This window comes from Meleagris gallopavo, chromosome 5, assembly GCF_905368555.1.
Source record: "Meleagris gallopavo chromosome 5, MGAL_WU_HG_1.1, whole genome shotgun sequence".
Taxonomy (NCBI): domain Eukaryota; kingdom Metazoa; phylum Chordata; class Aves; order Galliformes; family Phasianidae; genus Meleagris; species Meleagris gallopavo.
The window spans coordinates 11,007,277-11,273,829 of NC_139408.1; the positions used below are offsets into that span (position 1 = coordinate 11,007,277).

The following is a 266,553-nucleotide window of genomic DNA, read 5'->3' on the forward strand; positions in this document are numbered from 1 at the left end:
ATTCTGGGACTTGGCAAAGTTTGTTATAAGGACCTTAAGGTCCTTATAAAGGATTCATGTTGATGCAGCTATTCAAATGTGAAAAACACTGTGCTGCAATGGATGAAATAGAAAAGCTTTACAGTAATTCTGGAGGCTCAAAAAAAAAAAAAAGGAACATTGAAATAAACCATTCAGAATTACTTTCAGCAAAAGAAAGGCATGTGCTAAAATTAATTTTAATACATTATATTTTTTCTGAGGTACACAGAAAAAAAAAAATTCTTGATGAAGTACAAAAGTGTGAAGGAATTCCAGAATTTACTTTTAAGTTAAAATAAAATATAGTATGAAAAAGAAGTGGTAGAATTTTAAGCTGTGATATTCACACTTTGGGTCAATTGCCAAACTGCACATTCTATTGCCCTCAGACCAGGATAAACCAACCATTAACTAATCAAAAGAATCATCATCCATGAAAGCTATGATGGTGTTTTAACAGTTCTTAATCTATTAATAAGAAAGAATAATTTGCAAAATATATTCCCTCTTCTGTTTATATTCGTAGGGCCATTCTTAGCAGAAATTATATGTAGGCTCCCATGGTGTAAAAACCCTATGAAAGCCATGAAAATTCACTAAGCTTCCTTACGTACGGTGCCAAGACATTCAGCAGGAACCTCGGTCCTTGCCAAGAAACACGTGTGCCTCAGATACAGAAGCTCTGCATGTACCGGTATTTCAACATTCCTGGAGAGAAATGTGACCCCTTGATGAATACACTGGTTTGCTGGCATGCCTGCATTCCTCCCCATCTGTCAGGGTGGCATTCTGCCTTCTCACAAGGTGGGATGCCAGTTTTGGAGCACAGGTGCCAACCAAATATAGGTTCAGACTAATACTCTGCAAAATGTGGCAAATGACATTTCACCTGCAAGAAGATCGTCCTACCTCTGACCCATGCCAAATTAGGATTGCATGCCTCATTAACAAAGGGGGTCATCTTCTGAAAATCATGGGCAGCACCAGAAATGCTGGTTTCCTCTGTAATATCTAGCTGAGAGTCTTCAGTGCGGAGGCTTAATTTACAACACACCAGATTTTCCTAACATTGCAGGCATGCAGCCCTTTTGAGAAAGCTGCAACAGACCATGGACAGGGCTATGTGAATTCATTCTCCCAGACACATTTCGGACAAATTCCAGGATTCTTAAAAAGAGTAAATGAACTAACAGAGCAGAAAAGACATAAGTAAAGATGTGTATCACCTCTAAGGGGTTTTGCTAACAACACAAAGAGAATTATCTCTGTTATGACTGTCAAGAAAAAAAATAATAACCCACGCTTCTTATCAACTACCAAATCACTCATATAATTTTAAAATTCTTATAATGAAAAATTTTAATTAGAAAAATTGACATAAAATACAAAAATGCTACAGTTATCCTTTAGTTTGAGAATTTATGTTCATGTGAAAGCACACTAGTAATGAACAACCACTGTATGAAAAACATTCATCACACAGTGCCAACACTGATTTGTATTAAGTGGTATCTCAATATCTTCAGAATAAAGTTTATTTTGAATGCTTTCTTTAAATAAAATATTTCACACTATTTTAATCTGACAAGAAAAGATAAATACTCACTTGATCAATAAACAGAATAAACCAAAAACAGCACTGGCTTTGCTCCCAAATTAGCTTACCTATAGTTTACATATAATGTGAGCAACAAAAACGGAGTATTGTTAATCTATAAAATATATATCTCCTTTCTGGAAATAACTAATTTTACCTTCTTTGGCAATTTATTACCATTTCTGTAATTTTTTTATCCCAGGTCACACCTGAAATATCAGCAGCTTTAGCTTAAATTTTGTTAAACTGATTATCAACAAACAAAAATCATTATGTACAATTCCATATTATTTAGACTATTCAGAGAGCATGCCACTGCTTTCCCAAATGACAAACTCCAAGCTATTAGCTCTTCCTAGCTCAAAATTACAAACCAATACCTTGAATTCTATAATTATATTTCAATACATTGAGATGCAGAGTCCTGCATCTGAGATGAAATAACCCCATGCAACATGACAGGCTGGAGGCCAACTGGCTAGAGAGCCTATTTGCAAGGAAAAAACCTGGAGGTTCCTGTGGACAACAAGCTCATCATGAACCAGCAGTGCGCCCTGGCAGCAAAGAAAGCCAACAGCATCCTGGGCTGTACCAACGGAAGCACTGACAGCAGACTGAGAGACGTCATAATTCCCATCTTTCTGGCACCTGTGAGCCTGCATCAGGAGCAGCGCCTCCAGCTCTGATCTCCCCAGTGCAAGAAAGACACTGAAAGAGTAAAGCAGGTCAGCAGAGGCACCAAGGCAATCAGCAAGAAGTGTAAGAAGAAGCTGAGAGCTGGTGTGCACAGCCTGGAAAACAGCAGGCAGAGGGGAGAGCTTATTGCTGCCTGCAGCTGCTTAGTGAGAGGGAGTGAGGAAGGTGAAACAAGGATCCTCACAGAGGCACACCATGAAATGACAAGTGGCAATGAATACAAGTTACATTACAGGAAGTTGTAATTCTACATAAGGAAAAAACTGCCACGAAGATGTCAAACTCTGGGCTAGGTTGCCAAGAAACAGTGCAGTATTACCATCCTTGGAGATACTGGAAACCAACTGGATGCAGCCCTGTGCTCTAATGGGATCTGCACCAAGCAGGAGGTAGGACCAGATAAGCCCTGGCGTCCCTTCCAACCTACATGATTCTATGTTGCTGATAGACATGATTTTATGTGATATACATACCAGTTCTGGCAATGGCACATACAGGAATGTTCACTCATTAAGCTGGTTAGGGACAGCATACAACCTTATTTTTTATTGTTTTTTTTCCATCTCAGCTTTCCATGCAAAGTAAACATCTCAGTCTTCTGTACCAAACTAACTTCTAGTAAATTAACAGCATAATATGTGACATTTTTACTAAGCTTTCCCACTTTGGATCCCAAATTCTTTATAAATAATGTCTTATTTAAAAACAGAAAAAGGCACCTGGTACACCCCCTGGGAAAACAAAGACCTAAAGTCAGCAGAACAGCCTATCTTTCTTCCTGGTACTTTGTACCTGTGGGCCATAACCACTCATCCTAACATAAAGCTTTCTAGGCAGGATACCATTACGATCTCAGACCTATCATAAATACCATGATATAAAAAAGGACGTGATCTTTCACATCCAGGTTAATTTCTTTAAAATTTATTATTTCAGACAATTAAACATACCCTGATGCTTGAGCTCAACTTCCTATCCTTAATGTCAAAATGTACATATGTTGCTGCAGTACTGCACCTGCAACTTTATGTTGTTTACTATAAGAGAAAGCATACCAAAATGTTAAAGTCAACCGCAGCGTAGGCAGAATGCTCAGTAGGTTCTTGGCAAAGTTGGCAGAGAGTTTATAGTTTATTAATACTGTGTACAGCTTGAAAAGTTCACTACATTAATTTTAAAGACCCGATGCAAGAAATAAGATGTTGGCGTTAAACAGGTAAAAGCGGGTAATGAATTTCCCTTTTATTTTTGTATTTATTGCAGTCACTCAAAGCCAATAGGCTGTGACTGATACTGAATTAATAATCCATGGCCCAGCACAGGGACAAAGTAGAAGAGCAAATATCTATTCATACATCCTTTTGTATAGTAAAGATCTTACAGCAGCAAAAACCAAGGGGACATGCTGTCTGCATGTTAAGTAACACAAGTCACAAGAACACATACAAACTGGCTGCAGTGGGCTTAATTCATCTTACAGGTTCCTATAAGTAGGAGGGGTAGTGAATGATCACATACGTGGAGCACAGACTGTCAGGACATAAATTAACGTAGGTGTTTTTGTAGAAGGAAAAATGTTTGTAATGCAGTGGCAGTTGACAGTACTGTGACACAGCCCTACTGTGGAAATGCAGATTTGTGTCAGTCTTCAAGGCTTATTTGGACATCAGATGCACGTGAAAGTTCTCTGTATTCCACTGAGCATGAAAGTCAAGCATTTCAGAGAGGACTCTGATTTGGGACTTACACACACATCACAATGGTAATGCACCTTCTTTTTGTTTATTTTTGACGCCAAAATCTTTTCCAGATCATTTTGAATTGAATTAAAAGCATCAGTATCAAGATACCTGGTGTAATGTCTTATACTTCTCAACTGACCACTTACACAAATGCTGCTGAAGCCCTTAAGGAGGAACATCTATTACAGTCACACAACAGTGGGAAGGAGAACATGCAGAGCCATGTTCTCCACATTCCAATTACATTTCCTTCCCATTTCTCTTTGCTCATAACAGAAAAAGATTCAAAGGTATTAGAAACATGGAGTCGTTATAAGAAAACACAAATTCTATACACGGACAACTTTCAACTGACTTCAGAGGCCTGGCTTTCACAGTGTTATATGACTCAAAAAAAGGACAGTGTTGATTCTGTCCAAGTTTTTTCAGAGAAGAATTTGTCACCATAATGTATACAGGTTTGTCCGTACCGTTTTCAAATCACCCAATAATTTCAATTCCCTAAGAAAACCAGATGGAACTGTTAGATTTCCATGAGGTGTTTCACCTCATGGGTAAAATATTCTGCTTTACTACAGATAAATGAAGCAGAAGATAGAGGAACTACTGAATTTGCAGTCTAAACAAACACAATTCATTTTGATAACGCTGAAGGTTTTGTTTCACCATTCAGGCTCCTGGTAGAATAACTGAATTTGGCAAATACTTTCTGTGAAATGTCTTGTCTTTATTGGTGCTTTTATGTGTTATCAAGCACAAAAGGAAAAGAAGGAAAGAAGAGAGAGATATAAAGCTGTATCTTCATTGCAATAGAAAAAGATTTGTACCCGGGTACAGTATTGGGTACAGCGGTAAATGAAGAAGCCCAGACAGTCTAATATGATGTAATATCTCAGTGGAAGGAAAGCTTTCTGCTTTCCTATTTTGATGTAGCTGGTTCACATTCACAGCAAGTAAGAGAGATGCCTGGCCTTGACTGGCTACCCCGATATAGAAGCTACCTGGCTCCTTGCTCCCCTAGGACTGTGCCTATAGAGAGCTGTCCTGACTTATCTTTTAACTTGCTAAAAAATGGGGATTTTTTTATCTTTCTATTGAGAACAAAGCCTAATATATGCAACAATACTGGAAGCCTACACACAGCTGGGTTCAAGGACAACGTTTCTCCATTCTTTGTTTTCTTCATTTGTTAAGCTGAGGCAACAATTCTTACTTCGTTCCCTGTGGTACTGAATGATGGTGTCTCCTAGCCCAGAAATAAAAGTAAGTGAAGATAGTCTTTGTATTGATGTGCTGCCTGTCTTGTTTACGATAGAAACTATTTTGTTTTTAGAAAGAAAGCTTCTAAGAAAAGCTTTTATAACAGGTTCAGAAATATAAAAGCTATTTCAGGATGAGGACACCTCTATCCTTTATTTTGTTAGTCCTTGAAAGGGCTTTTTAAATGTTAACAGCTACGACTGACTTCCCTCAACTGATGCTCTCTTCTCAGCAATCCTTTTGTTGACATCTCTTTGTTTGCCCTTAGCTTGCCGCTCCTTCTTCCCAACCCTGTAAAACACAACTTAGCAAGAGCTTAGGCTGAACTTTTGGCAGACATGACACTAAACCACACCAAGCAAGTACATTGTGTAAAGCAGATCTCAGTTAAAAATATGTCTCCCCAGCCATATACAAAACATTTTCCACTCTTCTCTGCGGTAACCTCTTCAAACTGCATTGGTCAGAAAAGCAGCAGCATTTTCATCTTAAAGTATACTGAGAGAGATGTAATATTTCTGAAATGCCAGGGCAATATCCTGTTTCCACTTAAAAAAAATAAAATAAAATAGAGCTTCCTGCTAAAAAGAAATTTAATTTCAATTGTGTACTTAAAGTAGGTGTACGTGTACATATGAAACATACTTCTTCTTAATTTCAAGCTAAAAAAAAAATCAGTAGTTACTGTGCTAAGCTTTTGTACAAATATTGGCAGCATTCCCTGTTTCACACTGGTAACTACTTTGAGTATCAGAAGTTCGTTATTATTAATTAAAAATTCTACATTCACTTGAGAAGAGGTTGATCCCATTTTATATGCTAATATCAGCACATTATCAAGTACAGTAGCCCAGTTACACTATAGCTAGTGTTTTCCATTTGTACATTGCTCTGAATGCACTGCACAACCCTTCGTTAGTTCTTACCAATGTAAAGCAGATATATTATCCTATATGATCCCAGCTAAAGCAGAAAGATAAGCCATGCCTAGGATGCTTATTCTTGAGAAGAATCAGGATTATAACTGGGGAAGATTCAGCTCGGAAACCACAGCTCCCAGACCAGGGTCGTCCTGCCTCATTACAGCAGCTCAGTCAGTACTATGAGGCAAAGACATCCTTATCACATTACACAATGAAAAAAGGCCTTTTGGCTGTGAAACCCAGCTCTACTTTACTTTAATCCTCTCTACCTCCACACGGAGATTTCAATACACATATTTTTTTTTCAAACATTCTACATCATATTCCTCTAAGATAGAACTACCACAAGATCTAGGTAAGCTTCTGTTTTCCCATACCTCGCTTTCCTAAGCTAGCATCAGCCCAGAAGTTGCTGAGGTTCAAAGCTTGTAAATGTCCTGGTGCAGAAAGTCTCCACTAAGGTAGATTTTCTGGCATTTCCTGTAACAGAGTTGGTTTCCTCCCACCTCCACAGATAATTCCCACCCCGACACAGGAGCTCATCACCAAAGCAGAAGAGAGTAACTGTGCAGAACAGCAAATAGTTTCATCACTTAATGGTCATTGGACCTCACCTCCCTCTCACCTCTTTATCTAGGGGTTCTTCCCTACTGCTGTTTAGCTATATGGATGGGCAGTCATTTAGGTGAAGTCTGACTGCTGCATCACAGCCAGTTACTACTTGATGATAAAACTGTACCTCCTGTGCCCTGAATGCCAGCTTCCAGAGCATCTCTTCTGAGACACAGTCACAGGACTGTGGAAAATTCCCATAAATGTTGCCCAGGATCCTTACCCACTACTTTGTTTATATGCTAAAACAGTCTCACAGATTCAACAGGTTTCTTCTTAAAAGCCAATCTGTCTAGCTCTCTAGTGAATCATGCTATTCTTCAGTTGTTCAAAAATGACAGGAAATACAACACTGGATCTTAACATGAGAGGATTTTCATAGCGCTGTCCTTTCTCCTAATTTACTGGTAATGCTGGAGTTAAGTAAAGCTCACACATCCTCAGAACAACCTGTACTATCTCCATACAGATAAGTGACACTTTCGCATAACCAGTTTTCAGAGACAATTCACATTTTTGCCAGCAGTCTGATCATTCCATTTTTAAGTTCCCCCATGTGTATCTGGTGGCATTTAATGCTAGAGCTGTATGTGGTTTTTTATTATTAAGGTAAGTCCTCTCTTCAAAAACAGAATTTTTATCACAAGTGAGCAATAAGGTCATGATTTCTTTATAGAAGTCCCTTACTAAAATGTTATTAGCACATCATTATTTATAATGTAAACAAAAAACCACCATTGCAGTCAGCGATATAAATATTATGTCAGCCATCCTGAAAATATCTTGAAGTTAACTGTAAGCCACAACTGACACCCAATGATAAAGTCTGATTTTGATTTAGCACAAAGCCTGATTTTCTTGCACTTTTTTTTTTTCTTTTTCCTTTTTTTCCCAGTAGCAATCCTTCTCAGTTTGTCCTGTAAGGAAACCATAGCCACAAACCTAAAATGTCCACGTGTTTTTCTTAAGGAACAGGTCTTAAAGCATAATAGTACAAAACCTGCCATAAGAGCTTAACTAAAAAACAAAACAAAACCCTGAAAAAATAAAAGCTCACTGATATTAAGCTGACACAATTCCTATTTAACAGACTAAAAATGCTGCTAGATACGATAAAAAAATGAAGTGTTTTTTTTTTTTTAATTTCTTGGTGACTGTGCTATTAATTACACTTTTTGTGTTCCATTTGTGATAAATCATTGTTAAAAAAACTGAAATTTCAGTTAAGCAAGCCCCTTTAGCAGTCAGTATGTAATTATATAGATTCATTAAAATGGGGATAAAGTTGTAAATACAATATTATCTTGTGTCAGTGCTCCCTCCTGCTCTTTATCATTGTCAAATTATTATGGCAGTTTTAGAATAGGAGTAACAGCTGAGCCTTTCTGTTTGATTTTGCACACTCAGTGCAACATATGTAAACATGATTTTAAATATCACTATCCTAGTGCTGTTTTGTATAAATAATATTGAAAATAATGACAGTCAACAAATATCTATAATGGAACCTACCTACAGCAGGGTTGTATCAGCACATCTCTACATTACTAGAGCTGCAGAACTTTTGTGCCCCACCTCCAAAGTCTTCTCTTACAGGATCTCCTTTCTCTGCACTTCAGCCCTACAAAAGAAGGATGGGCGACATGTGAAGGACAGGGCACAGAGAAGATGTTAGAAAGTATCAAAGTGGCTGAATAGCTTCAAAGCCCTTCTCAAACAAACAAAGGAAAACATTGCAATGATACCTTTTTAACCTCCTCCATTTCTCCTCCTCTGTAAGGAGGACATTCTTAAGAACAGCTTCGCTGAGAGCAGTTCACCCTTTACACGCACACAGGGATCCTTCTCAAAGACAGTGCAGAGCAGAAGCCTAGTAGGAGCTTTCCATTTACTCGCAAGGAACTGAACACCCTTCCCTTGTGAGATAAGCTGTCCATCAGCACGTTTTCACTGTGCACAGATCTCTGTATTACAGGCTGTTCGCCCCCAGTCAGGCTTTGTCACAGTGTGGGTTTCTGCCTTGCAGGTGACCACACATGGAGTTTGCAGGCACAGCCTATCTTGTCCTTTCTTGGCCCAGCCTACAGAACCCAAAGATTTCCATGCTATAGCACAGAGCTATAGAGGAAAGCAAATGGACTCATTGGCTCAAATCTGAAATGTTTAGCTGTTGCAAACAAAATCTCTGGAATAAACCAAGCCAAAATAAATTACTAAAAAGAAGTAGGCACAAAGAAATGCAGCTTAGCTCTCTACAAGTCAAAAGAAAGCTTGGATTAAACTCAACTACTGAGAAGAACACAGGGTTTGGGGCATATAGCATGTAGGAAGACTGAGGGGACAAGCACATGTGATTTCTGGGCACAGCCAGAAATGAGAGCTACTTGGCTGAACTCACTGCACAAAGGCGGTGTGAAAACACAGACTGAGCCATCCAAACAGCCAGTCAGGGCACCAACTTCAGCTCTCTGATTGAAAGAAAATGGGAGCCGTTCATTTCGAGCCAGGTGTTAAGCAGGATTCGAGAGGACTGTGAACCTTTACGTGTATTTATTCCTGTTTCCATCTGCTGTAGCTTATTTCATTTTAGCTTCAAAAATCCGTAACCAGCCAACTTTAACTCTTCAGCAGCCACGTGCAAACAGCAGCAGGACATTGCACACAGCGCTTGCACCTTAACCCCCTGCCACAGGCGGTGCCTCAGGGGCGGGGCTGCAGTGTGGCGAGGAGATTTCGAGGCGGGGCGAGGCAAGAACTCGCCTTCCCTTTGCGGGCATTACCTCACGCTCCGAGCCAGCCGCGCGCACACGACGGCAGAAGCGCAGCTCCCCTATCCCCTAAGCCGGGAGCTCTCCCTCACGCCTTGAGGGCACTTCGCCGTCGGCGGGCGAGGGCGCGGCGAGCAGCTGCACCTCAGCTCCAACCGCCACTATAGCAATAGACACAGCCCCCTGTGCGAGCCCCTACAGGTGCCGCACGGGGCGTGGCCTCCCAACGGCTGCCTCGCGCCCCGCCCAACGGCCCGCCTCGCGCCCCGCCCTCTCGCCCCGCCCTCTTTCCCGCCCGCGGCGGCTCTCGGCTCCCGCCTACCGGGCCGCCAATCAGCGTGCGGGACGGCCCCACCGCCGCGGAGATCTCTGGGAGCGGTAGTCCTCGCCCGCCCGGGCGGCGCCGCCGCCCTCCCTGGGAGAACTACCGATCCCGGCGTCCCACCGCGCTCGACCCCGGGGCCGCGACCCGGCGCCGGCGGAGGGAGCGGCTCCGGCAGGAAGGCGGCGCGGCGGCCCGGTCACTCAGCCGCGGCCATGAGCTCGGCCCGGGAGTCGCAGGCTCAGCACGGCCTCAAGCGAGCGGCCTCCCCCGACGTAAACGGGCGCGGGGCCTGGGGCGGCCGCGCGGCGGGAGAGGGGAGGCGGGAGGGGACGGGGGGCGGCCGCGGCGCGAGGCCCGCAGCGGGACCGGGGCCTGCTCGGCGGCACGCCGCCCTGCGCCGAGGGCCGCGCGGGGGGCGGAGGGGAGAGGCGGCAAGCGGCGTGTGCTCCCGCAGGGCTCCGGCAGCTGGCAGGCGGCGGACCTCGGCAACGAGGAGAGGAAGCAGAAGTTCCTGAGGCTGATGGGCGCGGGGAAGGTGAGCGGCTGCGGCTGGGCCGAGCGGAGCGGCACGCGATGCAGGAGGAGCCCGGCTGCGGCCCCGGGCGGCGCGGTGCTTCGCGTTAGCTTGTTTTGTTTGAATGCGATGTTTTCGTAAGCTTCAGTATTTGTATGAAAGCTAGCGTTCCTTAGCGGTTGGCAGTACAGCATTCGAGCATCCCCTCGTCGTACCGCTGCGCGGTGCTTAACGCAGATCCGTTCGCCAACGAGCAGCTGCTCGGCGCTGTGTCGATGAGGCTGCGATGGCCCACCTGGTAAGGCGGGCCACAGGGAGCTCCCTCAAGAAATAGCAGCCGTTAGCCAGTAGAACTTACAGTCTTACCTTCGAGTATCAGGGAACCTTTTCCGTTCGAGATTTCCAGAATGTTGGCAGAGCTGTCAGTGCCTAAAGCTCCAAAACAAACTGCATTTTCTTTTAGAAAGAACATACTGGCCGCCTTGTTATCGGAGACCACAGATCAACCTCTCACTTCAGGACAGGTCAGTCTATCCAACAGCTGGTACCAAGTGGGAAAGCAAAAGCTTGCACAGGGACATCCCAGAACTTTCAGCTGTGTAGATGTTGCAGGGAGGGATTTCAGGTTTTGAGGCTGAAGTTGGAGACAGATGAGGCTGTGGAGCTGGAGAAGTTCCTAGGTTCGCATTAGAACACTGACGGCAGCTTCTGTGACCACACACATTCACCTTCTGAAGTCTGGGTTTAAAAAGTACTTGATGGTCACTTAAACCTGCATACAAATGCTCTGTACATCAGGGCCTACAGGCTCTTGACATACTTTTTTATCAAAATAAGAAAGTAAAGTGCTACTGCTGTTGGTTAACAGTGTTGTTATACTTCTTCCTTGCTGCCAGGTACATATTCAAATCTCTGCCTCAGTGTGTATGCGAAGTACAGGGTTGATTTGTACTTTTTTTCCTCACTTCACCTGATTACCTATTGTATAGAAAGATTTTTTTGCTTTAAAGCAGTAAGGTTGAAGAGAAGATCTGCAAGGTCATCTTTGCAACTAGTAATAATTTGACGTCCTATAATGGATGATGTTAGCAACTTCTTATCAGGCTTGCTCAGATTGTAAGTCAGAGTACACCAGAATCAAGCTGGGCTTGGCTGACAGAAGCTGTTGTAATGCTGTAAAGCAAAGCAGCTGTCAGTGCTCCAGAGAATTTGTTCTCCTGATATGCATTGCAAGTAACTTTTGAATTGACAAAAAATGATTTAAAAACCAAAAATATCAAAGGAGGTTTGGGATTGACTCCAGGTTCTGCTGTTACCCTGCGGAGTGACTATGAATCACTTTGTCCTAGGATGGAGATGATGCTTCCTCTAAGGAGTCATAAACATTCCAAACTGCATCAGTAGGAGCAAGCAGTTAAGATGCTGCATTTTACAAAAAAATCACTCAGCTATTTTCCTAACACTGTGCTTCCTTTCCCAACACATGGTTGTTGTCTTTCTATAACACAAGACTCCAACTTGGAAATGAGGAAATGGTGAGGAAATGCAAGTTTGCAATAAAAGGTTTTTGTTTTGCAGTGATACAGATTAAAACAGAAGTGGGGTAGGCTGATCTGTGGAGATTTTAGAGGTTCCTTCCTTGCACAAGAACAGAGGATTCCATGCTATTTTGGATTATACTTTCTCCCAGTAAAAATGATCCTTTATTTGTGTATTCAAAAATGTAGTAGTAGAGGGCATGCAGGAATAGCTCATGTTCTGTTAATTAGGTATAGAAGTTAGTTTTCATGTTAATTCCTAAATATGGACAAGAATAAAAAGCTATCATTACTGCTCCTGGTAATTCAGGGTGCATGTAATAATTTGAGATGTAGCTCTACAAACAGGACTGGCAGTGTTTTTCTGGTTGCTGCAATATATAACAGTCACAGTTTAATCGTGGCAACCATGTGTTACATAGTGAAGGGCAGAAACTTGGTCCTTTTTGTGACATACTGCAGTATTGGCAGGAGCACAGGAAAGTCATATTGGTTACTGTGTTGAGCAGAACATATGCTGTGTGTAGCACATCTGAATGTGTTGAGTCTTACAAACTTCCTGTCCCATATTTGTATCAAAACAATTTTGCTTGCACGCTCGATAAAACTGCTTATAAATCAGCATGGTTTGTATACAATAATATTCAATCCAGGAGTTTCTGAGGTGGCTCAGTTTAAGTTTTTATCACATATGTAGCGATAACCTGAAAGTCTGGTGACTTTGTGTTATTTGATGGCTTCGTGAATTTGAATGAACCATAACCAAAGCACACTGACCATGCAGGGGAAGAAGACAAGAAAATGAATGAAGAACTGGAGTCTCAGTACCAGCAGAGCATGGACAGCACAATGTCTGGACGAAACCGGCGCCATTGTGGACTGGGTTTCAGTGAGGTAGTAAGTTCATTATTTCTACAATGATTTGGCTGCTGCTTCAGTAAGATGAGATGATGCATGGTTTAAAAATCTAATCACCACAAATAGCAGCAAATCCGCACAGTTTGGGCTAAGTGAGAGACTTCCTGACTTCTTGTGGCCCTTTTGACTTCTGGAAACAATCAGTGCTTCTCTTTGTTCTGGAAAGTGATATAACGCGTTCTTTTATGCTCCATTGTAGTCAAGGCTGATTAGGACAGAAAGCTGCAAATACATTAAATCAGAGTGCTGCCAAAGAATGCATAAAAGAACAATGTAACCATCTGCATTGTCCCAGAGAGCTAATTAATCTGCTGCTTGTTACTGTGAGGCGAGTTCCTCTCTATGGCCCTGAAAAGCAAGTGAGAATAGAGGACACAGATGGGGGAACTAGCTGTACAGGGAGCTGAAGTCCTCCAGTGGGTTGACACCTAACTGGCCTTGTATTTGCAAGGAGGTACATAAGGATAAGTAGGAAGAGTGACAAAAAAAAACACATTAGATTATTAGGAAGCTGTCTTCCTTGGCCAATTAAAATGTCTGTTAATTTTTATTTTTTATTTATTTATTTTTTTTGCTGGTAGCACCAATTATTGCATAAAGACATTGCCAGTATTCCCAGAGAGAGTGAGACAACCTGTGTGGTGCTTAGAACTCTTAAATACTACAAACATGAAGGTTTTGCTCCTCAGGTGCATGAACAAAATGCCGTTTGGGGATCGTTCTTTTTAGCAGTAGCATTACTTCATTGTTCCTAATGCTGCTTTGTGATGCTGCGTGCTAAACTTATTTCCAAAGATTAGTCATTATTTTGAATTCCTGATGATCTGTCAGTTAGTTTCAGTATGTCTCATTTCCTGACAAACATCCAAGTGTCATTTTATACAAAATGGAAGTTTAACCAAAGTGATGGCATCTGAAACTTTCCAAACTCTTTTAACGGTACGTGTAGGATGTCTGCTGTAACTAAATAGGAAAGTGGCTGAAGAATCCCTAGATGTTGTGTTTGGTGCTCTCAGCCAGTCCAATAGAGTTGGATACGTAGTATGTATATGTAATAACTTGTTTATTAAAGACCCATGTTTAGCAAGATAGCCCATCTTAGTATTGAAACGAAAGGGGCCACTTAGCAATGGGCACTTCAGGGAACTGAAATGGAGTTGCCAGGAAATAATGGTTTACCTTTCTCATAATCTGAACTTCTAGTTTCAGGAAGGTGAAGAAGAGGCAGCTGGGCATTCCTCTGACCATGAGAGTTCAGAGGACTCCGAAAGCGGCTCTGATTCAGAGCAAGATGAATCTGCAGAGGAACTGCAAGCTGCTGAAAAACATGATGAAGCTGCGGTCCCAGAAAACAAAAAGGAAGCAAAAAGCAATTATAAAATGATGTTTGTTAAAGCCAGTGGTTCATAACTGCAAATGTAACAGCTTTGTATTTAAAGTACAGTAAGCCTTATTGTTACAGTGCAAAGTGGAGGACTGCTACAGCACAAATCTTTGTATTATGATTTTAAGATGACCCTGTTAGATGACAAAAAGTAGTGTTTGCTTTCAGTTGCCATGGGCACAGTGAGATTCCTGGTTTTTGTAAAGTGTATGAAATAATGGATGAAGAAATAAATTCTTTGTTCCTGCCCAATCTCTACGTTATCTAAACTATCCTTCCCCTTATTTCTCGCCAGATTAGAGAAATTCCTGCTTGTAGTTTCTTTAGTTATTACTCTAAGTCTTGAATTCTTAACTGTGAGACTACACGTGACTTACTGGATGTTGCATTAGTTGTAAAATAGCCAGTATTGGCACTTGCTCTGTGATGCAGTAGAGCTTTAAGCAGTGATTTTGTCAATAGATGCTAGTGGTGATAGGACTAAGAGCAGAAACTGCTCACTTCTGTGACAGTATTAGTCACTGTATCCAGCTCAAGTCCTACAGCAGTTGGTAGGAAAAGATACTTTAGAACTGAATTCTACAACAGGGGACTCTAGTTTCTTATTTCTTTAGGTTGATAGTAGCAAAAGGGTAAGAAACTGGAGGTTGTAGGCCTTTATACCTTTCACTAGAAGAAAGTGATCCTGAATGATTGGCTCCTGGTTAAAGGACTGAGCTGTTATTTTTTAATTCCTCCTAAAGAACTGAGTTTACTTTGAAAGAGAATATATACTTTGGTAATGAAAAGGACATACAAATAATTTAGCGTTTTAAGGTACAGAGTACAGAGTTGAACATGCAAACCTTTCCTCGCTTGGTTGTCTAAGTGAGTTACCGTGCAAGGATTGTTTCTCTCCAGTAAAGCTGACATGCTTAAAGAAGCAGGACTTTAGTAACTCCTTTCAGCAAAAGTCAAGCACATCCATTTACTCTGCAAATTTATTAAAGTTTATTGTATTAAAGTAATCAGTAAAATAACAACTCAGACTTGGTTTCTTCTTAGTGCATCAGATGGAGGATCTGCCTGTCCTTGCTGGGGGATGGAATGTCAGATCCATACCTCTGGCATGGCCTTCTTCCACAACAGTGCTTTGTGAAATCCCATATATTTATGGAGAATCTTCAATTTCTGTATACAATCTCTTGCATGCAGATAAAATTGGCAAGCCAATGAGCTTACACAAAGGCAGCAGGTTATACTATTGCATAGGTCTACTGAACCTACACAGTGGAGCACAAGTTTGTGAGGGAGATCTTGGAATAAAATGCATTATGGAAAAAAATAAAAAGCAGTATGACTGTAAATAAAAACTGTATCTTTTAATTTAGGTAGTTATTTTATTTTGGCACTTTGTCCAGTTTTTTTTTTTTTAAGTCATTTGGTTTTAAGAAAACTCCATACAGCAGTCATTAAGTTCAGTGATGTGTATGAATTTTTGGTTTTCCAGTATTCCAAGAGTTTAATACATAGACAAACACTGCCTGCATACTGCAAAGAATGGAGACTTCACCATGACTTGTAAAAGCTGTTCTGTCTTTAAGCCATCTAAAAAGCACAAAAGTGGAAGGATGGTTATTTGCATTCAAAAGCAGGCCTTGAACTCCTACTGCTTAGACAGCTTTGGCAGACAACACATTTCTGTAGAAGCTTTTCACATCATCAAGACGGGGCTTTGGTCAAGGTCTAAATTAAGGAAGATATGAAATATGAAAAAGACACTGGTGAGTACAAATACAGGAATACCTGTGTTATCATCAGATCTTTGGAATTTTTTCTCAGTGTCAGAATTTTTTCAGTGAGTAACCTTGTTGTGGAAGGGGCTCGATCAGACCCACCCCATTTCCTTAACATTTCCAAGACAGGAGCAAAACAATGAGCAGCATCCACCTAGGTCAAGCTCCTCCTTCATGCCCCACTGAAGCTGTTTGATTTACTATCCTTTACATCCTTCCCAGACTGAGGTCAGTCTTCTCCTGTTTAGACATACTAGCAGCACTTAAACTAGCATTCTTTTTTTTTTTTTTTTTTTTTTTAATTTTATTTTAAATTTGGCTGTCAGCTATTGTTTTATTGCCTTGAGTGGAGTGCAATTACAAAATTGCAGTGCGGGCTGTAAAGAGCTGCAAATAGACTGACCTGTCATCTCTGTCTCAGCGTTGCCTCCAGTGCTGCTCTTGCAACTTCTGCAACTGCTCAGCATCTACTCAGATCTCTTGACTTACCGCCCACATGCATCTAAAGACGGACTCAGAAGGTGACAGAACCCACACTGCTGCTTTCCCACTAGCCTCCAAGGAAGGGCATATCAAAACCTGCCCTGAGAGCTTCTCTCCATAGTGCAACCTGCCTGGAAAGAGCTGGGAAAAGGAGACAGCCGGCAGGCTCTGCATGGGTCTCTGCCCACAGAGGAGGCTGCTGCAGTGAGTGCCATCAGGGCCTCCAGCACTCAGTTCTGCCCTGAATTCACTGCAGCCTCCTGCCTTCTACAAGGCAGGATTTGGACATCAATTCCAAATATACATAGATCTCACAAGAATGAAACTTTTCTGATAACAGCTCTTACCAGGAAGAGTCAACACAGCATAACTTCCATTCCCCAAGCACATGGCAGATAATTTTGTGGACATCTGATGAGGTCTGGTGCAATGCATTTCTAATAGTGAACTAAGACTAACTTGTTCAGAACAGGAGCTGTGCACAGTCATGTCAATTTCTAATACTATGTCAGTACCTGCAGATTCATCTATGAAGCAGCCTGTCTATGGAACTTCTTAAACGTTAAGAAAGACTGATTCAGTTCAGCATAGATTCTGGAACTAACTTTCTAACTCGGGAGTCAGTTTTAACAATATTTGGTATAAAAACATCAGTATTAGTGGTGTGTTCAGCAGCAGAATAGTTTCAGCTTCCATTAGAACTGAGAGAAGAAAAAAAAAATCAGGACTGTATTGGTTGATTCTGTAGTTAATTCTCTGCCTTTACAGGCTGCTATGGAAGGAACTGCTGAGAGGACTGCAGAACACAAGCAGATCCCAAATCAAAGAGTTTGTCTTTCCAAACAAGATTTGAGTTGAGGAATTTGTGGCCAAAGACCTCTCAGTAGAAAGGGATGAGTGCCCACACTCATACATGCCTTTGGAAACGATTGATGCAAGTCTTGTCTGTCACAGAACCACCAGTAAAGATTCTCATCTGGTTCTAAACCACACTGAAAATGTACCCACAGGTTAATGCAGGTGCATTACTGGCTTTGGAAAACAGCACTCGATCAGGTGGAAAGCACCAGTGTACCTGCTCTCCTCTCCTCTGCCCTCTGGAAGAGAGAACCCCTCAAGATGAGTTCATCTGAGCCCCTGCCCCCCAAGGTCCTGCAATCACAAAAGTGGGTGTTTCTAAGTCAAGTAAAAAAGAAATCCATTTCTTTCTCACCATCATACAGGAATTCTTCAAGGCCAAGGAAGCCTGGTCTATAAAGGTGCCCTGTAGCTTTGTGCAACTGCTTTACAGTTTACTCTTCCTTTTTTTCCTGAAGAGGAGGCTGACAACTTGATTCCTGAAAGCACAATTTATAGGCCAGCTTCAAAGCTATAGGTCCTTCTAAGGCTCTGGTTGGGGAATTCACATCAAAGACGATGTGCACATGTTGTTCTGATGTCAGAGAGGACGGTTGGCAGAAATCTCTGTGGATTTACTGCAGTCCCCAGAACAGGGATTAAATTATGCACTGAAGCTGCCTCTGTAAACTGCAGGAGACAAAGAGAATAAGTGGCAGTGCAATATCTCATAATCAAAGCCTGGCACAGTTATCTGTATCAGTCTCGTCTAGCTGTCAGGGGATTAAGAGAAGGGACGTGCCACTGAAGGGACAAAGTGGAAGTTGGGTTTCTTTTTAGGAGTGTCACCTCACGTCCACTTTTCTTGAGCAAATTATCCGATACATACAGCACCATGATGGATAAAAGTTTCCTCAGGTTTTGCACAGTGTTAAAGAACCAAAATACTTTGTGATTTAATCTAATTAGACCTGGTTTTGAGGTGCAGAATGAGATCCCACCAACAGTTTATTTATGCTATTATCTATCCAAATCCAGTACCATTTCCACTGTCTCATAGCTCAGGAAGACCTAGTTCAGAAATAATAATAATTGAAAAAAAAGAAACTACCATATAACAAAATAATTTTTTGTATCATCCATCAGTCAAGCAACACAGAGGCTCATATATAATCTTCTCGCTTTTAACTTTTGCACACCTGTCTACTTTGACCTGCAGGGAAATCCTCTTAACTCATGATAAGTACATGTGCTCATCACAAGTATACGCAGCCACACTGAAGACTGCAGAAAAAAAACAAAATAGACAATCCGAACTGGTTTCTTTTCACTCTTGGATTTATTGCCAGGGAGGACCAGCCTCTTCCACCTCTGGCTCTGGGACAAACTGTTCCACAGGAAAAAAAGAGGGTTTTGCTGACAACAGCTAAGATTAGTCTCAAAAGAACAAAGCAAAGGAGCGAGCAATAGAATTTTCCTCTAACCAAATCACTACTTTGTCATCAGTGGTTCCCTCCTTCATCCAACGCCACCATCGGTACTGTCCTTTCATTAATCCCTTTCACACAGTATCTGTTGTACTAGGAAATGGGAATTGCATTCTCTCACTTGCCAGGTGTCCTTACCTCTACAATTTAGGCTGAGTTAAAGGGATTTATTACAGTGATTTGCTTCAAAGCCACTGTATCCCAGCTCCTTCAACCCTTTTACACACATGCCGCCTCACAGCACAAGGCTGTTCTCCACTTTCCCCTTCAGCCTCTTTCACAGACTTGTTTGCAGATACAGCTGCCATCATGTCCTACAAACTCACTACTCACCCTCATTTCCTTTTAGTTTCTTTCTTCCTTCAGTGCTTTCTTACACTTAGCTCCTGGTAAAAGGCTTCTTCTAGTGGGCAAAAGAAGGCATCATTATCCTTTGAACTCACATCTTATAACACTATTTCATCAATAAATTACTGCTTGCTGCAAAAAAAAAAAAACAAAACAAACCCAAGCCAACCACCGTTAATTAATTTAATGTTTTGTCTGAGGTATTTAACACTCTCTGTAAGCCCAACAAGGACACTTAGAAGTAAATAACAGGTGAACAGTACACAAACATGCACATATGCAATACTTTCTGGATCAGTTTTCTTTTATAATTAGCACTCAGTTATTCTGTCATCTCACAGTAATTTCACGGTGAGCTTTATGATTTCACTTTCCTCTGAGGTTTACCTGTAGTTTAACATTCAAAGTTGGGTGTTGCACAGAATACCTCGACAGACTTGTATTAAAAATGCTCTTTAAAATTCCAAAGCTTTGAACTAAAGAAATATCTCAAGAAGTTTTCATGGAAAGTTCATCTCAGTTGGTTCAATTCAGCTACGGTTAGATGCACCTTTTCAAATAATGGAAAAAAATGTAAAGGGGTCAGACCCAATCAATACAGTTGTTCAAACAGAATTTCAGGCACTATGATGTGTGTACTTTTTGTGCTCTTTCTTTGTACTGCTCCACTATGAAGAAAGGTTGCTTTTGCTGGTAGAGCAATAAAACAGTCGTAGCCTTTTGAATACAGCCCAATAACCAATGGGAATGTTCACTAGGTGTGGAAAATATAGCAACTTTTCATGTCTTTCCTGTGCTTGCCTTTGTTCTTTTTATAACTACGCAATATACGCGCACACACCACAAGCAAGCACTTTAAAATACCCAAAGACAGACATAAATCAGAGGAGTAACATCAGATCATGCCTTCCCTATCTTCTAAGTTTCGACACTAAGTAAATCCGGTCCTTCCTTCATATAACATCCAGGAGTTAATTGCTAAAACACTTGGGAAATGTGTGGTTTTATGCAGAGCAAAAGCCGCCAACATAAAATATATACACATTTATTTAGAGATCTGGAAGTCAGATGGGAAATGAGGAAGGTGAAAAAATAACCCCATAAACACACCAATGAGAGCTGGGCAACCCGTCCTCCCAAAGCTGATGGGGTACTTGAGCCCACCTCATTTGCCCTCTGGCAATTTCTGGAAATAGCTGCAAACGAGTTTAATAGTATCGTTCAGCAGCTTTCAGTTCCAGATAGCTGCAGCTTTCCAGAATAGCATCTCTCCATACAATTGTTTCCCCAAAAAAACTCGCTGGCAAAGTGTTTTTTTCCCCTCCCTAACTGTTCCAAAGCAGTATGAATGCCACTCCCCAGACAGACAGCTGTATGTCCTCATACATAGAGAGGCAACAGCGCAACAGGATTCCTGGCAGCCCATCAGCACATGAAATAGTGAGAAATGGGGTGGCGGTGTTACAAGAGTTCAGGAAGGTGGAAGCTACAACCATCAAGCTGCAGTTTTATGATAAAACACTAGTGCAAAAAAACAGAGGTAAAAGGTATGCAGTCTGCATAATTTTTGCCTGGTATAACATTAGAAAACACTGACCAGAAGACAGCACCTTGAAAACAACTGCCACTGTTTCTGCTTCCTTATTTACAATTTCACTGAAGCTTCTTAATAGACTGGAAAAAAGTATTGCCTTCTGACTGAAATGCAGCAGTCTGCACATAGATACCTTTTCTTTCTTTCTAGCCCTGATATCAGAGAAGTAGATAAATCTAAAAAACAACATCTTGATGGGCAGAAACAACTGAAAAAGGAGACTGTCCCAAAGCAAATACTACACGCAAATGAAAATGACCTGTAATTATTTGAAGACTACATGCACTCCCACAAAAGGGTGGTCAATGAAGTATAGCATTTCACATACTTAATGAAAAGTTTTAGAAGACAACCAATTTTTTTTCCCCCCATATGTAAGATTAATTATGGACATAGACCAAAATCTTTGGAACAGTTCATTTTACTGCAAGCACTCGTGGTATAACTGGTTAGTGCAAAAGCCTCCTCTTTAACACCAGCTTGAATGAGCAGATTCTGGGTGCATGACTGAAGGAAAGAAAATGAACATCTCCTGCAACCTGCAAAGCAGAGCTGCCCTCAGTCCTTCCCTTCCACTGCCAGAGCAGCACAGGAATTAGCACTCAACGCCTGCAGTGGTGCAGGAGGCCACGGGCTGCGCTCCTCACCCAATTATGGCTCCATTCTCTTCTACCCCTCACAACAAAGCCTCTGGAGAAGGAATGCAGTTTCACTGAAGCACAAAACACATTGGTCAAAGGCTCCTTTGTATTTCAGTCTGTGAATCTGAGGAACAGACGGAGCACGTCATAAGCAGCTCAGCTGGGAGGCCAAGGACTCACATTCCTAAATGCTCGCTCTCGAGGTCCTGGAGTCGACACTAAGCCACAGAAATACCAACTGCTCCTCTGCATTTTGTTCTACGTATCAAGTTCCAGAAGCATTAAACACTTCCACCATTCTCCCTCAAACTCACATCCACTGAGGGAACCGAGAGCACAAGCTGCTGTAGGTCAGCAGCTCCAGCACTCTGTGGGGTCAGCTGTACCCCCAGCAGCCCATCTGCCAGTGAGGAGAGGGAGCCACCGTTTAGATAGAGTTACTTGGGTACCTTAATCACCAGGCACTCAGGGACTAAGAATGTGTCAGACAAACACACATCTATGAGACAGAAAGGTCAGTGTTGCAGTAGATGTATTTAGGACAGCACCCTGAATAACCATTCTAATCAAGAATAAAAGAGATTTAATCAAATGGCAAGAAATATTTCTAGAAATTATGAATCTCTGGTGTAGGGGGAACGTGATTCAAATTCCAATGAAGAAAGTGCAAAATTCAGGAGCTTCAATGGGATTTACTCTTAGATGTGGTAACAGCACAAACAACGCTGGATGTCAAACTGTACAGATGCTGGTACGCGCAGGCAAGACAGAGGCAAGAGGAGGCAGTTATGTTAATATTTTAATCTGTACATATACCATTTTCCGAACTGTTACATTTAAATTAATGTTTTCTTGCAAAATATTCATTTATGCTCTCAGAACTTTTTTATAAAGGCAAAAATAAATCATTATTTTGGCAAAAAGGTTTTGAAGTTGATACTGGCAGTATTGAGGTAAAATAGAATAACATTAGCTAAACATATATTTTAAAGAATATTTCCGACTACAGTATTAAGATAATATGATTTGACTCAAAGTCTGAAACTTGAAGTTCAATCAGTTTCCAGGGCTTTGTATCTATTACTTGAATACAGCATATAAACAAGTTAGTAGTATCACAAAATACTGCAATTTATTTCTCAGCCGTTCTTTATCTAGAGCTGAACTCAACTACCTAATATTGGGCAATTTCTGCATATCTTGCACTCAGCATTTTTATATTTTTTTTTTTTTTTCCAGTTAAAGCACTTGTAGCCATTCATTTAATATTCTTTTCTCCTTTCGTAACCACCTCACCCTTCGCCATATAAGTAGAACGCTGAATTTCAAAGTTTGGCAAAGTTAAGCATGAGGTGAACTTACATGTAAAATCAGCAGGTGCCAAATTACATCAGTTTTACTGTTTCCAGCATAAATACTAGTCAATACATCATATTGTACTTTTTATTGAAAAGATATTCTGAAGAAAAAATATATATTTACTAGTAAAATGACGCATCCTATTTTTCTTATTGCTTACGTGACACACTTTAATTTAAAAGTTTCCTTCTTCCATATCTCAACTTTCAAAAAAAAAAAAAAAACTTTGTTAGCTGGTTGTTACTACTGTCAGGAGCAATCTAGCATGCCGTGTATCAATACCAGCAAGCTAATCATACGCAATCAAAAAAGGAAACAGGAGTTAAAAATTGGTTTTTGTAATGGCTTTCATGGAAAATTTCAGCTATACTGAGATTTAGGAAATCAAACTACAAGTTCCTTGCGATGTATTATTCCATGGGCAAAAGGGTGGGTGATTAACTCTATTAAGATACTCAGCCCAAAACACCCCTACAGTAAACCTCTCAAGTGGGGTTAGCTCTATCCATACCCTACGAATTTGTTTCTAGGATTGTTCAACTTGCATTTTTTTTTTTCCATAAAACTTTACATTGTGCTTCTGAGCCTGAGGGGGAAGTAACAGCGTCTCGTAACAACTATGCAAGTAGTTCCTCTTCAAATGAATTCAGCCCTTGATTTAAACAAATTCCAAAATACATTCTGTTCTAAAAATACATTGTCAGTATTTTACAGAATTTATTAAAAGTGCCATTCATTCATATAAAAAGTCTGAACTAAACTGAAGTCAAAATAAGATGTTAAGCAATTCTCTCCATTTTCATAGAAAATCCCCCATTATTCTCTGAACATATTTCCAAAAGAAAGAACCTGTGATCAGCCAGTGCATGCCTTCACAGAGTGCTCGTAATCAATCTCCTCTTTCTTCTACACGGCGCCACTGGGGTGGGATTTGCTTCGAGTCTTACATCATTGCTCACTTACTGCTTTGGCTGGTGTGAAGTAAAATAAAACATGGTTAAATATGAAAGCGAGTGCACTGATGCCAAGCAGCAAGCACTTTCAGGAAATGTATGTTTGCGTTAAAGCCTCCTGAAGATAGACAGAAAGAAGAAAATTAGTACTGACACGTTAAGCAAACAATTGTCACGTGATGTCAGTGAGCTCACGCTCAAAACGTTGGGTCCCCTGCACATTGCTGGTTATTGTAATTATTTTCTTGGTCATTTTTCAAACACACATCACACTATGCATGTATATTTATACAGACACATGATAAATGTGAAGTCTGCCTGGAATCACAGAATGGTTGAGGTTGAAAGGGACCTCTGGTTGGAAGCTCAGCTGGTCCATGCTCAAACCTGACAATATCCTAGCAGGGTCAACTCTTATGCAGCCATAGCAAAGACAGCTAGAATCTGGTTCTCAGAAAGATAAGCAGAACCAGAAACACAAATAGCTATTTCCACCAAGTTCTGTAGAACTGCTCTGAATGTCTCTGCACGTTCTCTCTCGCTCTACTTCTCTCATTTACTGCAGGCCTTTCTGAAGACAGGTCAGTGCCTCATTGAGCCTTTCTGGAACATGCTGACTTTTATTTAATTTGTATTTGTTGCAGAGGAACTTGATTCAGATCAGTGAAACTGAAAACAAAGGTATCTAAAGATTAACATTATTTAAGGCACTCATTCATTCCACCTGCTTTACTGCTTCATCTCTGTTTTAAGTTCTTGTCCAGAATTAGTCAACAAAATTAGTCCAAAGGAAATTAGGAAGATGAAAACACTTCTGAAGGAAACTAGAGATTCACAAGTGCTATAACTACAGCACATCTAGCAGTTAGCTATCATAATATTGACAGGTTCTTCTATTTCAAATAGAAAAATCACTGCAAATACTACCAGGAAGAGATGATATTTCTTTATAAGAACAACAAAATTATCTTAATACTTGAAATGCCGAAATAACTTCGAGAACAAAATTAACACTTTTGTTAACACAATCCAGCCAAAAAAAAAAAAAACCCACAAAGGCACAAAGCAGTCACAGTATTGCAGAATTAGTTATATAGGGCCAAATTTTCAGCTTACCTCAAACAAGACTTGAGTTTTAGCCCATGTACTTTTAGATATCAGCCCCTAAACTACCCCCGCCTTGCATACACAACTTTGGTTGCACTTTTAATTCTCTTGTGCAGCAAACGTACAGGTCACGTGCAGGTAAAACTGCCTTCAGAGCTCAGCTGAAGCCACAGCTGTATGCAACACTGGCCATGGGAGTAGAAATTGTGGCTGAAAATCTGGCCCCACGCTACCAAGAGTATAGACGCCTCTTTCCTTCACCACAGTAAGGGTATGGAAGTTCCTCATCTGGAAAGCTAGAGCAGTTATTTGAAGACTATTAGCTGTGTTAGCTCATTAGAAGCAATATTTATTATACAAGAACAAAAGGTTTCTGAAAAATGGATGCATGCGTTGATTTGGATCTGATTTAGGTGTTAAAAATTCAGCAAGCCACAGCGAAGATACAACGGTAAATCAGACATGTCAAGAGCAGTTAGTTCTTACTTTTAAGGTGTTTAAACAAATGTGTAGTGAAATCCATTGCTTAGGGGAGAGTGAGGTGGCTGTGGTACAGAAGGTGAGGGTGCTTTGGGTGGATAGGTCAACTGCTGAGCTAGAAGGGATCACATACAGGAATTAGGCTGCACAATCAAACATTCACATTAAAACAGAGCCACCTCAATTTTCTAACACATGAATAAGAAACCTGATTAGTAACGCAGTGAGGTGTTACACTATTGTAGTTACATGGAACACAAACAACATTTCTAATTGCTTTAGAATTGAATTTATATTAGTTGCATTAAATTATGCAAATAAACATTCTTCTTCTGATGAGAATTTGGACAATTATCTTATGACTGGAACATACTAAGGTACACACAACACTCATGCACCCTAATCAAATCCTGCTTTTAAAATTAGATCTGGAAGGGCACCGCCGTTTAATAATTTGGTTTTGAGATTTCTCTGAGGTTGTACAGGTTCTCAGCCTTCCATTGGTTACAGGTAAAAAGCAGGAATTAAGATGCTATTTAGAAAAATCACAAACAAAAATATTTCACAGATATATGTAACTTTTTATGTAATGCAGTGCACGATAAATCAATTCTCAGATCTCAGCTTGAAACTTCAGGATAAAAAATAAAATAGAATAATAATATTCTTGTCTATAAAGCAGAGTAATTTAAAGACAATAATTCTAAAACTATAAAGACTGAAACAGTCTTAAATTCTGCTTTTTCATTTTAGAAGGCTAAAGGTTTCCAAAAAACACAATTCAAGAACTAAATTCATAAGATGTGTACGTTTTATTTTAATCTTTCAGATTCTTGGCAGGATTTCTATTTAGAAGGTGGATTTCCTACTAGCTCAGAGGAACTCAACAATGCTACGTTACAGGCATTAGACAAATGCACAATCTATACTGAAAGTAAAGTGCATTATCACAGCATCCTAACACTGGTTATCTGATCCACAGAAGAAAAATGTAAGAAGTTAAGCCTGCATCTCTTTCAAAGCAAATCTTGATACAAAATCTGGACATGTAGGTTTGGATTTTCAGCTATGGTTTGCTTCATCGGCAAAAAGCAACTTCAAAAAAATATATATTTTAAATTCAAAGTACAAAAATGAAAATGTGAAGGAACGTGTAAAATTGGAATAAATTAGAATGTGCAATCAGCTGTGCAAAGCATCACGTTATTTTCATTTTAAATCACTTTAGATTATCATAAAATGCCCCATAGTCCAAAATCCTCAACTCTTTTTATGGATTGCACACCATCAGTCAAAATTAAACTACGCTGGCTGATTTATTGCTTTTTTTAAGAATTTCCAAAATTTGGAATAATTTCAAGCAAGAGTGTTAGCTTTTCCTAGAAGAAGCTAGAACTCATATGGCAAAATGCTGTGTTGGTTCATACCTCCTGAAACACCCAAGTCCCACTCAATAACTAAAACATGCAAGTCAGTGTTACAGTACCAAGGACCTTGTTATTAGAACTTGGACCAGAATGCCTGTGGAAAAGATTGAGGGTCTGAAAATCTATTCCTGAAATGCCTTACAATTCTGTTTATTTATGTTGTCTACCCTCCCAGTGAACCACTTTTATTCCTTCAAGTCAGTTAAATCACCCACTGAAACTCTCCTTAGTGTCAAGATTCATAACTTGAAAAAGTATCCCTTCCCCTGAAAACTGCATTCCCCTTAGGTTTAGTTGCCACTGAATCTGTGAGTATACAGCCACATCCAATCCACAGTCTGTTATTACAGATGCACGTTACGTATCTGGATATTAGAATAATCTGTCTTTACTGTGAAAGTCTTGAGGGCTTTTGTGGCAAGCGTCATACATTTAAACTGACAGCTTCAGATGAGAAATGCGCACACTTTTCTCCATCATAGTTAAGATCCTATTATTTCTATTCTCCATTGGAACAGTGAGCAGTGCCAGTTATAAATGGCTGCTCAGGTACTGGTTAGAATAACTGCAGCATCCATTACCGTGCCATACAAATCTGTTGACACTTTTTATTTATTTCAACTAGAAAGCAATCGAGAGTGAAATTATCATCTTTACTAACATATTGCAATGGGTCTAGTAATCTCCAGACATCAAGCAGAATTCATGCATGCTTGTCTTGCTCTGGTCCCTAATCTTGATCACCAAACAGAAATGTACCAATACCAATTTTAAGACTTCTAGCCTGCTGTCGTAAATCTCAAGCTGCAAGTGATTCTACTATACTTTCAATCACAGAAACCAGTGCATCTCTCCTTTAAAAATATATATATTTTAAGAAGGGTAGATATATATTTAAAAATAAGGGACCAATTTACTTTTTAAAAATGAGTACAGAAATAGCTCATTTCATGTAATTATAGGGAATTCATTGAAACTATTACTTTTTTTAGTGCTATTAGTAGAGTGAGTTTTCAAGTTCCAAACTTTCTGATCATAGTATATTCTCCTATTGAATGTCAAATGCTCAGCGTAAACCTTAACTTCATGTTATCTACTGCTATTCTGAATATGAATATTTTGAATATGAATTGCTAAAAACTTCTCTTAGGCCAGGAGTTCAGCAACAACCACACACAACTTTATAAGCAGATAGGAAATAGTTGTTAGTTGGTAAATAACTAAGTATTACCTGCTACCTCCTTGCTCCTCTGAGAGGCTTCAGAAGCCAAAGCGTATGATATGGTAATGATGCGTTCCTGCTCTTGGAGCTGTGAATCTAAATCAACTGAGTTGTGCTTGTCCTGGGCAACAGTAGGCTGTAGATTGTGCATACTAGCAGGAAAGTGCAAAACAACATTAACATTTCCAAACATAAAGAAGAGCCCACTGTGCAGAAAAGAAAAAGCTTCAATTCATACAGCAGTGTTTGGATCTCATATGTCAAGCTCCATATTTCACTGAAGTTCTTTGAAGTAGTGTTAGATATTGTATTTAACTGACTATGGCAAACAAAGACAAGTAATTGTAGCCATTAACACACTCGGTCACAATTTCTGCTTAGCCTTAAGTACGCCTGGAAGTCCTTTGTAGCTAAGTTAATCACAGGAAAGCACTATAAAAATGTTATTTCTTTGTACCTATTCATAACCTTTCTTGTTACTGCCTGAGGAAGTGATGGTCCTCACGTTCAGAGTCATTTACATTCTTTCTAGGAGACTACAGGTACTCGAGGTAACCACAATCACGAAAATGCATGTTTCAGCTGCCTCCACATTAGCCTTAAGTAGCCAAATTCTATCCTGCTTTTGGCTGTATCTGCACCTTTGCCTCTCCCCACTCTCACCTACAGGTTGTGTAGTAAATAACTCACGACTATTTTAGGGTGCTCCAAACAAGAAAATGGACATGACAGATTTTGCATAACTAGAATCTCTGACACTTGGCTTTAAAAAGGAACTTCAAGTATGCTAAGTACAATACATACATTCTGTATGCATTTTCCCTCCTTGCATAATTAAACTGTACAGGAAATAGACTGTTGTATGAAGTTAGATTCCAGTGTTTAACACCAACCTCTGTGTCAGATCAAAAAATAACCGACCTTGATTTAGTAAGAATATTCTTTATCTTCTCTGCTTTACGCTGCCTCGCTGCCAGTTCTTCTGTAGAAAGAGGTTCTTCTGGCTCCAATTCAACATAACGTTCTGGAATTGCAACCTTCTCAGGTTTTGACAACTGTGGAACAAAAACAAGCATCAAGTTTTATCAGCCCAGACTTAAACACTCTGAGATTTAATCTCCTTAACGCAAGAATACAGTAAAAACAATAAAGCACAGGTTCACACTGTCAATACATGTACCTGATTCTAAACATTCCCTCTGGAAATGAGCTTATGCCCTTTTAACAGTGTCTTTTCCCTTCTTTTAGAAGATAGATCAAACAACTATTAAAGAGGATTACAGAAGAAATTTGAATCAATAGGGAGCCTTTCTTCAGCTCAGCTTTAGAGCCCAAAGTAGGACTGATTGTAGCTGTTGCAATAGGAAGAAGAAACCATATACAAGAGTGGTAAGGCAAACAGAAATTTTAAAGGAACACTAGGAGCTATTTATGTCACTCCAAGATTTCCTGTAAGTGAGAGGAGATATCACCTAAAGTTTTAATTTAGGTACCACTCTTCTGAGACATAATCTTCCTCTGGGAGCAGCAGAAAAAAAAAAAAAAAAAACCCACAAATTTATAAACACCTTTGGAAATTCCTGGACTGCAGAATCTGAAACCTTTGATGTTCAAAAGTCATCCAGAGAACTGACCCACAAATAGACCAACACGGTGCAATTAACAAGACATTCAGCACACAATTATGTAGGTTGAGTATTTTAATTATTAAAACTGATTGCACAAAAGCTAGCAATGATTTTTGTGTTAGCATCAGTTTCCTTGCAGAGAGATTTTGCTTCACAGAAGATATCTAAACCACGTAATGAACATACAGTTTACAAATGGACACTGAAAGCCAAAGCATACACTGCTTTTTAAAAGCATAAATAGCAAACATGAATAAATAAAAGTGAGAGAAAGGGAACTTTTCTCCCACAGTTGGATCCAACCTTGCCCTCAGTGATGAAGATCAGTAATACACAGGCAATGCACAAAGTGCCAAAGCACTCAATAAGAAATTGTCATTCATAACTTAAAACTTAAATCATAACCTCAAGTTTTTACAGTCCCTTTCAAAAAAACCCTAGGCCAATGCTTTCTGAAAAATAAGGATTTTTTGTTACATTTCCTTACCTTCAAATCCAGCTCCCCCACAGAGCAATGTGTATATTTATAGTACAGCTAACTGAGAACAGCTCATCCTGCCACTTCCAAAACAACAGTTATCACACAAACAGAGGATTTATCAGCCATAAAAAGTATAGCCTTATGAGGTACAGAACTGGCCAGGTGAAGAGGATTGAAAAATGAAATGGAAAAAGACAACCTGAGGAACTGGAGAAAGAAGCTTTAAACCCAGACCTTCAGACCTGCTTCAGTCACATTGAGATATGACAGAAATGTCTACATGTACAAATGTTTCTTGTCCCAGTCTGAAAGTGCTAGTTTGGACTAGCAAGTGATTCAAGAAGCCCTGGAGGTCTCAAAGAAAACATGTGCTGGCTCACATTCAGCCAACTGTCATCTAACACACCCAGATTCTTCTCCATACAGTTTTCCAGCCACTCTGTCCCAAGCCTGTAGTGATGCATAGGTGGGGTTGTTGTGACCAAAGTGCAGGACCCAGCACTGAGTCTTGGGAAGCTCATACAATTTGTCTTCAGCTCAGCAATCAGTCTGTCCAAATCCCTCTGCAGGGCCTTCCTACCCTAAGGTAGATCAGCACTTCCCCCAGTTCGGTGTCTGCAAACTTACCAAAGGTGCGCTCCATCCCCTCATCCAGATTATCAATAAAGAGATTAAACAGGGATGGCCTGTTTAGTCGAAGTGCTTCCTGCTCTAAAAGTCTTCCTACTGTTAACAATTTCATTGACTTTCCCTCCACTGTGGCATTTCACGCAGCACATAGCTCTGCCTTCCACTTGCTGTACTCTTTCCTTTCCACTAGATGGCTCAATCGCATTTCAAACAATCTTAGATACCAGAGCTGGAAATAAATCTTGCCCCGGGAACAAGGCGTCACACGAAAAGCCAACAGAACCTTTTCTCCCAGATCAAAATGAAGAGTAAGGTAGCTCTGTGGAACTTTTACCTGTTAGCAGTTTCTTATTATAAAGAGTATTTATGTTGGTATCTTATTTTTTCCTAATTCTCATATAACATTGCCTAACTACCACTTTTCCCTATAAAGCCTATGCATTACACAAGGTAGAGCCAACCCTTCCATTTTTTCTCTCCACTAGAGCACCATATGAACACAAACCTTACAGACACCCTAAGAGCCAGGCCAGAAGTATGCTTTCATTTCGATACCTAGAAGACTCCTTTCAGTTTGAACTTCCAGCTCACTTTTGAAATAAAAGATGAAAATTAACTACATAAAACTTAAGGTTAATATCAGGGGGAATATAGTAGGAAGCAAAATTATGAGTGTTACCTCTCTGCTGATGTCTAAATCGTAGTCTTGAGGCTCCAGGTCTGTCTCTGTCACCGCTACTGCTACTGGCTGAACTTTTAACCATTCATTTTCATCCTTGTCTTCCCCACGAATTGCCCTCTCAAGTAGCTGCAAATCAAATTCTTGCTCTCGCTTCCACTGGTAATAGATACAAAACAATTAATAGCATTCAACCATACTGACAAATTCAACTTTCAGCAATGTACATAACTGTGTCTGCAAAGGCTATTTTGCTGAGAGAATCCAAAGAGCAAACTCTTTAACTGATAGAAAAAAAGAAAATGCTGCTGTATTTCTTGCAACTCCTGGCTGGGAGATTTTATTTCTAGCAACGCTGCATGGATTTCAGAGTACTGTTTAATTTTATAAGTGTGCAGCTGTATTAAACTCTATCACGTATATTAATCACAATTTCACAAATGCTGATGAAGGTGGCACCAGCACAAACATCCACAGAAGTACAGATGCCAGTACAAGCAAGCCTGCAGAGTGCTAGCTTTGTCCTAGGCACTTTAACCAGGCAACGGTGTGCCACTGCAAATCAGTACACAGAAAGGACAGTAATACTGCAGGCTGAGAATCACTGCTTGTTAACTCTACGTGTCTTCCTAGAAATAGACTTGGTGATTGAGGATGATATTTTTAGTACTAGCATTAACTTGTCTCAAATTCAAGCAGTAATTTTATAATAACTTCTGAGCTACTTCACATTCTATTAACCTAGCTACCTGCAAAATTTAAAATCTTACACATTCTCCTTACAAGATAAATATTTAGCAATAATACAATCGGAACATAATTAAATTAAACAGCATAATTTTAAGAGTTCCCATATTATTGCTTAGCAGCCCCTTCACAACTACACACAATATACATCTCCATATAAACTCAAGCTTAATAGCCCTAAGAACTCATTTGTTCATAAATGTCAAAAAATGAAGCTCTGTTGCAGCATCATCCCATCCAGCAGATAGCAGCGACTTTACCATACAGACATGAAACATATTGAAAGCAGTGGGGAAGAAAAGGGACAAAAACAATAAGATGATCTCCTGAAGTTTTTAAGGCTATCAGTAGGAGAACATGTCATCACGTTCAATAAAAGTGTCTAACATTTCTATTACACGTCTCTGACTTGTTTTGGTTGCAGTTTGAACTCTATATGAAGCCCTCAGCCTCCATCATGCTACTTGCATTATTAAATCTACTTGAAACCTATTCATGCACAAGCTCTTGATATTCACTCAAAAGATACATGTCCTCCATGTATATTTAGGAAGTTAATATACCTAAAAAGGCATTTTCATCTCAAAAATTAAGATTTCTTTTTCGGAATTCAAAGGAGAAAAAATGTTTTAACATTCTCACACTCCAAACTTCTTATTCTACTCATATTCAAACCAGGCCTGATTGACATAGTATACTTTAAATACACAGAATCATCTTCAAATTACATTACGTAGGTAAGAAAAACATCAAACTGTTATTACAAAGCAGGATTTTTATTGGCTTTGATGTTGCACTTTTACATTAAAAAGGCATTTTATATAACAAATGAGCCCATGTACTGTGATCCATACTTCAAATGCCATTCTACACTTGCGAGCTGACTGATTAAAAATTCGAGTTACACATACAATGCATGTTTTAAGCAAATGTTACATACTGAGCAGCATTTCAATTATACATTTAACTGTTTGCCATTTTGGCTGCTAAATAATTGCAATGCTGTAAGTAATTGTGCTATTGAACATGCTTTTTGCGTTTTGAAGCCCTGTAGGTACAAGAGATGATCTCTGCAAAACACTGCTAGGGCTGAAAGACTCAATTTTAATTCTTTACAGCAAGAAAAAGACCAAGATGGCACCCAATCTATAGATAAAGTACTTGTCACAAATGTTAATAAGGAGTGTCACAAAAATGTTTCAATTCAACTCGTGTATGTTGTTACGTTAGACTTCGGAAACATCAGAAGCTCAGATTTAGTTCCTCTAATTAAATATGAAAATAATTCTACTGTAGTTCCATATTTCCCAAGTATTACGTACTACCTTTAATAAATTTGTGATTGCAAAACAGAAGGCAAAATAGATGGATGTCTCCGAGTTGTGCACTCATATTTACTGGGAAAGTAAATATAAAGAACTGGCTGTAAAGTAGTGTTACTGAGCGGTGGGAATGAAAGGTTGAATATTGTAAGGGGTGGTTTAAATGCCAGCAATTGACACACACGTACTAAATGCAATTAAGCCTGGTAAAAATTGAGTAGTCCAGTTAGAAATTTTAAAATAACTACAAAATTCTGCAAATTAAAAACAAAACAAGCAAACAAAAAGAGGCATTAGGTATGATGAGTGACGAATCTAAAAGCAAGAGATCTTGTGCAATGAATTAGGTAAAACAAGGTGATCGTTCTAAAGCTCTAGTGGACCAAATGAAAAATAAATTAAAAGGCTACAGCATAAGTGCAATTACAGTACAATCTTGGTTTAGCACCAAGTGAGCAACTGGGTAGCTTCACCAATTAGAATTGCTTTGGTTAGTATCCAAAACGTATCATTACAAACTTTGATTCTGTACAGCATTTAATCTCAGAACACAACAAAAATTCTTTTCTTCAGCAGCTTAAATTTGAGCCTTATTAGAATATTCTACATGTTGAGCTTTAAAGGAGGACTTGCTGCAACTGAAACAAATTTGATCTTAAGTTTCTAATAAGTGTGATTAGATTTCAAAACTTATTATCCATTTCTCCTTAACAACAAAAACAAAAAAGAAAAATCAACCACACAACCTGCTTGGCCTGATATTATCACAACTATCTTGCAGCCTAATTTGTGAATTTAAAAGAAAAACCATGGTGAGTAAGAACATTCTAACAGGCCCATTCCATTATGAAGCAGTTTGAAAGTCCTAAAAGTTTTTTACACTTTCTAAATACAATTCTAGTAAAAAACAATCACATCTCTGAATTCACTCTAACAGAGTCTCACCTCCACTCAGCACACTGACCTCTGACCAACTTACCTGCCAAATCAGCTACATATACTGTAACAACTAGTAAAAAAAAAAAAAACAAACCACCATCTCTTACTTGCACTCTCTGAACTCATTTTATACTGCATAACACTAATTTAATTATACTAGAAGCATCACACACACTCAAGTGAAAGTGCTTGCTAGGAAAAAAAAAAAATCCAAAGATATTTCTAGTTTAGTCCTTTTAAGGCATATCTAACATACTGAGCCTATGTCTGCAGAAATGGGCCGGATGAAAGACCGAGATGAAACAGACTGCCTTTCTCCTTGGCTAAGGGTTCTCTTGCGTTCACGAACTAATGCCTTCTGATGTCGTTTCATTCTTTCTAGTTGTTCCTCTGCACTCATCTTGCCTCTTTGGTGGTCTCCAGAGTATAAACGTTCCAAGGCACTCTTTGGTCTCTCCTGAAGAAGTTATAAGGCACACAAAAAATGTGTTGGAATTAATAGTTTATAAGGAGTATACAAATAAGCAGCACCTTTTGCTCACCCTATTTCTAAATTAGGATAATTTTGCTCTGTTGCTTGGTATGAGTTTGAATATTTCAACATTATAATATCTATTAGTACAGGTGATTTTGGTTCCAAGCTTTGTTTTTATAGATCTATTAGAAATGTAGCAAGTTGCCTTTCTACTTCCTGATTCATTTAAGAGAATTAGAAAATAAATAGTATTAGATCATTGGAGAGGGGTCCTCTCCCATGGCATTAGAATCCCATCTCTTGCTATGCAACATATACTCTGGATTTAAGAAAAAATTGGAAGATCAAGACAGTAGTCTTCAGATGTTCTTTTAAAACTTACCTTGGACCTATCTCTTCGAAGAGTTGCATATGATGAAATGGTAGATGACTGGTGCAATCTGGAAGTTGATCCAGACAAGCCTTTATAAGGAAAAAGAAAATGCTTTAAAACCAAAGGACAAAAGGAAGATGTGTCAGATGCTTTTTTTTTTTCCCTTATGATATTCTCATTATTTTAGTTCACATTTCACATTTTTTTTCAGTTCAGAAGGTCATGAGAGGCAGGAAATTTCATTTCAGCCACAAATGCTATGTTTCAAATCACTAATGATCAAAACACGAAAATCTATGATATTTTAAACATATAGTAAATGAAGTATGGGGTGAACTCAGCTGTATAACAACATATATGTTTTACAAATAATCACATCTATGAAGAAAAACAAACCTTAACAATGCTTAGAGTTATAGGGATAAAAAACAAACTACTTTTCCCCAAATATCCTCTCTAACTTCATCTGTTAAGTGGTAAAAAGACTTTAGCACAATGAGATCCTAGTGACAAGTCACATTTAGTGTTTGGAGACATTACATTTTTATTCTTTACTGCTTCCATTTCATTGACTTCCACATGTATTTTAATACACGTATTTTAAAAAAAATTCACTTGAGTTTATAAATACAACACAGAAATAATAAGGAAAAGCAATTCTGAATACAGGAGATACTCTAACTGCTAAATTCATTTTTTTGCTATGCTTTTTGTTTCTTTGTTTTTAAGAATTACATATGAAGCTCCTTCACCAAAGGCTGGTAATCCATAATAGCACCATTAAAATCACAGATCCTCTAGAACTTCCCAGCACTGTACAGTTAACCTAAAAATAACAACCTCAAGATAAAGATCATTTCCAGCAAATCCTAGAGAGAAGCTCCTCTACAAGAAGTTCTGTTAAAAATCAACTATGTTAATTCCTGGCTTACCACGAGTAGGCAATGTCTGGTATCCACTATCAACAGTTATGAAACCACTGGAAGGTTGGCTGAGGTCACCGCCTATCATTGCCAGTTCTGGTTCACTCACATATGAACGCAGTTCTACCTGTGTGGAAAGATATTTACGGGCTCAATTGACATCACAGACAGCAAGTCTGAAGTCTTAAAACAAATCCCAGCAGTTTTGTTTCTGGATTACTGAATCTGTCTCTGCCATTACTATAACATACAGATTTCTTCCATTCTCTCTCTCTCCCCTCTCATTACAAGATCTAGCAGTATACATATTTCACAGACACTATTGTCTGTTATTGGTTCACACATTCCTTACAGTGCAGATGGTCTATGAGTGCTCACCCTATAATCTCCGTTTACATACTGTCCTAGTTCTCTGTCTCTTTTTCTTTCATCCGACTGACGTTTCAGGCCACGCACTGATGTGTGTCTGATGACAGTGGCTTCTCTTGGGAGTGGTGGAACAGCTGGTGGCTGATCTTCAGGACTGTATAACTGAGGAAGAGGAGGTCTGGGAGGTGCTTCATCTTCCTAGTCAGAAGAAAGCACAGGTATGTGGCAAACAGTCTGGTCTGGAATAAACTGAAAGTTCATAACATTATACAAATTATTTATGATTTATTTATGATACAATTATTATGATTGCTTTACCATGCTCTTCTCTGTCCACCAGAAGCTTGAGTTCTTGAAAGCAAACAAGACCCAAGAAAGCAAATAACCAATGAACCACAAGGCATTACCAAACAGCAAGGAAGGCTCTGCTATGGTATGTTCTAAAACACTATATGCTACTGTGAGTAAGCCTCCAGGTTACAAACACAGGACTAGAGGAAACAGCCTCAAGTTGCTCCAGGGGAGATTCAGGTTGGATGATAGGAAATACTGCTTCTCCAAGAGTGGTCAGGCACTGGATCGAGCTGTCCAGGGAGGTGGTGGATTCACCATTCCTGGAGGTGTTTCAAGGAATGTTTAGATGTTGTACTAAGGGACATGGTTTAGTGGGCAATATTGGTGATAGGTGGACGGTTGGATTGGGTGATCTTGGAGGTCTTTTCCAACCTTGTTGATTCTATGATTCTAAATACTCTCGTGTATTTGTTACTGCTCAGTTTGATTAAAACCCTCAAGTGTCTCCCTTTGCTGTGCCTCCACATTGCATGCACTTAGCAACATGAAAGCTTTCTATCAGAAGTGAATAGAAACAGCAGAGAACAAGGCTCACAACAACAGTACTTACAACCTTTGGCATTAGCCTAACTGGTGACTGAAGAGGTGGCTCAATTTTTTTCAGCTGTGGTACTTGTTGCTGCGTTCTGGCCTGGAAGTAAGGCTGTGGATACAGTCTCACCTCTAGCGAAGGTTTGACCAGGCTGGACGGAGGGCTTTGTGGAACTGAAGGTTTGCTCTCCACGGTTGTGAGAGAAGCTGGTAAGGAAGAAGGCACTGTAGACTGAGAAAATGAAGGCACTATTTTTCTTTCTAGGGGAGAAATATGCACATTTGTTAGATGCTGTGTTTCTTATATCTGTCAACAATGTTCATACAAATAGAAATTAATATCATTAAACTTTAAAAAACAGCCCTAATACTCTTCAAATTTTTTTCAACACAAATTGTTTGAGGGTTTTTTGCTATAAAAATCTATGACTGCTAAATTATGGCAGGGGTGGGAAACATTTTCTTGATGAGGATCAAATAAGCTTTTCAGGCTAAAAATAAAAATATACGTTAATACCATTCAAACAAATCCCTTGGCAAAAGGGAGAGGAGGAAAAGTCCACATGTCATACGCAATCATTACAATGGCTGGCTATGGCTCCCTACCTCATAACCCTTTGGCTACAGAGCTAGACATGACTAAGCACCAATAGCCATACCTTAAATAAAATCTCACCAAGAAGAATTTAATTTCCGTGTGTAAAATGGTAAGCAAAGATACTCAAAATACAAGATAAATTTACAAGAGGCATTAACAGCCTCTTGGTATCCCAGTGTTCTCTTTTATTCGAAACACAATAAAGCAATTGAAATGCAGACCACACATTCTTTTCTTTCTTCTATTCCATAGCTGATGTTGCTGCTCTGCCCACCAAGCACCTGCCTGAAGAGGAAGGGGGAAAACAACTGGGGCAAGGGCAGTCAGGCAGCATCCAAGAGGAAAAAAAAAAAAAAGGCAGACGAGTGCAGAGAAGAGCTCCCAGACAACATACAGAACAGATACTACTTTGGTATGAGCCTGGTGTATGTGTGAAGCTATTTCTGTGACCTGCATAACTAATCCCACTGCTATTGTTCCCTTTTTTATGGCTTATTATGCTTCAGTATGTCAAACAGAAAAAACACAAGCTTTTTTGCTGGCTCAACCAAAGAAATGCCAAAATAACGTGCTCAAGCTACAGAGATTTCCAGTGTAGAAATGTAGTTATCAATGTAGTTCTGTAGTTATCAGAATTAATTGTGTTTTCTGCTCTGGAAAATACTTCTCAAGTATTCAGATAGATTCAAAGATTCAACTGCATTTGTATTTATATATATATATATTTTTTTACTTTTTAATTATGTTCCATTTACCTGGATTCTTGATGGAGTCCACTATGGTTTTGTAATTTGCTTTATTTGCACTCAAGCCAGCTGTAACATCTTCAATTCTCCACAAGTCTTTTTGTATTTGTGTTTTCTCCTGATAGTTAAAAAGAAAAAGACAAAAATTATATCCCTTTTTAATTTACAAGAGATTTATATTCTTTTGTTACCAAAACCAAACTAATGTTTCAGAACTTACATGAGAACTTACGGGCATAAAAATAGGTTACACAATTATTTTAATACTTAAAACAAGCAAAAACAACATTACCCACAGACCAACAAATCTTGCACACAGGACCATAGAATTTAGAGCATTTTCTGAGTCTTAGAAGATTTCCTACAAGACATATGGAATGAGACATCTCTATATTGTTCCCTACAATATTATTCAGGCTACAAATCCTGGTTCTACATAAAGGCTCTCTAAGCTCAGTTTAAAATTGAACTTTTCTTAAATCCTTTAGCACACTTCAGGATGCTAAGGTTGCATTGCAGCTTTAGAGAAAATGTCCAATATTAAAACCAAAAAATATATGTGGTCTCCATGAATAATGCTATATAATTGCCTAACAGCCTGTAATGAATTAAATACAAAACCAGTACTAATTGAGAAGGGATGACAAATTTAATTTCTTTCTATACTTGGGTGGCTAGGCTTATTTGGATATAATATGTTCTTCAGTCTCAACTTGTGTCCTGTGCTACTAATTCTTCCCAGTAGGCAAGAATGGGAAGCTTTCTCTAGTGTCTGGACTCTGCCTTTGTGTATCTTGTGGCTAGAGGCCGTGGCTACTGAAGCCATCACTTCAGACACGTGTTTATTGCAATCATAAACCACGGGTAGAAACACTATTCCAGGCATGTGGGTTTTTTGTTGGTTGTTTTGGTGTTGTTTTTTTTCCGTCCACAGGTTGTAAGTCATCTTGTAAATTTACTGTAATCTATTATTTTTCCTAAGGAATCAATGCCTAATAACTCTTCCTTCAAAAAACAAAAACAAACAAACAAGAAAAACCTGGCATTAAGAAAAAAATAAATAATATTGTTTTCCACGTGGTTTTATAAAGGCAGAATGTTGTGCAACACTAGTTAGGAATTGCTTACAAACTCCTTAGCAACACTAGGAATGTATCACTTGCTAGGAGCTGCAAAATGACTGCTAATTAATCTCATAAACCTGAAAGAGAAAAACTTTAGTAACAGCTCTTACACCTCATAGAACTAGAGAAAGCACATCAATTGCTTTCTACTTTCTGTTTTAGCTCAGAAAATATGTTCAGTCGAGTTATAGATCAGCAAACAGGGTGCCAAGAACACAAACATTTAAATGATGGAGAGCGTTATTTGCCTGCAGTAAACTCACTCCGTGGATGGGATATCTTGAAAGACTGTCAGGATACAAACTATAAATTTGCACATTTCATTACGTTTTTCTGAGATTAATCACACTACAAGGAACCAAATGATGGATTTACAGTGATCACATCTCAAGACAGGTTAAAAATCCCCACATGTACAAAAAAATCCTGCTTCTGAAATCACTCAGAGAAACTGCATCATCAGCGATATATACAAAACAAAGGTCTTTTAATATTATTTCTTCCCATTACTTAAATCTCGACGCAAAGAGAACATTTTAAACCAAAAAAAAAGGAGTAGATCTAAAATACAAAGAGATTAATTTATTTTTGAATTACAAAAGTCAGGATTGCTGTTTACCAAAGGGTATAAAAGTACTTTATGGGCAAGCGTGAAAAGTTAGTTTGGAGAGATGCGTCGGTTTCTCTAAATTCCTTCACATAGAAACATAATTTAGAATGATTTATAAAACTAGAGCAGAAACATTTAATGACAGGTTATCACTTAAAAAAAAAAAACACTTTTACATTAATTTCAGCATACCTGATTGGGGGACTCTTAAACGAAAGACAACGAAGGTATACTCTTAAAATTAAGATTTACTTTGAGCAAGTAGTTTGAACCATTTAGTTTTTAATCTGTCAATGCTATATATAAGCAATATTAGTTTTCTATAGCAACATGCACCATTTTATGGAATTTTAGTAATATTTAATGAAAAACGTATAGTTTTTTCAGTACAGTGTGTATTTACCTAATGCTTTTGCAAAATGCTAGATAAATAATCTTGAGCCTATACACAGCTAGGTAGCAATCTAAAGACTATAATGATTGTGGATACTTTTAATGAAACGTCTTTAAAGGAATATGATTTTGAGAACATTCACTACTTTCTGGGAAAATCAGTTCCCCTTCATATCTCCAAAACAGATATTCAGAAACGTGTATGTATATTTATGTGTGTGATTGTGTATGTGTGTGTATATATACATACACACACACATATATATATACACACATATATGTATCAGTATGCACACATGAAACACTGTGCAGAGGTATGTTTACGCATACACTTGGTATGAGATGCTAATTAAACTAAATTAACATTTGTTCTGTGTAAACCATCTGCCCATCTACGTGTACTAATAAATCACTTGCAACAGTATTTTAGGCAAAAGTTCAATACACAACTGAAAACTGTTTATTAAAGTATTTTATTCAAATACATTCTGTCTAGACTGGAACATCCCCTTTGTTAATCAACTGAACTTCATACAGACCTGATTTTTATTCTAAAATACCTCTGCGATGTTTTGGAGGAATGTATTCTACAGCTGAGCTCAAATAAATGAGATTCTGGCTCTAGAAATTGACCACACACACACACACCAAAAACACCAAATTTAGAAGTGGCTGAAAATGGAATCTGAAGATTGAAACATCTAAGAAGGTTTTACACCTCTTGTTCTGATAAAAGTTTATCCATTAATAGTGAAAACAGATATACTAACTTGCCTCTGATCTGATGTTTTTTGCAAATACGTAAGTTAAAAATGTTGAGTTTTTTGATCCAAAATACTTGGAAAAGTATGCTAAGGTTTCAGCCAATTAAACACATTGGTTTTGTTTCTTATGTTTTGTCTTTTAAAATTCAGCTGTTGTGCACAGACATGGAAAAAATAACCTGGAGTGTATTCCTGGTCCTAAGAATAAAATCATCAGTTATAAGCAGGTATGCAGAATTAATCTTATATGCCACATCCAGTTTAGCAAACAGAATAGCTCAGCTTCAAACAAAGCTTCTTTGTAAGATTCAAAACTGAATAATTGATTTAAAACTGAGATGCTGTTAAACACTTATTCCACTTCACAAAATGATCTGCAGAGATAAATCTTCCATAAAGAGAAGACATGACAAAGAGCAAGTAATGACAATAACAAGCCAAAACTGATGTTCTTAAAAATGGGTAAAGAATCCAACAATGTCAGATCAAATAAATGTATGACTAAGAAGTCCTGCATAGTCTTATAAATTAAATACGTTATCAATGTCAAGATGTCAGCATGTAATGAAAACATAATAAAATAATGACAAATTTGCATAGAAATCTTATAAGAAACTATTAGACATCCAGAAGATAGCTAGTTACTGCACAGCAATGCTGTTAAGATTTCGGAACTCTGCAAACTAAGATGTGACAGCTGAATACAATGCAAAAGTTACAGAACATCTCTCTTATGATAGCTTTCAAGTTCAGAGATAATTTTCTCACAAGTAAACCAATGTCTGGAAGCAGACTCACCTGAGATACCAATGAACTATTCATTTGTTCCTGTAAGGCTTTTTTCAGCTGGCTCACGTCCTTTTCTAGTTTCAGATATTCTTTCCAGGCATTTTCCATTTCCTAATAACAAAGATAATACTCTAGCACAATTACAATGAAACAGGATATCGCTATCAATTCTCTAATTGAGCAATTGAGTGTTGTTAAGATGGATTTTTGCCTTTATTAAGAGAAGCAAAAGTGTTCTGTAGCCTGTATTTTACACATATATATACACACATATAGAAACTTGAAGATACACTTCAAAATGCTTTATTGATTGCAAGACTACATCAAGAATCCCTAGTTAAGAAATTCTTGCTAGCTTACAGACACAAAACCATTTCTTAAGCATAAAACTGCTGTTTACCTGTTTAACTGACTCTACTATGCTATGAAGGAAGCAAATTCTACTTCCTTTCTACCTTCTCACTCTACTTCAAACAAGTTCACAAATAAAATTCAAACAGGCACCTGAACCAGAAATGATATTTTAAGACACGAAGTTTAAAGTTTTAAAGTTCTGATTACAATGTTTCAATGTCATTGTAAGCAAATAAACAAGCAGACACCTGGAAAATAAAGCTATCCAATCACTTTTATGTTAGATTATTTCCAGCACCCATGACACCACAGGATGCTTTCTCACCCAGAACTGTGAAAATTCAAGTCAGTGTAAAGAGTGATGGAGTAGGTTTCTTTTCCTCTGAAGTTTGGAAAAGAGATAACTGAGGAGTTGAGCTGAAGAAATACTGGAGGCCTACAAAACCATGAGATGCACTGACAGATTGGATAGTGACTGGTAGTTCCCCACCCTCATACTCGAACAAGGGTCTATCACATGAAACAAGTGTGAGTCAGGCTCAAAACAAACAACAGAGTGGCTGTCCACCCAATGGGGAACAGATCTATGCAGTACTTTCTCAAATTATGTTTTAGATGCAAAAGGTTCACAGAATTGAACAGAGAAGTGGACTTGGAAATTAGATATACTGAGGATTACTAAACAGACAAAATAATGGTCTCAGGATTTTTGATTTTTTTTTTTTTTTTTTGAATCAGAAAATAGAAGCTGGATTGATTATCACAGAAAATACTGCCCATCTCCTGACCTTACTCTTCCCAAAACACATCCTTATGCCCACTGCTGAAGCCCTAATACTGCATGAGAAGAAACCTTGGACTGGGCCAGTGCAGCTATTCTCACAATGACTTGCTACTTGGCAGATTAAACGTGAAGAGCTTTCACAGACCACTTGTATTTTCTGCAGGCAGAAAACATTGTATATATACATTTAATTACTACTGACATCTTAATATTCAGATCTTACTACAGAAAAGGTGTTCAAGCAATTTTGTGAAGAGCAGACCCTGTTTTTATTGAGAGATAAGATTAATACAGTGAGCACACAATACCCAGGTTTATATTATTCTTTCATTGCCAATTCTTACAAATATTTTTATTTAACAAAAATGCAACATTAAATTGCATTTGAATATTAAGTTGTAATAGTAATGGTAAATTTTGACTGAAATACAAACAGACCCATGCCTTTTCCCCTGGAAAAATATCATAGATTCATATTTATACTTGCACTGCGAAAAGGATTAGCTGAAAGATTTGCAATTTAAGCCCTATATATAACAGACAAAACTATTAAATGAAATTCTAAGCTTCTAAGGGAGTGCATTGAAGAGGAAAGCTGTAGAGGTCGCTCATATACTCTTTTTGTCAGATTTCGTATCTTGCACTTTAACAAAATCAGTTCACAGTAGGTTTTTTTTTAAAAAAATACAGTTTTCCTCTAATTGGTATCTTAACTACTGTTTTCTGAAAACAACCTGAAATACATACCGTTGAAACTTTGGATATTTCAGCCCGAATATGTATAAGATCTTCTTGCAAAAGTCTTTGCTGGTAGGAAATTTTTTCCGCATGCTGTGGTTGGTCTTTGTACTGTTCCATCTGCCTGTGTAACACCTCCAAAACAGACTCCAGCTGATCCTAAGAAGAGATACAGAACAGAAGAGCAGACAACAGTAAGCTTACAGCATTGATGGCAAACTTAATAAACAAATTTATCTTTGTGAATGTAAAAGCTGTATTCTTCACTTCCAGTGTTCCCTCTAAGCCACTATGTTAGGATTGGCCCAGTACTGTGGAGACTAAGATGTAAATGAATGAAACGCTGCAGGAGCCTTAATCACTTAAAATTTTCTAATATTTTCTATAGCATCTGTTTAAATTGTGTGGAAAATACAAATCAGTGAGAATTTTTCTATTTATAGTCTGTGCAAAACTGTAATTTACAATTTTAGAAGAATCTCCTTAAGCAGCACAGAATTGTGATAGCTCTAGCGCACCGCAGTATTAACAGCTTATTTATAGACAACTTCTCACTCATTGCTATAGTTAAAGCAGCCACGTGAGGGATTAAAACACTACCTAAACACTAAGTAGGCCTGATGCATTCAGTCAGAAGTAACAGTGAAGCATTTCTGCACAACAGCTCTCTGAAGGATCTACTTGGATGGCACTTCCATTTCAGAATGCATTTTTTTCTGAACTGCCTGGCCTTAGACTCCTTGACAGCTATAGCTCATTGTGAGGGAAGCACATAAACACATGCAAGGGAAGACTAGGAGACACTTCTGGTATTGTTTACTGTTCAAACAATGAATCGATATGGCATGGAGGGAAGTAGGAGGGTTCCAAGTACAAACTTGCCCAGAAGTATTCCAGCATTTCAGTCACAAACCTCAGAACAATGCTCAAAACAATCTATAAACCAGCATAGCTCCCAAATGACTACAAATGGGAATCTCACTACCACACACAGCGTGCTGCTGTTTGTGCAAACAGTGCTTGCACGCGTGGGAAGAGCTACGAATGAAACATGACTGCCTCCCACTACATGAATCATAAGACATTAAGCAAAACCACACAGAACTGTGTATACACCCTGATTTGTGAACAGTGCCAGATTAACTGTATATGGTTTTAAAACACTTATCTTCAAAAACATTTTCTAAAAGTTGGCACTCAATCTTACCATAAAAAAAAAAATACTTTCCACATAATAGATGATGTGCATTTTCAAAGAAAACTATCATAAAGCAAGCAGCATCTAGTAATTTGATTTTATTTATAATTCCATATAAGTATTTTTAATTTTATTAAGATCTCTTTACTCTTACTTTATTTTCCTTAAGAGCTCTTATTTTGTCCTCCAAGTCCTGTAGAATTCTGTCCTGCTCACAGAAAACGCTCAGCTTGACCTGAAAATAAAACCATATTGCCGTATGTAACATGAGATTTTTAAGAAGAAAAGTCTCCACTAACAATACTTTATCCCAAAGAGAATAATAAATGCAACCAATTAACAGTACCAACAAATGGCCAGAACACAACCAGAGTTTCTGAAGTGGTGGCTGATACTTACATCGATATCACTTTCTGCAACCTTGACGGGTTTCGTACTTCGCTCTTTTAGCGTGTCACGTCCCGACACCTGCGAGGAACAGTTTGAAAGATCTGAGAAATTTGTTCCAAACTAAAACCAGGTTTCAGGCATAAGAACAAAAGCTTTGTTAAATATGTAAATCTAACAACGAAGATGAAAAAGAAATAAAATTTTGGATACAAGTCTCTTAAATGCGCACTTCTCAAAAATGTAATCAGAAAAGATTATCAGTAATACTGTGCTGTTTAATTATTCTTGGAGTAGCTTAAAACAGTACAAAATAGCATAATCCCATTTGTCTGTGGTTACAAATGTCCTGTTCCTGCAAAACCTAACAGTTTTATCTCTTTGCTTTTAATAACTTTCTTGAGCCCGTGGGGACTTAAATAGTTCTTTTAGAACGTTCAACTGCAAGATAGCAGCATTAATCGATGACTGAAATATACCTTCCTGGCATCTATTTCATTCTACAAAGGACGGTCTCTTCCATACCACAGGGCGAATTTTATTAAAGACAGACTGCTATAAAACTGCAGGGTGAAATTTAAATGTCATTGATCTATTTTGATATGATTATAATATTTCTAATTTCTCATTCCATAAATCACTGTTTCCATATTCCATTTCTCACGAGATTACCTCCTCACGTAACTTAGTTTTTAAATTAATCCAGGCTGTACTATACACACTTCCTACCTTCCAGCAAGCCTAAGATGAAGGCATGTCTACCTCTGTAGAAAAGTTTATTACTTCCAGTGTTTATGTTTGACATTTTTGATGAATAAACAAAGCTAAGAGAATGGTCACATAGTACGGCTCATGAATTGTACAATTTTAAAAGCCTAACTCAGTTAGAATACCAATTAAAAGTATTCTAATTGAATAAGTAAAGATCCATTAAATCAAATACTACCTTACCAAAGAAACACCTGGTACTGAGAAGTACAGTGCTCAGATACACGCAAGAATATAAGAAAAGATCACCTAATTATTGTATTGAATAACATAAGTGGTAAAGTTATTTTTTGTTGTTTGAAATGGTAGGGATATTAGTTTTTGTTGTTGCGCTTTTGGTTGGTGTGGTTTTCTTTGTTTTACTTTTTTTAGTGGGAGAGAAACAGTTTAATATTTTCTGACTGGCTTAAGTCTGCAGACTTAAGCAACACAACTTCCTAATTAACTTAATGGGATCACACTTGATTTCTTAAAGTAATTATTTTTTACTGCAAGTGGAAATCAATCTTTGATACAACTTCCTTTTTCATTTCGCTATATGAGTTATTTTCAGATAAACTACATTTAAGACAGGATTACAATAACTATTGATGTTTAATATCTCCTCCCCTTTGACTGCAGGCTCCATTGACATACTTATTGTGGGATTTCACATGGAGAAAGTTACACATTTATTACTTCCCCACTCCAAAATCAAAAAGCATTTCACTGTCTCTCAAAAGTTATGTTTTGGTTTTTAAATATTTTCAACAGTAAATACGTTTAAGAAAAATCCTGTCTTCCAAAGGTACTAAATGGAATTGTTCAAGTGCTAGGTCCTATGCATAATAGTAAGAAATAATTACATATAGGAAGAAATGTCAACGTGTCCAAGTAATAACAAATAATAATTTTATTACCCGCAAACTGATAGAATGCAAAAGCCTTTTTCAAAGCAACGAAGTTAACACAAAAACACAGTCTACCAATTCTGAAGACTTAAAATTAGATAATCACAGCTATACAGATTTTGTTGATTTTCAAGCAGTATGAGAACATAATGAAGATTCAGCATGCTTTCACACTTTCCAAATTACATATCAGTCTTGCTGCTTGACACAATCATTTTCATGATTGACAAAATGAAACCAAACACTGAGGTCAGCCATAACTTCACATACAGACTCCAAAAGGCAGTGGGGGAACAAAGAAGAAAAAGAAAACAAAAAATAATCTTACAGGAAGTTCTACTGTTTGCTATAAGACACCTGCAAAAGCCAGAATACGTACACATTGACTGCTACTTTAAAAAGCAATGGGATGAACGCATTTTGGATGCAAGCAATCTTACATGTATACTGGAAAGTAACCCCTGTGCTGAGTTCTTCAGCACTTTGTAAATCATGTTGATCAGAGGTCCATTATTTTCTATCTGTTTTAAACACAAGTTTGAACAATAGCTTGTTATAGATGTAAAGACTGAAGAAACAAAACCTTAGCATACAAAACTCCATGAGCAGCAGCAACTTCTTCTTTCACACATATCCTCAAGGTTTAGAATCTATATATTTTCCCATTACGGAACTATAGTTAGATACCTATCAATGTTATCATTTTCAGTAGATCATTCATCCAACCATAAGACTTTTGTGTTTTTTTACTTTCGCAAAGCACACATACCAACACACAACACAGTCACAGTTTAACAAGTGCCAGGGATAATGGCAAGACATTTTCTGTCACAAAGAGCGTAACAACTCTTGTAACACGAGCTCTATGCTGATAACTGGAGAGACGTAGTCAAACCCTTTGTGAAGGAAGCCATCAGAACCGCACTCACACTTACCATTACTCCCATAACAAATACCTGCCGTGCAGCATTTCCTTAGATACCTGCGTGGCACAACCTTGTACCAGCAACCTCTTCCAACAGCAGTACAAACAAAATGGCTTCATGCGTGGCTGCAGAAGAATGAAGCAGCACCAGTCCTGAACAACTGGAGGGGGACCCAGATTGGCTTAGAATGGTTGCACAGCATATACTTAGAAGCACAAACTTTGCACTTGAGCAGGCCATATTCATTCATGTTTTGTGCAAGTCTCCCAAATAGTTTACAGACATTCCTGAAAGTGCAACCGCCATCCACAACTTCTTTAGCCTGATTGAAACTTATTTCATTGTCTTGGAAAGGGGAAAAATCTTTCCCTGATTGTGTTCCACCTTTGTTTGCAGCATCATCTCAGAGATTTGTGGGGAAAGAATTTTTCACTCACTATTTCTGCTCTTCTTATACAGGGTCACACCTTTCCACCTTCATTTAAGGGATTTTAAAAAAGCCATAACACACGCGTGGAAATCCATGTGCAGGAAAAGCATGGTTGTGTTATAGCATAGAGATACAACATCTCTGTCATGTCCTACGTACCTTTGTTTTGTAAGTGAAAAAGGATAGAAGACCCTGGCATTTCTTTTAATGTCAGAACTAGTTTGCATGCAGGAGAAAAATCCTGACATTGATTAATATTTGTAAAGCATATTTATTTCACTTATACCACTCTTATGACAAAGCACTGTAATGCTGAACAATACCATCATAGTATTAACATCAAAATATTTCTAAGACAATATTTTTCAGCTTTTAAATAATCAAAAATAGATCAGTAAAGTAGGATAAGACTGAGGTTTCTCTGGGGACAAAACATCTGACTTATGACAAATTACTAAATGCCTTGCAAGGAGTTATTGCCACCTGTTTTAATACTGTGGCAGGAATTATGTAGTTAATTAAATGTTTAATCGCTATTCCATGTTGAAAAGTTATATCTCAAAATATCTAGGAAGAAATATCTTCAGAGATAATGAAGTAAAAACGTTTGGCTTCAGCTCTAAATTTTTTAATCCTATTTGAAATTGTTTCATCAGAGTAGATCCAACTCAAAGGCCAGTGAAGTCAAAATTGATGTTTGAAATAAAGGGTATTATATCTAAGCCTTCAGTGTCTTCAATGAAAGGCACCCTGTATACTAATCATGAATTCACAATATTCCACCATTATCCATTTGTAATTTGCTTTGTTTCATTGATACACTAACTTTCCTCATACTGTGAATTCAATAATTTATGCTTAGTGGCAACGCACAAATGCAGTAAGAACACAGACACCTACTCAAATTTCACAAGATCATTTTAATCTCTCAGCACCCTGATCTAAATTTTACATTTTCAGATCATCAGCAAAAGAAGGTTATTCTTTTGAGCATGAAAATAGCTGAGAAAGAAACAGTCACCTTCAAAAATTATATCATTCTTATGGAACCTCACTTGACACTGACTGGCAAAATTTGTCAGAAGGAAACTCAAAGTAATATTACGTTTCTTCTTGCAGAAAGATCAGGTTGCCCCCGTACATTTTTTTTTCTGGCTAATTTTGGTAGGCACAAGGGGAGCTCTCAGGGCCAAGCAGCTCTTCATACCTTGGCTGCAACAAATCAATCTGGAGGGAATCCACTAAAAAGTTAACAACCCATCCTATTAATTTCTCTAAGCACCTAACCTTTATATATATATATCACTTGTAACAGTGAAAGTCATTGCTTTAGGATGGACAGAATACTGTACTTATTCATGACCTGTCAAATTGTAGGACCTCCTAAATTGAAATGTCACAAAACTCAGCCAAAGGCTTGGGATGCAGTTACATTTGGCACAGCCAAGAACACATCAAGAACAAGGCCTGAAGTGAAACACATCCAACTGATTTTACATTTGTACGTTCATGACTATAACAGCTTATATATGTGATCATCTACATAGACCGCAAATATGATGCAATATATATATCTGGATTGCTAATATTTTCCATTGATATATTTGGTTGTATATTCAATCATGCAAGCAGCAGATGAAATTGAAGTTGCCATACTAGTGATCCCGGCAGCTGATTAGTGGCACATAGGCAAAGCCTCTTGGCATCAGTGATAACTACAGACAAATAAACAAGGATAATAGGGTGTCAAACTTCACCTTTATTTTCAGAAACACCATATGATTTGAATATGGTAAGACATGCTACACAGCATAGAATGAGGTAGATTGCTTTATTAAGCAAAATCACTGATTATGCAGTTTGATTTTTTTCCTTCAAATACCTGGTATCAAGAACTTTCAAATTGTCAACTATCAGATGTATCAGATACAGAAGTAATTTCATTTAGACAGATATTCTGATGCTGAACACCATATTATATTTTTATTTTATCTTTAGGAAATATCACCTATTATTACATGGGCAAATTGTATGTATGCATGAATGAATATATAGGTCTGATATATAGATCTCTTAGCCATCAGAACATGAAAACGACAAAAGCTTCCAATTAATCACCACATTTTCACAAAAAATGCATTATAAATATAGCCTATTATAAAAACAGGAGAAAAGTCAGCTTGTGTAGATTTAAAGAGAAAAAGCTGAATTGAAATGACTTCTCTCTTAACTTAGAGGAGCTGACTTCATATTGGCTCTAAAGCAACAGCAAAAACATTTTGAAGCAGTTTGTAATCTTATTTATTTTAAATCCACAAAATACCACCCATCTGAAGTACTCGTGATGCAAATTCTAACTAGAAATCAAAGTATCAACATTTTTTTCAGTTTCCATGTCTGCTCTATAGCTACTACTATAAGCACACACTATTTTAAGCACAGCGATAGCAAAAGACACAGAGTTTCAGTCTCTGAAAGAAAAATTATTCCAAAACCTGTAGGTGTAAAGATGGCACACAAAGACAGCTAGGTTATAAAATAATGGAAGTAAACTTTTATGGAAGCTTACCTTCAGATCTAAATACTCCAAATCCTTTTTCAACTGGATATAAGTGTCATCAGCCTTCGGGTAAGTACATAGAAAAAAAATAAAATACATTTGAAGGTTTGAAAAAGTAACTTCAAAATAGATTGTATATACAAAGAAAATGATGAAAAAGTAAACAAAATGACAGAGTAGGAAGAACATCAAAAGCACATTTGCTCCACCAGCATATTGCTATTTACAGCTGAAAAAATGGGCAAAATATTTCCTGAGATCATTACTACCTCATGTCCACTCTTTGAACAGACTAATAGAATACTAATGCTAATAGGATACACAACTACACAAACAATACATTTTCATGTATTTTTTTCAAGACCAATTTCTGCTAGCTATCCCTTCATTGAAAAGATTATGGAGTTGTCCTCCAGCATAATATATCTCTGGGAGAAGTCTTCTAACTAACTGAATGTCACATATAAATAGAAGCCTGTATATAGAAATCATTAGAACACTTTTTGATCTGGTTTCACATACATTTTAAGATAAGCACTTCATTTAAGAAAGGCAAGAAGTAAGCTTCATGAATAAAATACTAAGATCTCACTCATGATTGGAGAATCCATTTCACTTTAAGTGATAGCATTCAACTTGATCCCTCCTTTTCAGTGGCTCACCCCAACTGTTGTCAGCTTAGTCAAATAGGTACATTCAACTAGTAGTATCTTCCTTAGGATCATTTCAAGAAAAGCATACACAGACGTCATTTGAAAGTTACTTCTGTTTCCTAAGAGGTATTTGTGATACATAATGAAGTAAAACTTAACTGCTACAGATGGACTTGGTAAGAAACCAAAATTCCTACTACAGTTCTTGCTGAAATTCTGACAATTTCCTATTCTGAGTTCACTAGAAATCAGACTAAAAGAAAAGTACAACTAAACCTTTCTCAAGCTTGTGCCAACAAGACTGTGTATTTAAAAAAGGAAAGAAAACCCTTGCTGTAGTGAAATCAACACACTACACTTACATTTCTTTAGAGACCATCACCTAAATTATTGTCAAAGTACCTTTTGAATCTGCCAGAGGATTTGACTTGAAAGTATGCCCATTTTTAAGGAGAAGTCCCTATTATTATAGACCACCTTAGTGCAATTGTTCTGTAGGTGAGGTAAGAAAAGTAAACTTTTCCAAATTAAAAAAACGCCTTGAATTTTAGGCCAGTATAAAGTCTTCACCAATTACAAAAAGAGTCACCATGTTTTATTCCTATTTTTGAGGCTCTAATATAAACCAACGTGCTCTTCAAATACATTCGTTTCATCCCACATTGAAGTTTTGTACATCAATGCAATCAAGAGCACCGTTCATGGTTTAAGGTGCCCACGAATGCTTGTGAGCTAATGTTCACCTGCAGAACTGATAGTTACAAGATCATATGAAGGTACAAACTGGCTGATGCATTTTAACTTGCAGGTGAGGCAGCATGTGGTACAGGGAGCCAATCTCACCATGAAAGCAGCACAAAGAAATGGTGTTGTTGTAGAATGAGCATATCTAATCTTGTAACACACATTTCTGAAAACGCAGCATTTTCAGAAATAGTACAAAAAGGAAGTATACATAACACTTTGAAACATATGCACTGGTACTGTGTAGATTCAAATGCTTATTTCTGACAGCAAGAATAGCAAAGAAAAACTGCAAATGATCTGGGCATTGCAGAATACCAGAGAATGGGCAAGGAAGCACAGACCCAAGCATGCCACTGACGAAGCGTTTGCAGAGTCACAAAATGTCATACGGTACAGATGAACCAAGCAGCAGCTGACCTGATAGGTGGAATTAGTTGGCAAGTGCTGCAGTAATTGTGCGATTGTGTAATTTCGTATACTAGCCAACTTAGCCTGATGTCTCCTTAATCGAATGAGAAGCAATGTTAGCTCTTCAGGCTGCAGGTATTTAGACACATTGTAAAGAGGAAATTAGCAGTCTTCAGGAAGAGTAACTGTAATTATGTTTTTCACCTCAGTGCCCAGAAAGCAGTTACTTGACATGGTTAAGCAATTATTTCATTAACTCTGCATTTGGTCAAATAAACATAGTAGAAGTTGAATCCTGTAATAATAGCTCACTCCTGTTCACACGGAAATAAGAGCAAAATCCCTACAGGCTTTATTATTCCTACACACTGCTTAAGTTCAAGTTTCACATTCAAGTTATTTATGTTTTAATTAATGAAAAAAAAACAACTAGGAACGAGCAGGATTTTAAAACTTAACTACAACACAACGATGACACGAAAGGCAGAGAAATTGCTCCTTCAACTTACCGACTTGCCATGCAAACTTGGTGCGCTCACAGTATGGGTCATGTAGCCCATAGCTGGCATCGAGCGTCGATCAATGTGAGTTGAGCTCTGTAAGAAGCCCCAGGCAGAAATATAAGCATAGTCTCAAGTGAGATGTATGCTGTACTTGAGGGAGCATCCTGAAGATATGCACCTCTGCTATAAATTTTCTGTTCGAATCCAAGCCATGCTTAGATCATGGGCCAGCCAGATCCTCCAGTAATTATGCAGAACGTATAAATGAACAAATACAACAAATGTAGAACCTGTGATGCTGGACAGGGCAGTGGATTCTGGCAGCACAAGCAGCTTCAGAAGCATGTGCAAAGCTGTCTTCACCAAGTCAAAAAAACACTCAAAATTTCACACGCACACACACGTAATGTCTTCCAGAGAAAATCTGCTTGGCTTAACACCTTTAAATAGCAGGCTCGTACACCATACAGTAACAACTGTGAGTGTCCTCCTTTAGCTATGGAACAGTTCTCCACTGCTAAGCCACTGACAGGAGTGACACCTTGTGGCAAGAGGTCCATTAATACCAGGTTGTATTAAGTGATTTCTTCTGTCTCTTTCTGCTTATGCTGTAAGTACCCATTTCAAATCCGTTCCTCCATCTTTCCCTTAATGCTAAGCTTTTATGGCTGTCTTAAAGGCAGACCAAATGTCTGACAATTTATTTTTATTCCTGTCTGAATCTCACTGAATGCTGTTTTGTTCTGTTGTTTTTTTGTTGGTGGTTTTTTGTTTTGTTTTGTTTTTTGGTGGGTGGAATTAAAGTGTTCCATTGAGGGGGAGTATCACAAACTTCTGTAGACAGATACATTTAAATGTAAAATGATGCTGTGTGCTTACATACAAGAACACAAACATTTTTCCTCAAGAAACCTCTGCAGAGAAATTTGGCAGTGAAAATTTTGTTTTCATATATGGCTTCATATAAAAATCAATGTGACATAAAAAGAGTTTTATGAGTAAAATTTATGCAGCTACACCACACAGGAAGGAAAGAGACTACTAAACATTCCCTCATAGAGGATGTAATACTGCTTCAATTTCAATGTAGAGAAACTAATGTCTGATATAACAAGAGTTTATAATTTTCAGTGCTGCACATCACCAAACTGCTTCATTTCCCAACTCAGAATTATAAATCCAGAGATGCTGAAAGACATCTGACAGCTACACAGCATATACTAGGAAAAATCTGCTGTGCATGATGAAGTTGGCACATAACTGAAATTCAGTCCTGAACTCACGCTGAGTTTGTGAATGTACAAGACTCTTTCTTGGCAAATACTTTCCCCAGCAGAGCTCATGTTTGAGGTTAAAGAATTGGCTGAATGCAGAGGCTTTTATTTCCACTTATTCCATTGTAAGTCCTACCACGACAAGCAAGTTCTACATTGATTCAATCCTTAATTTCCCTAGTTTCCTCAGAAAAGTAGAGCCACACAAAATACTGGGTGAAAAAGCCTCTGTCATCTCTGGAGAAGAGGTTAAAAAATGCCTACAGTCAACCACACTTAAATTCTGCAGAAGGTTAAAGTTTAAGACCAATTCTACCTGATTGTAGTTAGTCCAGAGCTACCAACTCTGCAAAGCATATGAACTGTCAAACGCATGAAAAAAAAAAATAATGATGCTTTCAGCTGTAACTACAAACTGGATTAGCTATACGACCAAGTATACAAGCAAAAGGTTAAGAGAAAGTAGAATGGCAAACACTTAAAGCCACAGCCATAAGTATAAATCAAAGATGTGTTCATCCTGCTGTCTTTTACATTGTTCTCCACACTATTCATTGAAACACTATAATTTGTATATATTTTATATATACACACCTCCCACGTTTTGAATGAAAATATTCCAAGTCAGTATGATGAGTCACTAATTTGCCTTTCCAAACACACACACACACACACATACACACACACACACACACACACACACGAATCTGAGATAACCACAAAGATATGAGTTTTAGGAGAAAATTACCCATTGTGTTAACTCTCACAGCTTGCAAGATCTTTCAGGCAGGATGCAACAAAAATTACTAAATTAAACAATCTATATATGACACTACATGTAAAACAGCTTGAAATTATTGTTATGCTGCATACAAACCTTTAGAGCATTACTTCGAATCTTCCTAGGTGATCCAGTGAAAGGACTGTCTACAGTCTGTCTCTCGTCAGATGGTTTAACCGTAAGCCTTTCTGCAGGAGTGTGTGGTCTCCTCGGGAGAAAGCTTTTTGGAGGTCCAGGTGGAGGAATATCAGATGGAGAAGGTGGAACAGATATTGATCGTGGAACATCCAATGAACTTTTTGACTTACCCCGATCAATAAAATCCGAAGAGCCTACATAAAGCGGGGCAGTGGGGCTGCCATGCTTAAATTGCTGTCTCTGCTGCCACTCATAAAGCTGCCAAACAGTTCCATCCTTATTTGCTTTCCTTTCCTCCTGGGACATCTTCAGGTGGCTAACACGATCTTGTGCATACTTGTAGTCACTCGGCAAATTGCGACTCGGTGGCGGTGAGCTCCCTGAAGGCTGCCTGGTATTCTTTGGCAAAGTGTGATAGTTTTCAGAAAAAGGTGGATTGGGACCCTGACGTGTGAGAGTCAGATCAGAAGCAAGGCTGGGAAGGGGGGAAAGAAAAGAGTAAAACTTTAGCATACAAGCAGGAGTGGTTGATAAATAAAAATTATAGTAGAAGAAAAACAAAACAAACTCTGGGATGACATTAGCTACAGGACTCTAGACAGAGAATTCCTTCAAAAAGAGTTCACAGAAACATTAATAAAGTTAATGAAATCTACCCTACACAAAAACATTACACTGAATTCACGTATGGATGCAAACAGTATAAAGAGAGGCTTTTAATTATGTCTAACTTGAATGACCTAGTAGAGATAATCATTAGGGACAGCTGCATTACCTTTACTTAGACCAAAATGAGTGTCAAAACACAAAGAAAGAAATTACTGTTAGTTTTAAAGAGAAAGTCTGCAAATTAAAAGCATTTTTTTTTCCAAAAGCCTCCTCACCACCAGGTGGTGCAGTCTGCAAACAGCAAATACAAGCTTGTTGCAAACAATTACCTGCAATGTGAGAAGAAATCTCACTCACCACAGAATGAGTGTCTTATACATTTTTTGCTTCATTAACATGAATAAAAATTAAGAATGAGCTCCAAGTTCCCAGGTCAGTATGATTTACTTTCATCTGATCAAGTGCTATGAGTTCTACTACCATTTTAAGCAGCACAAGGATGAGCACCAAAACTCATTGACAAACTAGAATATAAACAGAGTCACTACATCTTGGTATTAGTGCTGAAGTCATAATGCTCCCAAAACTCTAGAAATCACTCTATATCCACCAAGAGATTTGAGACAGAATTGGGGGAAAGTTTTGATAAGGTGTACTTAAAAGCAGGAGAGGGATCTAAGTCAAAATGTTTCCATAGCCTCATGCACAGGAACCTGCTTGTCTCCTTTCTCATTCGACCACTAAACATTTATGAGTTTCCTCCTTGCAGTCACTCATCTATTGCTTTAGCATTCCCAAACAGGAAACCATTCTGCTACATTTGCCAGAGTAACAATACAAACAAAAACAAACAAAGTCACTCACACACATACACATACACACACACATACACACAAATCAACTCACAAACAGAAACAGCAAACAAAAAAACCCAAACTCAGAACAGATTCCTTGCTTCACTTAGAGGCTTCACTCTCTGCATGAGAATGAGATCTGGTACAGAGAGAACTGCAGGAATTCCATGCCAACAAAAGGGCAGGATGAAAAGGAGCATCTTTGTCCAGCATCCAGGAATAAGAGAAGCATAGCTGAAGCAGGAAGAAAAAGAATTGATATCCGTAACTGTTTCTCAATAGCTGCCTCTGTGTGTTTCTACTTGAAGGATTTGGCATTGCTGGACTGTGTTGAAATGCTACTCTTGAGAAGGTCCACACAGTTACTTATGAGAAAGCAGAATAACTGCTGTACGTTGCACAGAGGATTACAAATTCTTAAAAGCTCTGCTTTCTCACATGTTACCTAGAATTCCAAAATACAGGTAAAACATGCAGGTAGGCTGGAACAGAGGCAACTCAAAAAATCAGCATTTAGTGGTCAAGTAACCTCCTCTGCACTACTTTGTATATTTCAAGCTGCCAATTCTTTCCATGTGAAGATCAAAGCAGCTGTTTTCTCTAGATAGAACTGTAGATAGAAATTTTCTCTAGATAGAAATGAGAACTGAGAAAACTAGGAGAAGCAAAAGCTTCAAAAATACATTTTAGACAGGCATGAAGGTGACTTTCCTGTGGAGAAAAAAAAAAAAAAAAAAGGCAGAGGCTCTTCCAAAAGCCAGTTGTTCCTATACTCCACCCTAGTGAAGTCCTCACAAAGCCACCACCAAGTTCTGGTATGCTGCAAACCATCCTTTGTCAGTTATGCTCTAATCAGTCACAAAAGGGTGAGGCGTTCAGATGAGCAGGAGTTACTGTTAGTCAATGAAGTCAACAGGGCTAGCAGCTGTAGGAGCAGAAGTAGCCTGAAAACAAAGATCCCAAGAGTTCTTTTTTTTTTTTTTTTGGGGGGGGGGGGAGGGAATCCTTTATTTCTAGGGGAAAAAAAAATAAAATCTGAGAGGAATTAAAAACAGTTTGGATGAAAGCCATGCTTCAAGCAGTAGGAAGCACTGACTTTATGTAATACTTCAGCCATGCTATAAAAAAAAGTTGCACACTGCATGGAGAAAGTCATGCTGCCTTGATGCAACTGCCTAGATACAGGCAGGCTGTAATTTCTCATCACATGAAGTAGGGACAAGCCTCCAGCTAAGACAACAAATAGGTTTTAGTCAGGTGGGACATCTGCTACACAAGATTTCAGACCCTTAAAAATAATGTGTTATATAAAAACAAGCACCAATATGACATACAAATTTCTAGAAAAGGGAAGGAACGATGTCCTCAAATAACTCAAATTACTCTATTATGAACAGTGAACAATGGCTTCTCTCAGAGACCAACAGTAAAACGCACAGAAGTAGATAATCTTTAGACTCTCATTCTCTTGAATGATAAGGTATAAATAATCTAAATCTAAAAAGGAAAGCAGACAGTGAAGAGTGAAAAAAGGGCCTGATGCCATATTACGAGACTATTTACCATGGAAGTTGTTCAGGATCAGCAGTGGGAAGCAATTACACAGACAGTATTGTAAAAAGCAGATAAATGTCCAAAAGAAAACAAATACCATTATTGGAAACACCATGTGAATTCATGAGAATACACAGAAACTAACAAAGACATGTAATGTTTCTTCCTTAACCAACTCAGGAAGGAACACAAAGTTCTGCACAAGAAAGTATGTTTAATATTGAATTACCGTATTTGCAAAAAATAAAAAAAAAAAGAAAAAATTCTTCAACATGACTTTATTTTGTTCAGAAATCTTACACTTATTTTTATCAGATGAATTTTTTTTTGTTAGTAAATTTTTTTTTGCAAGTAAATAGTGAATTCTCTACATCTACCCACGCACTGAAATCCAGTCAGAGACTAGTAATTTCTAGATAGCTGTTTTGTTGGCTCTGACTTTCAATTATTTAAAATGCCTTTCAAGCTTCCTTCCAAACTCTGTATTTCTCCTGAAGGCTGAGATGAACCTTACTGAAGTAGCCTATTGAAGAGAGCAGAGAGGGTTTGGGTGACAGTGTTGGACCACAGTGCATCTAACAGTTAGCCATTAAGGAGAGATGCATCTCTAAAAGTGACTGACAGCTAACATCTGTTAGCTTAGCAAACAATTCTGAGTGCTTTATAAAAAGAGGAAGGAAAATATCTATTTGAAAGATCTAAATATCTATACAAAGAGTGCAACTCCTGCAAAGAATTACTGAAACAGCTGATGTATTTGTATGAGGTACATAACTAAGAGAGCTCTTTCTTGTCATAATCAGCTTGCTGGCAAACACTGCATCTTTATACACCTCAGCCAGGAGAAGAACTGTACTCAGTTTGTGTTCAAAAATTCTGAAGACTAAGTCCTAAGAGGTTCTTTATTTGCAACATTTCAGTAACCATGAAGCAATAAGAAATTAAGTGCTCCACTCGTGGTAAAAGCAAAATGGAAATTCACTGAAATGATCAACTCTATTTTAAATTTCTATATCCTGAAATCAGGAGTACATCAGACAACTGTCATACCACTTATAAACATCAGTTCAGTGCACTGCAACAGCCTCAAAAGACACCACATATAAGACTGAGCCATTAATCTCTGAGAAATAACATGCAATTCAGATGCAAAGAATATAATGCCATTTGTCAGGGGAAGACAAGGAAAACAAGGTGACCTGAGCTAAAACACAATGGAAATAAAGCTTGTATAAATTACTAAAAGATACAGATTTTGGTTACATCACTGCAGTTACACCCATGAAGGCTCACTGCATGTTTGGCAGTGCCAGCTGAGGCAGCTGGTTTTATCTAGGGCACCTACAGCAGCACCACCACAGCACTGTGCCTGGTACACACCCCAAGTCAATCTTACTGGAAAGAGCAGTAGGGGAGAAAACAGAGCTTACTTCTATATCAGTCAAGGCTGTTCACTGCCTACACTTCAGATGTGAAAAGCACCAATGAAAATTTCATTCAGCACTGGGTAATTAGCTGGATAGCTTTCTGGATCACTTTAGACTGAAACCTCTGTGCACATACAGAACAAACACACCAAATCCTTTCTTTCCCCCATTAAAGTTGCATTTTTTCAGGAAGCACTGACAAGCTAAGCAAATAAAAAGAGATGTAAACTGACTCTAGCATTCTAAAACAACATTAAATTATACTGGGAAGCATAAAAGCTTCTTTATAGGTAATCCCAAAGGTAAGAGTAGAAGAATGGACTTCCAAACAGAATTAGCAAGCCTTGAATTTCTCACTGGATCTATAATGACAAGCATTAAGCTCAGTAACTATTAAAAAAAGTCCAAAATGTTTTTTCCTCCTAAAATCATATGCAAGTATCTCCCATTGTTCTATATTACAATTAGATATTTCTTAAAATTTAAGACAGTAATTCAGACAGTTACCCCTATCTGCCTCACATGCAGCGCAGAGCCCAGCTGTGTTTCTTGCCACTTGACCTAAATTGACATCTGACACATATAACCATCACTCCATCCCCATGCACTGGTGATGCAATTGAGAGACTTCCAAATTCCAAAAGTGCATTCCAGCTTTCAGTACAATTTATGTAATTTTCAGGGACTGAAAAGGGAAAAAAGAATCCTGGAGACCATGAGAGCATCCTAGGATTTTTTCATTAACTAAATGAACAGAGACTTTTCAATATGTGACATGCACATTAACCACAAATGCAGCAATCTGATGTATAGAAACAAATGGATGTTAGGAAGAGGAGCATAAGAAAAAGCAGCATTCTATTTTTGTTTTGCTTTCAAGTGGAATGATAATCTATATTTCACCTTCCATAGATGTTTATGAATAAGAGATAACTGAAGTCTCCATTTCCTTTTCTTACTCCTCTATTTCAGCAAATAAATTGCAAAGGAGTTTTAAGTATCAACAGTGATGAAAACCTGTGTTGCTTTTTTTTTTTTTTTCTTTTTAAGGGCACTCTAATCTCACCTTTTTAATTTACAACATAGTGACAACATTAGAGGAATTTGATTAGCCAATCCTATATTGACTTTCCCATGAGATAAACACTGAAAAATACCATTGTGCACTAGAAAAGAGAAAGCAAGTTTTGTTATATATTGCCTCTGTATTGTTCCAGTTTGCACCAAATATATTTCAAATGCATATTTTCCTTTATATTAGGAACATTCTCTTTGGCAGTCTATTTACAGACAGGGCCTATTACTAACCTTTTTGTATCTCCTTTTTGGACTTTTACCCAGTGCTCCACTTGAGCCATATTACTTTTTCTTTGAATCTGTTTATCTGGATTTGTCCTGGGAACAAACCCTCTTTTATATGAGCTGGTACCATTCTGCTCCACTAGGCCAGCACTCATACTTAATGAACTAGGAAGCGTTCCATTCTTCTCAACGGGCACAGACTGAGCTACTTGGGATCGTGGTGCATTCGTTAAATCTGGAAATAATGAATCAGCTTCTGTTAACGCATGCTTAGCCTTTCCCTTCTTAGTTTCTAGAGCTTCTTTTCTGTGGATATAACGCTCCTCTTCTTCTTTCTCTCTTCTTATCTCCTCACGCTTATCATATCCGAGCATTTCAGCAGATTTTTGATAACTTTCTTTTGTGTCGGTAATCTCTGCCTTCACACACACTTTACAGGCATCCACATGATTGGCTTGGGGAACAGCTCGTTGATCTGCTTTTTCAGTTTCTCTGAAAAGAAAATATATGTTGGTAATGAACACTGTTTAGCTGTCAGAAGTTGATGCACTCTCGTTAATATTTTAGAAAGGATAGAGAAGGTGCTTTTCTAGCTAAGTTGTACTGAATTTGACAGATGTTAAGATAGATATGGCCAACAAAACTCAAGTTATTATCCCAGTTAAATGAAAGTTACCTCTGCAGAAATCTTTTATATGCAGCTGTAAAATTACTGAAAATATTAATACTGCATGAAAATTGTTCAACTTGTGTAATACTACATACATATAACTACAGAAAAAGATATCTTCCTATCCTAGGAAGCACAGAAAGCCAAAAAACAGAAAACCAATTGCTAACTGTGCATTTTAAAGTAAAAAAAAAAAAAAAAAAAAGTCTTTCATATATTCATAGATGCCCTAGGGACTAGTATTTTCTGGCAAGAGAACAGACCATCTACATTTGATTTCAGTACTATCATTGTCTACGAAATCTACAATTTTGCTATTCCCAAACAAAGTTAAATTAAATCTTCATTTTCCCTAAAACATGCCATTCATGTTACTTTATCATCTAAATATTTCAAAAGTTCCATACCAGAATTCTTGATACAAAATTTGCAATACGTTACAAAACGTCTAAGGGTCCAAAAAGCTTTACATTGCCTTTGACACACACACACACACATTTCATTTGCCATTTTCTTCATCTCTTTATAGTCATAAACTTCCCTACCTCTAACAGCTTAATAGTAGCATCGATCTCATTTTCTCTAAGCTATGTTCGGTTTCCTTAAAGCTTTACAGAAGGTGGATTTCCAAGTAAATGTCACAAAACAATCGTTTTCACCTCACTCTGATAGCGTCGTAAAGTTAACTGTCTACTAGGAGAGCTCTGAGCAATCTGATCAAGCTCTGGATGTCCCTGCTCATTGCAGGGCAGTTGGATGAGGTGATCTTTTGTTTCTTTCAACTCTAAGAATTCTATGATTCTGTGATGATTAAGGACACTATCAATACTTCTAATGTGCCAGGCTTCCATGATTTTTCTTTCAATTAATCCTATCCTTATAAAGAACATAAAGAAAACCAAGTAACAGGTCTCACATTATTCAAAATTAAAATTAATTCCAGAAAATTTTAACACAAAATCATGTAGTGTGTAAAGGTCTAGAAAGGATGTTAGACTTTTGCTTATATTTTATTATACTTACTAGAAGCAAGCACTACTGCAAGATACTCTGAGAAACTGCATTGTGACATTTCAGTTCTTAGAGTGCCACAGATTAAAAGCAGGGCTACCTCACAGTACAGAGGCTTCTTTCACAAGGGCTCGTATGGAAAGAATCACACCAAAGTCAAAACATAATCGAGAAAGTTATATCAGTTTTAAGAAAAGGGAAAAACTGGAAGCCAACGAAGGCACAGTGCCTCAAGCACTGTTAAAGAACCAAAGTACATCCTCCTTTTAAAACTGCACTTTTTTCTAGACCGAGGAAAACATTTAACTCATACTAAAGGCCATCAAATTAAGCCAGAAATAAGCAAGTTAGTGTCTACATAAATTAGCTAATAAACATAACTTGATGAATTTGTAATGTACTCATTTTAACATTCGTTTCCCACTCAGGAGGGCTCTGACCCTAGTTCTAAACACTCAGCTGAAATGACTCATTGCTTTTTGTTCTTTCCCTTCTTTTACCTTCCTTACAGTTGCCATTTGGCTGTTGCATGCATATGAATTTTTCTCACAAACAATTGTAACTTCAATTCCCTAAAAATACATACATAAAAAAGAAATCTGTGTCATTAAACTGGGGCATACAGTTTATTTGTTGCTAACTAGCTGCTCTACAACAGGAACAAGTTGTTGCAGAAATTACAAAGAACTATTCCTTTACAATTGAAATAAGTTTCATAGTACACAGTTACAAGTTTCCCCTTCAGAAATCACCATCCAGTTTGTTTTCTAAGCTAGGAATTGGCTTATGGAACTTGCCTTCTCAGTGAAGAGCGTGTTTGCATAAGGGCAGCTTGGTTCATAGCCCGAATCCAGCTGTTCATATCCTCCTGGGTATCTGCACTGAAGTAGTACGTCCGCATCCCTGAATGCTCTGCCTGAGAGCCAATAACAGAATTCTTATTATAAATATATGCCCGCATCCCTGTATGGACAGCCTGCCAGAAAAAGAAACAAAAACAAAACAAAGAAATCAACATCAGACAGCACTGCTATCTTCTCCCCAGAATGTTTATTTCAACTTTTCCTGATATCTTTAAAATAAATAAAACTTTCAGCATTCTTTGGCTGAAGTTAGGGTAAAATTATCATCTTGCCACAACTGGCAGCTCTGCGGCAAACACCAACAGCACTCCTTAAATTTTACTGAAATTCTTACCCACTTCTTTCCCACACTATTAGGCTACAAATGCAGCATTTCTGTTTTTCATAGTAGGAACTTCCACTTTTTTAATTTTTCTTAGCTCATATTCCATTTACTGCCAATAACACACAAAACAAATTAAATTTTCACTGAGACATGTGTAAGTGAGCAAACCACCACAGCTTTCTTCATAAAGCAATTCAGTCAGACAAAACACAGACAAAAATTTTTACCATTCAAGCAATTAAGCTGCTTATTTAAGAACTGCTAAGATCTTTTTGTTAAAGCGTGCACTTGAGCCCCTGTATTAGCTGCAAAATCACAAGCCTTACTGATAAAGTTACCAATACAGATGGAATTACCAAAGTGAATAAAATACTGACAAGCATCTCTGCATACCAAAATGTCCCATGAAATTCCACTGAAGACTACAGGTGTTCAGAAATTTCTCTATAAACATATCAAATACCTAAATAGTAGTGCCATGCACAAAAACATGCTTGAAACACGATGTCTGTGCAACTCTAGGCTAGTTGAATTTAATCAAGTGTTATCCGTCTTTGTATAAGGGATAGTATAAACATTACTATGTCATACGACTACATTTCAAGACTAATATTTCCTCCAAATTACTTTGTGGATGTAGTTGCTGTTTAGCACTTCATATGCTCTTCACCATTGTTAACAAAACTAGTAGGAAAAGACTAATTTCCCTACTTTTTCAAAAAGCTGAAGCAAGCATAATCAACGAAAGCTCTTGCAAAAAATATCTAAATAAAATTAATAATTTAAATTGCTTTTAATAAAACTAAACCTGCTATAATATAAAAAGCTAATGGCTGAGACAGCATTTTTTTTTTCTTTTTTGAAGTGGGAAAAAAAAAAATCTGAACAGAAGTCCAAGATTCTCTTCCTGCTTCACAGCCTTTGCTTCCCACCTCCAGTGGCAGATAACAGAATACAAGGTGGTATCTCTCTTTCCACCATTACCTACCTTAACAAAAGGAAGTAGGGTTTACATAAATGAAACAGTAGCTCTGATCAATTCCATATTTAGGAACCAAATGATTTCTTTTCATGCATTTGGCTGATTGAGTTTTTTGGGTTTTCTTTACTGTTGGGAGTCTTCTTGCTTTTCTGCCTTCTTGAATATACCATAAATGTTCCAAAAAAAATTGGTTGGGAAGAACTTAAATCACTGCAATTTATAATTAACATTCAGTGCAAGAACATAGCAAGAAAAGCAGCTCCAGACATAAAAGAAATTAGTGACTTCACAGTTAAACCTTATGACTACACAGTTCCTATATACTCCATTTTGAGTCTAGAGGAGAAGATGCTAGAATACTGAAGTGAAACAACTCTAGACTATATATGCACCACTGCAGAGGACACAGTAGGATCCTAACCTTCATTGGCTACAAGCTTGCTGGAAAAAATACAAACATAGCAAACCAACAACAGGATGTTGGTTAACTAATTGGAGACTGTATACCCCCAGCAATACACGGATTTATTTCACTTGTATGTTATGTTCAACATAATTCATTTGCCTTCCATGCTCCCTTTCAGTGGTGCATAACTAACACAGCTGAAAACATTGCTTAAAAGGCAATGGAGAAACAGAATAAAAACACAAAGCATGTTGCACTATTCTCCTGTAAGAAACTGAAGCTATTGCAGCCAAAAACATTGATAGCTCCAGAAGGGAAAACAGAGATGGCTTGCTGTTACCAACAGACCCGACATCTTGAAGTTTGCAATATATAAAATCAGTTAAAGGAAAATTCTCATACGTTTCAGTTGTAGTCATTTATTAGTAGCATGTCTAATAAGTAGAAAGCCACTTCCTGCTCGTGTCCTGTAGCTGTCACTGCTAGTAGACACAAAACCATTTTATTTTTTATTTTTTGCTTGCTTGTTTTTAAAGCAATAGCTATTAGGATGACTACAGCACATGAACAAGCCTAAAACACAGCACGTGCCACACATATGTAGTACACAACAGGGAAAAGTAATACCAGTACCTATTCATGCATTCAGATGCCTTAACGCGGATAGATTGAGAAGGGAAGCAGTCTCTCTCCCAAAATGCACAGGAGAAATGGACAGTAAACCCCAAAAGCGTATCAATAAAATAAGACAGGGACAAAAAGTTAAGTTAAAATTGTGAAAAGATTCATGCTTCTAAAGAAAATATTCAATAAAAGATTATAGTAATATAAGTATACAGGAATAAGTATCTACAACTGCTATCTTTATTCCAAATTGTTCCAAATTCTGAGGAGAGAAAAAGCCAGAGTTGACAGAATGGAGGGATGGCAAGAGGAACGCTTTTTTTTTTTCCCCACTTTTTTTCTTTTAATGAAAACTAATGAGATTGTCCTGTCCCATTTGGTCTAAGCAGTGAACAGATATTTGCTTTAGTCTGCCTTGAGTATCAATAATGTAAATATATTGAAAAAAACAGTAGAGTAGCATCTTCTTGGTATAATGATTTGGCCTGGCTTCCTCGGCCCACGCTGACTGGCTAAACCTCTGAAAAAACGTCAAGGGTAGAATCAAAGTAAAAAGGAGTTTTATTTGTTTGGGTTTTAGCTCCAGCGGTACTTCACATCTCTTACAGAGTATCAAAGTATATTTCACTGACTTTATCTGGTGGCAAGATGTGTATATACATACTGACATACACTCGCATACAGTGGCTTTGCTTGAAGTTTTGCAGCTTTCTTTAGAGCAGATATTGGTAGACCTTCCAATTTTCAACAATTTGCATTAATGTCAGATTTATAAAATAAATTTCTCATATTTTAACATATAAAATCAATTAAAAGTATCTTTCTAGACAGAGCAGGAAGACTTCTAAAGAGAATGCAATGACATTATCTTCCACGAATTGCTAATATTTACATTTAAAATTGTATTACTAAAAGGCACAGTACATTCTCTATTTGTCACAAGGAGTATTTCCAGCTATATCTGAACGTCATGTGAATTTTTTCACAGTGAAGTCCAAACACAGCATTTGTGGTATCCCACATCTGTATCAGCAGATAGCTGCTATATGAAGAAATAGAACCATTAATTAATACTTATAAGACATTAGCTACAGAACTAAATGTTCAAAGATCCTAAGTTGTAAGGGTCGTCACACAAATTAATTACAGTAGTAACCACAGGACTTTGCTTGGGAGAAATAAACAATGTGAAAAGGTTGTCAAGATAGATACTTAGAAGTGAAGCTGCTCATCAGAACAATTTAATACTCATATTCGACATTCCAATAAGTTTTGAATGCACCTGAACAGCCATATGCTTTTCTACAGGCCTGTCACTGCCGAGCATTTAAAGAAGACACAAAATGCATGGGTCCTTTGGAGCTGATGGAAGGGCTGAAGAACTTCCACAGGGAATGTTCTACTTGTTAAAGTAGACACATACTTTACTAGTTTACTAGTAAGCACATACTTCAGAATTTGTCTTCTAACTGCATCATATACAAAGAAAAAACATTCATGTATTTGCTAAGTAAAATTCCTCTTAGTTTTACAAAACAACATTTTCAGAGTTTGAACACTTAGCTTCAAAAACTCAGTGCTACTTTAAAAAGCCATTTAAACTGAAACCGCCATTGTAACAAACAATTTACAGCAACCAGAGTGACAGGCCAAATGCAAAAAGTGATGCGCCGCATTCTCCCACTCATTCAGGACTTAAATGTAACAAAGTCCTATCTTTATTTCAGGCTCACTCCCATCGAGTTTTCTATTTCTGGCTGTGCTACACTGAGACAGAATGTCAGTCTGTGCTTTGGCTATTGAAGCACACTGAGATTAGATAAAGGTAATGGCTGGTGAGTGATGGAATGCCATCAAGGCTGCCATCGCTGAATGTTGGTATTGAGTGGGGCCCAGGCAGCAGGAATCATTCAAAATCTGCCAACTGCCCTAACAGCTGGTTCTAAATAAAATGAAACTGCATTGTCAAACCTTCCCTAACTAACAACTGCTTGCTTCTCCATTACCTTTTTATAAACGACCTTACACTGAAAATCCCAGTTTATTGGCTCAAGTTAACCTTCAGAAAAGATTCAGATTAAAGATTTAGTACAGCTCACGTAGGTATAATACCCTAGAAGGATCAGGGGAAGTCTGCACTTGCTTCTGAACATTTAACCACGTCATAACAATGGGTTCTATTCTGCAGGAAGAAAGAGGCACAGCTTGGCAGTGGTGACCAAGAGCTTGCCTACAGAACATATCATTTGGAAACTACATGTGTGTACGAATGGTTTTAAATCAAAAGAGAGGAGATTTAGATTAGATATTAGGAGGAAATTCTTTACTCAGAGGCTGGTGAGGCACTGGAACAGGCTGCCCAGAGAAGCTGTAGTTGCCCCATTCCTGGAAAGCCAGGTTGGGTGGGGTCCCGGGCAGCCTGATTTAGTGCCTGATTTAGAGGGTGGCAACTCTGCCCATAGCATGGAGCTGGAACTGAATGTTCTTTAAGGTCCCTTCCAACCAAAGCCACTCCGTGTCCATATATACACATATCTACACACACACACACACACACACACACACACACACATACATATATATAAAGATTCTTTCCCTTATGACTGATAGTCAGCTTAAGGTTAACAATCCTCAACCACACTCGATGAACACATTAGCAAACACCCTTCCATGAAATTAAAAATAATCTTTTCAAAACACCAAAACAGCAAGATTCAAGCAGATACTATTGCTATTTCACCTCCATTTCCAACCTGCACTAAGATTTATTCAACGTAGAAGCCTAAATATGTGCTTTGGCCTCAAAAAAGGCTCAAAGAGAACTTCATGAATCACATTTCTTCAATATTGGAGTAAAATGATTTTTAACAAAGAATCCTCTGTAGCTTATCCTGCTATCTCATGTTCAGTATATTTGAAAAAGTACAACAAATATTTCCACAACGAGCAGCAGGTCTTTTTTTAAACACACTTCAAGTTAATATTTGCTTCATAAAATTCAAATCATTGTATACTTGAAAATAAATCTTAATGCTACAAAAGGTAGTCTACCATTTAAAAACACCTCAAAAAAATCAAAGCAAAAAAAAAAAAGCTGAACAGATGTTTTCAGCAAATATATGAGGAAGATTTCTTCCAGATCTCTTAACTACGACTGATAAAAAATAAAAAAAATAGTTGTTTGTTTAGTAATATAGCTCACCTGCTACTTTAGTACACAGTAGAGCAGGTTCTGCTCCAAATATCAGCATAACAAATTTGCAAGCGTACACTGACATTTCTGATCTTTGTCTTAATGTTGCAACTTGGACAATCAGGTAGGATTTTCTACTGTTAAGAAGGAATGAATTTTGTATTTCACTTCCTCCATAGGTTTTTATGAGAACTAACAGAATTTGAAATCATACAATTACATTTCTTTTCAATTAAAAAAAAAAAAAAAACAGAACATTAAGCTGCATTGAATGAGTACTTTTACCTTAAAAAAAAAAAAAAAAAAAAGCAGAAAATTACTCAACATCCCTTAGGACAATTATTGCTTCCAAAAAAGAAAGGAGAAAAATTGCATACTCTTTCTTCACTTGAAAGGAGGCAATTATATATCAAAAGTCACAGTATTGCTGTTTTATAACTATGAGAACTGAGCTGCTTTAAAAAAAAAACACAATAAAATTAAAATTTAAAAAAGCCATCAGTCTATTATAAGATCAATTACCCTATAAAGAAAAAAAAAGTCAACTCTTTCAATATCTAAAAGCAGTGGAACAACTTCACATGAATTTCTAATTATTAAGCTCTAAAGACATCTATACATAGTAACATATGTTAAAAACAATTTATAAATAACAGAAAAGTGATACGTGACATTTCAATAGGCAAAGTCTCTTTGAAAAAAATCATAATAGGAAAGAAGATATTTTTGCTTACAACATCATTTCTAATGCAAATAAAATAAATTTAAATTTAAAATATGGTAAGCTGCTAAGCTTTGTACCCATACCTTAAAAGAAAATTTGCGATTTATACGATCTTCAGGTCCAACAGGAGATATTACATAGCTGGGCAATGGTATGCTACCCAACACAGATTCTTCTCTGCTATCTGCAGAATAATAAAGAATAATTTTAAACAAACAAACAAAAAAAACCCAACACTAATTCACTGCACATTTCAGTGGAATACCAATACATTCTCCATTATGGACACAGAGTGGTCTATTACAGAAGGACAACACACAATAGGCATGAAATCTGAATGTGAGAGAATTAAAATGGATATAAGGAAAAGAAATTTCTACAGGAGGACAGAGAAACAGTGTGACAGGATGACCAAAGAGGCTGTGTCATCTCTACCATTGGAGGTTTTCAATGCATGGACGCATTAAGTCCCAAAGAGCCTGATCTGACCTCCTTTTTTGGACTCTGGTTTGATGTTTGGATGCTCTCTGAAGTCTGAATTTTATTATGACTCCATGGCAACAACATAGAAAAATGTTTCATTTTTAAAGAAGCAATATTGTATTTTTAAATAATAAAGTAGGTGGGGTTTTTTTGTTTAATTTGGTTTGGGCAAAAGCAGACTTCCTGAACAAAGCTTATTTTGACAAATGAACTCTGATAAGTCTTGTAACAGAAATGCCTTTCCATTTAGCATTTTATTATAATGAAAAAAACCCTATTACTATCAATTCTTAAGCAAATAGTAGGAGAAATGAGTGCCCACAACATCAATTTGAGCTTAATATTCTACAACATTCCCCAAAAATTGTAAAATCCTAATCAAAACCTAGAAATAACCCTATGTAATATTATACCATTATTCCTATTCAAAGTAAAATTACGTTTAACCTGTAGAAATACTGACTACAGGATTTCTCACTCTTATGTTATCACTTGGATGAAAGCTGAATCAATGCCCAGATCTGGCGTGCTGTATTATCATAATCAGCCACACAGCCACAAGGAGGTAGGTAGCAACTCCGAACGTGGATGGAAAAAAAAATCTTCAACTGGTATTGCTGCCAAATATTTTGTAACATAAGCTGTAGCATATAGGAAAGACAAGTTATGTGACAAAATATCATACAGCAGCCCCCTCGGTCCCCACCTCTGGCTTGAAAATTTGCCACACAAAGAGGAATGGACAAATCCTTGCTTTACAGTTCTTTCTGTTGGAACACCTAACTGTACCTGAAATACTCCATTAGCTTACACTTGCAGTGTGATTTGACTAGCTAAACTGTTACAGGCCAACTCAGAAGAGCTACTATTATCTACTCACCTTTATAGTAAAACAAACAATAATCAGCAAGCACAAACCATCGTCTTTTCCATAATCGCATACCAGAACTGTCCTGAAATGGAAGAAAGGTGATACAGTTTTCATCTGATGAGAATAAGAGCTTATCATACAGTGCTGTATCAGTGAGTAGCTTATCAGAAATCCACTCAAGTATGGCATTAATTACAAAAATAACCACTTTGAATTTTAGCAAAATATTGTATACTCAGGAGGAAGTAAAGCACCCAACTATAAAATAATCAGGTTAGAATACTCAAACTTCTCATTTTCACTAAGCAATTAAACTTACATCCAAACAGAGTTCAGATTAATCCCATAAACAATCAATGCATATTTTTATTGGACAACTTTGTCCCGCAATAAAGAAACAAAGGTATGCATCCTGACAGCACAAACTCCAACAAGGATTGCCCTTAGATCAAGATGAAAATCCCTACAACTGTGAAATATGACCTCACGTTGAAGACAACGATCTCCTGTAATTCTACAGTCCATTTTCCATACGTTACCCATGCCTAAAATGTAATTTAATCAAATATTCCTAAGGAAATAGACCAGGATGCGTAGCATGCAGACTTTAATGAAGTATAATTCAATATGCCTGTGGAGGCAAATGTCTCCATATAACATCACCTTGTCAAAATGAGTAATATTTACATATAAATTAATTTTAGAAGCCTGTAAAATTGCCAGAATGTAACCTCAGCATGTACAACTTATCACACTGGAGGCTTTGATGAGACCAACTGCAGAGAAAGCATCTTCAGTCTTTAAGTGCTTGCAAGTAGAAGTAAGTGGACAGAAGGAAATAGCTAAATGAACACTATAGATACTATTTACTTCACTTATTTTTCCAGTCATATTAAGTATGCAATGACTTTCTTCCCTTTTGTTTTTCATGCTCTCAGCACAGTTTTGACTCTGCCCTGAAAACCAATGGACTCACTTAGTGGGTGTCAACAGAATTGATCGTGGAACATGGATCTCACAAAGAAGGAACTGAATGGCTGTCAGCAACTTTTTCCTTTGCACATAGAATCATGCCTTTAAGACTCAGACTTTAGACTTTCCTACTCGTCCCTTAAACTAGCTGCTAGACCTTCATCAGCAGGTTATCATCAAATCAGAAGCAAGTTTTCTTATGTAACAGCTTTTTTCACTTTCTGCATTCAAAGACGTCTTCTGCCAGCTTCAAGGTGCAGCAACTGCAAAATTGTATAATCCTGCCTTTATTTTGACACTGATCTTGGTGACAGCAATGTGTGATGCATGAGGCCTGTCTACCTTCATCTTCTCCCTCTGCTTCTGGAGGCAAATGAATTGGAATTAAGCCTTTGATCCAGAGTGTAAGGGCAAAGAAAGCAGATGGCTTTCACACCCAACCCCAAGTTAATGATGAGATCTGAAGGGGACTGAGATCAGCATGACAGTAAGCTAGCAGGATAAAAAAGTGGGAATAACCAGACACTGACAACAAAGCTATAGCTTAAACATTTAACCAGGATAGCAGCATCCATTCATCACTGTTTCCACTTCTGTATCAAGTATGTATGCAAAACCTTGTTTTCACATGTATTGAGCACAAGTCCCTTGTTACAAAAGCTCAGGGGTGTTCCCAACACTGCCCAGCATAACCAGCACGAGGGCTTATGTTTTTACAGTTATCTGACAGCATGTGGACAGAAACAGATGATAGCATGCTTACCTGTTTGTGTAACCAGCCTCTTACTATCACAGGAACATTAGGATTCCTTCTGATAGCTTGTTCCCTCTTTCCAAAGCTATGAACTTTGTTCCCAGCCTTCGTTACCTGTAACAAGCATACAGTAGCAGTGTTTTTTAAACTGCTCTTACACACACTTCATATTTAAAATAACTTCCCTGTAACAAGTCATGACACATTAATAGACTAAAGCATTTTCAAGGGCAAGCATACAGACAAAAATATTTACAATACAGCAAAAGCAACTTCCCACTCTCATCAACACATTGGTGTCAGGATGGTGTGCTAACAGCAGTAGTGCTGGTGGCTCCAGTCCGAATGGCAGAACCACTAAGTTTTATTGTGCTTGGAAATTACTTGAGTGCACAACAACATCTGCATCCAAGTATCCCTCTACAACACATAGGAGTTTGTATTCAGGACAAGTAATCTTGTTTTTAGTTGCTTGTTCTAATATTGGTGTTTCTTTTTCCCCATTTAAATTCAAATTACATAGACAGTTTAATAAAATGCTTGACTTTAACCCTGTAAGCAAAAGGAGAAGATGTAGCAGCATGACTGCTAAGGAAGTGACCTAGATGGTAGTAAAGAGAAAATAAGGGCTATGTAATGCTTTGTTTTACTGCAACCTTGGTTTTGACTCACATCAGCAAACCAATTTCAAAAAGGAGCAGGGAAAGTCTGTGCAAAAAGGAGCAAAACTCTCTGGATGAATGATCTGCCCGTTCTTTTCCTATCTCAGCAGTTTGCTACCACAATTGCTTAGGAACCTGAGGTGCACAAACCACCCTCAGAGTTGCACCCAATGTCTCCAAGAAAAGAGCTGTCCAGAGTCACTCCCTGCCTCCTTCCTAAAACATCCCTGTGATGTCTTCTTTGTTCAAATCCCTCCTCTCAGTGGTTGGGGAACTGCTACTCTGTCAGCTGCAACAAACAGCAGCTCTGGAAATAAGCATGTTTGTCATATTCAAGAGAGGATATAAAAAAAAAAATCTCAGTGCACTATTTCTTCTGTCAGGCAACATCTGGACAGGAAGTCAGCACATATAATCACAAAACACTCCAGCAATGTATGAGTACACAAAGAAAAATTTCTCTTCATTTTGAGGCCAGGCTTTTCCAATCTATACTAAATTTCATACATTTCAGTAGATGTGAGCACAACTCAATGCAGAATTGAGATATGACAAGTAGTTAAAACAAAACAAAACCACCCAGAGATGAACCACCTTTGGTGCCACAGCATAAAAAGCAGCCACATAAGAGTGTAACTTGTAAGCAGATATCAAAGAACAGATTTTACTAGGTAGTGTGCTGAGGTCTGTTTCTCAGGAAGCAGCACACTGCTTTCCGCCCTGCTGAGATGCACGTGAGCTGCACATCGTGGTCATTTCTGTGAGAGACACTGACACCTAGGAGACAGGAAGAGTGCCAAGCCTGGACTCTTTCCTCGGCACAGCTGGCATTGCAGCGAGAGGCTGAACAAGGTTTATCTGTGGCCCAGTGCTACACAGAACATCTGAACAACCCAGCACCCAACAGGTCAGGCTGCCAACAGCACCAGCTTTCTTAGCAGATGATCAAGCGCTTGGATTCCTTGATCTTATTTAATTTTACAAAATGCAGAAAATCCTCCATTAGATTTAGTTATTAAAAAGAAAAAAAAACACAACAAGGGAGGGGTAAGTCTTTCTAAGGCTATATATTTCATACCAAAACTCGCAACAGAAATAACTACTCTTCCACCTAATTTAGATTTTCCATATTATCCATAGCATAAATTGTTTCATTCAGTTCTAGATTAAAAACAACTCGATATCTTGCTTTCACTGGCTACAGTAAGAAGTCAGTTCAAAAGAAAAAGTGTAATTTTAAAAAACTCTGCATGTGCTGGAGTGATCTTTTCCTAACTTGAAATGTTGGTACCACTGTCACGTGTTGAGACATGCAGGTCAGATCAGCTGCCTGTGCAACTTGAAGACAAGAACTTTTGATTTCAATGCATCTGTTACACTGACTTGTTTGTGAGTGTCTCACATTTCCCCAAAGAAGATATCAAGAGCCAAAATTTCAAACTCCTTTTCATCACTGCTTCATCCTCTCCTTCATTAGAGTAACATCTAGCTGAGAAGGAAAGTTGTTAATTATATTTCAATATATGTATTTATAAAACTGGACAATCAAAAAAAGTAAACAGCATTTCATCTGGAAGACATTTTCTAAATTGAAAAAAAAGACTATCTTGATGGGGAAAAGAAAGCACACATACACAAGAGAACGCACAACTTCACTTATATAAATGTTTAGCTCTGTCTTAACCTGTTCTGATCAACAATCTCAAGATGTTCTATAGCCAAATGAATTCATCATTTCTTTCTGTATCTTTAAGAAAATTAGACAGAATTCTTATTTTTCAAATAGGATGAACTGAAACACTGAGTTCCTGCTGTTGATAATGAGCATTCATTTGAAGTAGCCCTGACCTAACACCCCTCCTTTCCAGCTCCAAATGGCTACAGATTTTGCTCCACTGCATACTTGACACCATTATCAGTTTCTCTCAATAGCTACACCCGTTCTTTATTTACTTGTTGTAATCCTCAGCTGTTCATATTGGAAAAATATAAGCAACTATCAATGCTAACAACAATTCAACTACTTCTCCTGGACAGAAACTACCAAAAACAGACACACAGCATTTAGTAACTAAAAATTACATGACAGTATTATTCTCTATACTTCTACTTGACAAAAATAGTAGCATTTGCTAACTGACTATATTCCAAATTATTCTCAAATTGTAGCAGTCCTTTATTCTTCCAATATCCTTTATTCATAATCAATATGAACAGCTTTAAACATGGTTCATAATGGAGAAAAACATGCTTCTGTAATTTAATCAATTGTCTTTGGGATAGAGAGTGATTCTTCATCAACATCCATTTTGATTTGTGTTTCCTCAACTTCATACCCCTTAAGCTTCAGAAGGGTGAACTGGTCTGAAGTCTTCACGTGACTTATTCAGACAATACCAGCGTGAAGGAGGTGAGGCTTACCCTAAGAACTGACATACATTTCTCCAAAACTACTCATTCTCAGGTGTCGTAGGAAATGAAGGCATGTATTTGTACAGATATCAATAAAACAATGTCAGCCTTGGTTTTAGTTTGTGATAGTTTTGTTTTCCAACATGCTCCTCTTTGTTGTGCAGTATACAACAGACACTCTTGTAGAGTGAATGCGAAATTCTCTTTGAAAACAACCACTTTTTTATTTCCAACATTTGATTCACTCCCAAGCTCAGAACTGAATACCAAAGCAGGCAAACCAGTAGGTTTTGTCTCTTTCAAGATTCAAACCATACACAGACAGTGTCAGTATTATTTCCAGCACAAAACCACGAAGCATTTCATAAAAGGTGATAGCCAGGTATAGATACCAAGAGGCCGTGGTAAATAGAATGTGACTTTGGCTTCATGACTGTGCCCCAGACCTGTGCCTGGAAACTCACTCTACAAAAACAATGATTATAGAACTCACAGAAACCTTTAAGAAACAGAGGAAAGGTTCTTAAAATCTACTCTAAGCATGCTAACAAACAACCTCAAAGTGGAGGACACAGATTTACACTTTACAGCTTTTCTTCTTGATGCTGGTTAACTTGAATCAATTCTGATGGGTTGTGAAGGAATTTAACACATTTCTTTCTAATCCTACAGAACACGGGGAGTGTTTTCAAGCTTGGAAACCTGAATTCAATGATGAATCGAAGTGTATATGAGAAATTAGTTTTCTGTCTTAATAAAAAAAATAAAGTACTTATTAAGAGTTCACAGCTGGAAGGAGCTCACATAAAGTTGGTGTGGAAGAAAAGTACTGGCAAGTCCTCTATGAGAAGTCCAATCAAAGTCTAAAGCTGCAAAGTGTTTTTTAAAATGCCACATTCGGCATCCTGGCAGAAACACGCATAGCCACAGTACTACTGGACTGCAAACAAAGTAGCAGAAGAGATCATAAACAGATCTGTCGAAGTTTTGGGAGATGATTGTGGTTATTTTCAAAGCTGCAACGAAAAAAGCATTTCCCTCCATCTAGCTGTGCAGTTCTCATGTCTCCCATAAACTACCTCTTTCACATGGGTGGGCCTGTACATCGTTGTGGTCATCATTGTTGTTCTTATTGTTTTGAAAAACCAGGTTAGATCGGTGCAATTACATGACAAAGGAAAGCAGCGGGAGCACACTGGTTTCATGCTGGATTCACACTTACTGGCAGAAGTGAGAGCCTGGGTCAGTTAAAGACACCACATCGCTCAAAAAATCTCCATATCAGAGCAGAGCACAGGTCCCCAGCAAGTTCACCGATTTTAAAAGCAGAAAAAAAAAGAGCTTTCTCCCACTATTGCTGGCATTACGAAAATGAGACTAACGAGGATAAGTGTAAACTCAAATGCACGAGTACTTGGATAAGTACTAGTCCTCTAGCCCAGCTCAGAGCCCTATTAAAATTAATGATAAAACACAGCACTGGTCTTAAAAGCAAGTAAAGATCTGATCACCAAACTCAAACAACCATCTGTTTCCTTTACCTTAGAACCAGGCTTTGTATCAACAGCAGACATAGTTACTGCAGTGGATGATTCACTGACCATGCTTGAAGGTCTTTGGTTTATTTGTTGCTTGGACATAGGTGAATTCTGTCTAGAAAACAAAAACAAACAGATACTCTAAAATACATTGTATCAAACATTTATTTTTGCCTTCTTATATTTGAGACTCTAAATATTGAATGACAGGCTGGTCAGTCACAAGGGAAACATTCTTGTGTCAGCTCCCTTTGCACCATCCCTATTATTTTGATTTGGGGTATTTCTCAAGCATATACCGCCAGTGATATCTGATGATCAGCATTTTCCAGTGTATCAGGAGAAAGAAACCTGCCAAGTCTTCAAATCCAACAGAGAACCAAGTTAAACCAAGGGCACTCAGAGAAGATAAGGTTAATGCTATGCCTGTTCCAAAGGCATGGCTGCAAAGGTGAGGAAGAAACAAGACCAAGGAGAAAGAGGTAGTAGTCAGCACAAACACTTTGCAGTTAGTGGTCTGTTGTTTAAACTAAAGGTGAGGCTAATCTAAGGTTTGATCTTTCACTCTAACTCAAAAAAAAAAAAAAATTATACTACAATATGAGTTATTAAAATAAAAATACTTTTATTTGAAGTGATAGAATTCACAGTACATATTGAAAGCAATAAATAACCTATGAGTCATACAAGCACTCAAGAAATCTGGATAACTAGCTGAGATGCAGATACACATTTAAAGCATAGGGAGATGACTCCTACAGTAAGAACCTGTCCAACAAGTAAGAATTCAGTACAGTTGCCCAGATAAAGAGATGAGGACAAACGCAAGTACAAAATCCTGTGGCATTCCATATGGAGATTACATTACAAACAGAAGCCTCAGCAGCCAAGCTTGACGCTAATGTGTGAACTGAGCCAGCGTGTGGTATTTTCAAAAATCATTAAGAGCACTTTAGCAAATTGTGTTATAGGAACATTAACTCATTCATTGCAAAGCAAAACAAAACAAAAACACCTACTAACAAACTATGAATTTTTTCCCTTTTTTTTTTTTTTTTTTTCAACAAACACAAGAAGAAACAGTACAAAACACAATATAAGCCACAACAAGCATTCCTGTAGCTGCTGCTGATTCAATCACATCCTCAATGTCAGCAGAAAACAGAGCAACTGTGAGTAGTCCTCAATCATAACAGAAGTTTGTGGCTGTAGTAGCCCAAAATATAGCTGTAGCTTAAGCAAGAACAAGTTGCTTGCCTTCCGTTGCACTCTCAACTGCAACACAATCATCTGTCCAAAAGCTTTTATAGTTAATATCAGAAAAAAAAACAAACAACACATTCTTTCAATTCTGTCTACAGTTTAACTCAGCTTGCAAGGAAGTAATACCTTAATTTTGATCCCATTTCTCTCATACACTGCTTTATCTGGCATAAATTCCCTCTTTGTAAATACAATACCAAGATAGGAGAATGAACTACAGCAAGCACCTAAAATCCTTGGCCAGCCTTAAGTGTGCAAGCGCTTCACAACCTGAGTTTGAGCCAATCTGCTGTACTTTTTAGGGACCAGCTACCCTATTTCAGCAATTCATCAGCTTTAGCAATACCCATTTTCAGCAAACAGATTAAGACACCTCCCATGCATAACATCGCCTGACCGAACTATTTGTTATCAGTCAGTCTTACCTGCTTTTTGACTTGCGTTAGTTTCTTTTCTATTCTACAAAGTTTCAGGACAGAAAACACAAGCTTACACTGAGCGCATTTTACTTGCAAAAGCATAAGACTTGCCATTTCCTAATATTTGCTTATCAAAAAGGTCCCATTTCCCTGCTTCAGGCAAATAACCAGAGTAGGTATTTCAAAGGAAGATGAATTCTAATGAAGAGTAACGGCCTTCAACCCTGCCTCTTAGAATTAAACTAAACCACATCCCTCAGTGCCACATCTACATTTCTTAAACACCTCTGGGGATGATGACTCCACCACCTCCCTGTGCAGCTTGTTCCAGTACCTCGCTACCCTTCCTGAGAACAAATTTTTCCTAGTATCCAACTTGAACCTCCCCCAGTGCAACTTGAGGGTGAAAGCTGGAACATATTCACAAAAATATGAGAGATAAACTTCACGGTGAGTGTAATAGAACACTGGTACAGGCTGCCCAGAGAGGTTGTGAGGTCTCCTCTGCAGATATTCAAAACCTGCCTGGACACGTTCCTGTTTGACCTGACCTAGATGATCTTTTAAGGTACCTTCCAATCCCTGACATTGTGATTATCTCTCATCTCACCACTCTGATGTGGGAAAAAGAGGCTGATCTCCACCTTGCCACAATATCCTTTTAGGAAGTTGTGGAGAGCTATTAGGTCTCTCCTTCTTGGCCTCACTGCTGGCTCACGTTCAGCCAAGCATCAACCAACACTCCCAGGTCCTTTTCCTCCACAGCTTTCCATCCTGTAGTGATGCATGGGATTGTAGTGATCAAAGCACAAGAACCAGTAGTTGGTTTTGAAGTTCATACAGTTGGCTTCAGACCACTGATCTTGCCTCTCCAGATCCCTTTCGTAGGACCTTCCTACCCTCAGGCAGATTAACACTTCTTCCCTTGGTATCAACTGCAGCCTTATTGAAGGTGCACTCAATCCGCTCATCCAGATCATTAATTAAGATATTAAACAGGACCAGCCCCAATACCGAACCCTGGGGAACACCACTCATGATCAGTCACCAGCTGGATTAACTCCATTCACCACCAAGCAACAATTAACATATGCACTCAGGAAATGCGTAAAGTGAAAAGCATGCAGAGAATCTGATTAGGATATGTTTCTTCACTTCATAGAGTAGCTATTTCAGAGAGAGAGGGAGAGAAAGAGAGAGAGCACGCACTTGCCAACATAGGAAGAAGAAAAATTAAAACTAAAACTTTAGTCTTAACAAATTAGAAATTAATTTTTGCAACAAAACTTATGGAAAAAGAAATGATCACCTTCCCCACTCTGGAAGAATGGCTTTAAGTGCAAATCAGTGTAGGCAACCATAGACCAATGACATGTTGAACAGAGGACATGAACAAAATACTGTTTCATGGTGTTAAACTTGACACATTAAAAAAAAGGAATTCAACAACAGAAAAGAACTATAGAGGAAGCCAAGATTCATACAAATAACAAAACCCATCAGAAAAATCACTGAACTATCGGAAAACTAATGTAATACAGAACAAATCCACTGTTTTTAAGAACTGATCATTTTACCATTTAATGATTTCTCTTCCATTTGCTCCTGAAAACAATCACTGTCAATAAATAAAACTTTCATTTTTTAGTAGTATCAAGATAAATGAAGAACTTCAACTTGAAAAATAACAACATTTTAAAAATAAAGCAGGAGAAGAAGATGAAAACATGCAAGGTTGCTATCATGGAAAAACACAAATAGCCAACAAAAGAGACAGTGAGTCAACTGAAACAGGAAAAAAAAAATAACAGACATTCTCCTAAAACAATGTATTTGGTGGCAAACACTGATGATTCAAACATTTTGCACCTAAGACATAACAGACGACACAAAACAGTACTGAAAATGAATTTAAAATACTTTTACATCATATTTCAAGATTAAAATAGTACAACAGATTTGCATTAAAACAGATCACAATCTGTCTCAAGGTCAAGTCTCTCAATAGCTAATTAATGTTCTCAGTTTGTTTTAAACAGCCAAGAAAAATATATTATATAGAATTACCTGAAACATCTCTACGTGTGTAATAGAGTTAACATCAACCTAACAGTGTTTGCAGATTCATCTTCAAAAATAAGGGAATAAAGCATTAACCCTGGACATTTAGATGCATTAGCTCAGAATCACTACTGCCAAAAATGTTTGATAATATCAGTTCAGATTCCCTTCATAGAGCTGGTTTTCTTTATGTTCTGGTCAGTTTTCTTGCTGCCTCCCACAGAAGCACGCACACACAAACATAATCCAAATCCTTGTAAATCTTTATACAACACATGAAAATAACTCTCTATTCTAACATATATATATATTCTAATATCCTCTATCAAGGAACTACTTAGTCCACTTAAACTGTGCAAGGATGCCTAAAGAAATCACATAATACTAACTCAAAGAATCACACTGACAGTATTTGATTTATTTAAAAATTTGAACAAAATGGGATTTTAAACCAGTAGCTTATATTGAAAAATGCAGTCCTCGAGAGAAAACAAATTCCTTTTCTCTAAAGGATGATAAAGATTAGTCAACTGAGAAGATCCACGTCCGTACCAGCAACTTAGAAAGTTTATTTTGTTGGAACAAAATAACATCATGTCAATCCAGCTCTTACATTAATAAATCTCTTACTCAGATAGAAAAAAAAATTAGCTGTCCTCATATTTCTATGCACATAAACATGTCAGATGTTTATTTTGGGGCTGTTCGGGTTTTCTCTTATCTCTTCACCTGATACTTTTGCTGCTATAGTAACCAAATGTAATAGACAAGATGGCTTTTCTCTCTAGAGATGCACAGACTTTATCAGTTGCACAAGAAAAAATAAACAGACAAAAAAGGATAACATACTGAATTTCAGACATAATATATGTATTTTCTCCATTTCTATACTGAAGTTTTATTCTTTTTAACTTTAAAGTACTATTTTCTCGTTTGCAAGCATAATGCTATCACAAAAAATACTGTAAAATTTCTAATATACAACTTCTAGTGTTTAGCAACAGATGCAATTAGATATATTGTTTTAAGATATATTAAGATAGATATATTTCTTCCTTTCTCTATAAAGAACAGCTGCTTACAGAAAAAAATAATAAAGAAATCCAAAAATTGCATATGTCTATCCTAAACAATTCTACCATGAGGTTTTCAAAGAAATGCATATCTAACAATGTGTTGAAACCTGGTTGGTAGTTTGAGAATGAAAGGTGGGGATTCAATAATTGTCTTAGCTAAGAATGGGTCAGGAAACACTAATATTTTTAAAAATCTAATTAAGAGGACTGCCAAGAAGACGTGCATAAGAATCAAAAAAGTCACGTAATTAAAAAGTTACGGGTTCTAAGCAATACTCTCTGTCCTTGTTTTCCAACTACAATGGAGTTGAAGAGATCATTTTGGCTTTAACAGGAAGAATGACATGATATTGTTTAAAAGGCAAAATTACTTGGGAAAGCACTAGTGAGGGACAATCTCAGCTATCTGCTGAAAGTGCCCAGTTCTCATTTGATCAAGTGAGACAAGGGCTTCTGGTTCATAACTGAGTCATAAGTACACTAGGATGAAATCATTCAATGACATCATTTAACAAATATTTTCTTTCCTTGCCAGTATGTTGATCGGATGAGGAACGGCCTGAGCATACATCCATCATCTCTACATTACTGTAAATTACTTTTCTGATGTTAAAGGTATCCTCTTAATAAAGACTTTTGTTGCAACCTGAACAAGTTTCTGCCAAGGTCTCCCCACTACTCCTAGTCAATATCTAGTGACTATTCCAGGCTTTAGCCCTAATCTTAAATTAAAATCAAACTGTAAGGAATAAATCATGCCACAACAGCATTGAAGAAGAAACTGCTATCTATGAAGCTCTTAAGAGTGCTGCTACATCAGACAGGATTCTTGAGCTACAGAAAAAAAGGTACTCCTATTCAAAAGGATCCCATGATGGAAAGAGTTACCTCAGATCATGGAAATCCAGGTAAAAACTTTCCAATTGTGTCTTGCTAGTTAAAAACCTTTCATCACAAGATATGATCTACCACACTGATTCCAAATTAAAATGCAATCTACAACTCTGATCCCACACAAATCCTTGATGCTCAAGGGAAAGAGACATCTGCATATGTCAGCAGTGCCATCTGACAGGAACTCAGGTATGATGACAATGAACTGCATCTGTGTAAAAACTACACTGTTGGAAGTAGTAGTACAAAAATCAAAGAAACCAGAGGATCTTAGGTTTCTGTCTTTAAATCAATTTTTGCTTATATATTAAAAATACCTAATTTTAAAAACATTCTATGTACTTCAGATCAATAATAAAACTGTTCTCACAAAGACAGTTCTCTGAGAAGTCACTACAAATACATCTTTCTATATACATACCTCTGCAATCATTCCCTCTTCACTTAAAATAAAACCTACTTGCGTCTACTGATTCTGCTGCATTGAAAGACTGTTTTTTCTTCTTTTGACACCACCCCAGAGCAAGAAATTGATGACAAGTTATGCCTGTTTATCAGATTGTCCCCCAAATAAACACAGCCAATTCTTTTATAAAAATGCTTCTGACAGCTGTAGATCAATAAGACCATATGCAATCAGTTGTTCTTCCAATTCTGCTTCAAGTACTTTTTCTGCTACCACGATTACAAAACCAGGAACAACACATGGAAGTGTGAGTAACCCAGGGAGGCACTCTGAGGAGTTCTGTCCAAACACCTACTTTCCTTCACAAATATGAGAGTTTTCTCCCTACTAAATTTGATCAAACTTGTCCAGCAGATCAAATAAAGACCCATTAATGGTTGGAAGTCAGAACACAGATGTATAGTGTCTGTTGTTTATACTGACCTTAAGTGTTGCTCCATTGCAAGATACCTGTTTTCCTCACTAAATGACCTGGAGCAGCTTCTTTGAGTACCTGTAAAAGAGCCAGTCCCTTTCCAAGCAACAAGCCACATGCATGTCACTAAACAGGGTGATCTCCTTCTAAGTAGCTATCTCAAACTCTTTGCACCCGCTCACAGACCTCTCCTCCCCACAACAGAACACATTCATCCATTTTGTGCTGGTTCATAGCATGGGCCTTAAGAGAGGACCCCTTGGATTTGCTTTGGGCCGTTGGGAGAGAGGTTTGTTTAGTGTTTAGGGTTTTATTATACTATTTGAGAAGCACTTTCTGGGGTCCTTCCAAAATCTCTGCACAGAAAGCTATATTGTTGTGCTCCACCTCTTCTTTCCTCCTCAGACCCACAACAGAAGACGTTGCCACAAAAGCCTCAGACCCCTGGGAGCCTCACAATTTCCTTCTCTAGGCCAATGAATTCAGTACCACTTAAGTGCTCTTAATGAAATACTGTTTTAAATTAAATGTAAATTAAATGATAGTGTCACATAATTTGAAATATAAAGCACTCAAACTCACAAAGGCAGCCTTACAAACCACCACAAGAGGCTATTTTACAGCATGATGTCTGTGCTCTGTGATGTATGAAGGGAAACAAGTGAGGGCTGGAGGCTGCTGAAGCAGTGTTGTAAGACCAGGATAGAAAAGGAAATGATACATTTTGTTGCTCTATTTCTCTTGTTCTTTGGAATAGATTCATAAGTGATGTAGCACTGAAGTTCTGGATTTTGTATAGGAAAGATACCTAGTCATCAGTTACAGAAGGGATTCCAGGAGCCATTTAGCATGCAGCATGGGTGATGCTAGAAGGAAATACACTGGGAACTAACATACACGATTTTGTGTCTCCAGTATAAACTGAGAAATGCAGGAGCAACCATTTTGAATTAAACACCAGCACAATGAATGTAAAAAAGCTAAAACAAAGGAAATGTGAGATATTACAACAGAAAACAATAACATTTTTGTGTATTCCAGTTTCAGTACAAGCATTTCAGTGCTTATGTGAAGATATTAGAGATTTCTGTTATGTTTAGATGGTACTTAACGACACTTCCACTTTATATAAGTAACCTATTTAAAATGCCTTTTTTTCTTCTTCCTTTTCTTTAAATAAAGATCTGGGAAAGATTCCATCTCCAGTCCCAGCTTGGAACAGAGCTACAATCAAAAACATACTGTCACAAGTAGTAGTAAATTTTTAAGCATCAAGCAATTGTATGACATTTTTGCTACAGTACCAGAAGAATTGTCAAACCACTAAATGTGGTTAAACCACCATAAGTAAATGTGTCACTATTTCAGGATTCTTGCCATGGGTATAGAGCTACTTACTCTTCTTGCAAAATAAATTCAATATTTTCTGGAGAAACCTGTCCTGTCACAGGATGTCTAAATGACGTGGTCTGCTGATTATGGCTGAAAGGAAAACAAAAAGAAAAAAAGAAAAAATTAATATTAAAGTGCTGAACTGCTTAAAATATATCTACGATGCCCCAAAAGGCAGAACTGTATATTGATGCTTTACTTCTGCTACTCTAGCATTTCTCTTAGGTAATTTCCAAGCTTCTTGCTCCATTCTTGTTGACCATCAATGGCATATTATACCTTTTTATTAGGTATTTAATTATTTAACTATAAACAGGCTAACGTTTAGAAGTAACCTAGTTGCAAACATTATTAATGGAGATGCAATTGATGTTGTGATTATTTACATCTGATTGTAACCAGATTATTTAAACACCAACACAGAAACTACAAAACAAATTATTCACTTGTACTTCTGCAAATACCACAGAGAAGATAAATAAAATATACCAATATGCTGTTGGACAGTTTACAGTCCCACAAAATTTGCAATATTTTGAGTTCAGAGATGTTTTGTGGAAGACATTTATTACATGCATTCTTTTTTCTCTGGTATGGTATATATTAGTTGCATGCCTTAGATAAAAGAACATTATTTAATCCAAGAACATTACTTCATCCAAGTTGAATTAAAATTGTGGGGTTTCCTCAGACTCCTATTACATGTTTTGCTACCTTCTAGGAAATAATGCTGTCCATTAATTCATCTATCTGCATAATTGTACTCATATAATGCAAAAAATACAGTGTGAAAGTTTGTTTCAAGATAAACAAGTAGATTTTTCTCCTCCTAAATAAGTCACTTGAATTAGCTGTATAGAAGACAAGGCAATTTCCACAGTTCTCCATACGTACTAAGCCCCTTATTCTGAAGCTCTGTCTAAAGGAAAAGTCCATACAAACCACAAATCTTGAAGAAATAAAATATGGAAGATCTCATTTCTTAATTACTATGGTTGTGCACTACGCACTGTTTGGGAGCCCTGGAATGAGAGGGACTTGTGAACCACGAGTTCACTAATTTAAGGTTCTGAAATTTTACACCAGGAGTCAACAACAGTGAGGTACAAACATCCAAGACTAGAATTCCCATCAAATAAAACAAAAGCTTTAAAAGTACTCAAGAAAGCAAAAATACAAAATTATAAAATATTAAGGCTGTTAAAAAGCAACAACAACAATTAAAACCTTCTGCATTTTTCCGTTTTGGAGAAGAGGTGTTATGCTGAGCCACGTCAGGTCTTATAGATGTGACCTAACAGTCTAGCATAGCAAGATATTCCTCAAGAAACAGTCAGGAATAAGGAAATATTTTAGGGTTTCAAAGATAACAGCCCTCCTACAGCATAGAGAACACCTAAAGATCAACCAGCTCATGCATCCACAACATTCAGATGTAATCAGCTCAGGACAGGCCTTGACCGAAGAACCCAAGTGGCTGAGTCTCCTCTCAGTTCTTATTGATATTGCTCTCAGGAAGTCCACTTAGACCACAAAGAGCAGAGGAAGCTTTTTGCACCGTAAACCTTTCACTCCTTTTCCAACATGCCTTGCTACACAGCATCATAAATATGAAAGCAATATAATAAACACTGCCCATGATAAAATGAGAGCAGTGACACCTTATATTACACCAAAAGGACTTATCCCAGCCCCAGCCATTACAAAACTGCAGCATTACAGCTATTAAGACCAGAGAGGAACAGGAGGCCACCAAGCACGCAGTGCAGCAGGGCAATGCTCACTGCCCCAGCAATGAACTGAGCCTGTGGCAGAGGTTTGAAGCAAACTCCTCAGCATTCCCATCATATCAGAAGTCTGGAGAAAGCGGTTACCATCAAGTCTTCAGCGTTAACGTCCACAAAACAGCCATCTTTTTCTTCTAAGAGGAACAAGGAGCATTGTATTATAAAGAGACAGCACTTTAACTTAAGTTTATATTCTAATTTTGGGCATACACGCAAAGATAAGAAGAGGAACTTGCAGGTTTTTTTCAAACAAATGAATAAATAAACAATAGCAGAAACAAATTTCTTTTTCATCACGCAGCCCAAACATTTTTAAGCTATCTCCTTTCCAATCAGGACTGAAGCAGCCCATTTAACCTTCAATCCATAGGCAGCAGCTACCAACAGGAACGTAATTACGTTGTCAGCTGTAAAAATGAAAGCACGTTGTCAGCTTTATTCTCCAGAGGCTGACAAACTGTCAACAAATTTTCATCTGCAGGCTTTTAGTCATTAATAGCTCCATAATTAAGAGTAAGAAAAAGGACTCTATTCCAGAAGTGCTCAAGGGCTATTCGGGACACGAAGTTTTTCATCATACCATACTTGCACTTTTTTAAGCCTTGTATTATTTCCCACGAAAAAAAATTCACCAGCCCTTCAGAAGATGAATTACCTCCACTGCTGTAAGCCCTGAGCAAGTTCTCCGTTTTGGAAGTTTTTCCCCTTTGAATGGTAAGAGCCAAGGAACAGAAAAGCGCAGCCATTACCACATTACCACATAATGCAGAGATAGGAATTTCACAGATGAGGTCACACACACAAAACAAAAACTTGCTGTAATCTTCGGACTTGCTAGGAGGAGAGAAGTGGCAGCTTTGCACAACACAGTGGTTTATGTTAATTTGGAAAGTGAGAGTTTAAATGTTTTGCCTCATAAGAACCATTAAGAATAAGCAATACCATTCACAACTATCTATACTATAGATAACGAATGCCTCATAACAAGGAATGAGGGAGCTGGGAGATTTCTATCCACAATGAGGGCAGGCAGATAGTAAAAGAGGTTGCCTAGCAAGGCTGTGGAATCTCCATCCTTGGAAATACTCAGAGTGGCTAGATAAGGCCCTGAGCAATCTCATTCTAAATTGGAGCTTCGAAGCTGGGCTTGTGCTGAGCAGGAGAGGCTGCATCCAGGGTGATCCAAGGATTCCTTCCCACATGATTTACACCATTCCATCAGTCTGTGCTGCTCCCCCCATCCTGCTCCCCAGTTAGCACTCAGTTCTTATAATGCCTCTGTACCTTTTCAGCAGTATTTAAAATAGATGTAATCTAAAGACAACAGAAGTACCTTGTTTTTAACAGAATTAAATGAAGAAATCATGATCTGGTATTATGTTTTTGGATTTAGATCACATTCCTCTTTTCACACTTTTCAAACACTGGCTTAGCAGCAATTTCTCTGCTTACTCAAAAGTAATAACATCTCTGGTGACAGGGACCTAGGAAACTCATTACAGTGACAATTATTTCTCCTTCCCAAGCCTCGGCACGACTGTTTTTCAGAGACACAAGATGAACAGACCTTTTGGTAGATCATCACCCATATTTCTTCCAAACTGCAACTGCAGAATAAGTCCAGAAATCCACCACATATAAAAGGCAGCAAGCGAGTCTTAATGAAGAGACATGTGACATGCTGTCACCACTCTTCATACCTCTTCTGTTCCTTTCTCACTAGAGGGAGCCTTGATACATCTGGAAAAAGCTGGAAAAGCACACGATGCTTCATCATGGAATCCCTCATTGCCATGCAACTTGTACCAGCACAGCACTGTGCTAACTGCCCTGGCAAACTCTAGCCACCTATGAAAGCCTCCGATGAAAGCTTGAAGAGGTACCATAGCTTCATTTCCTTCACAGCTCACCTCCTGGGTGAGTGGGAGAGCAGCACCCAGACACTGATCCTTGCTGACGCCTTGTTGCTTGCCATCAGAGTACAGCCTACAAGATTTCTCAAGTATTACTGATGAAGCAAGTCAGCAAATTTAACAATGCCTACCATTTGCCTGCACTAACATAACTCAGATCATGAAATGTAACCAATTTAAATACAGAAAACAAGAAAGAAAAAAAAAAAAAGAACAACTGCAATTCAGTTCTCCAGTCCCATAATTTGCAAAGCCAGACCCCTATAACCACGAGTCCTTTTGAGGAACTCAATCAACATGACTTCATCTATTTCCTTCCTCAGTTCATTCTGTGTTTGAGTCAAAGCCAAATTTTAATAAATTTCTGGCCATGACTGATGTTGATGATTTATATAGTACTTCTAAATTAATTTAAATGCCCACACAGCTGAATCTTGAAATGTATGAATTATTGATCAAGTCTACAACACATTAACAACAAATTTGTAGATGGCAAGAATAATTCCTGTTGTCATTGGACAGATTAACGTACAAATTATTACATGCAATTTCTATCATGAATGTTTTTCCCTGCTGGCTGAACACTTTATGCCGACCTGCAAGACCAGGCAAACACGAGCAGTTTTATCTTGAATGCCCCATACAGCCACAACAGCAATGGGTGAGCATCCTGCTTCTGTGGGAGACACTGCTTGGGGCAAGGAAGACATGTTGGTCAGCAGCACGTTCTCCAAATAGGAAAAGTGCTTATGTCTAACCTGGCCAGCAGTCCCACGTGGCTTACTTCACTGCATAACACACTTCTAAAATATACAAGTAGCTTCAAAATACTTTCAGCATTGCCTTTTTTATACTTTATATTAGTGTTGAGAATTGGTTGAAAAGTATATCCAAGACAGATCAAGAAAGTTGGTGCCATGAAATCCTTCTTTTAAGAAGAAACACAGTGTAATGCAAACAATTAGGAAGAATCTGGATCAATACCAACTGATTTTAGTACACAAGCAATAGCACCAGCTACAAACTACACACACCACAAACATCTTTTCAAGATTGGACATTAGTTTAAAATAACAAAGTGCCTCTTGAGAGCAGCAGTAAAATCCTTGCACCATGCAAATCAAGGTCCACTAAATTTAGTAAGCTCTAAGCAGTCACCCTCTCCTATAGTTTAATTAGCAACTTAACCTATGAACTTTTACAGAAGAATCATGGAATAAACAAGCCTCCTTAGAAAATCATGAGTTTGTACTTGCTTAGTCAGAACACAATTCTGTAAGTATCTTGAGCAGCTGTGCCTGTGACTACAATCAGTCAATACAAAAAGCCCATGTTTCTAAAGACAGCTGAAGGGATGACTTCCACAGTACCAAATTATATCACATCAGTCCGTTTTTCTTTATAAATATAGACAAGAAAACTTTGAGAACAACAGATAAATGGACAGACATTCTCATGTGTTGTCCTTTTTCTATCTAGCTCACTGACAATTTGGTTAAAAGGGAACTTGAAATTTATTTGGATCTGGATCTTTTTTTTTTTCCCCTTAGGGAGCTACCAGAGATAATTAGTAGGAGCAGGAAAGATTTGGTTAAGAAGCAATATAATAATTCAATGGTAAGTTAATATGGAGAACGCCAAGGAATCATCACAGATATTTTCACCATTAAAAGAACAGATAAAACTATGAATACACTATCACACCATAGGATCACTGCAGAGCTCCATAAGTAATACAGCTGAAGTCAACTGCTGATTCACAAATCCTTTTGGTGTATATCATAAACAACCATCAGGACTGTATTAACTCAATAACCTGTATTATGGTAACTTAGAATTAAAGAAAGAAACATGATAATTGAAGTTCTTAAGAGCAGGAAATCCTTAGATGAGCAGAAACTCCTGGAAGGTAGAATGTGATTCTATTTCTTTACTTTTGCACCTATAGGAAAATTAGTATTTAACTTCAAAACTGAAGCTGGCAAGAAAAAATGCTCTGATCATACCAAAAGAAAATCAGAAACGTAAAAGACCATTTTATTCTACTGTATCATCCTAATTCAGACTTGGAGCTCAGTTAGGGCTGTTCCTTTCTTTCCCACTCATGTACTTGAGGTTAGTCCATAAACAAAAGGTGGTGCCTTCAAAAATATCCAAATGCATTTGGAAACCTGTGACTAATAAAACCAGCTTTGACTTTCAGTCAAACAACGAAATGACAGCAGTATGACAACGTGAATAGCAAACTGAATTGATTGTACATTTCTTACAGATATCACGTGAACACCTATGCCAAAGTTTGAGTTTGAAATGGAAATAGGAGTCCAAGTGATAAACACATGTATTGGTGATACATGCATTCATATATGTGTGTGCCTACACGTATACCAACACATATACATGTGTAGCTGTGAGACAGATGGACCTCTCTCTCCTCCTCTTCCCAGTCATCAACTCCAATGCTGGCACAGCTTTTTCTACAAAGGTGTAGATAACTGGGTCTTAATTCTCATCCCTCTTCCTACAAACGGTCCCAACAGGCCAATTGGATTTGGAAACTCTAAAGATGGATGCTCACTTGGAAGGCAAGGATTTTTTTTAATCAAAGATTTCTGGTAAGTGTGGATTTGTTTGGTGGTTGTTTTTTGTGTGTGATTTGTGTGTGATTTGTGTGTGTGTGTGTGATTTGTGTGTGTGTGTGTGATTTGTGTGTGTGTGTGTGATTTGTGTGAGAGGGGGAGAGGGGGGGAGGGGGAGTGTTTTGAAGTAGGGGGTTGTTTTTCGTTGTTTTTTTTTTTGCACTGAGGTCATTCATGGGACAGGAAAGCAGGCCCTTATTTTATCATTAGTAAATTCTACTATTTACTATAAGACTATTGGAGAAGAAGTGTTGGCCATGTGGCCTTTCACACAATAGGAAAGGATCAGACAAGATAACTGTATAACTGTAGCTGAGCTGCAGAACAGTTATGCACAAAAGTCACTGTGAACTAATCCTACCACAAGAGAAGCACACAGAGAGCAACATTGTCATCGTTTCTTCTGGATCTCATAGTAAATAAAAATCTTTACCTCAGAGAAGAGAAAGTGGTGATATTCCTGAGTATTAGGATTAAAGTTCTCTAAGTAAAAGCAGCCCACCATTAAATTCCAAAGTGAACTGCAATTCAGAGTTTAGAGAGGGAGCAGCCCAACCAGCTCTGCCAGATAAGCAAAATATTTTGGAAGAAGCATTTAGGGGAAGCTTTACACAAATATGTTACATATCTCAACATTTAAGCCATAACAAAGCTGATTAAAATAAAAAGACACGTTTGTATGCACACTGGGTAAATCTACCACAGGAGGCTGAACCCCCACATCAGTCCTACTTGAATACATTTCCCTTTGATGCAAAGGCTTACCCAGTAATAGACACGATTATCTGCGTTGTTCTAAACATGAAAGCAAATACAGGTTTTTCAACATTCAGCTTTCATCCAAGCACCAAGCTATACAATCTAGAAAGCTGAAACAATTTAACATGGCAGCTACAAAAACAGAATAAAAGCATTCAAAAGCTTCATTTCTCTGCCATGTGAATTGCATCACTTCCAAATCAGCTTTCTCCTCACTGGCTTTATAGTGTGGAACATAGATTTCAGCTCTTTAATACACATACACTTCTGATCTATTATTTGTTAATTTTAATGCTTTATGTGACTAAGTGATCGTCAGTGGACAATACTGCAAGCTGACAGACCTTGCAGGGCTGCTATGCGTAACTTCAGACAAAATGCAAAGAAACCCCAATACAGTCATGTTCTTCCTTCCACAGGATGGAAATGCTTATCCATAACCTGCACTGCAGGAATACAGTTTTACTCAAATTCTGTTTTCTTACACAATCACCAGTGTCCAGAAGAGGATTAAAGAATACAATATCAAAAAATGCATCCTTGGATTGCATTCAATTTTGGACCCCCCAAAAGACATCAGTGTGTAGGCCAAACCTTTCCACCCTGAGGAGGCAAAGAGGTGCAGGCAGTAGTGCACTTACAGCTGCCCAGAAGGGCTGTGCAGTCTCTGTCCTTGGAAGTTCATAACACCAGAAGGTAGGAAGACCTGAGCAAGCTGGTCTGCCCTCATAACTGACACTGATTTAAGTGCGTTGCATGCAATTCCAGGAAAGAAGAGAATTTATACAGCCTGGGTTCCTGTGGCTGTGTGCTTTCTACCTAGCCTACGTTTCAACCCAAACATTTCCTGTAGTGAAGTTTCATAATGCTCATGGCTCTGTCTCACTACTACCCTTCATCTCCACCTCACCTTCTTGAGGCATTAAGTGCAATCCTACCAACTCCATCTCCTTCAGACATCAGGCTGAAGAATAAAAGATATTAGCATTCCATTCCCCTAAAGGACAGCTTAACAGGAAGAAACCACAATTCCCACAGCACACACCTATCTTGTGGGTTGGCTGTTCCTGTTTACCGGCACATACACTCCTAAGAGGGCCTCCATTGGCACAAAGCTGTTCCAGGAAATCTTGTGGTTAATCCTGAAACACTTCAAATTCTATATGCACTCTAAGGATAGCTTAAGTCATAAACTAAAAAAAAAAAAAAAAAAAGACAATGAAGTTATTCCCTTTGGTTTGCAGAACTCTGTTGTTTAAAGGGAGTTCCTCCTTCCCCACTCTCGTGCAGCTCATCATTGGATAAAATATAACACATCTCCTTCAGAGTAAATGTATTTGAAAGGGAAAGTATTTTTCCCTATCAAAACTTGAGAATAAAGCAAGTACAATACTGCTGAAGGCCACGAAACATTAAGCTTTGCTTGAAAGAAGGCTAGTAATACCAGAACTGCTTGCTCCCAAAAAGTACAAATTAACAGACTCTATCAGACAAGCACTTCACAGCTTTGAGTTACACAGACACTGGTTATTTTCCTTTCCACAGAGGCCCAGCACCGAAACGCCTTGACATAGGAAAGCCATTACCTGAGCATGAGTTTATCGGTCCCTACTGCACTTTATACACAATCCCATACCAGCTCACAGCTGAATTGATGCTCTGCAACCCAAGTGAGCAGAAGGCCCTTTAGCTGGGCCGCTCTCTGCACCACAAATGGAGAGGGGGATCCCACAGCCAGAAGAAACCATTATAGCTGCCACTGCCCTTCAGTACAACTTCAGACGTTACCCAGAGGGATTATTTTCACTGTCAAAGACTGATGTCATTTTACAAAAAGAAAAAGAAACTGCAGACAACTAATACAGTATTACAAGGTCCTGTGTATTAACCACGGCCTTTCAGATCTCACACAGCATGATTCTGAGGCCACAGCTATAAAGCTGATAAAACATTACTAAACTGTCATTTATCCAAATGTTCGGGCAACCTTATGGTGGAAACACGTCCCCTCGGTGGAGCGAAAGACACATCAGGATTCATAGCCTAAAACTAATCCCAGATAAGCATTTTGGGAATTAGAGATGTAAATGTGGAATATTCTCTTTTTAGATTAAATAGTTTATAAAATTATCCAGAAATGCATTCTTAATTCAACAAAAAACTCTTCAGCACATAAAAGGATTTGTAGATGTATCAGTTGCTGAGGACTTGTGTAAAAGCAAATCAAAGAAATAACCTCGAGCAAACTCTTCCTTTTACAGAGATGACAAAGTCTTCGGGGCTCCCAGTCAGGTAAGAATAGAAACTCCTGAGACATTTCCAAGCAACCACAGAAATACTGCCACGGAATTCATTTAAAGCATTCTCTGTACAATGGTAAATATGCTAAGACATACACAGTAGTGCTAGACAAGTTTTGTACAGTCAAACCAGTAGGAATCATAACAGCATACTAAACAGTTCCAAACTCTGTAAAACTACTTTTAACACTCATTACTTTATTCAGTGCAGAAACTCAAGGAAATTGTTCTGAAAATTAACTATTTTGCAGTGTGTAATGCTCAAATTGTCTCTACTATATGCAAATCAATTGAAAAATAATTCATTCTCTCTCTTTGGATTTATTCATCATCCAGTATTTTCTCCCTAACCCCCAAACCCAGTGTAAGGTAATCAAAGTCAAAATATAACCTCTAACAACTAATAACCATTTATATTACTTGCATAGCGTATTGGTGCTGAGTTTAGCATACTGAATGCCTAGCTATGAGAACCAAACATCAATTAACAGAGCTCTTATCATGTACAGTGTTCAGTTTAATTTCAACAACACTCTCATTGCACTTTTAAAAGGTGAAAAATTGAGAACAAGACATGAAAATAAAATAGAAGGAAGGCAGTAGAATTGAAAACAATGCAGTGATGGAAGAAATATTTTAACGTTCCTAATACCTCAAAGTAGATACACTAATGGTAGCCAACATCCAACTCAGAAAGAGTCTGCAGAAAACAAAGGTGATGCCAATACAAAGAGCTACTGGCTAAGAAGAACAGTGCAAGGAATGTATGAAGAAACATTTTCACTATTTCATTCTCAAACACAGCTTTAGCTAGCAAACATTTTAAAAACTACTTTATTGGTTTTGTATGGAATACTAAGGAAGTTTCATCTACAGCAACACTGATATGCATTGTCAGCAGCAATGTCATCAGGGGACAACATGCTTTAAAATCAGCTCTGAATTAGGCTCTGCATGAAACCACATTGTCCCTCTGGGAAAGATTAAAACTTCTTCCTTAAACACATGAAGAGTGCTATTTTTTTTATCAGAGTAACTGGAGGAATGAAGCAACCGCTACCTTTCACAATAAGCCTAGAAATCAATGGGTAAATATAACAGCCAAAATAAAAATTGGCAAACGAGATGAAATCGGGCTCCTTAACTCCAGTTCCAAGAGCAAGGCCACAGCAAAACCCAACAGCCCTCAGCATACCACCATATATAGTGGGCTATCAGCTGCATTCCTCTGGCACCACTTGAGTAGCAAGTCACAGTTGCTTGTCTGGTTCTCGTCCTGTAGCTCCACTGTGCTGAACCCACACAAGTGCTCCACTGCCGTCAGCGCCAAGCGGATGCTGATAATGCCTCCAAGAGAACAATGGCAGCTGCTTTATCACCAGGGCCTCTGCAGTAGAGCTGGTGTGGCTGACTATCAGATAAATGTGCCCTGGAATAAGACTAAAGCCGAAGAATCTACAGTATTTACATCAGTGAGAAGGGAAAAGTTTCTCACCTGCATAATACAAGGACTAGCCAGTGCTCATGAAAGGCCAGCCTTTTGCTCTCAGCACTCAGATTCCCATTGCCCTGTGCTGTTTCCAGCCACCAGACTGAGCACGTCCCCACTCGGTCACCCTGCAGCCTCCCTTGGTCAGTTGCTGCCTCTCTTCTGCCCGAAGGGCATGCAGGCAGAAGTGAGATTGAGGAGAGAGGATGAGGCAATGAGCAAGCTCTCAGCTTGTGACAGGGCCTGGAGAGAATAGGGAGTGCTGGGCAGGGTTAGAGATTGAAATTCCATAAACTTTTTTGGATCCTATATTAACTCCTTTCAGTGCCAAGTAAGCCTCTATCGAGCACGTGACTGAAACTTGGCAGCTAGGTAGGTGAAGTAACTCAACACGAAATGTTTGTTCTTTAGGTAATCATTTAACACACACAATGACCGAATGACTTAGAAAACCGTGCATCTTGCACTCGCAGAAAACTTGATAATCTCTTGATTAAATAATCCTTTGCTACTTGGGAAATTTAAAAGATTTTTTTTTTCTCCCCTTGAAAAGGGAGATTAAAAATAAAGTGCTCCAAAGCATGAGTGAGCAGAGCTGCACACCCCAGATCAGGTCAGACTGGCACTGTAGTTAAAGTGGCTTTGTTCAATCCTGAGTTTTAAAACAGAAAAAAAAAAAAGCAACGTATTATATATGAACATTACATGCACATCAATCTGATCAAGTGGCAAAGCGCCTCTTCAAGTTTTTCGTTTTTCAGTCCCATTTTAATTTAATGATAACTGCTTAAACTTAGGTAATTTAGCACCTTCCATTCTTTTCAAAGGAAGTTTCACTGTATACTTCACATAATCACACAACTAAAGCACCACCAGGCAATAACACTGCAGTGATTTTCTCAGTAACTCTTGGGATCTTCCCCTCTTCTCCAAAACTACATTGGACGTTACTGCCATGGACACAAAAGCTATGATCCATTTCCACATCTTGGAAGAAATGCCACACTATTGAACAGTTTTAGCATAAACTTCATAAGACATAATTAACTTTCTTTTCACTTTAAAGCATTTGGGTAATAGTACTTCAAAAAAAAAAAAAAAGAAAGAAAGAAAGAAAGAAAATCAATCTGTAAGTAGCACAGGAAAGAGTAATAATACTTTAGAATGACTTTTTTTTTTTGGTAGAATAAGTCACATTAACTCACAGAGTGATTTTGCTTAAAGGTTAAATTCATCCATTTTCCATTATAAAGTTGAAGCGATCTGAATTCATTGAGTGATGATACTGCAGCTTTTTCAGCCACTGGACCAGGACTTTGGAACATGTCTCTACACAGATACAGGCTTTTCCCACAAGAAAAGAGAAAGCGGCTACATTTGTAAAATCTTTAGGGTGGAAACTTTTTCTGTATCAGTAACAGATAAAAGAAGTTAATGGCTTTGGCACTGCTACATTGGGATTTGGAAGACAGATTCAGATCTTAGCTCTGAAGTAGATTTTTTGTGTGACCTTGCTGAGTAATTCTGTTTTTGAAAATTCATTGTTTCATTAACATTTAAGACCCTGAGAAGACAGACAAATGCCTACCAATTTAGAGCCTTTAGCTCATTTGCAGCTTTCTGGGTGCAATACATAAAAGCAATATCATTCACTGCTTTCGAGAGCAGAAAGGACTACCTTGGTCCTCCCAGAAAATTCCATCAAACCACAAAGGAAAGGACAGCGTGGAATTTCTGAATCAAGGTGAGCAAGTCACACTGCTGCCTTCCAAGCTAAGTTGCTCGCAAAATGACAGAAAACCTGCATGGAAGTTTGTTTTTTCATCATATTTGTATCTAACACAAAATCATCTTTATTCCAAAGACAACATTTTAACTGCATCTATTATTTTTTCCACTTCAAGTATTAGGCATATGGTTGTGGAAAGAAGGTTGCCTTTTTTACTGGAGTTCTTCACAGCTGTGAACAGCATACAACAGGATACAATCCTGCAGAAGTGTAATAAAGCCTAATACATTGTGATAACCAGAAATCAAGTTCAGCAAAGTTATTTGACAAGATTAAACTGCCAGAGCAGTTTTACAAAACCTCAAGCAATAATGCCATCTGAAAACTTGCAGTTTTGTAGGTCTTCAAAGCTAAACTCACTGAGCTTAGCTTTCCAGTACTACTTAATGACAATCTTTCTGCTCAATTACTTACTTGCTAGTCACTAGTACTTTACTTATAAAATCACCCAGGTTGGAAAAAGATCTTCCAGTCCAATTTTAATTCATGCAGGACTGGCTCATAAATAACTGCACCGAAACATCAAGTTCAGTCCAAGATGCCTCAATGTGTTTGCTTTTATGGTATCACGTACCGTAGCACTGCAGCAGTCAACTGCTTTGAAAACAATCTAAGAACCTAAATTAGTCGCATCAATACAGTAAATTAAACTCCTAAAGGGATGAGTGGCAATATTCATTCAACTCAAAGTACAGCATTGTAAAGACACAAATACAATCTAATACAAACTAATGTCAAATTGCAATTAGAGGAGAGAGTATGTCCTGCTTCTGAATAACAATAATTTGTCTCTAGGAAAAATAATTGTTTTGCTCTTGTATGATGCAGACAGCACCTCTGTTTTACACCCAATGCTCTGGGACTTGCATGTTAAATATTTTATGTCATTACTTAAGTATCAATATCTCTGAATTGAATTATTTTCAGACGGCTCACAAATTCTGCAAATACCATGAGCATATATTACATTCCTTTGCCATTAACAGAGGAGAGAGTAAGAAGCTGCATTCTTAGGACATGAAAAAAAGAAAAAAAAGAACCCAAAGTTTTTGGTACCTTGAACTGTCTTGTCCTACATACCTTCCTCTGTTTTCACCTTCAGATATTGACATGAATGCTAATTGTTTCTGTGTGAGAACTAGAAAATAGACAATGAAAGCTATTTTGTTGTTACATTAGAAAATGACAGTTGAGAATTGCTGTGGAAAAAACCCTACTGCTGGAGTTCTGACTTGGAAATAGCTAACCATGCTTTAGGGACAGAAACTAGCAGCTCTAAATATTTTGTTGTGAACAGGATGAAAATAAAGTAACACAAGCAATATAATTGATTGACATTCTAAGAGTACCATTTCTGACTAGTCAACATGCCCTACAACAAAGGGTAAGAGAAATAGGAAAGAGAAAAAAGGCATCACAATCTCACCTTCTGAGATGGAATTGAAAGGGACCCAGTTTCCTCCATCCAGATTCCAATGCACACTCCTACGTCCATTAAGAATCTAAAGAGAACTTCCTCTCAGCAGGTATTCTGGAGAGCGGTTTCACCGAAACCAGATTCCCATGACTTAGATATAAATATTTCACTATTAACCATCATCAGTCTCCGAGCTGGAATACTTCCTGTCAGCAAGGGATTCCCAGCTCCCCCACAGACAAAGCACCCCAAGCAGTAACCGCACCAGCTGAGTCTGTGTGCAGCAAAGAACAGCCCACTACGCTGCTGCCAATCGTGAGGCCGGCTCCTGCACTTCACAGGGAACAATCATTGGAGGAAACCAAAAATAACCTTGCAGCAGGACCAAGAATCGCAGTATAGTTCTTAACAGTCCTCTCTGGAAGCTTACCTGAAAGAAGTAAAAAAAGTGGTGACGTTATAGTCAGATGATCTTACCCTAGCCATGACAGATGTGAGAGCCTCAGTCCCGCTTTAAGGATATTTCCTGCTACAGCTCAGAGCAGATTCTTAAGCAGAGAGAAGGATCTATATACATGATATGTAACAACAGCTATTTTTGGAAGCTAGGAACCTCCACCTAATGCTAAGTGGCATGTATCAAAGATGCGTGCAGGAAGTCAGTTTTCCCAACTGCTTCCCAAAAGAAGAGGAAAACACTCAAGAACTTTTAATTAATACTTGCATTCATAATTTACACAACTTGACTCCACTACACACCTATAGAATTGATATGTCCATAAATTTGGTGGTAACTGACAAAAAGGGCCCTAAAGACAGCTGAAATACACATTATCTCTACTATCACCTTACATGCTTATTTAAAAGCTATTACACAGGCTACCTCAGTCCCTAAGATAAAAGATAATTACAGCATTACATGGCTCTAGCACCACTGTAGCCCTTGTGGAGCTTATTGCTAAAGTTGAGGCCCCATATTTTGCTTCTGTTCATCTGAATTCCATTAAACTTCCTCTCTGTCAAAGTAATGAGCAGACCGCACTAGCAGGAAGTCACACGTCCTTCAATATGAAAGCAGCAGTGCAATGCACACAGCATAATTCACAGGATTTTCCCTAAGGTAAACCACAAGCAACCAAATTCCAGCACGTAAAACGGTTCTATAGGCATTACAGGGATTGTCCTTGTGTCCTAATCCTCTACAAGTGAGATGCTCTCTTATTCCCTTGGGCTGGAAGTACAGGTTGTTCCAGCTCACAAAAGAAATATCCTGTCCTCTTCTTCACACAATAGCTAATACTATAACTGCATTATAATCACTTTATTACAATTATATTCACATACACATATAATTACACAAATTTCATAATCAAGAATACTATTATAAATTCAAGAATAAGAAATTAACTGACCTATAAGATTCCAAATGGAACAGACCTTCTAAAGTGAAGATACTCAGAACTCTGGATGTGGAACATGAGCAGCAGCAATTTTTCTGCAAATTAAATCTCAGTGGTACCAATTAGCAGGAAATAATTGAAATGTGAACACTGAATTGAGAATCCCAACACTGCTTCTACTGCAATCTCCATAATCCAACAGACTTTTAAAAAACTTTTCACCTTCAATTTCCAGGGAGCCCTTATTGGCAGTGTTATTTTATAAGTGAGACACTCTTATCTGCAAATATCCTAACGACCCTGCACAAGTTCTGCTCTGGGCTCTCTCACCCCATTATCCAAGAACTATTCACCTCCAAACAGGTCTTCTCCTTTGCACTGTTTTTAGTTCAACCAGTCTGTCACATCACTGTGATCGCTACAGAAATCCTGAACTGGGTGCAGGCAGACTGCACAGATGTATTTTATCTTCAAAAAATGAGCAGAAGGTCGCATCTTTCTTAACCTTTCTTAAGAATATTTTCCACTATCAGTCTTCATTCACAAGAAACCATCAGGCATCTGCAACAGGCTGGCATCAGAGCATATAAAGAGAAACAGAACACACTCCCTTAAGTTACAGAACAACATTGCCCTAGCACAGTTTTCCTTCCCTAACCTGCTTTCTTCCTCTGTGTCAGAAATACCATTTTTTTAAATAATGGGCTGTTTTCCTTCTTTCACTTTTTCCTTTTACTAGAAAGGTCAAAGAGAAAAGACTGTAATACAGAATCTCAGGATTTCTACCTGGAAATTCCTATGAAAAACGAACTTTAACAGCTAATACTTCTAAAAAGCATAAATAAAAATTTATTATAGCTGAATCCATAAATGCTACTTAACCATCCTCAAACACCTGAAGATAACTCTTCCTCATCATAAATTAAGAATTACTACAGTGTGGTGGGATTTGTAAGATGCAAGCTTATCTTGAATTGCCAACGCTTTTCTCCATTGTTTATTTCACAGATATTTTAATTGGCAAGAAATAGTGTTCCTATCAAGGGCTAAGTAAAGATGTGGGGCCACAGGCACTAAGTAATGGAAAATAGGATCATTTTACCTGACAAGCAAAGATTGTATCACCTGCTGAGTGGATCACAAAGCAGGTGTGACTCATATTCCATATATTCACCATATTAAAAGGAATTTAGCTTTGAAATCTTTCCTTGCATTTATGTTTCCTTAAATGACAAACTTCTGCTTATACATTTTCTTCCTCACTGTCTTTAAGACAAGATAACCAGAATCATCCCTTATGTTTTCTGAACCAGTATATCACATATCTCAGTTACTCATCACATTAAAAACTCACTTTAATGCAAACAACTTCTAACATGCACTATGCCCATGATACAAGAGGAAGTTTGCCAGGAAGAAAAAAAAAAAGCACACATACTAAGCAGCTTCTAAAACAATTTTTAAAAAACCACCAGTTTAAATGATTTGTCAGAAAGCATGTTACCTTCATCAGGAAAGGAAAAAAATCTGCGCTGACAGAAACCACAAGTTCCAAAGAACAGCACCTTTTCCAACCCAGCACTATGACAGCCTTTGCACAGCTGACACTTCTCAAGAACAGCATTTGAAAGTCTGAACTACACTGCTGATTCTATTTCAGCTACTTAAGAGAGAAACAGATCAGTAAAAATAAAACATGAAAAAACTGAGAGGTCACTTAGCTACTACAGTAAAAAAACCATTAAAAGTTAAGCTTTGTTTACAAATGCTTCCAACAGGACCCCTCCTATTTCTCAGTGTATGTGGCACTAGAAACACCTAAGCAGCATGCCTGCTTTTGTTATTAAGAGGTAGGCAGACTTCCTAAACATTAAAACTCTGCAAGTTCACAAAGTCAATCTTTTGCATATGCAGGAAAATCATGTAGGTTATAATGTTATGTATTTAATTAAAGTGCGTTTCAGAATAAATACGTCACAACAAATGAATCCAAGAAGCACCACAAAAACAGAACAAAGGAGTTAAAATCCAGAAAAGACCTTCAATTCATCTTACTATTGGTAAGCTACTGATACACCAGAAGATCTCCTATGAATTAATCTATACTTACCAGTGTTCAGAAGACCACAAAGCCTGGGAGACGGGCTAATGCACTGTAGTTATCATCTGAAATTCTTACTTCGAGGGATTTTGAATCAAACTGATGTCACTACGTTATATAAATTTGAAATGAACGACAGATTTAAAATATTTTTCCTGAAACAACTCCCATAACTTTAGAAAATAATTCAGATTTGAAGTCAAGTAGATGACAACGAGGATGCTCGTAAGTGGGTTAACATTTTCTATATGGCAAGGTGAGACCAACACATTGGTTAGAGCATCATTACCTAATGCCAAGCACAGCCTACACGCACCCTTACAACTTGTGAATTTTACTTCCCTTGTCATTCTTAAAATTGTGGACCAATAGAGGTAAAAATGCTTGTGGAGACTTCAAAACCAAGATTACACAACTTCACTCAGTAAATGCCTACCTTCTACTATTCAGAAACGGGATTTGTGGGCTTTGAAAAGCAAATGTAATTCTAAGGTAACTTTTCTGAGAGAATCTTAAAAAAAATTAATCTACAAGACTTCTGTACATGCAATAAAGTCTTTATACACCAATGCTACTGTCCTCACAAACGATCCATTAAAAACTTGCTACCTGAAACAAATTACAAGCCATCAAAATACAGTAAATGCAATGTTGTATATGCAGACCATGCAGGCAGACATAGAACATGCACCTGGATAAAACGCATACATACCCATGCCTTGAAAGGGAACTAGAGAAAAAATTCAATATACAGGGCCTGTAGGGCACTGAATACTCTGACCACAGATGTCAAGTTGTACTTGCAAGGAACTGAGTCCTTCCAATCAAGGCAGGACAAGGAAAAGCAATCAGACATGATATTTCACATAATTATTAAGAAGAATCACGTGAAAGAAAAAGACTATACAAAAACACTTATACAAAAAGATCAGGTGTTTTGAAAGCGGGGTAAATAAATTTCATCTTGTCCCGAAATCCTCTCTGATAGGTTGCAAATGTTCATGCCACTGTTCTCAGCAGCAATTACTCACTTGGAAGCTGCCACTCAGCTGTCCCCATGACAACAACAAGCCCTTCTTGCTCGCCTCCAGAAGACAATGAAAATCTTAATTACTGCCATTCATTCTGCTGACACTTCAAGTGAAGTAAAATTCGACTCATTAAAAAAGTAGAATTACCAATTTCAGATTTCAAAAGCGATAGTTTTCCCTCAAACATCCTGCTCTTTTCCATTTGCTCCTAACGGCATGCAAGACCTCAGTCTTGGGGAAAAATAAACACAAAGCTTTTCTAAGTGATTGGGTTTTGGTTCGGGGCTTTGAGGTTTTTTTGCAGCTTGATTGTTGTTGGGTTTTTTGTTTGTTTAATGATATTCTACATGTTGTTTTGGAAATAAATCAATCATGCTTTAGACCTTGCAAACTCAAACTCAGATATTAGAAAATATATTTAGATTCTCTAATAAAAACACACAAGGGAACAAAAGAGGAACAAACTGTGGTAATTCTACTCCACACTACTACAATGCACAAATTACAGGAGGTATTTAGTATGACCACATAAAAACGTTTTTCACCAACAAGCTGGCAAACGCATACAGCTCGATCATCTCATCATTTGCCATTAGTTGTAGCACATTTGGAACATCAGGTTAGATCACAGAGCAAAGGAGAGATTACCACCCTTCTAACATACGTACGCTACCCTAATCAACAATTGGTATCTGTGAACAGACAACAGCTTTACTCCCCTGCTTGACCAAATAGAATTTTAAAGAGTCAGCTCATGGAAGAGTAAGAAACAATGAATGAGAACGAAGTCAAATCTTCCAAGATCTGAAGCCTAGATGAACATTTTGAGCACAGACTACAGCCAATGTGATGAGCTGCAAACCAAAACAAAGCAATAGAACCAATGTGCAGAGGAATAAAGAAAAGTTATTTATTCTGAAATTACAGGGTGGCCTGAGTAGGACACCTAAATCCAATCCAGAAAAACCTTCCAGTGGAAAAGTACCAGAACAAATATTGAAGGAGGACACTTGGAAATCATTAATGCTGAAATATTTCAAGTTTAATGAGGAGAACAAAACCATGCTTTCAAAACAAAGAGAAAGAATATTTATTGACCAGTAAGAGGTTTGTATTGATGGAAAGGCAGCTTTACACTGCCTTTTTGATAAAACAATTAGTGGTCTCTTTAAATTAAAAAAGATGATGGAGAACTTAAAGTTTTGTGAGGGAACACAAAACTGAGTGTTGAAGAACTAAAATCTGAACTAAGCATACAGTTTCACTGACACCACAAAAACTTCACAAGCATGACTGAAGTATTTCAAGAAGCCTCAAGTCAGCACAGAGATAGCATCCCCAAGACTTTTTGGGAAGGAAGTGATCTAATCCACTGCTAAATCATTAAAAGAACAAAGACAGAAAAAAATAACAGTACACGCTGCTAGGTATTGTACTTAGAAATACAAAAACCCTTCTTGTCCCAGTATTTAGTCTTCTACTAATTGGATTCCTACTCACCTGAAATTTCTTATCAAGGACATCATTTCTACCTCCATCCAGAATTCATTAAGGTACTCAATACAGCAGCAAAGGACAAAGTCAACTTGACTACTCTCAGAAAACACTTTTTTTTTCTTAAAAATGTCCTTCTGTGTAAAGTTAAGTGTTGAATTACTTATTAGTACAAGGTAGTAGGCCTTTCTTTCTGCATATTGTTCCAAATCGTGACCAAACAATACTGAGTGCTGACTGCCTTTCTGCAATACACATTTAACAAAAAAGCAAGGCACGATCTAAGCTAATGCACACAATTTTGCAGCCTCTAGTGTTCTAAACCAGCACACACACAAAATGTTCTGTGTATATTAATTTAAAAAATAAAACCCACAAGTAAATAACAAATCTATGGCATTAATAACCTGTATTTACTTTGTTTAAACCATCGTGCTATAGAAGTTAATGAATGAAGAGTTGTAGACTCTACCACCAGTATCGACCTAAAAGAAATTTCCTTGAAGGGACAAACGATTCTGGAGTACTAATGGAATTGTGTAAATCAACATCTTAATCTAGACATGTTTGGTAAAGACAGATAATAGTAGAAAAACAGTGCTTGAATACAAGTTTGTACAGCATTTTAATGTAATTAATCCTTGTCACAAAAGCACATAGTGATACAAGTTGCCAGAATCGCTTGAGAAATCCAAGACTTTCCACAAAGCACCAGCATTTGATATTTGCCTAAGAACTGATCGCTGATGGCTGGCATTATGAGGAAGAAACACACAGATGCCCAAGCTGTTGGTGTTATGTAACACCTAATGCAAAGATAGCAGGTTTCACTTTGGTAACAGGTAAGACTGAAGAAGTGCAGCACAATACAAGAAGACTGGAGTCCAGGTTGAAAATTTCATGTTGTGACAGTGGTTTTAGAGTTATTTGTAGTCTTTAGAATGGTAATAAAAGTAAGAAGATGCATGCATATACAAGCTTATATTTCTCAGCTGTGTTTTCTTGTTGGTACTAGAATTTATTCCAATGTAAGGCTTAACTAGTATTCCAAATCAGGTGAAAAAGTGGTGATCTTAGCTCCAGCAAGATTTACTATACCTTTAACTAACTGAAAACGAAGCATTCCTGAAAGTCACATGTGAAATAGAGGGGTAACCTTGCATCCTGCCAACTGCTTATTAGCTTAAATCACTCTAAACGCTTTGCTGGCTATCTTCAGCACCTACGCCTCCACTTTAATCATATACTATCTACATGATACATAAATGGCATATGAAGAATGGTTCTCTTGCTGTACTCTTTGGCCTTTCTCTCTTCCAGGAAACAGAGCTCATTTACTAGCAATAGCCAAATATATTTGTGTTCTGCATCTCTCTTACTTCAGAGTCTTTGTATATTTAAGTTTTTGATAAATTTACAAATTGATAGAAGCCAGTATCAATTATCAATATGCATTCATAACATTAAACTAAACGAACAATCTAGTAAAAGTGATTCTGATTTTATTTATTGAATTATAAAGCCCTTGTGTTTGGCAATTCATCACATTCTGTAAATGCTGCAATTTGTGCCGTGCACAGAAGATTTAATTCCTTCTGTTTTGGGAAGACAAACACTGGTTTTACTAGCAGAAAGAAGCAACATCTCAGAAACAATGGCTTCCAGATACCTGTAAAATTAATATCAACCAGAATTCTGACTTCTAGCCCAAGGGGTATGGGGAGCTTTTTCAAGCATTATCTGTTTTTCCTTAAAGATCTTAGAAGAACATTCTAATTCCATCAACCATCAGTACACGTCATACAAGGCAAGTAGCATAGTAGGAACAAAATACAGATTTTAATATACAGATAATATACCAGATTTAAAAGGGTGAAAATTCTCAGCACGTGTTCTAATTTTAGGGAAAGTAAATTCCAAGATAAAATTATAACCATTTCTTCAAATATAGCAAATAGAAAAAAAACTCTACATTTTTAAGGTGTGCTCAGCACTTAACACATCTCACATCTACAGGAGTTCCATGCTACTTACACCACAGAACTATTTGCCTCCAAAGTGTATTCTGACGTACGCTCCAATGTCCTCATTCACACACACAGGTATTTTCAGTTACACACTCACAACTATAGTTAAAAATCTTTTGCTCTTTACTAATCAAAGAAAAAAATAAATCCTCAAGAGAGCTCTTCATGACTGCCCTGTGATCACACAGACATTTTCTGCCAGATTGAATTTCACGTATATTCGTTTGCTGACAGCCTGACTTAGAGATCCTTGTGGGCAGCAAAGACAACTAGGCATACACTGTATGACATGTAAGCAAGTATATAATATGCAACAAAATAATGCATTATTAATATAAAAAGCCCTGCTCAATACACGGTGACTCCAGCTGGGCTAAATTTCCAGTATTTCAAATACTATGAGCTTTATAAATACATACGGTTTGGATCTGAGATGCATCTTAACACTTACAGATATCCACTTCCAAGTCTGGGGACTTGATTAATAATGCTGACTTCACCAGATGAGTTCTGGCTAGCATTCAAGCTGGGCTTAATAAGCTCTATGTGATGCAATGAGAAGCTGAATAAACCATCATGAATAAAAAAACCAACACGTGGGTAAGCACAACTGAAGCAACAATGAGTAAAGAGGCAATAGCTTAAAAATAACAGAGCAGAGAATGGATTGGTGTACAGGGACAATAATTCTTTGGTTAAAGAAATAAAAATAGCAGCACTTAACAGAACTAACTAGGCAACAGCATTGCTTCAAATATTTATTGCAGTTCCTGGCCCATCCGGGACTGACGTAGAAAAGAATAAAAGCTGAAACTAACTACATACCCGTAATGCTTCTAACTTCTAAAAATTCACAGGCATAATACAAACAACAAAACTACGGGACTGTGCTTGTGAGGTTTGAGAAGCCATAATCCACCTAAATGTAAGTTCCAACTAGAAAGAGGCCATACCAAGGATATTTTAATATACATTAATATTGATTAACTACATAGCGCAGTGGTTCACAAGAAACTTTCTAAGTCAACTATCCTAACTCACTGATTTCAAACACCCAACAGCTTAGTTCTAAGGAAAATTTCAGTTTAAAACTTGGAAAATTCTGACATTTCAGCAACTGAGATCTTTAGAACAGCTTGAGATTAAAAAGAAAGGGCTTGTCCTCAGGAGCTTTTAGCATCTGAAATACAGCAAATCATGACCCAGCAGGGGAAAGTGGGCAGAAAAATAATACAGAGAGAAAGCACAACTGAGTGAAATCATGAACCCTGGTGCATAGCCATAGAAAGGTTTACATTAGGCAAATGCACTGCACATTTGTCTTGTTTCCAACATAAAAATAGGGGAAATCTGACAGACAGCAGCAATAAATCCATTGGGGAAAAAAAAAAAAAAAAGAAAAGAAAAAAAAGCATGTTGCCAATGAAGAAAGGAACATTAAAAACTTAGTAGATACTAACAGATCAGTGCAGTTCATCAGTTTGAACAATTTTCAATTCTGCATGAAGATTTTAGGATTATAAATTGACACAGGCTATATATTGAATATTCTACATTTTACAAGATTTCTTATCCACCTACAGTAACACAATGAAGAGAGAAAATAAACCTGCTTGTAATCCCTTCCATGCGCATTCTTCTGTGGTCAGAATCCGAACAAAAACTGATCTTTCCCCATCCAAAAGCAATACCAACACTCTTCAGACATCCCACAGCAGCTCAAAACAGCCACAGTTAAAACAGAGAGGTGCTTAGCAGACACACCTGAAAAATCACTAATTAAAATCCAGTTGTCCTGCAAGATAATAGACGTTCATTTCTCTAATCCTTCTACACACACAAGTTCTTTTCATTAGTGTGAACAACTTACAATAGAGAAACTCTTGAGAACAATGTTTCCAGATCTCTGACATCACCTGGAACCCACCATTCCTTGCATCTTGCCAATAGAAAACAAAGGCACAATTAAAAGACTCTGCAATTATGAGCAATGTTCTTACGTTGTCTTTTAGTTTCCTTCAGGCTTCTTCCAAAGCAATGGAACAAACAGGCTGTAGGAAAATGAAGTGAAACTCTGCGTAAGACAGCAGGAGGACAGAAAGGAAATCAGGAAAAACAATTGGCTGAGAAAGACAGAAGACAATTAACTTCTCAAAACAGTAATAAATGAAATAATTACTCATACACATAAGGAGCCACAAGCATTGTAAATCACGTCATACTTCTTGTCTAGAAGTCTTACCTAGCACACAGCAGACAAATGTAAAACAAATCATTTTACTACAGCCACATTTGAACAAACTTAAAGGGAGTAGCCTGGCAAGAAACCAGAGTAGGGACAGAACTAATGACATGTCTTAAAGCAAGTAAGACAAGCTTGAACTTGATGCAGTTTAACAGGAGAGCCGAGGAATGGATTTTCTAAAAAGAGTGATGAAGTTAAAGCAGGGGGTAAAACATGGATAACTTAGATGAGAATAAGGACAGGATAGGAAGGAAACATGCTACAGAGCACTAAGAAGCTACAGTCATCTAGCAGAGCAATAAGGCAGCTACAAGTTTTTAGCAATGAAAGGGGAAGCAAAGTGAGGGCACTGTAGGAATTTGGAAGGTAAAAGGGAACAGGAGGCAGCAGTAGGCTAGAGGAATACAGAATTTATATCAATCATGACACTGTAAGCAAAACATAATAGTAAAACATCTGAGAATCTGCAAGGGAAGAGGACCAACGCACAGAGATGTCTGGAAATAAGACCTTAATTTCTTACAAAAGGTCCCAGTTTTCCACTTGAAGTCAGTCATGTCTGAGAGATGTGTTGGAGAAGCAGGAACAACCTGAAGCATAATTATATACTGCCCAGGCAACCCCCCTACCTGAGGACATGCACTCAGCCACCGCTGTCCTCTTCACTGTGATGGCATGTATTCAGTAACACTTAGGTGTTACCTATGGTTATGAACAAATGGAACCACTAAGCGAGCTGAAAACCTGAGGTAAATTTTGAAAACATTAGCAGCATCAGTACTATCTGCATTGCAGTCCTGTGATCAGTGTACAGAGGCATCTGCCTGTCAACAGGACTCACCATCTATTTCAAATAAGAGTCTTTAATTTAAGGTGGCTTTCCTCACCAAACAAGGAAGCAATATTTTTTTTTTTTTTTTTTGCAAAAAACAAACAAAAAACTTAGAATATATAAGTACTCATTTATTAAGTGCTCATATTCATGATTATTTTCTGCAGGAAAAACGTTCTCCAAATGAATCTCAGATCTCATGAAACTGGATTCACAACGTCATTAATCATAGCCTGCTCAAAACAACAGCACAGAAAGTGAGACTAAATATAATCTACACTTTATTTGAATAGATGCTATCTATTTTAACAATTTGTTATAACTCAATCTTAGCTGACACATGCAAATTTAAACACAAATCACTGTATTGGTTATAATTTTCCTAGAGTTAATTGTTTTAGAAACAACACATTTAAGCTACTGCAATGTCCTCATTTCTTCTTTAATAAGAAGTTCTGAATTTGCATAAAGAAGAAACTTGCAAATTCATGCCTTAGAATTTTTCTATCATTTCTCCAGCTTTTTTTCTCCAAATGAAATTCTACAATTTATATTTCACCAAGTACTTCACAAACCAGGACTTCTCTGTCATTTACAAGCCAACAGTTTCCTTTATTTATACTTGAAAGAATGGAAGGTTCTGTGCGTAAAGCAGGGTCAAAGTTAGCTTTGACAGTGAAGTTCAAAAACAATGCATTAAAAGCACAAACACCCTGCACTGTTGGATGGTCCTTTGTTGCTGCATAACCTGGACCCCCTAACACACCAAATCAATCTGAAGACAAACCCCTGCAAGGAGTTCTAAGGGATGCAGGAGGTATCCAGGCAGTTTCACCTCTAAGACAAGCATTCACAGCGTAACTCTGGGGAAGAACACAACTGAGGTGAGAACTATAATAATTCTTTTACTCTGTTCTGTAAGTACATTTAGACAAATGCTGAGGTAAAAGTGGTAACTGAAGGGAGTACCAAACAGAATTCTGAACAGCCATTATCACTCAGGACAGCAAGTTTGTACATATTTACATGCACATAGCAAAAGTCTTCAAAAATAAGCAAACTGCCTTTTCAGAAACCCATAGAGTAACAAAAATACAAAAGGCTACACCAAGATCTCCAGGCATTTTCTTAAGAAAAAATAATAAAGGATATATTAGAAAATAGCTGCTAGAAGAAAAAAGTAACGCAGAGCTTGTTGCAACTGGTTCTGCCAGCCAAATATCAATATCATTAGAACAAGAACTGCAATTACATTTCTGTGCACAAGAGCCTGAAATACTAGATATGACAAAATAAACACAAAGAAATATTCAAAGTTTCGGTAAGAATTAATTCAGAAAGTAAACAGTTCACATCAGAGCTGCTCCTTTGCATCGTATGCAGTTTATGCCTTTGCCTCCTTTTAAGGAGGCTAACAGACGGCATTGTTAGAATGCTTACATTTTTCCACAGTTTCTCTTTTTTGACAGAACGAGTTATAATGAATTGTTGCAATCTGTCATGCATTCATCTGATTGCGCCCTTACCGTCAAGTGTAACGCGAGCCATGCCTGGAATGTGGAAAGGGACTCGAGGAGCCAGAAGGTAACGCGTGGTAAGCAAGCCAGAAGTGACACACATGCCTAAAGAAGGCAATATCCAGTGTACCTCAGCAGAGGTAAAACCAGCAGCACAGCACTGCAAACAGTCTTACAAGTGCTCGGTTTAACACTGATAGAGCATAGACACTCTTGCTGTTTCCAAGTTTGTTCTGTAGATCACAACAGAGGCACGATGGATCACCAACCCAACGACCACTTGCACAGCACTCAGGCTTTTCATTTCCCATTGAAATCCAACTGCCTTGAGGAAATTAAATAGGGGAACACAATACACTGGGGGTAAAAAGGAGGGAACGAGATAAACAAGAGAGAAGAAACCTCTCATAGCAGCCACATTCTGTAAGAAAAGCATTCTTACCTAGCACTACTTTCCAAAGGGAGCACTTGAGGAAAACCATACAAGAGCTGCAGTCTGCACCTTAACTGACATCTCTCAGTCCCAGTTTCGTGCTTGGATCTTCTCAACAGAATTTAGAGGTAGTAATCTTGCAATCGACTGCTTCTCTAACAGTTTTCCAATTATTTTGTCTTCTCAGAGAGCAGCCTGTACTTATGATTTATTCCCTGCAAGCAAAACTCTTTTTTCAAGTTCAATCTTGCTTAATGAGTTACTTTTTATTATGTGAAGCTTTTTAATGCATTGTTTATCCTATCAAGGCCAAGTAACTGCCGACATTCTAATCATGAGGCTCCTTGGGGAAAAAAAGAAGGGTTCTCTTTGTTTTGGTTTGAGTCAATTTAAAAGCAGTCTCTATATTCGCCTGCAAAGCAGCTATATAACATTTAAACCATTTAAATATAAAACTAGCCTGTCCACATTTCAAATATTGCAGAATATTAAATATATAAAAGTTTCTTCTTTGTGTTTTGATCATTCCCTCTCAATTATGAAATCAATATATTCCTTTTTAGCCATAAATGAGAATGCTAACATGAGCAGCACCAGCTTTCTTCACCAGTTCTTTCCAAATCCCAAAAAAGAAATTTTTACCCATCTAAAAACAGATGCCGATCTCCCTTTCTCCAGTGAGAAAGATTCTAAAGGCATATATAAAAATCAAATTATATGGGGAAATAGCTTCTAAAACCAGCTAGAATTTAGCATACCACACTTCTGACTATATTTCATCAGTGGCTTTGCCTTCCCCTTTCTCTTCTTCCTCCTACAGGGAAAGGGAATGACTGAATGAAAAGCAAACAAAATGCACAGGAAGCTTTGCTCAGCTGATTGAGTTATTCCAAGAAAATGCAACTTCATATCCCAGTCATACACATGCACGCTTCCGAATATTCAGAACAACTGCATTCAATAGTCAGCCAGGAGTTTGGCTAACGCTACCAAGCAAGCAAATACTTAAATGTAATTTTTGTCCTTCACTTTGTTCTTGACTGTCATTTCACTGATTTCATTTTCAGAGATTTTAGTTCCACCAAACTTGACAGAATCATGCTACAAGGAAGCTCAGCAACTGCTTTGTTTCCTTATAAAAGCAATGGTTTTCTTCTAAGGACTTTGCAACAAGACTTGATTATATGAAGCAGCAAAGAAGTATTTTAGTATTTTCTTTCACACTGAAGGAACAGTTCCTAATTCAGTATCAACACTTGAAGTGGACAGCAACTTCTGACTGCAACACCTCTTTCCCATTCCACTTAAGTGCCTACAGTTTGTTGCTTAGTTTCAGTTACAACAACTTACTTACCATATTGCTACAACCAACTGGAATCTGCAGTACTACATTTTGAATCAACTACAAGAGACTTATCAATTCACAACATTCCAAGTTTTCCTTTTCCTCCGGATAGCTTTATTTACTCGGTATTATTGTATGTCTCAACCTGAGCAGCATCGTTCTCATGAACGTTTCCACCACCTTTGCTCAAAGGTGAAGTTCCAGCATTTCATAGGACTGCAGAAGGTTTGGATATGGTTAAGCCAAAGGACTATGCTAAACATAATAAGCCCTAAGAAGTATTAGTGAGAATGAAACACTGAAAACCATAAATTTCCCACACTATGTGGCTCTGGGCAGCCTGGTCTGGTGGTTGGCGATCCTGCCCACAGCAGGGAGGTTGAAACTAGATGATCTTTGAGGTCCTTTTCAACCCAGTCCTTCCTAGGATTCCATACGTAGAACAAAGGCATCTTGACCTCTAGATGTGTGTGTCAGAAAGATTCTGCCTGAAGAGGAACCTCACTAAGAGCACCAGAGTCCACCAGCCCAGCATCAGTGGCCTCACACAAACATTAGCAACTGCTTTCCAGCTGAGATTGGGTTGGGGCTTGGGTTATCTCACTTTTCTGCATCAGGAAAGCTATGAAGCTCTTACTCAAAACACTTTTCTCCTACTCCAAAATATTTCTGAATGTGTTTCTCTTTGAGGCTAATGTGAAAGTAATGACAATTTTCTAAGATGGCTATAGCATGAAAATTTCCTACTGGATACTCTTGGTAAACGTGGCTCACATACTAGATCTTTCCTTTTCTCTTTGCTAAAGGAAAACTCATAAAGCTACCAACAAGAACCACTGGTAGCTTAGAACAAAGGCAAATAATAAAGGTTCTTAAAAAGAAAGGCCTCTTGTCATGCCAGCTTAAAACTGGCATGACAAAAAAAAAATAAAAAAATACACAAATGTAGTCTTGCAAGTCCTGCCAGAAAAAAACTTTGTTCTTAATCTCTACTGATTAAGCTTTATGAAAATCAAAATACAATAAGCATATTTTCAAAGACTATATTTTGAATAGGCTCACTTCTGTCCTATCTGAAATAGGACACAAAATTAGCATTATAACATCAAGCAGCTGCAGAAAATGCAAGCTACCCGGCCAGTGCCATGCCAGCTGACGTGAGATGGGAGCAGGCATGTTAACAGGCACACTGTTGCTAATCAGTTAAGGCTCAGCCACTTGTACTGACTTTACACTTGTTGCTACTTATCTTAAGCTACAGAACTCACAGATGGTGATATTTTCTTTGAATCTCTACGTTAAGTACCAATCATATAAAAAACAAAGATTATAAACTATTTGAGGAAGTGTTTTTCAATCACGCAGAGTATTTTCTATCACTACTGTCCAGATCAGATCCCTTACGTTGTGCCAAGAAAGAAGGTTAACTGTCAAACTCAACATAAATGCTATTATTTTGGTTCTTTTCTCCAAATATGGAAATGCTGCCAAGAACTCCCAGTTTTGCACTCCATGGGTATCAGAAGTGAGTTGCAATATGGCTCAAGATGAGACACACCAAGCTCAGTGATGCATTCTGCAGGAAACAGGCAAGCGAGGGGCAGTGCTACCCCGAGTAACTCAGTGTGGCAGACTGCTCCTTGGTCACATCCAGGGCAGGAAAGCTTGCCTATGCAAAAGGCAGTTTTCTGAAGACAGAGCTTCTCAAAACTCAAGACTTGGAACTGTTGACTTGATGCCATCCCAGATGCAAGCCATGTTAGATTAACATGCCAAAATATGGATTTAGCATAATGTATATTAATCCTCCCTGCTCCACAGAGATCACAAGCCATTTATGATAAACAGTAATCTCAGTGCTTTTTCATTTCATTGGAAAAACTTCACTCACCAGAGCCAAACTAGTTACTAGCTTGAAATAATCCTAATTCAACCCCATGTCTGCAAAGTTTATTTCATCCCAGTTGGAAATGGCCACATACCACTTTTCTGAAGGAATATTCTGCACGAGGCCAAGCTCTAAAATGATGGCAGGTAAAACAGTTGTACATAGCTGGATCTGTCAAGTTATCCATGGTTGCACGCTATGTACAGGATCTGGTTTTATATCAATTCTATACTAAATCAGTAAGAATGACTTAGCAATGAAATATAAATATATCTACACAATTCTACATCTTTAAAACTGGATTTAATGATCTAAGCTGCATATCACATAAATCATCTGAGAATTATTGAACAAAGCTTCACTGAAATGCAAACTAACTATCTTTAAAACCAAGGGAGAAACAGGAAGGAGAGAATTCAAAACTCCAAATGGCAATAAACAACAGGGAGAAGTTCAGTAACTTTAGTTCCTCTCTTTTCAGAGAGGTGAGGACTCAGAAGGCCTTTCATTCATTCTGCCCAGAAGGTAACAGAAACCCCAGGAGCTGGGTGGTAAGGTCCAAGCATTTTGAGCACTTCACTGGGCAGCTAACAGATTACTTCTGGGAAGAGATGGAAAAAAAGAAAAAGGAAGAAAGGGAAAAAAATATATAGCTACAAGCAACCATTGTGGTTGACCTTAAATGGCTAACTCTGGTTTTCAATAAAACTCTACTGCTACCTTTGACCAAACAACCTGGTAGTACTACTGAGAGATAAATGAGGAAGTAAGTGCAGGGGTTTATTTCAAGGAATACACAGGAAAGTGGTCAAATGAACAATAAGCAGAGCTACCACTCTTTCCATTCCCAAAAGGCTATCACTGCAGCCTTACAAAACTAATCTATGCCACTTCATATTCCACAGTTCACAACATCTATTTGCCAGGTACAGTCTCTGAATATGAGCACGTTAATAATTAACTCATTCCCTCATGCTTCTCTTTAAATGCATTACAGAAGGATGAGTAACAGCAGAGAACTCCTGTTCCAACTCAGATTTTTCCCTATGTTACTGTTGCAGCAGAGAGGCACAGACTTCAGATTTAGACACAATAAAGGGAGATCAACATTCCTCAATTAAGGTGTGCCAGAAACCTGACACCTCAGCCAAAAAAGTATTGTAATGCATTCGCACTGATTATTATGCAACATTACAGCCTTCTACAGTAGGAAAGGTAATTGCACGGGTAGAATCTAACCCACTCTACAAGACTGTTCAACAGCACTCTTGGAAGGAAGGATTTTTCATAGAATAGTACTGCTGAATCAAAACCAAAGCAATAAGAAGCCCATACAATTAAGCTTTATCACAAGCATCTATCACACACACAATGCATATGTTTCGTGAATTGCTGTCCTGAAAGCATAATGCCAGTTAAGCACTTTTGTTTACCCATTTTATGCCATTCTGCATGAAAATGCTTAACATGACTCATACTTTCTAGAAACGTATGATTTCCAATTCTCAGCAACATAGATACCCAATTCCCAGCAGATGACTGAAAAACCAGAGTACATAATTCACTTTATAAATCTCCAAGGTTACAGCTTGATTCTCCCAGATAGTAAAACTCTAAAAACATTTAGTGTTTAAAAATAATAAAACGTTGCTTAAAATAAATGCAAACCTAACTATGAATTCAGGCACAAAGCACTTAAAATGAATTTATGTTATTCATCACCTTCACCCTGACTTCTTATTCATTTTCAGCCTGCAAACAAATGAAAACAACAATGTGCTAAGGCAAGCAGCGTCCTACAGCTCCATCCAGCAGCACACGAAAAGATAAAACTTAAAACACGCTATACCTGCATGGCACCTGGTAGAATGGGTATCCTGGGAGAGGCACGGAGTTCGAAAATCCAGACTGACTCGACATTGCTTTCAAGGTATTGTATCCACTTAGATCGCTCCAACGCTCTGCATGTTAATTCCTTACCCAAAACATACGTGTGCACGTATCCATCTGCACGTTCGTTCCGAGCTAACTAGAGAGAAACCAAGAGCATATTCAAAGGTCTTGAAAATACTGCCTGCATATCAAAACTGCTTCCTCCGTAGCGAAATTCCTCAAAGCCAACACCCTCGTGACATCACGTACTACAAAGCCGTCGACACGCAACTGTTTCGGCAAGGCAAGGGCAGCCCGGCGCTTCCGACTCGACGCGAAGCCCCGCACCGCATTCCCGCTGGCAGCGCGGTGCCGCGCAGGCGGAGGCAGCGACCGGCCGCCTCCAGCAGCAGCAGCCCGGCTCTGGCAGCCGCCCAGGAGGCAGCACAACTTATTGCCAATGCCGCAAATCCCTCCCATCGGCTAACGAGGAGCGGGACTGCAGGTGGAAGGCGATTTAGCCCGCGACGAGGATTTCCTTGGAAATGCATGAGAGCCGTGACCTTGAGCTCAGCGACAGTCAACCCTTTTAAAATTCTCAGTTAAACCTACGATGCACACGATTGTTTTATAAGCAGCGTCAGAATGCATTTCTGCACTTTACACGAGTATTAAAAAGCACACGGAGCTTTCCTCTGCTAATAAGGAATCGCATCGTGCTACTCTTTCAACCACGGGAAGGCAGGAGGGGAGGATCGGAGTCGGAATTTCAAGCAACATTACTTCAGCTACTGAATAGAGAAATGAAATTATCCGCCTGCACCCCTGCAGGATTTAACTACAGTTTAAATCAAAGAAATATCAAAAGCAACATTTCTTTTGATATCGAGTACAATGGTGAGTTACATGAAAGTTCATTCTGTGCATGCCTTCCTCAGGAAGGGGAAAGACAATTATACCAAGCAGGAAGGCACGTGAGCGGCCGGGCAGCGTGGCCAATGTCAAACACAACCCCGGGGTTATTTACCTGCACTGCTGAGCACAAAGCAGGGTACGGTGCTCTCATGTGAAGACTCGCTTCCTTTTAGCAGAATAGTAACTAGAACAGATGTAAAAATGCATTTCATATCTGTTCCGCCCCCACTGGAGAACATTAAAACGGGTAATTTAATTCACCCACATGTTATTTATGTTTTGTCTCTCAGCTTTGGAAAACGGTCAAATTGATTTCACTTGGTTTATTGCAAGTTTCTGATCAATATCTCAGCCACGAGGAAACCCGCGCAAAACTTTGTCACTAACCTTAGATAACTTCTAACACCTGGCTTAAAAGAATGGAAACTTGTTCTTTCATTTTTAATGCACCTTAAATATAAAGTAACTCCGGTCTTGCTGAGATGCTCTGTTACTGCTTTGGAACACTCAACTGTTCCCATAGTGTTTGAACAGCACTGTGATGTTTCACGTTACTAGGTGTTGAGGTATAAAAAAGGGCACTTTTATTTTGCAACATGATATCAACGTTTCAAATGGAGATGAAACAGTAGGAGAAAAACAAACAGCAGCAGCAATCAGAAAACACGTAACGAGGACTTGGTGCTCAACAAATTGGGAACACTGATTAATTAATGATCACGCAGAGATCAATCAAGTAGCTGACTGTTCCCATCGGCTTCAACACAGGAATCCACCACCAGCTGGTGACTGTGCTCACAGGAACACACGGATAGCACAGGACACTGCTTCAGGCACCAATTCCTCACGTACCCTAAAAGTGCCAAAACAGCACAAACACAGCAAGGTTTGCCCACAGAAGTATATTTTCTGTAAGCCTAACGGATACAAGTGCAGGCTGCTGGGCACATCACTTAGCAGTAATTTTTATACCTCTCCCTGCTGTACAGAAGAAACTACACAAGCACAAACAATGCCTGCTATCAGCTGAACTTCTACAAATAGGCTTGAAAAATGGCTATCAGAAATATTATGTCTCTATGGAGCAGGAATAATTCCAAAACTCACTGCTATCATAACCTACACAGGCTGTAGGATAAGGCCACACAAGATCTCCTGCTACACTTGGGCACAGCAGCCACCTCATACATGTGTCCCTGAAGCACCTTGGTCTCCATCTTGTATATTCACCCACCTTTTATCTGGTGCCTGCTTAGCAGCAATAATCTCAGCATTAACACATTCATCCAATAATTCTCATCTCAGAAGGGTTTTCCTTAGTCCCAGCCAGGATTTCAGGGGCTCCCATTTGATTCGCCAGCTTAGTGTCAAGTCAGCAGATTGCAGGCTTATAAATCAGGGCCTGCTTCAGACTTGCCACACCATTCTGCAAAAATCACTTAGTAACCTTAATGCCTGGCTTATCCACATAACAAGGAAAATACTGGCTGACAGCAGAGGAATGATGTGAGGTTACATTTTTTTGTAATTAAGTATTGAAATCCTTTGATTAAAGATTTATGAGGGGATAATACGGCTGTAGTATTTGAGGGAAAGGATGTGTGGGAATATTCAGAAGAGAGCCTTCTTTTTGTCTCCTGCTCCTAGCTCTAACGCAACTGAAGCCTTCTTAGTTTGAAATTTCAGTCTAGTCATAAAAGCCATTTACTTTCTAAAATGTGGTAGAAACAATACAGTTTTTAAATGGGTAAAGAGCATTAAGTAGCATTTAAAGATGAGAATATCTAAGCTGACAATATGCAAACGAAATCTGAATTTAAAGTGAACTTTACAGACACAGAATCCTTTACCTGTAAGCATCATAACTGGAAACAGGAAAGGAACGTGAGGCACAGGACGGAGAAGGGATGGGAAAATCTGGTAAGGACTGCAGAGAAAACCCCCCCAGAGGGATACTCGACATTATCAGGTGTCCCTGTCACTTCTTCACATGTGCCATTGGACTATAGCTGGGACTCACCTCCACTTGTCAGCCATCACCATGAAGGAGACAAAAAGGTTTCCTTCCAAACACAGTTCTGTTTGTTTGCATTTGGTGCCTGTACTTCAGTGCCCATAAACAAACTTCTGAAAAACCCAGCACATTTGGGTTGTTTGGCATAGCATGCCACATTATACTTAAAGACTTCGCTGGAACAAAACTAAACAAGAAAAGTAAGTATAAGGCATCAGATTTGTAAATTCCAGAACTTACAATGACCTTGAAAGTAACTGACCTGTTAGCTGTTACACCATTTAACCATGCTAGATGAAAATGGATGCAGTAGAGGAACTGCAGCAATTGCTTGAAAGACTGGAGAGAAGTACGTACTCAATATAATTATTTTTTTTAAACAACAAATTAAAAAGGTTCAGTATTTCAGAGAAATAACATTCTTGGTAATCTAATGGAAAATAAGTTTAATTTAAAAAGGCAGATTGAAGGAGAAACAGAAACTAACCTCATTACTGGAATCTAAATTAACTTCATAAAATCTAGATCATAAGCTCCATCAAACCTAGGCACGCTGCAGACAGTTACGTGATGATATATCAAAATGCATATAAAATGTTAGTATTCATTAAAAAAATAGAATGAAGTGCTGTGCAGAATTTATTGTAAAATCAATACCATAAAGCAGTAATTTACTCCTACATGTTATATTTTATATTTTCCCTGTCTGAAAGGAGATATTCCAGACACAAAAATAGGGGGGAAAAAAAGGATACAGGAAATGTAGGGAAAAAAGCTACATGGAGTTTTAAAATAAGTGATCCATACAAAGAAAATATTAGACAAAATACATCCGACATAATGAAAGGTACCTAGAAGACATAATGGTATTTTGATTGATTGGTTTTTTTCCATCTCACACAGAAAACACATTAATAGGGACATATACGATAGCACTGTAGAAGAACAGCAAATCCGTAACTGATGGAGGACACTATCACCAAAAACCCAAAACTCAAGAGTCAAAGACTAATTGGGTATTCACACAGAAAATGAAAGTATCCAGAGGTCGTAAATGGTAAAAACATAGGAAGCAAAGAGGATTTGAAAAGAACTCGAGAGAAAATGTCCATCTGAGAAATCGCTGTCTAACACAGTTGCTGAAGGATGGCTTTTTCTCTTTTCTGCAGCAGAATGCTAGGTTCAATGATAATACATCTCAGGTCTTGTAACTCATCATTGGAATGACTAAAGGTTTTTTCACTTCAGTTTCCTAAGAAAACTGTAACGATGTAATGATTACCATCACAAGAGAAGGTGAGGAAAAGGCAGGCTTCTTGTTATTTTCAAGTAGGTTACCTCAGGAAAAATAGAGAAAAGCAAGCAACCTCTAAGAGAAAACAGGCAGCATATGTGGAGATGTTTGCATTCAGGCCTCAATTAAACTGAGCTTTTCAAAGCAAAACACACATCCACCTACCTCCTTCCAGGTACCCCTTTAGCCATCTATCTAATACCTTGTTCCCTGCCCACTTTCAGTAGCTTCCCACTCTTCCAGCTCCTCTTCCCCTCCTCTCTTCTACCTGCAGGAACTATTTCCAATACAGTGCCTTTCTGTTAAAAGCAGCTTCATATCACATGGGAAGCACTACCCACAAAGGCCTACTGACAAGCTCGTTAAGCTCAGCATCCCATTTGGCCTACATAAAGATGGCTGTCTGTTACCCATCCTCGGCCTCCATCAGCCCTACACCATCCCAGTAAGCTGCATCAAAAGAAGCATGGCCAGCAGGGTGAGGGAGGTGATCCTGCCCCTCTGCTCCACGCTGCTGAGACCTCACCTGAAGTACTGCATCTAGATGTGGAGTCTTCAGTGCAGGAGAAAAACAGACCTGTTGGAGTGCATCTGGAAGAGACACACAAAATTGATCCAAGGGATGGAACATCTCCCCTGTAAGGACAGGCTGAAAGAGCTGTGTCTGTCCAGTCTGGAGAAGAGAAGGCTCTGGGGAGACCTGAAAGAGGCCTTTCACGTATATGAAGGGGGACCATAAGAAAGAAGGAGACAGGCTCTTTAGCAAGGCCTGTTGTGATAGGACAAGGTGAAATGGTTTCAAACTAAAAGAGTGGAAATTTAGATTGGATTTAAGGAAGAACTATTTGTACAATAAGGGTGGTGAGGCACTGAAACAGGATGCCCAGAGAGGCAGTGGATGCCATATCTCTGGAGACATTGAAGGTCAGGCTGGATGGGGCTCTGAGCACCTGATGTAGCTGTAGTTGTCCCTGTTTATTACAGGGAATTGGATTAGATGACTTTTAAGGGTCCCCTTCCAATTCAAATGATTATACAACTCTGTATTGGAGGAATTGGAAGCTGCTCAGAGTTGGGCAAGGCAGAACTACAGCAGTGCAAACCCATAATCACAAGAAGAAATTTGCTACTTCTCCAAGTCCCATGTTCTTAGCCAGGCTGTTCTGCTCTGCAGCTGGCTAGATCAGTCCATACCAATTTGCAGGATAAACAAGAAAATCACCTCTTGTCAACAATAAAACACCGGGATGTCTTCTGGAACAGAAGATGAATATCTAGGCTGTAAACAAACCTAGAGCAAGTAGTGAAACCTCACATTTGCAGATTCACTGGGATGACACTGACAGGACTAAGGCCCCTCCTTGTGACCTTGCCCTCCACTCCAACAGCAATTCCAGCTGAAACCAGAGCTGCAGGTAACCTGTGGTTGGAAACTACTAGCTTTTGGGCTTAACCTGAGCATTACCCACAGATGGGTATACACAGATGTTATTCCACACCTGTGTACAATAAACAGCTTGCATCACGTGTCTTGGAATTGTAAGCTACCACTGAGCTCTGGAGGGATGTTCTCATCCTCAGGTTTATAGGAAACGATGCCCTTCCTCAGCCCAAACCACCCCCATAATGACCTTTACTCTGGGTATGGAGTAAACATGTCATCTAGCCACACTGTCACGCTCGTTCCCAGCAACCTTTCACCTGCTGGCAGACTACAGCAGTGACTACCGTTGCAGGAGAGCAATAGGTGCACAGCAGTGGCACCAATGACAGCATTTCACCAGTCAGAACTGCTTGCCTGGCTTTGGACGGGGTAGCTGAAGGACAGAGCTGCAGCTCTTCCCAGCACTGCAGCGCTCACAGCACCCAAGGGCAGTGCTGCACTGCGCCGAGCTCAGGGCGCATCAAGCAGCCTGGCACAGGGAGGCTGCAGCAGGGCTGGGGAGCGTGCCAGCATCCTACTGGCCAGGAACCGGGGAGAGAGTTCCAAAACAAATCAAGCCAAAACAAAACACACACACACAAAAAAAAATTCACAACCCTAAAGCAGCCCCAAACAAACCAGAATCCCAGCCAGTTCCTCAGAGAACTTGATCTAATTGGCCAACATGTGCAAGACTTCCCTATAGTTCTACACAGGAAAATATTTAAGACATGTACCAGGTACTGACTAACTCCAGATACTATTTGGGCGTGATAGCTCCATTTTCTGGGAACTGCACTTATAAATAGAAGAGTATAAATCTCATGTGCTGCAGAATTACCATGTATTCCACACTGTTCAAGGAGAGTTAGAGTCATTGCTGTACAGCAGAATTCAAGATTCCTAAAACTGAAATAGCTCTTCTGAACAACCACCAAAACCATAAATACATTTTTGAAGACATTTCTGTATACAAAAAAATAAATAAATGCAGGGCCTGAGATGGGATTATCTCGCTTAAAAATAAATTACATGAGATAGAGACAAAAAAAATTACTTCCAGGTGAAATAATTGAACAAAAAATAAGTAAAATAACTGAACTTAGAATTTGTGTCTGCCAAAGAAAATCTATAGGAATACATTTTTGATGAAAGCTAGCAGGAAATGTGATATTTCATTAAATACGGATGCACACAAACTGTATCAGAGTGATAAAATACAGTCACCAGGAACATACGTACAAGGCAGAATGCTGGTATTACAGCAATTTTAAAAATAACTCTACGTTTAGAAGACAGCTCTGGGTTTCTCTCTCCCATGACCCTAACAAATCTCGATTTAATTGAGCTACCAGAATGCAGTAAGTTCCCTGGTAGAACAGATCCAGCTCTCATTAATACCAACCAAGCAGATGCTTACTTAGCGGCATCCAAGCCTTGCTTTGCTGCCTCTGGGTGAAGCCCCAGAGTAGGGAGTGTGCTCACGTAGGGCTATAAGTAAAGCAGGTTGAGACTATTTTTGGTCTTCAGCATAAACAAGACAAAGTCTATTGAATGGGAGAACTGTCATAGTATCCTTTATTTTTCTCAGCTCTAAGGCATTTTATGGTAACAGCTCTATCTACGAGGAACATATTCATACTAACAGATCAACTGTAGCTAATGCCTTGACAATTGCTCAGATCAAATACCAGCTTATGGAACAGTGGTACAGATAGAAATCAAACGTTCATTTCACTTTCAAGTCCAGTTTGTAGAATTCAATATGGCTCTAAAGAGGAGTGAAAAAAATAAAAATGGAGGGGTTGTACAAACTCCTGAGGTCAGAGTGATAAACGAAAGCCATTCCAAAATAAGCCTTCCTAATTAAGGCTTCTAAGCCAGCGCTGGCTTGCATTCAGTTAATGTCACTGTTACAAGTCACCTGAAATATTCTTGATAAAATATTTTTAGTATTGACTTCAACATATTAAAACCAGTTGAAGGTCACTGTGAGGATGAAAAAAAATAAAGTATCAGACATAGGACGGATGGCAAAATTATCCCTAAAGCTACAAAATTATTTTGAGAACTCCATATTTAAATTAGTTCAAGGTTAAGTGATTATAATCTTACTATATTATGATCTGAGCACTAAAAAAGAAAGAAATCACATTTATCTGTCAGTCATCGGGTTCTGTCTACTGAATTCTACCTTTTTGTCCCCACAGGAACACCTGGACTACCAGAAGCAGAGAAGATGCCTTTCTCTTATGAGACAGAAATGTTGAGCAGTAGTTTTAATCAAGCTTACGTCACCCCAGTCTCCTTGAAGGAATATTTAATTGCTTAATTAGACAGATGGCACTTTTAATTGTACTTGTATTTTTTCATTGCATTGAAGAATTTTAATTTGCTTAGCACAACTTTTACTTTTGCTTGGTCAACTCGTGTCACCACATGGCGGTTCAGCATTATAAACTGAATTACTTCAATCCACTGTATTCTCTGAAATTTGTATATTCATATGACTATTTCTAAACTGTCAGTTGTTTAAAATCCACATACTATATTGGTGTCAGGACTTACTCATTTAACTCTGGCATTAAAGTGACAGAGCAAAGGATATATCTAGAAAAAAAGTAATGCTAGGGAATCCTTTAAATTCTGTTACATTATTTTCTTTTCCATTATCACACACAATCTTGAAACAGAAGAAATTAAACTGAAATATGAAATAAAGTATAAAATACATATTTTAATCACAGTCACGCTGTTAAAAACTAAATAGACTGCATAGAACTCCAAAAGAATGCTGAGATCTATGGAAACCCCAAAAAAATGAAACAAGCAAGCAAACTTCCAAACTTGGATGGCAGTGCGCAAGAAAAGAGGGCCACGTGTTTTCCAAGGACACAGAAGACACTCCTTTGCAAAACAAAGCACATAACTAGGACATACCTTAAACCACACACAAACATCCTAGATGCAAATTAATATCACTGATTATATTTTGACACAACTTCAAATTGTAAGCAAGAATTTTTTTTGCAGACGTCTGAGTCACCTGAGGTGCTTCACCAGAAAAACTTTTCCTAGGAACTATAAGAAAAAAATGCATAAGTAAACTCAAACCTGGAAAATCTATCACCATTACAAGGCGAGGCAAGACTTCATTTGTAACTGAACTTCTGACTCTTAAAGCAACCTAATCACTTTGGATTACAAGGCATTACAAACACTTCCACTCTTCGTCCTCCTAACAAAACATATTCAAACATTTTGAAATAATGACACTATTTATTCACGTTGATAAGAATTAATCATCAATTTGAAAACAAAGTCCACAATGACCAAGAAATGATCCTACCTTTCTTGTCAGGATCCTTCACAAACATGGAATGCAAGCACAGGAGAGATGTGTGCTAACAGTCTGTGCCAGGAGTACCCAGCATCCACTGACACAGTAGCTTTGCTAAATTATTCCAGATAACAACATTCAACTTCCAAGCAGGTATTCTAATCACAAAACAAACTTTGACAAACATGGCACTGAATCAACACAGCACATTTAAAGCTGCAGGGCTAGCAAGAATTTGGTACAAAACACTTAACGCTGTCGGAGGCATTTTAGTATCCCAAAGCAGGAGAAAATAGAAGGTTTCAATAGAACCTCTTCGCAAGGAACCAGCACCAATACAAACCTAAGACAATACTTTTTCATAGCAGCGTTTACAGACCATCAGCTTCAGTCAGTCATTAACCTTTCTCATGATTAAACCCGAGGCATTCCTAAGTATTCAAAAAGGAAGCGCAGTCATTATAAACCAACCACGCTTCTCCTCTCCCCATTTGCTGAAAGATTCATTAACACAGTCAGTCCCTCCTCTCCTGCCTAGGGAAGGAAGAGAGAGGAGGGGAGATGTGCAGAGCAGAACACCCACCTCCCACTGTATTTCCTCCTACCAGGCAGCAGGAAGGGGGCACAGAAAGAGGACTTCAGCTGGTTTGTACACCAGTGTCAGTACTTAAAACTGGTTGAAGAGAAACAAAAGGAAATTAGCTCATGCAGTGCAACTTATAAAGTTCTGTGCATTTGGTATTAGTCCTTTTGCACTGCTGGTATTACCTCTCACTCCTGGCGATGTCCAAGTATGACCACATCCAGTGTATGCTTCAAGATAAAGGCAATTCCAATACCAAAGCTATTACCTGGGATATAATATTGCAATAATTCCTAGAAACAGGAAGCCAGTGTTTTAACAGAGTTGCATTATTTGAATTTGTTATGTTAGCCCTTATTCACATAACTTTGGATGCTCTGATGACAGCAGCTTTGCAAAACTCTATTTGCGAACAATCACTTTCTGTGTTTCCTCCCATCTAGAAGAAGCTAATCACTTTGTTATATGAAGCAAAATTAATTATTATCTTTGGAAAAAAATAGCCCTCCTCAGTCTAATTAAACCAAGCAGAGTAGAAATAGTTACTGCAGGAATGATTTTAAGGGAAGGCCTTACAAAACTGGATTCCTTTTGGGGATGGGTGGACTACATCTGTAAACTTCTCCTCGGATATATGAATTAAAAACATCTCTTTTGCTTTGCAAAATAGTACATTTATTAAAAGAACCTTGAAACGTTCCAATGATCACTTCTTTAAAGTAACTAAGTTATCAGGAGTTACTCTGCTCTTTTTCTTAAAGCTGCCTTTAAAGTACTGCTCATCACAGGATGACTTCTGGTCCAACCACTCCAACCTGTTCAGAACTTTTCTGTAACAAACTTCCTCAAGAACCAACCAAAAATCTCACCGTAACTGCTCCCGGTAATGAAGTCATTTGGTCTCAATAATACCCCATGTTAAAATAATTATCTAACATCTTATGCTAATTTAAGTAGGCCACACTGTTTCTATTAAATTTGCCTTAAAGGTCTTCCTAATATATCTAGCTGCAAGAAAAGGTTTGGTTTGTTTTTCCACTAAAATGTTGTTCATGTAAAATTCTATATTATGCAACCCACATTCTTTGAGGGCTTCAGCATAGCTTCTGCCAGCTCTGTCGAAGTCCAGAAGATGTGTTACGAACATAACATCAATTTTGTTATGCAGCTGATACACAGAGAAGCCTTTGTGAAAACGCCACGGTTTATGACTGCACAGCAGAAATGCCTCCCATACTTGGAGCAGAAGGGGAGGGGGAGGCACCGTGGAGCTGGTAAGAGTTTACTCTCATGGCTGAAATGCTCTTTGCAGCTCCCGTGACCCTTGTTGTTCCGTGCCTTTGTAGTTGGGCAGTGCTCAAAGGAGTAATGTGTGAGGCATGGCAGAAAGTCAAGGAGGTCTCTATAAATACACTGTGTTTACATACAGCTCACATTTTTACAAAAGAATGTTTCGACTGAAACAAAATACAACGTAAAAAAGACAAAACCAGCATGTTCTTTTATTGAGGGATGCAATAAAAAACACCTGGAAAACTGCAAGCCTTCTGCTACTTTTCCAGGTCACATAAACTTGTGAGAAATTAAACTTTTCCCCAAGCTTTTATTTTACTCATCACTGCAGGATGAGTAAAAAAAGCCTACAAAGTTGGGAAATGCTCCCATTACCTCTTATTTACCTAATGGATGAGAAATGAAAATATACGCAAAGAAGTGCTCTAGAAGTAAATGCCAGGCAAGCACCTCCATTGAAACCTAACTGACAAGGAGATCTAGCAAAATGATCATCCCTTCTACCTCAGCGCTTGCTTTTAATCGCTTTACATTTAATTGCAGGTGCCCACAAAGTTTAAAAGCTAATACCAATCTCTGCTTAATACAAAATATTTTAAACCGAAATCATCATATTAGCCAACAGTAGCTTAGTCTCACTTTGAAATAATATTTACATAATGGTACAACAGCAAATGTGTCCCAGACAGTCTTTCCTAGGGGTACATTAAAAATAGAAACAAGCACATACAAGGCTTAGAGCAACATCACAGGGAAGCCCCTGCCTGGCAACTGTGCAGTGCTTCGTTCTTCTATTTTATCCAGAACTATCACTAATTACTTGTACAACCTGACACCCGTTCCCACATTGTTCATTCCCACAAACTGCAGAGGCAGATGGCGATGAATTTTTTCCCTACAGTCCTCAACTATGTGGACTGCTGGCAGAAGCACACAACGTTTTGCACATCACTTTCCAGTTCTAAAAGTAAATAGTTGATAAACATCCTACAAAGACCACAAAGAACAGGACCACCTCTGCCTCAAACAAACGAGCATTCTTTTCCCCCATGTATTTAACAAGTTAAAGATCCCAAACTTACTTCAAGGTCACTCTGTGCAACCTGAAGGGTTTTCTCTCTCCCTTGAAAAGGAGAAAAGAGATTAGTCTTTAAATTAGAAAAAAGCAATATACCACAACAGCTGGTATATTGGTTCTATTAACAACAAGTTAATAGAAAAAGAACCTTGAACAATGGCATCTGTGTTACTCACGATGCCATTTAAATAGAATAGGAGGAGATTACACATAGGATGCATGTGATGATTTCTGAACTGTTATGACATCTGAAAGTGAATGTACAGAAAGAAAGAAGCCGAAGAAGTTTCAGTATGCTAGACTGCTTTTCTGCATAGAGAAAAGGTACGAAGCCACACAAAGACATGTGGCAAGCTTTCATGTGTTTTACACTTTTGGCAAAGAAAGAATGTTTATGTAAGAAGCTCAATCTGAAATTGCAATGGTTCTAGAGGTATTTAAAGACAAAGAGAACTCAAATTGACTTCTCTAGACCAAGAAAACACTTCCCTCATGTGTGGCACATCTGGTCCTACAGAGAAATTAGAGATGGAATACCAGGGACTGCACAAACCCTTATTCTCTAAGATGACACAATACACAAGAATCACAGTGTAGAAGCAGTAACAGATTTCCTCATGATGGCAGCACAAACCATTCTGATGCAGCACTAAATGACAACATCCATTGTTCTCCATGCAACGCAGGAGAAATCTGAGCTGCTCCAGAAAAAGAGGTTACTATTATTTTTTTCTGCCTCTACATTAGCATTCCTACACAACTTTATGGTCATCATCTTTGACTTCCAGGATTTCATAGGAGAATTACACTGTTTCACACATAGAACTGGTCAAGAAATAGGAGGTACCACACTAGCGAGTATTTAGACAAGTGATAGATAATTAATGCAACTACCCTATATGTCCAATCGGATTTTGTACCATTTATATTCTTCATTTTGTAAAGTCAGTGACAACTGCAGGATCCACGCAGTTGAGACATTACCACAGGTCCACCAAAGAATGATTTGCCATTGTGTTTTGTCTTTTCTAAGAGGCTCTGCATTGCAAACAGGATGATATAGTGACTTCAAAGGCTCTGTAATTCCCTTACAAGTAGCAGTAATTTAAAAACTGCTTATAAGGATTCTGAATATCTTTTGACCTTCCACACGATACAAAGGACAAGAATCTACGAGAAAGAGAAAGCTAACTACATAACTTTTTAAGCTGTAAAATCTAAATTGCATCTACATTTGCATAGATTTTGGTGTACAAATAGATTATATCAATTAAGTCTGTGTTGATTAAGAACAGGTTTGAGATTAAAAAGACAACCAAGCTTGGAAAGACATTGCTTAAAGACTATCCATAGTGCATTCACACTTTTCAGATTATCCTGGAAGCGAGGAATTGCCATTCCACCTCCAACAGCCCATCACCTCGCTCTTTAAAAGGTTGATGTCTTCCTCACAACACACCATGGCAATTGCACTCATAGTTGTTCCATAGCCAAGTTCCAACAAAATAATTGGAGTTTTTGATAATGGTTCAGTAGAACATACGGTAACCCAGACAACAGACAGAAAACCACAGACAGGTAACCCAGACCACAGACAGGTTAGAAAGAACGTATAGAACATTGCTAAGCTGGTTGCAGCAAGGGGACAGTTAAGTCTCAGAGGAGAAGAGGCAGACAAGTAAGAACAAGACTCAAAACCTGAGAGCAGTGCCATTGCTGTTTCCTGCTCAACTGCATGAGCTTCATACCTGTCTGTGCCTTTACAAGTGCACCAAGCCTCACCGCTCATTTCCCTGTGATAACACCACATAGAAAATGAACATCAAAAGTGCATTTTGATTTATTACATATTCACTTTGACCATCTCTGCTTAAATATATATCTGAATACTTTTTTTTTTTTTTTTTTTTGCAGTTTTACACTATCTCTGATTAGTCACCAACTACTTAAAGGAAGCAATCTTGAGACTTTATCAAACTGAAGATAAGCTAGCACGTACCCTATTTCTAGATGTTAATAAAGAATGAAAGAACAAACATTTTAAGGGAAAGAAAAGAGGGGGAAAAAAAAATCAGTCTGCTTTAGACAAAACAGCAGCTGACAGAAACACAAATGAAAGTTTTAACCCATGCAATCCCAAAAGGCTGCATTAATCCCAGAAGCAGCTTAACTTGCAGCATATATTGGAATACAGCAGACTGCACGACTTGGCATTCCTGGACAGAGCAAGAGAATGTTCTTGCACGCAGATATAAAAGCCAAAAGCAGCAGTGAGTAAGTTTTCTTAACCATGTCTTGGCAATTCTACCTCCACCATGGTAAGAAGCATAACTGGTTATTGGTTAAACCAATTTTCTCAAATCAGACTCAGATTACAGTGAGTGAAAAGACTGACTCTATCTTAATTTGAGGGTTCACAATAAGATTAAAACAAACCAGCAGCATCCTTGGTTTTTAAGCAATGCACTCACTGCACAGCAAACAGACACCACATCAAAGACGAAGTCACTTTAAAGTCTAAATCCACCTCCTGAACATTTATTGTTTCTAATAGAATTATTATTCCTCCACAAGCCTTCCATTCTCTTCCTTCTGGCGAAGACACAAGCAGAGCTTTACCACATTGCCTCTGCTAGCAGGATTTTTCAAATGAGCAGCAAAGACTGAGACCAGCTGGAGCTCCAGAAAAGGATTGCCTCATTACTAGAGCCAATAAACAGAATACACCAGAGGAAAAAGCCAAGTTCTTTATCTAAAGTAAAAGGTACTAGGTTGAAAAATCCGTTACACACTTGTGTGTACTAAAGCGTAGTAAAAAAATAAGAGTGCTGAAATAATTTACTGCCTTTTCTTCCTTTAAGTGAGATTTGGTGAAAGAAACATGATGAAGTCCATTGAAGTCATATGAAGAAATTCCCCAGATGTTATTAGAAAACATGAATTCCGCTGTTTTCAGCAAGACATTTTTTCAAACATATAATGAAGTTGTTGTCGCCACATTGTGATAGAAAGCCTAAAACCATCAAAAGAAGCAAGTGGAACTGCATGACAGTCTGTCAATTTAAGGGGGAAAAAAATCAATAAAGAGGTATGTATGGCAAGACAAACTTTCTTTCCCAAATTATTTTTCACTCCAGTCTCATCTCTCATTGTTACGGTTTAGCAGATTTTTTTTTTTTATATAGAAACTTCAGTTATCAAAGTTTCAACATTCAGGGCATAATTCATCAAACACAACTCGGAGTAAAAGCAATTTGCAGGCTTGAAAAGCAAGTATAACATCCAAACTTGGATCCAAAGCGTGAGCTAGCAGCTGAAAGCAGAGATAATACATGCTGTTCACCTGACAGTGAGCTGCTCAGTAAGCAGAGGATACCAAGCATGAGCCGCCATCAGAACACGGCAGTGAAAAAGATAAAATTCAATGCCCAAGTGCACTGTGACATGTAATTTCAGAAAAAAAATAATATTAAAAGGAAATATTTTAAGCAGTCTTGTTTCAGAATGACTTCATCAAGCATATCATGCATCAGATTTATAGAATTGCTGTACCTGGAGCAAAGATCAGGACAAATCAAGCAGCCTGTCATTTACAACAGCTAGGGCGCATTGCTCTATAGAACACAGCAGAAGGCAGAGGATGCTGAGCTGAGGCAAGGCCAGCCAGCATGTGACTCAGTCACTGGTGAGAGCCCTGCGAGGCCCTGATGGCCGGGGCATGTCACTGTGCACCCATGGCTGTGCTGCATTTGGCTCAGAACTGCTGCTGCTGGCTCGTGCTGTGCCACAAGGGTACGTGAGCCAGGCTGGTGTGCAACCCAGTGCACACCGCAGACAGGCATCAACACATACCTCAGGCAGCCCCCGTTTGGTAGGGTGTAGGGCTGTTCTGTTTACAAACAAACCAACACAAATGCCAGAGAAGGGAAAGGTGCCCACATCAAACAACAGGGATGGCCAACAGATAGTGGATTGCCACTACTTAGTACCAGCCAGAATCTAAAACAGCATTCCCAAAATTTCTTCATCCCCAACACAATCTGTTAGGTACAGGAAATAATGATAATTCTAAAAGGATGTAGCAGTTAACTGGAATCCGACATCAAAGAAAGTCACCTGCTCACTGCTGCTAAGGAGATTTTTGTTTTCGTAGGCAGCACTGTGATAACTACCCTTACATATATCACAGCAGTAAAGGACTATCACATAACACAAGATTGCAACATACTCTGTTAATATAAGGAAGTTAAAGGAATGCTTAATTTAGCTACCTTCATCTTTTCTTCAGATGGATTACTGCTTTGTCATTTTAAGTACATCTCTTCCATAATAATGTAATGCAGTGGAATTTATTTATTTATTTTTAAACACAAAACTATTTTAAAACCTCACATCACCACTTATTATAACAGTAGTGACAAATTAAGCTACTCCAGCTCCAAAACGTTTGGCAAAGTTTGCTCCTTTAAAAACTCAGAGAACCTACTTTCTTCTGAATCAAGAATATGCAAAAAGAAGTCTTTGGTCTGTAGTATCTGAGAAGATAATCTGCTACAGCTAGCTATGCTAAAGCCCAATACAAACTGAGATTTAACTGTTTTTTTTTGCATTAATTTTTTTTTTTCCTTAACTGCCCTTTAAATGAGCAGTGAGTGTGAGATAACAAAGCATCACAGCAGAGCAGAGGGCAGCAAAACCTTAAGACTCCAAGTCACATTTTAGTCTGCTGGGAGAAGAATATGGCTTTCCCAAAACATGAAGGCATTAGATTGTGTAATACTTTAAAAAGAAGAAAAAGCTCCTTAGATTCTGAAAGCAATTCCTTTAAGTCCACAATAGCCCGTTACACTTAAGTTTTTGTTCCACTACTTAAAACTTCTAAGAAAGCTCTAACTGGGCAGTGACTATTTCTTGGATTAAGAGTTCACAACTTCCCACTCTTCAGCCCCTAGATTTTTGTTTCTAACTCAACTCTTACACGGCTATAGATTTGCTACAGCATCACTGACAATAATGGAGTTCAGAAACAGTTGTTCGATTTAAAGAAAAAAAAACCAAAAAATCACTTTTTTTTGTAAGCTTAAATGTCTAATTACAAATACTTTAGCACATACATGTCTCTCTAAGGAAGCTCTCTATCTTTCTTCAAACACACACAAAAGTCTTATACAAAAAAGCATTCATCTATGTTTGTCAAATGTGCCAAGTTCCTTACTTGCATTATGTTATACAAGCTGAGACAAAACAGCACAGCATTCTGCTCCAGTGCAGTAAGATGCTAAAATTCCAATGTCTTTAAGGTATGGCTGTTTATTGTGCTTTCTTATAGCCATACTTCACAAACAAAGGACTAAAGAGGAACTCTATGCAAGAACTGACCAAAAACCAAGGTTACCAAGTCTCTTCCATAATTCTACAAAATACAGTTTTAAGCAACACTAGAGCAGAGGACACTGCTGCCATTTAGAGGGCTCTTTACAGGCTGGAAAATATATTGACAGAAACTTCACACCATTCAACAAGGGCAAATGCAGATTCCTGCAGCTGAAAAGGAATAAACCCATGCAAGCAGTGATGGTGGAAGGCTGACTGGCAAGAAGCCTTGCAAAGTGGTCTTAGAGGTCCTGGTGAAGAGGCTGAATGCTATTTATGTAACTCTATCACAGGATGATAATAGCAGGCTGGCAAAGCCTTTGGCTGGAGCAAATGAGAACCAGCCCAAACGCAGCAGCCATTGATACAGAAAGGAAAATAGGTGCTTACCTTCGGAAGGCCTCAGGTAGGCAGAGATCTCCAGCAAGAGATGCCCTCCCCTCCACTGCCAACCCTTAAATGAGGGCTGGGAAGGGGCAGATCCTGGCTCCACCCCTTCTGGTCACTGAGGTACACTGCATACACCTGAGCTCCCCTGGGTTGGCCCTGCCTTCCCACCAGGTGCTCCATCACTGCTTCAGGCCATGACTTAGCATTTCCACTGCAATTTATTACATAATTTTCATTCCTTATCTTGACCTCTCTTCTACATTACAGCAAAGAAATGCAGAAGACATGCAAGCAAACAAACACAACTGTCTACACTCCTGAATTTTCTAACACAAACAGTATCAGGAAAGTGGGCAGAAAGGGACAGATGACGTTTAGCTAAAAAACATCACTTATTTCCCCCAGATAAGGTGACTCACTGATGAGGAGAAGCTCTTGCAGAAAAGCACAGGCTAACAAAAATCATTACGGGAACCTCACCATGCTCTGCAGACTAAAAGTTCCTTGTCCCTATCATCCCCTGAAAACAGGTCTGTCAGAAACCAGTTTGAACAAGGATCAGCCTCTGTGGTTTCCAAAAGGACCTTCCTCACACACAGATCTCCTTTGGTGCTTCAGCTGCACTCTCTAGAACAAGAGCATGCTAACACACTCCATTATTTTCAAGGAGCTCAACGTTCCTGCTTGGAATAAATATGAAGCTTCCATAAAGAGGGAAAAGCAGAACTAAAATTACGCTATTAATGCTCAACTATCTACCCAAGAGAGGTGCAAACAGCGAGCTCTTTGAAGCATGAAGATTTGTAAGGTATTTCCACTTTTAAAAAGACACTATGTTACTCTAAAACTGGGATAAGAATGTTTATTAAACTTTATTTCAGTATGTTCTCTCCTCTATGTCTCAAGAATGCCTGCAAATCCTGGATATAACCCTACGCAACTCCATTCTACAGATTCATCAAGAATTTTCCTGGCTTAAACCTATATTCTTCAAAGCATATTAAAAAACATCAATCCTTATGCTCTGCTCAACTGCCACTTGTAAAAGTGTATTTTTGTTTAAATCAAAACAAATTTGTTTGTGATTTTATCCTTTCTTTCTGAACTGTTTTTGTAATATCAAAAATTCCAGCTCCTCATTAAAAAAGGGAGACACCCAGCATCACAATCTTGCATTAATTACAATCTGATATTTGTAGTGAGGAAGAAATGTCAAGTATAGACTGCATGGTCAGTTCGTCTTTAGGAAATCTATCTTTTCCACAAAAAAAGAAAATACCCTTACATAAACAGTGTCCTTCTATTTACACAATTGATACCACGGAGCTTAAATCTGTAATCATCTCTCAGTAGTTATCATGCCATAATCACCTCCTTGTGCTACCTAAGTAGTTTCCTTCTCAAAATAAAATTAATGTTACCAACTCTCCCCCCACATACACAAAATCAGATACACTGTCCAGTGCACCTCTTAACAAATATTATGCTAAGATTTCTTATCTAACAATAACATTAAAGTCACAAATCCTATGCTATTTGTTCGATTTCATTGAGTAATAGGAGTAGGTCAGCATCCAAATTCATCACCTTAATTTAGAAATATGAGTTTATTTGCCATCTATGAAACCAATTTTGCAGCTAGTCAATACCACAAAGACCAATAAACCCAACAACAGGCTTCTGACACCATTGCAAATAACACCATATTAGCATAGGAAGCAGACTGCAGCAGATCGCAAATTAGCTGCAATTTTCAACCTGGCTACATAAAACATTTAAAGCACAAAAAGCAATTCATGCTACTTATTCAGACGAATCGCTTCAATTTGCTCACCAGGAGCTATATGCAGTCAGGCAATCCTTCTGCTTCCAGGGATATGCAGCAGCCTGTAACTTGGTTTTGGCCACAAATTCTTGGAGAAAACTGCTGCAGCACAATCCTGTTTTCTACCTTAGCATAAATGTCATCTCTTGAGGCGTAGGAAAGCCATGCCATCTTGCAGGTTGGGCTCTCATTCCTCACATCTTTAGAGCCAAGCTGGTCGTTTTTGAAGCTGTTAGGCAACACATTTTGTTAAATGTCACACCAAGTACATTCCATACAGTGGAATGTACGTGGTGTCCCCGCACAAACCACATCCTCCCACCACAGCTGGAGATTTCAAAGTTCCTTTGTATTTATTGTTTGGAATAAAGGGACAAAAACACCCCACTTTCACAAAAGTAACTCTCTACACACCAAAACAATGATTTGGCATTTTGCAAAGTTTTTGAAAAAGAAATCTCAAAGGGTAGCTAGAAAACAAAGCCAGGCACTAACACATGTCTACAGGAAAGTCCACGTGCCATAACTGTCGCTCGGTGAGCTGGGTGTCTATGCATCCTTACACAAACTAGTCTCTGCAAGTGCTACTTTAAGGCCTAACCTATGTTGAAACCATGAATGTTTGTATTCAAAACAGCACAACACGTCCATTATCTAAAAGCATTTGTAAAGTGCCCATTTTAAAAACTAAAGCTTAAAACTCTTCTGATACAGCTTAAACATAGCTATCATTTACCAAACTGCTAATTCTTCTTGCTTCTGCCAAGGATTTTTGGCATACTAACTTCATTTCAAAGTTCACATGAAATCTACAGTAAGCTTTCACAGGTATAACTATTTCATTTTAATCTTACATTGGTTTTATTTACCTGAAACTATTATAGTTTCCCTATAACTGATGTGACAGGTGTAAAAAGCTAAGCAGAGGTAAGAGGTATTTAAGAAAATGAATGTAAAAAATAACCATTTGAATTAATTAGGTAAATATACAAAGCAGCCCTTCGAGGACAATTGCTAAATCTTAAGAAATGCCATCTATTGGGAGTCCTAAATCTCTAAGACATGTGCTACTTAACGCTCATTTACCATGCAGTTCCACTGAATGTGTAATCTTCTACAGGGCATGCATCCAACTAAGGTCCCAGCGCTACTGAAAGGCACAGTCCCACCTCCTACATTCTCAACACTGCCTCTGCACCAGCACAGGAGCTTGTGCAGCCATGCAGTGAGGTGAAGAGCAAGCAATTCGGCTGGAACTAAGCTCTGATAGGATTTATCTTCCCTCTAGATCAAACAGGTGAGCTCAGTCATATCCAAAATCCACCAAAATCAACAGGCCTCAGGTTATACCTTTAACCACACGAGTGTGGTGACACACTGGAGCAGGTTGCCCAAGGAGGCTGTGGATGCCCCATCCCTGGAGGCATTCAAGGCCAGGCTGGATGTGGCTCTGGGCAGCCTGGGCTGCTGGTTGGCGACCCTGCACATAGCAGGGGGTTGGAACTGGATGGTCATTGTGGTCCTTTTCAACCCAGGCCATTCTATGATTCTATGATATATACTATTCTTGTCCTTGGCTTCTATAATCTGAAGAAGTTTATTACAATCTTACTTCCAAAACAGGGATTGAAGTATGCTTTATCATGGATTTGCTGACTTGAATCTCTCTTGTTCTTTGTCTTTCTCTTAGGTACTCCTGCCGACTTTCAAATGTTAGGGCTTTCAAATCTGAAAGTTCACAACAGAGAAGCAAAACTAGGGTCTTTGTTGAATGGTTTAATTGTATGCAAGCAGAATACATTTTACAGTCAAAGCAAACACTGAAAAACAGCAAAATATCTGAATTAGCTGAGAAACAAAATTTTAATGCTTAATCCCAGAGAATATCTTAATTAAATAATAATAATAATGCTACAACACAGAAGCAAATATTCATTTTGAAAGAACAGGAAGCTGCAAACACTGGCTAACAAGGGGATAATCTCTCCTCTGGACCTAACTCACCGAGCTCAAAACCTGACAAGTATATAAGGATTTTTGTTGAAAGAAAAGTTCCTTATTCCAAACAACTGCAGAAGTCAAGTGACTTCTGTGCTGGCTGCCTAAGTTGGCAGTAAGCAACTGCATTAAGTTTCCAGGTAAGACATAGCATGGGCTTTATCTGTGATATCTCTAAACATCAACAGCTGAGCCAGTCATCTGCTGCATTTCACAGAGCTAAGAAAGGGGACCGGGGAGAACAACGTATGCAATCAACTTTATATATCTGCGTTAAGACAGACAAAGTTGCCCCAGAAATGCTTTTCTTCTGCTGCCTACAAATGAATCCCAAAGCAACAGTCTCACGTGAAAACACAGATTGATTCTAAAACAGCCTCTGCAGATAAACTTGCACGTGGCACATAAGATGCTAACGGCAGAACCAAAACTGCAATTCTCATACAGTAAAGGTCAGCAATTAAGAAGCACGATTAAAACTGATCCTACTTGATTTTTCACAAATGCTTTGCTTCTTTTCCTAAAACTGCAGTAACATTAAAAAGCTCTTAAATTATTTCAGGCATCTGTATTTATGAAGCCTAGTATGAAAATATGTCTGTAAGTATACAAACTCGATAAGGGATAAAACAACCAATAAGTTTGACATTAATCTTCTCTATTTACATTTTTAATATAACAGCATTATCTGGCTTCCTTGTATGTATGTATGTGTGTATACTTGTTGTTTAAAAAAAATAAATATATGTAGAAGTATTCTACCAAAGCTGTGTTTTTTTTTATTATTATTTTCAGACTGCAATGAAAAGCTATGCAAGCTAAAATATTAAATCCAAAATAATTTATTGAATCAATACTTATATCTTCTTCAGGCAAGATCAGGGCAGTTGAATACCCTCAAGTCACACGGAATTTGTTCTCATGCACATACAACTACACAACACACCCACTGACCACCTGGAAGTTTCCCTCATAAAACCTGGGAGTTTTTAACTATTTCTTTAAATAACATCTATGATTTAAATAATGCATTGAATCAATAGCTATAAGCAGTAGCTGTACATAGCACTAGACACTGAAATTAAATATATTCATATTTATATATTAAACGCTGCTGAGGAAGTGCTACGGCAGCACATTTAGCAGACAGTTATGCTGGGCGAGATGTTGGGACAGGAATGCAGCAATACTGAAGAAAGTAACTTTCTGATCAGCCAGTAAGAGCCTTCAGGATCAGACTACATTATGAATACCCAAGAATGTTACAGAAGGGGACACCATTAGAACCAATCTGGTTTGAAGCCAGTTCCCCCGATACCTTTGTCTTTTATTCCACTCATTATGGACTTTTACAAAAATCTGGAGCTCTGGCATTCACAGGACTTGCTACAACCTCCACATCCCAAAACCTTCACTCTTTCTCAAAATGCTTGCCTACGTAAAAGTAAATTCCAGTTTTAATACATTTCCTGTATCTGACAAAAATTCAACTGCAGTAGAAACGCACATCAAGAGCCTAATAACAGATTAAATGAATCTGCAACACGCCCAATTCTTATGCAATTATGAATACACTCATTTTCAAGAAATTTATTTTTTCCCCACTCATTTGAGCAGCCCATTATTTGGCATTCTCCCATTATCTGTCCCTTAAAACTTCACTTATGAATACGCACAACCATCAGCACACTCAGCTTACTTGAAAGGATGTTGCTAAAAGCTCCTATAAAAGGAAAGGATGGATACAGATTGCTGATTTACCTCAGAGAACAGAAACAATTTCTGTAAAAAAATCAAAAGATAACAGAATAAAACCTTTACTTTTTTTCATCATTTCATTCAAGTATGCTAATCTGCTAGTTTGCAAGTAAACATATGCTTCTTAACAGTTTTGCTGTACTTCCCACACAATTTTTGCCTCCTATTTTTATACATATTCACCAGTACTCACTATGTATGGGTAATTGGGTAGAAATGCCATCACAAAAGACAGCACGCACATTCTGGAAAAGCCTCATGGACAAGGAGAACTCACTGGCTTTACGACGCCAGTGAGGAGGGTGGTGGAATCTGAGATGTGTAACTTGAAGGTCAACACCTTGGTTATTACAGGACATATGAAGCTCCTTGTCAGCCTTGACTTTCAGCTCAGGAGATGATCATTCCTGCGAACGCTTGAGGAGAGCTATGGACAGGGTTAACTATATTCATGTGTTGCAATCGAATTTGTGATCACGCAGAATTTCAGCTCCAGTAACAATTATGCAGAAATAATTATGCAGACCTAGCAGATCCTCGTGCATAAAGAAAGAAATATGTTGCAATGATGTTAAGGTGGCAAGGCATGATAAACACATCAGTAGCACTATAAGAACACTATATGTTCTAGCCTATTTGTTTTGGAAGAATATCACCGTAACTATTTTCTTAAAAGTGAATAGTTTACAAATTTGATAATTTAAGTATTCACAGAAGCTCAATTCCAGTAAGGTTCAAACTTGTGAATGTGACCTAGAATCTAAGTTCATTATTTAGCTCAAGAACAAAAGGGCTAAACAAACACCATAAGGCATGACACATTTGAACATTAACTGCTGAAGAAATTATCTGTTCTCAAAAAAGACACTTTTGAAGTCACCAGCTGAAATATCATTAAATAACATTTATATTCATTAACAACCAGGCCATCATTTGCTTGATTTCAAAATTCCATCCCATCACCACAATAACCATCAGAGAACCAAGCCTGTAAGTGCCACTGCCACTCTCTATAGCAGTGTATATACCTTGTGTGTTGGCAGTACAGGCATCTTGCTTCTTGTCCAATATAATAAATAGCATGGAGTTAGAGCTGAAAAAAAACACATACATGTGCTGAGTAGCATTAAAAAAAAAATAGCAGTGCTAACTTCATTATTCAACTAAATATTTGTAGAATAGACTTCTAAAGCAAGTAAAGTTCTGAAATGTAAGCTGTTTTAATTTTCTATTATTGTTCAACTACTTCAAGTGCAGTAATTGCATGCCATTCACGTATTGCATGCATTTTAAGGAATACATACAAAGACATTTAGGTCAAGTCAAACGGTTATTTCTTTCAGGTTATAAAGATGTTCCCACTTGCCTTCTCACTGTCAAAACCCTGGAACACCTCATACAAAGAATTTTATTATAGTACAGTGCCCTTGGTAAGGCATTGCACTCTGTACAGCAACCAATTTTCTCTGCAGGAGAAGAATGGAGAGCAGCAGTACATGATATATTCAAAAGCACCACAAGTAATACCACGAGCAACATGGCCAAGTGAACATTCCCAAGGTTTGGCCCTGGCTTTAAACCACAGAACAGACAGCTTTATTCACAAAGGAGACATCCAGCAACACCATGTTGTTTGGTTTGGTAATAACTGTATTTTTCCCCACAGAAAGTGATACAGTAATCACGAAAATAAAGAGTGGACTAGGATTTACTCATTTACAGACCAGCATACTGCTGATGAATCCTCTAACAATGCCTTAAAAAAGCTTGTGGCCAAACATTATATGTTCAGGAACAGTTGCTCTCACTCTGTACACATCCCTCCACCAATTCCTTCCCTCTCCTGCATTAGTGACTGTGAAAAGTACCATTTCTGAGACTGTATATAAACATACCATCCACTGTTATAACAGCGCACAAGTGTAAAAACCTCGTATGACTTCAAACACGTTTTTTTACTGGTTACTAATTGAGTTAGAGCATTATGAAAAATATTCAGCCTATTAAGCACATTCTAATCAATAATGAATCTTAACTGAAGGTATTATTTTCCAAAGCCAAAAGGCAGCAGCAGAAGTTAAACCTGGCTACTTTGAGAAGCGCCATTCACAGCAGACTATGAACAAAAGTCGTCATTGTCGTGTCAACAAGGCGACTGCAAGCACTTCACACTGCAACAGGCCCTCTATTGTGCTATCCACCAGCTTTAGCAATTTGAAGTAACAATGAAGTTCTCATGGAACGTCCCTGGAATCTACTGCCTGGATGCTGGATGGGGCTCCACTGGAAAGACTTCTATCAGCATCTCCGTAAGCCCTTACAACTCGAAGCACAATTCCCAAACTGGCATTTAATGCGTCTTGTTTTCTACAAATCTAATGCATTTTGCCCCCTCACACGTATGGATACAAGTTCTGTAGGGCTGTGCTGATGGAAATGAGCAATCCTGTCATTTCTACATGTGCTTGTGTGGGAAGAGGGAGGGTATGCTTGTTTTTAAATGCAGCTAGCACAGCTTGTCATCATTCCCAGACTCTACATTTAGAGCACAAAGGCTTTTGAAAAAGTGTTTTATTGGCTGTATGAGATCCAAGGCATGCATGTGTCTACAGGCACATACATCTGTTGCATAGGTGTACAGCTCTGGATTTCTACCAGCTTTCCTGCAGTTTAGCACCAATTCATGTCAGGATTTATAGTGAAGAGCGGCAGAGCTTTCATGAGTAATTCAAGCAAAGCCTCAATTAAAACTTTCAAAACAATAATTACTTGGTGCCAATTATGACAGTACCTCTTCTACAAACACTTTATTAATCCACACAGGGCTAACCACAGACAGCAGAAGCTTAGCCTTAACTCACGTTTTTCTAGTTTCTTTCAAGTCACATACAAGCCCAAATCTCCAGTGCTTTTTACACTTTGGATTGTTGTCCCAACACTGAAAGGAAGAGAGCTTTAGTTTGGAGCTAGTTATGTTTGCACTTGTATGCAGAATCAAGCTAAACAGCTCTAAAACTGGGTGTTAATACAGTCTTACAGCAGCTAAAACATTGCTCCTAAGGAGTAAATAAAATGAGTTACCAGCACTTTCTCATTCCAACGAGATTAAAATTCCACAATAGCCTCAAAATGAAACTGTTAGAAGACACTGCAGAACCCAGCTGAAAAATCTGTCAGGCAGGATATCCTTTCTTCCAGCACGTATTCAGTTTCCTATATTTTATTATTATTTTTTTGAAGCACATACATTGCAAGTGCATTCACATACAATAAAGTAAATAAAGCCAATAAGGTAGGTTTTCTTTTAAAGGGAAAAGAAAGCAGTGAAATAATACGATTTTTTGCAAGCAAACTACAAAAATAAACACACCACGTGCAAAGGCACATATGCTTCAGGAAAAATACACAGCTCAATAAAAAAGAAATTCCCCATAGAGAACTAGCAGCAGAACTATAGAGAACATGGGCAGAAGAATGAATGCTTTTCACGATGAATCACTGCATGTCTAACCAAATAGAATTATTAAAAATTAGCATTCATGTTACTCAACTGATGTAAGAAAATCATTAGTGCCACTGTACCTTTCCACAAGTAGTATTCAGAAAGCTTCAGACATCCTTTGAATAACCATGCAGACGTGCTGCAGAACTGAACAACAAAAACAGAAGCGTCTGTTTTCCTGATGCAAGCTACTGACCTTTAAAGGAATGATTTAATGGCAAATTTCAATTACAAGTCTGTTTATTTTAGAATGTTAACTCTATAGCAAAAAATGCCAAGTGACTGATGGCTAAAAAGGTATTCCCATACCTTCATTTTTCGAAGAGAGAGACCCAATACTTTTTTCTAATCTGGAAAATACTTCAATGCTTTGAGATTAATAATACGGGTTCATTATTAAAGAGATAAGGTGGGTTTTTTGTTTGTTTCTTTTTGTTTTTTTACTTTATGTGTGAATTTAGTTGAGCAAAAAGTATGTTAGACAATCATCCACGCTTTGCTGCAGAGAGAACTTTTGCTTCAACTTTCCAAATTTTTTAAGTTGTTTGTATAGCATTGGCAAATGCCTTCCCACCAATCTCAGAGCATGAGCAATGGTTTACAAGGCTTCAATCTCCCCATTTTGAATAAGCAAACACACCAAATCCTACCGCAATTATGCTCAGCGTTCAGTGAGATCGGAAAGCCCCTGAAGATTAGTTGAGCTGGCATAACAAATCCAACCTGCCAGAACAATTCATCTGGCTTCTGTGCTCCTCCCTGCTGCCATATTTCCCGAGGGATGCTCAAAACCAGAGGTATTTCAAGTTGGATAAACTCTTCTGGCATTCTGCTCTTGCATTCTTTTTTTGTGAGTGGAGAGGTCCCTCATCACGTGACGGTGAGACTTGGGAATGAAGGTGAACTACTGAAGAGCCTCAGCGTGCCCGCTGAGCTGCCAAGAGCCCATACTGCTCTTGTAAGCATGCACGGCCTTGCACCTGATTAAGTGAAGACACACAGGCATCAAGGCATGAGAAAGGAGCAACAGGTACAGGGTTATAGGGCTTCCTGAAAGAACCTGGCTCATCCCTCTACAAAGAGTGGGCACCTCCAAATTAAATGGTGAGCCTAATTTACTACGCAGAGTGTGCAACTCCAATTATTTCTTCCATTTACAATCTTGCTGATTAACTGTGATAAAATGCAAACTCTACAGAATGCCTGCATGGTTGTATCTTGCATTAATTGCAGTACTTTAGACTGCAGTGCTTACAGTGCTTGCAGTTACGTTTCCTCCCTTTTTATCAGTCCTCCATAGGACAGAACAAATGGATACACCGCTCTTACCAGCACAACTTTTCAGGCTGAACCACACAACTAAAAAGTTACTGATTCCAGCAACATATTCTTGCCCTGCCTGATTTAATCCTCATCACTACCAGGTGGATCATTTATTGAAACTTCACCAGGTGCAGAAATCAGGAAATATTCTACTTTGAATTCTCAGACATTCAACAATTCCAGGTTAACTACGAAAACAGAGATGTCAAACTATTCAAGTTATGAAACTAAGGAGGTTAGAGAAAAGAAACATCAGTCTTTTTTTCCCAAGAAGGATTCATCCACAGGCACGCACGCCAAAGCCATCTATTTCCTACCGGTAGCAGAGCCCTCTTGTGGCACAGCCGAAGCCTGCAGCGCCCCTATTTCCTCAACTGCAATTAACACAAGTATTTCTCAGGGCTTGCTTTGAAACTAAAATGAGATACGAAGGAATACAAGAAATGGAACTAAAACTGCAGATGCTGTCCAAAGTCCAAAGAAACATTTGAACTTCATTTCTCTTCATGTTGCTTGCTTTCTTCTTCTTCGAGTGTTACTGTAAGTAGTGGGAACCTTTGGTCCTTCTTGTAAATCTGTGGGTAATCAAATTCCTGGGAAAGCTGTTCCAGGAACCGAGCTCTGTTACTGTGACACTCCTGAAAGAAGACTATTCGTGCCTTTTAAAGAGCATGCCAACAATAGGGAGGTAGGCTTGCAAGTCGTTTCTCTCATCCCCACAGGCTCTGATTCTCAGAGGTGTACCACTGAAGCCAGAGGAACAACCAACAAATGACAGCACAGCCATTTGTTTCCCCACAGAGCTAAGCTAACACACTACATATTTTTCAGTTAAAGAAGCGTGACTGCGAAGGCCTCCGTTCCATTATGTGAATGCAGCATCCTGTGCGCAGGTTTGATTTCTGCAACTTTTTAACTCTCCATCTGCCAAAACGCCATTATACAGCATAGCAGTTCACATGCAAGCAAACAGAGGGGCAGCAGGAGAGCCTTCCAGGCACAGCCAGGCCCCAGCGGGCCGATGCCCGGCGGGGGGGGGCCTTCACCCCGCGCCCACAATGCAGCACAGTGGCGGACACATTCCTGAGCCCATCGCTCTTGGTTGCACTTTCCCAAGCCATGGCGATTCAGACCGGCTGGCGGCACGCCAGATTATTCATTGGCGGAGTCACCGGCTACTTGTTTCCATCCTCCTGCCACGAAAGGTGTTACTCCACTTTTTCAAAACGCAGTTCAAGTTTGTAAGCACAGGAATACCCGGTTTCAGCTGGCAGTTGCTTTGCAGCTGCCCAAGCCATGCTTCCGTTTCCCTACAGCTTGCTGCAAGGAACAGACAGGTCAGAGAGCATTAAGCTTGATAGGAAAAACCATTTGGTTCTAAGAGGAAGAAATCCAATCAATATTTTCACCTCTGTGGAATAATTAACGACCAACAAAGAAAAATACACCACTCCTTCATAGCCTATGATCAGCCCTCAATCTAAGCCAACATCTCAAGTGGAACATTTAACCTCATATAAAGAACAAAACATTCTGATGATGTGAGTATCTGATGCTTCTGTTTTCATAGAGAAACTATCCATGCTTGGGTTATAGAAAGGCATTTTCCAGGTTTCAAGTTAAGAGAGAAATTTGTTAGAAACACTTGTTATCAAGCAATGCATATTTAAATGAAGTTATTGCTTAAGCTTTAGTGAAAATACTACATCACTTTGTCAGTGAGAGCACAGACAAAGTTAAAAATCATTTTTTGGACAGGTTTCACTGAGCAGTTTGTGTGTAGGTGAAACACATGCCTTTCTGCAATGGACTTCCCCATGTCCTTTGATTTCATGGCACTCTAGGATCCCCTCCCGCCCCAAACTGCAGAGCAACCACAGAACACATTGCTGACACTGAACATACCAGCAGGCTCTATGGGCAAAGCCCACTGACCACACTGCAGAGCTCCTTGGAGAACTCTGAGCTACACAGCAGAAGGGTCAGACCGCTCCCCAGCCCAGCACAACCATGTGGGAAACCAGAGGGACCTGAGCTATCCCTATCACTGTGCTCACACAGCGTTTACAGCAAAGATTCTCAGAGCAGAGAGAATCAGGAGTCATTAAGCTGAGATTTTCTAGGTGTAACAGTTCAACAGCTCTTTTCTTTCCACAATCAATGAATTTTTTCACTCCACTTGAAATCAGTAGATCAATAGCCCCCTGCAGAGTTATCCTTCCCTGTCTGTTTACTACACTGCAATCTTACTACCTAAAAGGAAACATTAACAATCAGACTGAGTAAAGCCAGCCCATAAGAAAAAGAACAGAGATCTGATCAAGATGCTCACCTGCCAAAGTTGAGGTCTCCCACACACCTTTACCTAGCTTTCCCCCACTGCTTGGGGAACACATGTGCATGTACATACACCTTTGAAAAAGGAGTGGTATGGGTTGGAGAAGAAGAGAAAAAGAAATCACCGCATTTCCTTATTACCTCAGAGTAGCTGTTATGTCACACCTCAGGCACCAAGCAGTAGTGCAGCAGCTTTGCAGGCTTCCTCTTCACCCAGCCTCCCTCATGCACATCGTAACAACGTTCTTGCCTCTATAACCCAGCCCGGACCACCAACTGGAGTGCTGTCCCTAGTGTCCACAGCTTTCTGAGCCTGGCTGTCCTCTGCTCCTGGAAGGAAGTGCTTAGTTTCTGTACCCACCCATCTTGACTCACTCAGCAAGTCTCCTCTCCGGGGCACCGGTTCACCCATTCAGACAGAGAACGCCGTTTCCCAACCCCTACAGGAAGTACCTCCTCATAATCCTCGAGCAGTTGAATGCTAAGAAGGTTTGTCTGTCAGTTACAGTTTCACTTCAGTGTGTGCATGTTTAAACAAATGGCATTGACTATTCAAGCCAGGAATGTCCGTGTCTCAGTACTGCTGATAGAATGGGAACAGTTTCTCATCAGTAGCAGAATCCACATTGTGGCTAGAACCAATTCTAAGTTCATGAAAGTACTGAGCTGTCTGCTGTAGGTCCCTTGCTTGTTCCCAGCTACTTTGAGCTATTAAGACCATACACAAGCTGTGACATTTAAGCCTCTTTAGCAGGCAACCTAAGGAGACACTTATGCTTACAAGAAATCTTAATTTTTATTTTTATTTTTAAACTATAAGTACCTACTAAGCAGTAGCCTGTTTTAGCGAGTTGGTCTGCCTTTTTTCCAGCACATGAGCACTTGCTTTCCACAACAGACCATCCCTAAAACTGTCTGTCTCCTATAGGTTTTTCTTTATTTTCCAAAGAAGCATTACTGAAAGACAAACCTGTTTTTCGTGCCCTATAGAAACTGGTTTTAACACCTTTGGGAAAGGCTGGGGGAAGGGACTATCAACCTAAGACCTAGAAAGCTTTTACAGACATTCCTCTCCCCTGGTATTTCAGATTAGGTACAAATGCCTTCCTCTAATTGTTGGAGTTGTTGAGGAAAAAGCATCCATCCTCGCAATTAAATAGCTTGCATAAAAAGCTTCACCATAAGAGTTACTGGAGTCTATCTGAGTATCGAGCCAGCGATAAGAGTCTTTACCCCAGTCAGTGTTAAAGGTCTAGACATCAAAAATCAAAGGAAAATTAACAGGACATCCACAATTAAAAGCTTACTGCAAATCTGTCTGACTTTTCAACAGCTGAAACAGCAAAGATATCAAGAAAGACTTAGAACTGCTCCTATTTTTTCAAAGCTTTTGATAAAGACACAACCTTTTTTCTTAGCATCCAGAAAAATATCCAAAGCAGAGCCATTTCCCTTACAGCCATTTGTCTCAGCGAGCAGCACGTTCCATAGTGCTGTTCTAAAAAGATGGCAAGTGCTCACTTCTGAGAGGATTTACAAAGTATGAGCCAGGAAAAAAAGCTCCCACTATACAAACCCCCACACTTTGTCCTGCTTGAGCTTTTTGAAGAATTTTTAGTGCTTTTCTTTTCTTTTTTGCATCATTATAAATGCATTCTAACATAGACTCATTCAAAAGCATCTAAACATCAACTGATTGGATAGTGGGTATCATTCCCCTGTTTCAATCTTACCAGATTTCCATCTCCCTTAAAGAATGGTGGCCACTATAAATGAATTTGCTGTTCTACATACAATGACATGACATTTTCTTATGTATTTAAAATTCTGGGTTTTGTGGTTAGTTGTTGGTGGGTTTTTTCCCCCTTAATAGCAAATGAAATGCAATGGCATGCTTTTAGGAGTTGATGTGCAATCCTGCACAAATTTTCCCTGTACAAATCTATCCTACAGTATCAGAAACCACATTTTAACAAGTTAACTTACCCATAACACATGGGGAATAAGTGATTCTTGTACCTCTGAACTACTTTCCAAAGTTTGTTCAATGCTTTAGTTTCAGGGCAGGCACAGTGAAAAGATCTCCTCTTCTTATTCAGCTATGTCAGAAGCTTAGAAGAACTACAGGAAAACACTTAAGTTCCTTTTTCTTTTGACAATTTATGACCAGGTAGGAACAGAAGTCCAAAATTGGAACGTAATGCATCAAGATTTACTATTTACAATGATCTGAAGCACTTATAAAACAAAAATCCATCAAGACATTTAAAAATCTATTTCTTCAACTTCTAATAAGACACATTTTATTTTAGCTCAATTCACAAATGAAATTCAGTTGGGATCCACACGTTTTCTGCTACAACTTAAATTGATTTCAGACCTCTACTCCAGATCACCAAATCCATTTCTGGAAACAGAGATCCAGCACAAAATCCCCACTGAAGGATTTCTTATGCCATATTCAGAAGAATTCAAAACATAACAAGTCCATGTAAGTGAAACTATTTCAATTGTCAAGCTGGGTAAATTTCACAGTCAGAAGTAGTTTTGCTCATGAAGATGGCAGTTCTGACTAATGCTAAATTCTACCATCTCCACTTGACACAAAAAGTAATTTATTTGATTATTAGACAGAAATTGTTTGTGTCTACCCTACAGGTAGATAAAAGCTTCCAGGAAGGCTGGTTGTTCTTACACACATCAATTCCTACAAGGCAGGACTGGACGTTTCCTAACCATTTATTTTGTATCTGATGAGCACAGCTGAACCTAAGGAAAGCCAGGACCCTATGGAGCAGCAAGCTCACTACTTTCAAATCAGCTGTAATCATATGGCCTCCATTAACACTGCTGTTCCACTCTAATTCTTCACCTGGGCACTTTTTGTAGACAGTAGCACTCAGAAGCCATACCTTCATAGCTGTAGTCACCTCCCCAGAAGACAAGCCTTATACTGCAATTTAGTGTTCTCACTGCAAGCTTTAGCAACCAAATGTAATGGGATATCAAGTTAATTGGCAAGGAGGCAGCTGAGCTGAATGAATAAAACACAAAAGTAAGTAATACAATAGAAGTACAATTTCTAATCTTTGCAGCAATCAGATTTCTATGCGACTGCAGAACCAGAATACTTTTGAGAGAATACTAAATAATTTTGTTCAATTAATCCATCACAGAACCACGCTTCATTTACCTCTTCACTTACATGTTTTTACAGAATGCTGAAATTCACCAAGAGCAGCATTCTCAGCATGTTTCTCTAAATGAGTTTCACCCCAAACCATTAGGCAGACCTGACAACAGGTGGAAACGTGTTCGTTATCAGTTACAGAACTCCTAAAGGTGAGATGAAAGGAGGAAAGGTTAATTCACCATTTACATTCTACAAATAGACAAGAACTGTCTGTGTTGAACTTCATTCCTAAACCGACTGCATTACCTGTGTTTGGACCATCAGTTTACTCAGCTCATTAGCAGACCTCCTGATTGCGCTTCTTAGCGTGCAAATCTTTAAAAATTCATCAAGAATAAAATGTCTGACATTTTGTTTCTACAGGAAGCAAACAAATATTCGCTTGCAGGTTATTTGTAAAAATAACTTCCTATTCCCACATAAAAAGCATAACGTACCTCATCACGGTTACAGAAGCCACTCTGGAAAATAGCTGCCAGACAGCCTAAACAAATTTAAGTCTTATCTTCCTACACAAATAGAACTCTCTTCTGTACATAATTCAAAAATCCTTGTAGTCTTATTCCAGATGTGACTTAAAAACACAGTCTGTGACTGTTTCTTTGTAAAAGATTTCAGGCAGTGCTTTAACTAACCTCTACATCCACAGCTCAGCTGTCTTCCAGTGCAGGAAGAGCATGCGGCTCATCACACATTCTCAGCATCTCCAAAGCCACTAACAGTTGCAGCACTTCACATTTATCAGAAAGGGAAGCTACCACCACAATACAGAACTTGGTATGATTTGTAAGCCTCTTGGCAAGGACTCCCCTGCATCAATATGACAGTTCCCACCTAACAAATAGCGGATATCACCACTGACATTCAAGCAATAAGAATCCATCAGCAAAATCTGAATTTTATGCCAAATAATCACATACTGAAGAAAATGCCACCCCTGGAAATATACAGGAACTCAAAAAAGTGACTGCTGTTTTACTTCACTGTCAAATAGCACTGTCAAATACCCCTCGGTAGGTAATTCAGTCTTCTTTCCCCCACTCTGTGGTTCCAATACTTTCTCAGACAACTCAGTACTCTCCAGGGTACAGAAATGCAACTCTGAAGAAAGGCTCTGTTGGAGCTGTAGACAGCCAGCTTCCCAAACAAGACAGTTTTAAGTGAAAGTAACAAACAGCCACCAATGCTGAGGAACATCTGTTATACTGATGCTAACACCTGATGAGATTAAGATTTATCACGTTGCATTTCAACTGGAAAGGCTAAATACAATGAAAAATGAATACACCAAAGCCTGACTTGGTGTCTGTAATCTGTTGTTCTGTTTTTTTTTTTAATAGTTTTATACAGTGACTTCACACGTGAGAAGTTAAAAAGTTACTGCGGGTTTTCTGTTTGTGGGCTTGCTTTTTGTAAATGAGCTTCAGCTGTGACTCACTGCATGAGTAACTCCACGAGCAAAAGGAAGGGGCTGAGACTATTCACAACGGAATACTGAGCCAAGGCACACAGGCACTGAAGGAATAAATCTTATCGCTCTCTGAAAATATTTCAGGTATTCCAGTATGCCTGAACTACAAAAGAAAAGCCCAGAAGTAGCACTTGAAGAACAGCATCTTCCAAAGACGTGCGAGGAAGGAAATAAAGACCTTGCTCCCAGTCACTAGACAAAACTATTGTCTTAAATGGAAAACAAGCAGAAAAAAATCTCACTCTAAGAAATGGTGTGTTGGCAACAGAACCTCTTTTTACAATGTAAAATAACTACTTAAGAGTATATGAAGTAGCAGTTTAAAATTAATAAAATAAAAACAGTTACATTTATAAGAGCTGATATCCTGAGACAGCAACATTAAACAACGACTAGCTGATGATAGCTGTCATCTAAGAAAAGGGGGGTTTCATTACTTTGAAGCTAACTGCAGTTAATTTTAATTCAGTCCAGGCAATTCAGTGTGGTTTTGAACCAACGCGTCCTCTGTGGAACAACTGCTCTGTTTACATCCACGTGTGCTGTCTAAACTCCCCGTGCAAACAGCTGGTGTTATGATGCCTGATCTTCAGAAAAATACACTGAAAAGATTAATGCTGCTTTACCAATCAGTGAATCACACCCATTAGTACAGTTCTGTCTGCTGATACGCTTTAACATTCCGAGCAGATCTTTGTCATTATGTCCGATTTCTTCCTCTTTGATCCAAAGTAGGCACTGAACTCAGAGATTCGTCTGCAGAGCACACATTTCAAACACCTAAAAATTAGCTTTTAAACATACCTATTAAAAAACAAAGAAACAGACAACCCACCTGCCATTGGCCTTTTGACCTCTGATCTACAGTGGCTGATAAGCAGACAGTGCCTCCAGTTCTTCTCCATTCTACTGACACCAACATCTTAAGTCAATCAAAAGGAGTCATTCTTCCACCCAGAAAAAGGGGCAGAGAAATACCACTTACATGAAAGTTCCTGCTCCACCATTTTGCTAATTTGAAGACAACTGTGAAAATCTGGCATTTTGAAACAAATACACAGCTTGCAAAAAGCCATTAACTCTACGTTTTTTCAGATGAAATAAAGTAGAAAACTACAAGCAGCTTTGCTGCTTTGTCATATTTCACCACACAGAGCTCCTGGAAAAATAACCTGCATGTTGCAATACTGACATCTGTTTACAGAAAGCTCAATACTCTGTTCTTAGTTTGGCCTCCAGGAAGAGAATAAAAACCATCATAATGCTTGACATAGCGTCGTCAATTAAATTTAGTATTACTCCAGTAATTCACTTCAGTGTACCCAAAACTCATTCACAACTTTTTGCTTGAGGTTTTTTTTGTTTGTTTGTTTTTGTTAACTAAAGATAGAACCTTTAGAATACAGCTAAGCAACAAGAAACGTAAGGGCTTAAACCTCCAGGAAGAAAAGCACGTTCCTACTAGTGATAGCACACTTTTCTACCTGTCTAGACAAGTCAGCGATGCTCTTGCCAAGCTTACATGGCAGATAATCAAGAAAGAAAAAAAAAAAAAAAAAAAAAAAAAAAAAAAGGTTGGGAGCTTAACCAGATTCTCCTTGATTTTAACTTCTTTAATTAGCAATCTGCATTCAGATCAGAAGTTCTGTTTCTAAGGACAGCAGTACCTCAGAGCAGACTTTTTTTAAATAGTCTAATAATGCTGCAGGAAAAGACAATTAAGCTACAAGCAGGATGAGGCTTTAGCTCTATTCTTTATTGTTAACCAAGCTAAGGGCATAAAAATAAAAAAAAATTAAGAAGCATGTCTAGGAGGCGAAGTCAAATTAAATTTGATTCAGCAGCAAATTTGAATGTACAGCCATACTGGATAGTATCAGATATGGTATTAGTAAATGTGACACTGCATTATTGCTCTTTGCAAGGTTGCAGCAGTACAATACTAATGCAACATACTTCATCTGTGCCAAAGAAGTGTAAATATTTGAGATGATGGCCAACTTTGATCAGTCGAGAAATCAAAACTCATTTTAGAATAATCCATCTGTAGCAAACAGAACGATTGGGAAACACAGGGCAAAGAATCAAGGAGAAAAGCCTGCACCCAAGTACTTCACAGCACACACTTCTCCCTTTGAAGGCACTTTGAAGCACTTGTTTAGTACAAGGCTGTTTAGTATTGCCAGGCTCATCTGGAAAATGTACTTCTTCACTTTCTCCATCATAAAATACAAAAACATCTTACATGAGATATTTGTCTGCAAATAAGTAATCCTTTAAACTACATCCAGTTGCTGGAGAGTTCAATGCCTGCTGGCAGACGGAAGCAGCAACTTCCTTCAGCAAAATATGTCTTATTAAAACCAAGATTTTGCTGTACCAAATATTTTAAATTATATATATGTATATATTTGCAATAAACAAAACCAAATTAAGTGTTGAATAGATTATCTGTTTGCTCACCTGATGTGGTAGACATACCATACGCTTCTAGAAGCGGTCTAAAATGTAACACAGGGTTCAAAAAGCTATTTTTTAAAACTAGGGCTATACCTGTATATTACAATTGTGTATATTCCTCATCTTTACATTATAGCAAGACTTTCAGAACCACTGAAGCCCACCTCTGCAATATACAACATGTGATCACACACACACAATCTCTGAGAATGCAGAAGCACATGTTGCTCTGCAGGAATGAGAATGAGGAATGAGGATGAATGGCTGAAGTTTTTCTGACCAGTTCATGTTAAAGATACAACAAAGTGTACTGATAGAAAGGTGCAAAGTGGATATCAGCAGCTCTGGAACCAAGTTTTACCCATGTTTCTGAGCTACAAACATGAGTCGGTCGTGTAACCCAAAACAGAACAAGAAAATGTTCCTTTATTTCCCAGAAGCACTCAACACTCAAACAGCATCTGAAGTTAATAGGAATTATGCTTTAAATATGCGTTACCCTCACTTTCCTCCTCAGGTAGTCAAAGTTCAGTTTTCCCAACAACTAAATGTGTATTTTGGAAGAAAGGCAAACAGGGGCTGACAAACCAAGCTAAGTACCTTTTGGTGCAGCCACGCTTTAAAAACAAACAAAAACTGGCACCTCCCCCTATACACTCATCCCCCCCCGCCAGGGAATGCACACAATGCTCCTCTTCATATACACCACGGAACCAAACCACACGTGGTATTCTCCCTGTGCAAAGTTCCCAGCCTGCTTATAGAGGGCACCAACCTCACTCTCTCCTTTCTCTGAGAGCTACCAAGTCTTCTTTTGCTGTCTGCAATTTTTAACTTCTGCCTGAGTACAAATCTATCAGCGTTTACTTGACTTTTTAATGAGCGATTTCTCATTTTAACCATCAACGAGGAGATGTATGTGTTGCCCTAACTTGAATGGAACACAGCTGCTGTACCTACCCAACACGCCCAACATTCCCATTGCAGTTTTGCTCACCACCCAAAATTGATTTAAAAAGTCGTGTGTTCGAGCTGGAGATCCAAATGGCAACAAGAGACTGAGAAACAGCTACAGCCAGTACAGCTTACTTTATATAGCTCTTCTCTACACTGCCCAAATAGGCCACTTGCTGGCTAATGGACCGGCAAGGACCAGAAGGCAGGCAGGCTCAGCCCCAGGCCGGCAGCTCCTCCCCCGTTCGCACCCGTGAGCCAGCAGATGCCGCTACAGACCGCCCGGCACTGCTGCCGAATGCACGGCTTTTCTTCCCTCCTATCCCAACACAAAATCCAATTCCAGCATTTTTCTTCCACCTCTTAATTTCACACCTCCAATACGAATTACTTCGATGAAGCCCAGTCTCCGCAGTGGCAACACTTCGTTCCAGCAGCGAATCGCAACCTGCAGGCTGCCGCATACAGACATCTAGCCTTGACTACTGCTGCGGAACCACATTTCTTCCCCCAGAAGTTTCTCCAGGATGCTTTAGAGCACGCGGTCCTTTCATTTAGCCAGAGACCATCCTCAGATTCCCTAAGGGCAGAGCAAATGGCTGGGGATCACTTACAGCCAGCAGCAGGCAAATCCAAGCTCCTGCACTGTTTTCAGCAACACGCTACCTGCATATATGTCTGCCAGAGCAGAATCCCAGTTATAAACACAGATTTCAGTTTGCTGCTCACCACCTTGGTGTTCTTCCCATTTTTGGTATTTCATAGGATGGCTTGGGTTAAAAGGGACCTTGAAATCATCCAGTTCCAACCCACCTGCCACACACAGGGTTGCCACCCACTAAATCAGACATAGATTTATATCCAAGTAATACATACCATGCTTTTGTCCTATATACAAGAGGGGGGGAAAAAGGCACTTCAAAAAGTTTTAAAAGCTACCCAAACAAATGTCCAAAGTAGATATTATCCAGTGAAAAACTGATTTTGGAAATCCATCAACAAAAGGTCAACTTCAGCTATTTCAGTACTGACTGCTGCTTGCCTATTCCTAACTTTACAACTTGAATGCAATATTACCTTTGTGATATGCAGTATTAATGTGGCAATTTCTCCTTCCCCAGAAAGCCTGCTGGCCACGCCTACCAGCTCCTATCAGCAGCCCAGCTACCTGAAGCAAACCACAGCAAGTGTTGCAAGTGCTCATTCAATCCTGCACATGTTTAGCAACATTCTTCCTGCAGTGACTCCAACATAAAGCGCTTGCCCAACATACACAATGTATTTCATAAGCATTAGGAGAGAAAACAAAACAGGAGAGAGGTGAATGAGTAGTGCAAGCCGTCACAGGTACTTGAAGTCAGAAAGTGAAACACCTGTGATACTGTTAGGCAAAGAAACATTTGAACCTCTGACCAATCCTAAATCAGTACTCCTCTTAAAATGGATGAAAGGCAGGCAAGCCAAGCCAACCAACCACTTTTTGTTAGGAAAAACTTGTTTTCCACACGTTTTTGTCACTCAAAGAAAAGAGAAAATATGTCACAGGGGATGATATAAGTCTCACAGCTCAGACGCAAAGGTGACCACATTGCAACCTCTCGTAATTGATAGCCGTACTGAGTGGAGCTAATGATGTTATGTCTCTTTCTGATTAACAGTAACAAAGATGCTGAGGTTTTGTATACATGGAAAGACACTTAAGACCATACAAAAAGTTACCCTATTCTTCTCCTTGGGGCAAGCTATCTAAGTTGCAAATAAGCTGCAAAAGCGAGATTTTATCTAAACCACCAAGTGGAGATCCAAAAAGATCAGTTTGTACGTCATTTATTTAGTAGTTTTAGGAGAAAAGGCAGGACTACACTAGTAGGATTTGCTACTAGCAAGAAAAATTGAAAAATAATCAGTACAGAGAAAATCACTCAGAAAGATCTGGATATGCAGAAGTGGGAAGAACCAGAATGCAGCTTCTTACATGACTTCCTTTTGCAAAGCACAGTCCTAAAAGTTAAAGCAGCAAAGGAAAATAAAGATTGGGATGCATCAGTCAATTGGCAGCACTCAGTGCCACTGAGTGTAGTACACACACACACACAGTACACACTGTCAGTGTAGGTGTCTTTCCCAAAAAGGCAAACAAGTTCTAATGCAGAAAGCAGAGAAGTTTCTAAAGCCAGAAAGCCAAAAAGTCCATACAGCACTTTTGCAACAAAGATGACTGACTTCATGATGCAAAAACTGCAGAGAAGTGCTTATCAACTTCTGTTTTACTATATGCTGCTTCAGGACTGTCCACAGTACTGGCAAAAAGAATAAAGACATGGAAGTAAATAGACATCAAACTGATTACTTTTAAAAATCAAAGACAGCTCACATCCAACACTCAGCCTAACATTTTGATTGCTGCCATTCTAACAATTAAGTTACGCAAGTGGAGTTGGCTGACATATTTAAATATTTGACACCACGTCCCACACAAAATTAATTAAATTACAACTAATGTAAGACCTAGAAGAGAGAGAAAGAGGTAAATCAAAGAGGAGACTACACCAGCTCACATTTAAAGTGGAAATTATGGCAAGAGAGATGGGTGGCTCACAGCATTCCTCCCAACCCCATCAATAAATTAATAATTAAGGAGCAAGAACTGAGCGTGTGCTCATGAAACTCTGTGGATGACACCCAACTGCAAACTATCACCAGTTAAAAGAGACAGTTAATGAAGAGCTTACGGTTTCTGTGAGCTGGAGTGCTATTAAACGGAAAAGGACGAGATGTGAAGTCATGCACTAAGGGACCAGCAGCCTTTCTGTTCTGTAAGCTGAGAACTCGTCACGTGGGAGCAACACAGGAGCGATGAACAGAGCAGTGAGCTATGGAAATCCCTGCCTAAGGACGCTGGACCTCATGTGAGTAAAAGAGGGGCTCAGTGTGCTCATGGGAAAGAGAGGAAAGCAGAGAAAATCCACGTGGCTCCAGGGCCTCTGAGAGGAGCAGTGTGCAGGGAAGCATCACTGCTGCAAAAGATGCTACGTCAGGTGAATCTGAAGTGGTACGGCCGAACATTTTCCTGTTCAAAACTGCTGTTGCTCTCTCACAGAAGTTCTTCATGACTAAAGGATGGCCAAGTTTATCGGACTGCTGTGTAAAACACACACTCCCATCAGTAATAAACGCTTCATTTTCTGAAGCAACTCCAGCTCAAGCTGAAGAACACCAGCTAAGACAACACATTGCGCACAAGTGTAGTTCGACGGGTCAGAAATCGAAAAGTTTTCTAGCTGACACAAAAAGCCTTCCACACAAAGCAGCTGGGACCAAAGCGCCGCTGGGGCTCTCTGCGTCAGCCATACAGGAACGGGGTGGGGGGGGGCTCTTCAGCACGAGCCACATCGGCGCACAGTCGCTCCTGCCGCACCGGGCTATGAGTCGGCGCTCACACGGCGCCGAGCCCCGCGCTGCCGCCCCTCACACAAGCAGCGCCCTCAGGCCGGACCGATGCCGCCGCCCGCCCCGCGCCCACACACACAGCGCCCACACAGCCGGCGCGGGGCCGGGGAGCGCTCCACCTGCCGCGAGCCGCGCTTTGCACTACCAGGAAGATAGGGGGAGGAAAATAAATAAATAAATAAATAAATCCAAGCAACCGGCCGGGGGAAACCTGTTGCCGGTCGCGCTGAAGGAGCCGCCGCAGCCCCGCGCCCAACTTTCCCCATCCCGCCCCCCTCCGCGCGGAGGCGGCCCGCAGCACTCACTCGATGAAGTAGCTGGCGCCCTCCTCCGAGAAGCCCTCCTCCCAGCCGCGGGGCAGGTCTGCGGGGACAGAGACAGGAAGGGCGGTGAGCGCGCGGCCCGCGACCCTCGGGGCGGGGGGGGGCGCGGGACGCGGGCACCCACCGGAGCGGATCATATGTCCCGAGTTGACGGGCTCCCCGGTGCGCGGGTGCAGCCAGGTGGTGCTGCGGCTCAGGTCGCTGCGGGGGAGAGGCGGAAACGCGCACCTGTTAGCGGCGGGAAGCGGGCGGGCGCGCGGCCACCCCCCCGCCCCTTCTCCCGCCGCCCCCTTACTCGATGAAGAAGACGCGACCGTCCCTGCAGACGCCGTAGGACCAGTGCTCAGGTAGCGCGTCCCGCCCCGCCGCCGCCGCCATGTTCGCCGTGCGCGCGGCCGGCCGGCCGGCCGGGGAGGGGGTGTGCGGGCGGGCGGGCGGCCGGCGCTCGGCGCCCAGTGCCCGGCTCTGCTCGGCAGCGCCACCCCCGGAGCGGGCGGGGGGCGACGCCTCCCGGCCTCAGGAGGCGGGCGGCGGGCCCGGGAGCCGGAGGCGGCCGCGGTCCTTTGTCCGCCGGCGAGCTCGCGAGCCCCGGCGGGAGAGGCGGCATCCCCGCGGGCGGCCGTGGCCGTGGCTGCGGCGCGTCCCGCCCCGCGCTGCCTCCCAGCGCTCGCCAGAAGGCGGCGGGACGGGAAAGGCAAGTGTGGGCTTCGCGCTGCGTCCCGGGATGCCTCCCACCGATGGAAAAGCACGAGGGGGGAAAAGGCCGTAAGGGCTGAAAGCTACGGGGAGGCTGTCAGCTCTCCAGCACAACGGCAGCTCCTTCGGTCATGCAGCCGGCACACCGGGCACCGCGACGGATGGGATGGGATGGGATGGGATGGGATGGGATGGGATGGGATGGGATGGGATGGGATGGGATGGGATCCTCTGCCTCTTCAGCCACTTCTGGAGAGGATGATACGGTTCTAGGCCAGATGGTTCAGAATGCGCAGTACTACGAGACGCAATGCAGGATACACACCAGAAAGTGGTTTGATTGCATGTGAGGATGTGTGGGCTCGAATTCTACCTTGGAAGGGATTTTGTGAAAGTCTGTCAGAGTCCCGCAGCTGCAGAACTGCTTCTAACTTCGAAGAACAACAACGTGATGTTACATTATCATAATGCTCTTCCTCAGCGTTTCCCTCATCCAACAATTCAGTTTTGGTTTATCCTCCTCGATGAAGGAGCCTTCCAATCCTTTGCCTTACATCAGAATTTCATTCAAAACTGTAAACCCAAAACTTCCGTGCTGCTTTTCTTTGAAACATTATCACTTTTGAAGCTCTCTGGCAATGCTGAGATGAGAAGCAAATTATCATGTAGCAAAGTACCCGCAGTAAGTTTGGTTCTCTTGCAACTACAGGAGTAAAACAAACACATGTTTCAGTAGTGTCATTACATGTTAAATCAGCCCAGAAGAACCTCCTGCTTTGAAAGGTGAACTTACCTTGGTGCCATGGAGCACTCTCTCATGCATAAACTCTTTAAACTTAGCTGGTAACTCCATCGTGCTTTGGCCACTAGACCATCAAACAGCCTGTGGCAAAGTGTTCCTAATGCTCATCTTACCTGAAGTGTATATAGAGAATCACCTCCTTTCGTTTGCTTTGAACTTGGTTCCTATGTCACTGATTTTCTGCAGTTCTCACAATGGAAGAGCTGAACATTCTGCAGGGTCAACACAGGTTACAGACCAAGTTTCTCAGGCCTTTGGGTAGGACACCAAAACTTCAAAAGACAGAAATTGTGCAGCCTGTCTTGGAAACTCGTTCCTATGTTCTTGTGGTGAAAATGCTTTCCCTTGTATCAAATGAGAAACTGCCCTGTTTTAATTTATGATCCTTGCCATATAACCAAATCTTGAGTTGATGCATCATTGTAGGCGTATGTTGCAGGTACTTACATCTCTTAATTTCAGATATAGTGTTTAAAAGCCATGTTCTGTTATAGAAACTTGCAGACTTCCAATCTAAATTTAAGATCAAAATGAGAATGTAATCTAAATTTAGGCATTTACAACCTAACTTTTGCTGGCCTCATCATCAGGAGGCAGGTTTGTGATTTAGAGCAGTGGAGCAAGAATACCTCCAGGCATCATTCAGTAAGAAGATTACCAAATTCTTCTGTTTTTTTTTTCTCCTGCATATAGCTAATGCTCAAGCTCTGGTTCCAGTCCTCCCTGGCTGATCTCAGACACATTCATTTTCTGTTGCATCTCATTCGTTCCTCTCAAGGGGCACTACCTGGAATAAGCTATGTGGGGTTAAATTGGAGTTCCAGGACGTAATAGCAGGAACTTGGCTAAAAGAAGTGAAATATGCTGTTCAACAAATGAAGGGTCCAATAAAAGCTGAGAGTTTCCAGGCTTCCTTTGTTGATAATGGGGCAACTGAAAGAGATTTGTTAAGGTCCCTGAATATTACTGCATGTTTGAACCCACATTTGACAGCTTTATCTGAATGCATTCCTAGAGTTACTTGCTCTGTCTGCATCCCCAGGAAGCACTTTTTTGTATATATAACTTCCATTAAGTTTTTTTCTGCCTTGAGAGTGACATATTTTAAAACATACACTAAAATCTGTATGCAGACTTTGCTATTTCCAGAATAAAATAAAACAATAGAATACAAGCATCCTTTCTATCTCATTCCTTTCTTTTCAGCCCTTTCCCTTACAATCCAGCTTTACTGATCGCCCTTTCAGCACCAATATCCCAATCTAGTTTATGTTCTTGCCCACTGTTACATTATTCCCCTCTGCCCCCATTCAGGTCAGCATGTTTCCCTGCTCTTTTCAACCCTTCATATCCTATAACTTCTCAACCAAAGATGCAATAGGAATCTGGAAATAACACTGGAAACACTATTGTGAGAATCTCCAACCAAAAAATCTGAATGCATGATTAAGTCACAATTACATCCAGTGTCTAGGAAGTTGCAGAATCACAGCTGGATTTCATGCTGCTATGTACTTCAATGATCTATTTCCCATTCTTCTGAGAATTGAATATAATTGAATTTGATGGTCTCAGAGGTCAAAAGCTGCTGCTGTTTCGGGAAACTCCAGTACACAGAAAAGCCTGCTAGGAATGACTTCTTTTTAAAGGACAAGCACAACCTATAAAAGGTGAGAGGCCAAAGGTGGAGCATTTGAGAAGCAGTGAGTCTGAATAAATAAATCTTGATTAAAAAAGCTCTTAAGCCATAGTTGTAAAATGTGCAGTGTGCCTTTCAGCATGATTTGTGAGCTCTGCTCAGCACAGCTGAGAATTAAAATGACAAAAAGTTTCATAGTGAGACAGATTAATTTGCGAGACCATTTTGGAGCAGTTTGCCCAATTCTTTTTCTCATTACATTCAGAGGCTGTGCAACTGAATTGTTCTTCAAGATTGTGCAGTGAGATTCCCATCCAGCAGTGACAAGTGCTTAAGAGACCAGAAATCAAAACACAGTCTTAAGGGCAGAAGGATATGTTAATCACGCAATAGGGAAACATGACAGATCTCAGAGAATTAAGGCAAATGTGTCTTCCAGGAAAACCTCTGATGCTGTTTTGCCAAAACTGCAATGCTGTTTCAACTGAAGAAGGAATTTCACTGAGGAACAGCTATGGTTTATTCATTCAAATTAAGGAAATTTCAGTTTTCACTACTGAACTTTCAGAAGTAGAATGGGTAAAAATCATCTCAGATAATAAACAGCACTAATAATCCCCAAATAGTACAATAACAGATTTGCCTGTGCTCTACAAGATTGCCAGAGGTCCCTTCCAGCCCCTATAATTGTAATTTTAGAAAAAATAAGATTTTTAGTGCCTGATTCTCTTGCAGTAGATTAAGAGGTTTCCCTAAATTCCCCTGGGACTCGTGTCAGCCAAAAGTACCAGAAGATCAATATATCTCATATAGAAAGATTAAACAATATCAAATCTATTATTGAGGGAATTCCAGCGATGGGAAAAAGAATTATTCATACTCCTGGGCAATGGAAAGAATATAAACAAATTCAAATTGTAAGCACAGTTTCTCTGAGGACATTATGGAGCATGGCAGATACTGTGCAAGAGTATTATTCAGGCTCGCCCCATCACTGTGCTGCATGGTCTGACTGATGACTGCACAGAAGGATCAGCTGAGGCTGTAACGCTGCAAGCAAGACAGATGGGAAAATGACATTGAGAAGGCAACACTGGTGCTGCATAACAAATCCACGCTTCTCCTTCCAAAACATGCTGAACTCTCCAAGGAGTAAGAAAAATGGTAATTGTCCTCAGTTAAAAGGTTTTCTATTCCAAAGCACTGTCAGTATTCAGAATTGTATTTGTGCTAAAAGCACCTTTGTGGAATCCAGGAGGTATCTTCAAAACAATTTTACCTGTTTGTGTTTCCTGTACAAGTCTCCTTCATTTGTAAAGACATCCAGCCGATTTACTTTTTAGATGCTAATGTTTGAATATACCCAATTATCTCGCTTACCTGAATATCCCATGGCCCAGAAGATTTATATTTCAGGAACCAAGCTGAGCTTGTCCCCTAAAATGCAGAAAAATGTATGCGAATGCAAAAATGAATGAATACATTTCCTAATGACTCTGCCAATTTACAATTTCCTGTCACACCAGCTTTTATGATTACTATATTTAATGCACTTTTATCAGTTCTTCTCTTCATTTTCTATTTCATTTCCTGAAGTCCCAATAATTTACATACCTCGTGCCCGAAATTCTTGAACTAAAATATTTTTGGTAATCAATAATTAAACTAAAGAAGAAACAGTCACAATTTTGTCATTGTACACATAGTTCCAAAATAACATCAGTGACTGTAGTGATCTGACTGCACAGTGTTCAACTTATCTGTAGAAGAGAAAAATGCATGAAGAATGCAGAAGAACACTTGCATGCCAAAGTACAGGGTCATTTACAGAAATGTAAGCAAGGCTTTTATAAGGACAAGTCGAGGGACTTTTTCATATTTTTTTGGCAAAGGGTGCTGTATGTCTGGCAACCCTGAGAAGCCCTCAGTTCAATATTTATACATCTGTGACTGTCAGCATTTGGTTCATTTCAAAGCAGACACCTCAAGTGTGTCATCACACAGCCATGGGCACTTGCGTGGGAAGAGGAGATGCTTTTGTAAGAAAAGGGACAAACTCAAAGTTAGATGTCTCTAGGTGACCTTCTGAGACTAACAGCTTACAGTTTTGAATCCCAGTGAATTCACTGAGGTTTTCTCAATGACCAAGCAGTTCTCCCTCCTTCCTCCAATGTGTGGCACATCTCAGCCAAAGCTTTTTTCCCAGCTTCAAGCCCACTATTCTGCATAATCACTCATGGCTGATATTACCCTTTTCCAGCACCTCTGGCTACGGTCATTACCATATTTACCATCTTTGCAACTGTTACTGCACCTGGGGCAAGCACAACATCACATACCATCAGTACTCTTTGCTATGACATTTTTTCTAAACTAAAGAGCGTGAGCTCACTATCCAGGCTCCTCCTTGTCTGCATTATTACACCCAAAATGCCTCCTTGGAGTCCCCTCAATAGCAATGCCTGCACAAAACACCAGACAGGATTCAATTTTAGTGTCTTTTGCCCTGAGGTGGTGTTTTCCCAACAGGCTTATAACTCACTGAGGTTTCAGCCTTCTTTCAAATTGAGCTTTTGGCAGGCAGAGCAATATCTTCCCATTCCATTTTCAAAGACTCCTTTGCAAAAGATTCTAAGATTTTGGTTACCTTCTGGCTCCAGGAGCAGGAGATTACTGAGGGCTGACCAGGCTTCATTTTTCTTGCAGTGTACATACCTCATCACAGGTTTCCCAATATCTGACTTCTTTTCTGTTTCTTCCAGCTTTCCATTACAAGCTTAGAAAACATGACCTCTTCCCAATCCTCCGCATCTGTCTTTTCTCTTCCTGTGCTGGACTCAGGTCTGTCTTTGGTTCTCCAGTCTCCTGTTATGCACCTGTATCCCCTCCACCCCTGAGCTTCAATGGTTTGATACAATATCAATCTGTTTCTAAGGATGAGGTGATAAAGCACCTGTATGTGAGCATGACACAGCCAGTAGCTATAGTAACAGAAAAGCATATTTTAAACAAAAGTGAAACAAAAATAAAATCTGAGATTTCTCTTATTTTTTCCCTGCCCCAAATATTGCAGGGTTTCATACATCTCCTCCCTTGCCCAAAAGAGGGCAAGACAGAAATAAAACATTCTTTCACCTAGCGTAAGGAGGAAAACAAATAAACAATCACATACAGCAAAACTAGAGAGAAAAGATGGTCTTCTCAGAAAAGAAAGGGAAAAAATAACACTGTAAGCTGCAAATCTGGTATAGATAAAAACAGCACTATCCCAGTTCTGCCTTAATTTCTGGTACAGATTCATTCACAGCAGCCTTGCAGGTGGAAAAATAATCTCCACCGTTCTCTCTTCATCATTTTGTTCTCTTAATAATCTTCCTTTTCTGCAGTAAAGTGGTTTCAGGGCAGGACTGCCCAAAGGCCTCACCCAGGACTCAGACTGGTATCACTGCCTGCTGAAGCCCCCATATCCCAGGTGCAGAGTGGCTCTTGGGGCCACGGCACCCGGCACGGGGATGAGAAGGATGGCTGCACAGAGCCTCCCTGCATTGCTGGGCACGTGCACAACCCACCTCTGCAACAGTTCTTCACTTCAGGCTTTGGGATGCAGATCCCCAGGGAGCTCCAGGAGGATTTGGGAGGTTTGCAAGGGTTTGAGAGAGGACATTCTCCCAGCGTGGTGCTGCTCTGCTTGAAGACATCTGTTTGCATACGGAAGCAGCAGGGATGTGTGCTGACGCTCGTGACCCAGCTCACATTGCACAAACCTGGGCTGCAGTCTCTGAGAATCCAGAATTGCATAGGTAACTTTTAAAACGCAACATGAGTTTTCTGCAAGCTCTTGGGAAGATCTCCTAAATCTCACCTGTCTGAGCCAAGGTATTAAAGAACAGATGCTTCTTTCAGCCTTCGCATATTCTTCATTCCTCTAGAGCCTATGTAGGTGGCCTTCCACAGAAAAGACCAAAATAGACTTGGTGCCTCAGCTTACTTTACAGGTCAGCAGGCTGCAAAACACTATTCAGCAATTTCATGCATTTATATGTGTGTCACACCTTTTCATTCCCTCTTTTTAAAAATTGCATGTGGAGATCAATAAGCAGTATAAGTTCATTTTGTTAAAAAAATTGTTTCATGAACTCCTTAATTTCATACAAGCTAAGAAAAGTAACGTTTTTCATTTACTGCAGCATCACCTTTCAACAAATTATTATTTTTCATTTGATAGTCCCTTTGCTTAGGGACTAAGACTATTCCATATTGCTCTTGAATACATACAAATGTATGTATTCAATAATTTCAACTATTCAACTAATTTCAATAAATTCAACTATTTTCAATAAAACCCACCTGAAATAGATTTCCTTTTAATCACTGAAATAACCTACCATGGAAATAAGGAGAAAGAATTATGTATTTTAGCCATTTATATTCTGGCAATTGGAATATTATTATACCTGATTCAGTTTTGTACTTTGACATCTTTCCATTGTTACTGATTAATGGGTAAAACTCTGTAAGGTTGTTATAAGACTGCTATAAATAACCTCTATTATTTAGATATATAATGGATGCAATCTCTACAAATGATAAATTATATCCCACTTTTTAATTACACAATCCTCTGAAATTGAATTTAAATAGTAGATGAGCTGATTATAAAAAGAACAAAAGCAAAGCCGTTTCCAAAATGATACATTTAGGTTTCTGGCTCAACACTGCAGTTTTCCCACAGACTGTTTTGTAAAGTGTCATCTTTCTCAGTATCTTCTTAGGTCAGGGTAATCTGGATTTACATACTGATTCAGTTTCAACAATAATCATAACACGCAAATTTAATAAAAACCAACTCTAATTGTTCTTCAGAGACTCAGCAATAATCACCCTCCTATCATCCCAGTCAAGCAGTTGTCTTTCACATCTTCTGTTTTTCAAGCATAACAATTGTACATTTCTTTTGGGCACTGCACACTATGCAAATCAGTGTTTCATTCATTGAGATGTTGATGACTGCCTTAACAACAGATCACGTAGGGATCACACTCGATAAAATCGGAACTGTGTTCTGTCAACAGTAATTATGTGGGTGTGCTGCTAATTTCCTGCCATAGCTGTCCCATGGCAACAGTGTAAAAGCAGTACTAATTTTGAAAATATGCAAATGAATCCTTACACGACACGTTTCTGACTCAGGTTAGGCAATGGCATGGTGAAAACAAAGCCTTTTGTGAGCAAACTCTTCCATTACATGCAAATCTGTGGGGAGGTGCCAGCTCCCAAGTGGAGAATGCAGCTCTGCTCTAGGAAGGGCAGCACGACCTGAAGCATTCCCAGAGATTGAGAATAAGCTAACATGTTCACTTCAGGCCTCTCCACTTTCTTGTGAATTTCCCAAGAAGTGCCTCAACTGAAGGTCATTATTCCAATTAACCTTGCTTCTGAGGTTGTTGTTGCTGCTAAAGCAAATCAGATAAAAACATGTTAACAATTCTACTTTTTGTCACAGGCCTCTCCTGAGGTGCAGAAAAACAGTGACTGTTAATGATAATATCGTCAAATAAACTCTTGATAAGAGCTGAAGTACAGCGCATGGGAAATCAGCTTTATGATTTTCAGTTGTAGCTATATTGAGATCAAGAAAAGCAGATAGCCCACAGTCCATGTTGCAGTTACAGGATGAGGCGGGATGCTGCAAGCTTTGCCACGTGCTCTGTGAACGTCCAAGTTCCAATCTAGAATGACCTGGTAGCAGGGTCTAGCGCACTTCCAGCTCCACTCATTCAAATATCAGTTTCGGTGCCAAGACTACAGAAAGGATACCATTCTGCCTGTTTTTTTCTTAATATGAGCACCCTGACTACACTTGTTTCCTTGAGGTTGATGCTAATGTAATGAGAAAAACCCGGCAACTAAATTAGCAGATCAAATTCAGGCTGGATGTTTAGGAGGAACTGTTTAATAGCCCACCATATGTCCCTGGAAGCATCCCTTCTTTTAGTTCTAGCGTTCCAGAAAGGTTTGAAGAATAAACTTTAGCACTTGCCAAGTGTAAGACTTGCAGATTTTAAAATACGTCTGTTAGAGCATCCAGTGCACGACTTTTTCACACTAAGGGGAAGAAATGCAGGTCAAAATGAGACATATAATGGCAAGCTGTTTATTGGTATATTGACAGAAACCGATTTGCCTGGAATGTCGAGAGTGGGTCTTCTGTTAGTCACATATCAATTGTCTTTTGTACTGTCACGTGGACGTAAAGGAAATCGTGAGTGTTTGCTGTCAGCATCTGATTAACCACTGAATTGAAACCATAGTTTTGGAACAAAGAACAATTTTATTTGATGCCAACTATTGTCTGTAGCAGTGCCACGGAGCAGTTTCCATTAGAGGAGGATGAATTTGAATTCTGACAGGATGCACGGATGAAGTGTTAACTTAAGCCACATGAATATTCATATAGGAAAGTGAAAATAGGTGTCAAGGACTTGCTGCACTTAAGTCCTTGGTTACATGAAAACTGTACACCATTTGACAAAACAACAGTGGTTTCTAATGATTACTTTCCCCATATAATTTATTCATCTATTCCAGACCAGTGTTTCAGGGCTTAATGACTATTTGTAAAGCTCTGGCTGAAATGCACTCTCTAAATGCAAAACATTTACAATGAATGAAGTAGTGTAGATTACTGCTTCAAAAAGCCACCAAAGCTCATCAGCATGTGCATTGGACGGGTTCATTACTTCTCAGACTAGGAAAGCCCTCTGTTAATGTCCTATCCAGTTAAATGGCTAAGTGTGCTTCCTTCCCAGTGAGTCCTCTCTGAAGTGCAGACAGAAGGAACAAGTGGTATAGAAACTTTGTCTCTTCTCTTATTTCCACTCCATTTCACCCTTATTTTTCACCTACGGTGGCAATGCCACATTCACATCTCCAAGAATATCTGACAGAGTAAATAATAAGATTAAATAGCAAAATCACTTCCCTTTGGAAACAGCTTTTCTTCATTTCTAAAACATGACAGACATCTTACTGACATGGTCTGAAGCTCTCCTCTATACTTTGTGAGTTCAAGCACTTTCATTACCATCAATAACACTATGAAGAGTGCTGGAACACCAGCACGGTTGGGCACTTTCAGTCCATCTCTACCACCCCTGCATGCTATTGAAGTCAGCTGTCATTCTTTATCTCTCTCAGCTTTCTGAAATACACCATACCACAGACTTCTGTCAGCAGAAGGAGCAAACAAGATGATCTCACATTTCCATGTGGGATCTGCGTGCTGATGCAATTCTCTTGTCCATTGTTGCACTATCATTACATCTGTTAAAGATCCTGAATGCCTCTTTAACTAGTTCAATATCGGTTTGAAAAACTGAGATCTCAAAAATGGTAATTCTCTCAAACTAATTTTTTTTCATTCTCTGTATGCAGTGATACTTAAATATTATTCCTAGTGATAAAAACTGATATAACAGTCATGATGATGATGAATAGTTCCATTAATTCTAAGGGCAGACTAATACTTCATGAGAGGACATTTTAGTATGGAAAGAGATACATCAGGTACAATAAATACTACAGAATTAAGTAGTCTTTCTTCTCAAATTAACCATCTGCATCCCAAGCATTTTCATTTCTACATCATGGGAATTTCTGCTTTGGACAGTAAATGAGAACTCAGGAAAAGCAAAACTTTGGCTATTAATGTCTTGTTAACTTTTTGTTCATTAATTCATCTTTCCCACTCCTGTAAAAAGATCCACAATTTACAATTGCTCATGCTTTCCTCAAACCTGGTTTCTACTGCATCTTGGGACACAAGAGAAGATACAAGAGAATCGTAGATTCATAGAAAGGCCTGGGTTAAAAAGGACCACAATGATCATCCAGTTCCAACCCCCTGCTATGTGCAGGGTTGCCAACCAGCAGCCCAGGCTGCCCAGAGCCACATCCAGCCTGGCCTTGAATGCTTCCAGGGATGGGGCATCCACAGCCTCCTTGGGCAACCTGTTCCAGTGCCTCACCACCCTGTGTGTAAAAAAAAGAGAGGTTTATATTTTGTTTATCTAGAGTAATGCACTAACAAAAATAAATAAATAAATAAGGCTCTTGATAGTTCGGCAGCATCTTAGGCAAAGAAGAATATAAAATATTGCTATGTTCTTTTTATTAATTAGCTAACTTTAAAGTTCAGTATCATTTTTCCTCATTAGCCAAGCGTGGAAAGTAGATTGGTTAAAATAAGTACCAGTGGTCACTATGGAGACTGCTTTCCGTTGGGAAGCGGGAAAGAAAAGAAAAGCAAAGAGGAATAAATTGCCCAGGAGAAAGATCACCAGAATTCAACACGATGCCAGCTTCCTCAGAAGTATCGTATACACAGATGGTATTTATAGAAATCAACATGCAGCAGAAAGAGGCATTAAGTTAATTAAAATGTATTGTAGCCTAAGATTACATGTAATTAAGTCCAGTTTTCTAGAAGGTTACGTCTTTCCTCTTGCAGTCACTGTTTTTTGTATTTGGACCAATAAAGATTTTGATTCTACTTGCAGAGTCACTCAGATTCTTGCAAACATGAGTGCCAACACCCTCTGTCTTTCTGAGTTCCACTTAAGGTTTTGCCCCAATGTGATTCTCTTTTTCTCAAGACAAAACAGCTGCATGTACGGCATCAGGAACTGTAATTAATTTTACATCAGTGCAGAATAAAAGCCACGCATGCAGACAACTGGTATACTGCAGCACTCCAAATACCCAGGATAAATGACTGCACACAGCCCAGTACTGTTCCCAGTTGCAATATTGCTGCTTTACCACAGCTGTGACAAACAGACAATTTCTTGTGAATACTTAATGTTGAGTTACGCTGTGTAAATGCATATTAAAGTACGTATGATGTTTTCAGAGACTCATGTATTCACAGCATTCTAGATGAAGGAGATGCAAATTACAAAATAATCATCAGCAGTTGTGGGAAGGGGTTGTTCCTCTCTGTGCTGTGCTGCCTCGCCTCGAGCACTGGATGCAATTGGGCACCACAGCATAAGAGGGATGTAAAACAATACTTGAGAGTGTCCAAATGCAGGCAACAAAGATGGTGAAGGGCGTGGAGGGCAATGTGTACGAGGAGCAGCTGAGGTCCCCTGGCTGGCTCAGCCCAGAGCTGAGGGGAGGCCTGATGGCGGCTGCAGTTCCTCACAGGGAGCTGAGGGGCAGTGCTGAGCTCTGCTCTGTGTGACAGCGACAGGGCCCGAGGGTCTCGCACTCAGTTTCCCTAGTGAAGACATTTAAAAGGCCCCGGACTTACTTCCATTCTCCTGAAAGGAAATCTGTGCTATGTGTCTTCCATAATGTATGGCCACGGCCAGCAGAGATATCAGATGCATGGGGAAGAGGTCTTGGAACTTCATACCTATTTTGCACACCTTAAAGACAACTCACTTGAATTCCTCTGTATTCTGGGCATCACTGTTGCCTGATTGGAAAGGCCTCGTGGTACCATCATGAGCTGTGATTCTGTGCCCAGGTTTCATTTTTGTGGCTGCTTTTAAAGATGAAGCCTCCTCAAACTCATACACAAGCTTCACTGAGCCTAGTGATCAATGCAATATATGTTGGTACAGCAAGTGCAAATATTTGTAATCATGTCTCACGAAGGGTGCCGCATGACCTGAGAGCAAAGGGCAGCTAAGAATGAAAGACAGGGAGAAGGCTTTCCGACAGGTAAGGGGAGCAGAACAGGAAATGCAGTTCCTGCTTAATGCAATGTGATTCAGGCAGATTTTAAGCGTTCAGTGAATTTTACTGAATTTATCTGTCATGAATTTGTCTTGTCATTTGAAAATCCTCATCCTGTTGTAAGAATGCCATTTCTAGAATCTACTTTTCAGCTCCTGCAGGAAAGTCTCAGTGAAAGCCGTTGTCCTCTGAAGAGGCAGCAAATTAGTGTCGGAAAACAGTTGTCAGTGAGCTTCCTACTTTCTCATTCCCTGAAGCAATTGAGCACTGAAAGGCTTCTTCAAGCAACAGGAAAAATCAGATGCATACCAAAGGTCACGGACAATTTCTTTAAAACTTTTAGTAAGGCTTTGTTCATGTAAGGAAGGATCAATGCAATGAAATCAATTCAGCAACTTCTTTGGTTAAGTGTTATCTTCCCCTTGAGCAGACACATCAGATGATTTAAGATAGTCTGAAAAAAGACATGTATTGTTTTGACCAAGGGCAAAGGCACGTGACTGAGCAGGATCCGGTTATGACTGCAAAGCAATTTATGTTTGAGGAGAGCCAAGATCACATGTCACAGCTTCTTGCCAGTCCCAGTTGGTCAACTTTCCCATGCCAGCAGCATAGCAATGAGGAGAAGATACGAAGGGTTAAAAACGGCCAATTTGCATGCATGAGAATAAACTGCTGTTTATTACTCTTCCCCTGGCTCTTTTTGTGGCATTTTCCTGTCCTTGCAAGTGACCTGTTTGTCTTTTTTCCATCTTCAAGGGACTTAAATGTTTGCCTCCCTTATTCCCTTCTTTTCCACAAAACCTGAACCTGACCTGACCTGAACCAAATCTCCAAAAACAACACAGTTGCAACGGCACAACTGTTATCTGCAAGTAAGGTTCTGTCTATTCCACAAAGCTTTGAAGATACAGTACATTTATTGAGAATATGAGTAAAAAAATTCCACCACACCCCATCACACATATACATCTACGCAGGCAAAGCTACAGAATATTTTCTGGATTTATTATATGGCTTTCAGAAAAGTGGGGAAAATAAGCCCAGCAGCAAAACTTCCCCCTGTCACATGGTGCATCTTCAATATGGGACTCTGCTATCCTGGGTGCACTAGCACAGATGAAATCTAATAATACTTACAAGTGTGAAATATGAAGGTTTTAAAACAGACATCCACTGGGAGCAATTCTAACTGTTTTTAAGATAGAACTTACCAGTTTTAGAAAAGGAATTGAATGCTGTTGTATCTGTGATAGCAGTAGGCTGGATCCAATGATCCAAGAGATCCAATATTGCTAAGCAAAGGAGGAAATGAAAACACTAAAGTGCTGGCAAGAAGAAAAAAAAAAAAAAGAAAGAAAAAAAGAGTAGAGGCTAAGAAAGAACAGCAGTAAAAAGCAGCTAGTTACACATTAGCTAACATACATGCTTTGACGTGGCTTCCATGGCTGGAAGCTCACAGAGAGAAGGGTATGTCCCAGCAGGGCTGGCACGGTCACTGCTGTGTAATGTCTTCTCTGCCACAGAGGGTAAGAAAACATTACAAAGCCCAAAAGAAAAGTGAAAGAGACAAAAGCAAACCTTATCCATTCCGAAGACACAACACCATCTTAGACAAAGGAGAGATGGGAGATAGTATTTCCAGGAACAAAAGTCCAGGGAAACGTACTCACAATTCCTGGCAGCAGGGAGGCTGAGCAAGCCATTAACTGTAGTGGCATTGCAATGACTGGAAACCTTAATTACAATCAAGATACCACTACAATGTGCCTGGCAAACAGGTGCTAAGAGACCATTCCTATTCAGAAGAGTAAAGCCACCAGAAGGACAAGGTGGACAAAAAGCAAGAACAGAGATGAGATGGGAAGTAACTCGTGCGAAGTCACAGACTCCCAAAGGTAAACACAGTCTCCTGTGTGCAAGGCCAGTGCTCTGTCTGCTGGATAACTCTTGTCTTGCTTCCCTTCCTTCTATCTCCAGTTCTTCAATTCAAAACCCGCACAGTGGAAGTCTAACTGAATTTCAGGTTTGGGGACCCAGGGGTAGACATGGAATAACGAAGAACTTTTAAATCAAGGACCAATATACAGATTGTTCTGCAGAGAAGTCAGAAGAAAATAATGGTTTCCATTCTGAACAGCAAATTCCCACATCCCAAAATCCTGCTTGGAGATTCAGGAAATTCTATGAAGTTTCCTATTGCAGAATAAGCAACATTTCTGTTGTTTCCAGTGAAAATCCTCCTTCTTGTTGGACTTCTACAACTTGTCATATTGTTTCCTCTGAGCATTATTTGAAATCTCAAGTTGAAAAAAATTATATGTCATTTTTATAGCTGCCACCTACAGTGGCTACTATCTGTGAAGGGGGATAACACCACTCATACGTGGGTAGGAAAGAAATTTAACCATGCAAGCATGGTTGCAGTGTGGATAATTTATCAACTTTGCTTGAGCTTTACTAAATTGACTTGCAAAACATTTTGATTTACATTTGGTGGCATTTTTATTTTAGAACAGTTTCACTGGCATAAATATTTAGTGTACCTCTGCCAAAAAAATCCAAACAACCCAGCACACCACAGAAAATTAACATACAAGGCAAACAGTAAAGGAACAATTCAAATTCTCTTGGAATTTCCTCAGGAATTAAAAGCCACTTAGAGTAAACGTTTGCCAGCTCAACAATTTGAAATGTCTTATACACATATCTCTCTAATAGCCTCTGTAATAATTGACAGAGCACAATGTACAGAAAAGATGCCAGCACATCACAAATATGAGGCTGTTGAGAGGATTAAGCATAATCCTTTCTCGCCAGTGAATAAAGAAGTAAAAAGTGGAACTGCATTATGCTGAGTACCATTGAGTCAAAGATATGCTTATGACAAGGTTTGGGGTTTGCTGGGTTGTTTTTTGTTTTTTTTGCTCAACAGAGCTTCTCTGAGAAGGTCATGCATGAAAAAAACTGAAAAAAAACTGGCAGTATTGCTGCTGAGGAACGCTGGGCAGAGCAGGAAGTAATCTTTAATTAATTTGTGAGGAACTTTCATTTGGCAGACACAGTCTGCCAAATAAAGACAGAACAGTAGCTTTTTATTAAGCTGATAATAATCGACCAAAAGTGAAGAAACCCCATAGCTAAAAAGCATTAGGACAGGGGATTTTTACTGGGAGATGTCATAGAAATCCACAGGAATCCTGATAACACCCATCAGGGTTTTTATGCTGAAATCAAAGGTATTTGGGACAGAAAATGAGTAGAAAATGATTCTTTCTTTACTTCTGGACTCCAATTCAGTGTGTGATCTCAGACACTGCAAAGTGCAAGCATCTTCAAACCTGTTAATTCTAAGAGTTCAACATACAATACTCTGTGAGATTTTTTTTATCATTATTATTGTCACTGTAAATTCCATTTCCGATTGCCACCTCCATCTCCCAGCAGCACGCACAGGTATTAAGAGGTATTTTTGTCATTTGTACAATTCTGCAAGAACCTGAGATAATGGGCACTTCATAAAAGTAAGGTGTTATTTTAGTGAAAGTAGGACAAAGCGTTCGTTTCGGATGTAATTGGCTACAACTGCAAAACTGGAGCATCCATAGGAAACTGGGGCATGGTGTGTGAAAGGTGCTAATATTTATCCTAATGTGGCAGATTTGTCTCTGGACAAACCTGGAGTTCTCTCCTCTGTGTAGGGGTGTGAGAAAAAGAGCTTTAAAAGAATCCCATCTCTACTTTTTGGAAATGTTTCCTGGGAATAGGAAGCAATTCACCAAATCAGTGTGTTTATTTTTCACATCCAGAAGCCAAATCTTGAATCTAACATAAGCCCAAAGGGAAACGAGTTTGGTAGTTTCAACATAATCCCATCAGAAATGTATTCTCTTCACGTGAAGGCTGCTCAACACAGTAGCAGCTCTGTACAGCAGAAGCCACACACAGAAACGTAAGAACTGCTACAGCTTAGGGTAAGAAGGACGGCCTCTTATTGGCAGCCTTTATAATAATATCCTATATAAATTCATAAATAACGTTAACATATTGACATCCTGTTAAGGAAATGTGAAGAACTTGCCTATGACCCGCCTGCATTAATCTTCATTCTTTCCTTTGCTGGCATTTTTCCCAGTTTCCTATGCCCTATGTTCACAATATCTGTTTTTAAAGGAACACACTGATTCTTATAGAGTTGAGTCCAGAAAGCCTGGTCTGCTACTCATTTTTGTATTTATATCCTCTCTGCCCAAACAAACAGGTTTTGAGCTAGTTTCTAATGAGCCAATGGAAAGCAGTTCTATGTGAAAAAACTTGGTGTGCAAATCAGATGACTGAAGAATGTGGATTTATTGCACTGCTGGGCCTTATGGATAGGTGCCAATATAAAAGAGCTGCATGCAGTGAAGCTCCGGCTTATGGCCCAGCCTCACTAATACACATCAACACAGGCTAACAGCCTTTTATCACAGACTTTCAGCAACTGCCCACGAACTGGTGTCCCAGATACAATTATAAAGCTGTTTCCAGCCAAAATTCCTTGCCATGACAAACAGAAATTTTGCCTTCATAAAGTAGATTTGCTATGGATATGGGACTCGTAGTGTCTTCCACTGAATGAGAAAGGGAGAGGTGAGATCAGAGCCAAGTTGCTGGGTAGGCACACTCACAAAAACATTCCTGGAAAAATAAAATAGTACGTGCTGGGGGACAAGAAGGTTCAATGTTTTATGTACAACAGAACTACTTCACCAATCCAGGAAACTGCAACAGCAAAACACTCCTGGTGCGTATTGAGGATCTACAAACAGAGTTTGTGCTGATATCCTCTACCTCAGTCCAACAGATCAAGCTGCCTGTGTCCCTGTTTCAGACATGGTCCTCATCCATCACAATTCTGGAGTCCATCCAAGCTCACTCACAGCCCAACACAAACGCACCACCGAGGCTCATTAAATTGATCCGACTTGCCCACACCTACACCGGGTCATGGCGTCAGGACTGTACCTGTAATTTGGGGGCATATTGTTCAAGGTAGCTACTGTGGTGCCACTTAGCACAAAATCCCGAAGCTTTCCCTCTGCTGAAATTTTCCCCATGCAGCACTCGATTTTCAACCAGCACGTGCACTTCTTGTGTGACCGAGAGCATCCCAGATAGAGAGAAATTAGCAGGAATGGAGCACCACAGGCTCCATCCAATGCTGTGGAAGAGACACAGGCAGACTGCAGTTCCTCTTCTTGAGACATAGGGCCAGGGAATAGGGCTTGCTGAGTTGTCTGATTTAGAAGATCTTGTGGTCATGTTCACAATAAGTGAAGGTATGCGTCACCAAGTCAGAGCATTATGGAGTCTGGGTTTGGTGCACGTGTGTAAAACCAGAGGGACACTCAATGGCATGTCTGAGCAATCCTACCTGAGACTGCCCCAGAATGTCACTCCAAGATCTTACTTTTTCCTTAATAATGCTGGTGTGAACTATTTTTGGGTTACCAGGCGTCTTCTGAGATGAATACACAGCTTCCATACTAATCAACTCCAAGGTTAGTAAAGGATACTGCCTGCTGCTGCTGCTGCTTATTGAAGCCAATTTATTGAAATTAAGCCAGTTTACCTGCTGGCATACAGGACGTGCACTCACTGTACTCTCTAACAATCCAGTATAATAGCCCCAGGGAAAGTTTTGAGCAGCAGGAAGAAAGAGCCAGTGCTATTTAAAGCTTTTCTCTACAAAGTTCCCCTGTTGCAAAGCTGTTCCCTAACAGCATTCAGATGATACACTGTACTAATGGGACACAACGCTAGTAGATATTCCAAATCAGGTTCCATAGGCATCCAGCACAGCTACTGCAAGTTTACACTGGTAAATTTGAAAGAAGAGTTTATTCTTCGCTTGACGCTGTGAGGACAATGCGAGATGATCACTTGAAGGAAATACAGTGCACTTTTTATCTACTGGAGATCAAGAATATCTCTGTTCCCCACATTTTGAAGTCTTCCCTCTGATGCACGAACACAATTCCCACTGATACCTGCAGTGTGATCCGTGCCCCAATTCCCATCACCCTGGCACACTGCTCTCAGCGACAGCGGATGCAGAGGACAAAGACAGCAATGAAAGTGACATTATCAAAGCAGGTAAAACACAAGAGTAAGTCTTAAAATATGTATGTTAGATGAATGGGAACAGAAATTATTTGCCCGAGGTTGCCTTTATTATGCTACTACAAAGACACGTAGGAATAAAGTTAACTCCACTTCCTTAGCAAGGCACACAGCCTGTGACCACGCTCGCTCAAGGCTTTCCCTCTTTCTTACACAAACATGTCTGGTGGAGACAAAGCTTTCGCCCTCCACCTGATTTAATTTGCAGTTTGGCTTTATTGGTTGTGCATAGGAAAGGTTCAGTTCCCAGATATCTCATTCACTTTCAGAGCGACCCTGCAACTCAGCTGTCATCTCACAGATATACAAAGGAAAATAATGTTTCCTCTTCTGCACTTGTTCCGCCCTTATTCCTCATACTGTGAACCCGTCTCCTATAAAGCATTTAGCAAAACAAGTCCTGAGCTCAGCAGGGGCCCTTGGCTGCTACAATGGCAAACACCAACCAGAGAAATCTGAACCACAGCCCACCTCAAGGCTTTGCACAAGTTCAGATCTGGATCTGTCTTTAGGAACGGGAACGTTCCTGCTGCAAACGGACTTCTGCCTCTGAGCCAGTTGTGAGCAGGCATCCCACAGCTCCTGTTCTACCAACTGTCTGATTTTTGATTGAAATACTTAAAGCAATCTAAAAATACAGCAGGAATAAATCACGCTGTCTGAAATTCTGCCTTCCCTCCCCTCACATCCTATGTCTTTTATTCTGAAATGGACAAACGGCAAAGGCAACAAAAGGCTGATTATTAATCTTTGATCCCGAGTCCCTTTCCCTCCAAGACCTGCTCTTAATCTCAGGAAGCGCGACACACGAGCACTCCCACAGACTGATTAGAGGTGCAGGTATGGGGTCACACAATGCACAAAGAGAACTGCCAGTTCGGAGTGGTGTGTATTTAATGTCTGACTAAACATAACTGTGATAAAGAACAAAATAATGAGCGTTCCCAATGGCTGCTTTAACTGTGAGCTGCCACAGAACTGTTTGAGCTAGTTACATTAAGAAACTGAATTGCTTCTTATGAAAGAAATTACCAAGTCTGTTTTCCAAAGAGTTAGCCTGGAGGATTACAGATGAGAACTCCCCAAGAATGCCAAATTGTTGAAAAATGGCACTGTGCCCTTCTCAGCAGAAAACAGCAAAATGGAACTAGGATTTACAGGCTTATCTTGAAAGCTAAGAGATCAGAATTGAAAACAACGTGAGCGAGGTAGCTAGCAGCTGAGATTGCAGGTTTCTTGGTGAAGAAACACCAAGCAGCAGGGTCAGAGGTAAAGGCTGGAGGTAGAACACAACTAAGCTCAGACAGGCATCAAATCCATCTGGTCCTTCAGAAAGCAAATCAACATTAAATCCATTTTTGATGAGAACAATTTGGCTTTAGATAAAATTACACTGCTTCCCAGGGAGGATGCTCAGATCCCTTTATTTCTTTTCATCCTAACTGAAATTTAAAAAGAAACATTTATTATTTTTTTTTTTTTTAAATCACAAGATCATGCATTTTAAGAAGAAAGCACAACCGAAGCAGCTGTGGTGGGAGCCCACTTGATCCCGGCAGATTGAAATAGCAACACGCCTGTGAGCTCTTATGACTGCTCCCAGTAAAATTGACTTCTATGACAACTCTTCTAACAAGGGATTTGCAGCGCTCTGAAAAGCACTGAAATTGTGGATGACAACAAAATTGCATCTCAGATAGCGGGATGCGAGGGAAGAACGGCAGCCTCAGAGCCAGCCCTCTTGGGGAAAGGAAGCTGAGTCCCACACTGGGCAGGAGCCTCCATTCTCAGCAGCAAGGAGGATGTGTGAGCGTGAAATCCCCCTTAAGCACTGCTCACACCACAGAGCTGCACAGAATAACTGCTTTGGCTTGGCTACCATGAGGAGCTGCATTTTGATGTTCAAAAGGTCAGAAAAATACCCTTCCCCCCATAATTTGTACGATTTCTTATGTTCTATCAGTGCTTAAGAATCCAACCAAAGAACTTGATTCTCGGTGCCAATGGATTTGATAGTTTCCAAAAGAGAAGTGACTGCAAAGATGATAGGGAACCACTCTACTGTTAATTTACAAGTCCCTTGAGATTTCCACCCCCCTGATCAAGTGTGAAAAAGCAACTACATTCTACAAACTCGCATTCCATATAACAATGCCAAACTTTTTAGCTGGTTATCAGAAAAGAACTGGCAAAGCACCAAGACAAACTCGCTGTTAATCAGATCTAACAGCAACTAAGGACGTATCAAGAACTCTGCTCATTTTCATCAGCAGATGAGCCACCTTCTAACTAAACATAGAGGCTTACTCACCTATTCTGTCAATAGATGTTTTAGTCCCTGGAGGACATTCTGATTAGATAGAAGACAAAGAAGCTTACAACTGTTTTTCAGTAGAAATTCAGGAAAAGCCATGGATCTATGAAGTCCTGAGGCTCTTTGTCTCCTCTTGCCACACTTCATATTCCAATTCAACTTGCAGCAATAAGCAGCACTGCAGTCTGACCTCTTACACTGAGGTACAGTTGGACAGCACAGTTTTGTCCTGTATGGCTCATATATTCAGAGAGGCTGTTTTACAAAAAGGCTGTCAAGGATGCTTGTAAGTAGAAAATGCAGAAGCACCACCAACAGCTGGGACACAGGAAAACCTCTACACATTTTGCAACCACTGTTTAATATAAGGAGCAAACAAAAGACAGCACAAAGGTTCAACATAAGCACTGTATTACATTTTTCTTTTTTTTTTTTTTGCAGAGCTGCTGCTCTGCATCCATATACTGTGGTGGAAAATTCAGTAGGATGAATAGTTCTAAATTTAGGCTGCAGGACACTGCAGCTGCAATAACATTTCGGAAGTGGAAGGCATGGTAGATACATAACATTGTTAGATAAGGAAAGACAACTATTTTTAGCCAAAATGAAGCTCAGTTTTGGCAAAGTGCAGTCATTTGGCTGATCAGCTCAGATATGCTTTGGTCCTTTCTCACTGATGAGATAAGAAGAGGCTGAGACAGCTGCATCTGTTCAGCCTGGAGAAGTTGCAAGGGAATCTTACCCATGTCTGTAGATACCTACAGGGAGGTAGATGGAGCCAGGCTCTGCTCAGTGGTGCCTGCTGCCAGGACACGAGGCAGTGGACACAAAGTGGAGCACAGGAGGTTCCCTCTGAACACCAGGCAGCATTGCTGTGCTGTGCAGGTGCCAGAGCATTGGCACAGGCTGCCCAGAGGCTGTGGGATCTCCTCCTTGGAGATCACCAAAAGCCACCTGGGTGTGAAAAAACCATCCTAAAATTGCCACAAAGCATTTCCCTTTCCTAAGCATCCAGTAACAGGTGTTTCAAGATATGTCAGCTCCAACTCCACAGAGCATCAGCCCAGCTCTAGAGAAGTCAGGAGGAATCTCATCTCACTGGAAGCTGTGCTTACAGCGAATCTAAAGAACTGTTTATACGGCACACAAATATACGTGCATCACCAACTATACTCTCAGGGATAATAGTGCAACAGCACTGATTTCATTGACTTGTGCCAGTGAATACTGGAGCAAACATTTGGACCATCAGTACAGCATGGAAGAATTTATATAAGCCCCTTGCAATTCCACGTAGATTCCACAGTCATTTCAATTGTCTCTAAAACTTAAAACCCAGTACCTGAAAGTAAGCACCAGTCCCCCTCTTTATCCCTTAATCCAGCTGAACTCTCAGGAGATTTGCTGTACCACACGTGAACTTCTCTCACAGTATTTTGTGTACATTTGGATGGAAGAATTAGGCTACCAGAAGCTCACACTCCCAGCTTATTACACCAACACTGCACTCTTGTGGCAGACACTTAAAGTGAAATATTGATGCTTTACGTACCACAGCTTAGTGGTAATATAATCTAATTGGCAAAGGTTGTACATGGTAACAAATTGCCAATAAAAACGGATGCTCAGATTTTTGATAGACAAAAGACACTAGAAGCAGTGATAGATCATTAGACATCACCTTCCCAGATGTAAAATACCCAGCTGTCCATCCTCGTGCCTATATCAACACCAAGATCTCACGCAGAAAGTACTGCTGCTCCAACTCTTTTCCAAACTGTTCCGGGATACATTTATCAGACCAAAGCTAAAAGTCATTCTATGAGCTTTCAAGTGCCTCCCAGAAACTCAGATCATGCTCATCAAAATGAAAGATCTTTATTTCTGTCTCTCAGTCCTCGATTACCTCATCATTTGAATTTACACCATATTTGTAAAACAGACGCCTCTTCCTTTTCTTTCCCAGAGTGAGTACAGATGATCATATCTTGAGCATAATTCATATTAGCAAACTCATGAAGATAACCATGGTAGAATAAATTGTGCATAGCACGATCAATAATCAAAAATTAAAGGGCAAACGTACATAAACAGGTACATATCTGCCCACAGTGTAGCGTGATAACTCAGTGGATCACGACCAAAGGACTTTGGGACTCATTCCATACTTTGTTCTGATCAGCACGTGAATGTAGGTGTGATCACAAGTGAAAGCAAGTGTTGGATCTTCACAAAGGAGTGACTTGCTGTTCCCATCTCCTGCCTTTTCCTTCCTTAATGCACGATTTGCAGAACGCAACACCACCATATCTGCACACAAATCTCTGACTTAGCCAATTAGTTTTGAGACTTCTTTTTCCATTTTAGTTTCTCCTGTTAAGTTTTCAGTTAGACAAAAGAAGCTGAACCATTCCCACTAAAAACTGCTACAAATGCCATTGAGATTCTCAGGTCTTGATTTAGCATTTAGAGCCTTTTTTTGAAAAGAAGTTTCCAAACAAGTCTCGTCTTCCTCATTTTTCCAGATGAAACCTCACAAATGATCGATATTTCACACCTTTTTAATGTTGATACAGATTTCCAGAAGTCACATTAAGACTGTGAAGATAAACCCAGCCAGAACATAACAAAGCAGAGCCTACTTTCAATAACGCTGTTTTGTGACAATTCTCCAAATCATGCAAGTTTACTCCAATAACCCCCAGGCTTCTCAAGTGAAAAGACCACCTAAAGTCTCTCTTGGGCCAACCACGAGGGGAAGCCCTGCCTTCAAAACCAAGTATCAGTTCACATAATACAGCAGCTGAAACAAACTCTGGGGCACAACACTCAAGTGCACAATGGCCAGCCTCCCTAGCCCTAAGTTGGCATTGCTGTGGCTGAGGTGATGCATTTTGGAGCAGCAGCTCCTTGGACGAACAGCGCCCTGGAAGCTGCTCACAAGAGAGGAGAGTCAGCTTGGACTGTGCCATGCCAGCCCCAAGAAACTGAACCTTTCTGCTCAATCTGCTTTCTCTGAAAAGTCTTAACAGCAATGTCAACGCATGCTTACACTTCATATAGCTTCTCCTCTGTACATGAGTAACCCAGGACAAACGTAAGCCTCCTCCAAGCCTAAGAAGAGCATCTGAAATACCCACCATCAACAACTATCACAGGGAATCCAAGAGTCAGAAAACCCACTGGGCAAATGCACCCCATGACAACACTCCAGCAAAGACCAGCAGCACTATTTTTGCTCTGAAGCTCCAGAGATGAAGGCTGATGACAGTCATGGAAATCTTGCTATGTTCAAATGTGCACAACTTTTTCTTTTTTTTTTTTTTTTTTTTTGAACTCACGTCATAAAGATGCACGTTCTTTAAAAAGAGTTCCAGGCTAAGACTCATTTTGCTTTGCCACTGACAGCCTGCCACATGACATAACACATGCGTCCAAGATTTCACTCAATTGGCATATTTTGATTGCATCTGTCACACACAGGTAGATCTTTAGGTTGAGAGATACGATGAGCTTTTAGATCTCCTTTCATATGGCTTCATAGCGTATGCTGCTACAGGAATGAACTTGTCAACTCAAATGCAAAATGACTGAATGGCTTTTAATCACTTTGATAATGTTCACGTTATTGCTTTGACAGGATAGCAGCAGATACACTTTGCTGATTCAGCCACTCACATAACAATCTAATGGGCTTTTCTGACTAATGCCACGCTCTAAAAATATACATGGGGCTAATAAATGAGCCTCTGCTACACTGAAAAACAAGCTCATTAAGACAATTCCTCTGAAAAGTGGCATTTTTATGACAAGATACCGATGCACTTAATTATCCTATACACCGACAGAGCTGAAAGAAATTGAGAAAAATGTGTAGCACATCTGGAGGTCTCAAGAAGAGAATTCTCATATAGGTGCTCACAGAGAGTAGTGTGAAGGGGAATTTGAGAAGAACTGCGTGGTTGTTTCTGCACAGGAGAGGGTCTGCTGTCAGCTACAGATTGCCATCCATTTACAAAGAACAGAAGGCCAGTTCCTAAGAGGAGACTTGTCATTACAGATCAATTAATTCTCTCAGTTGTACTCTATGTCAGAAGAGCAGCTGCTGCTGTTGAAGGACAGCGAAGACAGAGATTTAGGAGGACAGAACAGTCTTTAGTGATAGCTGAGGTAAGGGACTTGTTTTCATCACAGTGTTTGCTCGGATTATCTACCCCTTAAGCTCATTCCCTGCTCTTCAAATCAGCGTGTAAGGACAGTTAGAAACACAGCTCATGCTGCAGCAGGCAGCAGTGCAGTTAGTGCGGAGGCTGAGCAGCACACAACACAACTGTGCCTGGAAGTGACCCTGAGTGCCACCCCGCAGCATGGGCATAACCGAGGTGACATTGCCAGCATGTTGCTCACTTTTTCTGGCCATGCCATCACACATGAAAGTGAATTCTACAAGGCCCCTCTCTGTTGTTAGGCAGTGAGCTGTTCCTACCTTTGCTCCACTGCACTATTTGTGTAGTGGCACAGTAAACCAGACCAGAGAACTCTAATTTAAAAACCAAATACGCATCCAGTTGATTCCCAACATAATATATAATTTCTTTTTTCTTGCCAAACTACGTTCATTCTCACACCGATTTACCATCCTGCTGCATCAGTAACTTTGCAGACGCCTCAGAAAAGGTGAGGAACAAGGGCTGAGGTGGAGAATGCCTAATCCTGCTTACGCATCACCAGTATGAAATGGAAGTGCACAGCCTGTGCCCCCCACTGCTGCATTAAGGGAATCTCGAGGCAACATCCCCTTGAAGGGATCAAGCTAAATACTTCCGCAGGTGAATGCAAGCTGCACTAGAGGCAGGGCTTTAAGCTGACCTTCATAGCTCAACTGTAGTTGTGAGGACAGGTCCAAAGTGATACCGTGTGGAGCAGAAAGTCTTTATCCACATGAAAAATGGTTTCATTGGACGCTGACACTTCATCAGCTGTTGACTAAAGTGTGGTTTGGATCTTGCTTTTGTAGCGAATTTCAGCTTTGAAAGAAATGCAGGCTGTGGTCTGCGTGCCACACATGGTTTGTTAGGACGCAGCCCATAGTGACAGTCGCTTCCAGTAGTTCTTCCCATTTACATCACAAGTACAGGTAGGTCTTAGCAGGGAGCTCACAGAGCACAGGAGCACCCAGCGCTGGCCCACACCAGTTTGTCCAACAATGAAACGGAGCTGATTTCTCTAACCATTCTCCTTTTGCCATTTCACTGTTTGATTGCTGTTCTCAGTCAGCAACAGATATCTATCTTCAAACCACTGTGACAGTTTGAGCGTGAGAGCTGTCACTATTGTGAATGGAAAAGCTCACATTTTCCACTTACAGATTCACCCTAACATAGACAGCATGGCATTCATTACTCTTTACATTTAATCCTATATTTCTGCATTGAAACAGGAGTGTTTTCCATTGTTGACAAAAGTACAGCCACATATACCCATCTGCTTCGATTCCTTAGGGAACGTTCATTGTTTGAAATAACACTTGCAGCATGTGTACAGATACCCAAGCAGCCCTTCAGTAGCTCTAAATAACAGCAGAATCCAAGCCACAGCACTCAAAGCCTGCAGGTATCAGTACCAATGAAAAAACACGTAGGGTAAGCAGGACTCTGCTTGCACTTTAACCACAGGCACACACCTTTGCTCCTTGCCATGCTGCCAGATGCACCTGCTCTGCACTCTGTGCCTCACTGGTGAGGATCTTAAGAGCAAATGAGGCATGGGGCACAAGCCTGTGACCAATGCACTCTGGGGAGACTTGTAAAGAACGTGTAATTGGCTGCACGGGTAAATACACTGCCTAAAAAGATGGGGAAGCAATGAACTAGATGGTCCCCCTAGTGTTTCCTTGCCTCTTATCATCACTGCAAAGCAGGCATGAGAATGTCCCTGCTCCCTCTCATCCTACTGCCAGTGGAGTGAAAAAGCCCTGCACCTGCTGTGCATTACCAGCTGCATGGAAAGGTGACCCTTCACAGGAGGGAAGAAACACATTCCACCACAGATTGTTCAGCATAGTTCTTTCCTGGGGACTGAAAACAGCTGAGTGAGCATAAAGAGCTCACAAATGACTTATTAATAAGTGCATTGGATCTAATGATCTGTGAAACTGAAATGAGATTATTTGGGTTATCTCATTAAACAAGAATAATAGCAATAATAACCAGGCAGTAATCAGGAGTGGGCCAACCCAAGGACAAACTAAAAACTAGGGGCAAAAGGCTCTTAACTAATAATCTGCATGTCTGTGCCTCTACTTCTAGATCCAGAATTTATGAAAAAGTCAAGAACCACATCTAACTGAAAAGATCAATGTCAACAAGCAGGAATTAAATCAGTGCCTACCAGAGCTGTATGGGTCTGCCATTTGCTCACTCAGCCTCAAACACGTGCAGATGCTGAGCACACAAAGCAGCAGAACTGCCTCAGTTCTTCATGAGATCTTCATCCCTTGAGCAAGGTACAGTGAAGCCCACATTGACATGCGTGAGGATCAGCTTTTTTTTCAAGCCATGGATTTGTGCATGTTTTCCACCACCAGAAGCCAGCCTAGATGCCAACAGCTGTGAGATAGCTCATTCTCAGGTTTGGGAAGCTAAGGCAATAAACTGGTGATAAAATCTTTTTCCCCTCCTCCTTCACAAAGAGATTCCTGCAATTTAAGACAGGTGTTGATGATCAAGGTTGAATCTACCTCAGCTTAGAGCAATAAAGGAAGAAAGATTGCGTTCCCTGCTGGAGTCCCAGGCTGTGGGACTGCCAATGAAATCGTAGCCACCAAAAGCATCTGTTGGCACAACAGTTGTGACTTCACTTACACTCCACATAGAGATGCTGAAAAGAAGCACAGAGAACCAGTCTTCTTCAGTTGTAAGTTTACAGTCCTTGCTTTGCCAAGGCTGTCAGAACTGAGCTTGTTGGCGTGGACTTCATTTTAAGGAAAAATAATACAGTTTTTCCATTGTTTAAAAAAGAACAACCAAAAAAACACCAAGAAGTAGAGATAGAGGACTCACAAAGATCATAGAAAGGACAAGCTATGTCAGGACTGTACAGAAAGATACGAACAAAGGGAGCATCTGCAACATGACAAAGGTTTGTACTGATTCTATGAAGTCCAGCTACCGACCTCCAGAAGTGACATTCACCTGTTTCTTGCTTCATTGGGAAGACAGACATTTTGTCCTACAACCAAACGGGTTGTGGTTCCTTGTTTGAAACCAGAACAATTTCCTGGTGATGAGAAGTAAACACCCACAACTTAATTGGAAGGCTTCTGTTTAAACAGACTCTTAACTTGTGTGTTGATAGCACTGCACCAAGTAAAGCTGCGTTTGAACAGAGTACTGCAGTATGACTGATGCAAAGGTCATAGGATTACAGTAATCACATGGGCCATCTTTGTGACCTCTGGGGAAAGATAATATGGAAACAAGTACTACTACTGCTGAGAAAGTCTTTTAGCCTGGGAATGAGGTGTCTTTAGCAGATCACCAGGATGCGTTGGCTTGGAAGTACAATGATGGCGGAGATAGCGCTCAGACTATCCCAGCTGTGTATTTGGCATACATCAGAGAAAGTCTCAATACAAAACATCAGGAGCACAGGTACTTTAACATGCCTTCTGATGAGTCTCTGCACTTCACTAAGTGCAGAAGTACTCAGGACTAGGGAGCAGAAATAAAGTCACTGCTCAAAATATGCATCACAATCATAATCAGCAGTCTGTCTTTTCTGAGACAATAAGGTGGACAGTGCAGACCTGTAGGACTATATTCCTAACCCAAAAACTTCTTCATAGCAGCTACATTTTCCCATCAAATATACAGGGAGAAGAAAGTTCCCATTCCTAGTTCACATGAGAAGAAATAGGAAGACAAATGATATTGACGGCCAATATTTTTGTATGCACTGCACCTACTCTATAGTCTGATGCTAACAGGGCTTGCTTTCCAACACCGTTACCTCCATGTTTAAAGATTAAAAGCCAGGATGCGAGAAGGAATAGTTATAACTGCACAGTATTTTACTACTGAACTTGTAAGCCAAGTACCAGTCTTAGTTATAGAACAGTACTAAATTTCTAACTTTTCCTTCCCGTATGTTATACTTTGTCATAGTTTGCCATACACAGAAAGACAAGATTGACAGGAGAACGCATCATGTCCTGCTCTGAGGTGGTTTCAGCATGAAGTTCCATGTCCCACAGCAGCACAGAGAGACAAAGCTCTGACACAACATTTGGGTCCATTTCCCTGAGCTCTATCATGTAAAGAAGCTAGGCCCAGCTGACTCCACACTCCAGACTGAAAGAGGTTGGGGAATTGCTACGCTCATTCTTAAACTTGAGCATCCATCAACGCAAAAAGGGGCATCAACCACTGCCCACTATCATTCACCCAGTCACACTACAGTATCCTGTACTTGCTTGACCTGAACTACCAAAATACTACTTTTTAAGTATTTTTGTATCGCTTTCCAAATGTAACATGGCTGAATGGGAAAATGCTAGAACAAAACAGAATTTGGATCTGATTCTACAAGTGATATCTCAGGACTTACTTGTACCATGAGTTTGAGTTGTAAATGAACGCTCAGTACAGAAGATAGGAATTACTCTATCACCAGTTTCTGAAAAGTTATTACAGTCCTTCTTTTGCTAAGACTGTCAAAAGCTGATGAACTCTATTTTGAGAAAGTTAGTTTTTCCATTGTTTAAAACAAACAAAAAACCCACAAGAAATACCAAGTGCTCTCAGCTTTTAGTGCGCCTCAGTGTGCAACAGCTTATATTATACTGAGAGATATGCTTCCACCCCCTATCCCGCAAATCTCAACGCCTTCACCATCAGAACTGATCCTCTGAGATTTGGATCCTTCCCAAGTTCGTTTAACTTGATCAATTTTTAATGGCTGTCACTGGTTATTTCACCCAGCCAGTCAACAGCTTCTACAGTTCAAAACACCAGCCACTCTCTTCCCACTCTGGCATAACACAGGGACTCAGAATCTACAGAAATTATTCATCTGCATCATAAAGAACTTGAAGGAACTGTAAAAGAGATTGATCCCTGACAGCCGCACTAAACTTGAAAGCCCCTTCCTGGCTCTGAAGAAGGAGAATTCTGACCTGAAAAGGGGTCTTGAGTGAGCAGCCTCAAAGGGAATAAAATATTAGCCTGTAAAGCCAGCACTCACTAGAAAACTCGGGTGATCTTTTAATGTAGGTACACCTCTTGCCTCAGGCACAGCCAGCATAATTACTTGTCACACTGTATCTCAAGCTGGAAGGTTGATGTAACAGAACACGCTTCACCTCCTTATGTCCTATGCCCTGAGCAAGCCTCCATGTACCCATGTACTACTACCTTCCAGTGCTACTGTGCCAGAGACCAAGTCCTACAGGACAGCATCACCATTTATTGCTGTTCCCAATACATATTGCTATGCCATTAATGTCACGCTTTTATAGTGATGCAACTCCAGTTACTAAATCTACGCTGGTTAATGTCTTCAGTAAATCTGGAGGTGGCAGGAAAGAACTTGTGCCTGTCAGCAACACTGATCATTACAAGGGTTAGAGATTGCTGACCAGAAGAAACGTTTATCCCAAAAGCATGAAAAGGTGGAGAAGGAGGGAAGCCTTCATTTATCCAACTCCAAGTAAGTCTGGAAATCCTTTGGAAGCAAGAAATGGACATTCACAGACATCCCATTTGTGCAGCAAGCACTGCTGAACTGCTCCTGTTGCCAAGGTATGTGGCAGAGGGACGTTACCAGGGCACCACAATGTATTGTCATGCAAACGATGCAGTTACTGAAGGGACTTCCCAGCAACAGAGCACATTTTTTTCCACTAGTTTGATCCTAGCATTGAACAAGAAACAAAACAACGGCATGAAAGGGAGGCAGCATTGGTCTAAACCAGAACCACTACCCCAGAGCTGTGCGTGTCCCAAACCTGCCTTCGGTGCCTTCAGGAGTCTCTACTGCTCTTTATTTAAACAGGAACAAGGAAAGAGTTGGGCCCTGCAATCCAGGGGGTTACATGCAGTGCTTTTTAATTACATTATTTTTCACAAGCTGTGAGTGACACTAAAAACAGTGGAAGACAGGGATACACAATCCTTCGCTCAGAAAATCATTATATATTTTTCATCCATAGTTGGCTGTTTGGAATTAGCTCACATGAACTGATTTTGAGTTGAATATTGTCAAAAGCTTACTGGTAGAAACTGAATCTCAATTTTCCAGAAAAAAAAGCAGAGGAGCATACGCTTCCAGTTACATGTTTATAAATCCAATTATTTCTTGCTTTTAATGATTGTTAGTATTATAGCTTGGATGATACATTTTTTAGCCCTTTTCAGATACAGAAAATTATCACCAGCAGCAGTAATGACTTAACAGAATAACTGGTGTTCAATTTTCCTTATTGAAACAAGCTACAAGAACTACTTATTTTTTCATAGAAACTCTTGTTTGCATCCACAAGGAAACTAGTCACATACCACAGAAACACTGGTGATGAACAGATACTTAGAACTGAAAGTCCTCCAGATTTGCCTACACCAAATCCTTCCTTAAGTCCATGTCCGGGTTAATTTTTCCCCATCGTAACAGACACCTCCCAGTCTCACTCTAAAAATGAAGGCAGAATTTGCGGTGGCTATCACCTGTTAAGAATAAAGACTCACCTTTCTGGACTTAACATTTCAGGATGAATTGAAGGAGTGATGAGAATGTATCTTGTTCATATATTTGAATGTTGCCCTAGGTGAACTCCAGACTCAAGCCAAGCTAAGCTACATTCAGCTCATCTAGGATGGAAGAGCATTGGCTTGACTGATTTACAAAGCAGTAAAGTTTCCTTAATGGGAACTAAGGTACACAGCTCTAACTGCCTGGATAAACATAGGCAAAGCAAAGAAACTTGGAATCATTTCTTATTCTAAGTCAGGTGCAGGGTGAGGCCAATGAAAGGTAACAGAGGGGAGCTTCATGCTCCCAAGGAAGAACCTGGAATAGAAAGAGATGAAAACCTGAATGGAAAAAGCAACCTATATTTCAAAGAACTCTCTTTTATCGTCTGTGTGCCACATGCAGTGGAGAACTGAAGGAAAACAAGTTTTCCTGTGTCCCAGCCGTGGCTCTGGAAGCATCACCACCATTCTTAACACTGCAAGATGGTAGGGTATCTTAGCAGCAAACTTTCAAATGTAGTTGCTTACCAGCCATGTGAAATAAACCTCTGTCATATACCCCATAGCCCTGAATGATCTCGACAGATTACAAGAGTGGAAACACAAGGGGAGGCTTTTGTGAACCAACTTCACCACGTCAGGTCAGAGAACAGCTACAGTGCATTAGAGGAGTCCTCGTGTACTGGGGCTTGAGAGGCCCTGAAGTTTGTTTCTCTGAAGAAAAGAGAAGCCTCCCTGCAACAGAGGAGCTGGTAGCAGGGGAGGCTGTGTGCCAAGTTCCACAAGAACAGAGTGCTCCTTTCTGATGCATGCCCTGGCACAACACAAGGAAAACCTCATACTGGAATAGGGAAAAAAAACAATCACTCAGATTTGTACTGGCTGAGAGAGCAAAAATACAGCAGGAGGCAAAGGACAACACTGGAGGGTCAGACAAGACCGTTAGGTATGAGGCAGAAACAAGAACACAACTTGTGAAACTCAAGCCAAGGCACAGCAAGGAAGAGAACAGTGGGGCCCCAGGCCCACAGACTGCTCGGGTGGTGCCTGGAGGTAACCATGAGACAGAGATGGTTTGTTGTGGTTCACCTGGATTTAATTCTATTACTCTAGTAAATTACTCTCTAGTGAAGGAAAATTATAGTGCCCTTATCCAGAGAGGAAGGAAAGACTTCTCTGACTGCCAAGCAGCCATAACATATGTAAGACCTGGTCAGCTGAATCACAAGTCCCAAGCTGTCCAGGTACTTGGATACGGTAGAGAAAATCTGACACCCAGGCACAGTCCTGTAACACAGCCCCAGAGACTAAACTTACCTGAAGTTTCCACAGGAGGCTCCCCTGGTCACGTGCTTCTCTTCAGACATGTTGATCAGGACCACGCTCTGCAAGGTCCACTCCTGTCTGAGGAGAACATACCCCTGCCAGCGTTGCCACACATGTGACCAGGTCCCACTGCCCGTGTTCTGCTGGCTGCTGAACAGAGCAGAGCAGAGTACCTGCCAGGGCAAATGAGTCAGCCTGGTGCAGTATCACTCCTGGCTGAGCAAAAGTAAGGGACTGACAATCGTGGGAACAGACCATGTACTTAGCCAGTGTGTATGACTTAAAAGCAGCACAAAATCTTCAGCAATGCGAACAGTAGAAATGTATGTGCACAAACTTCACTACAGTTCTTTCAACAAGAGACTGCTATGTTCTGTAGCCAGCAAATGCAGTGTACTTTTCTTTATCCTCAGGAGTATTTCCAACATGGGGATTTCTTCTCACTGTGAGAGCATAACTTCATCTCAGACACAAGTGTACAGCATTTACACTGCACTCTCCCTTTTTTTTTCCACTGTCAGTACACTTCTGTAAGCTGCTCAGCCATTCCCTTTCCTGGCAAGATAAGCAACATACAGTACCACTGCATAAGATGACATCAGAACATGGTGCAACCTCTCTCGTGAGCAAGGGACGCTTGTGTTAGAATCAATTATGGACAGAAGCAGAGACCAAAATATCCCAACAGTGCAAAATGCAAGAACTGTGTGAACTTCAATCCTACTATGCTCAAAACCACTGTTAACATTTGGTACCACACAAATTTAGAAGTGCAATACTAAGCGTCTCGTTTGCTGGCTTGGACTGTCAGTGTTTGCACTTCCTCACTAGGTGGCACTGTTTGCAATACATAACTTTTTTTTTTTGAAGGAGAACAAGTGTTTGAAAGTGCCATCTGCTGGTATTTTAATTACTTACAGGTAGCGGATGCAGAGTAACAAATACTGCAAGCATGTGCACAATTGTCTGGTAAGAACAGTTAGCAGATCACGATAAGAGACTGATGGGTGCACACCAGGAGCACCGAAGGAAAACCATTAGCAAAGACTCTTAGGAAAAGCTGTTACTACACTAATAGGATCTGACGACTGTTTAGATTGCAAGTTGCGTAAGGTTTCCTATGCTCAAATTCTGTAAGAGCTGCCCTTCTGCTTTCTTCTAGTGGAAGAAGATGCTTTGTGGATTAACAGCTCTGTCTCTTTCATTTCTAAAACACTGAAGCAAAAGGCCACATTACTAAGAATCTGACTGAAAATTTTTTAAGGTTTTGGTTTTTGGACATGCTGGCCATTTTGATTAAGAAAGAAAAAGCTTAATTCATATTGCCTTGTCAGCTGTAAACAGAGGTAAAGCAGCTTTTCAACTCACCACTTTCTAGTTACTCATGAAATAAGAGCATGCATTTTGACAGCTCACAGAAGCTGGTAATCTCAGATCCAGGTAGATACAGAGTTCAGACAGAGTGCAGAGCTTTTCTTTAGAACTGTCTTAATCCCAAACGCTGTACTTAGCATCACGATCAGGGCAAAGGAAATGTCTTTCTGCAAAATTGGATCCAGAGTACCAGTTAAATTGTTATGATTTAGCAAGTAGCTGCTACACCTTAACAAAATGTCAAGTCTAATTTAATTTAGTTTGTATTTACTTAAATGCTTTCTAATGTGGCAAAGATAAGTAGTGCATCAAGATTTAGAAGCAACAACAGTTTATTAAAACCTCCACTTACAGCTTCATCCTAGAAGAGGCAAAAGCTGTCAGCCTACCTTCTACATTTCAGCAGAAAGATGAGTCTCTTGGTCACAGCTATTTAGAATTTGGAGGCACAACTTCAGTAAATGTGACTGCACAACAGCCCTTTGGGTTTAGGTGAATTACCTCAGTGAAGACTTAACAGCTGAGGAACACTAAATTGTTCTATTTACACAAACCTCAAAGATAATCCCTAAAATTACTTACAAGTGACAGCAACAGTTACTCAGACCATGCTCTCAGTTATGAGAAGTGCAACTGCAGAGCCCTGAAAAGATCTGCATAGGTCCTCCACAAGAGCAATGGATTCACATTAACCTGCAGTGATCCACACACCTCTTCAGTTCTGGTTCCCTTCCCTTCCCCTCTTCTCTTGCCAAATCCTTCCCTCACCACCTTTTCTAAGTTTCCAATTCTTCCTCCTGTCCTTGTTTTCTTGCTCAGTTCTTCCTGCAGGACATACACAAGCATGGCCCCATATTAGCTAAATAAATACAGTGAATGACTACATCACTTTTCTAAATTGAGGCTACGTGATTAAAAATCAAGCTCAAGCAGAAAACCACACAAATGATCTAGAACAGTAAGAGTCACTGTTCAGATCTGCAACGGCAGAACAGCAATATGGAAGACACTGCCACACTCATGCTCCAGTCTGAGAGCTGCCCATTCACAGGCAGCTTCCTGAAAAAGGCAAATGTTTCTAAGACACCAACCACTTAGAGACAACACAAAGTTAATCAAAATTTATTCTTTTTCAGTAAGTCATAGTCAGCTCTTATGCGACCAGGGCAGAAGCTGTCGATGATTCACTAAAAAAACAGAGAGAAAAAAGAGAAACATTAATTGCAGAGGCAGTTTTTACAAACTAGTTCCCAGAAACACCACTTCAGTTCTAAGCACCATCAGCCCTGAGCTTAATCACAAGCTCTATACAATTCTGTATGGGACAAAGAAAGATTTAATTCTTCCTTTTAGAATACAAATATGATAACAGAACTGAACTTTATTTTTAAAAACCTGGCTAGCTGCACTTGAGCCTTTTCAGAAAGAGAAGTTTGCCTACACTCCAACTGGAGCCTTCTCCAATGCTGGCTAGCTTTTCCAAAGAAGGGACAGCTACCAATGACTACTCTTTCAAGTATTTTCAACATATTGAACATTTCAACATTTCTCAACACATTTCTTACACAGCTGTAAGTTCAACAGATTTATCACTTCATATTTATGAAAATAACTATTCTTTGCTGCTTTAGATAAACATCTGATCATAATGTGCTCCTGATGCTCTTGCCAACAAGGCCAGGCATAGCATTTGCCAGCCCTACAAGACCTCAGTGAAACAGCAACATAAAACAGAAGACTTACTACTTCCAGTTGGGTGGCAGCACTCTCTTGGTTTTGTAGTAGCGAGCCAGCCTATGGATTCTGCTTTCAATCAGAATCAAACGGAATTTGGCATCTTTATCCTTTAAAAGAAAGTTGTGGCACAGTCAGGCATGCTTTTATTTCTAGATGACATACATCTCACCTAAGCATTGGTGAAGTCAAATATCCAACACTACTGCTACAAAACCCACATCCCCACCGCCAAACTGCAATGAGATTGGTACCTTCAGAGCAGGACAAGAAATACGTGGCTTAAGCAATGCTTTTTATCTCCTTTACACAAGGATTACAAAGTCCTTCATTAAAATACCTCCCCAAACTATTAAATTCACTCAGAGGAGGCAGTGAACAGGTAGTACAATTAACTTTTTGGTTTGTCAGGAGTGGCTCCTCACATTCCTCTTTTCCCCAGCTACAAAACAGACCAGCATCAAACTCCTCTATAAAATGGATTAAATGGCAACCACAACCCTCTACCCAGCATTGCACTGGAAGATTACAAAATATTTAAGCTGTAAGTGATCTCAACCAAGGCAGATAAAATATATTCATAGGGCGGTGGAGGAGTGCTCCGCCAGATGCCTAGGATCAGTTGCAAAATGTTTCAGAATTTAGAAGTTATAAAGAAGCTACTGTATTATTTGTGAAAAGAAAGTGGAGTTTCCACTTAAGATTAGCACTCACCTTCCTGTTCCTCTCAAGATGTTTGCGAACAGCAACAGCCTTCTTGATCAAGTGATAAAGATCCTCTGGCAGGTCCGGGGCCAGTCCCTTTGATTTAAGAATTCTCAAAATTTTGTTGCCTGTTACAAAACGAACCTGGGCAACACCATGGGAATCCCTCAGGATGACACCTGAAACAAACATTCACACATTCATCAAACCTTACATAAACGCATTTTGCTACTTTATCCAACAGAGGCTCTCTCTAAATATTGGTTAAACTTTTCCAGTAGAAACTGTTAATAGCAGCAGATGATAAGTAACAAAAAATTTAACTAGCAGAAGCAGAAAGCATGTAACAGACAACTGACCCACACACCACAGATATGAAGACAGCACAGTAAGTGCTACAATACTGTTTGAAGTTTGCAGCAGGACTTCATCAAGCCAAATACTCAATCATTCTTTCTTCTATGGGTAACAAAGATTTCATGGATTACTGAGAAATTAAATCTTTGAAAGCCAGTAAGCATGCATGCTTACCAGTTCTTAATACAATAATATGTCGTTCTTAAACGTTCTTTAATAAAATAGAAAATAAAAAATAGCCCAAACAATTATTACACCATAGACATCATTAATACTCTCAAAACTATCATTAAAAAAAACATACAATAATTCACATAGCACATAATTGCACTGCAGAACTCATGACCAAAGCTGCAGCACGTGCACCTGTAAGCAGAGCTTTAGAGGGAGCCCCAGTACTGAGCAATGTTCTACCAGGCAGATACAGCATCTCCTTAACATAGGGTTGCTGCTACTTGAGGAATGCATGGGTACAGCACAAAGTCTGTACTTTTCTGATATGTTCTTTAACACAGGTTGTGTGAACAATTACATTATCACAGTCAGAAAAAGGTGTTTCAATTCCATTTAGGAGTTTTTATAAATCTTACCTATTTGTGAGGGAGTCAGGCCTTTCTTAGCAAGCTTGTAGATCTGTTCCTTTACATCATCAGAAGTAAGTTTCAGCCACTAAAGAAAAATAGAATGCACAGTGCTTAATACAGAAGCTCAGGCTACCTATGAAAGCTCCTATACACGATACAAACAGCTGTTTTGTATTGCTTAAGAGAACAACTGAGAAACCATACTTGTACTGATACAGAAATATACTTAAGTCCTACAAACCAAACCCATCGTCCTTGTGAAAATAGTGGGGGCAGGCAGATGTGAGGGAAAAAAGACCCTATTTAATTGAATGCAAACAGCCTCCAAACAGCTGCTTTACCATTACTTTATTTTAACTACCAGACTTAGCATGTGAATGAGAATTTAGAGAGAAAAATCACTACCACTGGGCCTTGGTCAGAAACCCAAAGCTGAGAACCATCTGGCCTATTAACTACTTACAAAAAATCTTGCAAAAATCTGACCTCAAGTACACGAAGTAATTTTAAATACACAAGTTGATCTTTACTCTGATAGCACTGTGCTTTTTCTGTCCTATTGCACTTTAAGCCGTTGCTGGAACCATTGTTTCTGTGCTTATTATGGGCTAAATAACACCAACAAGCTCAGTAAGCCCAGCTCTCTCTACAAGCTACAAAAGCTCCAGAGCTTTTCCCACCACTCACCTCCCTTTTAATACTATCAAATTATGAAACAGAAACACACAGTAAAGCACACATTTGGAAATGCTGTGTAGATTATAACTCAGAACAGCAGCACCTAAAACAAATACAAAGTATGCTCAAAACAAGTATAAATTTGAGCATCCCAATCACTGAGAGGATGAAAACATAATAAGTGCTTCAAGCAGCTTTACGTTACATCTGTTTCATCTTTAAGCCTTAATTCCATTTTCCTGTTTTAACCCTTGTTCAGTATGCACAGCCCCATGCATGCTCATCACAAATTACTCTTTTTTCACGCAGATCCTCCAAGCCACAGCCTGACAAACCAAGCTAAATGAAGCAGCTACAGGCTTAGCTCACTGGCAAACATAAAGTTTAAGTTAAGAGGACCCGGAACAAACTAAAGGTACGCCGGGATTACTTGAAGTTATTGCCCCGACCACCCGATTACAGTCAGTATACACGCTAAAAAATAAACCAGCAGCACCTCAATCATTTGAGCCGCACAGTGGAATCATTTTTTTGCCCTAAGAATCAGCCGGCCAGCTGATCCTCGTTTTCGGAGTACCTTAAAGGCCGCAGCTACAACATTTTGTCACCGTGCAGCCTAACAGCCCGTTCCGGGGCGGCTACTCACCGTGGGCACGCTGCGGCGGTAGGGCAGCGCGGACTGGGACAGGCCCTTCCTGTGGGGAGAAAGGCGGCACGCTGAGCGAGGCGGGCCCGGCTGCGTTTCCCCGGCTCCAAGGCACCCCGCTACGAAGCCCGCGGGCTGCGATGCCGCCGACAGGAGCCCGGCGCTCCCCACCCAGCGCCATCGCGGAGCCCAGGCGCCTCAGCGCCAGCCTCGACCGCCCCCTCCTTCCCGCCACGTTCCCCTCTACCGTCCTGCTCAGATTCCCGTGCGCCGCATCGCGCTGCCCGGCAACCTCCCCGTTCCCCCCTCCCCAGCCCGTTCCCCCCCCCCCCGGCACCCCGGCAATCCCCCGCCGGTCCCCCCGCCGCTCACCCAGGAGCGTGCATGCGACCCATGATGGCGGCGGTGGAAAAGAAGGAACAGCGCGAGGGAGAAGCCTTTCTTCCGCCGGAAAGGACGTGAGCGCCGCCAGCCCCGCCCCCCGTCCGCACACCAATCAGGGCCGGCGAGACAGCTCTCAACACGCCAGCCAATCAGGGGCGGCGAGACAATACTAATTTTTTTCCCCAGAGCCCAGACAAAACGTTAAAGCCGCACAATCGTTTTAAACGATTCTGGTTTATTTGTATTCTGTGCTGTAAGACACTGTGCTTTAATAGCAAACTGCAAAAAAGGCAGTACGTATTGCTTTCCTTTTATTTCACAATGGAACGTTTCACAAAAACAGTAGACTACTTTCCTGTGTTTAAGTGACTTGTGATTCTACTGATGGAATGGAGTAAGTCTCAGAAGCATCGAGTGAGCAGGAAATACCGAGTTAGTTACACAGAACATTATTTACAGCCTCTATGCTAAGTGAAAAATATGCAGAAGGTACTTAGTACAACTGGGGCTTGGGACTTGTTAGTGCCCATCAGCATCGACCCAGTTTCTAACATTCACGACGTTCTTAGCTTTTTAATCGCAGTACTTGCTAAGAGGTTGGACCATGAATATTCTAGGCACCAGGAGATTCAAGTTTACTTCTCGCTTCTGCGTTGAAGGGAGATTGGTCAGTAGTGGGGGAAGGAAAACCAGATTCTGAAAAAGCTTTTTAGTGTTGGGCAGACAGAAGGCTTTCCCGTGTTGTGTCTTCATTCACCACTGCATATTTTGCATTAAAAATCCATTCTCATCATAGCCAGTGCTGACAATCTCTGACCCTTTCTCAAAATATGCATCGATATTTTACTACTGAAGTGTGCAACTTAACTCTATTGCTTTGTCTAGACAAAATACGACCACTCCACACTGAGTAAAGGTGAACAAGGATTCCATACCTGCAGTGCAGAAGTGACCTATTTAAGTAACCCAGGGTATTAATTAACAGGAGACAATATCTGTACCCCACTATCACAGTATATTTCAATGCTGCTTGGAATGAAGTTTGTTTTGCTTTGTTTTTAAAGTGGAATTAGAATTTAGAATCAGTGATGCTGTCAACAAAAGAAGAAAGAAAAGTGCAATGAAATTTGTCTCTCAGAAAGTTCTGTTAATGCAGCTGGTCTGCAATTTATCCAGCAGTTGTGCTTTTTGCCTAGTGGCAATCGTTATCCTGGAGGTACAGGTAAGTAAATTAGGAGTAAGTGCCTCTTTAATTTACTATCTGAATCTGTTCTACATTTAATCCACTGCACTATTGTCATTCTAGAAATTTGAGTGTGTCAAAACACTGAAAAGCTGGATGCATTTCCTATGGCATCACATTTAGCCAGTCTTAATTCACCTTTTGGAGATCATGGATAGAAGAGGGGTTACAAGTATTTATCATAAGTTGCACTAATTATGAAGATCAGCATAAGCAATGTCATTTGTAATGCACACATCTCAGAAGAAGCCTCCCAGTAGGACCTGCAGGTTATCAAATATGAGAACGTTTTCCTTCTTTGAGGAGCAGAAAGTTAACACGTATACATATTTAAATACCAGAAGTGAGGTAAAGAGAAGCATTTGAATTAAGGCACCATTATTTACAAATTCCATTATTGGCACTCACTCCAATAAATCATAGAGATGCACTCATCTGGGAGTAAATGCAATGCTAAGGATTTTTTCCAGCCCTTCAACCTTCATTTGTACAGGCATGTGTGAAGCCACCAAAACTTTTACCCATCACAGCCTCTGTGATATCTAGTATCTAGATACTAGCATGAGAGTAGTCCTAAAAATATGTAGTTTCTTTAATATCCTCCAGCATCACGCCATGGATGATATAAAACAAAAATTATAAAGCAAAAATGTGTTATATCCACAGGCCTAATGATTAAGTTATGGTTTAAGCAACCACTATAGTCAAACTGTTCATCGTATTGTCACGGATGGTTTAAAATCCCCTTCCTTTACCTGCAGCTCTTAAGAAAGGTTCAAAATAATGCTTTGATAACATTGCATAAGAGTAATCCAGCAATTTTTTCTAGAAATCCTCCAAAATTAGGCTACACGAAGGTTGGTCCAATTTATCTGTTGAAATGCAGAGTCTCTTATTTTTAAGATGCACAAGTTATTTTCAAGTCAGAAGATGCACAAAGCACAAATGAATGCAACTGTTCCATTCTTACTCAGGTGTAGAAATGAGTTCATAGATAGGGTACAGCAGTTAGTCGATACCAATTAACAGTCTCCTTGCTTAAGTTGAAGTCCTTCAGAGAGAGTGTAATTCCACCCAGGAAGAAGTTCTCACGTAATGATTCCGCACTGAGCACACTCAACTGAAGTTCTCTCTGTTTCAGAGTTTCCACGCTATATCCACTGTACACAAGCTGGAAGGTAAGAAGTCAGGAATTTTGGTTATTCAAATGAAGTGACACAGATGGTTCCTTTTTCTGACTGCCTCGTCACTGATGTTTGAATTGCAGATCATGACCATCCCATACGTCTGCTTTTCTGAGGCTGGGCTGACGCACATGCATATTTTATTACGTGCTCTTAACTGTTGAAAAGAGCCAATGTTTTTAGATGGAAGTACTGTTTACCTGCAGTGAGCATGTTCTGAATTTATTCTTTTCCACATTCTGAATCAATGAATTGAGGGAAGAATCTTTAGTTTTAAGACTCCTTCACTTCTCACCATCACTCCTCAAAGTCAGTCTAAGAATATTCTGCTTATTTGTAACAATACATTTACATACTCCCATTTTATTTTTTTTAATCAGGGCACAAAGCTTTTGAAACAAGTTCATTTTGAATTTATATATATATATATTTGCAGAGTGTTTTTCTGCTTATTGTTGCTTAGAATAAAAGATGATAGCAAACTGTACAGAGTCGCTACAAAAAATTTAACTTGCCATTTCGTTGAAAGTTGGATTTCTTGTCTTCCGGGAGATTTTGGTTTTGCGTTTGGATGTTTTGTGCGTGTCTGGCAATAAGTATGTTTTTACATAGGGATTTGGATCTGCACCATCTTCTGTAACCTGGAATCCAAAACCAAGACGTGTTAGAAGATGAGTTGGAAAACTAGTTACGGCATGCCTACATGACTGTTTTCAAATTGCTAGTCTTAACCATCAAGCAGATCAAAACCAGCAGCTGAGGTAAGTTCGCAGTGGGAGAGTTTGGAGGAAGAGAGGTATATCCCATCATTCCTACACAGATTGTAAGTCAAGAAGGCAATTGATAAAATAGTTTTTGGCAATGAGCTTCTCTCTTCTCTTACTTACCAGATCTTTGATGTGCATCACCATGATAAACAGAGTGCTATTTCTATATGATATGGATAGCTTCACTTCTCCACCCACTTTGCCTGAGGTAGGACTAGATGGACTTGCGTCTGAAAAAATACACAATTATTTCCTCTGTGAATACTTGTACGTTTTCATCAGTACTGCACTGACTAATTATATACAGGTTAAAAAAAAAAATGCAAGCTTTAGACTAAGTTCAGTTTCCGATTTACATTTTTAATTCCCCAATAAGATGGCAATGCCATAGGTTTTAAAGATTTTTGCATTCTCTTGTTAAGATTGTTGGAAAATCAGAGCCAAAACTTGAATAATTTACTTAAGCCATAAGCAAGCCCAGTGATCATGTATATTGTTGTAATTCTTGGCATGTTTTTTTACTTCCTTGGAATTGTACGCAACTGTATTTGAGAAGGAAGATGCGCACAGTTCTCAAAGAGGAAAACTTCCAGTTAATTTCAAAAGATTCTTTAGAAATCACATTTTAAAAGTGTCATACTACAGTCACCCAGTTAATAAATACTCCACTCCTGCCCCACAGAGATGACTTACCTGTAGACCTGGCTATTCCATCTATTCCTTCCACTTTGTCATCACGAAGCAATGGATGGAAAAATGTATAGACAAGATCACACTAAATTTGGAAGAAATTTTATATATTAGATGAAATGTTAATGAGGACTGAGATCCAAAAGCCTCCCCTGGATTTGCTTAAGTTACTTAAACTCACTTCTGCCACCTCTGGAGAACTGTTCATCAGACTCTGTATGTAGCTGTTCAGCTCCACTTTTCTTTTAGCAGCTACGTCTTTTATGTGTGTTCTTCCCAGAACCATCTTATTAGGAAAGCTATAAGAGAATAACAAGATGAAGTTTTTAGTTAATTTTTCTGTAGTACAGTTAAAATTCATTTTAATTTCCATCCTGAAGTGCTGACATCTATTTATAACATCAATCATAAATGGAGACAAAGGCATCCTAATATATAATGATGTTAGAGAAAGGCAAGAAAACTTTTATGGGTAATTATTACAAATGATGAATCACAAATTGAAGACACAGAGTAGCTCCTCTAGTTCTCCTCCTTCAAATTTAAAGATCATATTTTTCTCCCTTAATTGCCACCTTTGAGGTCTAGTTCTTTGCGAAGCAGTTTTGTCTCAGCTATCTTTAACTCCACCCTAACTAGGCTCATTCTTTACTGAATTCATTATAATAGTGATGAATGACTGAGAAACATACCCTGGTAACTTCCAAAGTGGAAAAAGAATGCCAAGTTTGTTGTGGAGCTCTTGGAACTCATCAAATGTTCGGAAAACAAAAGTTGGCTCAGCTTGTCCTTCTCTCAAAACTCTCACCACATATATCTGCCAAAAATGCACATAAAAAAATAGAAAGTAGTAGAAATGTTATCGAATTGACTTAAATACTGTTCTTTTCTAACATTCAACTTTTTATACTACGGTAATCTTTCTCCCACATAAATTTCCCAGTGCTTGCATTTTACATTGAAATTTGAAGTATAAATTGCCCTACTGAAATGTTACTGCAAAGTAATTAACATGTGATTTCCCCATAAAGCAGATCTACATCTGACAGTGAGAAAAGTAGCTAAGGCTGAGCTGTCTGCCTTTTCCATTTTAAACCTCATTGTAAGTTCATACTCTGCATCAGGTGTACAGAATTGTAATACATCTAGACACAGCAGGAGCTACTGTGAAAATTTACAGGTCCAGACTCTTAAAGCAACAATTTGCTAGACAAATGTAAGTACATTGCATTATATAAAAGGAAATTTTTCAAATGCTTGAGATACATCCCCAGAAGTCAGTTATTCACATCATTTGCGTGGAGAATTAAGTTCAGTGAACTAATAAATGAGTCAAATGTGTATTTTAATAAAATGTGCAACTAAACAGAAGGACGTTACATTACCTCAGCAGTTTTCTGGAAGATAAAACACTGCTTTGGCTTAGAACTGGAATACTCAAATATATTCATATAATGCAGCAATTTAATGTAAAGCTTTTCTTCTGTTCTGTAAGCTTTACCTTAGCTAAATGGTGTCTGCCAGTTTAAATCATTTGCAGCAAATACAACTTGGAAATAGATATACATTATCTCATTTTTTAAGGCAACTTGAGGAAAACTTAGCTTGGGCTGACCAGTCCAAGACAACAAACAGCAACAGAAAAAAAAAAATGGGACAGAGCATAGTTACACAGAGTGGAAAGAGATTCCACATACTTACATAATGCTTATCTGGATTATATCTCTTCTGATATGTAAACACAGACACTTGTTTGATGCGGCCATCTTGTTTAAGAGAATATGTTTTAGCAGAAAATGAGAGGATGGGCTCATCATTAGAAGGCAGTCCTGAGAAACGCAGCTGAGCCAAATTATGAATAAAGAAGTTAAACTTTGTGGCAACACTTCCCAGACTGGATTCAATCAACCTGGAGTAGAAAAAATAACTTCAAATTCTAAAACACATAAAATCCTCCTCATCACTCCACTCCAGCCCCATTTAAAGCAGGATAGAATAGTACATTTTGTAACACACAGCAACAAGTCACTTACACTGTATGCACACACTGATTTGCTCTTATTGGAAGTGTCATCCCTCCCTCCCCAGTGGGCAAAAGCACTTTTGGGAAAGGTGCTTTATACTGTGTGCATTTCAAGGTATCAACACGTACACCACTATTAAGCAATCTGGGATGCATTCAAAATGCAACTCTCAAACAGCAGAACAGAATTACTCTATTTCAAGCAATTCTTCTGCACAAGATAATTCTTAAATGCAAAATATTTTAGCACAGGTATTAATCATACATGAAACTGATCTTATCTTTGCAGTTCACTGGTTATGTGATGGGTATTCTTTGGTTGCATACCCTAACTACTCAACTTCTACAGCCACCTTTGCAACATCTTTAGCACATCCATCTTTAGTTCATCTGAAGCAGAGAGTTCCCACTAAAAGGATGATGCTGGTGGATATTTCAGTTCCCTTACTTAGCCAGTACCTTGTAAAGAAAATGGTAGCTTCTGCATCTGTTGTTTGAGGCTGAAGAGCATCCTGGACGTACTTCAAGTCCTGCACCCCACTTAGTTCTGGTAACCCAGAAGAAAGCATCTGCACGAAAATTAATTTGCAGTTTTAACAAATAAAATGTGATTTTACACTGAAATAATTAAACTCTTAGATCTTCAAAGTCATTTGAAGCTGCAATAAATTGCTTAATGCTAACAAAGGTAGTCAACAATTACTTTCAATCAGCAGCTATTCCCTTGTGTATTTCTGCTGAGTTAAAAGCAGCTAACAAAGCTTTCATAGAATCATAGAATTGCTCAGGTTGGAAAAGACCTTAAAGATCATCAAGTCCAACTGCAACCTGACCATATTGCCCTAACTCTAACAAACCCTCCACTAAATTACGTCCCCTTTGCAGAGTAATTTATGGTATCTTCTTAATTTTAAACTCTCAGGAGGTAGTTTAAAAAAAAAAAGAAAAAAAAGAAAAAAGCATTAAAAAAATCATCACATACAACCTTCCTAAAAATATACATCTGGTATTTCTGGCTTTTAAAGGAATAAATCTAGAGTTCCTGCAGCACGAAGAACTTAAGATTTAATAACAAGCATTACAAATCAAGTTTCAACTAACTTTAATAAAAATGCTTACCAGGGAAAGTAGGTTAAGGAAGAGGTTTGCATGTTTCCTTATCAAATTGTAAGCTTGACAACAGAGATCCACAAACAACTGAAAGCGAATAGTGGGTTTTTCACCACCATTAATGACATAAGCCATATCGGATGTTAGCACAAAAGGAGCCCGATCCCTGTTCAAAAAGCACATAATTCATATGTGATTTATAAGCTCTATTCACTTTGTCACGTTCTTCCCTCCACTCCCATTCCCATCCCCAGGTATTGATATCAAACAACCCATTAATACCACTTTACTTTTCTAGGTTGGGTTCAGCTGCTCAGGTTTCCTGCACATTCACGTGGACCTACTTCAGAATCTCCCGGAGCAACACTTGGAGGGCAGGTTAAATTACAGTGCCTTTCATCCCTCACTTCTAGAAGCCGTAACACACAAACACAAGATGTCTGGCTTTCATAAGTGTTTTAAGAAAATCCCCACTAAGATTTAAGCATGTTTAGTACAGAAATTTTTAAAGAATTAATGCAGTTTTGAAAAGTGTAAGTTAAATATTGATCCTTACTTCAACCTAGCAGAAGCTAGGACAGTAACTTTATTTGAAAGCTATGCTTTGACTCAAGAAAAAATTCTAGAGAATCAGATTATGAACACAGAACTGGAAACTTCTCAGAATTAATTCTATACAAGCAAGTTTGAGGGCATTCTGCAAACTCAGTGATTAGATTGGAAGATATTAGCTTCATACTAAAAACAGCATGTAACAGGAATTTAAATGCTAATGCTTCTTAAAATATACAAAAAAAAAAAATCACTTCATTCTCTGCTTAGCAATGGAAAATACCTTTTAAAGCTACCAAACATTTGTGCGTGACCCAAAAACTTTCCAAAGTCAATGTGAAACATATGCCCTGTGTTTCGAAGCATTATGTTATCGTTGTGGCGGTCACAAATTCCCAGTACGTAGGTAGCGACACAGCATCCTGCACAAGAATAAATGAAGTTTTCTGAAGCCTGGAAAAGAAAGAAAAAAAAGAAAGTGAATTGAGAATAAACATCCATGAAGAAATAGCATTCATATGTTCAACAGGGGTAAAAATTGAAGCCAGATAAAACAGGTCCTAAGATTTACCTTTTTTTGCACAGTGTTCTCTGGATAGGTTTGCAAAAATTTTTAGAAATCATAATCTCCAGGAAAAAACGTGCATGCTTCGTTTTTTCTTTTAAATAAATGCAAGATAAAGGAGGATTTGAAGGCAAATGACAGTGTAAGAAGTGTGTGGGAAAGGAAAGGGTACACGAGATTTATTCTCTAGTGCATATTAACAGCACTGTAATGAGCAGGAAACATTTTATTCTTGGCAGCCTATGTCCCAAGAGACCACTGCTCCTAAACCACAATGAAGAGCAGCTATCATTCCTTCCTATCTTCAACAAGATGTAATGGAATGTTGGCAGGAAGGTTCATCCTCTACTGCCATACCACCATCATCTGCCTCTGTGCCAACATAATACAGCAGAAGGCATTACTTTTGGAGCAGACCTCATAAGGAATTTCATTAACTCTTCCTGAAGAATAGGAAAAAAGTTAAGCTTCCTAAAGATTTAAAACAAAGACTTCAATGTGAGATCGGGAACAAGAAGTGCTCTCTCAAGAGCAATCCTTATTTATCTCATTTTAAAAGGCCTTCAAAGAAAGAATACTGAAAAAAAGTTACCTTTTCGTATTCCTCCTCTGTAGGATTATACTTTCGCAACCATTCTGCCAGAGGCTTGTCTTTAAAAGAACCTGTCACTCCATATTCCACTTGAATTTTCCTAAGTGTTTCCGAAGCAGGAACAAGTTCTACCATACCTTTACATAAAACAATAAAATATCATCTCCATAAGTTATATTGCATTTTCATTATTTGGTATAAACTTTATTGGCAGTGATTGATTTCATAATTTAAGATTAGCTTATTTCAAAATCCAGCTAGATGTAAAAAGTGCTGTTAATCTAGCAAGCATTTCTGCAGACTACATTATAATGCTTTGCCATGAAGCACATAGAGATTCAATTTAGTTTTACTTTATTACAATTAGTTATGGTTGATAAAGTACACATATATATTATACTTCTACTCAAAGCATTACTGCTTAATTACTCTGTAGTACATAAACTAGTATAGGTCTATAACCAATAACTGTAAAATATTTTGATAGTGTCATCTCTCAAAGACACTGCCTAGCAGCCTACTAACTTATCATGGTCGGTGAGCATTGAAATAGACCAGCCTGCCTTCATAAGTAAGGCAAAGTGGGATTTACATGTGGCCTTAATTTTGGAGACATCACTTACTAGAAATATTTGCAGAGCTAGATCATAAACATAAAACATTTTATTAAAACAGCTTGAATTCTATCCTGGCAAGAGCTATCATGAGAAAACCTGCAATTTATGTCTATTTTTACTTTTCGCTTTAATCCTTCAAGTACTTTAGGGATACTAATACTAGTATCAACAAAAAATGCAACATGCTATGCAGTCAAGTAATCACTCCAAGTAGGAAGAAATGCCATCTGCTTTTTTAAGAAGCAAAAGCTTTCCATAAATTGAAGCTTTTGGTATAGTTTCACCATCCTGAATTTTCAACTCCTTCATATATATTTGGGAGTTTTCATCACGCTGTTCTGACTGAAGAGATAAATTTCTGCTGATCTTCTTTAAAGATCCTGTGTTTCCTATTGGCTATCTGTAGAGAATTAGTGACTTAATTTGCATAAAGCATGTCCAAGGTGAGGCAGTATTTATACTCAGGAGTTCTGTAACGTTTAAGTTTCTAACTGAAAAACCTCATAATCCGAAGGAATTCTAAGTAGCACAAGACAGTAATTTTGTGAGGGGTGTGGGAAAGGGATTAAGTTTAGTTTTCCTTCTTTTTGCACATGTCTATGCTCCCTGACTCAACTGCAGCAGATTCTAAATATCATGGAATTTCAGTTTTGACTTGAATGTTTTCTTACTCCGTAAATAACTTGCATAATCAAAACTGCTGTTATACCACTGATTTCCTGTGTTGCAGTAAGAATATCAGGAAAAAACTTACACTTTTATTGTGACATTTGTGCCACTATTCATCTATGGTAAATGCATAAGAATCTCAAGACTCGAGAAGAAACATTTAAATGCAACTCTGCCACGAGGAAATTCCAAACAAATCAACTTTCTAGACTTTTGAGTACTGAATTTCCTTGTAAAGAAGGCTTTTGGCCTTCCTGTGTTTCCTGAGCCTGTCTTTGAATAGCAGTTTCCTCTGTGAGCGTGATAAAAATTTGGGCAGTGTGAAAGACAAGCACAAAAATTATAGGCAGCATCTGGTGTTGTACCTCGATCTTTTCCAGTTGAGAGACACTTGAAGATAACCATCCGTAGATCCAGTCCCTCCTGCAGCCAGATTTTATCCATGATCTTAATCATCTGTAAAGCCAACATATCTTGTCGCAGATCTTCTCCAACCTTAATGGAAATACAGAAGTTAAACAGAAACATGATATGCTTTCAGCAGAACTGAACTGGAGATCTTAATTGCTTTACATTTTAAGTGCGGGATACATTACCCTGCTTATTTCCTTACAGCTACATACATAGATAGGGAGACTACAAGCTAAGATTTCACATGCAGTATGCTGACTTTCACATTTCACAACCTGTTCAGATGTTAGTTAGCTTCTGAAATTGTAATGTTTAAAGATATCTTATGAAAATGCTACATCTCTTCTTATCCCTTTTTATAATTAAAGCTTATGGTTTCACTCTGAGAAGATGCAAGAGTACAGTTTTCCCTGGAATACTGTCCTTAAAAGAGAGCAGCAGTAACTCCTACCACTACCAGTCCTCCTACACAGCTTTAAAGAAGTGTTAAGCAGTTATGATAGATGCATCATGTGTAAGATATATTTTTTCCCACCCAAAAAGGAAATTCTGTGGATACTTTCAAGATTCTGAAACGTTCATTTACGTGGTATCATGCCAGCACTAAGGTGGAAGCTTCCTGGTGTACAGTTATGAAATTAAGCTGCTTTCTGAAAAAACTAGCCATTTTCAGACATCTCTTTCTAATTGTGGAACTGATGAGATGGTTTTAGATATACAAGAACAAGTTTACAAAGTATCTAAACCAACTTATCTATGCTGAAGTTAATCATTCTTTCATTGGTATCAACTACCATTTAACATTTTTCCAATACACGTGTAAGGCCTACCTTAAACATCACATTAATTTCTTCTCCCAGAGGGTCTGCATTTATCAGTGCAATTTTCAAAGGTACTGCATTGGAGCTGAAGAAGGAACACGCCTACAAGTAGATTCAGTGTTACTATTCAAAAAGAGCTACTGCAGCTAGTTCAGGAAACATGACATTCTGACAACAAGCATGTATGACACAATGTGCATATTCAGACTAAAAACATTGCAATTGTGGCAAATGTGTCTCCTTTGAACAAAAGGCTCTTTGGCTGGTATTTGTTCAATTCCTGTACAAAAGCCAACAGTTCAGCACAGTAATGTTTTGTACTAAATAGAAGAATGAGTAAAACATGGATAAAAATTTTACCAGCAACTTTTTAAAACTTAAGACTATAAAAACTGGATATTTGTGCCTTTCACTATGTTCTCATTTATCTGTTTTCAAGCACACGTTCATGATTTAAATAACACTTATAATAGAGAAGGAAAGCAAAAGAAACTCTGTCTACACTGGATTAAATCCTATCCTCACAGACCTTTAGGTTCTCAGTTATGCACAATGATATAATCAAGACTGTCAAAGCAAACAGTCAAACTTTGCAGAGTTCAGCAAAAAATAATTTTCTCAGCTTCTACAATATCATTTGTTGGATTTTTATAATGAAATAAAGCTACTGTCTGTTTCCCTGGCACAAGCAGTAATAGGCATGTTCACTGATTTCATGGTATTTACTCACTGTTTTATCTTTGTAGCATTATTCACTTTTCTCTTTTCATTACTCCTGAAAACAAGACCTTTTCACACACTTTTGAGTATTCCTCTCCTACAGCCACAATTACTGGTCTCAAAGCAAAAAAAGTCTGAAGAAATAATCACTTTTTAATTATTTATTAACAGTACCTTTCCTCAGTATAAGTATTTATATAATTTTTCTTAATTTTACTCCCCCTTTCAATCAGAGTTTTTTTTAATTAAAACTCTCCAACTAGTGTAAAGACCTTTCAAGAAAGTAAATTAATTTTGCTATTTGTAAAAGCTTTGCCTATGTGTAACTTTGACAAAAAAAAACCCTATACCTTAATATTTAGTTCTTTTGCCACAAGACTGGGATTGAGAGGCAAACGGCATTTGTTCTTTAAGAAGAATGACTGCACACGTTCCATTCCACTTTGTAAGGCAGTCTGCAAACAAACAAACAAATTCAGGTGATAATTCCTAACTGGAGCATCTATGGGAAACTTTTGGGCAAAGTTATCCTGAAACACATCACAGCCAGTATTTTAGCTTCTCAGCATCAAAGGAATCAAAAGATGATGTTACCTATACCTATTTACCTTTACCTATTAAACTTACTGTATGAGTAACTTACTGTATAAACTTAGCAGTAAAATATTAATACCACACTATTTCTTTTAACTAAAACAGATCCACTCTATCAAAACGTTAACTCATAATTAGCACGTAAGTAGATATTCTATTCTTTCACACAGCTGGATCATTCTTCAGCAGTAATAGCTTTAAATCCAAATCCAGCTTAGCATACACAGAAATCATTCTTCTCTCTTATCCCACCACCTCGCACAATCATATGCTTCAATTGACAAGAAATTTGACAATGACTTATTTAACCCATGAGCTTGCTAAAAAGGCAGAGAGAGACTCACAGATCTTCCTATTTTATATATATAATTTTATCAAATTTAGACTAAAAAGGTAACTGAGTGAATTTCTTTGAGAGTATACTCAGTTTTATCTTCTTGAACAATACTAACATTTAATATACATACCTGTCGACCTGATACACTTGTTTGCTTTACTTTTTCTGCTACCATTCCAAAAAGCAGCACCAGCCTGGTCTGCTTCTCCAGCTCTTCTCTCAGCCCTTTCCCACAGACTGAAAGAAAGGCTCCAAGAATTTGCTCATATCTTATGCCAAACTTTGGATCATATAATGTATCCTTAAGAAGCCTGAAATAAAAGATCTGCATTAAATTTTCACATAGAAGATACAGTGAACAATGCAGTTCTAGAACAGTATTTTAATAAATAGGTATTATATACATACAAATATATGGCAGAAAAGTTAAGAAGTTTGTAGGGGCACTGTTTCTTCACCAAAAAAAAAACCAACCAGGATTTGTATTTTCTCTACTTTCCATTTGATGTAACGTGCATTATGAACCTTCATATTAAGACAGTATTTTTTTCTGAGAATACTACTCTTACAACAAACACACATATAATGGAACAGATAATATCTTACCAGTAAAGGTAGTGTGCTATTCGAATATTTCCCAATGCCCGAGCCAAAAGAAATTTGACAAGAGCACTGTCCAGGTAGGTTTCATACTTCAATGCCTAAATGTAAAGAAAATGAAATAAATTGGGTCTAAATTTAATTTCAGATGAAAACAGATTTTATGACTATGGCACTGATAGAACCGTAACGAATTGAGGGGACAGTCACAGAGCAGCCATTACTTACACTGTTTTCCACCCAGTGCATTAGTTAAAGTTACTGAGTATAGAGTTATGCAATTGCACTTCCATGACTAGGGGCCAGGGACTCCTTTGGATTTTCAGGAGCAAAAAATTACAACTATGGTGTCAATGGTAAATCTTACCTGCACAAACTGAGGGAGGAAATCTGTTAATTCATCATCACTTAACGTTTCTATCCAGTTCACAGCTGTATTTCGCACCTCCTGATCAGCAAACCTAGAAAGTCACCACAAATCCACATTAAGTTTATTGTGCTTGCGTGACACAAACAAAACTTTACTCTGTTTTCTTACTTTGAATCAAGTAGTTCCAGTGCAGCTAAGGGTGATAAAGGAGGCCACTGCTGAAGTAATGAATATATTTCTGGAAGACTTGCCCAGTCCCAGTGTGGGGCGCTAGCCAGTATTTTTGGTAAGCTATTAGTATGACTATGACAATAATGTCTCCTCTCCCACAAAAATTCTTTATCTTCTTTTGAAAGCCTGCAAACAAAAGCATTTCAGTTTGTAGTGCAAGTTAAAGAACATCACACACATAGCCCCAATGCGTCACCATATACTATTTTACACACTAAATTACATGACTTGTAAAATGGCTACTTCCTCCATAAAAGTTTAAAGAGGAGCCAAAGCAAATCTCAAACATCATGGAAACAGTTGTTCAAAGCTGTCATTTGCACGAAGCAAGAATAGATTTTAGTGAAGTCAGAAAAAAAAACAACAGGCAGTTAACGTTAGGCTGGTGCAGATGACTAGGAAAACCTGTTAGAAATGTTTTCATGGACTATGAATAGCCTCCACTGAAACTGCCAACTCCTCTTATAACTGAAGAAATACCAAGTGGGAACAGGCATAAACAACAGACAGTCAGAGTAGTAGGAGAATATTACAGCACTAGCTGCAGAAAATAGAAAAAAATTATCAAGTCAGCAGCATTATTTGATAGGTTTTGTTCCATCTCTTGATTAAATCTCCACAGATCTTCAAAAATATAATATAAGCATAACAAAGAATCTCAAGAATAAATGAGCATTCTACACTCTAGCTGCACACTGTCATTGTACAAACAGACCAGAGCTACAAAGAGATGAACATACCCAATAGTGTTATCCCTCGAGAGAATGGCAAGGAGACGTTCTCTCAGTGGTTTTTCTAATGCTTCTATGGAATGATGCACAGTAGTCTTTGCAGCTTGAGGAATTTTATATTCAATATCAAAAGCATGGGATGGAAAATCAACCTAGAAAAAACAAACCAACAACCCTCCTAAGAAAAGCAGAGAGCTTCCCCTTCCAGCAGCATCAGGTTTTTGGGAATCTCAGCTCCTCAGTTCTGCGTATGTAATAGTTTTCAGGTATGGTTAGTGATTTTTTTTTCCCAATCTTAATTCTTCTATATAACTACTGTCCTTAACTGTATGACAACTGCATTGTTTTACAATCCAATACTTGGAGTTGAGATTAATCCAAGAACTACTAAAAACCCCACACCAAGTGGTTTCAATCTAACCATCACCTCTAATGACATGTTGGGACTGTGAAGCCATGCCTAACAAGGTACTTTCTCTAGGGAAATTTGGACACTGAATTGAGGATGAAAGGCACTTGCATTCTGTAAGGAAACTGGAATTGCTACCCAAGAAATTCCTCTTTCACACACATCTCTATGGACTATGTTTCAAAAGATATTCTCTGTCAGTACTGATAAATAGATACCTAAGACCAAAGCATTTCCAATTTGTCTCAACTTCAGAGTGATTGTAAATGCATATGTTTACAGCAGCTTTCCATTCTTTCTTCTTACAGTAACTGCTCTGCTATTATGCTGGCTGACAAATATGATTTAATATTTACACTTTCCCCAAAACAACAGATCTATTACCACTCCTGTAAAAATTAGTCACAATATTCACAAAAATGCAGTCAGGACAAATCAGAATCATATATAACCTGCAGTACTATTCTTCCCATATTTTCTTTCTTACTGGCCGTCCCTGAAGCATGACTCGGATGTAATGAGGTCCAGAGTTGCAGGAGCTTTGTCCCACAAGATAGCAATCTGAGAGAAAAAGCATATACAGGTATTATGTCACAATGTGTTTGCTTCAACAGAATATTAGTTATTAAAATACCATCTGACAAAGCCCAATAGTTGCTATGAGGAAAACAAGTTAGACATATTAAAGCCTATCTATGACTTCTTATTCTTCCCATGGTTTAGTTAGCTAGTTTTTAGCTCCTGCCCACTAGCAACATTACCTCCAACTGCAACTAGAATATTTGCCTCATATCTTTAATTACACAAATCCGAATTTCATTTCTCTAGATTGTAAGTATATTAGACTCTAGCAACTCTACAGCTGCCCTATACAGGCCATTCAGCATTCTCTTGTGCAACACACCCTACTGCAGCACTCTACATAAACAGAAAATACAGTTCTCCCCCCAGGCTAACTACTATGACAATACGGTGCAGCATGAAATAAGACTAATTCTGCAATTTAAATTAAAATAAAAATAATGTTTGTAATCACATATACTATGAAACGTGGCATTTAGGACACCAAAGTGCAATATTTAGATTGAAGACTGCAAGAAAGGTCATTTGTGAAAATAGATTGAGTTCTCAGTGGAGACAGAAAGCAACTGCAAGCTATCTTTGCAGTGCAGGAAAGCCTAAACTGCTACACAGCTGCAGCCTTTTGGAATGATCAGCATACAAAAGCAGAAGTAGAACAAACAGAGCTCCATGTAGAAGCAAAGGATGCAAAACACATGTAAAGCAATACAGAGTAATAGGAGACCAAGAAAGATTGGGGGTCTTTGTTGACAATTGGATAATATGAGCTTCTAGTAGGATCTGGAAGTCAGAATCACTTACAAAAATAAAATTCCAAGCATAATTCCCCAAAGCTATTTCGCAATGGTGTGATCATTTCTGTAACATTATGCCTAATTTTGGTATCCACGGTTCAAGCTTATTTATTGAAATTTCATAAACCAGCTACCAGAACAATTATAATTTTGGAATACACCCAGTAATGGAAGTTTCAAGGAGAAGGAAAAATCCAGGAACACTTGAGAAAAATTATAGAAAACTTTCCATTTTAAGTGATAAAAGAGCACAAGAGGATCTGCAACTGCACTTGAAAAAAGACCAGAGAGATCTCTGTTACTGATACAGGTTAATAGCAGGAATGGTTCATTTTGCTATTTGTGAAAGTACATATGTATGTTAAAATATACGTACGTTTTAAAATACACATATCTTTTAAAACTTTGAAATATAGTATTTTGATTTTTCTTTCTTGCTGGATTATTTGTTACCATTCTATTATCAGACCAGAAAAATTAATCTTTCCAAAAGGTAAGATATATTTAATCAAACTTAATTCTCTGGTTTGGCTCCTACATATATAAACTTACTAAAACATACAGCATCAAATATTTTACAGCCAAGACAAAGATGCCTCTAAAAAAAATAGTCCTTATAAATACAGCAAGACCGTAGATTAAAAGTATTTTATCTTTAAAAGTTTGAGCCATCACCATATCTAGAGCTACAAACAGAAGTGAGTGAAGAAGAGTTAATTTTCCTATCTCAAAACAGTTTCTGGCAGATTTCTTATCCAGTGACAGGGAAGGATAGTACATATACCTGCTGTCAGGATTCTGCTCTGTTTTGTATTGCACTTGACACTATTCCTACTGAATCCATTACTTGCTGCAAACACTTTCTTTTGCATTCTCTATCACTCATGTACTGGCTGTCTGCACTTTATCTGCTAAAATATATACAAATAGCAACTGAACTGCCTCTGGCCAATATAACTTACTTTTAAAACTCATGAAATGCCACAATCATCAAGACTACACTCTTTCAATGAAGAAGGAAGGCTATCAATTCAGCAGGCAGTGATGTCCATTGATACTTAAACCACAGATGATTTAGAAGGAACAGATCCTGATCTGAATGTCAGTGGATTCCTTGAAGGACTATTCATGTTGTGATTACATCCTCAGCTGCTGCATGTTTACAAACTTGTGGACCAAAAGAGGTCATCTTAGCACCGTTATCGTGGGTCAGCAGTAGTATTACTAACATTTTAATTCAAATATTCAACATACCCCTGCAGGTAAGTTTTTCACCAGTTAAAAGAAAATACCATGCCATAATTAACTCCTGTTATTTCTATACAAATACTCCTTAAGATTGCTACCTTTGTCACTTTCTAATACGTTCAGCAGCAAAGAAGCAGTTTCTATAATGACGGGAGCAGATTAAACTCTATATAGAATAAATCATATTAATAAGCTTACCCCTATTTTGGATACTTACCGCCTAAAATCAAAAAGAGGTAGAGAAACCTGACCCAACATTTCAGGGCCCTTTCTCTGCTTGTTTGAATCAGGAGAACTTCCACTACTTTGATTTAGGATTCCAAACAAAGTCAGACATAAGACTGATTCCAAAGGCAGTTGTGAAATCTGGATGGGGAAAATTATTCTATAAAATAAAAGCATTGAAATAAATCAGTCGTAGAAGGAAAACCAATTATTAGTAAATTACAGGCTTGTCATTCATATAATCAGTCAATGCCTTTTGCTTTCAAATTACCAAAGGACAAATGCTAAACTTTTGTGCAATTACATTCCACTCCAGTATCTTCTGCACCAATAGTTCATAAAACCTGCTAAACTTCAATTCTGTATGGTAGCTAGATTTAGAACAATCCTTTTTAATAGGCAGTAGAACAAGCCTCTTTAGTCTTCTTCTATTAAATCACATTCCTTGCACAGAACTGCACAATCTAGCATAACCCGTCCTCCCACTCTGCTCACTACCAAGACATACAATTCTGTGTTAGCCACCTCCTCAACTCAGATCTAACTGGAGTGTCAGCTGACAACAGTTTCCCATCCCAATGAAACAATCCCTTAAGAACTACTGTAAGTTAAATTCACCAAACAGTACAAAGCTCGCAACCATAAAGGTTGCAGCTGAGGAGTATACACCTCACTGTACAACTCCAACCCAGAGTTTTGTTGACACTTTTCACTGCTTGAAGTGTTCTTTCTTTAATTTTCTCTAACTTATAGACTGATTTTTTGGTATGTACTCACAGCATATTACTAAAACAGTTAGACTATAAAACACCCAAACTATATTAAGCAGCTTACAAGCAATCTAACATCTTTCACTTCAATACACTATCTCTTGTCAGCAAAAGATCTGACAATTCATTCATTCATCATCAAAAAAAAAGGTAGTCCAAGCAGTCTCAGGTGGCAGGTATTTCAGAACCTGAAGCTTTCATTTCTGGTCTACAATAATTTGTCCCTGCAGGCTTTTAGAGTATTCTTCAGAGTCCATCTCTGAGCTTTAAAAATTGTCAGGAAACAAGGTATAGGGCAACATGGAACTCACCTGACTCTTCAGTAATGACAGACTGCCTCATACTACTAAGTCAAAAAGAGTAAGTTGTGTGTGTGTATAATGAAAACTATTTTCCCCTCTCAGATACTAACTGCCATTCTGTTTGTTCTCTGCATGCCCTTCCTTCTACTTTTCTACTCTTTCCCTGCTCCAAAAAGAGAAATCCAGCTTATAAGTAGCTCAAAACATTCTCATATGCTATAGACAGAATAAGCACTTACGCATCTGATCTCTTTATAGAAATACTTTAAATTAGATTTATAAATTAGATACAAAATTGCTGTGATATATTTGGAACAAAAAACTATTCATCATCAATGTCAATAGAAGTCAGCTTCTTTTCTTCCCTATTTAGAAAATCCGAGAACTGCTTAAAAAGCAAGCTTTATTCATCATTCCTTAAGAAGTGCAAGCCATTCCCATTACATGGAATCCCACAATCTTCCCAACTCATTATCACAGAATCACAGAATTGTAGGGGTTGGAAGGGACCTCTAGAGATCATCGAGACCAACCCCCCTGCCAAAGCAGGTTCCCTACACCAGGTCGCACAGGTAGGCGTCCAGGCGAGACTTGAATATCTCCAGAGAAGGAGACTCCACAACCTCCCTGGGCAGCCTGTTCCAGTGCTCCGTCACCCTCACCGTGAAGAAGTTCTTACGCACATTCGTGCGAAACTTCCTATGCTGCAGCTTATGTCCGTTTCCCCTCGTCCTGTCTCCACGTACCACTGAAAAGAGACTGGCCTCACCACTATGGCCGCCACACCTCAGATATTTATAAACCTGGATCAGGTCCCCTCTCAGTCTTCTTTTCTCAAGGCTAAACAGACCCAGTTTACTTAGCCTTTCTTCATAGGGGAGATGCTCCAGGCCCTTCACCATCTTTGTGGCCCTCCGCTGGACTCTTTCCAAGAGATCCCTGTCTTTTTTGTACTGGGGAGCCCAGAACTGGACACAGTACTCCAGATGAGGCCTTACCAGGGCAGAGTAGAGGGGGAGGATCACCTCCCTCGACCTGCTGGACACGCTCTTTTTAATGCACCCCAGAATGCCATTGGCCTTTTTGGCCACGAGGGCACACTGCTGGCTCATGGCCAATCTGTCGTCCACCAGGACGCCCAGGTCCCTCTCTGCAGAGCTCCTCTCCAGCAGCTCATCCCCCAGCCTGTATTGGTGCATGCAATTCTTCCTCCCTAGGTGTAAGACCCTACACTTGCTTGTGTTGAACCTCATCCGGTTTCTTACTGCCCAGCTCTCCAGCCTGTCCAGGTCTCGCTGAATGGCAGCACAGCCTTCAGGCGTGTCAGCCAATCCTCCCAACTTCGTATCATCAGCAAACTTGCTGAGGGTGGATTATAGTTGTACTCTATAAATACATTGGCACGGGGCAATTGTCCAGCATTTCCATTCCCACTTTGAAAATGAGAGGTCAAATACCATTCAGAATAGTATTTCTGATTTTGGTCACAAGCCTCACATGCTGTTCTTTCAACACTTTGGGTAGAACTAGGAGCAAGAGTTGACTGAATGAGTGCATTCAGCACTTAGGTAGGTATAGGAAACCAACCTATTTTGCAGGGGCAGTTAGTATTCTAAAGTCACTTACAGTTCATCCCATTTAATCAAGTAGAAGAAGTTCTTGTATGCACCAGCCTTCTTGGACTGAACAGGTTTGAAGAGATCTTTTCCATTATGGGTCAAAGAACAAATCAAGTAGTATTTTTCAAAACTGGACAAAGAACAAAGTAAAGTAAACAAAAAAGAACTCCATAAAGGGATGATTTTCTGCAACTGGAAAATTACTTACTTGGATACCCAATCAGGAAAAATTCTATGTGCAGCAAATATTGTGAACTGGAGATGTTCTGTGGCAGTCCACGCTTCCTTGGTAGTCTTATCTTTTGGAGAAACTGCTGCAGAACTGCTGCTACATGAATTCATGTGGAGTCGCAGAAGGGCCTCAACTGCTCTTGTCAGCAGGTCTATATTCACTTTCAGAGGACTTTCAGGCTGCAGCGAGCCTAAATTGTAAGTGATCTTTAATGCATATCTTCCTTAAATTAGCAACCTTGAAGTCACTTTTAATAAAACTGAACAACTCTACTCACCAGATGCGCTCTTGCTAGAATCATCGCCACATTTCAGGGATACCTACACAGTAAGTCAGAGTAAATTTCAATACCAAGAAATCTGTACTCATTTTCATTGCCCTTAAGAATCAACTTGATCAGAAATTATTAAACATCTGAATTAGGACCATGTTTGTGTTCATTTAATACATCTTTTTATTCAATTGAAGTTCCTCATGGTAACTGATACTGTGACAAGTTCTACATCATGCAAAAACTATTCACCAAGTTCAAAACCTTTTGTCAAGTCACAACTATCTTGACATATCTTACAAGGCTCAGTACATTGGAATATTGCTCAGAGTACTCAAGCTTCTCTCAGTAGAGAGAAAATTCAGGGCTGTTACAGATGAGAGCAGAAGCTAGTAGCTTAATTATGTATCAATTTAAGCTCAAATAGCTGTTTTGGAAAGGCATCTTTTGTAGGAACAGTTAAGATAAAAAAAAAAAGTAAACTGAGGAAGCTGAGCGCTAGGTATTGCCAATATCTGTTGTTTTTTGCTCCTTGGTCTGCTAAAATGGGAGTCTAAACACGATACAGTATTACTGCAGTGTCTGGTCTCATCAAGGACGCTGCTGAAGTCTGCAGGCGTCAAACTAATCATGGGAATTTACTCCCTTCAAGTAAGGAAGGACTTCATGCCAAATTCAACTTCTGATAAGAACTAAAACTTCTAATGAAAACTGAATTGGTAATTTAAAAGCAAAACTTTTTGAATTCCTGCAGTTGAGATAAGTGCTAAGACATCTGCCACAACTGCAGAAGAACGAAAGCTCTACCTACATCTTTCATGCATTAATCTTGTCAACATAACTTTATGTCAAAAACTTAAAACTTTCATTTTTAAAAGAAAAAAAAAGGCAGAAACTTTATACATCCTGAATTTCCCTAACCTTTTAAATAAATGTTCTGCATTTCTTTGCAAGAGAACAGTTGGTAATAGCTGTATTAATTCAGTCTATGATTTTGCAAGATTTCAGCTTAGTATTACAAATACATAACTAAACTGTAGACAACAACAACCAAAAACCAAGAAAACAGCACAGGAATCTAAATTCCTTCTAATATGGCCTGAAATAGCATTATAAGACTATTCAGCTGTTTTATTTGCACGTTCTTCCCTTTAATGACTTTTTGAGTAAGTGATATGAGACCAGCTGTGCTCAAGTTAACTGTTCACTGTAAGCCAGTTCTATCATCAACAAAATCTGCACTGCTGGTAAGATTTTTTGTCCATATGCTCAGAAATCCAGTGATGGGCCTGCTAGTGTTTTAACATGATATTGCTTTTCACATAAGTACTGCACCAAAAAAAAAAAACAACTTATGTTCATTCTTCATCTAAGCATTACTGCATTGATTTTAGAGGACAGCTGGATTCCCTTTGGTAATACTGAACAGCAGTTGCTGTGACCCAAATCTGTAGTCACAGAACTAGAAAAGAGTATTTTAAAAATACCTTCAAGTTGGATTCCAAGTGATCAATACATTAACAGCAAATGACTGTTATAAAAAAACACTGAAACTATCAGGTAAAATAACAATAAATATTAAAAAAAGAAAGAAAAAATATAATTCTAAATTGTTGCTAGTATTTGCAACTACCAAAGACTATGAAATGTTATCCTTTGGTTTTAAAAAGCACACCTCAGAATGCAATTTATAATGTGCAAGTTTACCTCTGTGTCTTTAATCCTTGGAAGATTAACAGCCCTTCGCAGCTTCTTTACAGATTCTGTTATTGCAGGAGTTTCTACACCATCCAATGTTGAACAGATTTTTCTGACAGTCTTAATCAAGTGATCAACTGCTTTATGTTGGTTCTAATAAAAAAATGTAAGAAAGAACAGATTGAGATGGTCATTACTGCAAAACACAATGTTGTTTTATTTTTTTTTTTTAAGAAAGAATTGCCAAGAAGATTTTATGATGGTATGCATATGTCAATTATATTTACCTGTAGTTTAACAATGTGATTAAAGAAAAAGCTGCCATACTGAAAATTTCCTTATAGCTCAGTTAGCAATGTCATAAAAACAGAACTAGTACAGAGTGCAGCACGGTGCCCCAAGAAATTAAGATTTTTCCTTTAGCAAGGTAGATATTGTCTAATGAGATACTAAGCTCAAATTCCCATGTGATTTTTTTAAAAAGCAGATTCAAAAAAAGGATATTCAAGGAGCATGAGGAAAGAATCACACTAAAGAAAATGCTTTTCAATTTCAGCTCTTTTAAACACATAAATTCAAACTACATTTACACTACCTTATAGTTTCTGTAACAGAACATATTTATCTTATTGATTTCACTTGAACCTACTGTTTGAAAAACACTGCTTGCAACTGTTTGCTGTGCAAACTATTCAACCTAAATGGTTATTTGAGATCAAACAATTGCAAACTGCTATCCTAAGGGTGAAAAGGAAGGGGAATTGTACACTTAAACAGAACCTCCCAATATTCTCTTCAGATTGAAAAAAAAAAACACCCTTCATTTAAATCCAAAGAATTACAGATTTTCTTTTAATATTAGCAGTCTTAATCTAAAATATATATGGATAATAAAAATATTTGCTTCAACATAATGTCTCTGTTTAATTTTTGAAGGCCTAAAGTATAGCTTCTGTTCACCATCACTTATGATCACTTAGAATAGGAGGAGTTGGTGTAATATTCTCTTGCTACGATATAAACTGATTCCCTTCACACCCACACGCTCTCATATGACCTTCATGCAGATGGATAACAAAGCAGCCATTTGAATAATAAAGTTTTTGGATTGGGAGTTACCTGGCAACAATTAACTTTGCACTGGTAAGAAAATAACCCTAGAAATTGAAGATGCTGTAAATGTTTAAGCCTGCTTTCCAAACTAAGGACTTGAAGGCAACAGCTGTTCAGCATATGAAAAGCAAAATCTCCACTGCTATTTTCCTCATCAAATTATTACAAGGACAAATTTGAATGTGTCCACAGATGCAAATTCAAGGGCTACATGAGTTATTTACTGAAGACCTCACCCTGCTTTGCTTTCATTAACAAACTTCAGCTACTGAATGTGTACTGAAAGTCACTTCAGGAAGTAAAAAAAATTAAATGCAGTAGTGTTGATATTTGGACTTAGTTGTCACCTACAAAATGCATCTCTCATCTTCAAAAAGACTCTGTGGACAGAGCAGAACATAAGTTTGAAGTGCAACGTTTTATATTTCTCACCTCAACATGTGAAATCACTGTTAAATAAGCAATTTGAGGCAGCTGCAAGAGCAAAGCAACAAAATCATCATCATATTAAGGGGCACTTAACATCTCACTCTTCTATAACCAGATTGTGTTTGAAACCATCCTTGAGAATATGGTTAAACATCAAGAGAATTGAAAAATCTTATGAACTAATGGTATTAAGGGAATATGTAAATAGTGGAGAGCAGCTTGTTGAGACTCGCATTCCTACAAAGTTAATAAAACAGACTTAATTATAATACTTTTCATTTCCACCAAGTCTTTCATTTCAAGACTGCTCCTTATAGAAACTTTAAGAAATATACTTCTTAAAGAAGTTATTCAAGGTTTTAGTCTCCAAGTTAAATTACCATCAGGAGTTAACCTAAGCTGGTTGTTGTGGTCTAAGGCAGGCAGCTCAGCATCACACTCCCATCACTCAGAGCATCGGTGTGCTATTAACACTGTTTCAGTGGAAACCAGGACACTAGTCCTTTTAAAAAGGAGCAAAGTAGGTTATCTTCAGCTAGACTTTTGCATTTGGGAAATTACTTTATTTTACATAAAGCTGTTTCAAATTAGAGTGAAATACCCACTATTTTTGACTGTGCTTTTTTAAATTAATCCAATAGTGCAGAGTAAGATGTTATTATGCTTTGTGTAAAACTAACTTCTGTGTTCCAAACATGCAAATTCCACTATACACGTTACTGCTTAATTGTATAGACTTTGATCTGTTGGCAATGTATCACAAATAACAACTGACATAGTCAAGATACAGACCTTTTCCCCTAAATTCACCTCTTCAGCATTTTTGAGGAAAAGGTTATTTTGCACCTCAGGACTTGGAAGACACACTGCCATTGCAATGATTAGGTAATTATAAGATCACAGAAAAAGCTAGAAAGAAAATTTTAAAAAGCAATCTAAAAACCAACTATTCCAAATTCACATTTGACTTCTTGTTCGGATCTTAGTTTTCCCAAGAACACTTGCATTTTTTTCCTCCAACTGCCTTATCAGTAAACATTCCCATGTTACTTTTGATTCAGTAATAATTTGCAATGACCTTACCTCATTTTTCAGAGCTATTTCAGTTTGCTTATGATAGATATCAAGAAGCTCTTCAATAGAAGATCTGCAAGATACAGTAATTATTAAGCACATCTGCAAGAGCGTAACAATTTTGGTCAGAAATTCAGCATTGACTTGATAATGAAAAAGCCTACACAATATTACCTTATATTAGGTTCTCTGAAAGGCTTTTCTACTTTGTAGAGGTGTTTGGTGAGGTCTATGGGTGTTCTGTCATCTTCTTCCTGCAGTAAAATATTATATATTGAGTTCAGTTCCCAACTTCCTATCATCTATAATAATGTTTTAGACATCTCATTGCTAATGGAATAAAAGTGGAAAGATATGAAGTTATTTCTTCAAAACTGAAAAGAAATAACTGATAGCCTCCAAAAAACACTGACATGGAGACAGTGGAAAAGAAGAGAAACAGCTACTGAGTGTCTAACTCTGTTCCTCCCTCCTTTTCTCTTCAGTTGTCAGATATATATCTAATTAAACTCAAAAACTGTCCTCAGCTTATCTTCAACTCTGAAATCTGCTGCTTCTCTTTAAGGCCTAAAGTTTAGATAAAAAACTTGTGCACTTTTTCCAGCTGCAGGACTTACAACACGTTATCCATGTTTCATATGCTCTCAGGAGAGGAGAACACAACTTCCAACATCATACAGATTTCCTCATTTGTTAATTACAAAAGAAGATTTCACTTCAGATCCATCACCTTTAATGCAAACTCTCGAACTCTTTAAGATTAAATTGCACTTTAGGAGGTACTTACTGTTCGTGCCAGACCTCTGCAAATTTCAGTATGGGTCACAAGCTGCAATTTAATTTCTGTATCCCATTTCCGACAGTTCTGAATGTATTCATGGCTTCCTACGCAGTGCTTACTGTTAAACAAATGAAAGCTATAGTTATTTACACAAAAAATATTCAGTACTTTTCAGAGAACTCATGTGAAATACTTAAAGCAACCTACTGAGCTCAAAATAAGGAAGTAGTAAATCAGTCTCCACATCATACTGCTCAATTGGGTTTTTACTTCAGTGGAAGTTTTAGCATACTACTACAGGTACCAACATTTTTGCTAAAGTTCTTAACTGCTATGGTTAACATTGAAACCAAACATTCTAATCCAGAAAACAAATGGGGATTTGCCAGTCATTCGCTTTGGAAAAAAATCAGATTATTAGAAGTTATCAGTAGATTTTTTCCTGGTTATTGACATTTAAAGGACCTGAAAATTAAACCATCCATCTACAGAAATGCTTTAGAAGTCTGCATCTGAAAAAATTGTGTTCCACAGAACAGATAGCAGTTTAGAACAGATTTCTGGGAAGCTGTTGAGAATCTGTTGTATCCCACAGGAGCTCTAAAGACTTCCGATCTTTGTGCAAAATGTGCATCTACATTTTGAAGATTTCTCCCTTCATGCATTTAATCATGAAAAATACATTTGCCAGTAACTGTGCCATTAAAAATATGAAGCTAAACATGAATGAAAAAGACTTTGCTTACTTCTGTAAAACTTCTTCTTGGCCACAGACTTTAAGGAAATAGCTGCCAATGTCCACTTCATTCAAGTCATCATGCACCCAGCAAAGTGCCTGCATTATTATAAGCTCAACAGGAGAGCTCACTGTTTAAAGAAAGAACATCTAGAAGTTAAATATAGGTGTATTGCAAATTATACTAAACATATTTAGGGTAGTTTGGGTACAGAGTAGCCACTTTTCAAGAAGTACAAAACCACTTAACTCACTATATATTTTGCAGGAGTTTTTACACAAGAAAAGCATTTATTTTTTAATAAGATTGTCTTAAACAGCAAAGATGACAAATGATTAAATTACTCTAGAGCACTCTGAAGTTCAAAAACCAGTATCTTAAAAGTTGATGACAGAACTTCTGTATTTGTTCTGCTTTTGAGGAATTAAAGCCAGCTGTAACAGAGAGAAATTGTACTGGAAATCTTTTCCCTTTTAATTTATCTAGAGCAGCTTTCACATTGTACAGATCAGATCTTAGCAAGAATCACCAAGCTTTTGCAAAATACAATTCTTAACTACTAAAGCTTTTTTAGCAGGTATCAAATGTTTTGAAAGTAGATTTTCCTTTCTAACCAGCAAGCACACAGCAAAAGAAATAACCTCAGTCAAGCCTCACATTCACTCTCCTACAGGCACCAGCTGTTGCTGCAGAAAGAGAAGACATACGTTTTAACACAGCAAATTTCTTTAAAAAACATTCCTTATGCCTCCCTATCTACTTTCTGATCGCCTTTGAATCATCTGCCGATGATGTCAAAGTTCCTCAAAGTTCCCTAAAAAAACACTATACAGAAGCATTTACTTTTTTCAGCAGTACCCTCAGAGTTTTCTTTTTTTCCCATTGACCTAATCTTCTTAATTTTCTTACTCATAACATAAGAGATGCTACTACTATGGTGGATACGCAGGTAAATCCAAACAATATTTTCTGTAAGAATACAAGTGCTTCATCTCGCTATCAGATGACTTACTATAAGCACAGTGGTATTTGGTGAATGAAGAATGAGTATAGCTTGACAACAAGTAACAGTAACTACGAACTCAGAACAGCAGAAAATGTGGTGGATGATGGAATAAAAAGGTGCAGCAACAGCTTACGTGCTGTAGTCATAGGCTCTGTTTAAGGTCTCTGCTTAAGGTCTGTCAGTGTTGTGAAGCATTACAAACTAACTGGAGACATTACTACCTTTTTACCCCCTTTATCCTACTGAAAGAGGCTCATTTCTTTCTGACATGTGACTGCTCAAGTAGACCTGTACTTCCCTGTAAAGTCTAATAAACAGAACCAAAAGGTACACCCAAATGAACTCTGCAGTTGGCCCATTTCCCTCCCTCTACACACTGAGCCGTAAGAACAGCGAAAAGCTACAGTTCCATCTGAGCAGGACTGAAAGCCATAATGGCTCCCAGCATTAGAAGCTAAAATATGCAAGAATTTACCAAGATAAGGTGGACTTAAAGGAAAAGGGCAACTTCAAACACACCTATGTCTAATCACATATATGCTATAGTGCTTGTAGATGTCTACAAATGCTAGGGATGAAAGATTCGAAATTTAATGGAGTACAAAGAAAGAGGCATGTGTGAGGTTAGGTACAAACCCCATTCCAAGGTTTCCCTGAACTTCTAGAAACAAAGGGCCAAAGCTATAGCAACTCTTTACACGACTAAAACCTCTTGTAGGAAAGGATTAAGCCTGTAATATTAGTGAAGCGCAAACTTACAGATAAACAGCGTAAGCCCTTCCTAGGCTACACTTAACAGAGGAGTGTTAAATCAAAGCAGAATAACTGTAAGGTTCAGCAGATTAACATTAAATGAAAATATTTATGCATTAGGAGCTTGTTTTTCAGTAGAGCTTCTAGGTCAAGGGAATAGTAGAGCGATTTCATATCTTCTGAGAACAACCAGTTCTAAGGGGTCTACGCTTCCAAAGAGAGGTGAATGATAAGAAGGGCTGCAGCACAGACCTACTGCCAGTTGACCTGGCCTGGGAATGGGAGTTCTCACCAAGCCTAAGAGATTACAGCAATGTACAGACTAAGCTGTAAGCTGTTCCTGAGGTAATTTATTATCAGCAGCAGTTATTTAATCATCAAGAACCGACATAAGTTGATGGCATCCAAAGTTACAGCCTTAATACAGGCAGGCTGTGCAATGTTGACTGCACAGAGAATATGAATTTATGTCCAAGGATAAGGCAAGCCTCTAAATTCCATCCCAAACTAATATGCTTCATTACCCACGAACTGGGCCGGCTAGTTGAAGTACAGCAAGCCAGCATCATTTTGATACATGTAGACAAGCATACACTGATCTCATGATAGCTAGAATAATTTCAGCATTTACTCTTATTTCCCAACAGCAATTTGTCTGAATTTTCAGGTAATCTGAAATAGCTTTAAGTATTCTAGCAAACGTTTGAATAAAAAATTGATGCAAGTTCAAAATCTGTTTCCCCTCCATTCTCTCCCAAATTATCATGAAGTAGGTCAAACTCTTGAAAAGTTGTATTAATATTCCCAGCTGCAGACAGAACAGTGCTTCTAGTTTGTTTGGTTTTCTTTTTTGAAAACTATTCCAATTTGTCAGCTTCTAAGTATTTTCTGATGGAGTTAGTGACCCACATCTAGGTTCTTCCTTCAGCTACCTTTCCCACATCCCTTGCAAGCAATCCCTGTAACCGAAACCCAGGGATTACAAGACATTAAAAAGCCACTGGCCTAGACCAAGCATGCAGTCTCAATCCACCATTCTAAGCCTTCCAACCAAATTCCAGTTTAAAAAGTAGAAACATACCATCACATGTAAAAGTTACTGGTTGCTGGAATCCTTTGATTTCTATAGAAACCTTGATACTGGCACTCTCCCCAGCTATATTTCTTTGCAGCATGATTGGACTCAGCACAAAGCCTGGATTTGATTGCTGATTGGTGTAAGGAAACTTGGTCCTCAATCTGTAAATAGAAAAAGTTTACAAAGCATTGCAATGGATAAGCTTATGACTAAAGCAAAAGAACACAGCAATAACCACAAGCCAGAGCAGTAAACAACACTTATTGCTCTTACCTAAACCATGTATACAAAAGCATTCTATTTTTTCTACTCTCAACAGAACACTGCCCACGATAATTATACAATAGTAGTTAGAGGGGGAAAAAGAACTAGATTATAGTTAGGCACGTTTTCCATGTAGCTTACAGGATAAAAGCTAATCCACAACATTTGCCTGCCATTGAGTTAGAACACAAAGTAAATTCTTTTGTGTACAACAGACTACCAAACTCTGCACGTTTGAACTTGTGGATGCCTAATCTGAACTTCTGAGCAGCATCTAAACTCTGGAAGTTGAGAGAGGCTTGAATTAAGGTAAGGCTTTTCTTTAGGACACAAACATTATTAAACATATTTACCTACTAAGAAATATAGTCCTCTGATACCTGCTTTTTACTTTCTACTATTGAACCTGGACAAAAGAAATTAACTATCCATTAATGTTAAAGCAGCGTTATAGGAGATCATGAGCAGAAGTCCTCTACAACAATCACCTATTTCATTACCTTGCCTCCTGACAAGAGTATGAGTGAGGGGAAAAAAAGGATCCCTTTATTTATGCAGCCATAAGTTTAGAAGCATTTTAAGTGCTGGGTCTTGAGAAAGGGCAGCAATTAAATGTAACTAAAAACTGTTCTTATAAGCCTGTTTTTTATTTTGAAAGATTTGTCAATGCTGTCAGCAGATTGTACGTGATTTCTCATTGGTTTTATGGAGTTTGCATTTCGCTTCATAAACACTCCTGTTTTACAAAGTAGTTATTAACCAACAAATTCAAAGAACTCTAATTTCCCATTTTTTTTATTGGATTTTGAATGGGTGAGGCACGACTCCTAGTTTATCTTTCTCTAGGAAGAAAACAGATGTGACTTGTTAAATTGCAGCAGTAAGTAAAAATAACAGAAGGAACACCAAGTTATCAAGTTCCATCTCCTTTGGTTCCATGTATAAGAAATTTCACCACCCGATCAAAGCAGGAAAAACATAGGGGATTTTGTTTTTTCTTGTTAGCTTTTTTTCTACAGAGTTCCAGTGGTAGAAGTGATATAAAAGGGAATTTAAGGTTTAGAAAGACACATAAGTGATGGGATTTGCCAAAGCCTATCAGTAAAGAAAAAGACTGAGTTATTTCAAAAGAATTTGTACTGAAAAACAGAAGGAGATAAAGATATAATGAAGATAAGGAAAATACTCTAAGGTTAAAAATAAAAAGCTTTACAAAACCAAGGAAAAAATAGTGAGAGGAAAGTGACTAAGGAAAGTCACAGGATCAGAAGAATAAAAAGGAGACTTCATACTACTGACCACCCTCAGGATTTTGTTGCATTTTTGAAAATCATGATAAAAACAAGAAAAACTGGGATAACCAAAGGGAAAAGAATACATACAAAAAGTCTACTTCATCATATAAAAGAAAACTAGCAGTAGTCCTCTTGACTACGTGTGTTTCCAATATAAAAGTAGTAATGATTCTTCTTCTGAATGCTACTTTCAGTAATTCCTTACTTTGTAACTGCTTGAGAAAAAGCTGACAGTTCTTGATTCTGCCCTTCAATTTCTTGGAGAAGCACATTTTCTGTCAGTGTGCCAGTGGTCCCATTGTCTTTCTGCAACTCAAAGATAATACAGTATTTAAATAGCTGCAAACACATTCCTGGAGCCTACAAAGCCACATGCAGTACACAGAATTTCAGACAACTGAGTTTTATCATCAGTTTTATGTCTATTTATATAAGGGGAAACATGTGCATCATTACTGAGTTGAAAAAATAAAGATTCACTGAACCAAAGACTTCTTTAAAGAAAGTAATTTATTTATCTGACAGTACCAACGTTAGTTAAGAATAAGCTACAAGTATAACAGCTCCCGGGCTCTCAGCAGTGAGCAATGACATTGGGCATTTGGCCACATTCTGCTGAACGTGACGAGGAGAGCAAATTGCTTTTTCTCCTCCACTTCTGCCATTCAACCTTCAGTATGGAGCCCCAAAAGAACCATTACACATCAAATCTGACCATGACTACCTTCACCTACAAAGCAGGACAAAATAAACTGTACACTTAAATCAGCATTCAGAATGCAAACTGAGAGGTAATCTCACAGTAACAAATTTGTGCTGTTTTGATCTTTTATGTCCCCAGCACTCCCCACACACCCATTAATGCAAACCAACTTCTCTTAGAGTATCCAGCCTAAAAACAATTCCTAAAAGTGATCTGCATTTTGAAAAAAATAAACCCTGTAGCAAACAGAGCTTTCTTGTTGTTTTTACAAGTGCAATAGTTTTGAATACAACCTTGTTTCTGATCCAATTCACATACATACAATACACAAAATAGCCATACAGATGCCAGCATGAGCTGGAACAGGCAGCAGGGTTGAGGTAGAGCTAACCACTCACAGCCCAGCAGTCAGCAGCAGCTTGAAACACTTGTGGAACTCCAGGCAACTGCTCCACAGAATAAGCTGATCCTGAGGAACCTGGCCTAGGAGCACGGCACACTTAGAGGATGATGCCTTCCAATCAATTCTTCTGCACGCAGAGCTTTTGCAATGCTTACAGAAACGTTACAGAAATCCAACCAGAAGTCCAGAAAGAAAGCAGACCATGCTATTGTTTTTCTGAAAATCATGGTAATCATTTCTTCATGAAGATAAAAGAAATAGAGAAGAACTACTTAACCAGTATGTGAGTTGTTTGTTATTAGCTGACAAAATGAGCTGAGCATCTCATTTCATCAGACTGTGTCAGGTACAACCTGACAACGCCAACAAATCAGACTGAAGGAGTCAAATGTGAAACAAACACAGAGTTAAGATCTTTTTTCTTTCAGTGCTCGTTTTAATTAAATTAGAATGATTAAGTATTATAGCATTAACTTTGAAGGGAAAATACATACACACCCAATGTTTGTAATCTGAACTGCATTTAAATCTACTTATTGCAGCTAAAATGTCAGTTTTATGAACACTGATCAGTTCAAAGGGACAAATCCTTTGCAGTTGGGGATTATGGGGATTAGCCAGAGGAAGCTGGGAAGCCACAAGACCCAGAAAGAGATTCATGAACAGGTATGATACCTTACGTTCAGAAAGCTTCATTCTAACCTCTCAGACAAGTTGTATCACACAAAAACACTTCCGACCAATCACATAAAACCTGCTGCCAAGCCTGCGCTATTGTTTCTACTTCATGAACTCTTTAAACAGTTACAGAATAGCAACAAGGAAAGGGGAAGCCAACAAACAAAGAGAAAGGCGAACACCTTTGATAAGGAGTCAACCAACTGCTGGTCAGAGCTCACCACAAAACTTCCTTCTCACACTGTATGACACTTGCAAGTTACAAACAAGATTTGCAGGTTAGTTGGCTGTTGAACTCAGACAAGTACAGGGAACTACAAGCCAGTCGTTCACCCTGGCTAAGCTGGCCTGCGTACAGTATGTTCTAACACAACTAGCCAAGAAAAAAAGGTTTATTTGGTTATCCACAGTCGTTCTGAGAGTCACATTTGAATGACAAGAAAAATCGGAGGCTATTACAGATTTGTTTTGCTGGGAATTACCTCCTAGCATGACATCAAGAACATGAAATACCTACTTGTTTTTTTGGTTTTTTTTTTTTTTTTTAAGTTAAATTTCACTACTTAGATTTGATCATTTTTTCAGAAGATAATTTCAAGAGGACAAGCTCTGATGAAGTAAGAATTTGTTTAACACACAGTGGACTAATAAGGTCATCAAATAGGTCCTTAGGCTATAAGTGAGATTTGAATTTCTTTACCTTCTAGATGAGCCAATTTAAGAGGTGTAAGAACTTGCAGTCACAGGAAATAACTTGTAAGGAAGGGAACTTCAGGCCAAAACAAATAAACAGCTGTCTGAGAAAAATGCCTCATATTCAGCACAGCCTACAAAAATAGAAGTGGTCTGCAAATACTTCTCTCAACATTTGATACAAGCTGTTCAGTGCACTACCAAAAGTCAAACTGAATTGGACCCCACAAGAATATGAAGTCAAAAGATTTCAGTTTCAACTTCTAGAGAAGACAGCATCTAAAATAGGATATAATGATTTTGCCTCCACTTTTAGAAAGGAGAGATGAACACTGAAGCATTTAAAGGGGATGCATGGATACTTTACTGAATACAAACTAGAACTCAAATCCTTCTATTGATTCAAGGGATTACAGATAACATTACGGAATCAAAATTATCACTGGAAACTCTTACTAATGGTTTTGGCTGAAGGAGCAGTGAACTATGAGGTGATTCAGAAAAAAAGTGATTCATACTACTAAGGTGCAAGGCTTCAGGAAATACTTTGAAGAAATGTACTGCTGGAGGTCAGTGGGATAAAGTACAAGAAAATTGCCAAAAGTAAGGGCAAAATAGCTCAGATTCATACTATACATGTTGAAATGTTATTTATACAAGAAAAAGTAAGTATGCACAGGACAAGCAAAAGCAAGGTGTTAAGTGGAAGTATATGAATCTGAGAGACTTGTGCTTAGACAAGCAGCAGAAACATCCCAGCTTTGGAATCTCAGGTAGCTTTATAATAGAGGCTAGAACTGGAATATTACACCAACAGCAAGAACACAGGTAGGAAGGAAATCACAAGCTTGCAGTTGGGCATCCACTGCCATAAACCAAGAACCTGTCTGAAAAAGATGGTGAAAAAGATTCAAATACGTTAACTGATCACAGGATCAACATTTGCTGATGTGATGTCATCATGAATAAAGCAAATACAATAAAGATATATGAAACAGAATGCCTCTCCTTGTTAGGAGTTTATCCATGTCCCTGCATAAAGCATGTGGTATACGTGCTCTCATACACAGAATTAAAATTTTCATAAGACACCTTCAACATCAAAATCATTCTTATTCTTTAATAGCTGCTGTTTCATCCTGTTAAGAAAACTGGCCAAGAACTGGTTAGGAATGCACTTCTAATGAAAATCAGAGGACTAACAACCACAGCGAGGGGCTGGAATAGCCTTTAAATAGGAGGTAGCAAGAGTTAAAAAATAAAGCACTGAAGGCAGAGTCTGAGCATTTTATGAGCTGGGTAAAGTTTCCTGCAAATAGCATGGGAATGGACCTATCAGCAATAAGACCCTTCTGAATTCTGATTCTTGAGAGAATCCTGGAATTCATAGAAAAAAATAGATTGCATTCAGCAACACTCAGTCTCCACACACAGCACGTCAGAAGCACCAACCAGTACAAACTGTCAGTAGTAACACTGCAACCAACTAAACGTCACTGGAAGACAGACAATGCACACCACTGGATAAAATGACAAAGTGAAGAAGCAAACTGCTGAAGAGCCCGAATTTACCTGCCTTTCCAGACAAACACTAGCGAATAACTGAGCTCAGATTTCACAGCTTAACACTGGAAAGAGGAACAGGAAAAAAAAGAAGTTAGATCCAAGATCTTCACATACTATTTTAAAAATAATGATGCAGAAGAAAAAAAGCAAAGGATTTTTTTCCCCCTAAGGTTTTTTTGTTTCTTCTTCCTAGGCCTTCGAGTAGATGTGTGCCAGAACACTGACAACTAGTCTAGAAAAACAGGAAATACTCCAAATTAGTGGCCAGAAATTCTACCTCAATGGAAATTCAGACATAAAGAATCAGCCTCACAAATATTCCTTTTCTTGGGGGGTGGGGATGAAATGGCCCAGTTTAGGCTGGGGATTGAGGAATTGAGGAGCAATTTGGAAAGCACCCTTGACAGGTAACAGTTACTTTTAAAGCTTGTCCCTTTTCTGTTAAAAACACCTAGAAAGACAATACATCAGATTTGAAACAGCTGCAATTCTAAGTCTCCAAGGTGAACAAATCTTTTAATCTCTGCCTCCAGCCAGTCTCTACAAATGTGATTTTCCTGCCACCACCATCCTTGCCAGGGTGTAGATTTTTCCACCGAAAACTTCTCCAGTCTCTGTACTCTGTCTACCAAAAAAAAAATTTTTTTTTAAATGCATGGGTCTTCATATTTACTTCGTAGCGAAGAGACTGATGTTTTATAAAGATACATCTTTAAGGAACATCATGAAATGAGGAATTTAAAAATATAGGAAAAGCTAAATAATCAACACTCACTTCCCAGATTTCTACTGGCAAGGGCAGGGTGTACTTCAGGAGGCATAACTACCCAGCCGATACAGCCAATAAAGTCATGACACATGCTGTACAGTTTAGTTTCCACAGAAACTGCATATGCTTTGTATCCAAAAGGATGAGCATCATCACTTAAGGGTCCGTTAATACTTTAGTCTTGAACTTTTATTGAAAGAGATTGTGGTCCTAGAGCAGAGATGAGCCTTTTGCTCTGCACCCGAGGCAACTAACATCCCACAAAGATGGTTTTCTAGCACAAAAATACAGAGTTTCTGACCTATCAACACCCACAAAGAATCCCACCTTCAAGAACAGCATATTTATCTATAAGTTTTGGTTACCATATTTTTAGCATTCCTCCATTAAACAGGGTGGAGGAATGGTCTACAAAAGAGAATTAATAGTGAACCTGTGAAAGACTGCAAGGAAGAGCAGAAAATGGTTTTTGACTCCACACCTTCTTTTTCTTTAAGAAAAAAAAAAAAAAGCAGACAAGTTGAAATATAAGGTGAAAACACCACTTTTCAGGGTCTGAGATAGAGCCTGCTCAAGATGAAAACTGTCAACATTACCTCACCACCTTTACTTTGCAGCCCTGTTTGATTTCCTCAGGAGCTTAAGTATTTATCAATATGGTTTAAATACTTAATTGCTGTAAAGGTTATTTTCATTTCTCTTCTGTAACGTGTAGCAAAACTGCAGTTTCCTAGGTAAATTTGGAAAGATAACAGAGTAGCATTTGCTTTAGGATTTCATTTAGTAGTAATGTTCAAGTTTTTAAAATATCACTGAAGCACACATATGTCACTAACATCACACTGTCTGGACAAGTCAGGTAGTATTTCACAAACAGATGTTACACTGTCCTTAAATACTGTGACTAATCATTATCCTTGCACCACTACTTAAAAATATTGATTTACACACCTGTGATGTTTGGCCTTGTAACTTCCCAAGCTGAGCTGTGCGCATGTTTAAGGACTGGCTCCTCGTAACGGTTGCTCCAGAAGATTTCCCATTTATTTTTCTTTCCAGATGACAAGTTACTAACAGCTTCTCTTCTAACAGCACAGCATCCCACGGATCTTCAGCTGTCATACCTGATGCCAGCTCTCCGTGATCCTCTGCCTTATACAAAGTCTCCACACTATCCACTTTTGGTTTACTGAGGGGATCCAAATCTAACCAGTCAAATTTACTGATGTCTCTGCATTTTTCTGAGGCTGGTAGGCTGGAAACTGCAGACTTTATAGCAGTCATCTCTAAGTCTGTGCTTGATTTCCCATTTCTCAGAAATTCTGAGGTGCTTGCAATTTTGTCAAATACTTTTGCCAATTCTGGTGTAAGTACTGGAGGATATATAGGTAGGCTTCCTTGTGGATGGAAAGGTGTAGTAGCTGCCAGTGGATATGAAATGTATTGCGACTGCCTTGGAAGACCAAAATAAATAGGTTCTCTAGAGTGATAAGAGGACATACTCGGATGGAATCCATTCTGAAATACACCAGTTTGTTTTATATAAGAAGCTGAGGGGTAAATAGGAGGTAAAGTGCATGTCACAGGTGCTGGTATCCCAGGTGTCCACTGTCCTGTCTGACCAGTGGGCCCAATATAAAATTGTGAAGACAGAGATGGGCTCAAAATAGGAGTTACTGGTAACGCAGGTACTTTACTAGATTCAAAACTGTCATCCAGCAGCAGTTTCTCCAGTTCAGCATGAGTAAGCTTCTCTATGTCAATGGTACTTAGTTTATCTTTCATTCTCTTGGCATCAGACTCAGGAAACACCATGAGATCATGGTCCTGTTTGCTATGTGTCTGTGCTTTTTGCCCAATGCTGCTTAAAGAACGAGAAGTTTGTTTATTACCAGCTATACCTCTTTCTTTCTGCATCTTAGCTAATGCCTCAGCTTCCATCTGCAGTGCCTCCTCTTTGTCCACGTCTTTTGACCTTGCAGTTGCCAAAGAAGGTGATGAGCGCTGTTTAAATTCATTGCTACTGGATAACTGGGCCATCCCGTGAGGGCAAATGTCCATTTAACGAAGCAACAAGTCCCTCGTACTGCTAGGTTACCCTTGGCTTCAGAATAGGTTCAGCAGCTCTGGAAAAGAAATGAAACATTAGAAAAAGCATAAAAGAAATCATATGCAGAGAAGTACTAAGCCGCATACCACCAAATTACAAGGTTGCACACATCCTTCAGAAACTTAGAGCATAAATGTTTAAAGACATCACTTTTTTTTTTTTTAAACACAACTTAAGAGAAGCCACAGAATTACATTCACAGGCTAAGCATTCCACAAGACCCATTTACTTTTCTTATTGGTACTTACAGGTAGGTAGAGTAAGGTCTTTGTTTATTTTTGTGCTGCTAAACCTCAGACTGAAAAAGATGCATTTGGGTACCCGATGAACTTCAGATTTGAAGCAATTCTGCACACTTAACCAGTTTCAATTTCAGGGGGAAAAAAAAGAAAAAGACTGTTCTGATTATTTTTTTTCTGAATACTGTAAATTCCAGCATTGGTAAAGCACACAATTTAGAGGCCTTTCAGTTTATTTCAACATATATTAGAGAAATGACAGGCCTAGCAAATTGACAACTGTACCACGATTATGACAGCCATAAAGAGAGGAATAAAAACAGAACGAATGGCTGAAGAACATCACTTCCTTTGGATTTCACTTTACCCACCTAAGCACAGAATTAGCACTGAGGAAATGTTATTCCGTGGACAAGTGAGACAGATTATTCAAAGCACAGCTGTCATTAATTCTTTTAACAGCTCCTTAAAAGAAGTGTCATTCACTTATGTGAGGGAAGAAACTCTGGAAGGTTACTTTTGCACAGGGTCATTGCCAAGAAAATGACATCTTGCATTCCTCCAATTCCAATCCTGTGCTTGGCACTATTATGCTGCTTCCTGCATTCACCACAATATCTATGCCTCTGTATTAAGATAATTTTACAACAGGTCGCCAGAAGAACCGTGCTGGCTTTCAGTATTATTTCTACAGCTTTTAAATGCAGTTGGGGTAGAGTTGACTCCAGGAGATAAGCTGTCGTCCAGCAACAGCTAGCTGCATATCAAGTAGCAAGATAAAAATCGTGAATAATGAGTTTCTGCTAGGAGGGTTATGTAAACAGCAATCCTCATTTAAACACTGAACTAAATGTGCCCTTTGGAGGTAAATCATTGTGGGTTTAAATCATGCAATAATCTACAAATAAAAAAAAAAAGTATCTGCATGAAATAATATATAATAAATGTTATAATTATTAAATATATAGATATTGCCTTCTATTCACACCAATTAGACATTCTTCTCCTCCTTGAATCAGACCAGACAAACTGACTGTACTTCTGCCGACTGGCCACAGACAGCAAAATTCTTAACAGATTTCTAACAGATTCTTTAAATTCCTGAAGACTCTGGCCAACTTTTTGTTTGATCTACTTCATTTCAATGCCTATCCTATGAAGGAAAGACATCTTTATAAAAGATTCTATATTTCAGCTAAGACTGAAAACAAATTCAGGTCAAATCACTCAAAAATCGAGATGAAACCAGAACTGATGTTGTAGGTACCAAAAGATTTCAAGGAAAAGTAGTTGTTTTTGTTTTTTTTTTTCCCCTACCAGATCTTCCTCCTTCTTCGATTTTAAACAAAGCCTGTTTCAGTAAGAAGTCAGACAATTTTTATAACATCTCAACCTGTATCAAAAAGTAGACAAACAAACAAAATGACATTTGTATCTGTAATGCCTACAACATGCTCCTAGGTCAAGTGATTTCCCTTAGGAAATAGGAATATTTTAGTGCAAAGCACTGAAAGGCATACCTCAAACTGAACAGATGCCCTGGCAGCTCAGGAATACAATGTTTTTCTGACCTTAACTGGACTAAATCCCAAAGTACTATCAGACAACTCAGTTGCTTATCATCTACTTAATTAAAAGCTACCATAATCCTTCCACACCAATGTTATACTCCTTAGATATAAGCTAGGGGAGGAAAGGTTCATTCTAGCTTTAAAAAGAACCCCCCACTGTTTTAAACAAGAGAATTCCTAAACACAGAGCTACCACCTAGTATAAGAAAAAAAAGAAAGACAAAACAAAGCAGCATGTAAGTTAGCTAAAGAATTAAATTTACTTAGATGATGAATGCTAGCAAATGTAACTTCTCTATTACAACCTAAAACTTGACTTTTTAATAGCTCTCTTAAAAAGCATTAAGGCCACAATGTACAGCATATCTCAAAAATCAACACTGTGCTAAAGAAACATTTCATGCCTTTGAAGTTTCTGCTCTCTTTTGTAGGTTTCAGAAAAGTGCTGATTAACAAAGACTGAAATAGTGACAGACTAATACAGTTAAGAAAAAAAACAAAAACTGAAAACCACACAATTGAAGTCCTGGATAATAAAATCTTGAAGAGGAGTTTTGGTGGTGACTCGTATGAATCCACCCCATGACACAGAATTCATTCCTTGCCAGTGCAGGGGAAATCTATAGTAAAAAGCAGACATCAGATCCATTCCCTCACTAAATTAGGCTGCACAGTTAGAATCACAGAATGGCCTGGGTTGCAAAGGACCACAGTGATCAACAAATTTCAATCCCCCTGCTATGTGCAGGGTCACCAACCACCAGACCAGGCTGCTCAGAGCCACATCCAGCCGACTCATCACAGCCAGAACTATTGCCTCTAAAAAGAAGTCTTGTCCCACCTGCTGCCCATTGGCACAGCTGAGTGCTGAATGCATCAGGGAACTCATGAGGAACACAGTGCTGCTGAGCACAGCTCCAGGCCTTCAGCAACATTCACTTAGTTACTATCCTCCTGCTAACACAAGTCTCTCTCCATCTTCTCCTCAAGATGTATTTTGTAGACGATCTAAGCCCACTAGCCACAGACAACAGTCAAATGAGAAGCCTAATATGCTTTGCACCAGCTATTCAGACTACCTGGATATCTAAGCAGGATTTAATTTCTTCATTAGCTTCCAGCTGGTTAAGATTCCAATGTCAAATTTTCAGAAGCAAGAACACCCTGTTCTTCCCAGTTTATGATGTTCTCTTATTAATTCCTACCTGGCTTTTCCAAGCAGCAGCAGCACAAAGTGCCTAAGGATTCTCAAAAGCAGCTGGATCTTCTCCCTGAATTTTATTCAAACAAATGGAAATAGGATCACACTTGCTAAGACAGCTGAGAACTATTTGGACAACAACTGTGAAGGTTATCAGTGCATTCTGGTGCTCACTGATAACAACACCAATGAGGACAAGTGATTTTTCTGAAGGAGAAAAGACACCGAGATTACATGGCCCTCAAAGTAACCATATATAAACCAAAGAACAATAACTTGGGCTCCCTAAGAACCAGGAAGCCTGATTTTTCTACTGAAATGAACAGCTTTGATCTCTGCTCACCAAGTAGCCTCCCCCTCTCAAGAAGCTTCTGTTTCAGCGAGCCATGCCCACAGGTAAAGATTCACTGCTCTGTGCTCACACACAGTTTGTATTTAAGTCCTGTCCTCCAACACTTCTAAAACAGGTATAAATTTGCCTGCAGTTTTTCAACAGTTGAAAATTAAAAACATCTGATAACTTTACAATAGCTTTTGCAAAACCTCATCCTGCGTGCCAGTTTTAAACGGTACATTCACATGAGAGAAGATCAGAAGCTCCTTAGACATAAAGGTCACTAAAGAAAAGGCAAGCCTACCTTCTAATGTTAACTACACTGCAGCAGCCAACATTTTCACTTAAAAAGACGAGCTCCACTTTGAACTTCTGAATTTGCATTCACCTAAACTCAAAGGCAGACTGCTAGCAATATTTAAACTTCTTCACAATCTACAAAGAGAAGGGACAAAGTAAGGAACTACCCAAGCACTCAGAAGGTTTCAGTTCCAACCACGGATGCAGGAAAAAGAGCAACCAGAACCATTAGGGGCCGTACCTTGAGAAATCAGCAGACCTCTGCAACAGCTGAAGGCATATACAGAGCTAAAAGGAGTATCTTTGAAGTTAGGATCATTCCCTTCAACTACCTCACGCTAATCTAAGCAACCACTTAAAAACAAACTTTTCAGCAGTCCATCTGATCACCTTCAAAGGCACGTTTCTCTTTCGAATCCGTGAAGAATCAGACAAACACTTCAAATACAATATTTTCTGAGAGTATTTGATCAGACGTGGTAGGGGAGAAACCCACAGATCTCTTCCTCCGACTCCAGCCATGCAGTTTCCCTAAAGGTAGCACTTCGTTGGTGGTGTTTTAATGTATTCACGTTTAAATGTATTCAAATGCACTCAGACATTTAGAGTGTGAAGTTCACTTACTCAGTCAAGTATCTGTGTATCGCCATGTCATTTTATTTAATAGAGCAATGCTCATTACTCAGAATTTCAAAGGAACCAAGTGCTCTTTTTAAGAGATAGGCAGAAAGATGTCTGGCAATCTCCCTCAGATCAAAGCCTCTGCACAGGATTGAAATTAATTTCAAGAACATCTTCATTTTCAGAGGCTTACACAAAAATGAAAAGTGTCTACATATGCACTACTCCAGCATTCATACAAAACTGAACCATGAAGCTATTTTTCCTAATGAGAAACGTGCAGACTTTTAGTAAGAACGAACATACGGGACATTACATCTCTGCCATGACGGAGACTAATCTCAATAGGTTTCCTATCTAAATGAACAGGGGATGTCTATATTAGAAACAAATCCCGCCACCTCAGGCAGAGGTAATCTCACCATCTGCTCACGGACACGTTACTCCTCCACTTAAGCCGAGCTGCACAAACATTTGCTTCTCAAAAAGCAAAAGCATGACAATAAGACTTTTGGCATTCTACTTATAGTTTGTTCTAGTGCTAAACAAGCACAGAGTTCATACTATTTGTACTTCGTTCTTCAGAAACACGTTACAAGCTATCGCACATGGGTGCACAAACTTCTTGGAGTTCCAGCACTAAATACAGAAGCAACGATAACATGTCAGACCGCTTCCTGCCTTCCTTATAAAGCCTTCAAGCAGAGCTTCCTCAAAACAAGAGCAGTATCCACAAAAACTCCCTGTGGTTATTTTGCCATTAACTTAAACAGATTTAAAGCATCTTTCTGTCACTGAATGTCAGCAAACCTAAGAATTAGCAGAGCAGCGGAAACAGCAGCAGTTCTACAGAATAGCAGGAAAAACTTCAGCAAAGTAAGAAGGCAGTAATATACTATGGAAAGTACTAATTGCCTGGAAAGGAATTCATAGCAACACATTTGCCACAGCAGGAAAACTCCTTACCAAGAAAAAACACAGGAACTTTGATGTTCAAAAGCCCTCTATTCTAGCCAGATGCATTCACAGATTGCTAGGAAGTGAGAAAACGGAACAGATATTTCATCAAATTAAGTAAATCAGATGAGTTACTTACAGACTTGTAGTGAGGGCGATTTGGAGGGGGTGGGGGAAGCACTGGGAAGGAAGTATGACAAAATGTTAACTGAGAAGAGATTCTGACAGTATGATCACTATGCATTAAGTGGCTGAAAACAGAAGATACAGCAAAAAGCAGAGAAATCAGCCCAGCAATGCTTGAGAGAACAAAGGCTTTATTCTGTTTCATGTACACACAGCAGCTAACACACCAGATATTTTAATTCTTGAATATGCATTAAGCTTCCAATGCTTATCCCTCCCATGCATCTAATACCATAATGGTCTCCAGGAACATTAAAAATTAGGAAAAAAGCAGATTGTTTACTGGTGTGACAGGCTGCAGATCAAGCATGCCTTTGGTATTAAGTGGTTTTCCATGCTTGAAATTATTCCCTTTTCCATGGTCATTCTCCTCAAAGTAAACTGTTTATTTGTTAGAAAGATTTTCAAAGTCAAACAAACAGCCTAAGCAATAAGTATAAAATCAGATTGATAGCTTTGTCTCTTAAAAAAAAAAAAAAAACAACAAAAAAGAAAAAAACAACCTCTTTCTACTGCTTTAATTTGGAAGAACTTATGTGCTGCAGATACACCTGATACAAAACGTAAATTACTGCAAATAAACTGTAAAGAAACATTCTTCAATTTACTGACAATGTGCAAGTTCTGGAACAGACAAAACGTCCACTTTCTAAAAATACCATTAGTTCCAAGGGTTTCAATAAGGTGTACATAAGTAGCCCGAAAGATCAGTGTTTGCACTACAGTTCTACTGTGTAGTACCTCCACCAAAAGTTAGCAGCTCCTTGAAGTAACTCATTGTAGCAAAACTGGAAGATTCCTCCTTGGAGATGAGATTAACCGTTGGCTGAAAAGGTTGAATCCATTTCATTTCAGATCCTGTCCAGAGAATCTTCAAAGATGGTTTCAGTAATTTAAATAAGGGTGTGATTTTTAATTGGGCACAAACTCTGGATCAGTGTTCCCTTCTGTTTTGCTCCAGTCATTCAGCCGCTAAATACCCAAACAACTGTAGTGAGACCAACAACTACTAAATCTTCCTTTAGATTTTAAAAATTCACTTCTATCCAGAAAGTACAATTTTATCACAAAGCTTCTGATTTTAATAGCTAAGTAAGAATAGGGCGTTTCTAATACCAGAATAGGAAACCTCCAGGAATGCTTTGAAGTCTTTCAACATTGGCAACAAATATCTTAGAAAACAAACAAAAAAAACAGCATCAGCTGTTTCAGTGATATGAGAACACTTCAGAACTCAATTACTTTGGTCAGTTATCATCCATAGCATTATGCAGAAGATTCTAGACATGGCATCCTTTGTCAGATTGTTCAATCAGGATTTTTGACTAATGTTCCCAAACAACATTTCCAAGAAAGCACCCACCACAGTGTCCAGCCAAATGCCAACACAGGCGGCTGTAGCTACCTACAGATGTTCTTCATGGCCATAACACATTCTTCCCCTTCTGAACCAGCAGCTCACACCCCTAGCCACTGCAAGCCACTCCAGCCGTGGATGTAGATGCACACAGATTAGGTACGGCAAGTCTATGAGCTTCTTTGGCATATCTGTGCTGTTACACTCCCCCTTCCAAATTCTGAGCCCAATTACCATTTCAGTTGTCCGCTAAAGAGATAGAGATCTTAATTAAATTCCACTAGGCTGCGTAAAATCAAGCAACTGAAGGCAGCCAATAGTGGGCTGAAGAAAACAGTAGCATGAGCTTACACTATTGGACATCACAGATTTATTACTGGAAGAGTCTTTATAAATACTTGAATCATTCCATGATGTCCTTAAGACTGAGGACACAGATCAACAGGAAACTTAACATCAATTTTGTCAGCTGTAAAACTACTTACTGACATTTATATCTCCATATTTCACCCCATTTTGTTCTCACTCTCTGATGCTACACCTGCAATTCTGTTCCTTCACAGTACTTCATAAATGCAGATACCAGAAAAAGCAATCATGAAACCGATGGCATCCCAGGCTGTTTCACTCCACTGCATTCAGTCAAGACTTTTTCCATCCCTTACAGCCAAGCCTATTACCAGCATTGTTAGACAAAGGCTAAGAATTTTGGTTCTGTTGCAATGTCTCTTCTTACAGAATAATGTTTTCATATCCACTCCTGTTTATTTTAAGAACGTTTAAATGGTTTCTTCTGCTTTTCAACCACTTCTAAAGTTGTGCATTTCTCCAGATCAGCCATACGATTCATGCACTTTTCCCACCAATCTCTCCTTTCAAAGTGCACTTGAAAACCCACGTATAGTGAGAAATACACCACACAGAATCAATATTAGCTAGTGCTTTAGGGCATGGCGTCTTTTTAAGCAATGCCAGTGCCCCAAATAACTTGATTCCCATCTGAATAATTCACTCAGTAATCCACAATTTAATCAATTTTCAAAATAATTTCTTTCTAAAATGTCACATATATACAATCACAGAAAACAACAGACTGGACAGGACCTCAGAGGGTGTCTAGCTCAGCCTCTCACTCAAAGCAGAGTCAGTTCTAGTAAGTAATTACACATCCACAGCTACAGTAAAGGAATATGTTTACAGACGTGCTGCTGTGAAGCCAGTACTTCACATTTGTACCACTTTTACTCACTTTTAATTTTGTTGTGTTAGTCAAAAAATAAACAAGTCCATCCTAGAGTAACTTCTGCAATAACCGAGGACACTCACTGTGGGCACAGAATTCCTGCCCTGTTCCAACTCTATGCACCTTTAACACAACAAAAAGTAGAATAGTAGCATATGGAGAAGACTTTGCCATCACAGTTCTAGTATGGATTTACCTCTGCAGCACTCTATTGATACCAGTCTAACTAAACACAGCTCTGCTGCAGGAGCCAAATTACTTCTGCCACTTGCTTCAGCAGACAAGCTTCCCCGCAGGCAGGGAACTTGCACAGTTTCAGTTACAACTGGTTGATGCTTCTCAGTCACCAACCTGGTATGTCTGAAAGTATTAAACAGTTGTTGATTACTGACCAAGCCAACGCACTGTTTACACAGACCTCTTAGCTGTACATACTGAAATGCTTCTAGGATGTATTATTTTTAAAAACAAACAAACAAAAAAAGCACAAAAACAAAACACTACAATGGTAGATAGAAAGGTGACAGGATGGTTATATCGTGTCAGACTATAAGTTTATCTTGCCCGTGTCTCTATGGGTAGCTTCAGACGTGCACAGGAACAAAACAAGCACTTAATAACTTTTCCTCAAAATACTCTTCTAGTTTCCACTAATTAGCAGCTCAAAGGCTTCCTGAATCCTGAGATAACTTCTCTAATATTTAATACCCAAGTTGGATTTTTCCTCCAGGAATCTGTTGAGTTGTTCATTGGCCTCAGGTAAACTAGGCAGCACCTTGTACTTTGCTGCTGCAACAACAACCTATTCAAAGAGTGTATCAATCAGCACTCACCTGTTCTTGATGTGTCTGCTAAAACAACCAACATCAGTGGCAACACTGCAGCAACCAGCTACCAACTGTGCACACTGAGTTAGTTCATCAAGGTCAGCACACAGCAACCAGTTTCTAGATCTGAGCTGGCAACAGTCTCAACACAGATATCTAAAGGTCCTCATGTGCTACAGACTGCAGGCTTCCCAGCTTTTTCTTTTTTAAACAGATCGATGTGACATTATAATTTCAATGCTAAGCACCTGAAAAGTATGAGCTACATGAAATGTGCAGACACACTTCCTCTCTCTATTCCAAATTCTCCATGAAAGTATTCCCAAGTGACTACCACTTGGAACAAACAAATTACTTTGCAGTACATAAGTGCAGATTGCATTTCTACTAAAAAGTAGAGATAAAAGTAATATTTCCCATGACTTTTCTTTAATGTGAACTTTGAGGAAGATTTTTACTCTGAATCACTTATAGAACAAATGAGATTTATATAGCACTGGCATGCTTAGAAACATTTCCTTCAATGACTTGCCCAGTCTGAAAACAACTTCTGCATTCTTCTGAAGAAACTGACACTGCTGCAGCCTTTCCATGTACAAAGGGGCTGGATGAATGCTGTATGAGATGGATGACTGATGTTATTGGTCACTGCTGATAAAAACTGACCTCTGGTTCTGGTAAGTAATTGCACATCCACAGCTACGGTAAAGGAATATATTTACAGATAAACTGCTGCGAAGCCAACACTTCACATTTGTGCTACTTTCACCCCTTTTTAATTTTGTTGTGTTAGTCAAAAAATAAATCCATCCTAGAGTAACTTCTGCACTAACTGTGAACACTAAGAGGCAATCATTACTCGCAGTCTCAAAAGCAGAATATCTTTATCTCAATGTCATGACCTCAAAACAACACAGGATGTTATGCTTACAGCATGCTACCGATCAATGTTACTTCATTGTTTTTTTTTTTTAAAGCTTCCACAGATAACCCTCAGATTGATCAGGATCAAAAACACATACAATATGCAACCCTTCTCTAATTACATTCAAACTCTTGATAGCATTAGTTTTTCTAACTAGTCCTATACTGGTCTAGTTTTAGTCCCACCCCAAAACCTAACATGAAAAAAAATCCTAAACATCACCCCAGCTTATTTATGCTTGTAAGTATGCTCTGAATTCAAATTTCTTCAGATAGAGAGCAGGAACAAATTTATAATAGCAGTATATGATTAAAGAATACCCCAAGTTGCAATTTCACTCAGTTTGAGAAGCAAGAAACAGAAGAGCACATATTCAGAAAAAAATTATTTACTTGGCATTTTGAAAGGTGTCATTTTCTACTAAAGGCATTCAATTTCCCTTGTTGCTGTACAGAGCTAGCCAAAAAAGATTAAAAAAAAAAAAAGAAACACAAAACTAAATCAGCAATGTATTATACACTGGTTAACTGTATTGATGAGCCTTTATATTCGTGACTATAACAACATCCCAAAAGAGGAACCTCAAGTTTCTGAACCAGGAGTACTTGTACGCTGTGATTAAGTAGGTCACGTTTATTTTATGAAACTACCAGGAAAAAAGTAGGGTGTTTTTTTTTTCCTTTCTTGAGACCTGTGTATATATATTTTTTTAAATACAGTTGCCTTTATGTAAAAGATTTCCAAACACAACACAGCATAAAGAGGGCCAGGCTCTAATTTATTCTACAGAAGGCCGCAACGTCAAACATTTGTTACTTGGCTTCTCCCTGCACTTTCTCCTACTGCCTTCACCTTCTATGCAATTTCCTCTTATTGTCCACCTATTCTTGGTAGTTTCGCCACAACTTGTTTCTGACTTTTTTAATGAACCCGGTGGACGCCGCATCCTCTGCCCCCAGCTGCAGTCCATCAGCCCGTGCCGGGCAGCACAAAGGAAGTTTTCCCAGGCCCACTGGCAGCGCTGAGGCGCTGGGCCAGGCCCCAGGAGCCCCAAACCCCGCGGGCAGAGCGCCGCTGGCGGTTACTTCACCCCCCCGCCCGCCTCTTCCCTTCGGGATACTTCGCAGACCATCCATCCCCACCACCCGCGCACCGCGCGACGAACTCTCGCAAACAGCGCCGAGCTTCTCTTCCACCCTCAGCTCCGTCCCAAAGTAACACCACGCAGGCAGCCAACAACAAGAGCTACTACCGGGGCTCCGTACCCGCGCTCCCGGGACCAGACGCAGCCCCCGATCGCCGCCACCCCCCGCTGTCCACCCGCGGGAAGCCCCGCGCTCCCGGGAACGCCGGCTGCGCCCGCACCGCTCCGCCGCAGGCCCCTATCGACGGGGCAGCGCCGCCAGCCGCGTTCGGATCCGCCAGGACGGCGGGCGGCGCCGCGCCGAGGCCGAGGGTCGCGCCGTCGCGACCCCCGAGGAGCGAGAAGCGAGAGGACGCCGGCGGGAGGGCGCGGAGCGGAGCCGCGTCCCGCCACCCACCTCGCAGCGGCGCCGCCGCCCCGCGGCCATTCCGCTTCCTGCCCCCACCGCCAGGCTGCAAGGCTGCGCGCTCCGCGCTCGTCGCCCCCCTCTCGGAGCGCCGCCGCCGCGCGCCCACTTCCGGCCCCGGCCCCCACCGCTGGCGCGCAGCGGGGCGGGAAGAGGGGCGGGGCTTCGCTGTAAGGAGATGGGCGGGGCGCGCCCGGTCACCGCCTCACCTGCGCCCCTCTGGATTGCTGCTGGCGTACGGGCGCTCCGCACGGAACGCTCCTAGGTGCTATCCAGTAGCTACCAGTCAGGGGGTACCGCCTCCAGTAATCCGGTCCCGTTTACTAAGCATACTTCATACACTAAGTTCCAAACAATACAAAACACATGATTAAACACGGAAAACGAGTGAAAAGCATCCACTTACAAGCTACAACATCAATGAATCCATCACGAAGAAAACATGCGTTAATCCGCTCAGCCTGAGTACAAGGCAGCTGTCTTAACTGGCAATTTCAACCAGACCACGACTGTTCGATATACCAAGTGCACCATAACATCAGTCAGTGCACGGCAGTGCCACTGGGGCAAATAGGAACCACAGGAGAAGCAAAAAGGAAGATGATTTGGTCCCTTCTGTTGACTACTGCAGACTTTCAGACCATCTGCATGCCTGTTTACCAGAGAATCTTCTGAGGCATTCCTTGGAAAATTAACAGGAATTTTTCCATGTACTTAGCATGTATTTTAAAACTTCAGCTCACCCTTCTTAGCGATCCTTTTTTCAATATATTTACATATTCTTAGGGCACTTCTCGTTAAGTAGGCACTGATTTTCTACACACAAACCGAATACACCATTCCCTTGCTTGCACTCCTTAAACTGGAGAGCAACCCCCATGCCAGCATTGTTGGCCTCGCTTCCATAGCTCCTGTGACAGCCACACCACATGCACAGGTGTCCTCCAGAAGCAGCACCAGCCAGCCCTGAGAAACAGCCACCCTACATCAGATGGCAAGCAGCATTCCCCACAGCTTAGCTTTTAGTGATGGGGAGGGAAAACAGTTCTGCTTCCAGAGAGAGAACTGCCCTGCCCTGGGAGCCCTGCTTCTAGGAAGAAGGACGCTACCCCCAGCTGAGTCAATAAAGGGAACAATGGCATAGCCTGCAGACTGCCTTCTCAGTGGGTAATTACAGACTGTACATCACCACATGAGAACACGACGTCAGCTTGAAAGTATTTCTTACACAGGAAGTTACAAATATGTGGCTGTAAATGCAGTGCACAAGGTGCACGTCCCAGCAGTCTCGCTATCTTGTTACTATATATGTTGTCTGATACACTGTTCCAGTGTCATAGTTGCCCTGCGAGTTTTCAGGAAGTGCTTAGTGACCATAACATCTCGTACAGAAGAAAGCAGTAAAAAAAAATCCATATAATGTTACTGACATTCTTACTAATATTTAAATGATATATTACAGGCAGAATAAACACGAGGACATTTGTTCAAATGTTTGGAGAAAATAAGTGCTGTGCTCACTGCCCTTAATACTCAGACTTCACAAAAGAACTCCGATATAACATATGCAAAAAGCAAATCACCTTGTGTAAATAACCAGTCTAATGCTGAGATTAACTGGAAATCTCATAAACTGCAGCTGGCAGATGGCTTTTAAAACAATTTTTAGGATAAAGAAGTTTTATTTATATCCAGATCAAAAGGCCAACTACATGCAATGAAAACATAAACAAATACTTTGGCAAAGACAAAACACACGGAAGTACAAACATCTTTCAAAAGAAAGTTGCCTTCGTTGTCATCTCAGCCCAAAACACATTTACGTAAGCCTTCCAAATTTAACAGATGAATGCCTCAATATAAGTACTGGAATTCCTACTTGCCCTTCACTAATTGGAAGCAGTAAACTCGGTGTCTATTGTTAGAGCATCCTTTCTGAGAATGAGAAATTGTTAGTAGAAGCACGGGAATTTTAAAAGGACAAACGTGCTTCCTCTGCAAATAGGAAGAGCATATCCCAACAAGGAAAAAATCTCTTAGCAGATTGCATTTTGCATACCAGAACATGCTGCTTACTTTATGCACATCTATTCCAAGGAAATTCCCAAATGTTTGTTCATCAGGGTGGGAATGCAACATGAAGTTCAGCCGCATCCTGTTGCACACTCTCGTTAGCAGTGACCACATCATGGCTTCTCACTGCCTCCCAGAGCAGCCTAGGGCAACGGCACTGCACAGCCCACAGCTGCATTTCAGCCCTACACTTCATCCCAAAGCATTCAGCCTCAATATCACAGTCCCCATGTAGTCAAGGAAACCCTAAGCAGTTGTCACAGGTGGCAAACTGTAGCTTTTCTTGGGTCTGTGGTCCTGAAAAGCCTCAGGGCCTCTAACTTATACAGACAGAGTAGCTTAGGAACTTAGGTTTGAAAGAAAAAGGCATGTTCATGAAATACCCTAACTCAGACCACACAGGAATTGAAAATTATACATCTAGATTTCTTGAAAAGCAGCCTAATATTAGAGTCATAAAGCTATGGCATCAGGTGATGTGTGAATTAGAAGCTAAACAATTAATCTTTAATTATTTTTTATTAATGATGCAAACAAATAAATTGTTTTAAAATATATTTAGAAACTATTAGCTTGAACTGCTACAGCAATCTACCAGTCTCCAGTAATCAAGACAGCTAAAGTTCTAACATCACCAAGGTGACTACAGCTCTTAAAGGCAACAAGTTTCAACCACCACTTGTGGAATCTTTGGTAGTTTTAAAATCAAAATTTTAGCTGTAATTTTTGTCTGTGCACTTATTTCTCTTCTCTAAAACCAGCAGAGGGAGACAGGTTCTTTTCTACTCCTGAAGGAAAATACATTTTCTGTGAAAACATACCTTCTGAGCATTCAGCATAATTTCCTACATTAGTCTCGCAAAGCTTTTCCTTGGCAATTTTGGACTTTGTTATCAATCCTCATTTTGCTTGCTCTGAGTGTCTATTCAAGCTTAAACTCCTACTGCTTACTGTTGAATTAACATCTGCAGATGTAAGTTACTAATATTTTGTTGTGGAGATCTTCCAGTGCGAAAGAGGATATCAGTGTTGGTAATGAGAGAAAAAACAACTTTGGCCATAGTTATGTTTTTATTGTTTCACTGTTACGCAACAGCTCCAGGTTTTCACTGTGTAGGTCCACATATAGCTTCCAAAAGCCACAAAATTATTTCAGCTACATACATGAGTTACATTTAAGCTCAAACAGTGTTCCCATCTGCAATCAGAAAAACATAAGAATTTTTAGCAGAAGTACAATCTTCAGCTAACTTCTTTGGACCCAGGTCCTGTTTCAGTAAGTGAGCAGCCAAAATACTATTGCTATTAACACTATTTTAGCATAGAAAATTAGTTAGGTCCCACACAATTTAAACATCTCTACAGCAGTGGGTCAGGGCAGGCATTTCAAATTCCTAGAAAACAATTTCATATTTACACAATTTTTAAGGAAATTATATCCAGAAGAGCTGCTGGACAAGGGAACTGAAGAACAGAACATTTCCTAAACTTTACTACCGACTTTACTGCTAATAGTTTGTGATTTTATTTTACATAGAGAAGAAATTATATGAAATGGCTTTGGATAGGAATGACTAATCAACCGTACATATGCACAACTGGTATCATTTGAAAGCTTTGAATAGAAATAAGCTTTTGAACCTTCTTAAAATGGAGTGCAGGTTACAAAAAACACACGCAGAATCTGTGACAGTGCTGCAACATGCTCTGCAGGTACCATGGGATAGTTTACAGTATACAATGGCGAGGACAATTAATGTAAGCATGACGCCAGAATAACCCGAGGGCAAAACTGTGGACAACAGGACGCATCCCTGGGAACAGCTATCAGTCCTTGGGTAAAGGTAATAGAGGTAATTGGGAAGACTTGTGGCAAATCAGGTATTTAAAATCCCAATTACAGCAAGTCATGCTTAATCAGATATCCAAAGACAGAGGATGATAAAGCTTCATACCAACTACTTGCTAGAACTGCCCTGTGTCAAAGAATTAAAAGAAAATAAAATCAGCAACAGATGTAGAAATCCTACAGCATGAGACTTCCACAGTGATCTCTGGCAGGTTATCCTGTGAAAGGCTACTCTTGTCTTCCTCCAGCTGCCCAAATCCTGACACAAGCTAACTGCATGAGGCTCCCTGTAGTAAACCCACGTTCATTAGTAACATGACTTCACAGTTCTTTAAGCATTGTAAGTCAATGGAAATATTCTACCCTTAAGAAAGAACGAACAATTGTTTATGTCATAGACTTGTTCATAATCACACAGTATATAACACTGAAGAAATTATCGTATCAAAGGCATTCAATGAGCTCAGCTTTCATATTTCTGTCCAAGTCTGATTCTAGTTTGGGCTTGCTTGGCCCTTAATCCTTGTATTTTGGTGTACAATTTTTTTTGTAGTTTCCACAGGGGAAGTTAAGTGCACAATGTGCTTCCTGGAGGACATTAGTAAAACTGGTTACCAGGTTAAAGTTCAATGATTCAAACTCAAGATTTTATCTAATGGATGCTGGAAGCAGTGGAAGTAATTCAAATTGCTCAAAATCATTGCCAAGATGCTTTAATTGGTAAATAAGCATCTCGTGCTTAGGAATGATGATTATGTAAGAGTAGGGTACTGCATACAATAGTACACATTATTCAGTACATAGACACATTATTACTGCTTGCATTTGTTTACATTAATGCACAGAAAGGCATCCATGCATCTGAAGGACAAAACTGAATATTGTGTTAATAAAACTGATCTCTGAGTTCAGTGGAAGATTTTTTAGAAAGGACAGCAGTAGTTAGCACCCGGCAGACAAGTGAACAGTATTAATACACATTGCAACTCACCCGAGCAACTTAAGACAGAGTGTGTGTGTGGGAGAAGAAGAAGTGTGAGTTTATGAATTCACCTACTCACTGAGAACTTCAAGGACTGCTCATCAGCATACCACACACAGTCTCATTATTAACTCTGTCTTCATAGATGTTCCTCACCTGTCAGAATAATCCTACTGAATCTATAAGAAATCTTATCAGGACCAGGTTTATCTGGATGAGGAGCTAACAGATATGGTTTATAGTTTGTGGTAGTAATGGTAATGGGTGGACAGTTGGACTAGATGATCCTGTAGGTCCTTTCCAACCTTTTGATTCTATGATTCTATGAACCCAAGCATAAGTGTGCAGAACACGTTATGAACAGAATTCACCATCCAAGAAGTCAGTTGGAGAAATCAGCTGGTCATCAAGTCTCAGTATTTATAGTCATTCTTCTACAATGTGACACACCAGGTCGTTAAAAAAAAAAAATACAGCATTCATCCTAATCAAGAGCAGTACTGAAGCACTTGCAAACCTAGTATTAGCATTAAGAAAACTACATATTTTCTAAGTATAAATGTAATACTAAGTTTTAAATAGCAACAGACCTTTGCTTGAGAAACATACTGAAGAATAGCTAAAGGATATGAATGAGAACACAGATAAGAGTACGGCATTTCAATGTAGTGGCAAAGACTAATTCTGACTACAATACCTTATATGCTACAGTGCAGCAAGTATTCAAGTTAATGCTTGTGTTTGGTGAAAGTATGGAGCAGTCCAAGTGGTTTTCCATTAAAACAGAAAATCCTTTTGCTTTGTTTAAAGCAATTATTGCTTCCAATAGAGTATTTCCATTAGAATATCTGCTCAATAGAGCAGAAATTCCTCATCGTGCCAGGAGTGACAGTACTGCAGTATTAATGCAAAAATCAAGATCATGCTTATGTTTTTTTTTAGTCTCATTTACAGAAGAGCCTGAAAAGAATAAAATTATCTTTGCGTTAATTCTCTAGAATCAATTGGTGAATCTACCTGCAGCATTTTGGCAGCCCCTAAAGGTACCAGGCTGAATCTTTGACCTGTGAGAGACTATTAAAATGCCAACCTAATTAACAGCTAGGTTCTCCAGCTATTTGTTTATACTCTGTTAGTGAAGCCATACTGTTCTTCCTGGTTTCACGTAATTAGGAACAAATCCAACTATGGTCCTCTTTTCTTTTTCCTTTTTTTTTTTTTTTTAAACCTCCTACCTGATATTAAAAGCCTTCCAAAATCTGCAAGGTCTAAGTGAGAAGTCATTTTTTCCTTCTATAAAGAAGTAGCCTTTCTAGATTTGAAATTTAAATTAAGACTAATATGCCAGGACAAGCTGTAGGTGCCCTCTCCCTGGAGGTCCCCAAGACCAGGTTGGAGGGGGCCCTAGACAGCCTGATCTCGTGAGTAGCAACCAGCCCATAGCAGTGGAATTAGAACTGGATGAGCTTTAAGGTCCCTCCCAACCCAAGTCATTCTATGATTACAGAACAGCCATGTCATGCAGTGAAGTATTATACATTTAATTGCTGCTACTACACTTTCTAAAGCAGCAGAAAAGATGCAGTACTGATGATCACTGATCTCTCTTCGATTAAGAGAAACTTTAATACTTTCTTCTAAAGTCAAATAGAAGTGGATTTTTCTCAAGCCCCAAAATACAAAAAACATAGAAGCTATCATCTTCCTAGACTCCTAGAGAACCCCCGAGATGGCTTTGATTATGCATACAGTATGTTCTTGCAGCTTCCACTGAAGTGCAAAGATACAGATTTCAAAGAGTTTTGTTGCTGTCCTGAAATTATTACTACAGAACCCACATTTTGCAATAGTCAGGCTAAAATCCTACTCTCAATTCTGTATTGTTTCTTAATATCACAGTTTCATGAGTTCTGTAGTCATCATACAACATTCTAAGGAAAATGGCAGATAGCCTGACAGCTGTAGAGGGCTTACACTGAAAGCATTTAAGAATCCTTCTTTAATCTGGTTTTAATGGAAAATAAGCTTCACACATTTTCTATTTGCACCAAAATGAACAGGGTTATCACACTGCTAACTCGGATTCCCTGGAAGTTTGGAATCAGTTACATGTAATCTCAAAAATCATTGTATTGCTTTCAGAGAAGGTAGGAAAAAAACCAAAGTACCAGAGCAGAAAAAGTGAAACTGTTTCTGTGCCAGCACATATCAGAAAGTAGTTTGTTATTATTACATGTACATGTGTGCCTAGCACCACTGCAAATAAAGGACTTGAAAAACAGACAGTGCTTGCCTAATGTCAGAAGGCAGACAGATGTGATGACAGAGGTGGAGCTTGTACTGAAAGCTTTTTTTTTTTTATTAAACCCATGGTTAAGCTGCATGTCACTCTATAACCATTAAGCACTGGGAATGAAAGCTTTGGGCTACTGCTATAAATTAGGATTTACAAAGATCTAGTATTGGCTTTGAAAACCCTCAAGCAATTAAATAACCTGATGGTGGTTAGCACTAACCTTTAGGGATACAAAAATCAAAACATTTTAATGCACGGAAGACATCAACTCTTGCCTAAAACTTGAGTCTTAAGAGGAACTCTACGTTTGCAGTCATTATTAAAAAGGCAGTTTGAAAGAATGTCCCTTTCACAGTATTTGCAGGACCTGCATGTGTTCTTTTGCACAAGAAGTTTTGAGGAGAGGCTGAGATAAGCTAGAGATGAAAAGGTTTTGTTGCTAGGTAAGCCCGCTGGACCTACAGTAAAGAGGCAACTAAACTTGAATAATCTCCTAGATGAAGTTATACAACTGCAGCATGAGATTGTGAAAAGACTTTGATAACAACAGATCCCACTTGTTCAGGCAAACCAGTTTATCTTCCTAACAAAAGCTTTTACACTGTATGTTAAAATTTAGTTGGTGGAGGGCACAGCATATGGAAGGGCAGTGCTTTGAGAATTAGGCCAGAAAAAGCAACAAAGGAAGTAAACCCCAGAAGAACTGTCACTGAATTCTACTCCATTTCATAGGTAGCATGTCTCACAAACATTCCTATCAGTTCTACCCTTTACAACTGTAAACATTTCCAGTAGTTGCAACAGTTTCCATTAAGACAGACAGTATCAGCTATCCTTATTCCAACATCAACACCAGAAAAGTAAGCAGCCCTTAACTGACCTTTCTAGGAAGCTCTTAGGCATTGAGTCACAGTGCAGTTCTCTCAGTCTTAAAGTGTTTTCCAACTCAGAATCAAAGCTTCCAGTGTCTTGTTTCCCCGTGTGGTGCTTGGTCCACAATGTAGAATAACTTCTTTGCTTCACAAGTTACAAAACTCTTGGCTTGACTGTCACCTATCTCACACAATAAATATGAATAGTATCTACTGTAAAATATTTTGTATTTAAACCGTAAACAGAAATAGTATCTAAGTCATAATAGCATGATGGCTATTTAGTTGCATAATTGATTTGCTACTGGTCTTCCAACAATTAGTTGGAAGAGTGTGTAGCAACTCTGGTTTTCTATCGATAGAAGGTTTTCCATATCCTTTCCTTCCAAATGCCCGTCTGTGACCCACCTGGGTCACTTTTCATCCAAATCTGATATATTCAATAAAATGACCAGTTAGATGTCAAAGGAAATGTCTGTACAGGCTGTGCCTTCTGAAATAAAGATCAACCTATTCATAGGAATGTTATACTGGTCTGTCCTTTTACCTGCTCCAGGAATGTAGCTTTTTTTGAGCAAGATCATTATGATTTACTTTGATTTGTCTACAGTAGATACAAGTCTGCATCTTCATTTTCTAAACATACAGCTTGGCAGAAAAAAAAAAAAAGAATTACATACCATGCTTTTTCAAATATTCTCACCAGTCAGATTTTTATGAATACTTTTTAGGGCAAGGAAAAATATTTGTAGTGCAGTTTTACATGTGTTGGAATTGACAAAGAATAAAGACTGCCAGTTGATGAAGTACAATCTATGACCGATAAAGAGTGAAACTACTTTTAAAATATTTGTGTGCTTAGCTAGAGTTTATGCACATCAATGAAAAACACTCTGCCACACCTTCTGCAAAAATCCCTTTTTAAAGTTTAATCAGAGAAAGAAGTTGGATTGATTTCCCTTTCTATAACAAAGTCACTGCTGCCACAGATTATTTACACTTCTTGCTCATAATACTGCTACTGAAGAGCAAGCATTTCGTTTCTAATGCAGACAAAATGTTTCCTGATGGATCCGAACCAACACAGGATGGAGCAAACCATATCCTCCCTTTCAAATTTCCTCAGCAGGTTTTTCAGGAACAAGATAATGCAGAGGCCCAGCAAGGACACCAATACTTTTTGCTAAAGTGTGTTCATTTTTTTCCAGCATGAGGAAGCATACACTTACAGTTTAACTCATTGTTATGATGAGAACACCAATTTATGTCTTCCAACTTCCAAAACCACAGAACGGTGCTGACAAACGTGCATATCAAATTTCAGGGTAGCCAGAAGAAACAATAGACAAAAAGGAGCTCACTTTATAGTATGGAACGCCTGGAAAGATTAAGGAAGTGGCCAGCAGAGCAGAAATGTTACGGTTTCAAGGGAAGATTGAGTCTTCAGCACGTTCCCAGTGGAATAACAACAGGTAAAAACAAATAGGCTGCAGACACACAGAGGACTGGGGAGTGGGAACCACTTCTGCACAAGCACGGCTGCAGCATATAAAAATGAAAGGTGGTAAATTCTGGTTTAAATCCTCAGCTTCCTTACTCCCTGAAAAACACTCTTAGTACAGACTTTCACCTGCTTGCTAGCTCACACTCGTGCATGCTTCCATTCACTGCTCATGAGCATGCACTCCCACTGATCCCTTTTTACATTCACACAGCTCCCATGTGCCCATTTGCAGATGCACACTCAGTCCTGCCATCATATGCACACGCCCACATGTACTTACTAACACAACTGACCTCCTCGCACTCAGAGGTCCTTCTCCCTCTCTTTTGAGATTTTCTTACTAATGCAACTGGTCATTCTTCAGCTAAGCATTTTCTATGCTTAACAACCTGAAGTTCTGCTAATGGCACTTCTTATTTTGCTTGCACTTCAATACATCAGGATCTAAACACCGTTAATTTAAAAGCTTAATAGAAAATGAAGACCTTTGGTTTGCATGATTCATAATGCCATGTAATAGCACTTTTCACCTGTAAGAGTAGAACTGTACTTTGCACAAAACACGTAGGAAAGTGAAGAGCCTGTGCTGAACTTTAATCACACGGATACATTAGACCCTACCACATCTTTCTCAGCAAAGCAGTTAAAAAGCTTATACTTTAACTCTGATTTACCACCCAGCCCATATGGCAGGATAATTTCACAGAGCAGACATGTCAAACCAGCCAAACACAGGTAACAGTGCTCATAGCACATACTTCAGAATCTGTCACCCAATAGTTTATTTGATGGCCTTTTTTCTTGTATTATGAGAAACTGTGAACTACATGTAACTACAGCATGCCATTCATTATACAGGATCAGACCTGCACGCCTTATTTCAGATTCTGTGACAGAAAAGCAGTAGATATCAAGGATAGACTTTTTAAAAATGCATACTGTAATCTTGCAAATATCTGGAAGGCATTCAGCTGTTGCCTGATCCTCAGGTGCTACTCATCTCTACTATGCCTGTATTATATGAATTGCAGATGATTTGAAAATTTAAGAATGCACCAGGAATAAAAAAATACATATTTTCTGGTAATGGGAAATTTATACCACTTCTTGTTCAGCATTAGACTGGTATGAGATACGCATTTTGCATATGCTTAACTACAATCAATTTGTTCTATTTTCTAGTGTTTCCGTTAAAGGAAATCAGAAGCCCCAGAAGTGCTGTAAATGACACACTTCTTTCTGCAACCACAGCAGCCTACCTTTTACTTCTTGTTTCTATTGCTATTTGTTATTATCACATCTCATTTCCAAGCCACCCTCTATTCTGTTTAAGCAGCAAAATAAATTGCATTACCTCAGATATCTTACCTCCTTAAGCAAGATACCATTCCTCTTCTGTCTTTTTTGCAGCTTTCTTACATCACCATAAGATGGAAGCTATCCTCACGCACTGTACTAGTATTCATGATTTTTTCCTCTACTTTTAAAGGAATTAGACTTATTCTTTTCCCCCAGACTAAGCTTCCTTACTCTGTTCTTTTGTTCAGAATACATTATAGGTCTTACCTCAGTCCTAAGCATAAATATTTTGGAGACAAGACTGTAACCATTTCTCTGATCACATTGCATTGCAGTACCATGCATTTTTACCAGGTTTTAATTAATGTGCTTGTAAATAATCTTCCTCTACAACATAAAAGCTGTCTCTTTTTGATCAGTATAATGGTAAAATTGTGAAGGAAGACATTTTTCTCTTACTTCTAACCCATAAGCCCTGAGTCACTGACTTACTTGTTTAGAAATACATCTTCTATAATTCTGATAGAAATGCAAGGGGATACTCACAAGTAGGCATGGACCTAAACAAATGCTTACAAGTTTTGCTGTACCAAGACGTCGTCTGCTCCCAGATAAAGTCATTTGACTGATAGGTTTCTGTGCAAGAGCTGCTGGATTTAAAACAGATACATCTAATTAAGCATTTATAAAACACATCCAATTACAATAGTAGCCTCATGAATCAGACTAATATTATTTTTGTTCTAGAGTAGCCCCATATTAAAATTCAGTAAATAAAATTTTATATCATGAAAACATTTATTCTCCTCCTTTTCAACTCTGCATTCACAGAACTTTTTACTTACAATACACAGAAACAGAAATTCTTACATTTTTCATTTTAAACTCAGAAAGCCAGTCTAAAAGTGAATATATTGCACAACAAAATCTGCAGCAGAAGGACAACTCAGTACAAGTCCAAGAATGGACAGGCAGAAGATGACATAACATAGGATGGGTTTAGACTTAAAGTTTCATAAAGATGTCTAGTTCTGTGCCTGAGCTGTTCAGCACCTAAAATAAAGGGGGCCTAGAGTTCCTGCTACTATGAATAAATACTTACAGTAATAAGGATAACTCATCTTTATTGTATCCTTTTTTTTTTTTCTCTTAGTGCTAGAGGATGTATTTCATTCCCACCTCTCCAAATTAACTAGTCTAACAAAATGCTCCTCAAGAGATGCAATAAATACATTATGTTACATGTAATTTAATGATAACTAACACCAAAACAGGTTGAAGAGGCCTCTAATAACTGACCAGAACAACCCACCTAGTAATTTGTTCCAATTAATCACATGACGTAACGAGAAGTAGATCCAAGACCAAACTGCAGGCACTCCCAGCCACCAGATAGGCACACATCCCACCCCCTGGCTGCAGTCACACCACCAGATGGGCCACTGATTATGGGAGGGGGCATTGGCACAGCCCCAGATAGCCAAGAATCTACTCCACCCAGAAATTCTCCACCCTTCAGTTAAAAGTCTGAAATGAAGTAGCTGTAGTATGTGCAGAAAACAAAGTTACAGTACTTACCAGCTTGCCAGAGAGAGCATGAAAACAATCCTGAAGTAGTCAAATCAGTGATGGAAGTCTTCTCCATACCAAGCAGCAGCAAGGCTTACAACAGCATGGGACCTGAGAGAAGACAGATATGATAACTTTCAGTTGTTAGTTGTTTCTAGAACTACAAGACTTGTTGCTTGCTTTTTTCTACTACTGAGCGCAGAGATCTCAAGCTGTGTTTCAGAACAGTTGTCATGATGGAAGGGCTTTTCTTAAAAGGTAACAAGTTAGAAATACTCCTTCAACTCAGGCTGGAAGATCTCCTTAAAAGTGACAGCAATTTTCAACTTCAAATTGCTGTTTTTGAGTTGCCCTAAAGTCTTATGTTCTACATTTTATTTGGCTTGTAGTAGCCAAAATTAATACACAAAGCTACTGCAGTTCTAGAATAGAAAGATTTGTTAGTAAATGCATCTCAGTTGTACTGTAAATAATAAATCAGATCCACATACTACCTACTAGAGTGAGAATATCAACATATGATGCAACAACAAAAGATCTGGCACATTTTGAGGCAAATATTCCTCCCTGCCTAAGGGAAAGACAGACTAAGAAATTATATATAAAACAGCTCATATATAAACAGCTCATTTTTATTTGAGAAGCACTGGTTACAGCCTGAAGCTGAGTTTTCACTTAGGAATCCTGCTAAATTAGGGCATACATTTTACTGAGGAAATTTGTACCATGGCTTAAATGTAAGGAAGTAATTTTGTTGAAAGTCTAACCTTGTTACAACAGGAGCCAACACCCATCAGAATATATAACTCTTGTACAGAACAGTGTCCAGAAAGTCAGAATATGACCCTAACTGACAAATTAGTGAAGATAAAGCATTTCCAACTATTTACATACACAGATAAACCTGCGTAGTATTTATCAGGGAGGATGTGAGCTGTACTTATTCAAACTGGGGAAAAATTCCAGGCCTAAATACAAAAGAAAAAGAAAACATTTTGTCCATACACTAAGCTAACAGAAGCTCGCACAACTTTTCTGAAATCAGTGCCTCCTCAAGCAAATAAGAGGCACAGCAGAGTCTCAGCAGTGGATTAATTGCATTCTTGCCTGCCATTTTCATATGAAATCCATAGCCTCCCTGCACTGGACAAATTGGGCACTTAACCACAACATTCTTAAATTTACCATTACTGTTTCATTTCCATTTCAGGTCTCTGGTTATACGTATTAATTCATTGCTGTTGAGGAACAGAAAATTACCTCAGCAGCCTCACTTCAGTGGCTAGCAGGTACTTGTACACATCACAGGAAACCACATGCTGTGCTAGCTAAGCATGACTTTTTCAATAACATCATTACTGTGGTCAGAGAAGCAAAGAGAATAAGCTTATTTTCTCCCCTTCATTTCTAGTAGTGTTTTCCTAACTCAACTGAAAAAGCATTCTATGGCTATAACATGGCTTCTGTCACTACTGTTGCTTCCAGTGGACAGACTGTGTGGTGAAATAAAGTAGTATCAACACTTACTCAAGACAGCCTTGGTATTACCAGCTGGTGTGGTTAAAACAGAAGCTTTGTTAATGAGTTAGCCTTTCTATCCACTTTGAAGAAACAATATTTGCCACTGTTAATGCCAAAAGAAGCATCTGTCTCCACATTTCAGAGCAGAGACGCAGAAGAGAAAGTCTTAGGAGGACTTAGGGCTCCCACATCAGAGACATTTGACTACCTAATCTCTGCTCTGTTGATGCAAGTCTAAATATCAATAACCTTCTATTAAATAAAATAATAAATAAGCACATTAGGATCCAAGAGCCCTCTTCATATTCTACCCATTTAACATAATGGATAAACACAGCAATGATAGCCTACAACAGTCTTTCTACTCTGCCATGCCACATTTAAGAAAATGTTTCTCAATATCAGATTAAATTAACTGCCTCCTTTGCAATACTGAACTCCTAAGCAGTTCTCAAACCTTGCAACTTCCTGCATGTTGAAACTGAAATAACAGTTAATCTAAAAAGCATATTCTAAACCAAACAGCTTTAGAAGTTAAGGGGACAAAGTCAGCAGAGATCTGAGCTAAAGGGACCCAAAAATCCCATAGAGTAATACAGGAATTAAGCAGGGGGGGGAAAGCAAAAGCTGGAAAAAGAAGAATCTATTATAATGCGTATCACCATCTTGTAACTCATAATAGAAGAAAGCAGGAAAAAGAAATAAAGCAGGAACACATAACATAACATGCTTGGACAATGCACTAATATGAGTGTATTTTAATCTCTCAACATACACCAAGATGCATTTTCCTGCATTCCAGGGCATCTCACACACTGATCAGGTCAGTAGCGATAGGAACACTGCCTGGGCACCCTAACGGTTTAAAGGCTGTTTGTGTAAGTTGCCCACAGATATTTTAATCTCAAGAACTCCAGATCAGCTCAGCATAGAGCATCACAAGAGAAAATTGCATTGGATGTCCTCTACTACCATCAGATCAAGGGCATGCTTCCACAAAACTTTGCCTTTGATGCCAATATTGGTTCTATCCCTCTCCCTTAATTTTCTTCTTTGCTGCTCCCAGCAGAGGCAGAAAAAAAGCAGCGCATGTTTTAAATACTCAGCAACAAACTGATTTATTTTGCAGTCTTGCAAACATCTATTCAAACACAAAACAGTGTGGCACAGCACCGCGAGGTTGGCTGAAGGGGACTTGGTGGGAGCTCCTTAAACTGGCACACTTACTGGGAAAAAGATGCACAGACTTTCTCTTAATCTTCAAAGCAAGAGGAGGGGTAGCCACATCATGAAAGCCTAGCTGTGCTCTAACATTAAACCAGGCTGCAAAGGCAAGGGTGATTGCATTCCCAGCAGGCCAAAGTCACTTGTAGTGAAACATGAGCCAGAACACCAGCCCTTTCCTGCATGAGCATACAGCAGGAGCTGCTCCTGACAGCATGTAGGTGCTGGCACTGGGTTCCAGCCACGCAGTCAGGATGAGTCCCCCTGCCAAGAACTAGTCATATTTGAAAAGCCTGTGACAAGTCCAAAGGAGTGGCCCCAACCAGCACTCCTTGTGCAACACTCTGGTAAACCACAGAGAACACAGAGCTGCAAGCTTGCAGGTTCTTCTTGCACATATTCTTGGCATGCTTTCAACTAAAAGTATCACTGCATGCTTGCTTCAGCTGCTCCATCAACGAGGCTACTCAGGCTATTGCAATTAAGCCATATTGCGATCGCTGAGTGCTCACGTGAATTCATGCTCAGTGAATTCCAGCACTTCCACATCTCAAAAGTCATCTACAAGCTAACAAAGAATGCTGGCTGACCACAGATCTGTTTCTGAAGCAAAAAATGCTTCAGAATGGAAAAAGACTGAATAGTAACGAACAGTATTTCCTTGGGAGAGGGAAGGACTGAGCAGCACCAGCCCTACTGCTTTAACAGCTGTCTGTTACCACAGATGCCATTATTACAGTTTACTTTCCCATTTTTCTCCCACAAGCTCAAGCCAGAAACTATGATTTCCAAAACCACTCTGGAATTTCAATGCCCACTGTAAGCAAGCACTGAAAACCCGATGGCAGCACAAGTACCTCGCTGGGACCACACAAATCCCTGTCATTTCTCTCATCTGCATGAAGT

General features: G+C 39.1%; 4 protein-coding genes and 1 long non-coding RNA gene across 20 annotated transcripts; 1 reads left to right on the top strand and 4 right to left on the bottom strand.

Annotated features, from left to right (window-relative positions):
- The first annotated feature begins 10,057 nt into the window (after positions 1 to 10,057).
- C5H11orf58 (chromosome 5 C11orf58 homolog) lies at positions 10,058 to 14,550 on the top strand. 2 transcript variants are annotated; one of them, XM_085224234.1, is made up of 5 exons: positions 10,058 to 10,216; positions 10,399 to 10,479; positions 10,922 to 10,982; positions 12,781 to 12,893; positions 14,118 to 14,550. In XM_085224234.1, exons 1-5 carry the CDS (start codon positions 10,157 to 10,159, stop codon positions 14,322 to 14,324), a joined length of 522 nt encoding a protein of 173 aa, XP_085080360.1. In that variant the 5' UTR covers positions 10,058 to 10,156; the 3' UTR covers positions 14,325 to 14,550. The 2 variants fall into 2 exon arrangements, with proteins under 2 accessions (XP_085080360.1, XP_085080361.1); XM_085224235.1 differs by having other exon boundaries at positions 12,781 to 12,890.
- A 7,694-nt stretch (positions 14,551 to 22,244) lies between these two features.
- On the bottom strand, positions 22,245 to 161,323 carry PLEKHA7 (pleckstrin homology domain containing A7). 13 transcript variants are annotated; one of them, XM_085224233.1, is made up of 29 exons: positions 161,118 to 161,323; positions 160,947 to 161,023; positions 160,805 to 160,862; positions 86,254 to 86,337; positions 78,265 to 78,376; positions 73,659 to 73,763; positions 71,933 to 72,005; positions 70,653 to 70,753; positions 64,250 to 64,428; positions 61,778 to 62,263; positions 55,984 to 56,500; positions 53,839 to 53,925; positions 53,339 to 53,458; positions 51,531 to 51,584; positions 45,960 to 46,028; positions 45,715 to 45,795; positions 44,372 to 44,521; positions 42,496 to 42,597; positions 38,816 to 38,924; positions 37,482 to 37,723; positions 36,587 to 36,775; positions 36,218 to 36,335; positions 35,295 to 35,374; positions 34,694 to 34,894; positions 31,430 to 31,588; positions 28,933 to 29,066; positions 28,021 to 28,163; positions 25,369 to 25,477; positions 22,245 to 23,793 (listed from the first exon to the last, which is right to left on the bottom strand). In XM_085224233.1, exons 1-28 carry the CDS (start codon positions 161,198 to 161,200, stop codon positions 25,380 to 25,382), a joined length of 4,011 nt encoding a protein of 1,336 aa, XP_085080359.1. In that variant the 5' UTR covers positions 161,201 to 161,323; the 3' UTR covers positions 22,245 to 23,793; positions 25,369 to 25,379. The 13 variants fall into 13 exon arrangements, with proteins under 13 accessions (XP_085080359.1, XP_085080353.1, XP_085080348.1 ...); XM_085224227.1 differs by lacking the exon at positions 53,339 to 53,458 and having other exon boundaries at positions 37,593 to 37,723; XM_085224222.1 differs by lacking the exon at positions 53,339 to 53,458 and having other exon boundaries at positions 37,485 to 37,723.
- An 8,947-nt stretch (positions 161,324 to 170,270) lies between these two features.
- Positions 170,271 to 176,886, bottom strand: LOC146544234 (uncharacterized). The gene is made up of 2 exons (XR_014883397.1): positions 174,918 to 176,886; positions 170,271 to 171,990 (listed from the first exon to the last, which is right to left on the bottom strand). It is a non-coding gene; the product is annotated as an uncharacterized LOC146544234 (long non-coding RNA).
- Positions 176,887 to 196,736: 19,850 nt separating this feature from the next.
- On the bottom strand, positions 196,737 to 200,816 carry RPS13 (ribosomal protein S13). The gene is made up of 6 exons (XM_085224239.1): positions 200,707 to 200,816; positions 200,335 to 200,383; positions 199,017 to 199,095; positions 198,079 to 198,248; positions 197,374 to 197,474; positions 196,737 to 196,817 (listed from the first exon to the last, which is right to left on the bottom strand). The coding sequence occupies exons 1-6, from the start codon at positions 200,727 to 200,729 to the stop codon at positions 196,784 to 196,786; spliced, it is 456 nt and encodes a 151-aa protein (XP_085080365.1). The 5' UTR covers positions 200,730 to 200,816; the 3' UTR covers positions 196,737 to 196,783.
- A 117-nt stretch (positions 200,817 to 200,933) lies between these two features.
- PIK3C2A (phosphatidylinositol-4-phosphate 3-kinase catalytic subunit type 2 alpha) lies at positions 200,934 to 250,624 on the bottom strand. Of its 3 annotated transcripts, none has more exons than XM_085224236.1 (33): positions 250,450 to 250,623; positions 237,989 to 239,163; positions 232,431 to 232,531; positions 230,670 to 230,827; positions 227,839 to 227,959; positions 227,099 to 227,210; positions 226,486 to 226,565; positions 226,321 to 226,384; positions 223,705 to 223,848; positions 222,004 to 222,046; positions 221,703 to 221,916; positions 221,502 to 221,624; positions 218,796 to 218,963; positions 216,407 to 216,515; positions 215,555 to 215,697; positions 214,752 to 214,940; positions 214,581 to 214,674; positions 214,220 to 214,314; positions 213,744 to 213,924; positions 213,033 to 213,137; positions 211,972 to 212,064; positions 211,096 to 211,225; positions 209,445 to 209,581; positions 208,571 to 208,740; positions 207,745 to 207,901; positions 207,085 to 207,194; positions 206,304 to 206,511; positions 205,295 to 205,419; positions 204,784 to 204,901; positions 204,606 to 204,687; positions 204,033 to 204,142; positions 203,661 to 203,786; positions 200,934 to 203,132 (listed from the first exon to the last, which is right to left on the bottom strand). In XM_085224236.1, exons 2-33 carry the CDS (start codon positions 239,096 to 239,098, stop codon positions 202,950 to 202,952), a joined length of 5,103 nt encoding a protein of 1,700 aa, XP_085080362.1. In that variant the 5' UTR covers positions 239,099 to 239,163; positions 250,450 to 250,623; the 3' UTR covers positions 200,934 to 202,949. The 3 variants fall into 3 exon arrangements, with proteins under 3 accessions (XP_085080362.1, XP_085080363.1, XP_085080364.1); XM_085224237.1 differs by lacking the exon at positions 250,450 to 250,623 and adding an exon at positions 239,396 to 239,828; XM_085224238.1 differs by lacking the exon at positions 221,502 to 221,624 and having other exon boundaries at positions 250,450 to 250,624.
- Positions 250,625 to 266,553: the final 15,929 nt, after the last annotated feature.

Coding starts and splice junctions, on each gene's coding strand:
- C5H11orf58 (XM_085224234.1), top strand. CDS start 10,157: ATGAGCTCGGCCCGGGAGTCGCAGGCTCAGCACGGCCTCAAGCGAGCG. Junction 10,480..10,921: donor GGCTGATGGGCGCGGGGAAG/GTGAGCGGCTGC, acceptor ATTTTCTTTTAG/AAAGAACATACTGGCCGCCT. Junction 10,983..12,780: donor AACCTCTCACTTCAGGACAG/GTCAGTCTATCC, acceptor CTGACCATGCAG/GGGAAGAAGACAAGAAAATG.
- PLEKHA7 (XM_085224233.1), bottom strand. CDS start 161,200: ATGGCGGCGGCGGCGGGGCGGGACGCGCTACCTGAGCACTGGTCCTAC. Junction 73,764..78,264: donor ATACAAAGCCTGGTTCTAAG/GTAAAGGAAACA, acceptor TGCTTGTTACAG/GTAACGAAGGCTGGGAACAA. Junction 62,264..64,249: donor ACACGCTCTTCACTGAGAAG/GCAAGTTCCATA, acceptor TTTTCTTTTCAG/AGAAACTGAAAAAGCAGATC.
- RPS13 (XM_085224239.1), bottom strand. CDS start 200,729: ATGGGTCGCATGCACGCTCCTGG. Junction 199,096..200,334: donor ACCGCCGCAGCGTGCCCACG/GTGAGTAGCCGC, acceptor ATTTTTCTTTAG/TGGCTGAAACTTACTTCTGA. Junction 197,475..198,078: donor ATCTTGAGAGGAACAGGAAG/GTGAGTGCTAAT, acceptor TTTCTTTTAAAG/GATAAAGATGCCAAATTCCG.
- PIK3C2A (XM_085224236.1), bottom strand. CDS start 239,098: ATGGACATTTGCCCTCACGGGATGGCCCAGTTATCCAGTAGCAATGAA. Junction 214,675..214,751: donor CTGGAACTACTTGATTCAAA/GTAAGAAAACAG, acceptor GTGACTTTCTAG/GTTTGCTGATCAGGAGGTGC. Junction 213,925..214,219: donor ATAGCACACTACCTTTACTG/GTAAGATATTAT, acceptor CTTTTATTTCAG/GCTTCTTAAGGATACATTAT.